At 47.0% G+C, this 288,358-nt stretch overlaps 1 protein-coding gene and 1 long non-coding RNA gene across 2 annotated transcripts; one reads left to right on the top strand and one right to left on the bottom strand.

Moving 5' to 3' along the window:
• Positions 1-84,737: 84,737 nt before the first annotated feature.
• On the bottom strand, positions 84,738-87,702 carry LOC311518957. The gene is made up of 3 exons (XR_014711157.1): positions 87,536-87,702; positions 86,779-86,940; positions 84,738-85,948 (listed from the first exon to the last, which is right to left on the bottom strand). It is a non-coding gene; the product is annotated as an uncharacterized lncRNA (long non-coding RNA).
• Positions 87,703-89,374: 1,672 nt separating this feature from the next.
• On the top strand, positions 89,375-285,439 carry MDGA1 (MAM domain containing glycosylphosphatidylinositol anchor 1). Its single transcript, XM_084622912.1, is given in 18 exon segments — positions 89,375-89,547; positions 89,549-89,657; positions 153,838-153,977; positions 160,705-160,879; positions 165,741-165,937; positions 169,314-169,446; positions 176,133-176,402; positions 176,855-177,184; positions 181,025-181,318; positions 217,155-217,424; positions 222,246-222,397; positions 246,023-246,200; positions 247,227-247,250; positions 255,619-255,771; positions 257,500-257,634; positions 276,094-276,224; positions 277,819-277,927; positions 279,973-285,439. Coding segments are annotated over 18 exon segments (2,910 nt in total). The 5' UTR covers positions 89,375-89,529; the 3' UTR covers positions 280,065-285,439.
• Positions 285,440-288,358: the final 2,919 nt, after the last annotated feature.

Here is a 288,358-nt window from a genome sequence, read left to right as displayed (position 1 = left end):
TTCCATTGCTGTATCCTCTCCTACTTTATTTTCTTCCCACTCAATAGTAGAATCAGGCATGGAGATTACATGAGCATCTCCCAACCATCTCCCCTAAGTCCCTAGTTTAAAGCTCTTTAAATCAATTGTGCCAACCTTCATCCCAGAGGTCTGTTTCCCTCTCTACTCAGGTGAAGTCTGCCCCATGAGAACAGTCCTGTCTGTGAAGGACTATCAGTGGTTGAACACCCCAAAGGCCTCCTGATAGCACCATTGCCTAAGCTATCTATTGATCACCCTAATCTTGTCTCGCCTTCACTCTCCTCCTTTAGGGACAAGTAGAATTTCACTGACTATCACCAACATCTCCATTTCTTTAAATGTCTTCACCAGCCTGGCATAATTTTCCATAATGTGTCCCAGCAAGAATCTAGCAGTATCATTTGTTCCCACATGAAGGCCAGTGAGTGGATTCTCTTCCACTCCCCTTAGGATCCTCTTCAGCCTCTGATCCACATCCTGTATCTTAGCTCCCGGCACACAGCACACCCTTCTGTTCTCCGGATCAGCTCTGGTGACAGGCCTGTCTGCTTTTCTTAGTAGGCAGTCCCCAGTCTTGTAGACCTTGTGGCAGAGTTGTGGGGCTAGGGGATTCTGCTCTGCAGGGAGGGTTCTCGGGGCTTAAGCCCCACAGGGAGGCATCAGAGCAGAAGCCCCGCATCTCAGCAGGTGCTGCCCTTTCGGCAGGTTGTGCATGTCTTGCGGCTCTCGAACTTCTGAAGATTATTGTATGCAGTCAGTAAGTTTGGCCACCCTTGTTATATGCTATCCTCGGTCTCTTTTCAAGGCAGACTTCCTTCACCATACATGCTCAGCAGAATCCAGCAGGACAGCAAGAATATCATTCACTGAGGGCATGTCTACACTGCAGTTAAATACCCGTGGCTGGCCTGTGTCAGCTGACTTGAGCCTGTGGGGCTTGGGCTAAGGGGCTGTTCAACTGCAGTGTAGGCGTTCAGTCATGGGCAGGAGCCTGAGCTCTGGGAGTCTCCCCGCTCAGGGGGTCCCTGAGCCTAGACTCCTGCCTGAGCTCGAATGTGTAGCCCAAACTCTGCCAGCCCATATCAGCTGACAAGGGCCAGCCATGGGTTTTTAATTGCAGTATAGACATACCCTGAGAGATCCATTTGCACTGTGCCCCAGAGCAGTCCAGATGCCTTGACCTTTAGTCCCTTGCTTGGAGGGGATGCTTTTCTTGTAGGGTAGCAGTCGAGATGGGATAACCCCTCTCTGTGTCCTGCCTCATTAGTGAGGCATGCCGGAGGGTCTAAAGGTAGGTTTCTTCTTCCAGCCTGAACATGGCATAATATTAATTGGGGGAGGGGAAGAAGTTGTCACCTGAGGCCTTGCCCATCTGGCCATCCTTTATTGCTGCATTTCAATCTTTTCAACGGTGTTGTCGAACTGTGACCCCAAATCTTCATCTTGCTTCCGAGGTGCAATTCTCCAAACAGCCTGTCACTGCTGCTCCTGGCACCAGAGAAAAGAATCAGTGACAAAATGTCAGCCTGTCTGACTCCAAACTCCTCCATTGTTGCAAGCCGGGACTCTCTAGTGCTTGCCCACTGCAGTCTTGGTGATCTGATCTTGACCTGCTTGGAGCTTGGGGGGGCGGGAATGGAAAGGCAGAGGTGAGGGGTAGGGGAGCGCTCCGGAGACCCAACCTGACCTGGATGTTTTGCAACCCCACTCACAAGTATTGATGTGTATGTGGCTTCTATCCTTGACAAGGGCTGTGTCACGTCCCTCCCAGACCAGGTGCAGTGGGAAGAGGGGGTCATAAGAACTCAGCGACTGCCTAATCTGATGGAGGCATCTTAGGAGAATGGGTTAGCTGAAGGAAGCCCAGGAGAACCAGTTTTCTCCTCCTGCTTGCCGTGGGTTGGTGAGGCATTTGGAGAATGGAAAATTCCCAAGTGTGGCACCAAGAAAACAGTGTTGTTGCTGGCATTTAAAATCCACAGCATCTTTACGGGCCGGGGGAAAACGCACAAAGAGAGCTACACAGGGACTTTTGGGCAGGAGGGGGGAAGAGATGAGCAGGCTTTTGTAGTAGGGTGGGCCTAGTTTAGCTGTGGGACTAACCAAAGTCAGAGAAAGGAAGCTGACTTAGGGAGAAGTCAAACTAAAAGCTGCAACAGAAGGATCCTGGGAGCCCTAGAGAACTCAGACCCAGGGCTGGGTGAGCAGGGGGTTGACCTGGGTGCCAACGTCCTGCTATACAGTCTGGCTTTTTTTTTTCTTCCCTGATTGGTGGCTTGCCCTGTTTGCTCAGCTGTTCTGGGTCCTCGCGGTGAAAAGTTTTCTGCCCTGGTGAGCAAAATGTCTGTGGCCGTTCCTGCTCAGCCCCAGGCCCAAAGAAAACTCCAGAGTGGTGAGGAAACAGAGGCAGGGAAACATGTATAGAGTTTATAATTGTTCTATATATCTATATATTTCTTGTGTGATTAAATCGAAGAGCAATGGTGTTCTAGACCAGTGGCTCTCACCCTTTCCAGACTACTGGACCCCTGTCAGGAGTCTGATTAGTCTTGCGTATCCCAAGTTTTGCCTCATTTAAAAACTACTTAAAAACTACAAAATCAGACATCAAAATACAAAAGTGTCCCAGCACACGATTACTGAAAAATGTCTTACTTTCTCATTGTTTACCGTATCATTATAAAATAAATCAATTGGAATATAAATATTGTACTTACATTTTGGTGTATAGTATATAGAGCAATGTAAACAACTCATGGTCTGTATGAAATTTTAGTTTGTACTGACTTCGGTGGTGCTTTTTCTGTAGCCTGTTGTAAAACTAGGCAAATATCTAGATGAGTTGATGTACCCCCTGGAAGACCTCTGTGTACCCCCAGGGGTACACATACTCCTGGTTGAGAACCACTGTTCTAGACTCATGGGCAAGGTCTGATGGTTTGTATATTGTGTTACACCTATTGTGTGCCCTTGAAGAGTTACTCTGTGACCCAAGAGAGCCCACACAATTGGAATTTTGGGAGAGGATATGTTTAAGCATGGGAGAATCTAGGGGTTAGTACTGGTCACGTGGGCTAGATAGTGGGACCATGGGCTCTCAGCTCTCGGGAGGAGGTGCTACGCAGAGAATCTGCAGCATGAGAGCATGTCTAGGGACTTCAAGCTAGGGTCAGTGTCTATACTCTGTTCAGACTCCAGAGGCGTACAGCACATGGGGATTCAGTGGTTGGATCGTCATGCAGCACTCTCGCAGGGGCAGCTTGACTCAACATGTAACAGGGACCCATGGCATAGGGCAGTAGGTGGTCTCTGAGCCACCCTCCTGCTTTCCTTGTCGTATTGGAAAACCCGGGAAGTGGGTGGGCGCAAGCCCACCCACTGCTAAAGGCCCCTCCCCCAGCCTAGCGGGAGGACCACTGGACCCAGGGACCAACTGATTACGGGGGACAACTAATGAAAAAACAGGGACCGGAGTGAGGGTCAAAGGTTCAAAATGAGGATACCGGATGGGGACACCAAGCAGAGAATCCTGGACAGGGTCCACTGCTCCTCAAAGCTGTCGAGGGAGCCAGCGGACGCTGCCCAGTGGAACTCTGCCCGGATGCGTGAAACTAGGGAGGAACGGAAATAGGCCCCACAGTCGCAGAGCACCCCCTTGTCCAACATCCTCCTCCTGGTATTGTAGATGGAGACTTTGGCCAGAGCCAGGAGGAGGTTGCCGAGGAGGTCTCGTGACTTCGTGGGGCCACGGATAGGATGTGCAAAAATGAACAAGTGTGGGGAAAAGTGCAGCCAGGGCTTTCCTTGTGAATGGGTGCTATGCTCCCTGCTCCAGCTTCAGTTCACTTTTATAAATAGCCAGCGAGGGGATAATCCCTCTCCCCTCTGACAACCGGTCACTGTAGAGTAGAAGGGATCCTTCTTTGGTGCTCACTTGTTGGGAGGGAGAGTTGGAGGGGGGCTGGGATTCGTCTGTTCATAGCTTCAGTTCCAAAAGGATGGCAGTGGGACATGAAAGGGCAGCGCTTTCATATGGGAATGTGGCCTACCAAATCGAAGCACGGGGTTGTGTGGCCCCAGTCTGGGGAGAACACGGGGTGGCATATATATGGCCAAGAAAGGAGCCAGCCAAGTAGTCAGGAGAGGGGGAATGGCATGAATTTTGCTCCACAATGCAACATAAGGGATTTTGAGCAAACACGTCCCCACGTTCTGCTGTATCTGCAATCCCCTTGGGACAATGTGTGTGGGCAGGGGAGGAGAATGACATGGAGGAGAGGGAAAGTAGCAGCTGCTCAATGTGCAGACTCATCTGGGTGGTTTTGGCAGCAGCCCCTGTTCCATGAATGATGCGTCCAGGAGATGAGGGGCAACTGGAAGTGCAGTTTTCATGCTGCAGCTGGGCAGTGCAGGGGATTGAATCCCAGGCCATCTCTTTGCAGTGGCTCAGCAGATCTTTAACGTGGCCACAGCCTCTGAAACAACTGTGGCGCTTTTCATTGCAAGTTAGATTTTGGACACGCCTTTCCTCTGGCCCTGCCGCCCTGCGGATCTACGCTGCTCGTTCTTCATGTTGCCTCTTCTCCCTTCTTTTCCACCCACCCCTTTGGGGCTGCTCCGCAGGAGGACGTTCTCCTGGGAACCTGCGTGATGCTCTCATCCCTTTTTACTGGAACATAGAGGATAATCCCAAGAAAGGAAACCAAACACTTTGAGGGCCAGGAAAATTGCCTCTAATTGTCTGCTCACTGCTTTCTGCAATGAAATATTCATGGGCGGGCAGGGAGTATTTGTCATCCACTGTGCGCAGAGCCCTGCTGGATTCCGAAACCCACCATCAATTATCTGTTTGTGGAGCAGTTAAACCTGGGGGCAAGTCTGACAGGTTGGGAGCTGTGATCTATGCATATGAGCCCAGCTTCATCCTGTTGTTGCCAGCTGTTGGGGAAGGAGATGCCCCGTCCATGGCTGTGCTAGTGTGGGAGTTCAAAAGCACTGGTACCAGAGATAATAAAACTATTAACCTCCTGAGCAGCTTGGTCTGAGCCTCTCTGAATTTTCCTCTCCCCATAGGAAATTTAAGGAACCACCCTCAAAAATGGGTAGGGACAAGGGGCCTGAACTGAGGTGACCACTGATAAAAAAAATTATAATTTATATTGCACCGTAAATATACCTGGTTCTGTACTATGTGCAAATAGGCTGATCAAAGTCCTGGAGCCAAAGAGCTTGCATGCAAAGGGTCCAGCCTAGTAATAATCCCCAGCTCTTATATAGCACTTTTCAACTGTAGATCTCAAAGCCCTTTACAAATTAGGTCAGTATCATTATCCCTATTTTACAGATGGGGAAACTAAGTCCTAGAGAGATGAAGTGACTTTTCCAAGGTGGGAAGAGGCCAGAGCCAGGAGTGGAGCCTGAGTCTCCTGCGTCCTGTTCCAGTGTTTTGTCCGCTACAATAAGGCAAAATTAGAGTTGACTAGTATTTGGAGCCTGAATGTTTCACAGGAAAGAGTTTGCTGGGGGAGATGTATTTTGAAATGTATAGTTAACTCTCCTTTTAACACTTTACTCTGACAGGTGCTATATAAGGTTCGCAATGGGAATTGAGGGACCTTGCAAGGTTGAGCCCTTCATAAATACTGGACCAAAGTAATCTCTGATGAAACTCCACTGACTTCAGTGGTCTTACACCTGGGATGAACCTGGGTCCATAATGTAATATTTGTGATTTTGAGAAAATGTATACCCAGGGTCCAGCTGTACCTTTAATCGCTTATGCCTCAGAGATGCGGCACAACACATGCAAACCAGGAGGAGGTAGGGCCAAGATGGCTTTACAGTACTTTTGCACCTTCAGGAGTTTGCCTTGCTCTGGAGACCAGTGTGGCCCCTGGTGTAAATTAGAGCAGCTCCAGAGCACACACCAGATCTCATGGTCTCATCCAGTCTTGACTAACCTAAATAAATCTGTGTCATCTGCAGTTTTTGCCACCTTGCTATTCACTCCCTTTTCCTGATCACTAATAACTATATTAAACATAAATCCTAGTACAAAACCTTGTTGCAGCTCACTGATGGTCTTTTGCCAGGATAAAAATTAACCATTTTTTTTCCTATTCTTTTTTTTTTTCTCTTAGCCAGTGTTTGATCCGTGACAGTACTTGGCCTCTCACTCTATGGCTACTTAGTTGTCTAAATATTCGTTGGTGAGACACTTAGTCAAAGTGGGAAAAAGTGGAAAATAGATCAAATTACAAAGGATGAATATAAAAAAACCCCACAAGCATGTAGAGACAAAAGTAGAAAGGCCCAGGCAAAAAATGAGATTAAACTAGCTAGGGACTTAAAGGGTAACAAAAAAAATCCCAAACATTTTACAAATACATGAGAAGCAAGAGGAAAACCAAGGAGAGGGTAGGCCCATTATTCAATGAGGAGGGAAAGACAATAACAGAAAATGCAGCAATGGTTGAAGTATTAAATGCTGGTTTTGTTTCAGTTTTCACCAAAAAAGTTAGCAGTGATTGGACGGTTAACATAGTGAACATCAGTGTAAATAGGGTAGGATCTGAGGCTAAAATAGGAAATGAACAAGTTAAGAATTACTTAGACAAGTTAGATATTTTCAAGTCAGCATGGTCTGATGAAATGGTCTGATCAGAAATGGTCTGATGAAATTCAGCCATTAGTGATTATCTGAGCTATTAGTGATTATCTTTGAGAACTCATGGAGGCCGCCAGAGAACAGGAAAATGGCAAATAGAGTACCTATCTATAAAAAGGGGAATAAGGACAACCCAGGGATTTATTCACCAGTCAGCTTAATTTTGGTACCAGGAAAGATAATGGAGCAAATAATCAAACAATCAATCTGTAAGCACCCAGAAGAAAACAAGGTAATAAATAGCAGTCAGCATGGATTTGCCAAGAACAAATTGTGTGAAACCAGCCTAGTACCCTTCTCTGATAGGGTATCAAGCCTTGTGGCTAGATGGGGAAGCAGTGGATGTGATATATTTCAACTCTAGAAAGGCTTTTGATAGTCTCACTTCCAGGAGACCTTGGCAGCACGGCTCAAGACTTTTCTGGTCACCAGGGTTGACATCAGTTTCCATTGCATCATTCACTTTGCCCACCACTGTCATCCACGGGAATTTTCCCCATGCTGCAGGCACAATAGGTTCTGGATTCACATCACCAAAGCAGCAGATTTGCTGTGTTCTAAACATTCTCATAAACAAACTAGAGAAATATAGCCTAGGTGAACCTACTATAAGGTGGGTGCACAACTGAATGGAAAACTGTACTCAGAGAGTAGTTATCAATGGGCCACAATCGAGCTTGAAGGGCATATTGAGTGGGGTCCGGCAGGGATCTATCTTGGGTCTGGTTCTATTCAATATCTTCATAAATGATTGGATAATGGCATAGAGCATGCACTTATAAAATTCGCAGACAATACCAAGCTGGGAGAGGTTGCAAGCGTTTTGGAGGAGAGGATTAGAATTCAAAATGATCTTGACAAACTGGAGAAATGGGTCTGAAATAAATAGGATGAAATTCAAAAAAAGGACAAATGCAAAGTACTATACTTAGGAAGGAATAACAATTGGACACATACAAAATGGGAAATGACTGCCTAGGAAGGAGCACTGCAGCAAAGGATCTGGGGGTCATAGTAGCTAACAAACTAAATATGAGTCAACAGTGTAATACTATTGTATACTAAAAAAAGCAAAGTTCATTCTGAGATGTATTAGCAGAAGTGTTGTAAGCAAGACACGAGAAATAATTCTTTCACTCTACTCAACACCGATAAGGCCTCAACTGGAGTATTGTGTCCAGTTCTGAGTACCACACAGGGGAAAAGATGGAATTTGGAGGAAGTCCAGAGGAGAGCAACAAAAATAATTAAAGGTCTAGAAAACATGACCTACAAGGAAAGATTGAAAAAAAAAAGGGTTTGTTGAATCTGGAGAAGAGAAGACTGTGGGGGGCCATGATAACAATCTTTGAATATGTAAAAGGTTGTTATAAAGCGGAAAGTGATAAATTGTGCCCAAGAAGTAATGGACTTAAATTGCAGCTAGACAGATTTAGCTTAGACATTAGGAAAAACATCCTGATTGTAAGGGTAGTTAAGCACTAGAACAAATTGCCTAGGGAGGCCGGGGAATCTTGGTCGCTGGAGGTTTTTAAAAACAGGTTAGACAAACACCTGTCAGAGATGTTCCAGATAACACTTAGGCCTGCCTCACTGCAGGGGACTGGACTAGGTGACTTATCGAGGTCCTTTCCAGTTCTACATTTCTATGATTCGATGAAAGGCTTTTTAGCAGTCCAAACAAATTACATCAACTACTTCTCCTTTACCATTTTACTGAAAAGGTCAAAGAATTCGAATTGATTGGTGAGACATGATTTCCCTGTGCAAAAATCCATGCTGGTTGGTCCCTGTCGTATCCTGATCATGTGTTTTATGATTATATTTTAAATTATCGTTACAATGAGTTACCAGGTTCCTGAGTAAGGCTGGGTCTATAATTCCCTGGATCACTTCTAGTGTCTTCTGGAAAAATAAGTTCAAAATTTGCTACCCTTCAGTCCTCCAGTTTAGAAGTTGGTTTTATTGTATGGTTTTGTTAGAAGCTCAGCAGCTTCATTCTTACGCTCCTTCAGAACTCTTGGGCCCGGTGATATATTGCTACTTAATTAATCACTTTCTTCCAGCATCTCTTCTTCTGACACATCAATCCTTGAGAGTGCCTCAGCTTTACTATTTTGTGTTGTAGGCAGGGTTGGTACAACTGCCTATTAGTAAGGTTCCCTGACATGTCCCATTTATAAGACCCTGTTTTCAGTTGCTTATAACTTTGCCAAATTTTAAATATTTGGGCTGAAATTTTTCATACCAAGTGTCTACCTCAGCCTGTTTTTTTTTAAAGGAGACTGGCATTGAGAAACAGTGGGGAGAAGGGAGGAATGAAAATGGATCTAATGAGAACTGGAACTGGCTGAGCAAGGAGACTGGTACAGTTAGCTGAGGTGGGGGGAGGTGGGGACTCTGAAACTAGGCAAAGAATCTGTGGTGGGGAAATTGGGACTGAGACAGAGAACATGGGCAGGGGGGCACCTGGATGCCAAGGTAGGGGAGATAGATGAGATAGGAAACCAGGGGGTGTGAACTGGGACTGGCTGGGCAAAGAGATGGGAGTTAGAGAGCTGGGGTGAGAGAGGATGGGAATGGCTGGGCAAGAAATCTGGGACGGGGAGTCTGGATGGATGAGACTAAGACTTGGTGGTCAAGGAGACTGGGACTGGGATGAGAAGCCTGAGGAGTGGAGACCAGGATGGCCTAGCAGAAGAGAATGGACTAGGACAAGGATTTATGGGGTGGGAAAGAGACAGGACTGGGACAGAGACAGGTTGAAGGGGATGAGGCAGAAAGAGTCATGCTTGGAGGGAGCGGGCAGAAATGTCTGTCCTCCTAGAGCACGCTCCTCTCCAGAGCTTAGAATGCAGTCAGTAGGAACTTGGTGAAGAACCCTGAGTCCCTAAATTTTCCTTTCTGGAGGCAAGAGTGTTACTAGTTGCATTGCACTGCCACCAAATACTCCATCTTGCATGCAAATGTCCATATGTTTTATCATACTCAGAACAGAGCAATAAAACACAAACGTGGAAATCAAAGCCATATTTCTGCTCTGCTTTTATATTACCAGTTGTGTTTAATGCAATGCACTTAAAATGCCTCTAGAATACATTAGGGTGTTTTGATGGTGAATTTAACTGCCAGACTATAGCCTGTGTTGCTGAGCTACCTTCTCTTTTTTATGCCCATATTATTGTTGTTTAACTTCTCCATTAATGGGAAGAGCGAGTAAGGCACCGCAAGGCTATTGACAGGTAAACCAAGGAGTTGGAAGTCATTCCTGGGCTGTCCACTATCACCCAGGAAACCCACTCTTTCCTGTGTAACAACCCTTTCCACATTGACACAGAAAGATTGACAGTGATCTTCTGTTCTATTTTTCTGACTGATCTCTCTGTTTCACACTGTGCAGAACTCCTCACTGGCCCAGTGGCTCAAGAGTCACCTCAAATTGTTTCAACTAGTCAGCCCTGCTAGCCAGAATACTGGCCAAAAATAGAGATGAGGGGGTGTCTGTATCTGTTCTTCCCTTTATAGGCACAAGAGTCCTTTGCTAAATGATTCAGATTCACCTAGCTGCTATCTAGAGGCTGCCATTTAAAAGGATACTATCAGCTCAAATTTGACCCCAAAGTTAGATTTCTGTAAAACGTAAGCTTACTGTCCCAACAAACAAACAAAAAGCTGGAGACCAATACAGATGCTCCCATTGATTTGCTTGTAAAAATTCCAAGAAAACAGTTCCGTTAAAATAAACTAACATTCCCCAAACATTCTCATAGAAATATAGGACTGGAAGGGACCTCAATAAGTCATCTAGTCCGGTCACCTGCACTGAGACAGGACTAAGTATTATCTAGACCATCCCTGATAAGTATTTGTCTAATGTGTTCTTAAAAACCTCCACTGATAGAGATCCCCCAACCTCCCTAGGTAATTTGTTCCAGTGCTTAGCTACCCTTACAGTTAGGAAGCTTTCCTAATGTCTAGCCTAATCCTCCCTTGCTGCCTTGTGCTGTGTTAGTGCATGAAAGTCAAAAAGTGAAATTGACTAGAAGCTAAAGTGAAACTGATCAGTGAGCTTTCATGGGCCATTGGAGAGAGGGGCTAAAAACAAGCACATACCAGAAAGAGTGAAAATAAAATTAGATTTTGAAAACTCTTTCATTGTCATGATTATGAGGTGTTATTTGTAACAGAGAGAACATAAGATTTTTAACCTGGCAGTGTCCATTAGTTAACAGGGACTATTACTTTAATTTTTTGCAAGATCAGCTGTCCAGATAACTAAAACCCCCAACAAATTTGCAAATGGTACCCATACTGCCGCTGGAGAAATATGCAAATTTGAATCCAAATGGGTCTGTTAGAGCTTTACACTTTCACAGACAATAACTATGGTGCCTGTAAATGCCAGGCAATTGATTCCAGAGAATGAATTTCTCACCTGAGCAGGGATACTGGGAGTTCTGGAACGGAACCTCCCCAGTGTAAACAAGCTGTCAAGCTGTATTGGACACTCTTAACCTGAGCTAAATATTATTAGGAAGTGCCTTAGGCACTGTAAAGCAAAACTGCTCTAACTGAGTTAAAATGGGATACAGAGCTGCAAAGAGTCTTTGGAAGCTGGGTCTGAGGATACTCTCATAAAGAATCAGAGGTGAGTGTGTGTGGTGGTGGCGGGGGGAGTGCGTACCAGACAGAGAGAGAGAGAAACAATGTGTGTGTGCATGAGAGAGAGAGAGAAGTGTGGCAGGACCAGGTATTGAGTCTCAAGTATTGTGACAGTGCAGGGCTGTTCTGGAGAGTTGAGGTGACTGTATGGTCCAGATCTGCAAAGGTATTTAGGCACCCAAATTGCATTGTTTTCAATGGGAATTGGGTGCCTAAATACCTCTGAAGATCTGGCCCTGTTGTGAGCAAGGGTGTGTTGCCATAAAAGTCACCAAATATAGGGGTCTTCACTAACAGTTCTGTCATTGTTGTCAATGTGGACAGGAATAAGCAAATGATTTCTTGTAGTAAACAGGAAGTTCAATCAGAATAGACATTCGATGGGGATAAAAGACAGGATAGCGCAGGGAAACACCACAGTACACTGGTCTGAATCCAGCTAAGCTAGGCAGTGACTAAAAGCTGTTCTGGGGCTATTTGAAATGAGTTGATGGATCTCTGTGCACAGTCATCAATATCTTCAAGCCACCACCACTGCTAGTCCTAATTGGCTCCCATGTTGGCAGTCTCAGCAGAGAGGCCAAGGACTGAATAGGTCACAGAGAGTGAACTCGTCTCCATCTGCCTCTAGACTGCAGCACATTGGCAGGGCAGCATGGGGGGAGCGAGGGGGGAGGAAGCTTGCAGTGTCCCTGCCTGTGCGGCCCCTGTTCTGTGGATAAATAAAGGCTTTAGGTCATTAGAACTGTCAATTCAGCACCTTTCACCAGCACTGAGCTCATTCCAATAAAGAAGGGAAGAAGAGAGGCAAGGATTTGTAGCCTTGTGCCTTTAATTGCGTGGCTGTTTCAGGTCCCGTTCATTTCATTTTAAATTGAGAAGTTCAGACAGTGTTAAATCTGGTAGCATTGCCTTTCACAGGAGCTTTACGTTATACAGGAGACAGGCTTACATTTTGCGGTGACAAATATTTTATCGACATTGATACAATATATACATTGCAGAAGAGCATCCTGAATCAAGTCTCTTTCTATTTCAGCGAGGAGACATGTTTGCTATGCAGATGACTGGAGTAAATCTGGCCTCACAATTAAAATCTGTTTAGAGATTGTTGCAAAAGTGACTGATGAATTAGGCTCTGCGCTCCATCAATCCCCAACACACTCGTCTCTGTGGAGTAATATTGACGGCATATCATAAATAGCCATTTGTACAAAGTGCAGGAACTCTCTAAGAAGCAGTTTATAGCCAGCTTCTATATTCTAAGTGATAGACAAAATGCAAAGTTCCTGAGCTTTTAAGAAACAAGGACAATGGGCCCTGCATGGCATGCAACTGCCTATCTGTTTGCACCAATAGTGCCCCATAGAAACACATGAATGGTGGCATTATTAATATTCTGGTAGCATCCACAAGGTACTATGCACTGTTACCACATACAGGAAGACATAGTCTGTTCCCCAAAGAGATTGGGGCAGTAGGCAGAATTTCCTGGCCAAATTCCTGTCTGGGTAATTACAATCTGCCTCCTTAAAGCCTCCCTGAACTTTCGGTTGGATGCAGTACTGCTCCTCACTTCCTGTCCTAAGCTCACATTCCTGTGCACTGCTAAACAGCTTCCATGTTTCTCTCTAGAAGGGCTTGATTTCAGTGTTGGGGGGAGTTACATGTTACATAAAGCCAAATTCCCAGCCGTAGCACTGAATACTTGCAATTCCCACTGATTTCAGTGGGAAGTGTAGCTGCTCAGCACCTCTCAGGGTTTGGCTTTTGAATTGTCAGGGGCATTGGGATCTTTTAAAAATAAAGGCACTAGGGAAGTGTAAAATATTAAGATAACAAAACTGCTGAGATTTTAGGTATTCATAGTTAATACTATGGCCACTGAGGGCTTCAAAGAGGCACCGGGCAGAATGCAAATCCAGGCCTGCAGTCGCGAGCTGAAGGAAGATCTCCATTCACTGGGGAACACAGGGGGGAGAGCTTCCTTTACAGCAGCTACTATAGTAATATCATGTTAGCTGAGCAGCAGGCTCAGACCCAACCTCAACAAGGGCTGAATAGTTCAATCAGTAGATCTGGCGTTAGCATTTTTAGTCAGTCTCATCCCCAGAGAAAACCGTCACCGAGCCGCTATGATCACACACCTCTGTGCACAGGTTGGCACATGGGTTTCGGGGAGGGTCAGTGAGATGGTTCTTTGTGATGCACCCTAAACATAATGGACTCATTTTACTTTAAAAATGTATATGTAGGAAATGGGATCTTTAGGTCCCACTCCCTCCTCCTGCTGCATACATAGAGCCCTATAACTGCTTGTTCCTTTTGACCCTAGTTTTTGGTTTGTAGCGGTTACATTTTCAAGGTTATCTTCTCAAGAGCAAAGGCAAGAAACTTACTGTACAGGAGAGCTGAGATTCTCCTGTAGAGGGCCTAAGTCCAGATCTGTTAACAAGGGGCACATGCAAGTCCCCGCAGGCCCCCTCCAGCTCATCAGATTTTTTACCTTATTTGTTCATGAGGAAAATCGTAGCAGAGGAGACTGTTTCAGTACAGCTGTAATATGCCCAGGTTATCTGCACAATTACAGACTACTGATGTCTTCAGACCAGCAGCGAAGGAGGACCAAAAGTTCTATAGTGCTAGTGGTTGCTTCTGGCACCAAGTGTAAAGTAATTTAATGAACCTGAAAATATGCATGTCTACCTTGGGTGGAGGGAATCAGAACTCTTAAACTGTGTTATAAGCCCTATGCCATTACTAATTCATAGAGCATCTCCTTTAGCTGAAATGGTAAGGGGCCTATGCTCTGGAGCAGAGGAATCTGAGTTCTAGTCCTGCTATTGCCATGAACTTTCAGATGATTGCAGTGTGTAGCATTTTGACAAATGTGAAAGAGCTACGGACCCACAGATTCATTATGGTGAGCTCCGAAACTGAAGGAAGCTGTCAAGAGAAACAGGCCAGAAACAGGGATGTCCAGATTTCTTAAATGAGAAAATAATTACTGTATGTTAATTGTTAAGACCAAGTCAAATGAGTGTTTGTTAAATTAATAAATATTTTTGGGAATTACTATCACGCCTCTGCTGAGAGGAAGCAGATTTGGGGACTTTGCGGGTTGGTTTCCCATTGGATGGGAGATCAGTGACACAGAGTCTAGCTACTTCCTTAATATAGCTTGCGTTATTGACTCTATATACTACAATCCTGTGACAGAGGTGAGCAAGCAGCATGCTGGCAATCCCTGCTTTTGGGAATATCTGCCCAGTTCCCAGGAAGCATCTCTGCTCCCAAAATAGACTCTAGTTAAAAAGATTAAGGCAGAGAGCAAACTCTTTTGCTGTTTACAACCACAATCCCCCCCTCCTCCCGCCACACCCCTGCAAAGCCTGCGCATCACGAAACAAACAACAATACATCATTTCTTCCAAGACTGTATATTATTTGCATGCTAAGAAAAAGAACTTGTATGACTACGTGTAACAGCACCACCAGTGACTCCCACCAAAACATTACTTAAGGGAAGATTTTCAAAGGTGCCTATGGGATTAAGGAGCACACATCCCATTGATTTAATGAGTCAGTGCTGCTTCAAAGAACATTAACTCCCATGCATATTTCCACATGGCAACGTGCCAGGTCATCCAGGAATTATACTTGTATCTTGACTTTCTCTATCCTGAGTTATCCCCGCAGTCTAGGAGAGCAGCAACTCCACCGGAGGAGCTTCTGCAGAGACCCAGACAGGAGAAGAACATGCTGTGGAGCTGCTGCTCCCCCTTTTCTGTGATTCCTTCTCCCAAGATATCCACTGGATCTGAGTCCTTTCTGCTTGGAAAAGCAGTAGGGACAATCCAGCCTCCAGTATTAAATGACTAGAGATCTCTAAACATTAGTATAAATTATGACTGGGGGAAAAGTTCCTTTCCTGTTCTCAATGGTGCCCTTTGCTAAGTTTCAGAACTTGCAAGTTATATTTTCCTTTGGGTAATACAATTCTTCTCTCAGATCTGATGTGGCTTGACAGCAGTAGTAAGGCTTGGAATCAATAAGGAATTATATACATATATGTGTTCTTGGCTCAGTTAGTTCTGATTTTGGAAACTCAAAGCAGAAATCAGGCTTTTGTCATATGTGCCACCTAGTGAAATGGGAGTGGGTTAGTGCCCCACCTGGCAATGTCTAGTGCCTGAGAATTGGGGCAGGAGCTATTGCATTTGTGAATCGATAGAAGCCCATCCGGACACTGGAAACTACATTCCCCTGTCAACAGAATGAAGCAGGCTCCAAACGCCAAAGAAGCCAGGGTGCATGCTAGCAAAACCCATCTGCTTTTTTGATGACACCAATCCAAGGTGCTATCATGTATGGATTTAAAAACATATCTGAATGAATACATGGCAAATGAATTTTAGACTGTCAATTAATCCTGCTGAACCCAGCTCCTCATGAGTGCCTTGGGATCTGTGTCAGTTAAATGGATTTCTTGAAATATTCATCTACATACTTGTAAATTATTCCAAAAGGATCACACTTTCCTTCTATCATAAGAGGAGCCAGGGGGACCTTTTGGGGACCTTTAGGTCATATGTACAGATGTGTGTATGTGTAATTTGCAGTTTCAGTTACACAAATTGCCTGTGCAAATTGGGTATTTGTGTGTGCAAATGGATGTTTGCAAATAGCTGACTGGTGCATGCAGTCACAGTGATTATGTGTGCAAATTTGATACACAATTGTGCACAGCTCCAGGCACTTGAGCTTTTGAAAATTCGTCCCTGAATGTCCCAGGAAGAACTGTATCCTCATTTACCACTATGACTTTCAAGGCATGTCTACACTGCAGCTGTGGTTGTTATTTGCCGCTAGTAGACATATCCACAGTAGCTGTACTCTAGCTGTCTTGCTAAAAATAGCAGTGAGGATGCTCTGGTGTGGGCTTCAGTGGCCCCTGGCCCCCACTGGTAGATGCTCGCGTGTGCAGGCAGTGCTGAAGCCCATGCCATAGCAGCCTCACTACTATGTTTAGCAAGATAGCTAGAGTGCAGCTAGTGAGGGTGTGGCTACATGAGCAGCAAATCCCAAGCCCTGGCCGCAGTGTAGACATACCCTAAGTGAGAATGGAAATAACCAGCCCGCCACACAGATCGGTAACTACCACACTAGGTAACCGGTTTCCCATCCCATGCTGGCTCCATATAGGGTGACCAGATAGCAAGTGTGAAAAATCGGGATGGGGGTGTGGGGGGGTGATAGGCGCCTATATAAGACAAAGCCCTGAATATCGGGACTGTCTCTATAAAATCGGGACATCTGGTCACCCTAGTGCAACACCCGCTGTGGACTCCTAAACCTGCTAACAAGTTCCATCTATAACAGACGAAAGAAGGTGAACAGACCTGGAAATGCCTACTTATGTGTAAACAACAATTCCTCAGGGCCGTTCCCGCTAAACACTGCACATGAGGACACCTCCCATCCATCCATTCTAGTGATTAACAAACTGGAAATAAGTGTATAGAGAAAAGAGAAGCTATGAGACACTGACGTGTGTGCTCCTAGCCATATCAGGGAACAGAGATAATGGGACTTGGCTTTACATAATATCCACATAGTGAGTCCAGACCAGATCAAAGCAGATGTAAACAACGCAGCTGAAAACACTGACCAGTGTCTACGCTAGAGCATTCACTGTTGTCATTACTACCACTGGGGGAGCTAAAGCAACAGGAGAAAACTTTTGCCAAAAAGATCTCTGTCTCAGGTAGGCTGATCCATTTCTTTCAGCTGATTGATACAGGAGAGACCCCAGTGGGCTCCAGAATGGCACATTGCTGATGCTGCTCACCTTGTGCTTATAGCATTAAAAGATACAGGAATTCCAGGCCTGGATTTTCACCCCTCTGCAACTCTTAGTTCCTCCTCTCAGCCCAACTTGAGACATGGCTCAGACAACAAGAGGACTCAGAGGGAAGCTGATCCTCCTGTTGTTCTTATCAGCTAGAATAAGGTGATCCTCAGATAAGGAAGGATTTCAGGAGCTCCTTGTAACAGGGTAGCTGGCCCCTTAAATGAAGTCAGGCCCAGCTTTCCGGTTCCCGTTCAGGTGCGCCCTACTTTGATATAATGAGGAGTGTAGGGCTGTCCCTTGGAGTCCAGAATCCTGAGAAAGAGGAGCCCAGAGTGGGAACTCATAAGCAGGGAGGGCTTAGAGCTTGGGTGGGGGACAGTGGAGCCGGTGAAAGCAGAAGGCTGGAAGGCCATCGAGGGGTCATCTGCAAATTTCCCCAGGCCAGAGAGCTATGGCTGACAGCAGCAGAAGGAGATGCCTGTTGGCTCTTGGAGCTGAACCCAGAAGGCCAGGGAGGACTGAAGGCTGAGGAATGATGGAGGAGTGAGCCAGCTGAGGTCTCTGGGCAAGTGCTGGAATTATACCTGGGAAGGAGATAGGGCAGAGAAGCACTGCAGCTAGAGGGGCTGGGGTAAGGTGTGGTGAGTGACGCTGGAGACAGGCCTGAGAGGTGGGGCAAGACGCTGGAGCTGTACTTGGTGTTGTACTGTTGGGACAAATGTACTGTCTGGGGGCATTGTGGTTTATGGTAGTGGGACTTTAGATAATAAATTAAGCCTGCAAAAAGGGCTATTCATAAACTCCAAAAGCTGTACTGGGTTTATTTAGGAGCTAAGAGGAAATCTGAGGCAAGTGGCCACTTGCAGGGCCACCCTGAGGTCATCGGTTCACACTCCTTCTCTCCTGGGATGTTTCATGCTGAGGTAGAGCAACAATAACAAATCTGATTTAGAGCCATGGTTACTACTGCAGGGAGAAGCCCCCAACCTCTGTGTAAGCCCCATGGCCAGAAGCCTCAGAGGGGAAAGAGCTCTCTACTTCCGCTATCTGTGAAAAGGGAAAAGTGCTGCCCTACAAAGCTTCATTTGCATAGTCTCCCGCTGGCTCTGGTTGCTCACTTCCTCTAGTGACACTTGGGCAGTCACCGTGACTATACACGAACATGGATTTTGGGGGGTAGTGGGCTCAAAGAGGGAAAAAGCTTTTACCTTGGGACAAGGAGCTCATTCTGAAGCAACCAGGACTCTGCTCAGAAGCTGGGAATGGGTGACAGGGGATGGCTCACTTGATCATTACCTGTTCTGTTCATTCCCTCTGGGGCACCTGGCATTGGCTACTGTCGTAAGATGGGATACTGGGCTAGATGGACCTTTGATCTGACCTAGTGTGGCCTTTCTTATGTTCTTATGCTCAAGGGTCTTAAGTGCTCTTGGTTCCCCTTCCATGGGGACTTTGCTGTAGATAAAGAAGTTCACTGTGAGAGAAAACAGAGTGAGGGCTTCACTGTGAGAGCTTTCACAGAGAACAGCACTAGAGCTGAGTGGGCTCTGGTGAGGTCCTGGCTACGTGCTGCCTTGATAAAGCTGAATCACTAAGCTGAAAAGGGGTTAGTAGGCGAGTGTTGACTTACCAAGCCCTCTTTACACATATCATACATCATTCGAAAGCTTAGTATGTCTACTTTAAGAGGAAGTGTTATGTGGAGCTGTAAAGTGGTGCCATTATCATAAAAATGGGGATAAACAACGATACCATCAACACATTAAAATGACCACTTTGAAATATTTGCATTTGTTTCTGTTAGTTTAATTACTCTGTTTTATTTCAAAACATAAAATTGGATTTCTTTGTGACTTCAAAGCATCACAACAATCATCGAAAGGGTAAAACAAAATCTAATAATAAATGTGCACAGGTGTAATTGAAATGTAATAGCACTGATGACATTTCTAGTCAACACCATTATCATCATCTTGTTCCTCATGATCTCTGTCAAGAGCACGTGGGTTACCACAGTCTTTGTTGCCTTGGCATGTACACAGTTCTGTGAAGAGCAGATTGTTCTGATTACCGTCACAGTTGATTTTCTCAAGTCCTTTTTCATGGCAAGCTGGTTCTGGATGTGTTCAAATGCTGCACACTGCATAAGAGACTCTGATTGCCTGTGAAAGTAAGTGACTTTTCTTTCCCGTGCTTCAGTGATATTTCTTGTGGTGCTGGGACTATCGGCAGACTATTCTTGAAATACCACTGTAGCCATTGAATGGAAGGTATTCTTTCCACCAGCGGTCTCTTTGTTGATGTCTATATCATCAGCTCCCTCCTGGATGAGATTTACACCGGTATGAAGTGGTACAATTCCATGTGGAATGAACAGACCTCCCTGGAGTCTTTCTACTTCAGTTCTTGTAGCACTAGTGATGAACTGCCTCAGTTCATACTAAGAGATGCAGAATCCATGAAGGTGTCATATGTCAATTAAATTATGAGACCCAAACTCATGGCGTAGCTGTGCAGCAAGGCTTATGGGCATAGGTATGATAATTTTGGAACTGTGAAATACTATGCAGTTGAAAAGCACTTTCTCGGAATGTCTTCTGAAAGAGGATACTCATTGCTGGCTGAATTATATGCCTCTTTATCAACCAAAGGACAAACTCCTGCACCAATTAGGACACAAAAATAGCTGGCCTCTGTAAACTACAATCACCTGGTTTTGGATAATATTCTGGGGCTTTCATTTGGGCTATTTCAGACAGAAGGATTGAAATTATATGAACCCACTTCTTCATTCAAAAGCTGTTCATCAGGCTCACTCGCCAGAAGAACATCCATAAAACATTTGGATGACTTAAATTCCTGCTTCAGATTACTAGCAGCTTGGACAGCATCAGCTAATGTTATTGTGCCGCATAGAACAATGATAGACTGTCACTTGCCTCACCCAGCTGTGCATGGGATGACATTACAGAACCACAGGGTTTTTCTAATCTTGCCTGTAATTTACTACTGAAATAGCTTGGAATTTCTCCATGTAAGGGAAGTAGGGCTTTATATCTTTGTAGCAGCGTGGACAGGAGAAGAGCCTTCTTGTTGTACATAAGATCATTGTCTCTTCAATCAGCTGATAAAATGCAATGTCATATGATGACTGTATTGTTGCAGTGTAACTAGGTGGTTTTGCTTTAAGATTTGTTTTACTCAAGTAGGAAGAAAGGCATGTTGAGTGATAAACTGCATCCTTAGCAATCAAGTCTTCCACAGATAGTCTGTGCAACATGTCATCATCTCCTCTTTGAAGTGCTGCCTCCCTTAGATTGGTTGCTATCTCAGATGTTTCTATTTTATGAAGTTTCTTGTCCTTCTTACGTGTTTTGCTCAAGCAAACACTGCAACAGGACCAATCACTGGCGGACGTGCTTGCTGTGGGGGCTATAGAAGTGGGTGAACATGATGCTCACCGATCAGATTCAGAGTTTGTTTTCTTTCCTGTGTTCAATACAACTCTGACATGTGCCAAATTTGTCTTGCTTGTGTATTTCTGCGAGCAACCCCTGTGATAGAGTATTGATGGCACATCATCTAAACTAGAAAACTCATCCAGTAGTCGCCAGTACAATTCATCTCCCCTGGCCTCTGCTGCCAGCATCACAGAATTCTGTGGAGCACTGGTGGCTTTTGACAGTATTTCATTCATTTGATTTTCTTGACAAATTAATACATTTTTCAAAGTTTATGGAGAGTGTTTTTCTCTTCGATGTAAGCTTTAAGGGGCTTATAGCCTCCATGCCTTTATATCCTGTAACTTTCCTGCAGAAGTAAAATTCCCAAAGTATATTGTTAGCATTACTATAAGGAGGGGTGCGTGTCTCTCCAGTTCTGGTAGGGTGGGAGGCCGCACCTCCTTACTGTTTTTCCAGCAGGGCGCAGCTCAAAGCTAGTGAGTCCACCTGGTGATTAGTCCAAGTAGCAGTTAGTCCCTCTGTCCAATACCTCAATCAGGGCAGTGAGCAGTTAGCAGGCCCGGCCAGTAATCAGCCAGGCCTTAATTAGTCTCTCCGCCCCAGTCCCTCAATCAGGGAAATTCACAGTTTGTAGCTCAGGCTGAGTCTGTGTGATACAGCCCCTTGGTTCAGGGTGGGGAATTAGCTCTAAACTGGGAGCGACAGCTAATGCGCCTGGTGCCCTAGCTGTGGTGGGCGCCAGACCAATTCTGGCCTCCCAGCCTCTTAGTGGGGAGGTGGCCACTCTCCACATGTGGGGTGCCCGGGATAGGGGGACGCAGGCCCTCTCGCTCCACTGTGTCCTAGCCCAGGGCCCTATTAGTGGCGGGGTAGTTTGCTACTAGGTCAGCGGGGATCTGCCCGCCACACACTGGCCAGTTCACAATTATTCCACAGCCAAACCCTATTTGGTGTCCCTGGACTCCTTCCTACCCTCCCCAGTTTGGGGCATCTGGGTTCCGGGGTTGTCCTCCTTCTCCCCGGGGTAAACAGGCAATGGCAGCCCCGGCAGTTCGTCGGCGTTGCTAGTCTCCGGCAATTCAGGTAACTCCTCTGGTCGGGCAGCTGTCTCCTTCAGCTCCGGGCTCCGGCAGCAAGGAAGAGACGTCCTGCTCCTTTGGCAGCTCTCCCCCTTCAGAGCTAGGAGGCTGGCCTTTTAGAGTCCAGCTTCCTGTCCTGCACCTCTGCTTCTGGCGGAGCAGCCACGGGTAGCCTGGTTCTGCCCACCAGAGGGTGATCTCAGGTCTCTCCCCTTCTGACAGGGCGGGAGGCCGCGCCTCCTTTCTGCAATTACCATACCACCATTTTTTGTTTTGTACAAGTATACAGACTATATTTACGATCCATATTTTAGTATCAAAATTGCCATTTTTGTTTAGTGAGCATGTTGACTGAAGCCCGGTCTAAAGCTGTGTATTGTCATCTCTAACACTAAAACTGACCTGTGCATAAGTATCACAGAACTAAAAAGCTAGTTTCTAGTATATTTCAAAGGCTAGTACTGCATGCATAGGCAGCTACAAATTAAAACCTTCTACCAGGCAGACTAGATGCTACGCTGTATGTACAGAAGCTTAAAAATGGAGAAGCATTCCATTAAGGATTCATGTACATTTATAACTATCCACTATGAAGAGCAAACTGTGAGCATGATATCTACTGCTACTGGTGCACAAACTTCAGTGTGAGACTGATCTGGTCCGCAAATTTCCATTGAAAATAGAGAAAACTATTGTAATCACTTGTGAGATAGTTTGACAATTAAGAATATGTAATGTGAACACATTCCATGTTGGTGTATTGCAAAATGTTGATATTTGCCATTTTTGCCACACGCTAAACAGCATCGTCATTTCTGAAAACATAATACATGCCCATGCAAAACCAATACAAATCTTTTAATACATTGTCGTTTTGTAGTTTTGACAAATGAACATCACGTTTAAGATGTTGAAATTAACGTAAACAGTAAAAACTATAGTCAGAGTCGTGTTGCAGTGTTTTTGGAACTGTGCACACGAATGACACTTTCTCATTTTGGATACCATTGTTTCACCTTGCCTAAAAAAAGCTTTCAAACGATATATGACGTGGGTGTATGTAGGGTGGGGACATTAAACTCCAATAATATGTCCCTTTTGGGGGAATTGCTGCATGCCTATAGATGGAGCCTCCAGTCAGACCAACCAAGCAGTTCCCACGAGACTGCAGACAGACTTACACAGAGACACTTGGACTGCAGCTATTCATTGATCCCAACTGTGAGTGGAGTTTGGTGGACAGCTGAGATGGTGTGGGGACTATTACCTATGGAATACTCAAACTACTGACAGACGACTGCCAGAGTTACTGGAGGAGTAAGGTAATGGCATGTATATTTTGTTGTGTGTTTTCCCAAGTTTATGACTGTGTTCCCTTTTCCCTAATAAAGATTTCTGTGTTTCTACAGAGTCTCAGAGTGCTTCTCGGTCTTTTAAAGGCACCCCAGGTGGGTGCCTTTAATTTTCCCAGGTTTCTGGATGGGGGCTCAAGTCATTTTAGTTATTTGCCAAGAAGGACCCTAGATATATTGAACAGAGCCCCTCTTGCTGCTGTTAACCACTTGGTAGATGGGTTTCATTTGGAGGGTTGCAGAATAACTCAAAAGTCTAGGTGCTTTCCCCCAAACTATTATAACCTCTTAGGTCTGCAAAACTGAGATGGAAATTTTTGGAAAGTGGGTCTTTTTCTCATGCAATTTCTGCATTTCTGGAAATCATGAAAAATACATGTATTGAATCTGTGATCAGCTAGGACTGCACAACTGACACCAAGCAGCTTGCCATGGCCACTTTAGCATTTCACAGGGGCAACAGGGACAGAACTCAGATCTTCCTGCTGCAAAACCTCAATTTCTAATTCTTGAGTTAAAGGAGGACCTTTGTTGACAGCATAGGGCTGATAAACTGTTGAGCAGCTTTGATTCTATAGAGAGTAATAATCTCTCTCTCACACACGGACTAGTAGGACACGCGGATTTCAAACTGTGGTCTTTGGGATTTCTAGTTAACTGGCACGACTTTGCTCGCACCACCAACTTACTGGGTGTAGAGACTATGAAACCTGAAGCTACATCAGGGAGGCTTCCCTTGGTCCCTGATTGGAGGAACACCTATACTTCTGATTGGTCAGGACTTCCTATTTAAACCCAAAGAGTCACAGGCAGTTGTTAGCATAACTAGGCACTATCTAGCTGCTGTTTGGATCCTTTGTCTGGTGCTACAAACTCTGACCTACTTGAGTCCTGATATTCTGACTTTGGCTTGACTCCTGGTGACCTGATTAGTACCTGACCCTGTTCGGATTGGTTCGACAGGCTCCTGCCTGGTTCCCGGTAACCTGAATATAACACCTCTGAACTAGGTTGCTAACCACTAGCCATGGCCCTGACACACTGGCTGTTTTATTATGGCAAGGGTAAAAAGTGATGGGAAACTTTCTGAACTTCTAAAGATGCATCAGGGTTCTTTAGAAGAAGCTGTTTGCTCTTTCTGGGCTGTAATGACACCTGATGAAATTTTGATGTGAGCAGGTTCTTCTGTCTCATGTGGGAAAACAGTGACTTGGGGCTGTTTGTTTTGAATTTAACCTACAGTCCCAATCTCATAATTCCCTAAGGTACCAATGAAGAGATGGAAATATCCTTTCTCCTGTACACCTCCCCCATGAACATGTTATTGCACAATTGTCCATTATGGGGTTTTATGCCTTCCTCTGACAGATCTGTAAGCGGCCGTTGTAGGAATCAGGAGCCTGAGCCAGATTTGCCACTGGCAATTCCTGTGTCAGAGGCAAGAACATCACTGTGTTGCACTTCAGCTTTAGTGCTTCCCCCCTCACACTCTGTATAAGCGGTGGCGGTGCTGTTAGAGAAGGACAAATTTGGTAAATAACAATGTAAAACAAATCTGCAGAGATGGATATTCTACTGTAAACCATATGTCATCCACTGCCTCTGTCGGGTCGTTACAAAAAATGGCAGGGTAATAAACAGTGAGATTCCTTACATTCCCAGTCATGTTTCATGACCATCCAGCTCATCAGGTGGTGTGGGACTGGCCAAAGTTTAACCCCAGGAGACCAATAGAAACATGCCATCTCACCTCCTGGGTGTGTGCAGGGGAGGGGTTTGGAACTGTTTGCCAATCTGAGAGGAACTTGCACTGTCTTCCAGCTGCTTTCTGGCAGCAGCTCCTCAAGCTGCTGGCAGCACAAGTGATACAATCATTCGGCAAAGGGGAACTGTCATGGAGTGCCAGGGTCTGGTCTATGCCCCAGCTTGTAACTGGTCTCTCAGGAGTGACCCACGTTAGTGTGCCAGGATCCACACTGTACCACCGGGGCAGGCCTGTGGCCTCCAAGTCTGGGCCTTTGGCACCTGCAATCCCTGTCTGTGGCTCTGTGCAGTAAATGCAGCCAGGCCAGACTCCAGTGGGAGGCTTGTCCTGTGCCCCTTCACGGTGTAGTGCTCTCGGTGAGTATTCAGAATGACTCAGGCACCTTTTTCAAAAACAAGGTGGTAACTTATTAGTCACCTGGCGCACAGAATCTGAAAATTCTTAAATTAGCAAAAAGAGGGGGAGGTTAAGCCATAGTCCAGCCTGGTCAAGACAGTGCCTTGATGAGCCATCCAAACTGTAATGGACTTCATCTGTGGCTCTTTCCCCTATTCCCCTTCTCCCCCCAGGTTGGAACTCTGGAGTCCCTCCAAAAGGGCAGCCCTTATTCCAGTCACCTGACACCTTGTTCTCCAGCTCAGTTCACAGGGCTCACCTGCTGGGGTTTCCTGCTGTTAGGTGTTGATTTGTTTGGACACTGGCATGTCTCTTTGTCTTGGGGGACCCTCTGGTGATTTGAGTTGTTTTCAGCCAGTTCTTCACTGACTGTTCATTCCATCCCGATAGCTAGGCGATACCCTCCTCCCCTGCCTGCCTCCTGCACTGTTTCAGGAGCAGTGTTAACTCATTTGCACCCGCTGGGTAGAAGTGCAACGAACAAAGGGCAACTGAGGCATGCCTGGGATTCATACAAATATCACAGAAAACTCCCACTTCACTGCAGGAGGCTCATACACCCCAACTGTCCCCACAATGTTGGTGCTTGTAAACTGAGGGTGATGCCAATGGATGAAGTTTAGCACAGAGTGGGTAAGCACTGTGCAAGCTTCCACCTTACACCACATCTACCCACGCATCTCAACCCTACCCTGTAGCCTCCCCAGCTATTCCAGTCCTGATGTACCTCATTCCTGATCTACACCACCACCTTCTATCACACTGTCAAGTCCTTATGTTGTTGTTCCAAAGGAACTTCATGCTAATCTGCAGCATTCCCTGCTGTTCCATGCCTGGCCCTCTCCTTGGCAGAGACTACTGTCAGAGTGATTTTATGCTAACCATTAATAAGGGCTAGGATGAGAGTCCGCCAAACTAATTTCATTTGTAACTGTAGTCAGGATATCAATGGAGGTGAAAGATTGGTATATTAACCACTGATGCCCTGGTGGCATCTCACTTCATATTTGCTTAGAATTGTTTCCTAATCTCTGGGTGAACTCCGAGGCTGCTGGGCAGAATGAAACAGGCATAGGATTGTTTTCAGCTATAACCCATTACCTTGCTGAAAGGGCAAAGGGAATGGATAACGCTTCTACATGAGCACAAGCAAAGGGCCAGACAGTAAATAGCCTGTGCAAGAGAGAATTCCAGAGGGCAGGGACTGCAATATGGGAAAAATGTTGGGGAAGAAAGTGAAAGGAGTAAGAAAAAACAAACACTATTGCAGGGCAGAAAAATCCAGGGTGGTAAGAGATTGCAGAAGAGGCACAGCTACTCCTATGAAAGCGCCAGAGCTGAAAGGAAAGAAAAAGGCCAGGATCCTCTTGGATGCTGGAGATACTTAGTGTTTTCTGTGGGATTGCCTTTGGCTATGTTTGGCTTCCTGGTTGTTTTCGTGGGCCTTCAACTCACCTTTTGCAGGGAAGTGGCTATTTATAATGCTGTACAGATTCCAGTCTGGCTCATCAGTATCTAGCCCAGTTCTCTCTCCTTCCTTCGCTTGCAAGAAATAAAGGGCATGGGGTCTGGGGGAATTAACCTTGGAGAGATCAGAAGAGCCATCAGAGCTTCAGACCATCAACTGACTGCCCATGAAAGAATTCCCTCACTTGCTCCTCCCTCCACTCTCCTGCCCCCATTCATATATACCATCAAACAATTAAGCAGGTTTATTGAGGAGATTTTAGCCCTACTCTTAAGCATCCAGTATTGAGCCCTGCTGATCCATCCTTCATTTGACCGTCAGCTGCAAAACCAAAAGGCACATCTATGGGAGAACTGTAACATCAGTAGAAATCCAGAGTAACTCACTGGACCTCAGTGGATTTACTCCAGATTTACACCAGTGTAAAAGAGAGAAGAATTTGCCCCTGTTTTTTCCATTGGTGATCTGGGGGGAAGTGAGATTATTTTCTTAATATATATTTTAGATGGATTTTAATGAATTTTAGACCTCATAATAAAACACTAAAAAAACCCTCAAACTTGCTCCTCTCTGCAGAGGTGAAGGTGAAACCAATTCACTGAGTAGGGACAGGCAAACTAATGTAAAAAAACCAAACTATTCTGAGGTTTGGAACAGTCCACATGCAACCTCACTATCACCTGTCCTTAGCATGAGGAAGTTTTGCCTAGGCCTGCTGTGGATCAGCTCCCTATACTGTCCAGCCTCTGGCAGTGCAAGCACCTTCCAGGTCTTGCTCTCGCTGTACAGATTAATGAAAGACACACATCAGCCCCTGGCTCCTTTTCCCAGAGTTCCCTGCTTTGCATAGCCCCTTATCTACTGAACATTCACAGCATTTCCAGGCCTGCTGTTCGCAAAGAAACAGTGCAGCACAGTTTGTTAGTTACACTTAGAACATAGCTCTATTAAATACACAGAACTGAGATATATTTATAGTGAGAACAAAAGTAAGTATATTATCAAAGAAAAGAGATTCAAGTGATAGGGAGTAAGGATATTGGAAACAAATGGTTACATATTAAACAAAATCATAACATACTTTCTAGAGACTAATCTTAACTAACCAGTTATCCTCTTGTCTAAAGAAACTTATCTTACCCAAAGTTCTCTCCAGTGTTTTCAACCAAGCCTGTCTGAAACCCCTCTTCTAAGAAGCAAACTCATTGTCCGTTTACTTCCTAGGTGAAGGATACCAGGGTGTCTTCTCTGTCCCCCAAATATACCCGAAGATAGGGTTCGTCCCCATACTCCCACAGTTTACTTCTTCCTGCTACTTTTTTTTCCTTTGAAGTTTTTACAATCCTTCATTAGCGTTCAGTTCAGACTGGCAAGAAGAGGGCCATTGTGAACTATACAATGCTTAATTTACATGTAAGCAGCCAGATAGATAATCATTTCTTGCCTGCCAGAAAATCTGTTTCTTCCCCTTTGCTGGTGACCAGTCACTAGACATAGACCTTAAGAACATGATTTTCAGTGTAGATGCACAACTCCTTACACAACATCCGTACATGCATTTCACAATGATATTGATGACCAGTGTGATACTCACTTTTATTTGAGCCCTCATATCACACCCTTTGGTGAACTAGAATGTGCATACCAGACCCACGACATCCCGGCAGTAATCCCTATGCATCCCCTCTGTACGCCTTGTCAGTTGGCACTAAGAGGTTCATGCATCACACCGCTTAACTTACTTTTTAATTAAATAGTCTTGGGCTGCCTCTGAGTGATCTGATTCCAGCTGGCATTGGAAGAAATTAAGTATTTTGAGAGAGGCCATTCATGTGGAATTACATTCTTCCTTGGTCCAACTCCACTGAAGTCCATAGAACAGTTACGCCAGGACTGGTGTTTTCAGCCTGGCTGGGAGGAGGTAGCATGACAAATCTCCCAAGAGAGCCTTTCCTCAGGGGATTTCTAATCCAAAGAGGCTGGGGATATGTTCAAATAAACAGCATCCAAATCTGTAGCTGCCTTTCCAACACAAATCTTTTCAGGATGACCCATCACTAGTGTTAACTTGCTGCACTTCTATGGACACAGGATGGATTAAGGCAGAATCCACAGATTCTTGGGATATGAACCCCATAGTCCAAGGGGTTCCAGATTAAGTTGTGAGTCAGAGGCAAAGCAGTAGACAGGTCATCTGACTGGTGGCAGCCAGTCATCTGTAAGGGTGAGTTAGGCTGCTTTTGTTGCCAAGATGCTTAAGGACTTGAGAAGGAAGAAAATGTGTCCATTTTGGGGTACAAGGTGGAAAAATCTGCCTCGCTGGAGAGCTTGGGCTCTAAGGAAGAAGGTGAAAGAGGCTTCTGGAAACAGAGGAAGGAGTGCTGACAGACTGCGCGGAAGAGTCTGGGGAAGAGGGGGCCGGAACAAGAATCTATCCATTGGGCCTGCGGGAAATGATTGGGCAACAAAAATGATTAGGGGTCTAGAACACATGACTTATGAGGAGAGGCTGAGGGAGCTGGGATTGTTTAGCCTGCAGAAGAGAAGAATGAGGGGGGATTTGATAGCTGCTTTCAACTACCTGAAAGGGGGTTCCAAAGAGGATGGCTCTAGACTGTTCTCAATGGTAGCAGATGACAGAACGAGGAGTAATGGTCTCAAGTTGCAGTGGGGGAGGTTTAGATTGGATATTAGGAAAAACTTTTTCACTAAGAGGGTGGTGAAACACTGGAATGCGTTACCTAGGGAGGTGGTAGAATCTCCTTCCTTAGAGGTTTTTAAGGTCAGGCTTGACAAAGCCCTGGCTGGGATGATTTAACTGGGAATTGGTCCTGCTTCGAGCAGGGGGTTGGACTAGATGACCTTCAGGGGTCCCTTCCAACCCTGATATTCTATGATTCTATGATTCTATGAAATAGAAGTGAGCGAAGTTTTGGCATTATAAAATATTAGTGGATCAATGCTCTATTTAGCCTAATCCACCCTTACAGAGGCCCATAAAAGTAGTTTGTTGTGATATAGCTTCTGTCTCTCACCTACCACAAGAGCTCCCTGCCCTTGCATCCATCATCTTCAAAAATCAGCCAGACCACTGAGTTTGGATTCAGATCCCTGTCCAGCCTACCTCAAAGTTCAAGGGGTTCAGATGCAAGGGTCTGGTTTAGTTTGAGCAGAGATAAAGTGTGCAGCCATTTTAGCACTGTGACCCCCACTTTGCCCTGGAGACAGAAGGCTGGTGAGGGAGAGAACTCTCAGAGGCCTGATCACTGAGGCTTGTGCTGAATCTCTAGCTATAGAAAACCTCACCCCAGTGCTCTGGAGGTAAGACACCTAGTCCCATTGTTGATTGGATAGGAGTTTCCCTTAAAGGTCATTCATGTGAGTTGTTCGGTAGCTGAAGTTTAACTTGGCCTCTCTTTGAGATCCTCACCTCCTCCTTCTGGTGCTGAAATGGGAGGAAGTGGTTTTGTCATTTAAAAGAAAGAAACAGATGGAATTTGTGGCAGCACTAAAAATCTCCAGCTTGTTGCCAAGGTAACTGAGGGGAATTTTTTTTAATTATTATTTTAAATTCTTCATTGTCTTCATTAAAGGTAACAACGATAATAGCAGAGAATAAACAAAGCAGAGCCCTGCTGTGCAAATCAGTCCCTCAATAAATAAAATTAAATGAGAACTCTCTGTGATGAATGCTGATACAGTCACTGAAAGTATGGAAGGACTACGGGTTAGCTGAGGAGGCTGAATTAAACATATTGGTGGCTTTCTGGGCAAGGTAGAGTTACACCATGGCTCTGCCCCATAAATCAAGGCACCAGGCTACACAGGTTAGGACTAATGTGCCGCTTAATGTAAGGAACCCAGGGTAAAAACAATCAACTCATTTTTCAGGGCATCACCTGATTGCCTTTAAGGGTCAGGAAGGAATTCCCCCATCCACATACACCCATATGTAGCATTAGACAAGTACATTATGGAGATTTTCACCTTCCTCTGAATCATCAGGTATTGGCCACTACTGGATGTAGAATATCAGACGTCTCGAACTAGCGGTCTGAGGAATTATGACAACTTCTGTGTTCCAGTGTGAGGGGATATAGTCCAGGGTCTGTAAAACAAGGAGTGATGGCTGACATTTTATAGCAACTTCCACCCAAAGATTTCTATGGCTTCAACAAACTGATCATAAATGATGCAGACTGGTATTGCTTCACTCACCACTGAAATGAAGTTTCCTCTAATGTGGGACACAGCAGCTGCTGCCCAGTGCACAGGACAGGACAGGACAGGAAGTGAACAAGAATCATCAGCCAACTGAAACTACATGGTAAATTTAAGACAGCAGAATGCAATTCCTTGAACTGGAATTTGGGCAGAACGTGGAACTAACAACAATAGCAACAATAATCATGACTGGCCTTTGGTTCTGTAGTACCTCCCATCTGAAAGATACCACCTCAAGATGTTTTCACTTCACTCGTTCTGTCAGCCAGAGTTAAACAGGCACAATCAATAGCTAGCTGAGTCACAGGAGCAAGGAACTTCAGAAGAATGAGCATAGCTCTACCCAGCATCAGGCATACACAGCAACATTTGTTTCCTGGTGGCGCCAAGGTCAGTGAAGTGAGTGTGTGAACATGGTCAGATCTAGCTTGACCCACAGTGCAGGTTTTGTGAAAACAACTTTATACAAAATGAAAGGTTATTTATTTATTATTTTTATTCCCCACAGATTAAATTTATATGATCTGGTGTTATTAACATCAAGAAATATTTTTTTTAAAATGGCAGTGGAGTAGGATTGTTCTTCTTCTCCAAGATCTGCGCATGGACTTTCTATTTACTGCACGGATACAGGGATCTTCAATCTCTGTGGAACCATACCCCAGAGCCTGTGAATGTCTTACAATCTGAGAGGGCAGACCAGGAATGGGGTTCTGGAGGATGTGCATCAGACCTACCCCCTAGACGCCAGAAATAAATATCCTCAAATTTAACACTGCTCCCTGTCCCTCCCATATCAGTGAAGTTAGGTCCCCAAAATGATACAAAATTGCCCTTAGAAGGGATTGGACAGCAATCCGCATTCTCCATCCACTAACTCCATCCTTCATTGGAGTCTTAGTTCACTGGGCAGTTATAAGCAGATTTTTTTCAGGTGGAATATTTGGGCACAGTAATCCATGATTCCCTGCCTCTGGTGCATGATTCCCTGCTCCCTCAGGAGTGTGGGAGCAATAGGCCAATGAGATATTGTATCTTTCCCTCTGCAGATGCCTCCAGCTCTTGTACATGGCTGGAATATGTACTAGGAATCTCTAATGCAGAAACCCTGCTTTAAGGACATGAGCCATTTCTGAAATCATGTAAGCAAAAATGAAATTCACTGATATGTCATAAATGTTCATCTTATTGCTGAATTTACTGCCATAGTGACCTAGTTCTTCCGTGCCTAGAAAAGGGAAGGACAGCTTGAGGGTCACATCCAGTCACCGTCTGGCGGTTCCTTTATTACCAGGTATAGTCCCCTTCCCCATGTTCCAGCAAATGACAAAGAAGTTCCCCGTTTGGTTTCTGTATTGCTCTTGGATCCTATATATTGGGAAGTGAATAATACTATTCTCTCTGCCATGGAGTAACTTCTAGGGTATAGCTGACTCCAGCTCTTCTGGGCACTGCAGCACACGTGCTGTCTTTGAGCCTTCCTTTTCTCCCTTCCCCTCTTTATGTGCACAAAAGCTGAAATTCCCCTGTTGTTTCTGTCTAATTTAGCTAGTTTTCCAGTGCCATTAACTGGTCACTGGTTATGAACTGGGCTTCAGTTTGAGTTTGGTATGTGTGTTCACGGGGGAGCTTGGGTTGGTCCTTCCTTTATCCAAACCACCTCTCCCTTCCCTAGGTAACCCTAGGAAAAGAGGAGACATTGGCCTCGGACTCTCTCCACATGCTGATGAATGTCTTTCGGACCTTCCCGTATGGTAGAAACTTCAAGCAGGTTGTGATCTGTTTATCGAGCTAATGGTAATAAGCCCACCAAGGATCACTAGGTCAGTAGCCTATATTGTCTGATAAGACATTAAGTCATACTGTCACATGAACCAAAATGCCTCCTGGGAAAATACGCTCCATGTTGCTGACCAAGACTTTGGAAGAACTAAAGTCTACACAGCTTCTGATGCATCCACCCCAGGTTTTATACAGACTGGGCTAGATCACTGTGGATGTCCTCAGTCAATGATAGTCAGACCCCGCCCATGCCCCCCAAGTAGGATGGATGTGTTCTTTGAAGATGCTAATTCTTGACTTTTGTTCTGATTTTTAATGTGAGGGTGAGCCTGTCTTGGACATATTGGCTCATGCTTCTTTCTCCTTTAATCTGCATTGTGTAACAGTCCCTTCTTACTGAAATGCTTGTGTGTGTGTGTGTTTATAGTACAGTCCGTACTGAAGAGATCCAGTAGGTGAAGAAGGGAGAAGGCAGCTATGTGAGTAGCATGTGGTCTCCAGGCACCAACACATCCTGAAGCAGCGATAAAATCCTCAGGGGGTACATGCAAAGGAGGTGAATGCATTAGCCTTTGCAGTCAATGTTTTCTCATTGGTGCAGCCCCAGGTTTCCAGGACTGCCCCATCGCATGTCAGCAATTCTCCTGTGAGCCGGAAAGACTGACTGTGGATGGGACTTCTCTTCCAGGTTCTTCCATCATGGTACTGACTGATAGGGAACAGAAGATCAGGGAATTGGGAGAGGGGAATACATTCTTAGATCTCCTTTTCTCCCTATCAAAATAAATGAAGGAGCAGTTTTCCAGAGGGTGGAGCATCTGACCTCTCTAATTTTATCTGTGAGGGTGCAGATCTATCTTTTCAAAGCTATTTTCAAAGTGCCTCTGATAACAGAACTGCCTACAGACAAGGCTGCAATGATTATTCAAGGCATTAATCAGGGAAAAATTATGCCAGTTACTGATTAACTAATTACTGCAATCAAATATTCACTCCGCTCTTTGGAACGGTGGGCATGGCACAGGGAAAAAGCAACAAAAAAAACCTCACCACGACCAAAAAGTTGAATTAATACTTTGAGGGCCGGGGGATCCACTGATGGGAGCCTGAGGCACATGAGGAAAGCACTAGACTCCATGCTGTGTCCCCAGGCAGATATCATCCCAGGGCAACTCTGCTGCTCCAGCTCTCCAGATGAATGGAATAACTGGAATGAATGGTGAGTGCTTCAACTGGGAAGCAGTTGAAAGTGCCCCCTGCTAATGGCAGCAAATTACAGATTCAATAATGCCACTTAGCTCCATGTTTCTAGGGGCACATCCGCCAGTCTCCTCCTGCCACGTCGGCACTTTGAAAACACTGGTCGTGGCTGTGCCCCCGGAACAATGGAGCAGAAAACTCCAGAGGAAGGCATTTCAGTTGCACAGAGGAGCTTTCCAGGAAATCTCCTGCTTACATATTCACCACTGCAGGGCTGAGCAGCGGAGGGTAATAGGAAGGTTGGATGGTGGGAGTGAGGAGAGGGGAAGGGATTGTTCTCCCCGGTTTGAGGGTGATTCGCCAAGGACTATCCAAACATTGCTAAGATCCCAACTTGTATCCAATACAGTGGTAAAAATTAAGGACAATAGGTAAAAGCACAGAACAGCAGCAAATTACATTATTTAGCCCAGAACTGAATATCCAAGGGAAATTCATGACTATGAAATGTATTAGGTTGTAGAATAAAATCCCAAGGTTAGCACACTTCCATAGGACATTTAAAAAGAGCTAGGACAAAGCAGTGGACTGTACACTGTTGGGCATAATCCTCCTTGGCAGGGGGAGGGATCAGATCCAGGAGTCTCAGACTGGTGCAAGACTTCTAGGTGATCGGTGGAGCTGCTTCTCTTTCAAAGAGGAATCTTGAATTAGTCTCCAAGCAGTGGGGCTTCCTGCTAGCTGGAGCTCAACCCCAGAATCTCTTAGGGCTTTCAAAGGATCTTAGGGTTTGACCATTTGAAGACCAATCTGCATGCTGCATAGCTCCTATATGCCTTTCTTTGTTAGGTGATTCATCTTGTCTTCCTAGCTATTCATATAACCAGTTATTACAGATGCCAGGGGAAGGTGAGGGATCAGAACAGGGAAGGTATTTATGTGAGGATCTCAGTGTGGCTTCACTCTGAAAATGGGCCCTTCATACTCAGCAGATCCACCCCCTGTATGTGTATCAGAGTTAGATCTGGCTACTTTGATGATTAAAATAATTTTTTTTATTAGTTGTATCCCTTCTGTTATCCTTATAGGACCAGTATAACTCCAGGGGAGTGAGTTGGATTCTATTTCTTCTTGTGCAGTCTTAACAAAATTGTTTGCCAAATTCCAATTACTTATACCTGTGAAAACCCACTGAGGGCAATGAGTCAGCACAAGGGCCTCCAAGGGCAGAATTTGAAGACACTAGGGTTGCACAGGTGTCACTGATGGCAGAATTTGACCCACAGAGCTTTTGTTACTGGTGGTGATGCACAAGAAGAACATAAGGATGGCCACACTGGATCAGACCAATGGTCATCTAGCCCAGTATCCTGTCTTCTGACAGTGGCCAGTGCCAGATGCTTCAAAGGGAATGAATAGCATAGGGAGAAGGAAAAACCCTGCTTGATACTCATCTCCCAAGAGGAGTTTGCAGATGGTGAAAAGAACCTTGAATTTGAAGCTGAGAAATTTAAAGGGAGACATTTATCGACACCACATACAATGAAAATGAGTACATTGTCAACATACATCTGTTAATGCCGATGAGGTAAAGCAAAATCCAGAAGTTTAACGAAAGGATTTTATTTTTATTTTTTTGAATTTTGACATATAATATTGACATTCCTTTCCAAGTAATTTTATTTTAAAATTGACTTACATTTTTCTGCTAGCCGGAACTTTAAGAAAGAACTTAGATACTAATTGCTCTTAATTCAAAGTGTAATGACTGCAGAGGCTGAGCTTCATACCCGGTTCAAACATAAATTCATGCTTGATAATAATCATATTTCATAATGTTAGCTTCTTAATGTTTTTATTTTAAGTATCATCAAAAATTCTCTTCTAGCTCACTAACACCCACACACTCATCCACTCACACAGCCCCTCACACACACTAATTTGCTCTCACATATTATTTTAAACATTTAAGTTTTTCCTCTCTGTAAATTTCAATTATAAATTATTTGAATTTTTGTCCATTTGTTTTTGAGTAGAACAAGAATTTGTCTGACATTCACAGATTAAAGTCTAATTCTTCCAAGACAACAAATAGCAAAGCATGGCTGAAGACATGTCAGGCACTCCTCTAATCCCCACCCCCAAGCTCAGTGGAGCCGTAGTAGACTCCCTGAATAAGGCACAACTTCATGGGTGGGGGTATCATAGGCCAGGGGAGGCTGTGCCTCACCAAACAGCCTGGCATGTCCCCAACCACACTCCGCCCCAGATCCCCTCCTGCAGTTCCTAACTTCCTGCTCTTTGGTGACCCAGGCTGGTGGGGGCTGTGGGGGGGGGCTGGCTTGCCGCTGGGACTTGGGTCAGCTGGGCCTGAGCCAGGGGCGGCGCTGCCTGGCCGGTGCTTGTGGCGCTGGGACCACGCCCCCCAGTGCTCCAGGGCTGGGGCACTCAGGAGGCCTGGGCTGGAGCTGGGGCTGCGGTCGCAGTGCTCTGGGCTCCTGCAGTGGAGGGGAGGCAGAAGGAGAGAGAGAGGGGCAGGGCCTCAGGCAGAAGGTGAGGGGCCTGGGGGCTAGCCTCCCCCAAGGCTGGTTTACCGGCAGCCCATACACAACTTACATCCAGCCACACCATGGGAAAGGGGTCCTTTTTTATTAAACTGCCCAGTGTTTTGCCCCATTTCCTAGTGTGCTTCGGCCAATGGAAGTTACCCTTCTAAAATAGCCAACTTCCTCTTCTCCGCTGGGACTTCATTTCCTAAATCTGCAAGAGCCAGTTCTCAGAGAGTTAGGCCCTTTCCCCCTCTCAAAATGGTCACTGGTAGGGCACTGGTAGGGCTTTTACTTACCACTGGTAAGTTTCCCTGCTAGGCTTGGTCTTCTCCCTTTCTTCCATAGACCTTGCAGAGGGATTTGGGTGTTGGACCAGAATTACACAATGTGGTAAATACAGGGAGAAATGTACATTGCCTGCAATTAGGCAAACTAAGCATCTTGCTTAGAATATATAGACTAATAACAGTCTTCAAATATGTTATGGGCTGTTATAAAGAGGACAGTGATCAATTGTTCTCCATGTCCACTGAAGGTAGAACAGGAAGTAGTCTAGTTAATCTGCAGCAAGGAAGGTTTTAGGTTAGATATTAAGAAAAACTTTCTAACAATAAGTGTAGTTAAGCTCTGGAATATGCTTCCCAGGGATGCTGTGAAATCCACATCACGGGAGGTTATTAAGAACAGGTTAGACAAACACCTGTCAGGGATGGCCTAGGTTTACTAGGTCCTGTCTTAGTGCAGGAGGCTGGACTACATGACCTCTCCAGGTCCTTTCCACCCCTATGCTTCTATCATTATAGCATAATGAGAGGGCTGTCTGTCCACTCCCTGGGGAGCTCCAGCCCACCTGAAACAGAGCTGGAGAAACACAAAGGGCATCTTTCCTGAGCCCACTATCACAGAGAGAGCCCCGTGGTAGAGTCCCCCTTTACATCTGATTTTCCTACTAAATAACAAATGGTTTTTCAGAGTGAGGAAGGCTCTCAAATGGAAATACAGCACAGCAGCCCCTCTAGCTAACCTCTGGAGAACCTCCATTCCCTCTGATCCCAGCTGCAGTTATGGGCCCCAATATAAGGTATTGTATAACAGCTGCTTCCCAGACAGCTGAGTTTCCATTCACTCCAATATGTTTGATGCCTGTCTGATGCTAGGAGGACAAGGTTGCTGTACTTGTAGCAACTCTCTCCCCTCCCCTTGACTACTTGCAAGTGGCACCAAAATACCAACAGGAAAACCTTATTCAGATGGTGCCTAGAGAAAGGAGAGTCATATTTATATTGTAGGTGGCCTATTGCCCAATCCAGATCAGATCCCCACTGTACTGGTGTTGTACACACAGGTAGCAGAAAAAAATAAACTCCACCCAAATGGTTATACCACTAAATATAAGTACAAAAGCTATGGGCCAAATTCAGGTTCAGTTTAAGCAGGCCCCACTCCACTGAAGTCCACAGAGTTACACCTGCTTACACCAGTGCTGAATTTAGTACATTTTCTCCAGTGAGCCAAACCTTGTCTCCAAGACCCTGCTCCTGCTGTCGTTCAAGTCAATGACAAAATGCTCAATGGAGATAAGAGCAGAACCCATGACAGTAACTAGTTCTGGGGAGGGGTAAATGCTTTTGACATGCCCCAGCCGGGTCGCAGCCATGGCTACCAAAGGGGGCTCCCTCCCATCCAGCAGTAATTATATGCTTTCTGTGGTTGGTGAAGTGATCCTTGGGTATAATATATATGCAGCACCCCAGCTGTGTCCATTTCTCCCTTCTGAATGCTGCTATAGAAACATACAAGATTATAAGAGAAGATGAAGTCATGCAACTGAGCATTAAATATTCATTCCCTTACATGCTTCATTTGGTTTGTTTTAAAATCCTTCCCTTGATTTTCTTGTTTCATTCCCGAAGAGCAGCTGTGACGCTGGCTGCAGTTGTGACTCTTCATTATTATTATTATTATTATTTATATTGTGGAAATAGGCCCCAGTCTACATTGTGCTGGGTATTGTACAAACACCAGAAAACATGAGTGCTTCCCTAGAGAACTCACAATCTACAAAGAAAAACATCAGAGTAGTGGTGGAAAAGGATCCACCATACAATCAAAGTCACCTGGGTGATTGCAGTCACAAGGCAACTTAGTTCCATGCCTTTTTAAAAAAATGAGTTCATCTGTTTCACTTCTCCGTAGTTTTGAGGGGGGGTGTCTTTTGTTCTTTGGGGAGCACTCAGGGTTGGAATTGGGAAAGGGAGGGATGTGAGGAGTAAGAGAGGGGCCTGGGTAAAGGAAGAGGAAACCTAAAGGGGTAGAAGGCATACAAGGGAAAGAACAGAAGGGAGGGGAAGTGAATGAGAACTGGTGATGTGGGGGATGAGGCTGGACAGTGGAGGGCAATTGCATGGGAGTGGGCAGAATGCAGGAAACCATCAATCAATGGCAATACACTGAGCAAGGAAAAATAGATCTGAGAGTCCGAATTTCAGAGCTGAGTGAATGATGTCAGCAGGAGCATGAAAAGGCTTCCCTGCTGCTGCTGTTGCTACCCACCTGGAAGGGAAAAGAAAGATTGCCCTGGGCAGATCCCTCAGGCTCTGGGGATGAGGGACAGTGGGAGGCTGGAAGGACTTGACTTGACCCCTCCAATCTCAGGCTATGTCTACACTACCACGGTAAGTCGACCTACGCTACGTAACTCCAGCAATGTGAATAACATAGCTGGAGTCGATGTACCTTAGGTCGAGTTACCAGGGGGTCCTATACCACGTAGGGTCGACAGGAGAAAATCTCCCATTGACTTATCTTACTCTTCTCATAGGAGGTAGAGTACAGGGGTCGACTGGAGAGAGATCTGCTGTCGATTTGGGGAGTCTTTACTAGACCCTCTAAATCGACCACCCGGTGGTTTGATCTCAGAGCGTCCATCCCCGCTGTAGTGTTGACCTGCCCTCAGTGGTTGTTGTTCAAAGCTGCAGTCCTTGTTCACACCAGAAGAGGGCACTCCTGCAAGTGTTTGTTATGTGACACTCACGCCCCCTCTTCATGAACACAACCACATGGCTAGAGGAGGGAACAGGGGGTTTGAAGAGGGGTGTGCTCGGATAAGGCTCTTATCTCCATTTTGCCGGCTGAAACACCAGGCTTAAGATGTGTGTGTGCATGCGCATGGAGCCACAATAACTAGAGGGAGGTGCAACAGAAGGAAACATGAAAGCAGCTAAAGTGCTGAGAGATTAACTCAAGCAGAAGGGATTGTCTGGAGATTGGAGATGAAAGGAAAGTGAGCATATCAGAAGAGGTGCAAACAGAACAGTCACATTCTGCAGCAACTAACCCTATTGGAAGAAGGTCAGTGAAGCCAAGAGAAGATGAAAGGGACTGTGGGTGGCAGTGGGGAGAGTGATAAACAAACTGACATTTACCGTGGGACTAAAGAGGGGAAATGATGGATGAAAAATAAACCCCTAGAGAGGGATGAAACAAGTTCTTTAACTAATCAGCTTGTCCAGCTGAGCTGAAGGATTAATCCAGTTATGACACAATGAAAAGACTAAACACATGGCAGGGGTCAGCTCAGCTGTGTGACCTCCATCTAGTCCCGCTCTGGGGGATAGTGAGGAAGGAACGGGTAGGGGATTGGGCAAAGCTTCAAATGGCTCAGACAGGCATCCAGAAGTTTGGATGCTTCCTCAGCTCTGGCTTTGCTGAAAAATCTCATCCGCACAAGCTTATTTGGGGCATTTCCAGAACATCCTGGAAATACAGAGATGTGTAATGACATCTAAACCATCCTGAGCCTCCAAGTTTGGGCTGGGGTTGGGAGGGGTGGCTTCAGTCTGAGTTTGGGAGGAATTATATTTTATCTGCACTGGTCACGTGTTTTTAGAAAAGAGAGTGAGGAGGGGTGGTGAGGGAACGTGCAGACTGGATTGACACCCAGTAGTTTGAGAGGAAGCCTGGCTTATGGACTGTATTAGAAGAGACCAGCCACTGTGCCTGTGGACCAGGATAGAAGTAGGGTTTATAACATTGGGGATGTTGCATCTCTGGAGAGTGGATATGCTTTCTCTGATTTGACAATAACAGCCCTTCACTTGGTGCAAGTCCTGAAGAAGAAGGTCTTTCCCCCAGTGCTGAGAGAAGATGCCTGAAAGGATAGTGATTCCCCGATATACTTAGGATTGGCTTGCTGATCCATGGAGAACACCCAGTGCTGAAAGGAAAAACAATTGTACTAAAGGAGACTATTTATCATCAGCCACTACAGATAACAGAAGAAATCCAGCTCCCACTGAACTTGGGGTCTCTACATATTAAATGGACTTCGGATGTCATGACCAATATTTCTAATGCTGTCGTAGTGGGAGTGGATTTCATCAGAGGGCATCACAAGAACTCATGGGCTATTAATAGAATGAACTTGTCCCTGGACAGTATTCGGATGTACTTGCTGGATATGGGAAGGAGGAAGTATGGATCTTGGGGCGGGGGGGAGGGGCAATATGTGGAGCCATATAGGTTCCTCTACTGTGCCTACAAGGTGACTATGTGGGAGTTCAGAATAAAAGTTGTGGTGAAGCCAGGTCATCATGCAGTAATACCCCCTAAGGATTAGAGGACTGTTACAGTGACCCTGTAGGAGTGTTTGAAGCTACCAATATCCAGTCAGGATTGCTGTTTAGGAGACCTCTGTTTTGAGCTGACCAAAGGATGAGTTCTGGGTAAGAGCAATTACATTGCCACATAATATTTCTCAAATATTACTCTCACAAACAAAACCTTGGTTACAACACAGTTAAGTCTGCAAGTTCATGTCAACGGAATACTTTTTTTTTTTAAATTACCCTTTCTTTACCATACTGCTACAACTCCAAAACAAACTGAGACATTTAAAAGTCTGGAAATGAACAGCTAAGTGATGCAGCCACTTCTCTTATGCCATATCATCCTTCATCACTTACTCTCACCCTGCTCAATTTGTGCTATGCACCCAAACATAACATTGCCCCCTTGTTTTGTTCTGCAATAGACATGCGCTATTAGATGGTGTAATGGGGTGGACTAGGCCCAGAGACCCCCTGGAGGCCTCAGGGTCCTGTCACACCCATCCCAGAAAAAGAGTAGTAGAGGAGTCCTCTAAGCTTCATAGATAGGCTGAGTGGGATGCAGCCAATCGGGGGAGGCTGCAAGGGGCTAGTGAATCAGAGGGTTGCAGGTTATTATAAAAGGAGCTGCAGTATAGTCTAGGCTCAGTTGCTGCTTGGAGCCTGAGAAGTGAAGGTGGTGCTCCTAGTGGGCTGAAGGACTGCAGAACCACAGACAGCTCAGTGCTGGCAGGGACCAGGAGGAGAGAAAACATTCCGGGATGGCTGCTGGGCCTGAACACAGAAGGTCCCTAAACTAAGGGTCAAGCATTGGGGAAGGCTGGGGAACTGAAAGCAGTTTGGTTAAAGGGACATGGTGGTGCATGGCTGCTATTTTCAGGGTCCTTGGGTTGGGATCTGGCGTAGTGAGCAAGCCCAGAGCCTCCCCATAAACCACTGGGAAAGTGGCCTACAACTGGACAGTGATAAACCCCCAGAAGGGAAATGAACTGTTAAGAGGCCCAGCTGGAGAGCTGGGGCCAGAACAGACCAGAGTGGGCGAAGAGTCACCAAGGAGGAAGCCCTGGAGGCACAGCTCCCTACTAACACCAGGAGCACTTAAAGACTTTGTTGGACTAATGGCCCAGAAGGGGTCTGTTTGAGTTGTGTTCCATACAGGCTGTGTGAGACTTGGCCGGAGGGCTGTGTCACTAGAAACTGCCAGAAGGGATCACCACAGACTGAAAGAGGTGTCGACAAACACGTGAACAAGGAGGCTCTTGCTAGAGGTGGGTACCACCAGATTACGGATGGACATAGTGATTTCATATAGTGTTTATTAAATGAGAAGTAAAGGTTCCAAAAGGATTCTAGTCCCATGGTGCGTTATCATGACAGAGTTCCATAGACTTTTCTCACAGTGTGTGTGTTTGTGGAGAAGAAGAATATTGTTATGAAATGAAGTGATTGATCTGCTTGGTGCTATGGAATGTGTGGATTATTGTGGGGGAGGGGTATGTTGTTTGTGAGTATCCCGGTCTTAATAAGGGTTAGATGTTTAAATCAGGTTGCTGTATAAGGTCTGCAAGAGAGGAACCCTCTACTGAGCAATCTTATGAGGCCTACCTAATCAGAGCTTCCCTCCTGCAGACATGATAGAGGGAGTTCAGTTATGCCTCAGTGGGCGTTGGGTAAAGTTGTAGGTGGAGGAGACTGAGCAAGGATAGAATGGAGGTTTTGAGTCCACAGAAAATTTAGAGACTTTCTGGTTTTTAATATGGATAAGACTCCCCTGATATTCTGTACACCCCTCTATGCCTCAGAGGCCCCAGCTCCTGCCCTTCATGAGCAATGCTGCACGACCCCATCCATGCCTTCATTGGCCTCTCACCTCTACCATCATGTTGCCTATCCCCAGCTCTTTTCTATGCCTCCCAGTATGCTAAACTCCCTTTCAGCCTCCCACTACTACACTCATCTCCTACCCCATTCCATGCACCCTTCTATTTCCTCCAGTATCCCCTCCCCCACCCCCTGTTCTCAGTCTCCCTCAGTGCCACACCTTCATCCCCTGGACCCTCATGCCTCCCCCAGTCCAATGTATGCACAAACCTTTTATGCCTTTCCTGTTCTCTGCTTCATGCTCCACTCTGTGCCCTTTGTCCCCTGTCCATATGTTTTCCTCCAGGTTCCCTCCATCCTCTTCACGCCACTCCTCAATCACCACTTGTTTGCTGCCCTCCTCCATGTGCCCCCTTTTCTTCCCTTTTCCAGAGTCCCTCATCCTGAGACCAGGAAGCATAGCTCCATTGCAGCCTTCCATGTGCCTCTAGTCTCCTCCGCCATTTGAGTCCCTCTTAGTCACCTCCATGCCCTCTGCTGGACTTCTGTGTCTCTGTATTTCCCCCTGCTCTCATGCTCCCCATCCATGCCCCCTAGCCCTGGCTCAGCCCAGTGGCTGTAGAATCAAAAACTGCAGAGTCAGTAGCAGACCACTTAATATTTATAAATCTTTATTTACATTGTACAAGTAAAACCAGTTCTGTATGTCCTTTGCAATTCCCGCACTAACCTGATCTTTCTCCCAGAAAAAAGGACTAGAATGCTCTTTTCAGCAAGGCCAACACAGAAAGACAACGTAGTTGGAGGCTGTTGGCCAAGCCATTTTGGAGATGTGATGAGCTAAAAATGGCTAGAAAAAGGTTTAAAACTGAACCAGAGGGGGTGTTTAAAACGCCAACATTTCAAAGTTCCTTTTCATAGGGTTTTTAGTAATCCCAGAAAAAAATCTTTCATGGGATTAGATGTACTATGTGGAATTTATGGGAGATTGGGTTTGTTTTAGGGGAACTAAAAGGGAGGTGGGATTGAAAATTGGATTCATGGTAAAATAGGAAGCTAACTTCGACCTTTGCTGTAGTGCTGCTCCATAATATCATCCAGGCTTTTTCTAGGACCTTAGATATATGTAACATCCTGGAATATGCTTTCATTCTTCTTTACGCAAAGTTCACTAATTGCATTGCTCTACTGCCTCAGTGTATCTTCGATGACAGACTTTTTATAAGGTGAGCTCCTTTCTCTCTCTGCTGGGCAGTTTTGTAATGTAGTCTGCAGCCATGTACTGCCCATTTTCTTATCCATTATGGCCGGGCTCCTTATTTCCAATGTGGGGATGAAGCAGTTAATTATGAAGCAGACCCTAGTTAAGGATGACAGTAAAATGGCACACAGGTAAATGAAAGGGTACTACTACTACTAGGCCACATTCTTAACCCTTCTTTATCCTCTTTGTACCTATCTGGCTGTGCAAAGGGGATGGAAACTGGCCAGATCGCCTCTGCTGAGGACTCCCCTACTATTCAGTTGGCACATAGCTAGCTCCTACACCAGCTCCCATCCCTGGCATACTGGGCATGTGTAGGGTTACCATACGTCTGTATTTTCCTGCACATGACTGGCTTTTTGGTTCTTAAATCGCCGTCCGGGAGGGATTTTTAAATATCTAAAAACGTCCAGGATTTTGCCATTATTATTTTTCCCCAAAGAAGAGTTGATCATTCGAGAAAGAAAGTGAATGTTGATCACTAGAGAGAGTGCCCACTTTTCCCCCCTAGCTCCCAGCACTTGCGCCACGAAACAGCTGTTTCACGTGGCTGGAAGGGAGGGGGGAGGAGGGGGAACGCGATGCGCTTAGGGGAGGAGGCAGGGCCAGGGCGAGGATTTGGGGAAAGGGTCCATTGGGACAGGGAGGGGGTGGAGTTGGGGCAGGGACTTTGGGGAAGGGGTGGAGTTGGGGTGGGGCCAGGGGCGGGAGCAAATCCCCCCCTTGGAGTGTCCTCTCTTTTAATGTTCAAACATGGAAGGAGGTGTGAAGGAACCACACTGCTTTGGCTCTCCCCAGGTGGCAGACAGTCTCATGGGGGCCATTGCCAGCTACCATACATCAGAGTAGTACCCAGCTTACCCTGACTTCTGCTAGCATCATGCCTGGGGCCAGTGAAGAACTGACTGAAGAATCACGTAGCCCACAACCAGTTTTCTGATGGACTTTCCTCTCTGCTCTGCAGAGCAGAGCTCAAGTACAGCTGAGAATTTGGGTCATTTTATCTAGTGCTCTTCCTCAGTGTTTGATAAAAGTCTGTAAGCATTGTCATCCTCCTTTTACGGATGGCCAAAATGAAGCACAGATTAAAGTCCAAATCCTCAAAGGTATTTAGGCTCTCAACTTCCACTGATTTCAGTGGAAGTTAGTAATTTGCCTGAGACCACTCATTCAGCAAGTTAAGACTAGAACCCCACAGTCCAGACAGCCAGTCCGCTGTCCCAGCGTTGCAGCATAGACAACTAGGTTTAGTTAGCTCAAAATCCCAATCAGAACTTGTATAGATAGCAGCAATATAGAAATAAGAGCTAAAAGAACCATCCACATCTTTGTTTGGACTTCAGGATATGTATAGTAGGGAAGAGTGAATTACTAGGTGAAATTCTGTGGGCTGTGTTGGGCAGGAGGTCAGACTAGATGATCATAGTGGTCTTTTCTAGCTTTAAAGTGTATGAACCTATGAATCTTTGACAGAAAGTTCAGCTGCCACACAGTAAGTACCAGAAAGAACTTGGTCCCAAATTTTTGCAGATGGTAGACTGAGTTCTGCTTCAAAACAACAAATATTGCACCAGAGACTTAGAAAGACACAACATGAAATATTGATAAGAGCGGAACTTCGGGAGAAATGTTTAAAAAGAGCAATTTTAGCTGCTTTTTCTTTCCAAGAGAGCTAGATTGAGGGTCAGTTTCAGAAAATGGCCCCCGGTAGCATTCCCACCCCACAGAGGGGAATCTACAAAGCTGGCTGTATCAACGTGGGGTGGAGTAAAAACCATCTGTGTAAGAGTTTAAATGGAATATTCTTGAGCCTCATGCAAAATGAAACATATGGCATTCAGCCCAAGTAAATTCCCTAATATCCCTCCATTATTTTGACACTTAAATCCTCTGTTCTCATGTGTCTGAGAATCTTTTGTTTAATGTTGGAAGGAGCGCTACAGCATATATACCCAAGGTACCTCGGTGACTTGCTAGAGTTTTTTGCTTAGCGATACACCTTCCCAGGGGAGTGTGGTCTCCAAAGAGCTTTTCATGTTGTGCCTTATGTTGTACATGAAATGGTGTTTATATGCAAGGCATATATACCCAGAAACTATACTAAAAGTTAGAGAGAGAGGAGAACAATTCAGTCATCAAATCCACCCCTTGGTGGTCCGTTCAAGATAGGGTGACCAGATAGCATGTGTGAAACATCAGGACAGGGAGTGGGGGGTAATAGACACCTATATAAGACAAAGACCCAAGTATCAGGACTGTCCCTATAAAATTGGGACATCTGGTCACCCTAGTGCAAGATTTTTCCTTACAGTGCAGTTAAATGTCTTGAGCATCCAGGCATCTTAGGAGACTGTCTTCACCTTGATGGATATCACTGTCCCTGGTCCTCTCCTGCAGTACCATTTTTTGTTTTTCAAATTCTCCAATCCAAGTACTCACCAGCCCCGAACCTGCTTGGCTCGTGAGATCTGTCCGCATCTCAGCATAGTCGCCTGGGTGCAGTACAATCGGTATCTCTGAGCTCATGCAGCCTTATTTCCTAGTGCTTCTCTCTTAGAACTGGCCATGGGGACCTGGTGTTTGGCTGACTTGCATTGCCTTCCACCCATTTCTCTGTCATCTTTGATTTCTAACTGGTGTTGCCAGTGGCACTGGAGCACTATGCAATGGGACTGTGAAACTGCTCCTGTGTGACAGAGGGTCCAGGGATTATAATAGCTCCAGTGTGCTGGTCTCTAACTCTGACACTCTCTGCTTGCTCTTGAAAGCACTAAAGCGGTAGGCCAGATGGCCAGTCCCCTGCTGCCTTCTATGCAGCCACTGGAGCATTAGGACAATGTAGCCTGTCACTTTAACTGTATTTAAGCAGAGGGAAAGGCAGGAAGCATAAGGTTTGAGTTTATTAGTGGAACTACTTCAGATAGTAGTTGAGAGGGACAACATTTATCCCTGGAATAGGCATGCAAGTGCTACGCCACATGAATTAACCCCCTGTGATGGGGAGCAGGGGATAGCAAATAAATCCCATATTGTATGGCTGGAGAGCTGTTCTGCTTAGTCCCTTTGAAGCGTTTGTTGAGAAGCAGTGTTGTCCAAGTGCTGAACCAAGGCAATATGAAGTTCTGTTCCTGGTCCTACCAGTGACTTGTAGCAAATCCCTTCAGAAGTGTCCAATTTACGTTATGACTGCGTTTTAGGAGGTCTGGCTGGAGGTGTGTGTTTGCCATGAGAACAGTTTCAATATAATCTCTATTTTTAAAGAAGCCTTTCTGCTTGTGCTACTGTGCAACACTTCTGAGTGCATGTGAAAGGAAATAATGCCCAGTGGGCAGTGCCAGCAGGCAGTATGAGGTTGCTGGGTATTATTTACACACCTCAGAACAAAGTCATAGATCAGCTAAGAAAGGTCTCCTTAAATCTCTGGGTAAATAAAGACTCGGATGTCTGTTATCTGACTTCACAGCCCTTCAGTTTCATTATGTTAATAGCCCTCATCAAGAGGGGAGCCCGGATGCTGGCAATTGATTTATAACCTGTGAATTCATCAGTCTTAAACTACAGTCACCGTACTGCACCCTGGAGACATTCTGAAGGCTTAGTGTTCTGTGCAGGGGGTTGATGCCAACATTATGGATGCAAGTTAGCGAGGGTCCCCTGTGCAATCCTTATCTGGCCCCATTCAGCTGTGATGGTGATATTAGAGCTCCCCATTGGATACTGCTGGTCCATGAATCCAGGTGTGCAGTTTGATGACCTGCCTTTGAAGTACAGGAGGCTGGATAAAGGTGGTGGCTGTTGGGGTGCTCCATGGACACTGGCTTGGCTCTCAGTGCTCTCTGAGTGGTGGTGGGTGAATCTATCCTCCAAAGCTTTGACTTGGAGAAGCAGCAACAATTTAGCTGTTTCTCCAAGGTGCACTGTTTCTTTAAAAGAAGTGGAATAAGGAGGCAGAGTGGGGATGTTCGGGTCTTACCCCGGCAGAGAGTGAGGGGCTTGCAAACTTTACATGAAGTCAGCTGGAACTCACCTAACCAGCTGGACAGTTGTAGTTTCTGTGTAACCTGTGTTGGTTTAGGCCCTGTTCAAATTAGATGACTGTCTTGCACATATGTGCTGCTAGCTTGGTTTCTGCCACATTATCAGCAGGGCCTAAGAGATCCCTAGTCTCTGGGAATAAGTCTGGGGATTTTGCTTGTTTGGGTAGGAGCATGGCTCCTGTGCCACTTCACCTCTAAGGCTACAGGTTGCTGTGATCAGGTGCAAGGGACAATCAGAGCTATAAAGACTCCGCTATAATGCATATACCTCTCAGTCTTGCTTGGGGCACCAGAAACTCAGACCTGGGGACGGGATGTGCAGGGGATTGGGAATGGGATATATATAGCCTTTCAGATCTAGGCCAACAAGTCTAAATCTGGTCCAACTCAGAGGTCACCCACAGTCATTAACAATTAGCTTATGGATCAATGGACTCTCTGAAATGGCCAACCCATTTCAGTCCACTTCCTAGCAGGTAGATGTCCTCATGACTCTTGACAGTCACAGCAGAGAGATTCAGAAGTTGTCTACACAGAAACTGGAATAGAAATATCTATATCTGTTCTAATTCACACCTTCAGTCATTTTGGTGTCAGTCTGTGACACTCTCGAGGTGGTCCCTCCAGGTCAAGAGTAAGACACATGGGAAGGTAGCATGAGGAACCTGGAGCTGCCACAGTCTCAGCTCTGCTTTTTCTGTAGGTATGTCCTAAATGGGAAATCTCTTGTCCAAATCATTTCAAATTTTGCAGAAGAAATCTACATTAGGCCCAGACCTAACTCACTGACTTCTGAGGCCAATCTGCCTCTTTCAAGGTATTCTAGAGGTGGTCATTAAATTAGATATATAATGCAAACTCAGCTGCAAACTTAACTATAGAGCAACTACTGTCACTCCATAATATAGAAATCTTCAGTCTCCACTGCTGTTAATCCAATACATTTCACTAGTACTAAAGCCACTAAAACAGGACAGCTGTAAGTCCATCCATGTCCAAAGCTGCTTCCAATGTGTTCCAGTCAGAGTCCACAAGAGTTGAAGCTCAACTGTTAAGGAGAGGGGAAAGGGAGAGCAAGGGAGTACTGTGTTTTCACCCAAGCTCCTTTTTATCTGTACTTTGAAATGATATCATATTTCTTATTCTTGGATGCTTTTCCTCCTTGCTGAGTCCTTGCTGCTGCCTGCATCTCATACATAGCAAGGCCCTCATCACATCAAGAATTCATAATCATCCAAAAATATTCAATAGGAATATAAAATATTTACATGCAAAAGACTGTCAGATGGAATGAATCATTTGTGTTACTTCACTGGAAATCGTTCACTTAGAAACTGTATGAAATGTGCCAAGTTACAATGCAATGGGTACATGATCTAGCGCCGTGCGTATGATGTGGATGGAACCCCAGGTAGACACCTCATCTCTTCTCCTAGGCTGCTATGTAATGTGGAGATTAAAAGAATTCCAGGTCTGGACAGTCTCCTGGTATCTGCGGCTAGCCAAGCCATGTCCTGTTAATCACAGAGTAACAATATCCGACAGAAGGAGGCCGTGTGGCTGGGCTTGGTCCATTCACCTGACACAGCTTGTATTTTTGTCCTGGCTTCTGAATCTACCCCACATGGTCTTCGTCTTCTTGCATAATGAAGAAACTACTGAGAATTGCTTCAATACCTGATTCCTTTCTTAGCCTCTGTTCATGCTCTCTCGTTCTTGAGCCTGTTTCTCTCTCAAATGCTTTCTCTGGAACTGTCAAGATTGTCTATCCAGTCCTCTCATAAATGTCTTCTCTTTTGCAAACAATAGCCGAATTCTGTTCCATTGCAATGGGGGTAAATCTGGAGTAACTATTGATTTCAGCTAATGACTCTGAATGTAAACTGGTGTAACTGAGAGCAGCATATAGTCTTGTGTTTTGAATACTCTGCAAAGAATCTGCACACAGGCACTACCAGGGAGTATGGGATAGATGAACTAGGATTCCCCTGGGGAGCACACTTGGCCCATAATTTTCAACTGCCAGCCAAAACTTCCTTACAAATGCAGCACATGGAGTTAAATATCAGACCCTCAAACCTGAATCAGACTTATAACTGGAAACTCTGCATAGTTGTTGTAGCTGTATTTCCTAGTGATAGGAACCCTTTGGATGCTGTATGCCATACTGGTCACCTCGTTAGGTGGGGAGCTCTGTAGTCCACTTTCATAATAGTATATGAATGAGTAGCAAGGAAGATGGGAGAAAACAGGAGGACCAGCATGCAGGGCAACTCATTCAGGCAGTCAGAATAAGGCAGACAATACTGGTCTTAATAATGGGGATAAAATGCACCTTGGAAGCTGTCCATTTCTAGTGTACAGGTTTCAGAGGGGCAGCCATGTTAGTCTGTATCAGCAAAAACAATGAGGAGTCCTTGTGGCACCTTAGAAACTAACAAATTTATTTGGGCATAAGCTTTCATGGGCGAAAACCCACTTCATCAGATGCATGGAGTAGAAAATAGAGTAGGCACATATAAATACACAGCACATGAAAAGATGGGAGTTGCCTTACCAAGTGGGGGATCAGTGCTAACAAGCCAATTCAATTAAGGTGGAAGTGGCCCCTACTCTACTTGCGCTACATTGATGACATTTTCATCATCTGGACCCGTGGGAAGGAGGCCCTTGAGGAATTCCACCAGGCTTTCAACAATTTCCACCCCACCATCAACCTCAGCCTGGACCAATCCACACAAGAGATCCACTTCCTGGACACTACAGTGCAAATAAGCGATGGTCACATAAACACCACCCTATACTGAAAACCTGCTGACTGCTATACTTACCTATGTGCCTCCAGCTTTCATCCAGACTACATCACACAATCCATTGTCTATAGCCAATCTCTAAGATACAACCACATTTGGTCCACTCCCTCAGACAGACACCTACAAGATCTCTATCAAGTGTTCTTAAAACTACAATACCTACCTGCTGAAGTCAAAAAAGAGATTGACAGAGCCAGAAGAGTACCCAGAAGTCACCACCTACAGGACAGGCCCAACAAAGAAAATAACAGAACGCCACTAGCCGTCACCTACAGCCCCCAGCTAAAACCTCTCCAGCACATCAAGGATCTACAATCTATCCTGAAGGACAATCCCTCACTCTCACAGACCTTGGGAGACAGGCCAGTCCTCGTTTACAGACAGCCCCCCAACCTGAAGCAACTACTTACCACACAACAAAAACACTAACCCAGGAAACAATCCCTGCAACAAACCCCGTTGCCAACTCTGCCTGCATATCTATTCAAGGGACACCATCATAGGACCTAATCACATCACCCCACCATCAGGGGCTCATTCACCTGCACATCTACCAATGTGATATATGCCATCATGTGCCAGCAATGTCCCTCTGCCATGTACATTGGCCAAACCGGACAGTCTCTACGCAAAAGAATAAATGGACAAAAATCAGATGTCAAGAATTATAACATTCAAAAACCGGTAGGAGAATACTTCAGTCTCCCTGGACACTCAACAACAGACTTAAAAGTGGCAATTCTTCAACAAAAAAACTTCAAAAACAGACTCCAATGAGAAACTGCAGAACTGGAATTAATTGCAAACTGGACACCATCAAATTAGGCCTGAATAAAGACTGGGAGTGGCTGGGTCACTACAAAAGCTAATTTTCCTCTGCTGATACTCACACCTTCTCGTCAATTGTTTGAAATGGGCCACCTTGATTGCATTGGCCTCATTAGCACTACAAAAGTGATTTTTCCCTCCCTTGGTATTCACCCCTTCTTGTCAACTGTTGAGAATAGGCCACTTCCACCTTAATTGAATTGGGTCATTAGCACTGATCCCCCACTTGGTAAGGCAACTCCCATCTTTTCATGTGCTGTGTATTTATACTGCCTACTGAATTTTCCACTCCATGCATCTGATGAAGTGGGTTTTTGCCCATGAAAGCTTATGCCCAAATAAATTTGTTAGTCTCTAAGGTGCCACAAGGACTCCTCATTGTTTTTTTAATTTCTAGTGTAGTTTCTCTGGTTGCATTCTTATTCATATGCAACTTGTAATGGCCTCCAGATTATTCCTAGAATTAAGGACAAGTGGACCCCAAATTCTGGATTAAATTTCAACATGAAGGTGAACCCTATCCCAGAGAAAACATTGTTAGGATGTTAGCACAGAAGAACCTGTACTCTGGGGATGGGTGGAAGGGGAAGGAGCTAAGAGGACCTCAGAGCTCCAGGAGCCCATTACTAGACTCAGCTGACAGGCTAAGTGGAGGAGTGTCTGGCCTTCTCCTCACATTCCAAAGAGGTCTTGGTGCTCAGGGATCTTCTTGGTCAACAACTTCACCATGCAGCTACCCTTCGGGTACCCCGCCCCCCCCCCCAGCCTGGGACTTGCTAGTGTTTGAATTTGGATGTGCCATCCCCTAGAAGATGGATGGTCTTGTGGTGAAGGTAACTGAACTGGGAAGCATCAAATGTGGATTTTTTTTTCCTGGTTCTACCGCAGATTTGCTATGTGACCTTGGTAAGTCACATCTCTAAAACAGAGGTAATGATATTTACTGTCCATAAGAGTGGTGTGTGATGCTAAATTCAGGAAGTGCTCGGATACTAAGATGGTGGTCAGAGAAAAGCCCACCATCAATGTGTAGAATGTGTTAGAGTTCAAAATAGAAAAGAGCACTTTGGAGGGAGACTTCAGAACAAGTTAGAATGTCACCCAAGAAAAGCGTGGCCCACAGTGTCTGAAGCTGAATTGTGAAAATACAAAATATAACTTCCCTGCTGACTCCAGATTCCAGCATCACCCTCTCCTTCCCTGATCAACTTCTCCAGTGATGGGGAGACACCCACACAGAGTTTCCCTGTCCTTTCAGGATGGAAGGGGAAGATGAGGATCAGAACCATATAATTTAGAAATGGGAGAGACCTGCGGATTTATATTGCAGAGCAAGTGGGGGTGGGGAATCACTCAAGAATATTTTATAGAGAACAATCCTGCATTGTCAGAAGGATGAACGAGGTGACCTAATAAAAAACGTTAAAGATTTTTTTCACAAAATCTATCCCATAATAGAGGACTTCTGTCTCCAGAGCTGTCAATCCAACACCTTTCACTAGCACAAAATTCACTCAAAAATAATCTTGATGAAAGGAGAAAAACCTCAGTTAACTGCTTGCCTGGGGCAAATAGAATGAAGCCAAGAGGCATGTTGGCAAGTAATTAAGTATGCACTTTTAGCTGTCCAGGTGCAGGAAGCACAGCTTAGATTTTTATTTATGAACATCATTAAAATTTCCATTCCAGCCATAGCTCTGGCACCGGTGGTGCTCACAAAATCGTGACCAGGGCAAGTAAAAATTGGCAGCATGCATCATGCTGGGCAACACAAGTTCAATTGCTCAGTAGAGCGAAGAAAATGCTGATAGAAATATTCAGTCATTTGGGGGGTGCCTACATACAATTTACATGAGAGGAAGGGTGGCCTTGTGGTAAAAAGACAGGACTGGGAGTCAAGAGATGCAGGGACATAGGAATTGCCATCTGAGATCAGGTCAGTGGTCCATCCAGTATAGTACCCTGTCTCTGAGTGGCCAGTACCAGAAGCTACAGAGAAAGGTGCAAGAGACCTTGCAGGGCACGGTTATGGAATAACCTGTGTTGGGTCACCCTCAAAGCTATATAAGTATGATAGAATTATAATTATGTAGTAGTAGAAATAAAGATAGACAAAAGAGTATATAGATATTGTAAAAAGGTATGAACATCGGTTCCATGCTGTGGAATTTCACTCTGTAACAAATGCAAGGCCAAAGTGCTAATTATTTCAGGCCGGTACAGGACAAAGAGTCTTTGCTGGAAAGTGATAAGAACTTTGAGGAAACAATGCTGTTCTCTAAAACAACACCCTGAAGCTCTTTGCCCACGGGGGCCACTTGTCATGCCTACATTTTCCCCAAAGAGGGAAAAATAGATAGTGGGATAAAACTTGTTAAATGAATCAAGAGTCATAGATTGTGTTGTTCAGTAAAAGAATGAATGATGAGTGCATGGAATTGAGAGCCTGAAGCAGGGAAATAATTGGTTAGTAAATGGTGCCAGCCTAATCCTAAGAATTTCAACCTTGATATCGATGGGCCGAAGAATATGCAAAGTGGAGATAACCGGATGACCCCTGGAGGGAGAACCGGAATCCACCCAAAACGCATCCAGGAAGAACAAGAAGATAACACCTAGCCGTCATGGAGCCGTCATGGATGTACCGCCGTCATGGATGTACCACCTGCTGATTGAGCTGATTGATGGTCATCTCAGTTATAAATTCAGCATGATGAAGCAACTTCCATAGACTTGTATTGAACCAGAGACCTATAAAAATTGGGTCCAGGGACTGTGTTCTTTGAGTCTGGTTCTACGACCACCCTCCAGGAGCATCGGATGCGCATCTGACAATGACTTGGCTCCACTCTCGTGTCCAGGCCACCTGGCCAGTGACTTGGCACGAGCAACATCTAGGCTGGTAACTATAACAACCTTTATGTAGAACCTGTGTGTGAATGTCTGTGTGTGTGAATGGGTCTATATAGAAATTGCATATAGGAATATTTTGTTGTATTTACAGTAAACGTGGCACTTTGCCTTGTCCCTCTTACAAGATCCTGTTGGCATCATTTTTATTAGTGTAACACCTGTCCACAGGGGAAGTATCTTATCCCCTGTATCATGCAATTTTATATGCATTATATGAAACAATTCTATATTACAAAAGTGGATGTTGTCATTATCCACACGTGTCTCATCCTTTCGTGAATTCTGCTAAGCTCTTGGCCTTAATGAAATATTGTGGCAGTGAGTTCCACAGGTTAATGGTGTTGTGTGTAAGAAGGCATTTCCTTTTATCACTTTTAAATCTAGTCTCTCACTTTCATAATCTAAGAACAAAGGGATATTCCATGACAGAGGGTAAATAGGAGCATCCAATATACCTTTCTCTAGCATTTATTGCACACCTTTATGAATAAAAGGGGGCACAATAATCATTATAAAGTAAATAGTCCCATATGAGAAGAGACTGAAATGTTGACAGTCTTTCCATGCCTCTAATAATTTTTATTGCTTATCTCTGGAGCCTTTCCATTTCTGCTATATCATTTTTTGAGAGAATGACCAGAGCCTAACAGTGTTCCAGGTGAGGGTGCACCAGGGACTTAGATAATGGTATCACAATATTTGGGCATTTTCTAGCCTAATCCTCTTATACATGCCCATGTTTTATTTGCTTTATTGACCACAGATGAACACTGAACTGATGTTTCCACTGAGTTGTCTCCAAGAATGCTCAGTTCTTTTTCCTGAATAGTTGGTTTTATTTAGAATTAGCAGTGTGTATATAGTTGAAATGATTATACCTTCCAATGTGCATTTAACAATAAATGTAATCTGCCATTGTGTTGCCCATTTCCCTAATTTGGCTACTTCTTTGTAGTCTTCTCTAGTCTTGACTTAAATAATATTGTACCGTAGGCAAACTTTGCCACTCACTGTTCATTTCCCTTTCCCAGATAGATAATATACAAAAAAACACCGATCTCTGCATTGAACCTTGGGGCACTTCACTGCTAACCTTTTGCCATGTTGAAAATTGAGCATTTATTCCTCATTTATTTATTTATTTAGTCTGTCTCTTAGCCAGTTTTGAATCCATGACAGAACTTTCACTCCAGATCTATTTAATTGTCTCTTGTGAGGGCCTTGTCAAAGACATTAAGTGTCCAAATAAATTATATCGACCAGTTTTCCTTTATCTGCTATTTGCTGACATGCTTAAAGAATTCTAGTAGATTGGAGAGGAATGGTTTTCTTTTGCAGCAGCTGTATTGGTTAGTCCCTTCCATATCCTCATCTAGGTATTTTATAATTCTGTTATCACTTCAACCAGTTTTCCTAGTATGAAAGCAAGGCTCACTAGCTGTTACTCCCAGGATCACTCTCAGCACTTTTTTTTTCTTTTTAAAGATGGGTTTGCTGCACTCCAATCCTCTGGTATAGTAGCTGATATAAATGACACTGGATCCTTTTGGTAGCAGCTCAGCTACTTCATTCTTAAATTCCTTCAGAACTCACTCAGTTCATATTCCTGGCTCTTTCATTGGTTCATAAAGTGGCCGCAGTCAAATGATTGAACTGCTCTAGGTTGCAGTTTTCCCATTTGGAAAATGGGGTTAATTAAATTCCTCTCCCTCACAGTGTGTTGTGAGTGTTTGTTCATATTTGTAAAGTGCTTTGAGTTCTTCAGACAGAAGTTGCTAAAGAAATGCCAAGTATTGTTATTTAAGACCTTAGATAGTTATATAAAGCATTTCAGTTCACAATTAAAAATGTAATTGAGTTCTATATACATTGTTTCTGTAATCTGCCCTGTTTCTGATGTATTCACATGGTAGTGCACATGGGAGAGAATTGCCTCCCTTTGGATGGATGCTCTAGACTAATTGTTTTATCCTGTCTTTTTCCTGCAAACATCCCTTACATATTAATGTGTGACAATGAAAGGATTATGATGCCATGCCAACTGCAACCTTTAGTTAACGTTTTTTCATGCAATCTCCATTTTTGCAATTCCAGCTTTAAAATGTTTGTTTTCCTACTGCTTTTGTCCTTTCACACTTGCCAACCAGATCATATTTTTTTTTCCCTCCTGAGTTTCCAGTGAAGCGGAACATATGACATGACCTTTGCCTCTGTTTATTTGCACAACAGCCTTCATAACATAGTCACAACTCTGGGAATTGGGATTGCGGTACAACTGCGAAACCAGGCTTCACTTAGCAGATTAGTCCACACCCTAACAGATTTTAGTTAGGATGAACTTCCCCCCTCAAATATTCCTTTTGTATCTTACCTTTATTCCTAATTGGATCACCTGCAATAATTCCTCTCCCTCCTTTGTGTGTTAAGTATTTTCAGACTGTTACCAAGTGCCCCCTTTAGTTGTCTCTTAGACACACTACAGATTTAGCAGTTTTTAAAATCTTTTCTCATATAAATCTCTAGCCCTATGATAATTTTTGTTGCTTTTCTCTGAACCACCTCCCTGTCCAGATGTGATATTTACTATCCTCGGAAGCCTTTTACCTGTTAATTGTTTTCTGTGGTCTGATGACACTGGAACAGATGAATGAATGTTCCTGTTCCTTGTTCGTCAAGCAGGACGTGGCCAGTCTGGATACAGGATTTTCACACCTGGCTCTACCCACCTCTAGGGCTCCATGCTAGCAGATTCCCCAGCTGATGACTTTCAAAGCTGCATAATATAGGTTAGCCTGTGCTACCCTGAGTGACTAGAGTTAGGAAGGTATGTCTACATTGCTCCGAGGAGGGCGCTTCCCGGCATGGATAGACTAACGTGCTAGCTCTACTCAAGCTGGCATGCTACGAACAGCAGTGTGGCTGCTGCAGCATGGGCAGTGGCTCAGGCTAGCCAGAGTCAGGCGGGGTTGTACTTGGGCAGGTAGCCTGAGCCCGCCATCCATGCTGCCATATATGTGTACCCATGATTGAAAGCATCTCCTAGCTGCTGTGTAGACATACCCTCAGCCTAGGCCTTACATTAATGGGACATTTGGGTGGGTGTTTGCATGAGTGTAACTTAAAACTGTAGTTAATGTGTGTAACTGTACTCAGAAGCAAGGATCCACAACGCCCATTGAAGTCAATGGCATTACTTCAAATTTACTGTATGCTGATGTAACTGAGATTAGAATCTGGCCTTTAGTAAGAGAATTCCAGGCTTGTGGAAAGCTGCAATGTTATACCATTGCTTCACTCCCGAACATCAAACCTGCTTTACTCCAGAGCTCTCTGGCAAAAGAGAAATTAGAGATAAAAGAATAGCTGTTAGATCATGTATTTCATCCTCACTCCCCCCAGCCCCTTCCTGACCAGGACAAATTTGTCCTCTAAACGGTCTTTCAAGGTTTTATCTAGTCTAGTTTTCAAGTGTCCCAAGCACTGGGGCTTGAGGTACTTTCCATGCTGCATGAACGCATTAGGACCCTCCTGCTCCCATGTCTGTTCTACTAGCAGTCCTCAACAGATGACCTGGCTGCACTGATCTGACTTGCTGGTGATTCTGAGGAACTCTCTGGCATGTACTTTGCAGTACTTGAACTCCTTTGCAGACTTTTGAGGTAACTCAGTAATGAACGTTACCATCCCAGCTCTCTGAGGAAAGATGTTTTCTTCTTTGTCTCTCTCTCCTCCCTGCCCCCAACATGTGGGCTGGATGGGACCAGAAAGAGCCAGGTGTCTGCAGCACCACGAGGCAATTTGTGAACTGCGGGTATTTTGTCTGTTTACTTGAAAGCACAACATTTGTCACTTGTATGAGTAATTTTCTGCTAATTATGAGCTTACAATCTGCAGATAGAAAAATCAGAGCCAATGTGCATTTTCAGAGGAAAAGGAAAATTACCCCAAGTACTGTATAATTATGCACTTAGCAGAGATTCGCTCCTCTGCCCTTTCCAGAATGTTGCGTTTGCTGTACAACTTGGGATGTTTACACACAACTGTGTGTGTGAGCAATACATATATAAAATGCCATGACCAATTGTAGAGAGAAGTTGAGGATAAAATCTGGGGCTCTGAATGGTTGGAATTTACTTGTAAAAGTCCAGGGTAGCAGTAGCTATAGCCAAACACTGTGCAAGCTTCACCTAGCCCTGCCTTATACCTCAATCTTGGTCTACAGCCCCCCTGGTATCCCAGCCCTGGGCTCCCCACACACAGTTCTGTCAATGACCCTCACTCCTGACCTGCAGCCCCCCGCTATCCCAGCCCTGGGCTCCCCTCCCACAGCTCTGCCCATGCTCCGCACTTGCAGTCCCCCTCCTATTCCTGTTCTAGGATTCTCATGGTCACATTGTGCCAAACTCAACAGAATTTTTGCTTATTACCTCTAAGAGAACATGAAGAATACTTGAGTATCTCACTTTCATTGTTGACCAAATGTGGGATTTGAACGCAGGGCTCCCAAGTTGAAAGGCCACAGCACTAATTCCCTGCAGCATGTAGCTGAATGCAAAGCAGCCGTGAGAAGGGATGTGCCAATACAATGCAGTACAGCTTTATTTTGTCTGTCTCCTACAAAGTGAAGCCCAGACCATTGTAGAGAATTAAATTACACTATTGCTGAGATAATAGCAGAAGCAAGAAACACAAGAGCCAGAGAGGTAAGAGATGTCATTTGAGATGAGATGGAGAGTTGATGAGGCAGAGAGCTACAGGAAGGAAAATGTTAAATACTTAATTGAATTTGCATAAGTGATTCTTTAATGTTAAACTAGGGACAGGTGAAGTGGAGAAGTTAGAGATGGAAACGATTTATTAGGCCATTTTGCCCATACACCAGTTCAGATAAAATAACACACTCCCACTCACTGCTGCTGTCACTGTCTCTCTGACACACTCTTCTCTTTCCTTCACCTCAAATATTTTCCTCCACCATGTCAAATATTTTCAGATTTTTTTTTAATTTTTTTTCCCTTTGAATGAAGTTCTGGGTTCATTAAAATCCTTGGAGACTGGAGCTCTTGTCCATCCACACAACAGATGCAGTGAGCGTTCCTGCTTCTCCTCCACTGCCCCTTCCTTCTGATTTGGAGGGACCACCTCTCAGGGTGAAAAGGGAATGGGCCACAGTGACTGAACTCAGCTCTTGGTCTGTCTCCTGAGATTTCCATCTTCGTGGGCAATTAACGCCAAATATAGCTGCAGTTTTCATTTTGTAGATATTTGTCTTCCTGGCACCCAGCCAAACTCATTATTCACAGGCTGTTGAATAGCTGTGAGTTGGTCATGATTGTGGATTCCTGCTGGGTCTTGGGTGACTCTCAAGACTGCTCCTGGGAGGCAGGCACTCTGATATTAATCCAACATCCCTTTTAGTCCCCAGACCTGCCCCGAACCCTTTCTCTAGTGGCTTGAAGGCTGGTTAACTTTTGCTCCTGTTTTAATTTTCATGCCTTGTGGTTCCATCTGGGACCTTGTGAGAGAGGCTGGGGCCGCAGCCAGAAGCCGGAATGTGTTCTAGAGACCCTGATAGGGCAGAGAAGCATACACACTTTTGGGTGCTTAACTGAACCTACAAATATTATGAGCTCTACCCGTGACAATAATCAACTCCAGAATAAAGCTTCATCTGCCAGCGCCTTTATAGAATTATTTATGGATTAGCAGACTTTTCTCCTTCCCACTCCTCAGAAGAATGGTTAGGAACAGCGCCAGCATCACTGGAGACAAGCTAACACTGCAAACTCATTTTTTCATGAATAATTGTTTGAATTTTTAAAGTGAATTTTCTTCACCTGTGTTCACTCTGCCTCTGCCCTCCCCTTTCTCCAACTGTTGTCGCGGATGGGTTTGCTGGCAGGACCATTTGCAGAAGCAGTGAATTTCAAGTGATTATTGGAGAAAGAGCATGAAAAGCAAATTTCAGATTCACAGTGGTGAATATTCTAAGAGTTTACTCATCTAGTCAGAGACCAGAAACACACCAGGTGACCTATAATCCCCATCAAAACAGCTTCAATTTTTCACAGGGAATATTTGCAACAAACTAGCCACTAACTGAGAATTGTTTCCAAGACTTAGTCAAATAACAAGTCCAATAGCAAATACACTGAGAAAAGCACAATTTGTCCATACATAGCCAGAAGAAATTAAATTAATCAAATAACCAATTTATGAATTATTCTCCCAGTTCCAAAAATCACACAGGATTCCAACTGCAGGGTAAATTCTTTCTCATCCAAAACTCCTCTGGCTCCTTATTGAGACTTCTCCTCCTTTAAATGCTGTTGTATTGTTGGCCTAAATTATTCATGTGTTGAAATAAATTTATTAGTTGTGGATTTGTCCCATATTCCTTTCCCTTAGCTGAAAATATTATTTAACTTCAAGGTGGCAGTTATGCAATTTAGTCTTTGTCTTCCATTATTGATGAATTTCAACATAAAATATTTAGGCACTTCCCCTGTTCTGCCTTATGTAGCACTGGCCATAATTATGTCAGATGGAATTTTCTCCTTTTTTGAAGAAGTATTTAGTAGAAACCATCCTCTGTGGCCCTGACATTGGATATTTAAATGAAATAGTAATTTGTGCCTCCTTATTTTTAGCCCTTTTGGTTCTATGCTGTTTTTAAAAAAAAGGACTCTTTCAGTTCCTTGCAATCTGTTGGTCCTGATCATACAACCCTTACTTGTGTGATTAATCTTTACCCTTCCAAGCAGATCCACTGAAATCACCATGGCTATTCATGAGAGACTAAAGGTGGCAGATTCAGTCCTTACTTTTTGACCATCTTTTCTCCACAATAATAAGACTTTGCCCTGCATTAGCACCTGTAGACTATAAGAGAAATTGGTGAGAAAAATAAGATATCATGAAGGAACACGTATAAACAATATGCAGCTGTTGCTTATTATTGTCTGTAATAAAGGTATAAATGCTTGCTCTAATTGTTTATCTTTAGAGAGACCTGCCTAGGTGGGGGAAACCCTGTGCCCTAGTGCACACTCTCCCTCTGTGCAATTGCTTGAGATAATAAAGTGTATCTGACTTGCTGCACCCAACCTGAGAGTGAGAACTGTGTTTTTCTCTGACACACCGTTCACTTAGGTGATATCAAAGCATTTTGCAAACTTTAATTAAACGTCGCTCAATTCCTGGGAGAGAAGGACTATTATGCCAATTTTACATATGGGGAAACTGAGGCTCAAGTTCATACAGAGACTCAGAGCTGGGAATAGAACCTTAAAGCACCGACTGCTTCCCCCCCTCCCCCGCCACTCTCTGCACTAGACCACACTCCCTCCCCGAACTGTGATTAGAACACAGGAGTCACAATGTTACACACACAGTTACACTAATGACTCCTATGGTCTAGCCTCAAGAGCTCTCTCTCTCTCTCTCTCTCTCTCTCTCTCTCTCATGCTTTATGGTGCCAGTATTTTCACTCCTGTTTGCAGACACAGATGGAACTCAACAGATCATTAATATCATCCTCTACTTACTTAACATGCAATTAACCTAATGAACATTTTAACCTCATTATGTAATTATTCATCTTTATATGTTGGGTAAGTCTAGTGCCCAGCTATGGCCCTTTGTAAAGACAAGCCAAATGAGGGTTAGTTGTGCAGTTATTTCCACGGGACCTGTTTGTGTAGTTGCTCCTCTTGGTTCTTGTTTGGCATGTCTGTGCTGATGGGGCTGGGCTGCACAGTGCTGGGGAGCAATGAATGGCATCTGATGCGGGAAGAACTACTCAGCACACAAACGTAACCTTTTATGAGGTTTAAAACCATTCGATGAACATTCCCATTCAAATGCTGCTAGTTTCCACCTGCCTCTGCGCTTTCTGCTTTCCTCAGGGGTTGGTAGAGGAAATAACCTAAGATGGGCTCTTACAGAGAGAGGGCGTGAGGGGAAATTCTGTGTCAGGGGCTGCTTCCAGTTAGAGCATCCCAACTCACCCCTGCAGGTAGCTAAGAGCAATCAGCTGTGAACATCTCTTCTGCCTGCCTCACTGCTGAGTTTGCTCTGCCTGCCTCTTGAATTTGGCTCCTCTGTGCACAGAGCCAGGACCCCAAAGGTCCTATCTCAATCCGCCTGCCTGCCTGCAGTTAGGCTGTTCTTTGTCCATCCAGGCTATCTTAGGTATGAGGCATCCTGTGTGTTGTGTCCAGGTACATGTACTGAGGGAGTGGATAATGGCTCTGCATGGGGTTCAGTGGCTGAGCGCAGGAGCCTTATCTCAGGGCAGCCTCTTAGCAAAGAGTTTCAGAGGGCAGTTGCTCCATCCTTGGCTCCTGCCCCATCTTGGTCTTGCTACTTTATTTGGTTGTATAACGGACACCAACTGACATGGACTTCGGGAGAACTGCAGATTCAGACAATGTGGAAGCCTTGCAGAGTTGAGTGGAGCCCCATAGGCTGCACTGGGTATTGCATGGCATCTCAAGGCAGCTGATCGCTATGGAGCTGTTTCGGGAGTTTCACATGGAGAGGGTGTAAATTTTAGACCTCACTAGCATGTCACACACTAACTGGCCCGTGTGGATCCCACGGGCTTGCACTAAAAGTTCCCTACTGAGTGTTACTGTAGTCCTGTTTTGGACAGTCCTATATTAATGCACACTCAGGATTTTTAAGTGTGTGTCACACAGGCCAGTTAGTGTGCAACACGCCTTTGTGGGTGAAAATTTACACATCTCTGATCTTGACCAAAGCACCATGTAGACAAGCAAGCCCAGAGTCTGCACTGGGCACGTGACGATGCCCTGGTGGGAGAATCTCCCTCTTCTGGCCAAAAGTAATGTAGGAAGCAGGACATGAGGGAGAATGTTTGTCCTCATCACAGTGATCTCATCAGCAAAAGTCACGCTCTAGGTGTCCTAGTACTGCCTGGTAGGAGGCTGGATTTGATTCTTAGTCTTCATCTCTTGCTGCCTCAGCCAACAGGCTCATGAAAGCAGAGTGCTTGTCTGATGAGGTGGAGGGAGCATCTTGCAGGTTCAATAGCAACCCCATTAGCTGACTACAAAGCAGCATTAACGGTGTCTAAAAAGGAGATCTGTTCAACCTTCCTGGGCTGGAAGGATGGTGGCAGGAATAGGGGGCCTAGGAATAGAAAGAGGGATGTGGAAGAAATTTTCACTCCCTTAGGAGGAAAATCAAAAGACTTGTTTTCTGTTGACAATTCGGCAGCCCCGTCATCTCCTCTTCCTTGTCATTACAGGCCAGGGGAAGGCAGTCATGCTTTCTACCCTATACCTGGGGAAACTTGCTGGTAAGAGCCATTCTGTCTTTATGGGAATCCACACAGAGAAAGCAATGGGTATCAAAGATATTAAAAAACAAAACCCCCAAACCCACTCCAATAAAATACCACTGTAAAGTCGGGGAGGGGGAAAACCACACTAAGCATTATTTCCTCCAGGCTGTGTCTGTTGCTGTTTTGAGTCAGCAAGTTTAACCAGAGAAACAGAGCAGAAAGTTGAGATTATTGGGAACAGATGCAGCCGGCTTCTCAGATCCTTCCCTGATACTTCAACGGAAAACAACAAACTTTATTTCCCTAGCACACACCCTTGCCTCTTCAACCCAGAACTGGCTTTGCAGAGAGGGGGAGAGATGAGATGAGAGAGGCGCACGAGCAAACAACAGGCACAGGGATGAAGAGGGGTATTTTCACCCAAGGGAAATTACCCCTCTTCAGTCTCACCCAACCACAAAGCAAAGGGGCTGCTCCTGCAATGTGCTGAGTGCCCTTGTTGAATTCACATGGCTTTAATGGTGCTCAGCTACCCCCCAGGTCAGGCCCAAAGTTCTCAATCAACTAGTTCCCACTCCTAGGGCTTAGCTACACTTTCACTTAGAGTGCATTAAGTCAGCCCCAGGTGCCCTATCTCCTGAGGTGTCCACACTGGCAAGGCACATAGAGCACCTGGACTCTGCAGCGGGAGCACTCCTGGTAATCCACCTCCAGGAGAAGCATAAAGCTTGCTCTGCCCCGGCTGAAACACCCGGGTGTCAGTGTGGATGACGTGTTGCATTACTGCGCTGTGATTGGCCTTGATTGAAGTCAAGTGGCCACTCTTCTCATTGTTCTGAACTCAGCTGCAGGAATGCGGATATCCCCTTTCAAAGCTCCGTTTCTGACAGCCGGCTGCTTATCTGCTCTGGGACAAAGCAAACCATTGCTGTGGAATGCTGCTTGCGGAGAGTGGGTGAGAGAGAGAGAGAGGTGGCAGTGGGGGCTGATGTCAGAGTTTCCCCCTTCCCTCTGCCGCAGTCTGAACTTACAAGACAGCTTGCTGACACACTCTCTGCCCCCCAAAACACAGTCTCTCCCTCCACATACACACAACACACGGTCACACTCTGAATACCACCACCCCCAATTTGAAAAGCACATTGCAGCCACTTGCACGCTGGGATAGCTACCACAATGCACTGCTCTCTGTGGTGTTGCAAGAGCTGTAATGTGGCCACGCCACTGTGCTTGCAGCTGACAGTGTGAACACACGGCAGCGCTTTTCTTGCTGCAATCTCCATGGGCTGGTTTAACTCTCAGCACTCTACATCTGCAAGTGTAGCTATGCCCCTAGTTAGCACCACTTTTTAAAACTCCTGTGGTGGGATCACACAACTGTTGTCCTTATGCAACAGCAATGGTGTTCAGTGAAAGAGCATCTCCTTGACTATCCTATAGATACTGAGCAGGAATGATTTGTGGGTGCACATGGGTCAGGCCATGTAGCCTATATAAAGAGCAATAAGTCTGTGGTACTAATCTTCACCTGAACTCTTAGGAGAGCAGCTGTTATAGGTTCTGGCTTAACATACCAGAGGAAAATATAGCTAGGGTTGTGTTGCATCCTGAAATCTAGAGGACTGCCCCACATCCCGCAGTACTGTGACTGCTAAAGTCCAGAAAGAGACCAGGACTGAAACCTGCCCTCTCAAAACTGCCTCTGGTTGAATGGAATGCGCACTGAGCTAGGACGCCATGAGTTGAAGTCTCAGCTCTTCCTATTACTACTGTTAATATTTCTGGGCACTTCATGAGGTCTCATATTGATCAAGGCCTCCTGCCCCTACCCTAGTAGGCAAGAAAGTATCCTCCATGTGACAGGTGAGGTAATGGTGAAGCTGCATGCACAAGGCATGTTGCAGACCTAGGAATACGACCCAGGTATCATCCACTTAGCCACCGTGTCTTCAAGAAAGTATCTAACAACTCTGTGTATTTGAGTATCATAAGCCAAATCCTCAGCTGGAGTAAAATGGTGTCTAATGATTAACTTCAGTGGAGTTATACTGATTTACACCAGCTATGGATCTGGTCCCCTGACTGTAATTGCACTAACCAGTGCAGCACATTCCCTTCCCAGAGCCAGGAATCCTGATTCCCAACATTCTGCTGGTCTTGAGCAAATACCTGTGTGACCTATTGGCAAAGTGTGTGTCATGTACCTCTTCAGTGGCTTCTCCACAGAGAATCAAAACTTGTCACTGCTACCAGTTACTCCTTGAGCACAAGTGGTAGAGTTCTCTACTGGCTGCTTGAAGGGCCTAGAGTCAAAACGCGCTGATGGCCCCTGTGGTGGGGAGAAACAAAATACATGCCCTCCTCATCAGTAGTGCTAATTTGGAGAGTGGAGACCTCCGAGCATTGCTCATAGATATTAGAGCCATACACCTGTAAGTCACCAGTTTGAATCCAGCCCACTACAGTAGGACCTCAAAGTTGTTCCTATTAAATGGATTTTTAGTGGCCCATATAGGAGATGAATTTGGTGGGCCTCAGTTCTGGCTTCCACATCACAAAGTCACCATCATGCTTTGCACTAACTGGCAGATGCAGTGGAGGCCAAAGACTGCTCTCCTCACATCTGTCCATGGATGCCCTGCCAGCATGCCTCTATGTGTGTGGGAAGCTGGCCCTGCTGCTGGCCTTCATTCACCATGGCTGTCAATCTGACATATTTCACTAGCATTAACTCTACAAGAAAAAAATTAAAATGAAAGTGTATCGTCATCTGCACTTTATTCACTAATATGCAAATTATGATAATCAAGTCATTTGCATACAATATTTGCATGCCAGCAATTAAGCATCCCTATTTTTTCCTCTGAAGGTAATAACCATTGGTGCTGTCAGAAATTAGGGCTTGCAAATGAGCCTGGGACCAGCTAGCTTCGCCTCCCAACTAAGCAACAGAGGACTTGTAGCTGAATCACAACCGGCTTGTAGCAGGATCACCTGATTGACCAGACCACTTGACTGGCTGTAGGAACCAACAGATATGCTCTTAAGCCCACCAGAAGCATTAGGCTCAGTTTACACCCACAGCTGTGATCGCTCCTGCTCCTGCCTTTTTCCCAGGCTTGGACCAGTCCAAATCCTGGCTGCTGTTCTGCTCCAGCCTTACTCCCCTGCTCAGTTCCTGACTCCTGGTTCCTGACTCTAGCTTTGACCACGAGGCCTGACCACTACTGCTCAACCATGCCCAGGCCTTGGTCCGTGACAGTTTGAGCAGCCCAAATAAAAGGGGGTAGCTTCCAGGATGGATCCTATGCAGCCTAACATCCCTTTGTTGGGGTTTGGAGACCCCTGCAGAATTTACAAACCCAGATTAGTGCCCTTCAGGTGCAGAACTCTGATTTCCAGACCCAAGCTGTGCCCCAGGTCTATGGAGAACCGAAGCTCCCTTTACTGGGCAAGTTTGACAGGGATCACAGAAAGATCCATGGCTTCTTGAACTAGTGTCTGCGTCTGTTCCTATTATACTTATAAACTAGGGTGGTCCAGGATGGGGCTCATGATCAGCTTGCTGACCATCAAGCTGCTGGCCTGGGCCTTTCCAATACTGGAGAAATCTAGCTCCTTCCTGGGCCAGTTCAAGAATTTTGTCTGTGCCGTGGAGGTAATTTTCAACCACCCAAATCAAGCGCACGTGGTGGAAGCTGCGCTCCAGGCACTGAGACAGGGATGCCGACTGGTTACCAACTACACCACAGACTTTTGGTGCCTGATAACTGATACTGAGTGGAACAAAGCTGTGCAGTGGTACCATTTTTGGCTCGGTCTGAACAACGAGATCAAAGATGAGCTGTTAGAGGTGGAAGCTCTGACTGATTGGGATGCCCTTATCGACCTATGCCAAAGACAGACAATTGCCTGTGGGAATGCCAACAGAAAAAGAGGGCAGTTCCCCAGCTTCTACCTGGATTCTCAGCAGTAGTCAGAAAACCTGCCATATCCAGCCTGAGCCCATGAGCTGGATATGACATGACCCCATCTCTCTCTGATGCAGAGAAACATCAGTTATGGGCATTGGGTCTAGACCTTTACTGTGGAGATGCAGAATATTTTGCTTTGACTTGTCTGGCAAAGTGCTGATCTGTTTTTTGGGTGAGAGAATGCCAGGTTCCAGCCCCCGTATATGGGTCTAGGCAGGGCTGGCATTACCCCCTGCCTCCATTCCTCCTCACTCCTGTCCATCACCCCTGTACTTGTCCTCAAGTATCTTGACAACATTTAATGAGCACCCAGCACACCTTTGGCTCCTGCTCTGTCCATGACACCTCCAATGACAGAGTCAGCCTGGGAGCATTGATGGAGTCTGGTGCGTCCAGTAACTTTCTGGACATAGAATTTGCCCTAAAACATAAGATCCTGACACAGCATAAGTCTATTCTTGATCTAATAGAAGCTGTTGGCAGTGCTCTCCTATCTTCAGGCCTGGTCACACAAGAAACTGCACCCTTGGAGGTCACCACCTTTGGGGTCATCATGAGTCCCGACAGTTTGGTTGGTACATTCCCTGCACTTTCTGGTCATTCTTGGCATCATGTGGGCTGTCATGCCTGACCCCCACATCCTTTCGGATTCAAGCACAGTGCATTTTAATTCCCTGTACTGCCAGCAGTCCTGTTTTTTCTGAGCCCAGTTGCAGTTTAGTGCTTCTCCCTAGTGTGACTCCAAGTGAGCCTAGCCCAGCCCCCCTGAGGACAAGAACAAAGAACAAAATTGTCAGACACATAGATGAACATAATTTGTTGGGAAGAGTCAGCATGGTTTTTGTAAAGGGAAATCATGCGTCACCAATCTACTAGAATTCTTTGAAGGGGCCAAAAAGCATGTGGACCAGGGGGATTCAGTGGATATAGTGTATTTAGATTTTCAGAAAACCTTTGACAAGGTCCCTCACCAAAGGCTCTTAAGCAAAGTAAGCTGTCCTGGGATAAGAGGGAAGGTCCTCTCATGGATTGGTAACTGGTTAAAAGACAGGAAACAAAGGGTAGGAATAAAGGGTCAGTTTTCAGAATGGAGAGAGGTAAATAGTGGTGCCCCCAGGAGTCTGTACTGGGCCCAGTCCTACTCAACATATTTCTAACTGATCTGGAAAAAGGGGTAAACAGTGAGGTGGCAAAATTTGAAGATGATACAAAACTACTCAAGATACTTAAGTCCCAGGCAGACTGTGAAGAGTGACAAAAGGATCTTTCAGAAGTGGTAATGAAATCGCAGATGAAATTCAATGCTGATAAATGCAAAGTAAAGCACATTGGAAAACATAATCCCAACCATACATATAAAATGATGGGGTCTAAATTAGCTGTTAACACTCAAGAAAGAGATCTTGGAGTCATTGTGGATAGTTCTCTGAAAACATCCACTCAATGTGCAGCAGTCAAAAAAGCGAACAGAATGTTGGGAATCATTAAAAAAGGGATAGATAATAAGGCAGAAAATATCATATTACCTCTATTTAAGTCCATGGTATGCCCACATCTTGAATACTGCGTGCAGATGTGGTCATCCCATCTCAAAAAAGATATATTGGAATTGGAAAAGGTTCAGAAAAGGGCAACAAAAATGATTAGGGGTATGGAATGGCTGCCATATGAGAAGAGATTAATAAGACTGGAACTTTTGAGCTTAGAAAAAAGACGACTATGGGGGGATATGATAGAGGTCTATAAAATCATGACCGGTGTGGAAAAAGTAAATAAGGAAGTGTTATTTTCTCCTGCTCATAACACAAGAACTAGGGGTCACCCAGTGAAATTAATAGGCAGCAGGTATAAAACAAACAAAAGGAAGTATTTTTTCACAATGCACAATCAACTTGTGGAACAATTTGCCAGAGGATGTTATGAAAGCCAAGACTATAACACGGTTCAAAAAAGAACTAGCTAACTTCATGGAGGATAGGTCCATCAATGGCTATTAGCCAGGATAGGCAGGAATGGTGTCCCTAGCCTCTGTTTACCAGAAGCTGGGAATGAGTGACAGGGGATGGATCAGTTGATGATTACCTGTTCTGTTTATTCCCTCTGGGGCACCTGGCATTGGCCACTGCCGGAAGACAGGATACTGGGCTCGTTGGACCTTTGGTCTGACCCAGTATGGCCATTCTTATATTCTTATGACTTCAGAACATGGGGACCCAGTTTGAAGGGATCCCTACTGGCCCCAACAACCACTGTAGCAGCCTTTTTGGGTACCAGCCAAATACCAGGACTTTGACAGGAAGAAGGCTTAACTTCTTGCCCCCTCACCATGCTATGATTGCCCTATAGACCTCCAACATGAAGCCCAGGTTTCCTTTGGGTGTATCTACTCTCTCACTGAACTGTAATGGCAGACACTCAGACTATTTCCCAGAGAATTTGGTAAAGGGTTTCATCCACCCTTCCATGTCCCCAACTGGGCTAAGAAAGATGGCTCTCTGCACCCCTGCCTAGATTAGCAGGTGCTGAATAAAATAACCATCCAGAATCAGTACCCACTGTTGCTTATGAATGAACTCTTTGTGAGGCTTCGCTCCCCCAGGGTCTTTATCAAACTAGGCCTATAAGTTGGTTAGGATTCAGAAAGGGGTCATGGGAAAGACTGCTTTCTGCACCCGCTATGGCTATTTTGAATATCTGGTGATGCCCTTCGGGCTGTGCAATGCCCCAGTGACCTTACAATGTTTTATAACCAATATCTCTAGGGACATGCTAAAGCAGTTTGTGGTGGTATACTTTGACAATATCCTCATCTTTTCCGAAGTCCAGACTCTTTGTGATCAGTGTTTGCACAGAATCCTGGAAAGGCTTTGCCTGAATTGACTCTGCGTGGAATTAGAAAAGTGTGAATTTGATCAGAATATGATTGAATTCCTAGGTTATATTTCTCCCTGGGGAATAACTATGGATTCCCAAAAAGAAAAGGAGTACTTGTGGCACCTTAGAGACTAACCAATTTATTTGAGCATAAGCTTTCGTGAGCTACAGCTCACTTCATCGGATGCGTACTGTGGAAAGTGTAGAAGATCTTATTATATACACACAAAAAGCATGAAATAATACCTCCTCCCACCCCACTCTCCTGCTGGTAATAGCTTATCTAAAGCGATCACTCTCCTTACAATGTGTATGATAATCAAGTTGGGTCAGAAATGGATAGCTAAGCTTTAGATAAGCTATTACCAGCAGGAGAGTGGGGTGGGAGGAGGTATTTTTTCATGCTTTTTGTGTGTATATAATAAGATCTTCTACACTTTCCACAGTATGCATCCGATGAAGTGAGCTGTAGCTCACGAAAGCTTATGCTCAAATAAGTTGGTTAGTCTCTAAGGTGCCACAAGTACTCCTTTTCTTTTTGCGAATACAGACTAACACAGCTGTTACTCTGAAACCTATGGATTCCCAGAAGGTTGCCACCATTTCGAACTGGACACTTCTCCCACACTATCTCCCCATCTCCAATGTGCATGTTAGCATGTGGTCTTCTGTGTAGTCAGGCATAGCATTTGCACTCGGCCACCATGCCTTCCTTCTTTGCCAGTCCTTCTTCCTCACCCCTTTGCGTGCTGCCCACAATGTAGAATCTCAGATCTTAGATGGGCTTGACAGCAGAGGAAATGTCTGTGATTTTACTTCTGAGAACTTTCTTCTCCATATGCCTTTATGTAAAGAGACTGGGGGAAAGAGGTGATTGGATTGTCGGTTGCTCTTTGGTATCTGCAGAACCTGTTTACCCATCTTCATCTGGAACTTTAAAACAGCTCTTTCAGGAATAAGAGACTGCTCACCAGCTGCAGGTCAGCAGCAAGTCCTTCTCCACAAAGCCAAATTCCTGATCGCGGCTGCCATCACAACAATTTTAAGGCAGACTTTTCCTTTTGTGACCATATTTAACAGTTGACCCTGGTCTGTTTTTTACAGACTCTCAGTGGCTTCCCTTGTAAGAGGGGTAGGCAACCTGCCACCTCATTGCAAATCCCAGTTTAAAATGACCAGTTGGTTCCAGCTAGCAACTAGGGTTTGGAACATGAGCAACTAGTGTATTGGTCTTCCAGTTCCTGAGATGCCAATAAAAACCAATAGAGACCAGCTGAAGGATCCTTGTTAAGTCTCCTGGAGTTTCCAATAGGTCTGCTAGCTAAAGATAGCTCATGGAGTTTTACAATATGGCTGGTTGCCTCCCTAATATTTAATATGGAGGTGTGGCCCACAGAGTGTCTCTGTGAAATGCAGGCGTCTCTTGGCTCAAGATAGAGCATGGTGTGCATTGCCTGCTGGGACCTGTTGTCCCTACAAGCCACCCTTCACCTGGTTCTAGTTTATGCATGTTTGATGCAGCCCTCAGACCTCTGGCAGGTGGCTAGTGCAACCCTCAGCTGGACAGTTGGGCACCCCCTTCCTTATGGTAAAGAGTTTGAAGTTGCACTGACTTCTTCTGGCTTCCATCTGCAACTCAGCTGCTGTGGAAAATGTGGGGAGAGTGGGAGGAGTGCTTGTGAGCTGCAGCTGGAACTAGAGGTCTATGGAGTTGTGCTGCTTGCCTCAAACCCACAGGCAGCATGACAGACACACAAAGGGAGCAACTGGGGTTCTCCAGAGACTCCCAGGCAATGCACATGAAACTGACTCATCTCCAGCTGCCAAGAGGCTCTTCTGTCAGATGGAAAGAGCTGAGCTGTGACAGTTACAGCAGAGGATACAGTAGCAGCTGCAGCACCTTGTCCTCTTCATGAGCTTTTATCTACTCCTCTCTGCCACAATTCACAGCTATTTTGCCTCCTAGCCAATTAAAACCATGCCCTGGATTGTATTATTTGTGTATTGTTTTATTTCTGGCAGTTCTGGTCCAATCTCAACTGCGGTTTACAAAGAGAATCAAAAACTACCCCCTCCCTGCCAATTCCCAGGCTTAATCTCCACATCAGCTATTTTCCACAAATAGCCATCCATATGTATGGATGTGGGCTGCGTGTGAGAGAGTGGGTTGGGGGCAGGGGATGAAATGCAGAGTCTCGGAAGAGATTAGTGTGCAAACACAGCCGTCGGGTTTTCCTGGAGAAGGCAAGATGCTGGAAGTTCAGTATTTCCCCTTCACTGGTGACTGATGGTCTCTAAGTCTTGTGGGGGGATTAGAATTCTGCATTTTGATTCACTCTTGGCAAGTCTAAAGCTAACGAACAGTGTCCCAGAGATGTGAAATTGGGCCTCAGCGTACTCTCAGAAGACACATCTGTCTCTTGACTTTGCAAATATGCTTTTTTAACATACATTATTATCTATAATGTTTAATAATCTCTTATACATGTATGGGCTGTAGCACTTCTCATCCCCAAGCACTTGATAAATGACCATAAAATGAGTAAATGCCGCACATAGTGTTTCCCCAGGCTTTGGCAGATTAGTGCAGATTAAATTCTGCCCTAATATGCCTGAGGCCATGAATGTTCCATTAAATTTTACTGACTTCCAACAACTCTGCTGACAATATTTTTGTGCTCCTTGTGCAATACAAAATATTTTTAAATCAACACTAACTTGTGTGTGTGAACACTCAACATAATAATACAAGGCGCTCGGTGCTGTATAAGGAGTGGACAAGGTCCCTGCCCTGAGGAATTTACAATCTTACATATATTTTTTTTTAATTTATGAGGAAGCTCAATTTATGGGACACCTTTGACTCTGAAACCAAGGGAGAGTGTGTGTGTCTATATATATATATATATATATATATAGTGTGTGTGTGTGTGTGTGTGTGTATGCAATATTTGAAGAAAAGTTTCCAAAGATTTGTGAGTTACAGTTAATTAAAAGTGTAACCTCTGACATTTCCCCTTTTGCGTAGACCCTTCAAGCTCACAAATATCTTGTTTATTAATCTTCACATTTTCCATACAGTTAAATCTTGTTGGAAGCTCATGAACTAGCTATAAATGAAGAAAATAGATTGTAAATAAGCAACGTTATTAATGATTTTGTTGGTGCCCTATATTGCTCCCATTGATTTCAGCGGAAATCGCCTGATCCTATTCCCACTGTTGTCAATAGAAGTTTACCATTGATTTCAGAGGTAGCATGAGTGGGCATTATGTTTGTGGGAACATATTGCCCTCTATTCAGCTGGTTAACTATAGGATTTAAACTAAAAGCAAAGGGAGTGCTACCCCTCCTCTCTGTGGCTTGGGTAAGCAACGTTCCTCCACGGCACCCTTCCCCCTTGACAGGTGCAGTGAGCACTCACCTTTTGCTCCAAACCACTGTTGGCTGGTGGGTTGTTGGTGAGAAAGGACATAAAGGTCTGTTCTGTATGAGATAGTGAAATTACACACCTCCTTTAGCTTTGAGACAGGGGTGGGCAAACTTTTTGGCCCAAGGGCCACATCTGGGTATGGAAATTGTATGGCGGGCCATGAATGCTCACAAAATTGGGGGTTGGGGAGCGGGTTCTGGCTGGGGATTTGGGCTCTGGGGTGTGGCCAGAAATGAAGAGTTCAGGGTGCAGGAGGGGGCTCTGGGCTGGGGCAGTGGATTGGGATGCAGAGGAAGGGGATGAGGGCTCTGGCTGGAGGTGTGGGCTCTGGGGTGGGCATGAGGGGTTGGGGGTGCAGGAGGGTGCTCCAGGCTGGGACTGAGGGGTTCGGAGGGTGGGAGGGGGGATCAGGGCTGGGGTAGGGGGTTGGGGCATGGGAGGGGGCCAGAGGTGCAGGCTCTGGGCAGTGCATACCTCAAGCAGCTCCCAGAAGCAGTGGCATGTCCCCTCTCCGGCTCCTATGCAGAGGCATGGCCAGGCGTCTCTGCACACTGCCCTGTCCGCAGGCAGAACCCCTGCAGCTCCCATTGGCTGTGGTTCCCCGCTCCTTGACAGAAGTTCGAGGGCCAGATTAAAACATCTGGAGGGCTGGATGCGGCCCCTGGGCCATAGTCTGCCCACCCCTGCTTTGAGAGATATATTCTGTCTACTTGCCGCTGTAGGATAAGAATTCTAGATCCAGTTTCTCAAGTGTATATGTGGCTTGTCAAAGCAAGGTAGCAACCTCCTCAGAGTTAAGATTACAGCTAGGGGGTCATTATGAGGTTGTTTTTGATCCTCTTTGTAAGAAAAAGAAGAAAGAAAATAAAATTCCTCACACTTGCACATTTCTACAATTAAGTTACATTGGCAAAAGAATATTTTTTGAAAATTTTAAATGAATTGAATCGATACGTTTTGAAATTAAAATATTTTAAATGGTCTCCTTTTAAAATGTGTGCAAAGTGCCTACTATTTCTCCCTACCCAGTTAAACCGCATTATATCGCACAACATACAAGATAGGTAGATTTTTACAATGGCTTCTGCAAGAGGCAATTTACAAGGTCAGGAATAGTAAATATTTAATAAATTTCCGTTATTTGAAAATTAGACACTATTCTTCATCAATAAAGCCAAAGGAGAGTCAAGTATTAATGGTAAATATTTTTGTTGTTGGTATCTGAACTTCCCCAAACTCCTTTTCAAAAGAGAGAGGAAACTCTAGGCTCTCATAAAATGATTCTTTCTCTCGCATTTCCCACTAATATGCCCTCTTGATCTAGGACAAAGTTCAGAGTTCCATTTTTCAAGAGATGGCAAATGAGGGACAGAAAGCTTAACTTGAGAAAGGTTAATAAGACATTTTAGGGCAGAGGTGGAAACAGAACCTGCTCTCTGAGTTGGAAGAGCTATATTTTATCCACTAAACCTCATAGCCTCTTATGTCAATTGCTCCAACTCCATGCAGCCAAATGCCATGCATTTGATATAACACTTGAACATTTGGCAACCCTGTCCCACTTTGCCCTGTCCCATCTGCTATAGCCTAACATTCAGATGGGTTTTGGGAGTACAGCTGCAGTTGCTTCTCCTGGCTGCTGGGGGCCCCTGTAGCACTGGGTTCAGGCAGCCAGCTGGCCTTTCTGCATCTCTTCTCTGTGCTCCCCCTGCTGGCATCAGGTGTGTGGTGCCTCTAGGGAGGAGGTGGTGCCTGGGGCAGCTGGTAGGCAGGTGAAGGGAGCAATGGGGGGGGGGGAGGGGAAGAGGGGAGGGAGAAGGAGAAGTGGGGGAAGATTGGGGAGGCTAGCGAGGAGAGGGGCAGGAGGAGGCCCAGGGTTACGCACATCCCCAACGTCTTCCCCGGCCCCATAGAATCATAGAATATCAGCGTTGGAAGGGACCCCAGAAGGTCATCTAGTCCAACGCCCTGCTCGAAGCAGGACCAATTCCCAACTCCCATGCTCCTACTGACCTCCTAGCTGCCCTGCCCCACCCCAGTCACCCTTCAGCCTCTTCCCCCTGCCCCTGACATCTTTATTCCAGACCTTTCCCCCCACCAACATCCCCTTGCCCGCATGTGACCTCTGACTCCTTCCCATCCCCTTGTCCCCATCGCTCCTGGTTGCCCTTGGTTCCTTCCAAACCTGCCTTGCTTCTGGGATGTGGGGGAGTAGGTTTCCTCCCCTCCCCCAACACACACCTACTGCCCCTGATTGAGGGGACTCAGAGGGAGAAATCAGAGACTTTTTCTCACCATTGAGAAATGTCACTCACGGAGCTGCACAAACTTGGCAGCAATGCACATTTCTGTGCTTATCTGTACAGTTCATCGTAACACAACAGCCTTAACTCTGATCCCAGCTGAATAACATTCTCTTAGCGATCAGGTTATTGTGTTGTGGAGCAATATGCATTACTTTATGGTTGATAAGAATAATTGGTTTATTATGTGTGTAGTGTAAAATTTACAGTATCTTTTAACTATTCATTTCCTTGCCTTTAAGTGCTTGAGATTGGTAAATGATACACTAGGGAAGTTGCTGTTGTCACTCAGCAACCATAATTGGATTTTGAAGTGAAGATTTGTCTGGTTTTGCAGTAGGAATCACTTCATCCGCCACTGAAACGCAGCCACCTTTGGGATAGGATGGAGCCACTGTTTAAAAACACGTTGCCACAATATGCAAGAGTTTAGGACAGGATGGGAAGCGAATGAAAAATACTTCAGCTGCTGGAAACTACCGGAGGAATTTTATTCAGCACAGTGGGCACCAGGGATAATGTTGTTGTTCCTTGGGGAAACCTGAGAGTGTTTGGGGGAAATGCATGCTCCTGTTATGAAGATATTATGATTATTGTGAAATAGCTTATTTCAGTGTCTCACAGGATTGCCATCCAGGAAGACAGCTACATTGTGTACAGAAGGCAATTACCAGCTAGAAAAACAAATCTGTAGTATGTGAACAACAGACCTTCCAGAGAGACTAGAGCAGATCACATGACATGTTCAAGCTAGAAAAAGCCTCTCATACAACAAGTAAACTGAGGCCCATCTTGGAAGCCAGATGACAGAGATGCATGGTGGAGCCACTATCCTCTCAAGCGGTCTATATTCTTCCCACCATCCCATTTGCCTTGTGCAATGCTGAGAAAGTGTGCGTCATAAAGTTGGTTTGTTTCGTTGTCTCTAGGGGACTTATTGTAGGGACACTAATGCAGAAACACAAGTCTTACACTTCGTTCTGAAGATGATAACCTCCATGATCACTGTAGTACACAGTGACCTGATTCAAATGGTCTGCGCTAGTATCAGCTAGCGTGATCATGCTATTTTTGTTTGCAACTGAAAGATCAAACTTCAACCCTTTGGAGGCTGTGAGAAGTGGAGAAGGTTGAAGCTTCCATTGGGGAGGGTTGGTATGTTTATTCCAGGGAATGGGAGGAAGTGCAGGGAAAGAAGAGGTGCGTCTCCTTTGCATTTTCACTAACTTCACTAGGGAGCATGGATCAACGTTCATGGGGCACTCCCCGTCAGTACCTGGCCCAAGCTGGGGAAGCTAATGATCCAACTGGCAGACCAGACTGGGTGATGAATCCTGGTCACGTGCCATCTAAGGCATGTTGCACGTATGCTGAGAAGATTGGTATGATGTACAGTTAATACAGCAAGTAACTATACAGTGGTAAAGTACCTGGCCAGTGATAAAGGGGTTTGGCTGCACTTGCAGTCGGGAATGTGGGAGGGCTGCCTAATTATTAGGGCAGGGGACTAGGCCCCTGGAGTCCTGGATTGTAGCTCTGACTTTGACTCTGATTTGCTTTCTGAACACGTCTCTCATTTTTCCCTATCTCACAAGAGGGGCTAAAGAATTTATGTGTCTAAAGTGCTTAGAGACCCTCAGAGGAATGAGAAGAGCACACATGTGATTGTTATTTCTGTAATCTCCTCACACTCTGATTTCTCACTTTGGTTTGTTTTAGGCACAATCTAACATTACTTGGATTTACAATAATGCCTTACTCTTTTTAAACTGAATCTGTATAGAAATGTACTATGTAAATCGGGACAGCTTGTTTTCTAAAATTTTACACTCTAACAGTTTTGGGGTGAAAAACTGCATAGTCTGCTTCCACTAGGCTTCACGGATGTAGGGCTTTTCTATTGCATTATGTGATGGAGTGGCCTGTCCCTGTAAGGGCAGTGCTGCCTAGGGATTGGCCCACCCTGTAATGTGGCATGGCCCTTTAAGATTTTGGGAGGTCTGATGTATACAAGGACCTAGGATATATTGGGAGAAAGTAAGCAGTGCTGGGAGGAAATCCTGCTGCTGTTTCTTTAAGGCCCTGGGACCAGGAGCCTTGCAGAGTGGGAGGGACAAGGCTCCCCTCTGCACCAGCCAACTGGGATGAGCTTTAGGAAGGGGACCAGCATATATGCTGCTTCCTCCCTTGTAGTAGGGTAGACATAAGCAGGAAAAGGCTGGTTTGCTGAGGCAATACTTGGGGAAGAGGGGTAGTTGAAGGAGAAGCTGGTTAAGGCCCTACAGCTGGCCTAAACTGCAACATCAGCTCTGAGGAGGAGAACTGGGTGGGAGGGCCTTCCTGTCTTAAAGCGGAAAACCAGAGAGACTGTTCAAAATAGAGCTCAGCTGCCAGAGAGATTTGTGGAAGCTTCTCAGTAGACAGCAGGGAAGAGGCTGTGAGAAGCCACAAATCCAGTGTGGGAATAGCAGTCTGCAGACCTGGTGAAGACCCTGGCAAACTGGGCAAAGTAGAATAAGCCCAGGCAAGAGATTGAAGGAAGAGTCCTTAGCTACCTAAAGCAGGGTTCCTGGGCTGGAACCCAGGTGAGAGGGTGGGTCTGGGTTCCCCTATCTCTTCCCCCAGACCAAGAAGGGAAATACAAGTTTCAAGAATGAGAGGCTGAGAATGGGGATTCCCAGATAGGGTTGAGGGCCTGGCATAAAGGGCACTATGCTTTGGTCTCTTCTGTTTTAGATGTTAACTCCAGAAGGGAACTGGACTGACAGGTGACCTAGCTGAAGGGCTAGATGATGGAAGTAGCAGATCACTTGGAACAAGGGGTGCTGGAGTGGAGGAACCCCTGCAATGCTGTGCAACCGGGTGCTCTGGTGGTGAGTGTGCACCATAAGGGACAACAATACACTTAAAGCATGTAAGGGACAAGCTTGTGGAATTCAGTTGACAGCTCTCCCAAAAGATGTTGAAGGTGCTGTAATCCTTCTGGGGATCTGTAGTTTAAATGGAAGTAGTTCCAAATATTTTATTCACTTCCGTATTTCTTTGCATTCGTGGCTTTGTGTACATCTATTAAAATACATTAAAATATTCACTGGCTTGGCCAATGTGATTAATTTTAAGTGGACTTTTAACTTTTTTCTGGACAGGAGGGGAAGGTGTGAGTGCATATCTCTGTGTAAAGGCATAGGTCATTAGGCCCTTGAGCCCAGAGACCTCCCATGAAGGCCAATCGAATCTGAAAGTAAATAGCCTAAACTCACTTCAAAGGTAGGTGCAGCCTATTTACAGCATCCGACAAAGGTCATTCTGTGTGTGACCCTTCCAAGGCTCTACGGTTGACCTGAATCTTGCCCTGCCTGAAGAATCTAAATCATTTGGGCTGAACACGTTGTGAGTTGGTTGCATGCAGTGCCTGGATTTGGGAAACAGCTGGACAATGGCATCTACATATAGTATAGGTAAGAGGTCTCAAGAACCCCTAGTGGTGTCTTCCATGCCTCTCTTGGACATTTTGACTTTTAATGTCCAATATATGCCAAGCTATAAGCAATCAGATTAGCTGAAAGAAGCAGTAAGTACACACATGTGGCACTTGTTTGAGGAAACTGCTGCGAAATGGAAATATGGACTTTGAGACACAAAAAGCAGCTCTGGTACATGAGCTCAAGGAGAATATCCCTTAACTGGTAGCAGTTGTAGCACCTTACATTATCCCTTCAGGCCTGTGACCACTAGCAGGCGAGGCGATTGCAAACCAAAAGCAAGAAAAGCCCAGTAACATGGAAATTTGTTGTGTCCAATAAAGCAGCAACCTATCTCCCCTCTCTGGCTCTGAAAACCCTCTACATCTCAGGAGCGCTCGACTTCCATTTAGGCACCTGAATAAAAGCAGACATTCAAAGTTGCTCAGCACGCTGGGTGTTGCTGTCTTTTGAAAACCTGGGCAAAAGTATCATTTTAAAATTATATAGGTGAACAACCATGTTCTACCACAAATGCCTGACTTTGCTGGCAATGTGGGAAATGGTGAACAACCTGTGAGAGAGCAGAGGTGGAGGTCTGTCATGCTCCTGAGGAACTGTGCTGGCTAAGGTACACTGAATTAAAGCAGCATGTAGTTGAGGTGGGTGGATGGATGGATGATTGACCTAGGTGTGAGTGCATAGGCCTATGGTCAACCCTTCACCGTGGGGTGGAGCTCCTACTGTGTGTGTCGTGATTATTGTTATCTGTGTGGGGCAGTGCATATAGGCCCTATTCACTCTTCTGTTTAAAACTCCTCGGGGGTCTCTTCACTCTTGATGTTATAGAAATCCTGCCTGGAGATGCAATCAGATACCCCACTGATGAGCACAGTATAGATACTTAGATTAGATACAGATCTGGTTCAGTTTTGTCACAGAATTTCATGGTATCGCTGCAATAACTCTGCATTGTTGTTGGAATGGCTCCTCTGTTAGCTGCTTCTCATAGCTATTTGCAGTCTATGATCAATAGCGGGGGAGATTCTAGAGTGTTTGACTTGCACGTTCCCCTCTTCCATGTCCTAATGATAGCTGCTCTTCCTTGTCACATAAGGACCTTCTTTTCTGGGGGCATACAGGGACTGTGGGCCCTCACATGCTCACTTTCAAACCCATGCAATGTTGACAGATCAGCTTCCTGTGTATTTAAAGAGGATCCCCAAAACCAGATTTTAGTGACCCCACACTCAGAGGGATGTAACCAATGAGGACAGTCTCCTCTCCAGCAGCTAATCTTAGGGGGTGTGTGCATCTGGCACTCTATTGCAGCCTAGTCTCAAACGGATCCATAAAAAGATGGGCCTACAAGGTGAATCGAAGGGGATGCTCTCCCAGGCAAAGCTGCTGGAAGCCATCCTAAGCTGGTCCTGGCTGGGAGTTGCCCTCCCCCGGGGGCTGAGCAGGTAGGGGCTGTGCTAAACTGGCCTCCACTGGGAATGACTCCTTGCAGATTTTACATGGACTTATGCCAACCTGTTTCCTGTGGTGAGGTGGATTTTAAATGCTTTACAACAAGCAGCTCAAACTGCGCAGTCTCCTTGCAGTGACAATACCGGCTAGAGCTTACACCTCAGGCTGACGCCATCTGTTTCTGGAGCCGCTCTCTTACCCTTTCCAGCGATGTTGTACCATTCCCAAGGCAGAGCTCAGTGGTTTCAGATCATTCATTGGCACCAAAAGGATTAGCAGTCGATGCCATTTACTGATTATGGTGGAGCAGAGGGGAAGGGGAGAATTGAGACCTGGATAGTTCTGGTTCCCTTTGTATGAGGCTTTTTTTTTTTTTTTTTTGCATCACTTTGACTTAGCAGTCAGAGAGGTGTGTGTTAAAATAGGTGGCTGGGGTGATGAGTGGGCGGGGGGGAGAGAGAGAAAGGGAGCATGAATTTCTTTAACTAGCACCAGTTTGTGTGGGGTTTTTTTTGGTTTGTTCTAAGGGGGAGGGGAGGAGAGAGGAAGAAAGCATAGATACAGAAGGAGGCAGAGAGAAAGGAGAAGGGAGGAAGAAAACAGAGAGCAAGATGCTACATGGCAGTGGTTGGATACCCACACTTTGCATATTGACTTCAGCCCTCCGCTGAGCTGAAGCAGAGAAGCAACAGATCAGCAGCATGTATGACAAACCCTAAGGTAAAAGCAGTGCCAGATTGGAGGGGGGGGGAGAGGTAGAGCCCAAAGTCTCCAGTTTTAGAGCACCAGGGGTGGGGCAGGGTAAAGGGCAGGTGCACAGGGTAGAAGAGCAGCTGAATGTACTGACCAAAGAGCTGAGGGCTCACAATGGCAATAGGAGGTCTCCCAAAAACCTTATCAATGAAATGTAAGCATCCCTCCCACCCACCAAGTAGAAAGCAGGTGAAAGCAGGAAAAGGCAAACCCAACAGAATAGTGACCACCTGCAACAACTACCAGCCTGTCACAGGGCAGCTGCCTCAGACTTGGAGGGATGAACATTAAGGGTGAGAAACAGAACTGGATTCGCTTCTCCTTTCTTTCTGTACCGATCATTTGCTGTAAGGAAGGAAGCTAATCAAAAGGGCAGGGAATACTCGAGGGGTTCGGAGGCACTAGTAATGCTGTAAAACGAATCTGGGAAGGAAGCAAACACAGCCTAGGGGTGTATCCCCCAGAGGAGGCCTGATACCTGCTGAGAGCGAAGCAGAGCTCCTCACCTGCATGAGCCCACAGTGCCGCCTTGGCAGGGGGAGCAGCGTGCTCGGATGGGGCAGGCACCCCCCCCACACACACATAGCATTCAGAGGGAGGGGGAGCTCCTAGGAACTGAAGCACAGAAGGGTGTTGAGGGTACTGGCTTATGTGCTGCCACCTGACAGGTGTCCCCCTGCTTTCCCAGCTCCCCGCTGCTGCAGAGTTACAGGCGTCCGGCCGCCTCCTTGCCTAGGTATCTCCGCTCACACCCGCGCTGCAGCGGTGGGAGTCGCCCTGTGACCCCACCTGCCTGCCCCAGACCCGCGCTGCCCTGTTTCCCTCCCCCGCCCTTTTTTTTTTTGATTTCTCATTTTAAGCCCTATCAGCGGGACCCTACTGTGCTTGTGCTCACCCCCTCCCCCCGGGGCAGTGGGAATAAGCACAAACCAGCCCTCTGGGTTACGTGGTAGACCCGGGGCAGAGAGGGCGCGGAAATGCCGGACACCAGAAGCAGGAGCTGGCTGGTGCCCAGGAAGAGCGGCTTCCGCCGAGCGGCCCCGCAGCAAAGGGGCGGCCGGATGGAGTGCGCCGGGCGGGCGGCCGCGTGCAAACCCTGACCCCGGGAGAATGGAGGCCTTTGTAACCGGGCCTTGGCCTCGCCCACTGCATCCTTCGTCTCTAGCACGGGGCCGCTGTGCTATGGCCCCGACTGCCTCGCTGCGGGCACCACATCTCTTCCAGCGGCTGCCTGCCTCTGCGGGTCTGCCTGGAATATGCGCTGGAGCGTGTATGAATATTTCAGACGGGCAGGGCTTGTTTGACAAGCGGGGACTGACACAGAGACCAAAGGCACTTCCTTGAGAGGATGGGACAAATGTGTTCTCTATAAACGAGTTGGGGGGGGGGGCACCGACCCTGATCTATCTTTGTGACAAGTGGAAACCCCGGAGGTTCTTGGTTCCCTTGTAGTTCTATGGCAGATAAACAGTGCTGGGGAGCGGTAGGAGGTTTTTGCCTTACGCTTCCCGCTGGAAACACTGACAATTAATATTTTTAAAAATGTTACTTGGGTAGACCTGAGCAGATCATTCATAAATAATTCAGCAGCTGTCGTCTCTTATTGCTCCCAGAATACCCCACGAACAGAGCTGTTTCTTCTCATGACTCCTGATTCAATTACTTCTCTTAACTCCGTCGACTGACCTCAGCCTGTTCGCTGCAAGTATACCGTATTTGCTATTCAAGCCGCATTGTTCGAGCTCTGATTAGTCAGTTAATTGTGATATTTCTTCCTGGTCCCTAATTGGATGACTTCACAGGTACTTCTGGCACAAAGACTTGCGTGTGCTGATATAAAATTTGGTGGCTGTACATACTTTGGTGGCTTGCTTTAGAAACGCATTTTCCATGACCACTTGCTCAGTGAAACAGGAGCATGTGAATGTTCGCAGAGAGCTAACATAAAAGGGGTATGACTATAGCGGAAGCAAATTAATGTAAAACTCGGAGTGAATGTTGCTGGATTTGTGCACCATTCAGATAGCTCTATAAGTCGTTGCTGGTACAAATCCTTAATATGGGTTAATAACTAAATTAAAAACCCTGCAAAGGGTTTCATAGGTTACAAACTACCCCATACTTATGCTTATCCCTATAATTATTTAAAAATGTATTAAAGTGTATTTAAAGCTGAAACCCTGTAAACATCTGACACTTCTCACTGTTTGTTTCCTTTTTGTGCTTCACAGTTTTGATCAATTCCACCTTCTGTCTCGAGGCGGCTTCACTTCCCTGCTCTCCGCCTGCACTACCTTAAAGTTTCAGAGTAGCAGCCTGTTAGTTTGTATTCGCAAAAAGAAAAGGAGGACTTGTGGCACCTTAGAGACTAACACATTTATTAGAGCATAAGCTTTCCTGGGCTACAGCCCACTTCATCGGATGCACAGAATGAAACATATAGTAAGAAAATGTATACACATACAGAGTAGGTGGAAGTTGTCATACAAACTGTAAGAGGCAAAGTTGCTCACTTTGACTTTTTGGGTCTCTCTGCAGCTGTCTCATGCGGCCCTTTTTAAGCAGCCGGGTGCAAGCAGCTGGATTTAAATTCCTCCCAAAACAGGGTTTATTGAAACTTCTTAAAAGTCAAGAAGACATTTCTACTTGTATGGAAGTTTGGAATCCCCTCCACTCCAAGCTGTCGTAAACCTATAGGGTTGAAACCTACAAGTACTTGACGAGTGTTCCTTTAACCCATCTTTACAAAACTCCTGATCCTGCTTGGGGGAAGAATATGGGCCTCTTATAAACCCTATCAGCCTTCTCTGCCCCATTAATAGGAAACTGGTCCTTATAATCCAGCTAGTCTGGCTGCTCGTGCTACCTTTGTCGCTGCTGTATGTTATTGCTCCTCTCCATGATTGAATACAGTTTATCATAGAAATACCTGCTTACTAATTAGCGACTCTGTTAATTGCTTATTTGTCAGAGCATGAATTAGTAAGCAGCCGTTCTCTGGGCGATCACTCTTTCTTTCGTGTGTGTGTGTGTGTTTAACCCTGGGTATGATTCTTGTTCACACGATGAATCAATCCCTGCCAGTGCGCCTTTTGCAAGTGCAGTTTTTCCTTTTCTCTCTCTATCTGGCGGCGGCACAGGTTCCCATCAGCGATCCCAGGGACAGAGGGCTGAGTAACACCTCCGCCGGGGGTTCACTGTATAAAAGTGTGTGATTAGCAAAGGCAGCTACTTTCCTTAATGCTCTATTACAAAGTGTCTTCTAAAATCGCGGATAACTACGGCACCGACGATGCTGGTCTAGAAGCATATTTGGGGCCAAGGCACTAGGAAATCTCCTGTCTAGGCGGACTCTTGAGTGGGTCACTTTGTTTTTTTTTTTTTTTTTTAAATAGGGCTCGAGGGTTGAATGATCCTCCTAGGAAATATTCCTAGCGGAACAATCATACCCACTCAGAGAGGTTTCTAGAGATCTGGCTTTACAGCTCTAGAAGGAAACAGCCGGCTGCGCGAGAGACCTCGGGAAAATGGAAACTCCCCTATTTCGGCTTGCCAGGGATAACTTTGCTGGCGGCTCCTCCGTTCGGCGTTTGCTGATTCCCTGCGCCAAGGGAAAGGGGAGAGGCTGGAGACACGCAGAGAGGCTTAAATCCCCTCCCTTGTTAGAGTGTAGTTAACCGCCCCCCTCCCAGTCCTGAAAGATCCTACCGGTATGGCTATCCAAGCCGTGCCCACAAGCAGAGATAAATAACAGTGACAGGATAACGCAGGGATAACGAGACATACCTGGGGGGGGGGGGGGCCGGGAACTCTAACCTCCCCTTCCCTGCCTCCCCCAATAATCCAGATATCTTGGAATTCCTGATTCGTCTTCGCATGTTTACAAACCCACCGCAAAGAGAGCTGATACAGTCTGCTACTATCTGGAATACAGCTCCTCCGAAACCTCAGCCGTGTGCGCGGTGAGAATAATATGAATGGGTTTCTCTCCTGAAAAACGTCAGGGCACTTGCAGTAGCCCCCACAGGTTCCCTGCTAACACATCCCCCACCCTGAGTTGCGTTGTCTAATCTGCTTCCTGCACAGGCTGGTTGCGAGGAATAAAGAGCGGCGTCTTTCCACGGGAACTCGGGCCAGGGAGCTCGATATTTCATGAGGCAGATTTGGCTTCGATTGGAAGCAAAACTCAGCAGAACTCCTCTCCCAGCAGCTCCTGTGCCCTCCCTGTTTAATATTGCAACCGCTTCTCCTACATCCTGGCTCCATCTTCCCTCCAGCCCCCGAACCAATCGTTTTTAACAACACTGGGGTGGGAATAGATTTGATTCTAGGAGCAACTTTGATTTAATACTCCCCCTACAAGGATGTGAAGGGGGAGGGGGGTGTTTGTCTTTCACATGGCGTTCCTGGAGGGAAAAGAAGCTTCCTGACCTACTGAACAGAAGTAAGACTTTTGCTCCACCACCTAGGAGTAGAGGGGACAGCTGGAGCATCTCATTCACTGGGGCGGAGGAGAAGCGCCTTCTTTCCGCGAAACCAGGCAGAGACGTTGACAAGAAAGGCGGAGTGCTGCCACCGAGGCTCTACAGGGACCTGCAGCAATTGGATTATTATTATTATTATTATTATTCGAGGGGGTTGGTGTATTTTTCCCCGCCTCTCCGGATTGCTCTCCGCCGGGCTGCAAACTCGGCCGCGGGAGGTTGTCTTTCCCGTTGCCCTGCGAGGAGCACGAACGCACCAGGCGGCTGGCTGACTGCAGCGAAAGCATTAAGGAGCAGAAGGCAGCCTGGTGTAGACTCATCCGCTCCTCCACACGGCTGCCTTCGCGGCCGAGCCCCAGCGCGCCTGCAGACATGAAGGATGGGTAAAGGGAGCCTGACACACACCTGGACGATGTGCACATGCACGCCCCGCGACGCCAGCAGACGCGCAGTGCGGACACATCCCACACAACCCCACCTGTGCACAAGCATCCAGGCGCGCTTCCACCACATGCAAATGCGCAGCCGTGGAACACAACCATGCACGGATACGTGTGCAGAAACGTATACACTACACACGCACACCCCCTTGCCTCCCAGGAACTATGAGCGTGCAGGCCGTGCAACGCACCCAACACCCCGGTGCGTTACCCACCTAGGCACCCTGCCTGCACACATGCTTACTGCACATCACGGCCACGTACCCCAGTGCTACACTACGGACACGGTCCAAGCTGTCTGTGTCGCACACATCCCCACGCTCATTGCACCAAGCGCGTGCACCACCTGCTCCTCCCGTCTCCTCTGCCCGGGGCCTCGAAGCCGGGTGTGTCCCCAGGATGAATGGATCCTTGCCTGGTTTCTGACATTTCTCTGCAGGGGAAAGGGGAAAAAAGGAGAAAGAATGCGAAAGAAAAGGAGGAAAAAGCCGCGCAGATGCGGGGTTTCCCCCCCCCCCGGGCCCTGTTTTCTTTTCTCTAATTTGTCCTCGGGGAGGCCGGGGAATTGGGCAGGAGGCAGGGCTGTCTTCAAGCACAGCCGATTTAATTGGCTCTCTCCCCCCTCCCCTTTAACTGGAGGGGGGAACCAAATAGTGGAGAGGAGTCAAAAAATGAAAAGCCCAAAGGGGGGACGGAGTGGGGCGGGGGGTGAGGCAGAACTTGCAGCCGGGGCTTGACGGATTATAGATTCAATTCGGGGGAGAGGCGCCGCGAACAGAGGAGCCACCGTCACTCCGGATCTGCGCAGGGGCCCAGGACACCTCGCTCCGCAGGTCAGCCCGAGGCGGGAGCGAAGAGGCTAGAGAAGCCGGCGGCCAGAGGCGCCCAGCCCGCAAGGGTGGCCGAGTCCCTGCCAGGGCGAGCGGCATTCAAAGGGGCCAAGTGAAGCCGGATCCAGGCACTGGATGGTACAGGCGCACGCAGAGTGAGCCTCAGATGCCGCAGCTGGCTTGAAAGTGCGGGTCCAATACCTTGGGGCGAAGGAAGAAAAGAATCACCCCCCCTGCCCCCCGCCCGGACTTTCACACTTTGGGAGGAAGGGGCGGGGCCAGGACCTGTCAAGCGGTGTCTCCAAAGCCTCCTTCAAGAAGAATCCAACTTTCTCCAGCCTCCTCAAGCCGCCGCTGGCTTGGCAGCTCGTAGCCACCAACTGCTAGGAAAGGGGGAGAAGGGCGGGGGGGGGAGCACAAAACCATTAAAAAGCCCCCATCAAAACCAGTCAACACGACCTCAGGGAAACTTCGGGAGCCAGAAAGATCTGCCAGGTTGGCTGGGGGAAGAGAGAGAGGGGGGGAGGGGAGAAGAGCCACGCGGAACAGCAAAGCACTAAGCAGGGGGCGTGTGTTGTAGCGATTCCCCCCCCCCCCCCCCAGGGCTAGCGGGGCTGATGTGATGCACCTGGGCGACGCCGGGCTGGGGATCGAAGCTCAGCAGCTGGGGGAAGCTGCTGGGAGCTGCTGTTAAAAAAACCAACCCTCCCTGGCTGTAATGAATTACAACACCGCCCCTTCCCCGAAAGAGCTGGAGACTAAAAGAGAGAGTCACCTATTCCGCCCCCTTCCCCTCCCTCCCTCCACCAGCTGGATCGCAGCCTCCCCCCACCCCTTTCTCCTCCTCCTCCCTCACTCCCCCTTGTTCCTTCCTGGGGCTTCAGCCAGCGCCTCCTTAGCGGCAGGGAGAGGACTCTCAAGTTGGCCCCAGTTGGCAGCCAGTTTGGGAAGCCCGGGAGTTCAGGAAGCGCTTGGCGTTTCTTTGTGACCCCCGCCCCCTTTGACAAGAGCGGGGCAGAGCCGCGGCTGGAGTTTGTCTGGGTTCTGCTCCCCACTCGGAGCCGTATCTTCTGGGCTCCGGTGTGATCGTGCGTGTGTGTGAGTGAGTGCGAGGTTGGGTTTATTTTCCTGGAGCTCCTAAGGAGCCTAAGAGGGAAGAGGGGCCCTGGTTTTGGTTTTTCCACCTTCCCTCCTCCCTTCTCTCCCCCCCCCCCCGGTTTATTTTTAACTACTGCTCCTATTTTGGGCTATTTTCCCCCCCTTCGTCCAAGTTGACTGTGCAGAGATCGGCGACTTCCAGGCGGCGCTGGCTGACTTCGCTGGCCGGGCTGAGGCGCTCTGAGCCCGGGCAAGCCTCTCCTGGATCCCTCCCTGCTCAGAGGCTGTGGATGAAGTAGCTTTCGCTTGTTTCTCGTTTCCCGCCGCCGGATGCTGCCTGGCATTTTGGGGGCTGCTTTTCTTCGCCGGCTATGAGGGATCTGCGTTGAAGATGGAGACGATTTGTTTTTTCTTGCTGGCGGTGGTGCCGGTGTCTATCAGGGGAGACGGGGTTTATGGTAAGAGACGTTATTGTTCTATCCCGGTTTGGGAGGGGCGGGGGGCGGACAAGGCGATCGGATCCAAGTTAAAAAGCACCTGCAGGAGAAAGTCAATGATGCTAGTTGCAGCCCGGGGGAGGAGATTGATGCAGCAATAGGGCTTCCAGACCCTGTCGCCACTTCCTAATTCCTGCCTGGAACCCTGCCCTGGCCGCCTGAAATGTACGAGAGCGGGGAGATTGCACCGTGTAACCCTTTCTGAGTCTCTCTGGGTGGATGCTGTTTAAGGGGAAAAGCAGCAAGTTGTGTCCCATGGATCAGCCCTGGGTCTCTTCCACCCCACGCCCCCCTTGCTCAAGGAAGAGACGTTCTAGAGCAGAGATTTGGCTGCAAAACTCGGTGTCACTCTTGTACTGACGTTTGCAACAAGAGCTGAAAGTTGCAATCTTTCCTCTTGGTTTTGTTTGCCTCTGTGCTGCCTTGTTTCCCTCGTCCGAGGACACCACGTCTGTTGGCTCTTTGCAGCTGGGCTTCCTTTGCCTTTAATCTTCCTTGCTGAGGCCGTATGGGAGAAAAGCTCGGTTGGTGTGTGCGTGTTTGGTGTTGAATACTCTTCTAACCGGTCTGGCTTTCATTATCCTGCTGATCTGACAAAGGGCCGCTGCACTGGGAGCCCCCGCTATCACCTGCTGCAGGGAAAGTAGTACAAGACAAATAACATAAAAGCGCTTGTGGGGGCGGGGGGGATGGATGTCAGCCCACTCAGCGCTGGGGGTTTTGAAAGCAAGCGGGTCCCAGGTAATTGCTGCAAGAGTCAGCGCACGTGCAGGGAGGCTATTAGGAGCTAGATAAGAGAGATGCTCAGGGAGCCGTGATCGAGGTGTAGACTGGATGCGCCTGGCTGGGTTAAGAAAGCATCTCCCCCAATCCCCAAGTATGGCACAGTGCTCACATCTAACTGAAAGGGGCGGTGGGGGTGACTTTGCCTTTAAATCCTACTGAGCTGTGTTACTTTGCTGTCATTCTTTAAAATTATTTCCTTGGCAGGGCTCAGGTTTAGCTGCTTTTTGTTGTTGCCATTTGCAAATGAATGCAGGCAGCGAGCAAACTGCAAGCGCGGATGACACCCAGCGTAGTACGGTTCCCACGGACATAGATTATTTATCCCTTCAGCTTCCAGGAGGGCAGCAGGGATGACCAGCAACACATGCTGATGAGAACAGTCCTCTGTCCTGAAGACAGGCTCCAAGTTAACAGTACACCCAGGATTTGCTTTGGCAAGCACTGCAGTTCCAAAATACAGCCTCCCTGCCCCCCTACTGACTCTCACAGTTTTTTGCTTTACAAGGAGAGCTGCATTTCCAGCAAATAAACTACTCTTCCCCCCCTCCCACCCCCCCGAACATGCCTCTGACAACAAGCCTGCTTTATCTTGGCTTACAACTCCATTGTGCCTTGCTATAAAGTTCCTCTTGAAGATGTGCCTTTTCCTCTAACAAGGAAAGCGCTCTGAGCATAAACCTTCAGTGAGAGGGCTCCCAATCCCTATGTGTGTGTTGGAAGGTTTTAGCTAACCTCTTGTTTGAGCTCTGATAATGCAGAGTCCAGTCTTACTGACTGTGGCTAAGTCTTTGTAGGTCACTTTTTTTTAATGATGTATTTCTCTGATGGGAAACGAGTCTTCCTCTCCCCCTCAGGGCTGGGATGTTAATCTGAGTTTACATCTGTTTTGTACAATAACTACTTTAAGTAGAGGCTTTACTCTTTTTTTTTTTTTTTGGAATGTGTGTGGGTAGAGGAGGGATTGATTGCAGGTTCAGGGGGAAATTGGCGGAAGCACCCAAGAGCAGTGAGATGGGGAGTCTAATGTATTTACGGCAACAGAAAGATGGTATGTGCAGCTTTTTTAATCCCTGAGGATGGGTATTGTGCTCCGGGACAAACTTTTATTTTTAATTACTATGAGTGCTGCCGTCCAACTGTTACTAGTTTTCTTTGCTTTAAAAGGCCTCTTCAATGAGTTTTAAGCGCTCTCACTCTTGTCTCACTCCTGTTCTATTTACACCTTCCTTCGAGTGTGGTTTATTATGCTGTTCATCCAGCCATCCATGCCAGGGAATTCATATTTTAGCAGAGATGCTGCAAAACTAGATCTTCAGAATATCTTCCTGATGTTTTATTTTTTTCAGAAAGAAAGAGACAGATACACTGAGATGAAGGCATCCTTTAAAGTCAGAATGGTGCACTGCCAATATTTATTTTGCTATTTCAACTGCACAAATAAAGGAAAAATCCAGCCTCCTCCCCCCCCACCCCTTAAGCTATCTGTCAAGAGAATCAGGGATTTTAATATAGAGCTGTCTCTGTGAGTACAACTCAGAACATTGGATGCTGAAGTCAGCACACCACAAACTTTTATGGTGACTAATAGTTTCAGATTCTCTTTTCCAATCCTTCCTCCAGTCTCTTTCCTAACACTCGATCTGTGCACTCTCCAGCCAGAGCTGTTTGTTTAGATGTGAAATTGCTGTTATTGCTGGCTCACCCGGTGCTTGAGTGAGGCCATTGTATTTGCAAGAATGTCTAAAACTGGATTAGAAACGCACACTTCCCTTACTTTTGTCCTACATCTTAATCTCCAGCTATAGCCCCAGGCTAAATATAGTTGGAGTATTTTGTGGTTGAAATGCTTGTCTCATGTGGCACTTAATGTGGGAATATTGGGAATTCAAGAATCTTGTTTCAGAACATCTTCCTTCTTTTGAAATATTCTAATGGCGGAGATGGGAGCGGAAGAGAGGCATTTGTAGGAGGATTATAAATATATTTTATTAGAGTAAATCTAGTGTGATTTAAATCAGATTAAACCAGATAAAATAGCCATGTGATGTACCCTTTAAATAATACACCCCCCCGCATGGGTGTGCACAAAAGACTTCTGTCTAGGAGAGCTGAGTTGTTGGAGAGGCTTATTGAGATGGATAGTATAAATAAAATGTATGTGAGGCATTGTAGGGGAAGAAGTGCCTACAAAAGAGACTAAATTTAATTTGGAGTCAAGGTACTTTTATCCTGTTACCTGAAGAGGCTTGTTACATAAATTGGTGTTTGTTATAATGACTGAAGCGTGTCTGAAACCCAATAATCTTCCCTCTCCTTGTTAGCTGATTCCATCTGTTGAACCCTGTTTGCTAAAAGGGCACGGTGAGGCTAGTCAAATTAGTTCATATAGCGTAGTATGGCAGTTCAGTGGCCAAGAGACCATGCTTACTAGCCCACTGCTGACTGTGTGATAGACCCAACCCCAAATGGTGTGTGTGTTTCCAGACAGCTAGCCATGCTCATGCCTCCAAGCCACATGCTGAGGCAAGCAGCAGGTTGTGATACACTTACCAAATGATGCTCCAAAATGCAGAAAAACAGACAGGAAGAAATGCATCCCCTGTCTGGGAAGCTCTGAACGTTTAGAGCAAAGGAACCAAAATGTGGAGCAGGGAGGATTCTCTCTGGCTATTCCTCTACAAATAACGCATTGGGGTTTTTGAAGTGAGATGGGGTGGGCGGGGGGACGGGACGGGACGGGGATGTGCCCTTTTCCCATCACTTTATTTAAAGTTGGCCCCGAGGACTTCAAAATCTTCTCCAGCTTTGTCTTAGGCTGCTGCTCTGCTTACTCTATGTACAGCAGTTCACAAGCATTGATGGAGTGTTTTTATTGATACGCTGTCAGCTTCCCAGTGTTAACATACTGCTTTTGAGCTGTGTCAAAGTTGGTGGGTTGCTGTCCATTCCACCCAAAGCCCTCCAGCTGTAGAAAACAAGAGAGTACTACCTTTCAGGAATTTCTTAGGGTACAGATAAGGGCTCTAGCAATATGCTAATGGGATGAAAAGGAAGATTTTTAGCCTGGATATCAGGGCAAATGTCCTGAAAGTAAGATGTGATGGCCTCTTAACAGGAGGGGCTGGAAGAGACCTGTCATTTGGGATATATAAATCTGACTGGGCATAGTGCTTGCAATATGGAGCAATCCTGTCTCGGCCTCTGAGGATGGATCTAAATGACGAGTAAATCTCTCTCTCTGAAGATATGACCCTGTGAGTCAGCTGTAGATTTCCCAGTCTGATGGGGTGGGCTGCAGGCAGCATAAAAATCTATGGGGGAATCTTTCCTTGCTTCTGTCATACGAGTGCTTTGGGGAAACATGTCCTAGGCTAGCACACAAACCCTCAATCTCTTTCATTTAACAAACACAGGCATTGTGTTTGTTTCCTGGTTCCTGACCCCTTGTCTCTTAGGCCAGGCCTACAGCTTCTACATCACCTTCACCCAAGCAGGATGACTCCTCATCTCTTGCAAGCTCTGTGTGCTTCGGTGTTGGGCTGTGAGTGCACACAGCTATACTGTAATATTAATCTCTAGCCAGCTGATCTGAACCGACAGCTCCTTTCCCTCCCCTTCCTTTGTCCAGATGTTCTATCAGCTGAGCCACAGTGCCAGATGGCATGCTTTGCAGCCTCTTTGCCATTCTGCCCATCCCATCCTTCGGGGCTGCTTCTTTAGGACCCAATCCTGCTTACGCTGAAGTTGATGAGTTTGAACGTTGACTTAACTGGCAGCAGGGTTGCGTCTGTAAGCTGCTTCTTGTCTGATTTTTATTTTAGAAGGTGTGTTGTAGGTAGTTTGTATAAATACAGCATCTCTCTTGGCTCTACTCAATGTGTCCCTTCCCCTGTGGTCAGTCAGTCTTCCTTGTTAGCCATTGGATTTAGGTCAAAAATACCCTTTGTCTTATATCTATAAATTGCCATTTACGCCTGTGGTGCTGTATAAACATAATCTCCCACAGCATGCAGGTTGGGCCAACTCTTCCTGAGCCTCTCCAGCAACTCCTTAATATCAGTGAGCTAAGTATTCTCAGCACCACTCTACAAATCCAGCTTGACTCATCCTGCCCTCCTCCTGTTGTACAGCATGCTGGTTCCTTCCCTTTGCATAGCCAGAGCCCTGTTTTAGGTCAGTAGAACTGTGCTCCAAACAAACTCTGGGATTATTTTAATATGCAGTACTTGGAAACTGACATTATCCTCCTGACAGGTTGTTTGCAACTTACTGGTAGAAGTCAAAATATTTCACTGTAGGTGTCATCAGAAACCACTATCCTATGCTAATTTTTGTGGGAACTCGAAGACAGATGTTGAATAATTTGACATGAGCAACATAGTTTATAAAATTATCACCATGTCAGGTTTTTGTCGGATTTTGTGGAAATACATATTTCAGATGACTTGAAAAGAGTATGACAGAAGGGTGTGTGGATACAGTAAGCAGCTCCAAAGGAAAACCCAAGGTGCTCCAGGCAAAGGCCCAGGTGGTTCAGTAGGTGGTGCTCTTCCCTATGAGTCTCTTCTACCAAAGAGGTATATCAGCAGTGGTGATGGGGCATGGCACTGCTGGGGCCGTTCTCTTTTGAGTATGAAGTCAGACTGCTACGTAGCTATTAACGATCCTATGACACTTTCTGTAAGCCAGAGCATTGGCCCTCGTGCCCTGCACAGATCTCATTTTGCGTAATTCCATTCCACTTTCCTAAATTCATTCTGCAGTTTCAATTACAGAAATTATTTGTCATTCTTTTATCTCTGTCTGCCCCACGCTGCACCTTCTATTCCCCCCGCCTCCCCCAAAAGAATTTCAAACCCCAACAACAAAACCTTCCATACTACTCTGATTAGCTAGGCCTGGGCTACACTTACAAGTTTTGCCAGCACAGCTATGTCGGGGGGGGGGGGGGGATTACATCCTTAACCTTCGTACCTCTGCCAACCAAAACCTCAGCATAGATGCAGTTTGTTCAGGGAACTGGTATAAGCTATAACAGCAAAAGGATTCTTTTACTGGTATAAGCTTAATCTCAACTAGGAGGGTTTGAACCAAAGTTCAAATCCCTGATCCGATGGCTATTTTATAATTTAAACCCCACGGACCAGTGTCAAGAGGCAGGATTGCGAGAGACCTGCCTGATGCTACCCAATAGTCCAATGGCTAGGACGCTTTGTTGGCATGTGGGAGGCTCATGTTCAAAACCCGCCTCCATGTTAGGCAGAGGGGGGAATTGAACTGCGGTTTCCCACAACCCAGGTGAGTGCCTTAGTAACTAGACTAAAGGTTATAAAGGAGCCAGCTTTCCCCTCCCCCAGTTTTGTGACTGGTGCCTAAGTCCTGCAAAAATATTTTGGCTGAAACTATTTGGTGAATTTGGGTCAAATCCCCAAATGGTTTTGGGTGGGCTGAAACTGCCTTCTTTGGCAAATAAACTATTTATCTCCAATTCTACCCAGTTCTACCAGCAAAGACTTTCTAGTGTGGACAAGGCCTTAGTGTTACTGGTGCAAAAGGGTTGCTGGGAGCCATCCCCAGACGTGACGGCTTATCAGTTGCAGGTGAATGAGAATACTGTTTGTAATGTGCTTTTCTCTTTCCAGATGAAAGGCATTGTACAATGTTATTTTTTGTTAGAAACATAGCAGGTGCATTCACCTAAAAATACCTTGGCGTGCGTATCGTCTCTCTATTGCGTGTTTAGCATGCTCACCAAAGCTGAGACTAGGCTTACTGAGAAGAGCCTTCCAAACTTTCCGCTCCAGAGTGTTCTAGGCCCGGAGTGCAAGAGCCCCTGACCCAGTCACCCTTGTCCAGGTGGTGGCTGCCAGTGCTGCATGAGCAAGTTGTTTCATTCTGAACCGAGCCAATATCCTCCAGGCTTGGGGCATGTGGAGCTGACACCAGGTAGCAGAATGCAGATCTGGCGGATCCACCAGGAGAGAATGAGACATGGTAAGGAGTGCGGGGAGAAAGGGAGAATATTGGTGGGTTTTTGTGTGTGTGCACCAGTGTTTAATTAGAGAGATCTACCCAGTCAGGATCTAAAGTGTTTGTTTAATTTTTTAAAACTGCTTTAATCCTCCCTTTCATTTAAGAGACTCAAAGGTTTGCTTTTGAGCCAATAATTAGCTTAGCAATAAAAATGCTTCTAAAAATGCTTGTTACTCCATGGAGGAGATCAAAACCACAGCATACATTAATAATGAAAGGGATCAATAGTTGGAGCAAGGGAAGGGGAACCTGCTAGTCCTGGCTCAGTAAAAGAGTTAAGCTAGAGAAGGACCACTACCAAAGAGGTAATGGGTTACTTGGGAGTCCCGCTGAGTGCAGCCTGGCAGGACTTGTTGTGAGGCAGTGACCTTCCTTGCCTTGCAGTGTGTGTTCCAAGAAACAAGGGCCCTGATTCTCCTTTTCCTCACTTCAGTTTTATACTGCTGCAATTCCATTGACATCAGCTGTGTTACTGTTGATTTTACACCAGTGTGCATGAAAGGTGAATAAGGCTACAAATGAGCTGCAGCCACTGCTGTTCTGCTCCATCTGTAGAGCGGAGAAGTGTCCATCAGCATCAATTCCATTGCAGTATACGGTTCTGTATGAACATCTGCTATGGATCCTGCTTCCCTGAGCTTTTACAACCCTTGTTCTGGTCTGGCCTGTCTCACTTCCGTCCACTCAGGTTTTTCACTGGCCACGGGTGGGTGGTGCACAGCGGACTGGGGAGTCAGTGTTGTTGATTCACATCTGACCAGCAGGGGGAGCTCTTGCCTACAGCATTCCTTCTCTGTAGTTTCGAAAGGTGTGTGTCTGTGTATCTGTCCTAAAGCCTGAGTTCCCCAGGGATCAGATGAACTTGCGATTGCTGTTTTCCATGCTAGTAGAGGTCATCTGAATCGTTGTCACTTGTGCCATGTTCCCACTCATACACACGCACTTGTGAGCGTGCGTGTGTAGATACACTCGTAAAACTGATGATCGTGAAATCGGTGAAAAATGATGAGAAGCTATTTGTTTTATTTCACTGCAGAGTGAAAATGGTGCTTTTAGTGACAGTGGCTCTCTGCTTGTGGGGAAGCTGGTGCATGTGTTTGTGTGTATGTGTGGGGAGGCCCTTTAAGTTGTCCCCTGTGTTTGGAGCTAAGTTTGCACTGAAACGTGCACTTGAAGCAAGACTAAAATCTGTTTCGTATTTGAATGATTGAACTTAGCCTCCATGTTTGGCCCAGTACTGGCCTCTGAGGACCAGCTGAATTTTCTATGTAACCTCCTTGGCAAGTAGTTTACTAATTTTGTGAAAAGAATAATTTTAAAATAGCTCCTTTGAAAAAGCTTGCTCTGTTCTCCTGTTTCTTCGGGTTCCTCTGGCCCAACTCCCACAACCTCCAAATTTCACAAAGTCCTGTTCTGATAGGCCACTTCTGTCCCTTTCCTGTTGTGCTAGGTACGCAGTACAAAGTGAATTTAAAGCAGCTAGAGATTGCTGCTGGAGAATTCCCCCTGTGTTAGCTCCCTCCTCCAAAGTGCCTGAGTGGACTGCGGTGCAGTGGAAAATCGGGCCCATCAAGTTATTCCCCATATTCAGGTTAAACTAATAAAGCTACACCGAGATTAGCCAAAGGAGTTGCTCAGATCCAGCAGCTACTTCCATTTTCCAGTGCTGGCTGCCCAGTGGTGGCTGCCTCTTGACTATCTGTCAGTCTCAACTTTAGATCGGGGTGGCCAACCTGAGCCTGAGAAGGAGCCAGAATTTACCAATGTACATTGCCAAAGAGCCACAGTAATACCCCAGCAGCCCCCCAGCAGCCCCCCACCCCACTCCCAGCGCCTCCCGCCCGCCAGTGGCTCCGCCGATCAGCGCCTCCCCCTCCCTCCCCGCACCTCCCGATCAGCTGTTTTGTGGCCTGCAGGAGGCTCTAGGGGGGCGAGGGGGAGGAGCGAGGGCACGGCAGGCTCAGGGGAGGGGGTGGGAAGGGGTGGAGAGGGGGTAGGGTCCATGGCAGAGCCAGGGGTTGAGCCGTGAGCACCCCCCGGCACACTGGCAAGTTGGCGCCTGCAGCTCCAGCCCCGGAGTCGGTGCCTTTACCAGGAGCCGCGTATTCACTTCTGAAGAGCCGCATGCGGCTCCGGAGCCACAGGTTGGCCCCCCCGGCTTTAGATACTTATGTGGCCCCACTTAGCATAGTATCTGAGCACCTTCTCCAGCATATTTATCCTCCTAGTACTGTCCTACCCCACAGAGATGTTATGACCCCCATTTAACAGATGGGGAACTAAGGCACAAAGAGACTAAGACTATGTCTATGCTGCAATTAGACACCCATGGCTGGCCCTCACCAGCAGACTCGGGATTGCAGGGCTTGGGCTAAGGGGCTGTTTAATTTTGGTGTAGACATTTTGTCTTTCTGGGACCCTTCCACCTTGCAGGGTCCTGGAGCCCAGGCAAATTGTGGTGCGCAAATGTCTGCACCACAGTTAAACAGCCCCTTAGCCCAAGGCCTGTGAGCCAGAGTCAGCTGGTGAGGGCCAGCCATGGGTTTTTAATTGCAGTGTAGACATACCCTGAGTGACCTACCCAGGTAGGAAATCTGGTAGAGCAAGGACTTGAACATAGGTCTACCAAGGCCTAGGTTAGTGCCTGAACCAGTGGACCATCCTTCCTTTCCTCTGCACAGATCCCTGGTCAGGCAGGCAGGCTGAGCAGCGGGGAATATGGAGGTGGGCTCTGGGAGGTGAGCAGAGATGAGGGGAGGAGGGATTTTAAGCAAGGACATGTGGTCTTTTTGGGAGAAGAGGCTGTCCTACAGGGGGGGAGTGGTTGTGGTAGGGACCCTGGTTGGACAGGAAGCCTAGTGTCTTTGCCCAGTGTCTCTGGTGCACTGGGGCAGCAGTGCCATGGAAAGACCTTCATGAGTCAGTGCATCAGCACAGAGACACTTGGCTAATTTGGTGCTGCTACCTTGGCTCTCGGGAACACCATCCACTGAGGCTGAGTGGCTCTGTACCAAAGCATCGTGTGCTTCCCATAGCTCTACTGCCACCTTAACATGCTGGGGAGGCCTTTGTGCCAAAGTGCATTGGATCCACTTCATTCCAGGCTCCTGCTTTACCACCATGAGCTTTTAAACTTGAGCTGTGGCTGGAGAAGAGAAGTAGTTAAGGTTGAGCAGGGGAATGGATGAATGGAGTGTAAATGGGAGTTGAAAACCGAGCTACTTATTTCCATGCCTTTCCCACTTTGCCTTAGTGGGATATGCGGTCTAGCAACTTTAACAGTGTTTTGTGAGGGGATATATCATTACTCTGTAAATCTTTCTGGGGATTTCAGGAACTTTTAAATTCCTCTGAGCGGGGACCTTTGTGCTTGTCTGTGAAGTACCATGCACATTCTTGGTGTTCTATTAATAATAAAAGGCTGTAGACATGTGGTGATATCATTTTAGTGGCTTCTAGGTGTAAGGGAAGGTGGACCATCAGGGAATTACAGTGGATCCTGAGAGTCCTGTCTTATAATGATCCCATACTTGCCTTTGCTAAGAGTAAAATTCCCCTTAGAGTGGCTGAGGTCCCCAGATGGCCAAGTCGCTGCTCTGTAGCATTGGAATGCAAAGCTGTAGACAACAGATGGTTTCCTTGTGCTCTGAAATATTACTTAAGTGGCCTGTATGGATCTGGCCATTGTTATGTTTCCTTGTGCTTCTCTCTCATTTTGCAATACACTCAGAGACGCAGTGTGTCTTGCTGCCCTTGGTAGTCTATCCCATAGACTATCATCTTGCATATGGAAGGTCCCACAGAGCTCACTCGGTGACCATTGTATGTGTGAAAATCTGCATCTAGCCAGGGTAAAATGGCTTGTGATTTAAACCACTCTTTGGAACTATTTATATATAGGGTAATCGGGATTGAAGTGCTCCTGTTGGTGTACTGTAAATGGAAAGAATGTCAGGATGAGGATAGAAATCATCCCAAGTGTTACAATCCCTGTAATTTCTGTAGAGAAATTTTGCAAATGTTACACTGAGAGAAACTGACATAGTATTGAACATTAAAGTCAAGCTGCAGGATAAAGGTTTTGAATGTCTGTGGGTGAGTGTAAAATACATGGATAGTTGTTTGCTGTTACTATTTGTTACTAAAGAAATGGGCCTTTGCTAATTGGCAGAGATTGGTTTAACAAGATAAATCTGGATTGGAATACAGTGCATCACTTGTATGGTCTGGTGATAAAATTCAAAAACCCAGAATCTGTTTTTGATTCAGGCAAAGGCTCAGCGAGAAAGCATAATGGCAAAATGACTTGGACTTAAGAGAATGTGGAATGATATTTTTAATACTCACTCTGTGCCTTGTGTTTTTTCAAGAACCTGCAGGAAAGCAGTTTGAGGAATTAGAGAAGCAAAGAATGATTTTTGCTGTTGAGTTTAGTGAACGGGCTGCACTGGGTGTGTGTGTGTATGTGAGAGACAGGGAGGGGGCGTGTTTTCCTAAAACTGATGGCAGGATAAAGATTTTGTGATGTCTATAAAGTCATCATCAAACTCCTGCTTGAGATAGTTCAGTGACTAGTTCCAAACCCATCAGCTGTATTTGCCAGGAGGAGTGGAGTTTACAAAATCTGGCCCAAGCACTTCCACTGGTTGTGTAAAGAGGGTTTGGGGTTTTTTTTAAAAAGGATCTTGCTCTGTCATTGAGTGTACAACTTTGGCTATTTAAGGACTTATATGGCCTCCATCACTGTAGGGTTTGATCATTTCACACATCTTTAGCAGAGCTATCTTTATACTGCCCAGCCTTTGGTAGTGTTACCCCATTTTGAACTTCGGGACTCGAGAGAGAGATTAAGTGAATTTTGCCCACAGGCCCACCATGAATCTATGGCAGAGTTGGGAATAGAGCTCAAATCTACCAAGTCTTAGTCAGGTCTAATGCCTTAACCATCTTTCCAATTTTTGAAAGACTACCACATGGCATAATTAATATCCCAATGAATAATTGATTGAATTCTCCAAAGTTTAAATTTTGTCTGCTAGTTTAGAGGAAATTTTTAAAAAAGTATTAATTTAGGGAAACTGTGGAGAAACCTTGAAGAGGTTCTAAAATGGTTACAAAAATCTAGAATGAGGATTGAGAGAGAAAGGTGCTTTCTTCCAGAACTAAGTAGCTTGTTTAGGGCATAGCACAGATTCTGAGTGGATCCATCCTTTCATAGGAAGAAAAGGCCATTGAGACTCTGACTGTAAACCAAAAATATTTCAGCTTTAAGATAACTTTTTAAAGCAATGTTAAACTACTATGGAAGATTCATTCCAAATTTGTCTCCACTAATAAAGCCAAGGGTTGAATTCAGCTGGCTCCTGATGGCTCAGCAAATTGGCATTTATTTTGGAAGCTGCCTTCTGGCAGTGGTCCAGAGTCTGAGCTTTCCTTTACAACAAACAATTGAAGTCTGTAGCAGTCTTTATGGATAAGTAACCCCTCCAAATATGAACCATGTGCAAACTGATGCAGTAGTGTCTGCCTGAGTCTGCAGACAGCCTGAAATATAGCTCTGCGAAATGTGTAAATGGCCCTGTTCATCACAATGGGGCATTGATTCTAAAGCCCTTGATGATGGCAGTGTTGTTAACTATTTCAGTGGTCAAAGCAAACAAGGAAGGACTGTTTATGCTATGAAGAGCTGGCATTGCAAGGTGTGATAAAAGAGACAGACAGATAAAGGGGGAAAGCAGAGTTTTGCAAGGCCCTGAAAGGAAAGACAAGAAACTTGAATTTGATGCTATAGAGGAGCAGAAGCCAGAGGGCGGGGGAAGGATTCAGAGTTAGGGGGGTGACTTGGTCAGAAGATGAACAAGGAGGAGCATCTTGGGAGCAATGTTCTGCACAGACCAGAGGGTGACAACGTGAGTGTCGGGGAAGCCAGGGGTGAGGAGCTCACAGGAATTGAGACTGGGGGTGATGAATGTAAAATAGGTTTGGATGGAAAAGAAAGGCAAAAGTTTTGAAAAGGAAAAGAAAATCTGAGGAATTCCACCATCCGGGTACATTTTAGTCCAGAGTTTATTACTATGAGCAAGTGACGCTCTTCATTATGTGCAGGAGCTGTAATTGTTTACGTGGGTAAAGATGGAAAAGAGAAAGCCATAACTTTTTACTTCACAAATGGTTAACAAAGGCTGCAGTGAATTACACCCTGTGCTGCCTTCTCAACTGAGGTATTTTTGGAACAATTAAAATTCACAAATATACATTTGAAAATAAATCTACCTTGATCACTGATCAACACCTTGAGTGAAAAAGACCGCAAAGAAAGTATTCCACCTATTGCAACAGCTAGGATTCAGAGGTGGGCTATAATCTTAGCTGCATATCCATGTTCTACCCAGCACAAGCCTGAGTGAATCTTGCTCTCTCAGTTGCCTCTAGAAGTAGGGACACAACTGGAAGTAGAATCAGGATATAGACTTTTCCCATTACTGCTTGAGAAAGAGTGGTTACATTTTTCTCCAACATCTAAATGGCTTAGGAGCCTAAGGGCTTGTCTACACAAATACTTAGTTTGCAGCAAGCAGGGGTGTGAATCTACCTCACCCTAGCCTGCTGTGCACTAACTGTCTGTGTGCACCTTGCTGACATGTACTAACAGTTTAGTGTGCTTTGATCTAGTCCCATTTCAAAGCAGGTTAAAGCAAAGTGTACTGTTCGCGCACATCAGCGGGGTCCAGCAGGCTAGCGCAGAGCAAATCCATACCCCAGCTTGCCACAAACTAAATATTCGTGTAGACAAGACCGTAATCCTACTTTGAGAAGTGGTTGGAGGTACAGATTCTCAAAGGTAGTTTGGGAACTAAGTTATAAGAATTAGATGCCTAACTACCTTTTGAGGACCTGGAACGAGGTTCTCCTAATTCCCATAAACTTTCAAAGAGATTTAGGTGCCTATGTCACTTTTGAAAGTGGGACTTAGATGCTTTTGAAAATGCTACCCATAGAAATAAGATCTTTCGTTTGATAAGATAATGTGGTGTAGTTTTTCTGGTTGGCCAAATCATATAGCAGGTGAGAAATTTCATCCTTATTCCTGTAGAAAAATGGAGTTGACAGCAGGGAATTATTGTTTACTATCGGTTATAAGATTAATACCATAAAGCATACATGCTAAAATTACATGAACGTCACCAAAGCAAAGCGAAAATGAGAAGTGTGGTGGTCAGACTTAAACCAAGACATAGCAGAAGAAATTAGCCAGTGTGAACTCTGAAACATGCCAGAAATTGCTTCATGGCAGTGGGGTATTAGGCCTTGGCGAAGACAACGCATTGATTTATTTTTCCCCAGATCAGAGTAAGCATATGTATGTACTTGTAGCTGATGCATTTTCCAGGTGGTTGGCAGTAACATGTAGTATATTGCAAATGCTTTGGCTGTGCAGACTATTGAGCCATTGCCGACTATGTTGGCATCATATGGTTTGTCTAAAAAGATGAGACATTCGGTAAATCACACGTAATCAGTTTTATCTCTTGGCTTCAAGGGGGTCAGTGAGGTGTTTTGTGTGGACGCTTAAAAGCGCAATAGAGAGAAAGGAAGGTAGAGTTCTGCAGTGCATCTTTGACTGGTTGTATAGCTCAGCCCTACAGACCCCAGCCCAGGAAATTCCGGCAGCGCTAACTACTAATAACATCAGGTAAGAATTAAATTTGTTGAAGCAAATCTAGCAAAAGAAAGGAGAGGAATAAACAGCGCAGCGGAAGAAACCCATAATACAAGCCTCCCAGGCTTTTGTGTGTAAACCAAAGAGCATCAGTTTTAAATTACAGGGGAAGACCAAACCAGGGAAAGGTGCTGTAAGAAAAGCATGAGGGCTAGTGACACACTTGGGGAGGTATATAGAGAACGGATGATGAAGAAACATGTTGTCTAGCTGTTACTAGATTAAAATATAGTAATTACATGGTCACCGGCAACCTCAGTTCCTTTTCTAAAAATGAGAACGTTTGTTTCTCTCTCTCTCGCTGGCCTGGTGATGATACCAATGGCATTGTTACGGTTGAAAACAAGGAACTGGAAGAGCAAGTGACAACAGCTGTCCCTGACATGCAAGTCTTGCCAAAGCAGAATCTCAGAGCTTCCAAAAGATGATCTTTGTAACGTGAATATTACACAGGAGGAGTCTGGAGTTCTTAAGAATATGAACCATGTGGTTCCTGCATTTTTTTTTTAATTTTTATTTTTTTTAAGGTCTGGAACGGCGTATGACATAGGTAGAAAAGCTGTCATTTGGAAGCAGTTGTAGGCTGAGTCCAAGAATGGGGTAGGATGGGTAGTAGATAAATCCCTCAATGTGTTTGACTCAGATGCTATTGTGATGGGAGCAATGTAAGTACACAGACAGGCAAGCTTGGATTTTGGATGCGGGGGGAGGGGGGACGAGGTCACAGCCTTAGGGGTTTTATGGAAAGGTGTTTGACTTGGGTGACAGAGACTTCAGTAGCTGTTAGGTGTTGGTTCATTGAGACTCTTCTGGAAGCGTCTGTTTTTCCAGAAGCTACTGTAACCACCTCCTGTTATCCAGAAGCAACGGGGTGGAGGGGGGTGTGTGTGTGGTTTTTTTTTTTTTTAACATTAGAGGAAAAGTGAGCCAGAATACATTTAGAAGTCTGTAGCCACAGGTTCTGGGAAACCAGTTCTCAGCCAGTTCTTTAACATCTGCTGTGCCACATGTGAAACTCAGTCCTGAGGAAAAAATCTCTGTAGTTTTTAATCAGTGCAGTTATAATGGATTCTTATCCTGGTTCCATACTTTGAACCAATCCATGTATCAGCTTGATTGCAGCCCGCGTACACCCAATGGTACGTGTACCTTAGCTTGAGAATTGCTCTTTTCTGCATGCCACTTGAGTAGAGCAGTGACTGCGCATGGTCACAATAGAGCAGATGCCCTGTTGGGACTGAATCCGATGCCTGGGTCTGGGGCACAGTTATTGAAGAGTTCTGATGATCTAGGTAATGCTTCTAGAAATGCCGAGCTCTGCACTTTGCTTTTCAGAATCTGTTGCCTGAAGAAGATGGTCTGGAAGGGGTTTCTTCTTTTCCCTGGGTACTAAAGATCCAGTGACCACTCTGGCTTCAGGATTCAATTGGTCCCTAATTGTGGGTGGTTTCTCTTCCTTTTCCCGCTCTCCCACCCACACCATTATCTGTGGCCAGGCTGGAATAGTGGGGCTAGGGGTCTCTCTGTCTCTGTCTCTTTCTCTGAACCAGCAGTGGTTCCCAAATTTATTTGATCGCACCCTCCTCCTTTGTGTCTGTAGTAGATTACGGCCCCATCCTGCCACACAAGAACTTATACCAATTAAAAAAAATCAAGATGCAACTCTCACTAAATATTAAAAATAGTACAGCATTGATTCAAACAGAGCCATTTAAGACTACAATAATGCAAATTTTAAGTGAGATATTGCTTATTGGCATCACACTAGTTACTAGTGCGATGAGTGTGCCTGGTTTTTGGAGCAGAGCAATTCCAACCTGGGTTGGCAATGCCATACCATGCCACCCTTATTTCTCTGCTGCTGCTGGCGGCAGCGCTGCCTTCAGAACTGTGTGGCCAGAAAGCAGCAGCTGCTGGCTGGGTGCCCAGCTCTGAAGGCAGTGTGCCCCCTCCCAACCTCCGCCGAATACATTCTGCACCCCCCAGTTTGAGAATCTCTGCCCCACGGCAGAAGAAGCTGGTGCTGTGTTGCTGCTGGTGGCAGTACCCACCTCTTCCCGGAGCCCAGGGGACTGTAATTGCCATGGTACGCAGCCTGGGGAGGGGGCAGGAGTTTGCTCTCCAACCTTTGCTTTCTTGCATGACCACTTATACTGCTGCTGTGCAGTGCTGGAGTATTAGGAGAATTTCCTTTTCTTTGTTTTATTACATTATTACTCTTAACTATATCCACTCCCTGCACGTCTCTGGATCACCTTGAACTGCTCCCTGCCCTCCTTGGGGTGGGGTTATAAGCATAAAGACAAATGGAAGTACGGGGGATCATCTTCCAGTCCTGCTGGCTCCATGGGAGCTGATGTTGCTCAGCACCTTGCTAGGCTGAACTGTATGATTTTTATCTGGACAGTTGTTTTCAAAAGGTTGGTCACAAACTGCTAGTGAGTGATGGCTTGAGAGGGAACCCCCAAGAGGCCGTCCCTGAGTCTGTCTCCCATTTGAGGAGGCTGTCTGCTCTTCTCCTTCTCTTCCCAGGGATTACCATAAGGGAGGCAGAACGAACTCCACCTCCTGTTTGTTCATGGTGGCCCTGGCAGATGTGCCACAGCTTCTGGGGGCACAGGTTGCTTCTTTGTTTTGTCCTGCATTTTCTGAACACTCAGCGTGCTGGGTAAGATGCACAGGGAATGTTGCTGCTGACTTGGGGATCTGGGCTGCTCTGTCTTCTACAGGTAGACCTGCAATTATCCCAGGTGAAGGAACAAGAAGATGCAGAGACTAAAAAAAGAGCCGCCTCTGATTGAGAAGAGCTTGGGGATGCTGTATCTCCAAACTCTGCTGCTAATTATTCTGAACACACATACTTTCTGGCTGTGCCTCCCTCTCTCCCTTTTCCTGTCAGTCCACCTGCATCGGTTCAAACAAATCGGAGTAGATCAAAATCACTATCAGAGTCTTCCAAAATATCCTCTCTTTAGGAGGAGAATGAGGTGTGGTGGTTAGCAGGGGAACTGGGAGTCAGCTCTTCCTAGGTCTGTCAATGATTTTGTGTGAGACCTTAGGTAAACTCAGGCAAAATGACTTGACCATCTGTTTTTATAATCTAAACCTTGGCTTCCCCCACAAACACACTTGTTACTTCTGCTCATGTCTTTTCACTGCTGAGCATGTGTGGGGCAAGTCATGTTCTCTCAACTGTGCCTTGGTTCTAAACAGCTTTGTCTCTCTTCTCAAACAGCCTCTTCTGTCTCCCATCCTGGCTGATTCTGCTTTGCTTTCTGTTCCTTCTTCTGGCCATTCTCTCAGCTTCCACCTCCTTCTTCACCCTTCCTGCACACAAACTTACTCAGACTTCTTTGCCTAGGTTCTCCCTAGATTCCTGAAAAGCAGATTTGTCAGTATTGAGCAGGATCTCTCACTGGCTGTCTCTCTCTCCTCCCTTTCCAAGCTCCAATTTTATCCTCCTCTGCTTTATTCTTGCTTTTGACTTGCATCTTGCTTCTGTTTGCCTCTCACTCTCCAACAGGTTTGGCAGGACAGACAGTCTTGAATCCTACTTAGTCAAAGGGCTTTCTGTGGCAGTCTGATCTGGCTTACATTGGTTTTATGCTGCAGACTTACTCCTGATTTACACCCATGTATGTATAAGAGAAGGTTTCTTATTGAGTCTCTGGACTGGATTGTGCCCCCAGTTACCTCGTAGAATAAGGCTGGAATAAATGAAGGTTTACAGGTGGGATTTGGCCAGGTGGCAGAATTTTATGTGGCCAGAAGCTGTGGGTTCATCCTGAAGCTGTCTGGTGTAGAGGCTGTCATCTGACTGCTTGGATGAAGAGGGCTCTGGTTTGAAGGGGTGAGATATTTTGGATAACTTGTCCTTCCTGTTGTTAAAGTGTCCTTTCTCTTCACACCAAATTGGGCCCTATAACTTCAGAGGTTGCTCCAGTAGAATTACTTGTCATGACCCTATTCAGACTAACCAGCCCCAGGGACAAGTGTAACCCCGCTCCCCAATTTTTTAAAAATAATTAATTAAATGAAATCCTCCTTCAAGTGTGGCAAACCAACTTCCTTCCCAGCCTCAGAGGAGGGGGGCATCCCCTTCGCTGCAGTGGATAGTCTCTTCCATCCTCTCCTGTGACTGATTTTGCTCCCTAGTATGGCTCCTTGAAGTATCAGTGCCCACACACTACAGCAGTTAGGTGCCAAAGCGTGAGTATGTATAATAATAAGGCTGCAGTTTGGAGAAGTTTTGGGAGGATTTTTCTCTCCTAATAATCTGTTGGAGTCCATTGGAATCTTTGCCTGGGAAAAGTAGCTGCTTCTGGATTGTTGTGTGTGTATTTTGGCCTTTTCCTCTACAGCCCTCCCAGGGGAAACAGTGTTGCTACTGGGTAATTTTGAAAATCAGTGCCTTTTAGAGAAAAAATATTTTGTTTCCTCAGAGCTGAATTTTGCTGAAAATGGTGGTGCTTGGTCCATCTATGAGCCTCAGTCTCTGGGATCCCAGGGCTTGGGGATTATAATAAATAGAACTAAAGTCCATATAAAGATTCAACCAGGAACCCAATGGATGGGCTGAGTGAAATTCCTATTCATTGCACGCTCCCCCAAGAAAGGGCCTGTGTAAATAGATGGATTTTCAACAAAGGTGTCGGAGGATTTGGGATCCTCCAAACCAAAGTGTGAACAAGGTTTGGATCAAGCCTTTCATTGAAAATGCCCTGCCAGCAACCCACCGGTATGGCAATCTAGAGACTGTCATTATTAATACAAGTGGTGGTGTTAGGCTAGAGGCAGTCCTCTCTCCTCTTGCTCTAAGGCAGAGAGGACTCAAACCCTAAAGACCACAGTAAGTCAAGGACAACACATTGAGTTGCACTGAGCTATGAACGAGAAGCCAGTGTGCTAAGTGAACTACCAGCGGAATGTGCTCCCTGCAAGGAATACCCCTAAGTGGGCAGCTGCCTTTTGCAGAAGCCTGGATGTGGGTGGTGAGATGCCAAATCCTAGAGAAAAGGTTGCAACCTCCTGGCCAGGAGCAGGTGGGAAATGTGGGGAGAGGACTCCTGGCTATGAGTGCATCCTACAGGAGCCCTGAACGATACACCAACTAACAGAAAGCGGCCAAGCCCTCTCTATGGAAAGGCAGATGGTAGCTTGGGGGCAATGGAATGGGCATGTTGTGGATCTTTAGCTCAGTTTCTGAGGGGGACACACTGCAGAGGGAGCATCAGGGGCTGCTCAGCCTCATGAGGTCTCAGCAGCTTTCAGTGTGGTTAATAAGCAAAAAAGGCCCAGACTCATGTGGTGTGTGCTGGGCCTGCTTTAAGTTTCAAGTTCTCTATACACACCCAGTTGGCAGCTTTGCACTATAGTGTGAAGTGTCGGAGTCTGAGGCTCAGTAACTCGCCTCGCTTTATGTTGGTCTGGTTGTATGTGGCGAGGGTGTTGCTGCGGGGAGGAGGGGGATTTTGTGAGATGCTGCAGGACGGATTTGAGGGGGTTATTTTACTCCCATCCTCAGATTTATTTGGGAAATTTGAGCACTTTTTAAACAATATTTTAAAAAGGTGCTTTAAGGCTTTTGATCACGGACAGCTCCAGATTAAAATGAGGCAGAACTTGCATGCAGACGTCTGGGTTGTGAGGAAGGGGTGGCAAGACTCAGGGGTCTGATGCAAGACCCTTTTGGTCTCCTAATCAAGAGCCAGTGAGAAACTGTTCATAATTTCTCCCTCTTCACTTCCACCCTGCCACTTTCTTACGTGTTGTAATGATCTTTTAAAGGAAAGGGATAGTCTCTGATTTCTATCCCTCCCCCCTCCCGGGGTCTCAGAGCCCGGGCTTCAGCCTGAGCCTGAACGTCTACACTGCAGTTTTACAGCCCTGCAGCTGGAGTTTCATGAGCCCGAGTCAGCTGGCAGATGTGTGACTGCTGTGTAGACGTACCCCAAGTGTCTCTCTGAAATCCAGGCCATGTATAACGACACAGCATTACATTTGGCTAAGCCACCTGACCTGTTTCATTGTGATGTTTGAAACCTTCTCATTGCTGCACCCCTGAGTTTTGTGACAGGCTAATGGGAATCCAATCCCTGCTCCTGTTGTGTGCTGTGGAGCATCTACACTGGCTCTCTGTGGGTAAGAGAGTGAGTGAGTGTATCCCACTGCTACTCCAGAACTCTCTCCTCTCAGGGAGATGGCAGCCCTGCCATTTCACGGGCAAATACTAATGCGTGTAAACATTTTTCAAAAGGCATTACCTCTTTCTGCATGTACTTTGTTACATTCCCACAAACATGACTCGGTTTGATAGATGGGTAAACAGGGAACAAGGAGGGGAGAGGGGCGCGGGAGTGAAATAAACACACGAGCCTGCTGTAATTCAAAGCAAGGCAAAATCAGATTGTGCGCTTTGGCTAATTTTCTTATTCAGCTATTGATCTAGTGGCTGCTCTGGAGTCTATTAGCAGTCAGCCAGTGAAAATATTTCCCACTGGGGGCTCTGACCTGAGACGGGGGTGAATCTATAGCAATTTGTTCAAACAGAGGAAAGCTTTTCCCTCTGATTTGTATTCCAATTTGCACCATGTACAGAGGGGGCCCCTTCCTGGGGGTTTGCCGGACAGTGCTTGTCAAGTGGGAGTCAGGCTCCAGCCAGCTGAAGAAAGCCTGGTTGATACCCAGAGTCACCCTCCATCTGTCTGTCTCTCTCTTCGTTATCCATCCTCAGTATCTGCCCCTGTAACCGGTAAGCATCTGTCTCCCAGGGGAGCATCCTGGCCCTTTGTGCCCAGGCAGCAGTGGGAGGATGTAGGGCTGCATCCTGTCAACGCTGCCCGCGAGGGGCGAGGAGGCACCTCCAAAGAGAACTGTTTATCAAAGAGGAATAGTTGTGCTGTTAAGGGGACATGCACAGACACTCCGCCACTTCTTGCTGAATTTAGTGCTGGTCTAAGGTGTCAGTTTGACAGCAGCCCTGAAGATTTAAGTCATCTATATTGTGGTCCTGGCCACTCGAATCTACCTGCCCTGAAGACTGAATTAAATTGAAGACCATTGAAGTGCTTCCCTTCCTGCCTTTCAAGTAGCCAGGACTGTACAAATGCCAGCAGTACAAGCTTCCTGTGCACCCCCTCCCACCCAGCATGAGCAGTGGTAGTTTAAACTTCCCTTGAAGGCACCCAGAGCCTGCTACCAATACGCTTCAGTTCAGGCTCTCTGCTGGTTAGATCCTTGCCTTTTCTGTTTGACAGTGCACACAAGGGTGCTAATTGTAATGAGTTCTTGTGTTGCGGGCTGTTTTCTATTAGGAGCTCAACTGAAACCCACTGACCCTTTTCATGGGGGGTGCCAAACAGCCATCTGGTAAATTTCAGTCCCTGTCCTCCTGGGATGGATTTGAACCGGTGTCCTAAGGATGAAAAGTCCCCCCTCTTATTCCCCTGAGCTCCTGGTTTCCAGTGAAGGTAATTCTTCAGGGGTAACCTGGGCAAGAGATCATTTCCTTGGCAGCCTTTAGTCTTATTCTTGGTGGTATTTTGTAGAGCACTTTGAGATCCTCAGACGGAAAGCCCGAGAGCAGTGGAAAATATCACGGGAGAGCCTGGGGTGCGCAGCTGCTGGCTGGAGAGGTCACAAGCAGCTCCAGTTCTGTCTCCGGTCTCCTACTGAACTGGACTGACTAGATCGGGTGCCAAAAGCTCACTGCAACCCATTGTGTGGATTGCTGTGACTGTCCCTGTCTAGAAATTAGTCCAAAGGTGTCTGGGATGTATTGGATGGACTGGTTAAATGTGGGATCATGATACGAAAGGCTGAGAGGTGGCCCAAAAAGCTCCCTGTCTGTACAGAAGGGGGTGGGTGTGGTGGGGAGAGGAGAGGAGTGACTCTAGGAATCCCCAACAGGCTTGGACTCTCCAGTGATCTGATAACCTCCCAAATGCTAGGGGGCACTGGGAATTGGAGGGCATCTTTGGAGGCTGCCTGTATGTTCTAAACTGAATAAATCCCTAATTCTTAGTAGGCCATTAGGCTTCAGTATGGACTGGTGACGACAACTAATACATCTCAGCTGCTTGTGGCCCAGGTGGGAGACTTGTTCTGGGATTTCAGCGTGGAAAGTTCTTTGGCATCCTGTATTTAAAGTGGAGGAAGAGGAGAGGGGTGGAAGAACAGGCAAAGGGAATAGGGGAGACAGGAGGGTTGGATTGACACTCCCATTAATTTTTCAGATTTTGGAAATTGACTAGGGCTTTGCTTGGCCTTTGCTGCTTTTGGCTTTAGTTTAGTGCCAGTCATTGAGACACCTGGACTTATGTAGAGAGAGAAAGCGAGAGAGCAAGAAGAGGTAGAGTGGGGAGGAGAAAATAAATCAGAGCCTTAAATCTTAAATCCATTCAATTTTTAAACCACAAGTTTATTTTTGACTTGGCCATAACTTTCAGGGAACCAGCCTGGATTCCAGGGAGAGCTGTAACTCCAGCTTCAAGAAAGAGTGTGCAAGTTTATGAGCTTTTTAAAGCAGTCAAGCAGAGGTCCCTGTAGGAGCTGACATCAGGGGAATGGGGGAGTCAGTGTGTTGTAATATTTAGGGGATTATTTAACAGTGTCAGGGGCAGGCTGGGACCTGCTTTTTTTATAGGGAGTAGAATGCTCATTAATGTGCTGGGGAGAGGGAGAGAGAATTACCAAAAGAGGCTACATCCCTTCTGTCCAGCCAGGAGGGATGTTGAGTGCAAAGAACCAGAACCAGCTCTTGTTATCTGCCTGTTCCCTACATTTGAGGGAGATCCTGATCCCATCAGCTGAGTACATGGCTTCAGGGCAGTAGGCAGCATGGGTACTACACAGTTAAAGCAAAGGAAGGAAATTAAAATCCAAGGTGATGCTTGATGTACACTGAAGATTAGGTCCCATCAGGAGCAGGCACTTAAGAGTTTCACACCAGATAATTGGTCTAGTAATTCAAGCATCTTGCTTTGGGCATGGCCAGGCCCTGAGACTTTAGAGGAAGGTGGAATGACTCATGTAATGCAGTACATTTGTTATTTTACATCCTCCCCTAGCCTCTTCATTGCACTGAACCTGCTGCCCTTTAATTCCATTGTCTTTTTGTTCTTGGGTTGTGAGACTGGCCCCAAGAGGGAGAACTGAACAGGTTTTCACTGGGTTCTTAACACTTTGACTACTGGCTGCAGTGCCAGTCCCACAACACAGGAAGCAGGTTGTTGTCCTGGAGAAGATGCTGCTATGACTGCATAATGCCCTTGTGTGATTCCCATCTGGGATTCTGTGGGCAGGTCAGAGGACCATTCCACAGACAAGAAAGTGTCTTGGTGAGAGGGTACCAGGAGGCAACCAAGATGCACTGTCTTGAGAACTAATCTTAGTGAAAAGTTAAGGGTGTTGAGCTGATTTCCTTTGGAAAGAAAAGACTTGAGGTGATAGTCTCCTCAGATCCTCACATGGACAAGTCCAATGGCTTCCTCTGCTGAAGAGTCTGAAACCCACAGCAAATTGTAACTTTGTTATAGAACTTTTTCTGTAGAAGCCCTCTGGAAAAACATATGGGTTATCTTTAGAAAACCTAATAAGTTACGTATCAGAGCCTGGAGAAGTTCTGTAGAATATTAGCCTCTGGGCTCCATGTGGCTTGGTAAGAGCTCAGGGTTAGTGAATAATCATCCCATTTCTTCTCAGTACTGTTCCATGTCCCATCTAGTTCAGAACCAAGGACAGCAGCCCCCATTTCTTTCCATGGCTTCTGTGGACTCACCCATTCCAATGTATTTCCTTTAAAAAAAAAACCCCACACATTTTGTACGATATATTATTGTGAGGTAACAGGGCTGGCAGAGGGGTTAGATTCCCTGAAAGGTCAAAGAAAGCCTGTTCTTCACAGGCTTTCACTCCCAGATTCCTGTTTACACGTGTCTGCCCAATCACACTGTAGAGGAAATCAGGCTGCATCAGAAGGGAATGAGAAACTTGATCCTAAGTCTCTTCCCATTCAAAATCATATGCTTCATAAGTGTGTGCACAGTCAGGTGCCAGACACTGATGTCCCCTGGAAAAGCTCAGCACAACCAACAGCAAGGCAAGTTTTCTACATTCCCCTTTTCCATTGTCTCTCCCTTGTCACCCAAGATGTGGACCTCTAGGAATCTGAGGGAGTTCAGATTCCATGCTATGGTGCAGCGATCCCCACCAAGAGGGGCAATAGGTCACAAAATGGGGGCAGTTGGTACTGTAGACATCTGGACACTAGACTGAGAGCCACCAGTTGACTTTCCCACTGGCCCTGAGAGCATAATGACTGTTCTGGGCTGACTGAGAGCCTCTCTGGGTTATGTCCTGAATTTGTGTATAAAGTAGAGAAGGAAGAACACTGAGAGGCAAAGGGAAAGCAACTTAGCCAAGCAGGAGCATTCAGGCTCATCTCTAAACTCCTCTGAGGCTCTGCCCCCAAGGTCACTCTATATTGCAAGAGGTTGAATCTCTTGGGCTACAAACTTGTCTGCTCCCTGATCCATGACTGGTATTGTGTTTGCAGCCCTAGTCAGGAGGAGATTTTGGAGGTAATCTAGAAAAATAGCCAAAAACCAAAGAAACCAAAATTCACTCTAGAATGAAATCAGCCCCTCTAGCTCCCCACAACAGAAGCTCTGCTCTCTCCCCATCACTGATCCCTCTGTCTCCCTCCTCTGAACAAAACAACTGCTTTCCTGGCCCGCAGCCAAGTGTAAGAAATCCCCTCCCCCAAGCAGGCCTAAATCCCCCTGCTTCCTCTCCGATAACAACCCCACTTCCCTGCAAGCAGCCATTCCAGGCTCCTTAACTGTACTTCCTTATCCTGTATTGTCAGAGTGAACCCTCACCAGTTTCTGGCTTGAGGCTGGGTTTGGCCACCAGCAGCAATGGGGAGGCGGGGAGTGCTGAGAGAGAAGAACAAGTATGTGTGGGTGGTGGTCGCAGCAGGACTTTAGAGTTCCAGCCTGACTTTGCCTGCTTAAGGCTGGAAACCTTCCCTGCCATGATGCCATTGGTGGCCATTCAAAACCCTTAAGGACTAGCCAGTCTCAGGTGACCACCCAAAGTATACTGGTACCCATGTGCATTCATGGTAGGATTAGCCTGTTTCCAGAAGGTTAATGGAAGAGCATGACACTGGAGGCAGTTCTGGGCTATTTTATGGAGAGCCCATCTACCCACTCCTTAGGTATTGCATATCAGCATGCTCAACCAATGAAATACGAGCCTGACCTCATGAGCACAAATGGAGGGCAGGACACTGTTTTTTGCAGTTGCTTGAAAGTTGCCTGTTACAGGTATTCTATCATTCACATCTTTTATCTGGGAGTGGGAATAATACACTTCCCCCCAGCCCTGTGCATGCTAAGTGTGCTTTGCTCATGTGCCGTTCCATCTGCCCGTCTTTAACCCCATCTCCTGTAGCCGCCGCGGACTGCACGCAGCCGTGTACTTCTGGGAAGTCTCGCTGAGCTCTGATGTGCAGAAGCACCAGATATATAGTTTCTGAGAACTCTTCTCAGCAACTGGAGCTTCTCCAGGAGGGGAAGGAGTGTTCAGCCAAGGAGATGTGCAGAGTACATGCTTGCCTGGTAGTGTGGTGCACCTGGAAAGCTGCAGGCTCTCTCCATTACACTAATGGCCCGACTCACCTGGATACTGTGCGATAGCTCCATTACACTGGTGGATTATTGCTCTGGCTTCTATTCTTCAGCTGAGGAGTCAGTTTCTGCCCATCTCTAATAGGCTGTCATGATGGAAGGGCTCTTTACTTATAGAGCTGATGGCACCCCCTTATGCTGCCCCAGTCTGTGTGTGAGGGCTGCTGAGTGCAGTACAGTTGCTATATTGCTTTGCACAGTTGCTGCTGGTGTCTGACTCGTGACTTTATAGAGCACTTGCTGACCCTGAGACTATGACAAGCGCTAGAGAAACCCCAAGTATCTCTTGATTGATGGTCCTGGTGTCCTGTCATCTGGGGCCACTGCACAAAGGAGATGTGACAGGACAGGAAGAAACCTTTGCTTGATTTTAACCTTACTGGGGAATGGAGGAGCTCCATTTTTGGTACCGATCCCATTAAACAATAGGTGAGGTATTTTTTTCCCCCCACTTCCCGTTGTAACAAAGTTCCTCCTCTACCTTGGTGGGTCTTGCACTTATTGGCGGATTTGCTCACCTTGGAGCTTCACGGCAGCCCTCAGTTTGACCGTTTTTGTGAACCCACAGTCCAGGTCGACGACTCCTGTGTCTGACTAGGAGTTGGGAGGTTTGGGGGGAACCCAGGCCCGCCCTCTACTCCGGGTTCCGGCCCTGAGGAATGCAGCTGTCTAGAGTGCCTCCTGGAACAGCTGTGCGACAGCTACAACTCCCTGGGCTACTTCCCCATGGCCTCCTACCAACACCTTCTTTATCCTCACCCTAGGACCTTCTTCCTGGTGTCTGATAATGCTTGTACTCCTCAGTCCTCCAACAGTCTGCGTTCTCACTCTCAGCTCCTAGCACCTCTTGCTCCCAGCTCCTCACACGCACCACAAACTGAAGTGAGCTCTTTTTTTAAACCCAGGTGCCCTGATTAGCCTGCCTTAATTGATTCTAGCAGCTTCTTGATAAGCTGATTAGAACACCTGCAGCCAGTCTGTCTTATTTGTCTCCAGAAGGTTCCTGACTATTCTGGAACCTTCCCTGTTATCTTACCCAGGGAAAAGGGACCTACTTAGCCTGGGGCTAATATATCTGCCTTCTATTACTCTCTTATAGCCATCTGGTCCGACCCTGTCACAGTTTTTAGTTGTTGCTGTTACTGGGCAGGGAGAGTGATTTATGCTGTGGTGTTGTTGTTGTTTTTAACATTAAAAAGTCAGTTCTCTTCTGCTTGGGAACTCTGTGGAAAAAAAAACAAAAAAAACAAAAAAACAAAAACCTTCCCTGTTACCTTACCCAGGGAAAAGAGACCTACTTAACCTGGGGCTAATATATCTGCCTTCTATTACTCTCCTATAGCCATCCAGCCCGACCCTGTCACACTGTCCTAATCAAGTACTGTCTAACAGTGCGGTGCACCATTAAACAGTGGCTGTGCTCTGCCCTGACATGAATGCATATCCATCGGGGTGTTGGGATGGGTACTTGAAACAATTTGTGATGATGGCCCACGAAACTGTCTCTGCATTTCTGGTTATGAAGGAGGAGATAAATGAGAGGCACCACAGCCTCTCACACTGAGGGGCTCTGGGCTACACCAGGAACCCAGGCCCGATGTCAGGTGCATGCTTAGTAGCTGGTCACTTCTTGTTGAAACGAACCTTGTGCCTTTCCCAGGGCAGGATGCAGCCTGGGTCAACTCTGAACTATGTTGATGGGATAACAGGGAAGGCTGCACAGGTGGTTGGTTTTGGGACACAGCTTCCCCAGTTTCCAGCTGACTCCCATGATCCAAGCTGGCCACTTTTAGCAGCTGATGTGATTTTACTGCTAATAGATGAATGCTACAGCTCTGCCTCCTGTATCTTGCATTTCCCCCAAACTGACCCCCTCATCTATATGGATGCTCCTTTAGCTGGAAAGTGAAACGGTGCCTTTCTGGTAGATACTGCGGCCTGCCTAGCTAGTGCCTGAGGGGCAGAGCCTGCTGGGTGCATGGCTGGATCTCCAGGAGGAGGTCAGCGATTCCTAAGGAGCATGCTCATGCAAGGCGACAGATTGGAAACAAAAGGCTCACAGCTGGGAAGGGAGCCGTCTGCAGCAAAGAGATAGCCAGACGGGAGCGTGATCAGAGGCCCCTGTGAGACCAGTCACATACTGCTTGTGTGCCTAACTCGGCACTAATACTTTTCTCCTGAAAGATTCAATAGCTGTGGAGCAGGCTCCTGCCTGTAGGTGCTGTTTTATAGCCTGAGTGCTACCGTGACCTCAGACTGCGAGAAGGAGTGACTGCCTGTGTTAACAGTTCCTAAGAAGGCTTGCTCCATTATTGCTTGTGTGGCTCTCTTCTTCTGCCCGTTATTCCACTAGGGCCATATCTGTCCACCAAAGAGGGTGGTTAGAGATGGAAAAGATTGCCTGGCACTTGCAACACCTTTCTTCCAGAGAGCTCCGTGTCCTGCAGTGCCAGCTGTGTGTGTGTGTGTGTGTGTGTGTGTGTGTGTGTGTGTGGAGGACTCGGGCTGTAAGCAGTTGCTCCAACAGCCATAGGGCCCCGGCTGTCAGGTCATGATGTTGCAGGGGTCCTTTGCCTCTAGCGCCCCTATTCCCACCATTCTAGTTCTGCAGCACTCTAGGTCTTCTCAGTCGGAGCCCTCGGGCCAGGCCACCTTTCAGCTCAGTTTCCCCAGCATAACCAAGCTCTCCAAAAGAAAATCAAAACCCTTAGTGAGCAGGTAGCAGGCCTTCAGCCCCTGTCTGGGGTCAATGGTCCTTGCCCCTCTCCTGAGGCTTACACTGCCCCTCCTGCAAAGAAGTGGATCTCTTCTCTGGATCTCAGCCTAGGGCCTTTTTGATCAGCAGCTAGGGTCTGGTCCTTATGATCCCTTGCTGGTTCCCTGAACAGCTTCCTGCCTTTGCCTGCTTGCAGGTATTTATGGAGCTGCACTCACCAGGCTGCTCTCCCGGCAGTTTTGTTCCTCCATTGCAGCATTTCCCAGGCTGTTGCTAAGCGGTTTTCCCTGGGTGGCTCCTAGTTTCTCTGGCAGCTGCCTGGAATCCATCACTTTTGCCGGTTTCTCCCTTTAAGGCCAATCTCATGGTATGAGCTCTCCTCTCTGTTCTCCCTCCCTGGCCCTGCAGTCCTTCCTGTATAGGAACCACCCAGTCTGGTTTCTCCTCAGATGGGTCTAATCCTTCATTAGTTGTCTCCCCTCCAGGTGCCACGGGATGGGCCCTCAGACGCCCTATTAACCCTCTACTTGTCAGTGTGGGACATGCGCCTTATCACAAAGGCCAGGCAGCTGATGTTAATGCAGCCTGGCTCCTCTACAGCAGAAGGCACTTGCTCTCTCTGCCAGGCTGATTCCGTCGGAGGACAGATTGGTAGACATGTGGCCGAGCTGCTGGAACATAAACAACAGAGTCAGACCACTGGAGACTATTCCCCCTCCCTCCACCACTAATAGCTAGAGCTATCTTCAGGATGAGACAAGGACAGAAAGCTATGGGTTGAACACCAAGAGCCTCCTGACTCTGACACCAACTCCTTCTGTGCCTTGGGCAATTCCTTAATCGCTCTGTGCCCCAGTTCCCCATCGGTAAAATGTGGATACCGATACTGACCTACCACCAAGGCGGGACATGAGGAGTAATCCACTTTTTGAACAGCCCAGTCCTTTGCAGATCAAAGGCCTGCATCACTGCTGAGTGGAGCGGGATTGGACCAAAACCTGGATCCAAGCCCCACCCTCCGATCTCTCCCTAAACTGCAGATTGGCTCAAATGTAGAGCTGGCCTTTGTGTCTCAGGCCCATCTCTAGTGTGTGATTATGGGTGTTATGTGTGTGCCCTTTTCTGTAGCAGAAAGAGAACAGGCCAGGTAATAGTAATTCTCCTGGGGAAACAGATGTGATCACTTTCTTTACACTTGGTATGGAGCCGATTCCCAGAGGGGACCCCACACCAGACGAGAGTAGATGCGATTTATGCAGAAAGCAAGAGTAAGGGGATAATTAGAATTAAGGAGAGGAGGCATCCTCTATTATCTAAGCCTCCAGAGAGCCTCCTTCCATCTGGGTACCCCTAACTGCCCTTGCATAGAGAGACATTCAGTGCATCAATGCATGGGCATTGCTCTGAAAATCTTCTCTCCCAGCTCCTGACAGACTGCCATCATCGTTGCTGACAGCTAATAAAATTATGCTGTTTGTGGCTAACGTGTCCACTAAACAATGTAATCTGTGCACAGTGAGAACAATGCATCATGTGGGTCCGCAGGGCCCAGTGATATTGAGTTACTGTTAGTCAGCAGAGAAGGGATGCTGAATTGAATGCAATAACATTCACTCAGCACTCTCCAGGGAGAGGGGGAGCAGAGGCTGAGTCCTGTAAGGAGGGACATGAATTACATGTAGAATCTCGCTTAATTCATCTCCTGAATTCTTGGGCAACTTGGTGCTCCAGGGTCTGCCTGGCTGTAGAGGATGCTTAGCGAGGTGACTCGGCTTCATTACAGCTGATTGTTCTGCAGCTCCCACCCCATTTCTCAACTCCATTTCCCCTCCTCACGGCTGCTCTGGGGCAATAGGACCAGGCCCAGTTCTCAGGAGTGCCTGAGCTGCTGCTGAAAGAGATCAGTTTTCTGCAAATAGCCCTTGCAAAAGGCTTCAGAGCTACTGAGCCCCACTTGTGTCAGATCTTGACCCCCATTCCTTCCTCCACCCCACAGACACTCTGAATACCTAGTCTCCTGCTCTTTGACCTGTATGATCCACTCGGTGGCTTAGTTAACAGGAAGGAAAAAGTGCAGCCATGGGTAGCGTCCCCAGTTACCAGAGACTCCTCAGCTCATGGTGCTAAGACTTGATAGTAAGGTGTGTAACTCTGACCTTTATTGCTTATGTCAGGAATAGTCTGGGCATCTGCATGGCACTGACTAGACTCAGAGTCCTGTCTCAGCAGGTGGCAGCCACTCCTGCTGTGTTTCTCACTCACTCTCTGCTAATCGTATCTCTTTAAACATATCGTTGGGTTTGCACTGTGACAAGTGACCCATTCTGAATAGAATAAGAAATTACTTGTATCCCAGCTCAGATCTGAGCCTCTCAGAGGTCAGGCAAGGTTGGTTTAAAACCCCTTTGTATGGTGTGTGTGTCTATTCCACTTACCTCACCAGTTTTCTATTTTGGCCAGGAGAAATATCCTTGAAGCAAATCAACACTCACCAGATGGTGCCTCCTGCTGGTTGTCATAGGAATTAGCTCTTGTTTTGCTTCAGATCACCCTCTGCTGGCCAGTGGCTCGCCTGCCTCAGGCCCCATGTCCCTCCCAGACCCTGGTGCCCCTTTACGTCAGGGTTCTGCTTCAGCAGTACCCCTACTCTCTGGGTCTCCCCTCCCAGGGGAACCCCCACCCCTCTATCTCCACCTTGCCTCAGTGACTACTGTGAGTCATCATCTAGCCTCCTTTCACTGGGGCAGACTGCAGTGGCCACTCATCATCAGCAAGGGGGTTAGGACCAGCTGCCTCTGCCTATTCCCAAGCTGCACCTCTGTAGCCCCAGTACCTTTGTAGGACTTCACCAAGGCCTGCAGCCTGGGAGTTTACCAGGTTGGAGCTCCCCAGCTCTGCTTCAGGTACCTTCCTCCCAGGCAGCTAGCCCTTCCCACTCCAGACCTAGAATGAGACCCTGTCTCCTGGCTCACTGCCCTTTTATCAGGGCCAGCTGTGCCCTGATTGAGCTAGCCACACCTGGGGCCAACCAGCCTCCCTCAGCAGCTCTTAATCCCTCTTCTAATTGGGTCCCAGCCACAGCCCTCTCAAAGGGCTGCTTTTAACCCCTGCTTTCCTGGAGTGGGGCAGCTGCCCCATTACGGTCCGCCAGGCAGCTGTTCTCATGGCATTTCTGGCCTGGCTGGAACCAGAAGAGTCTGGAAATCTCCTGATCTACAAAATTTCCAACCCACAATGAGGTCTGAAAGATCTCACCTGCACTGAGCTATGGCCACCGTGGATCCTTGCCAAGTAGGTGGTGGTAGGGGAATCTCACTCATTAGCTCAGTGTAGGTTGGATCTTTATCTAAAGTTGTGTGCTGGAAATCCTGTCGGATCGGACTTGCACAATCATAACATTGATTCTGCCCTCTGTTAAAAAGGTGTAATTCACATCCTCCTTTGTGAGAGCTAAGATTGTGTATCCGAGGGCAGAATTGGATCCATATGTATCAGAAACAGAAAACTCATTGTAGGTCTCCTGTGATCCCTCTCTCCAAAACCATTGGGAGACTCTTCCCTAGTGTCTGTTGACAGGGCTTTATCCAGTCTTGTCTGACCTAGCGCGCTCTCCCTCACACTCCGTGATGTGTTCTAGAGAGCCCCTTCCTAAATTCTGAAATCAAACAGCAGCAAAGTTTGGAGCGAGGTCACTGCTTCTTCTCTCTGGCTGCTCCTAAATGACTTATCCCCGGCTCATAAAAATATTTGGGAACAGCTTGTCTTTTTGCCTTTTGAACTGCAACAGATTGCACCAGATCCTGAGTACTTTCGTTGCATTTCCTAGTAAAAGACATCCCCAGGCCTCACTAAAAGTCCTTCAGCCCCCTCTCTCCACCCACACTCCTAATTACAAAATAGAGCAACAACATTGTTAACTGGAGCCGAGTGAATGATTTTTACCAAATAACAGTCAGTGATTTATTTATGTGTCTTCTCCAGTATATAATTCCTTATAGGAGGAGGGAATCTCCCACCCATCAGCTCCTTCAGGCCCCAGTTCAGCAAAGCACTGAAGCATCTGCTTAAAGTTACTCATGTACCTTGCTGAACTGGGGCTGGGTGACTAATAATAATTCAAATAGTATTTCCTGTATATCACTTTCCAGCAGTAGATCTCAAACCGCTTCAACATCTTTTAATGTATTGCTCCTCAACCCCTGTGTGAGGTTATTATCCCCATTTTGCTGTTCCCAAGAGTTTGCTGGGCAGTGCTGCCTTCGTTCTGGTCAAATCACCTTCCGTAATGGGACTGGGCTGCCTCTGGAGAATCCAAATGAGCAGTTGCTGTGGGATAAGCTGTAGGGTGCCCCTTAACCTGGAATGGTCCACCTGAAAGCTCCCATCCTTGGGGGAGGGGTGCGCTGGGACAGGCTCGGAAGCACAACATGGTTTAGGTGGCATGGTGTGGAGCCCCAGCAATGCAGTACCTCGTCTGCATCTAGAGAAGGGATAGGAAGGAAGGAATAGAGATGTTTGCTGACAAGCTCTCCAGCAATGATTGGGGGGCCGGAGGAGGCAGTACAGCTGTTGTAATCATACATGCTGTCTGTACTCACAAACTGTATATCACCACAGGGCAGCAGGGATAAGGGGGATAGCCTGGCCTCTAGGGTATTAGTCAGGCTCACTGTGATGATATTGGTGCCCTGCCAACTGGTCTGTTTCAAATGGCAGGCCCATATCTTCCAGGAGGTCTGATGGCGGAGTCCCTTCCCCCTGGTCTGGATCCCCAATCAGAACTATATCTCTCACTCACGCTGCTGGGCTGTGATTGGGTAGAGAGCCTGATCTCCATGTATGAGACAACAGGGTGCAGAAGAGTCCAATGCTGAGAGCAGGGAAAGATCTAAGCCCTTTGATTCCCCCGCCACCACCATGTCCCTGAGCCAGTGCTCAAAGGGGAGGTGGAAACATTTAATCCCCCATCCAGCACAAAACTAAAGGGTCTGGATGTGTCTGGCTGGCTACTTATAATGTGTCCCTCCCTGGGGTGTCTGAGCACAGCTCTGTTTGCATGCAGATGAAAACTGTTTGAGTGTCATGTATGTGACATGTTTGAATGTGCTGGTGCACAAAGAATGCAGGTCATACTTACCGGATGGAGGACTCTGTCCAGGGAAGCAGTAACTCTGAAAAAGATTTGGGGGTGACGGTGGATAATCAGCTGAATGTGAATTCCCAGTGTGATGCTGTGGCCAAAAGGACTAATGTGATCCTTGGATGCATAAACAGGGGAATCTCGAGTAGAAGTGGAGATGTTATTTTACCTCTGTATTTGGCACTGGTGTGCCTGCTGCTGGCACACTGTGTGTCCAGTTCTGGTCCCCATAGTTCAAGAAGGATGTAGATAAATTGGAGAGAGCTAGGGGAAGAGCCACGAGAATAATGAAAGGATTCAAAAACAGGCCTTATAGTGATAGATTCAAAGAGCTCAATCTGTTTAGCTTAACAAAGAGAAGGTTCAGGGATAACTTGATGCCAGTCTATACGTATCTAGATGGGGAACAAATAGTTCAAATAGGCTCTTCAATCTAGCAGAGAAAGGTACTGATTTGATCCCGGGGCTGGAAATAGAAGCTAGACAAATTCAGGCTGGAAATAACAGTAAGAAAAATTAACCATCGGAACAACTTAACGAGGGGCTTGGTGGATTCTCCATCAGGATTAGGTGTTTTTCTAAAAGTTCTGCTCTAGGAATTATTTTGGGGCAGTTCTCTGGCCTGTGTTATATAGGAGGTCAGACTAGATGATCACAATGGTTCGTTCTGGCCATGCTGACACAATGCATCTGTGAATGTGTGGGCATAAGTGTACATGACGCTGGGTGGAGCAGAATCCTTTCCTACCGGTCACCATACACTGCAGCAACATGGTCCTTACTCAGCCGGTCCGGGTAACTGCCTACAACAGAGTCCCCAAATGTGTATGTGACTGTTCTGCTGGTGAAGCCGGTGAGCAGCAGATGGGTTGGTTCTTGTGTTGTTCTCTTTTGACTCACAGCCTTTTGTGCATTTTGCTGATCCTTTGGGTCCAGCAGGGACACAGCACATGGAATATCCGAGGAATTTTCCATCCACCACGTACTGCAGACTTTTTCAAATGGAAATTTTGGCGATACCATGCGATCTGTGGATCCGTTAGAATGGGCTGTAACTGTAGGAGACACCATTACAGGCAGAGTGGGAGATGTCAATTGTGCAACTGAGAAGGTGGAACTCTTTCCACCTAGGCTGTGAAAACAGCCCTCCTGCTCCTTACCCTATTGATTTTCAGAGCTCAGATAGCCGCTTTCCGGCATCTGCTCTCAGTCACAGTGGCTCTTCTCCCCATACTGCCTGACTCCCTAGAAAGCTCAGCAGACTGATGTTTCCAGGAACCCTCACCATGTGCCCTGATTATAAATAGCTGTTGAAGAAAGAGGCAGGCTGGCCTGGAGGGAGTTGGAGCAGTGCCTCTTTTCTCTCTGCTAAAGACTCTATCGCTGCCCTCTGTAGCACTTCCCTTCTCCCTGTGAACACACAGGCTGCCCGTGTAATTACACACCTACGCCAATGGCACTTGCACAAAGGTCCATGTTCCTGGACACGCCCACTCTGCTTGCACAATACAAATCTGGGTGCACAAATGCTCCATATACGCTTGCAACCCTTACCCATGCGTACACCTCTCTGTGCACGCACTTGCATATCTTGGCAGATCTACGCCCTGTTGTGTGTAGGCGCCTATATTTACACACACTTGCACTCCCTCCCCCTCATTCTCAGTCATTCCCCTGTGCACCCACTTGTGCATGCCCCCCTCTGCAAGCTCCCCCGCACCCGCTGCATGCAGTCACGCTGCAGGGCTACCTCCCCATACCAGCGCTCACCCCCCTGTACAGTGATGTTCCGATGAATAAAAAGCAGCATGTGGCAGGCATCTTTGCTGGATGAAGCCTGCTCCTGGACCAGCACTGAAGTAGTTAATGTACAGGGCCAGAGGTGAAAAGGCAGGAGACTGGCCTAAATGACCTATTGAGGTCCCTTCCCATTCTATAATATGTCACCTACTGGTCCCAAAAGCCAGCATTTCCCAGCCAGTCACATATGTTCATCAGGAATAAGGGAGAGAAGGAGAGACCTCCAGAGGATGAGTGGACACCTGAGGCAGGTGGTTATAGACTGTTCAGGCACATCCCAGTGACGTACAATGGGAATTGGGCACCCTAGACTGCAGAGGGCTGTGAGACCTGGCATGCGCATGCTTTAGCAGATTTAGTTCTAAGGCCATGGAGAGCAAGAGAGGCTGTAGAAGAGTGAATGTCCCCTCACTAGTGCTTTACAAAAGGCCTCCAGAACTAACTGATTAAGGACTGGCTGAGAGTCAGTTGGGTGTAGCTAAATGAGCATTTATTTTATTAAAATCCCCTTCCACCTACAAAATGTATATAAATATCACAATAAAAGTCCTACACTAAGGAGTGTGTTAAGGTTGCAAAGTCAAGCACTCAAAAGTTAGGAAATGCCACAATTAAAGGGACCAGTGCAACTTTAATTCGACTCCATCTGCATGCGCATTATTGATACAGCCTTTAATGACCTGATCACATGTGTAAATCCAGTATTGACTTGAAGGATGCAAGTTAAAGATATACATTGTGTAGATGAGATCAGGATCTGGCCTGGTGTCTTTTGGATGAAATGCACAACTGAGATCTTGATCACTTTTGGGCACTAAAGGGCCAGTGGCTCTTTTTGCAAGAGTACTGGCCAAATTCCAACTTGGGTAATTACATTTTGCCTCCATAATTCCCTGTGTTCCTTCAAATCCAGGCTCCTCCTTCCCTTTACGTCCTAAACTATTGGATAATGTTGTTGTGTACTGTGAAACAGATGCAGTGTACCACCCCAGAGGCAGCGGCATTTCAGTGCTGACTTGAAGTGATCCCTGGGTGTAGCTTGTAAAGCTCTTTTGGCACGAAAGATGCTATAGAAGTGTAAGGCCGCATTATTTCTCTAGTTTTGGGCTATTTTGTTTCTAAACTCTCCGTTAAGGGCGATGTGCTGAAGGGGCCAAATATGCCACCCTTCCCAGAACATGCACCAGCCACCCTGGATGCTTCTGTTAACGGTCACAAGACTGACAAAAGTGCATACAGAGAAGGGGAGTCTCTTGTATTTCAGCAGTGTGAGTGCTGCTTGGAGTAACAGGCTGCAAAGAAGGAAAGAGATAAGGGCTGTGTTGGGAAGGGGAGTGCAGCAGGTGTGACAGATAAAAATTATGATCTGTGATATGGGGCGGGGGCAGGGGGGGGAGTATGATTCTGCCTAATGGCTCCATCACTGCATATATGCATCCAATTCTCCAAGCTGTACTTCTCCGCACAGCAGCTGGTGATGCTAATCCTTTGCCCTTATCAGGCTCACGTAACAGTGATTATAAGTGTGTCCTCTAAGGAAGCATTTTCCCCCAAAGAGGAGGGGTCTGGGAAGTGCAGATGGCAGAGGTTCTTGTGTCCTGGGGGAATGGTTTTGGTTGGACCATGTAGTCTGGGCTGGGAACTAGATTGCAAACAGGTGGGATGTTGCCTGGGTATTTCTCTTGAATGGAAGTTATTGTAAGGAATAATGTCTCTTCTGACTGAGAAGTGAGTGTCAAACGGTGCCTGTTACATTTAAGGATGCTCATTTAGTTTTGCATGGCCCCTTGTGGACTCCTCAAGGGTCTATGTCACTTTCATTGTGGTTTTTTTTATCATGTTGCTGGCCAGTGTTCAGAGTCCTGTTAAATGCAGTCCTGTTTTGTTGGCATTTTTAGCCCAACCAGAAGCTGGAATAATCATTTAGTATTACAGACGCTCCCCGGGTTACGCAAGACCCGACTTATGCAAATCCGCATTTATGGAAAAAGTTCCATAAGCTAGAAATAGGAGTGTGTTTTTTGTTTGTTGGGTTTTTTGTTTTTCTTTTGCGTAATCATGTCTATAAGGGTCGTATCCGAAAGCCTCAACCAGGGTTGGGACCCCATTGCTGGGTGTTTTATGACAGCAGCTGAAGAAACAATCCCCACCCCGGAGACAAGAAATAAACCTTGCACAAGATGGAAGCTCTTTGCATTTGCTTTCCTTCCTTGTTTTGTACACCCAAGCAATGAGGGCAGTTCAGACTGAGTATCAGGGGATAGCTTCCAGTTGCTGAGCTCTATGAAGCTGTAGAACTGTCTCCCCAAGGGAAGCTGGGAGTCCCCTTGTCTGCAACATTTAAAACTAGACTGGACAAAATACTAGACAGCATGCTGTGGGGAAACAATCTGTGGAGATGGGTAGGTGTAAAAAGGCCTGTGTGGCTTCTTCTCAGAACTGTCCCTCTAACCTATCTGAGCTTCACCGGTTAACCCATTGAAACACCCACCCACCAACCCTGGTCTCAGTTTGATCTCCTTGGTGGCTAACCAGAGACAGCTGGCACCAGAAAGCCCCATGTGACCCAATGGAACTCCCGTGAAACAGTGATTAATACTCATTTTTAAAATGGCTTCATTTGGCTGTCCTGTGGATTCATTGGCCTGTAGATTCATGGCTGTGCCTGGGAAGTTGTCGTTGCTAGACTTGGAGTCGCAGACAGGGAACAGTGTGCATATCCCCTTCCACCCAGAAATGGGAAATAAATTGCAACACTGAGCATCCAGAGGGCTATTTTGTTTAGTGTGTGTTCTGGGGCCTCTCAGCCTTTCAGCATCTGCTGTGTTCAGGAGGCAGCTGGTACTCAAGCAGCTAGTGAAATTGCCACTGATCTCCCTTCTCTGGTGAGAATAATTCTCCAAGAAGATCTCTGAAGGCTCCTGTCTCCCTGCACCGTTTGTAAGCTCTTGGCTTGGCTGCGCAGCACTTTCTGCCTCCACCTCTGTGGGAATTAGCGGAAAGCTGGAATGGTGACAGCCTGGAATGGTTCATGCTGGGGTTTGGGGTCTGTCAAGTCAGCAGCACTTTAATTATACCCCTGTTCCTTTCAGCAGTGTCTCCAGGGAGCAGTCTGGGGAGTTCTCTCTCTATCTACACTCCTCACGTCTCGATCTAGACGGGTAACAATGGACCTCTCTACTCAGACCTTCCATGAGAGAAGCAATAATCGTGATGTTCTAAACACACAGGCACCATGTCTGCCAACTTGTTTTGCACACAAAGCATTCAAGAAGAGCTATCAGATCATGACAGCTTTTGATGACTGTTGATCTGGGCCATATTTGAACCACCAACCTTGGGATGACAGACTCCTAATTCCAATCCCTTGAGCGAGCGAATTGACCTGCCCTAGGATTGGATTGGAGACAGTGTCCTAGAAATCAAATGCCTCCATTGCTCATTTTCAATCCTTTGAGTCACTCAGAGGATTCACTGAGTGCCTTTTGCTTAAATATAGATATTTATTATTTGTATTGCTATAGCGTCTAAGAGCTGCAATGGTGGACCAGTACCCCATTGTGCAAGGTGCTGTACAAAAACAGAACAAGATGGGCCCTGTTTATAATCTTAAGCATAAGACAAGAGGCAACCAGTAGATACAGCAGACAGACAGGAGGGAACAGAAGGAAACAATGAGACAGTACTGGGCAGTAGGCTGGGTAGTTGTCTCATGTAGTAAATATACGTCTCTAAAGTTGGTTTCGTGCATTATATTAAGCTAAAAAGATAGCAGCTGCTGCACTCTAGGACAGGGAGCTTCATTCCACACAGGAGACTTGGCTCACCTTCTGCAATGTGAACGAGCTTTCTTTGCTGTCCTTACACTACTCCACGCCAATGGGCTGGCAGTTGGAGACTGGGAACTTGGAGCACTGGTGAAAGTAGCACAGGTTGCTCTGAGTCTTCGGTGTCTTCCAGATCTGAGACAACTAGGAGCCCTGAGATACAGCTTTGTCTCCCTCTGTTTAGTTCCTCAGGCAATGTTTGCTGTTTAATAAGGTGTGAGGCTCAGAGCTGTTCTTCCTGAGCCTTGTTCTGCATTCTTAATTGTGAAGTGATTCTGTTTAGGGCACTTGCATGTTCCAGTTACCCAAAATGAGTTTGAGGGTTAATGCATGTTCATTGCAGAAGCCAGCAAGTACTTTGTACAATCTTATAAATTGATGGTATCTGCCTTAACACCTCGTGCTGAGCTAGCCATCCACACATCCTTCTTATTGGCAACAGCTGAGACTTGCATTTCAACTTTCAGTTTTATTAAATCAAGTGTTGCACAGAACAATAAAGCCTAGATTAGATTATGGAGCATTTTAATCTTTTGCATATCTCTAGCACATTTCATCTGGTGATCTAGGATTGTTTTACAAACATTAATTATGAAACTGCATGGTCTCCTTCTGAGGAAGATAATAACTGCAATAATACTTAGCATTTACACAGGCTTTGGATGTACAAAACACTGTACAAACAATAAGCTTTAAAATTGAATGCAGGGTAGTAATTATTGTCATTCTTATTACACACGAGAGAAAACTGAGACACAAAGAGGTGAAGTATCTTGGCCAGGGTAATGCATCAAGTCAGTGATGGTCAGAAATAGAGCCCAGGGAGTGTGACTCTAAATTCCTGGCTTTAGTTACAAGGCTACACACCATTCCTTGAGTTGGGTCTGAATGATGAAGTCTCAGGGTGGCATAGATTATGGCAACTACAATTCACTAGCAGAACACAATCTGTAATTGAGCATAATACTGGATTCCACTTCTTCTGAACTTTTTGTTGAGTAGTTTGGTATATCCAGCTCCTGGGCCAATAAAAGATCCTTCATCTGGGTAATCGATTGTCCTTGGTGCTAGATGGTATCAAAGGGTGACTTAGTTGGAATATTTTTGCCATTTCAAGACAACATGAATCCATTTAACTTTTAATTTACTGGGTTTCCCAATTGTTTTCCTATTAGCATTTGAGATCAAAAGAAAAAGCAAGGTAGAAGAGTTGACCAATGACTAAATTTTTATCTCCTTTTAAAAAAAAAAGAGGGGGGGATTGTGGGTTATGATCGTACAAGGGTAGAAGAGTGAAAGGTCATTCATTGCAATGCATGGGTCAGTGAATTCCTTTCCCAGGCAGTCAGCATGCTGCATATTATCATTGCATTATGAAGAAGCCCAACCTTTGTCTCACCTGTGGCTGCAACAAGGCCAAACCTACCTTTCTTCCCAGCCTTTGTCTATGTGGAGTGTAATCTCTTCAGAGCAGGGGCTGTCTCTTACTATGTGCCTCACACCAGGTGTCCCCGATCTTGGCTGGGGCCTCTAGGTGCTGCTGTAACAGTGCTTTCCTGCACTTTAACTATGCTACTCTGAAGATAAGGTAGACAACCAAATTTGCCCCATCTCAGAGGAGTAGGCTGATTGGTGCTTGAATGATCTGTGAGGTATCTGATTACTCATAGAACAAGTACTGGAGAGTGAATTTTGTTAACAGGGAAGAAAGGAGCTAGGCTTCCTCCAGCTCTGGCCAACACCAATGCCTTCACTGGGCAGCAGAGATGGTCAGACTGAAGCAGCAGGAGGAAGTAGATATGAATAAAATTATGCTCTCATTGATGTGACTAGGAGAACTAGTTATGGTGAAATAAGAACTGGCCAAAACCAACTCTTTGAGGTTCAAATAATTGGATTCCCTTTTAAAAATATTTTTAAATCTCCTGCACTCTGGCCTTAGCCAGAACTTGAAGTGCTGAAATAACTGACCAATGGACCATCTATTTCATGAGAGAGCCTGTTCTCTGTAGACTTGTAGCCCAATTTTGCACACCAAGAGATTCAACTAAGCACACGTTTTGGGACCTTATCAACTTTTTCCTACTTTAGACTTGTGGCTCACCTGTAGTCTTTAGGCTTTTCCTGTTCTTTGGGTCAGCCGCTGCCAGAGCACAGAGAGCCCTTCAGAAGGGCTCCTTGTGTAGGCCTTGAACTAGGAACAAAGGCTGGATTTGGGACTAGATCTTCTTCTTGCTTCTCCTCAGAGGCCAAAGGCCTGTTGTTTTGCTTGCTATGGACTGTACTAGATTAGCTCACCGACAGCCACAGACCCAGAAGTGTTTTTAAAAATCCCAAATGTATGAGAATATCCAATGAAACTCAAGAAAAATGGTATTAAAATATCCCTAGGTCTTAGCCTGCCCCTGGACTTGCCTAACTAGGGCGAAGCCTTTTCAGTTACAGACACGAGAGTAGAAGACTAAAAGCCTTTGTCTTAAGAAATCGTGTGTTTCCATTGCTTGCCTCTCCAGGCTCTGCCTGTCAGCATTTCAGTCTCGCTGAGCTCCATTTCCTTGGTGTCAGAGATCATCTTGCTAACTTTGATGACTTGTCATCTATCCTCTGGTTTCTTTGATGCCACCAGGTGAGTCCCAGAGTCATCTGTTGTATGAGCCGCTTGACAACAGTGAGCTTGTGGAAACGGTATCTTGGGAAGCAAATTAATTTCTGCCCCTCTTCCCAGTGCAATAAGCCAGTTGACAAATACTCTTGTTTTTAAATGTCCCACGCACACGTTACACCTTTCCCAGTTTCCTCCTGGAGGCCCTAGCGTTTCAAATGGTCTTTTTGCTCTGCACAGTTATCAAGTAATAAATTCATAACTTTGCTTTGTATATCTCTTGCTCCAAAGCCCATTTGCATGGGTCTCCCACTGGGGAGGATGGGGGGTGGGGGAGGCTGTGTCAAGCAGCATGCGATTCTTTTTCGGTCTCCGTTGTAAAGGTTCATAGATTCATAGATATTTAGGTCAGAAGGGACCATTATGATCATCTAGTCTGACCTCCTGCACAATGCAGGCCACAGAATTTCACCCACCACTCCTAAAAAAGACCTCACACCTATATCTGTGCTATTGAAGTCCTCAAATTGTAGTTTGAAGACCTCAAGGAGCAGAGAATCCTCCAGCAAGTGACCCGTGCCCCATGCTACAGAGGAAGGCGAAAAACCTCCAGGGCCTTCCAATCTGCCCTGGAGGAAAATTCCTTCCCGACCCCAAATATGGCGATCAGCTAAACCCTGAGCATATGGGCAAGATTCATCAGCCAGATACTACAGAAAATTCTTTCCCGGGTAACTTGGATCTTACCCCATCTAAAAACCCACAATTCCCCATTTTTCAGTATGTATCAAATGTTTCATGATGGACAGTTACAGCTGGACACACCAATGAACAGTGATGGGAGAGGCTCAGATTTGGGGTGGAGCTGATGTGCTCTCTTAGAATTGCCGACAGCTCATGTGTTGTAGGAGTTTGGTGAGCTACAGAAAGCACCAGCTGGAAATTCAGTTTGGAGAGAGCTCTTCACAACCGACAGTGGCCCAAAGCCATTCCCAGGGACAGAACAAATACTGCAATATTTTGAAAGTTAACAGAATATACACAGACTGTGGCTCCAGTTGTACTGAGCAATAGCCCCAGGTACAGTGATGACTGCAGAAGGCCAAAGCAGATAAATAAGTCTTTAAGAAACCAAAAACTGGCCAGGGTTTCATCACTTCTGACATCTCTTGGGAGAGCTGCTCACCCACAGAGCATTCCTTCCTCCCCCAGGGCTGAGCAAAGACAAGCAGAAATACAGGCATGACTGGCATCTGCAGAGTGAAAGCAGCCAGCTGTTCTGCACAGCTGCATGGGAACGTATGGAAAATCTATTAATTGGAGTGGGGACACAATACAAGCAGTTTGTTATGGTGTCAAGGATATTTCATTGCACAATCACACAGCAGATGTGAAGTGATGCAAAATGCTACATATGTACAGATAGCTGGACGGGCGGGGGTGGGGGAATCAGCTCTTTATTCTCTTATAATATGCTGAATGGTATGGAACGATGCCCAGAGTTTGTGATCAGGTAAAGAAACATCCCATTCCTACAATTGTACAAAAGGGGGCAAAGGGGAGATTAAGGTAGGAGCCTCAGCTCTGAATTTGTGATTCTTGTGAAATATAAAATCTCAACTTTAAGTTGTAATATGCTAGCTTTTAGGCATGCATCCCCGCTCCTCTACTGGGTGGAATGCTAGACATGCACAAGTCTGTCTCATAAACCATTTGCTGCTCCACTTAAAAGGGACACTCTCCATTAGTTCGTGACACAGGGAAGGGGCTATGCTTTTGGAGCAGAAGGACCTGAGTTCTGTCCCAACTAATGATCATAAGTCCCTGAATGTCCATAGCATGTATGTTTGTAGGTCCCATCCCAAGCGAGCCTCATATGCCTCAGAAGCATCTCGCTGGCTGGTGCTTCCTTGTGAGTGTGGTGTTGCTGGGCCTTCTCCTTGGTTGTTGCCTCTGTCTGGGTCTTCCATGGCCTAGCCCTCCAGCCAGGTTACTAAAAGTTCAATCCTCTTCCAGGGCATTCAAGTCCAGCTGTAACTGGACAGACCTCAGGCTGGCTTCTCCCAGCAGACTTCTTTAGATTCTCTTCATCCAGCTTCTCCTGGGCCAGCAGCAAAGTCCTTCCAAAGCAAACAGAATCAAATCAGCCTTTCACAGAGCAGCAGGTTCCAGGGCTTCTCCCTGCCACTCCTCGTTGGAATTTCAAAGTACATTGGCCCCAGGACTTCCTCCCTAGAGTCTGGCCCCTTGTTCTAGGGGCCACCACAGAAGCTGACCCTCCACTCTTGTGGCTTAGCTCTTCAGCCACAACCCAGCTCAACTGGTCTCCTCTACAGCCTGTCCAGAACTGCTGGGCTTCATCTCTTTTAAGTCCTATATCCAGAGCAGCACAGGTGTGTCAGGGTGGGGCTAATGAAACAGGTCGGGCTAGATCTGGGCATCTTGGCTGTGAAAAGCCACCCTGTTATGGTGTGGCATTGTGGTGGCCAGGGACATATTAGTTGCATTGACTTGTGTGCATTATGGAGATGCTGGTTGCAGCTCCGTCGTTAAGGTTGAGTTTGACTTTGCACTTAAAACAGGGATTTAATCGCTTTGTTATGTATGAGAAATGCAGCATACCCTTTCCAGAATTACAGCATTTACTCTTTGAGCAAAGAATGAATTTACCGAACACTTACAAGTAAATCCATTAATTTGAGTTAAGATTAATTTTAAAATGATACTTTTAAGAAATTTAACATTTGTCAGTCTTGTCTTTGTCCTGAATTATCTTAATAATGGAAAAGCACAGACTATTCAAATATTACATATAATTAAAATTCATTAAATCTTCTGCCTGGATTATATTTGAAGAAAGTAGGTTATAATTACAATAATTGTTAATAACTTAGTTTATCTAATTGTTCTGAGTATATGGGATACAGGCAGGGTCAGGTCAATAGCTCAGGGATTTTGTAGTTTCCAAAATGAAGCATTATAAAACCAGGAAATTCAAAGTTAAGATTACAATGAAAAGAAATCCAAACTAGTTAGACTATGTATATGCACAGTTAAAACCCCCAAACAGCCTTAGCTCTGCCCTCTCTTACTGTCATATCATAACCTTGCCATTATGATTTGAGGGATATTTGTGCTTGTTGTCCCAGATTAGATTAAAATTGATTTTTAAAGATGCTATTTCTCTTCCATATGTTTCTTGATTCATGGCATCACTATAGGGCAGACTTAAGTGTGCATTTCTATACCCTGACATGATTGACTTTCTTTAAGTGTAATTGAAATTCCTGGGTGTGTAATATTTGCTTTAGGGATAATTACAGCAGTCCTGTACTTTAACCCTTAATTTACTTGCGTACTTTCAAGTTTAACACCTTTTAAACACTGGTTCTTGTCGTGAAGCTGACTGAACCGCTTTGCATTGTGGGCATCCCAAATCCCCCCTCGCACAGGAGGCAACTCTTACCAGGGAAGTTTTCTCTTCTCCTCCCTCCATCTTTATTTAGAGAAAAGGGGAAGTGGTGAGAAAATAAATAACGGACAAAGATGAATAAACTCCCTGAGATTGTGAATCAAAGCCTCTGGAAATGCCTCTGTCTTTTTAAGCCAGCAGGAGACTTGTACAGTTTCAACTTCACCCCCCTTGGCAAAAAGGCCTAAAAGAATTCGGACGAGAGCCCTTTAAACAGATCTCTCTAGCACTCCTTTGACTTTTTTGCTACAGCTATTTAAAAGAGAAAAGCCTTTTAATATTTAAGCACCATTAACTTGGCTGAATTATTAAATGTCAATTTGTATTATGTGCATAAAAGGATCAATAAACAAAGAGAATAAAACAATAGACTTGGCTGAGGTTAGGGAGATGTCAGCTCCTCTTATCGGAGCTGGAGGGAATCTCTCCCCTGCCTGTCGGGCTGTGGTTATTCATTATTGGCACAGGAGAGGGAAGGAATTAAGGACTGCACAGGACTCTTCACACCAAAGGCTTTGCAGAGATTTAAAGGGATGCTATCAAGATGAAAACTATTTGGCTTGGTTTCCAGGGGTGCTGAGCATCCACAGCCCCCTCAGCATCTCTGGAAAATTCCTTTCTGCAATTCCACTCTATTTACTCGGTGAAACTGGGTTGTGGTGTGTGTCTTTCTGTTTTCTGTCAATTTCACTGCTGATAGTTGCTTTTGGGTTGGAGTTCCATGTGCCGGAAGGGTGGGTGGGGAAAACCCAGTGAAAACACCAGTTTTTGTTTAATAATAAAAAAAAATCCTGAAACTGCATGACAACATTTTTCTGTTTGTGACTGAGTTTAGTGCTGGATTAAACAGCCTTGGAGACTTAAGGCAGGTTTTGCCATTAAAACATTGGACTGGAATTGGGAGAGGTGTATTCAATTCCCTGCTCTGTCATAAACTTTCAGTGTGACCTTGTGCAAATCATTTAATCTCTTTGTACCACAGTTTCCCCATCTGGCAAAGGGTGGTGGTGGTGATACTTCCCAACCTGACAGCAGCAATCTCAGGATAAATGCATCCAGGTTTTGTGAGGTGCTCGGATAGTACAGGCACAGAGGCTGTCTGAGTAGATAGATCATTCTGTTTCCATAGAATGGGTAAAGCATGGGCAGAGGCAGAGCAGGCTTTCCCTGCACCATCCCTAAATGTGCCTCTGCAATCCTGCCCTGAAGGGACAGTGTCTAGATGTCAGAGGGGAGTTCAGTCTCTTTCGCTGACTCCATTCTTCACTTTTCCGCTAGTGCTGCCAGCAAGAGGACTGGTTAATGCCAGTTGTGTTGGGTTTGTGATGTGAACACCAGTCCCCTGGGAGCTGGTTTGAGATCAACCAGCTTCCCTCACGCAAGCCGCAAAACACTCATCAGATAGCAACAATTCAGTCACTATTGACCTGGGCTGAATTCAGACCTAGGTATCAGTGTGCTTAGATCCTCTGTAAAGACCGCGCCGGACAGAGTGAAATGCTCTGTCCCTGCCGCATACTGTTCTGCAGCAGAAAACCCCGATTGGAAATACTTGAATTTAAGGGAACATTTTTGGTTCCAGCTATTTCAGATCCTAGTGAGATGAAAAAAGAAGGGTTTAAACATATTCTGGTTGGAATCTCCTTCTCCCCTGTCCCCTGCCCTCCATTACAGGGGTTTAAATGGCTTCTGACTTTCAGATAAGGTATGGTCCAGTGGTGGGTAAACAGACCCACATGTTGAATCTTTCCCTTTCAGCTGTACTTTACAGGTGAACCTGTGTGGCACACGTTCAATACCTAGGAGTCTCCACCTTCCCATACCTCGTTTATCTGTACCTCTCCTTCTGAGACAGTCACACCGTCTTAGAGCGGACGCTGAATATACTAGGAGATGTGGAAAATGAGTGTCCTCCAGCTCTCTCTGCAGAAGGTCCCTCACTTTCTTCTGACAATTCCCTTCTCCTTCTCTCCTTCCTTCCGTCTCCTATCCACTTCTTACATTTCTTCTGGATCCCAAGCTCCACCAAGCTGGAAGAGATTGGTCCTTTATTATCTCTCACTTTGAAGGACGTGGCTTGATTTGCATGAAAACTTTCATATTCCTATTCAGTGTAGAGAATTCATAGATTTAAAATGCCAGATGGGCCACTGTGATAATCTAGTCTGACCTCCTGCATAACACAGGCTGTAGGGCTTTCCGGAATTAATTTCTGTTTGAACTAGAGCATATCTTTTAGAAACCCATCAAATCTTGATTTGCTTTTTGAAGTCTCCTCTCCTCATTCGTAAACAAAATGTATGGTTTGGGTCTCCTTTATTTTGGACCTTGTTCTTTTTAAAAATAAACCTGCTAGTTGAGTCTGTACCTGTGTGTCTCTGTGTTTTGGGGGTGGACATGTGATTGTGGTGGTGAAAGTTTGCACTTGTCCCCAAATGTTCTCAGTGCTGCCTGTCAGGAAACCATGTATGGTACTGTTCTCTCTCTGCCTTTTTTTCCAACTTGGAAGTCACAGCTGTTGCCTGATGACTTTTTATATGAAAAGGAGCCCATACCCCCTCATCGATCAGGTCACATGCACCTTCGCTGCTAATCCAGTCGACAGATGATTAGCAAATTGACATTTTCCTTTCCCTTTTGAAGGGCTGAAGGCTGCATGTATGAGCTTGCCTTTCATCTCTGTTACATGGTCTAGCGATAAAACAGCAGCCGGAGTTTCAAAGTGCTCTGCTTTCTGGATCCATAGCCACAGATGCCTTTGTTGAAACATTGCAGTTGTTGTACCAAAGTGTGTGGGTTTTTTTTTTTTTTTTTTTTAAAAAAGGGAAAAAAGAAGAGAGGAAATAAAACAAACGACGCTAGCAGTGACCTTGGGAGTGAGCTGATCTCAAATGCAGGGATGACAGGAGAGAGGTAAAACCCTTGGGATGGTTAGAGCAAAACACACTTTCTTACAAAGGTTATTAGCATCAAGTGACAGTTTTTCTTAGGACATTCATCTATTAAACTCCACTACCTGCATTGTCCAGTTACTGTGCACCTGGCTGACTCTCAAAACTTGCAGGGTGTCTCAGTCACCGCCATTGGGAGGGGAAGGAGAAGAAAGACAGGAAACCAGAGGGCATGAGATTTGCACAGAGTAGCTGGCTCCTAGCTGACTCCTGTTCAGGTCCAGTGGGTTTAGCCCTTCCGGCTCCCCAGGCACAACTGTTGCTGTCAGATCATTTGCAGCATGGTGGTCAATGGGAGCAGAATGGACCTGCTTGCTTGCCATGGGATACAATGGCAGTATGTTGAGATGCAGACAGCAGCCTAAGAGCAGGATGGCTCATGAAATGAAGGATCTTTGAGAGGTTTTCTGACTGTTATTTGGTGCTTGTATGGAGGTGCCTGTGTGAAATGAATTGTCGGGTCTCAGCCCAGCTCCTAGTGGGCACTGGTGCTCATCACTAACCACCATCACTACTAGCATTAATCCCTCCCCGCCACATTGGCAGTCTCCATAGAGAAGCTAAGGATTGAATAGGACATGGAGGCTGGACTCCCCTTTCCTTGCTAGAGGAGATTCCTGCAGAGGATGAAGCTCCTTAGAAGTTAAGGTCAGGCTTGACATAGCCCTGGCTGGGATGATTTAGTTGGGGATTGGTCCTGCTTTGAGCAGGGGCTTGGACTAGATGACCTCCTGAGGTCCCTTCCAACCCTGATATTCTATGATTCTATAAGTAAAATGGATGGATGAGTAAGGGAGTGCTCCACTGTCTGTGCTGGCTCCAACCCTTCACCAGTGCTGCATCTAATTGAAATGTTTTTAAAAGTTAAAAAAATTGGTTTGTAATTGCAGCTGGAGTGGAACCCAACTGGGCCACAGCATATCATCTGCTGCATCCCTTTTACTTTGTGGATGCTACAGCGAGATACAGGGATACGGCAAAGCTTTGCTTTTGCAGGCAGGGAAGCAAGGCCCAGGTAGTGAAGGAGGATTGAATCCTTTCCATGGCTGGGCTCAGAGGAGGAGACATTCTTCTTTTCCTCTCATTGTTTGGAGTCTGAGTATAATGTGGCTGCATAATAGGATCCGAATATAGCTAACCTCTACAAACCGTACTTAATGCAAGCGAAAGCAAGTCATTTTCCCCACCTAGAGAATTGCACTAGGGATATAAATATTGAGTTGCTGCAGGCCAAAGGGAAGGGATGGTCCTGCTTGGACAGTTAAATGTTTCATTGAAGCCCACAATATCCTTCCTTGTAAAACGAATCTAATGCCGTTGCCCCAAAACCAAGCCAAGCCTTCTGGGTCACACTCTCTGGGTGATACGTTCTGTGACTCCTGCTGGTTTTTTTTTTCTGTTTGTTTGCTTTGTTTGTTTTTAAAAAAGAGCAATGTTGCCGGAAGAGTCACTGGTGTTTCAGCGGAGGGTTCTCCCCGCATGCTGCTGGGGCAATGTTTTGCTGGAGGTGCCATTGCTTGGAGATGTAAAGCTAAGGTTCTGACCACTTCTGAGTCTTAAAGAGCCCATATTATAAGTGGCTAGCTTGCCTCCTGGGTGATTCCATCCTACATCCCTGAAATTCCTCCGTGCAGTTTCCATCAGAAACAATATTCTTCACTTGTTGTGTAGTGTTCTGGAGTGTCAGGCAGATGTTGCTTTGTGCACCTCCGCGATAGCTAAGTTTCTGTGGTGGGTGGAATGATTCCTGTATATTTATGTAAATGCCACAGAGGCATCTGGCACTTTCCAGATGAAGTAAAGCAAGTTCCCTGCCCCCAAAGTACTGTATTTGTAATTGAATATAAGCAGACAATCCAATGAGCAAAGCTGGTACGAGCACTTGGGGTTCAGGGTGGGAAAAGATGGCTGGCACGCTGGGAAAAGAGATGTGCTCAGCAGAGCTTGGCTTTGTTTTGCACACTCTTTGGGTTGCAATCCTTAGCGTTATCATGTTAGATTAGCATCATGGTGGCTTTGTTTTGTGATCCTCTCCTGTGTGGAGCCAGCTGTGCAGAGCAGCAGAGTCAGGGTAGTGCTGGAAGGGTAGTTAAAAGGAGTTTAGGGGAGTGGCTTGGTCAGTGCTTAAAGAAGTGGAAAAAGTGGAGGGTCTCTCATTTTCTACAGAAACGAGTGACACCACATCTGCCTGTCCCCCCAGCCCTGATCTGTTCTCTTCCGCATCAATGCTGCCCCTCCACATCTGTTCCACACCCCCCCCCCCCCATCCCCAGCCTCACCTCTGCTCCTCTTGCAATTCCAGGGGCTCTTCATCCCCTCTACCAGGATGGGGAGGCTGCAATGGGTGGGGGGTCTTTCTCCCTGTCTCCAAGACAGGAGAGCAGCTCCAGGGGCTCTTTACCCCTTCTGCTAGGGTTGTCCACCTCTGAGATGCAGGGAAAAAAAACAGCCACTGGCTACTCACCCACCCACCCACCCACAGAAAGGGTCCCGGTGCTAACTACAGCTGATTCTCTTCCCTCCCCCCACCCCCAGTCATGAACCCCTGCCTCCCCCACCCTCCTTCTCACCCCTCCCCGCTGGTGAGCCTCGTGTCTATCCCACTTCCTGGCCCTCAGTGCTGAGAGGAGCCACCATGGTTTCAATGGGTTGAGGGTCTGGTGTGCACAGCAGGTGCCAGCTGCAGGGCAGTTACAAGATCGCTGCATGTGCACACAAATTTCAGGGAAGGTTGGTCCCAAGTGGGGAAGAACTTGACGCATGAAATATTTTTGCCAGCGACTGCCAAGCCAGGACAAAAACTGTCCAGGTGGCAGCCCCGCCCTGCCCCTTGCCAGCCTGGGTGTTGCAGGGAGGAGAGCTGAGGAATGGTCCCTGTTGCGCATAGAAGGGGAGGAGGACACGGAGCTTCTCTAAGTAGCTGGATTCTTTCTGTTCCCTCCTCCCTCTGTCCTCAGAGCAGTTCCTGAGGGGAGGAGTAGAAAACATTGCCTGCTTCTTTCAGCAGCTCTGGTTGGCTGTTTACACCTCTGGTGGATGGAAAGTGGCCAATCAGAGGAAGTTTTCCCCCAGGCAAGTCTGAAATGTGCTCCTCAGTGACCCAGGAGAAATTTTATTTGCAAGTCTGTCAGCTGCTGCGGCACACTTTACACAGAGGAGAGCAAGGTCACTAGGCCCCCCAGAGGCAGTGGTTTTCCAGGCAGAGGGGGAGATGTGAAAGAAGGTCCAGGGCAATGAGTGGGTGGAGTGGGAGGGAGCATGAAGACCCTGCAACTCTTATATCTCCAGAACTCCCCCTCTTGGCATCTGGTTAGTGAGCCTCTTCCCCTCCACCCCCTTCCTGAGTAACCCAGCTCTCTTGGTGTTAAGGGTCTGACACCAACTAGACTCAGAAGTACCCAACTGCCTCAACTCAAGGCTACTCCTGGCTGGGACTCTGAAAACCCCCTGTGATGGGTTCGGACACAGAGACCCTCTTGAGGCTGTCACCTGACATGCTGGAATGACCTCTGAGCCCATTTGCCCTGCCAGCTTGGGACTGCAGAACCCTGCCTTGTTGAGCCAGACATGCTAGCCTGCTGCAACACAGACCCAGGTCTGGTTCATGACCCCAAACCTGCAGCCTTTAACCAGAAACTGCTCAGCAGGTCACCCATCTCCAGCACCTAGACACCCAGCTCCCTGTGGGATCCAAACCCCAAATAAATCCGTTTTACTCTCTATAAAGCTTATACAGGGTAAACTCATAAATTTTCCACCCTCTAGAACACTGATAGAGAGATATTCACAGCTGTTTACTCCCCCAGGTATTAATCACTTTGTCTGGGTTAATTAATAAACAAAAGTGATTTTATTAAGTATAAAAAGTAGGATTGAAGTGGTTTTAAGTAATAACACACAGAACAAAGTAAGTTACCAAGCAAAATAAAACAAAACACGCCAGTCTAAGCCTAATACATTTAAGAAATGGAATACAGGTAAATCTCACCCTCAGAGATGTTCCAATAAGCTTCTTTCACAGACTAGACTCCTCCTTAGTCTGGGCCCAATCCTTTCCCCAGGTACAGTTCTTGTTTGTTCCAGCTCAGGTGGTAACTAGAAGATTTCTCATGACTGGCAACCCCCTTTGTTCTGTTCCACCCCCTTTTATAGCTTTGGCACAAAGCGGGAATCTTTTATCTCTCTGGATCTCCACCCATCCTTATAAATGGAAAAGCACCAGGTTTAAGATGGATTCCAGTACCACGTGACACGATCACATGTCCTGTGAGACCCCAAGCCTCCATTCTTTCTGGCCTGACTCACATGAACACAGGAAGGCTTACAAGTAAACAGAGCCATTTGCAACCCATTGTCCTGATTAATGGGAGCCATCAAGATTCTAAATCACCATTAATGGCCCACACTTTGCATAGTTACAATAGGACTTCAGAGTAATAGTTCATATTTCTAGCTTCAGATACAAGAATGATACATTCATACAAATAGGATGAACACACTCGGTAGATTATAAGCTTTGTAATGATACCTTACAAGAGGCCTTTTGCATAAAGCATATTCCAATTACATTATATTTACACTCATTGGCTCAAGGGAGACCTGATAAATGACCTCTAGAAAGCAGTTAAGATCATTCTGATATACACATTCAAATAAATTTGTGCTAAAAAAATTTAAAAGACAGGAGATGTGGTGGTACTCTGGCTTTAATAAAGTGAATAGAAACAACACACAGGATTTGCGCTAATATGGTAGGAAATGCAAGTATTTCAGGATAGCAAGCAGAGACAAACATGGAGCATATTTCCATAAACATATGGAGTGCAATGTCACTCCCCCATTAGGATTTAACTCACTGTCTGGTTTGGCAGGGATCTCCTCCTAAGGGTGTCACTGGAGCAGAGCTGCAGAGGAGGCACCAGGCACCCAGGACTTGTTCACGAGGCAGTGGTGGTAGTGCTGACCAATCAGACTCCTCCATTAAAAGATGACATGAAGACATCCGCCACCTGGCTTCAATTAGATATCATCGGCTGCCTCCGCCCTTTCTTCTATTTGTGTTGCAGAGTTAATTCTGACAGACACAGCCCTGTCTTTCTCCAGCCATTAATATGCTATTGATTTGCAGCACTCATGACAGCGTTAATGGACACTGATAGTGTATTATTATTTCCATAATCAGCCTCAAGTCAGAGTGAATTTTCCTTTGCAAATGCTCTATCGATATTGTGCCCAGCTTTCTGGCCTTCCGGGGAAGGAGCCAGCCTGATTTGTTTTGTTTAAAGTTTCAGTGGAGCCTCTGGTTTCTATCATTAATCGCTTAATCAATGACACCTGCTGAATAATGAGAGAATGCCTCCCTGGTCCCCCCCACTGCCCCTCCACCCGAAAAACCCCAAACCTTCCTTCACAGCATTTGCCATCCCTTCCCAGAGCAAGTTTTATCCAGGGCTTCATCTTGAAGGTGCATTTTCATGACTATACAAAACTGTCCCTTTGTGCTAGACGCCCCTGCTCCATGTTCGTCTCTGCTTGCTATCCTGAAATGCTTGCATTTCCTACCATATTAGCGCAAACCCTGTGTGGTGTTTCTATTCACTTTATTAAAGCCAGAGTACCACCACATCTCCTGTCTTTTAAATTTTTTTAGCACAAATTTGTTTGAATGTGTATATCAGAATGATCTTAACTGCTTTCTAGAGGTCATTTATCAGGTCTCCCTTGAGCCAATGGCCATCTAACTTCTATCTTCGCTGGCTCTTATTACTTAGAGGAATGATGTCATTTTCATGTTCTTGCTGCTCTTGTTGCTGCCCTATATCATTTTTTCCTTCAGCCAAGTCTGATCTTGCAGGTAACAATTGCAAATGTCTCCAATTTCATCTATACGCTTGGCCATTACTAGTCATGACATCATAAGATTGAGGTGCGACCTCTTTTGTTACAGTGGCTTTCTGAGCCCAATTTCTACCATTCTAGATATCTGCTCAATCATTTGGTTTCAAATAAGGTAGTTTATGTGATCCTCTATCGTAATCATTCTTTTGATACAAACTTGACTAATATTTATACTTATTCCTTTCCTTATATCCTTTTTGAAAAAGCATAGGTAATCTGTTTCTACATTTCCTGTTACGTAACAACTGTGTAGGTGCTAAACCTTGTCATAATGGCAGTGTTCTATAATTTAACATAAATCAGTTTTGATTTCTTCAGCTTTTGTTAGTAATCTTTTTATTATTTTAACACCATTTTCAACTTGTCCATTATATTGTGAGTAATGTGGACTTGATGTAATATGTCTGAAATATATGCTATGCAAAACTTTTAAACTCTTGACTGTGAAATTGAGATCAATTTTCAGTTATTGCCCTATTGGGAATGCCATGCATTGCAAAAATTGATTTTAATTTTATTAATGACTTATTTGGCACATGTGTTTTTTAGTGTAGATATTTCAGGAAAATGTGAAAAATAATCGAGCTATACTGTATGCATATCCTTTATATTCAAATAGATCTAAATCTACTTTAGACCAGGGTCTTAAGTTTTCTTGAATAAATGTCATAGGTTGTTTAGACTGGGCACATCTATATTTTGATATTATCAATGGCTTGTATTCTTTATGAATCTTTATGAATTATGAGTCAGTGTGTCTTCTAGAAGCATTTATTCTTGCACTCTAAATTTACATTTATTTTTGTTAAGCTTCAATCCTGCTTCTTTTGCTCTAGATAATGCTTTAGTTAATCTTCTATCGTGCTCTTTTAAAGTTCTTCCCCATATTCTTATGTCCTCTATGTACCCTTGTGTGCTACCTATGTTTTCAAAAATCTTTTTATTGCTCTATGAAATATGTCTGGAGCTGAACATAAGCCAGAAGGTAATCTTTTAAAACAGTAATGTCCAAAAAGGTGTGTTAAATGTACATAGCAATTGGCTTTCTTGCTCCGTGATATTTGCCAAAATCCATTTGAAGCATCTAAAAAAGAAAAGTATTTTGCTTCTTACACTTGTCCAAATATTTCTTCCTGGTAGGTATTTTAAAATGTTCCCTTTAGCATACTTAGTTAAGTCTTCTGGATCTAAATATAAATGTAAGTATCCATCTTTCTTTTCTACTGTTACTAATGAATTCACCCACTCAGTTGGCTCTTCCATTCTTTTAATTATATCTAAATTACCTGACCTTTCCAATTCCTTTTGTACCCTACTTCTTAAAGCTAAGGATATTTTTCTAGTTGCATGTATAACTGTTTTTTTTGTTTCATTTAACTCTATTTTATACACTGTATTCAATTTACCAATTTCAAAACATAGTTCTGTAAACTGATGTTCAATTTCCAGTGTTTCAGAATTTTGAATAGTCTGAATTCTACCAGTTAGATCTAGAGAGAACTGTGTTTCTAGAAATATCTTGTCCCTTAACTACTACAGATCTTATGTTTTCTCAATTGCCTTTAACTAAGGCCTGTAATTCACTAATACCCATAACTTGATTTTTTTTCACCACTGAAAGATTGTAAATTAATATGTATTTGTTCTTTCTACAGGTTTTACTTTAGACCTCTTATAATTTCTTCTGAAATTACAGTAGCTTGTGCACCTGTATCTATTGCATACAAAATAAATATTCCATTAGAAGATGGTGTAAGTGCCCAATTCTCCTTGTAATTTATAGAGTGACTTGGTTTCAAAATACCCAGAAACCAGTTTTCTTCATTTGTAATGTTAGTTCTGTATTCCTTACTTGATGTCTTCTCTGACACTTTTTTAAATTTTGAACTAAATGTAAATATCTATATCTTTTCAGACTTCTCTGTTTACAAACTTCTGTGAAATTATTCTGTTTCTTGCAGCTATGACAGGTCTGACCATATGCTGGACATTGTCTAGGTTAGTGCCTCCTTCCACATCTAGAACATTCTTTCATATGCTCATATGTTTTAACTTTAACACGCTATAGACTTGTTTGTTTCCTTTTCCTTAACAAGTCTATATTCACATCAATTTGTTTTCTTTCTAAAATCTGCAATCGTTAATTAAGTTCAGCAGTTTGGCAAATTCTCGCTGCTTTTTTCTAGATTTAGATCTGACTCTAACAGTCTCTTTTGTTACACAGATACCTTTTTATACCCATCATCATTTGATTCCTTATCATTGATTCGGATTCTGAAAATTACTTCTTATCTTTAGATCTGTTTAAAAATTATTCAAAAGTCTCTTCCTCCCTTTGATTCCTTGAGTGAAACTGAAATCTTTCAAATGTTTCATTTCTTTTTGGTAAACAGTATTCCTCAAATATTTTTAAAACAAACTCCTAGTTGGCTCATTTTCTAACGTTAAGCTCAAATGAATTAGATAATGAAATTGCTTTTGTACCTGCAATAGTCAAAAAGATGGCAATCTTTTGTTCATCTTCCTTATGAGTAGATCCGGATGCCCTCAAAAATAAATCAAATTCTTGTGTAAACCTTTTCCAATTTTTCTGCAGCGTTTCTTGACATTTTGAGAAATGTGAGAACTCTTAATTGATCCATCTTATTTCGTTCAAATTTGTTTTCAGTTCTGAGTAACTCTTACCTCCGTTTTTTAAAATTTCTTCCAGTTTTTTATCATTTCCTTCACTCCTGTTACCATGTATTGTTTTATGTTCAAGTAATCCACTAGTCTTCTTATTGGTAATAATAATAATGCATAGCTAGTAATTTAACAAACCTTTATTAGATACATAATTAACATAGATTGAGTTGAATTAAGATGCTCTGTGTGTATCAGTCTAACCTAAAACCAACAGCCTTTTCCCACTGTCCTCTCCCAGACCCTTTAATTAGATACAATCAAAGCCACAGTAACACCACAGCATGTTACCTAGGTCTTTGTGTATGTCACTGTGCCATGTGTGCAAAGGTCTCTGTGGTTGCTCTGAACTCTGTGGCAAAATTGGGGTAAGACTCTGTCTATTGCTGCCAAAGCAGAGGCTCATACCACTTGAGAATCTTCCTTAGCTGTTAGCAGTATAAGGCTTATGACACACAGTGGAGCAGTTGTGATTCCATCCCGGAGAGGATGGTGATACTTAGACTCTGGGTAGCTGATCACAATACTATCTCAGCAAGGAAAATGGAATGATTTATAAGTTAATTCCAATAAACCTCTACACCCTCCATTTGATGCAACATGTTTTAGGATTTTTCTGCTTCTTTCTTGGCACCAACTGCAAAGCTCGTCCACTAGCTGCCTCTTGTGCGAGACAGGAGATGTGAGAGAATATGATTGGCAGCCAGCTGCCTGGCTCTTCAGGGCTTGAGCAGATGGTGCCAATCAGAGTAGAAGTGAGTGTTCAACACTGCCCTCTCCCCACTCCCGTGTTTGCTTTAACTCCAGGGAGATTGACCCAGACAGATCAACAAGGCAGGGAAAGGGCTCTGCCTTCATAGTTTGACCTACTTGCAAAAGAGGATGCTTTATAATCGCACAGGATACATAGAGAGTCATGTGACTGGCAAAACTGGTGTCTTGAGTAGTTCTGAAGAACTGTGTCAATGAGGAGCAGGAGGCTCTAGTCTACAGGGGGCAGCAGGGAGGAGCAAAACAACCCACTTCACACCAGAGGGGGACGGGACTGGAAGCTGTACCTGACGTGTGGATTTTTGGTGCTGAATTAACAGCTTTGGGGGCTGAAGTTCTTTATCCAAGGAGGTAACCCCAGGACAGGTACAGCGAAGGTGGGGGCAGGGCAGCACAGTGTGTAAGGATGAGTTGTCCCCCCAGTCCCCATGTGAAGCACCCTCAGATCTTTCCTGGGATCTGTGTTTAGGAGTGGACGGTGTGCTGCGGAGGAGCTGAGCTGATGACACTTGTGGTCTCCTACTCAGAGACAATGGAGTGTGTAACCTATCCATTTTCTCTGGCCTGAACGGCTATCCAGGGTGAATGGATGCAGGTTTGCTGCTGTTAGGCTTGCTCCTGAGCCTAAGGCTGCTTGTATGGATTTTTCTATCCTTTTTAGAACAAGAATATTGAATATCTGGGCTGGGGAGCAGACTGCAGAGGGAAGTGCACCCAACAATAGCCCATGGAGACGAGAAAACAAAAGGACAGGTCACATTTGCTCACCTGGCTGATGTAACTAAGAGCCTGAGGGGATTTTGTGTAAAATCTGTGAAGAACAGCTTATAACGTAAGCCTCGCTCAGAGCACAGCAGACCTGACAAACTCAGCCCCAAGGGAGCTGACTCCAAGCCGACACTGCACTGAACTGCCTTGGGCCAAACCAGTAGGAGCCATTCTGAGCAGGTCTTAGCTGAGAGTCATCTCCTGGCAGGCTGTGCTGGCATTGTTATAAACTCAGCCCAGCGGGAGAAGACTCCCAGCTCAAAGAAGCTCCTGCCGGGGGAGGCTTCCTTTTGGTACAGCTGACAGAACTGCTGGGCTTGGACCCAGCTCCGATTTCTCTTTGGAGCTTAAGCTGTGGGGCCCCACTCACTTGTCTGGTACAAGATGAGGGTCTTGGATAAAACTTCAGCCTCTTCAGTGTCCGGACCCCAGCCAGCTGACCCAGTAGGTTCTCTCCTCCAGGTTGGTTTTAGGGCCCTGTCATGAAATAGAGTCTGGAGGGAAAATGTTGACCTAATATGAGGAAGTGTGGCGTTCTTCCCATTAAATTGTATGGTCTGAGTAGTACATGGCCTTGAGTGCACCCTGGGTGTCTTTCTTCTGCTGCCCCAGCCCTCACTACTCTGTTGCCTCCATCATTGTACTATCTGAGCCTCGTAAACATAAATGGATTGATCCCCACAACCCCCTCTGTGAAATAAGGAAGCAATGTCATCCCCTTTTTATAGCTGGGGAACCAGGGCACTGAGAGATTAAATCCCTTGCCCAAAGTTACACAAGTAGTGTGGCAGAGCAGAGAACGGGACCCAGATCTCCTGAGTCCCAGGCTGCTGCCTTCCCCACAAGACCATTTCTCTCTCCTCTGCTACTTATTATTAACACAATTGACCTCTAAAGAGCAGGTGTCTCATAAACTTCCCACATTATGGTGATAACATTGTACAGTACATTGCACTGGCATAAAGTTATTTTATCCTCTCGAATTTCCTTTCACTTTAATGTGTAAATATATCAAGTGAAAGGCTAGTTTGAAATCTCAGTGCAGAGGCCAAGCGCCCTGTGGGCCAGGCCTTTCAAGAGTGGGAAATATTAGGATGTGCTTTGCTTCGGTCATTGAAAAGTAGACTGAAAGCCTTGGAGAAAAGACTAGGGACACAATCCTGCCGCCGCCTCCAGCACACATTGGAGCGCTTCCTTTTCTGCCTCATGTGGTTCTTTGCATTTTGCACACTCAGAGAGGCATCCAGGTTTAGGGAAATCCACCAAAATAGATTGTGTCTCCCCAGGGCTCATACTTTATGGGACTCTCACAGGGATGACTGCTTCAGTCCCAAGCACCAGCCCCCTTGCCTCACAGTCTGATCTTCCTGTTCCTCACAGGAGAAAGTGGCTTCCACAAAGCTTGTTTATTGTGACAGATGCAGTCCCACCACCTGAGGAGGGAGGTATTCCTGTCTACTGTACTGGGGACCTGTAACCTTTCTGTGTGCTAAAAACCCCATGGGACCCAGGATGATGTGAAATAATAATATTCCTTCCATGTGTGCACCTTGCAAATCCTCATCAGACCATTTTACAGAGGGACAAAGTGACTTTCCCAAGACCATACAGCACATCCCAGCAGAGTTGAGATCAGAACCCAGATCTCACAGCTTCTAATTCTGTGATTTAACCACTAGGATATCTTTCCTGCAAAACACTGAGAGTAGAGTTTGTCCTTGGCTATCTCCCTGCTGTCTCACTGAAGTCAAGACATAACTGATGGCAAAGTTTTTTCTCTGATCAGATTCCCATTATGTGGTAGCCAAGTGCTTTCACAAGCCATCTGCAGATGGTACAGCTGGTTTTCTGAACTCTCCTTTTAGAGACCTGGGCTCAAACTGGGTTTAGAGGACAGATGAAATGACTGTTGTTGTTGCTGGAGACTCAGTGCTGTTACTGCAGGAGAGAGTCTACTGCTTTGTTTGGACCAGGGTTTATCAGCAGCAGTGGTTCACTCTCCCAAGGGCCCCTCTCTGTGATCAGGGGAAGGGGTCCTGCTGCAAAGAGGCTCAACCAGGGGCAGCAGAAGCTTCCTAACCGTGCGGGGGCGGGGGGTGCACTGGTGCTCAACAGTGCCCCTCCCATGCTGCCCCTTCTCCCTGAGACCCTGCCCCTCTTTCCCCCCCGTGTTTCGTCCTTATGGCTGGTAAAAAGTGGGAGAACCATGGCCCCCTGCTCCAGCACCCCTTGGCTCAACCAAGTTACTGATTCTTACCAATAAAGCTAAAAATATAGTCTTGCTTCTGAGCTCTATGGAAACCCACTGGACTAGAGAGAGCTCTGTGAAGTGACAGAGGACAGGGAACATGTCTTAGGGACCGTGTATACATGGAAATGTACCAGCATAATTTTATCACTGTAGTTACCAGTATAACTCCCCCGTGGGCACTCTGTTCCAGAATGAGTGCTTTTTTCTAATTTATCTTATATCACTTCCAGAGCAACATAAACTAACCTGAAAAAGGCACTTTTATTCCAGAGTAAGTGTTTCCACATGGGAAGTTATACCGGTATAACTGTGCTGATAAAATTCCCCACGTAGACTAGCCCATGGAGGCTGTCTTAGAGATAGGGCTGGCAGGAGGGAAATGGTTAATCAGAGAGGAGCAAAAAAAGCGGAGACTTCAGTGGGCATTAACCAAAGAGAAGACAGCCACAGAAATTAGAAGATCTAAAGCGAGCTGGACTATACAGTAAGCAGGGTGCACAGAGGAATTTAGGGAAACATTTAAGTTAACAAGACAGAAGCTGAGCTGTTACCACAAGCTAAAGAGCTCCGAGACGGGAAGAGTCTGTGGGAATGCAGGCAGCCCAGCTTCAAGGAGAGAACTCGGGATGAGATTGGGGCTGGAGGGGTGTCTCTGTTTTAATCAGCAGTGGAGATTCCTCCCGAATCCAGAATTGGGCACAATCAGTGTGACTGATAGTCGGTGCTGTAGAGGCAGGATTGAGGTGCCCTGGCACGTCTGGAGCTGGGGATGGGGGCCCAGGACTGGAATAGCAGAGCAAAGGACTTCTGGTCAGCACTGAGGGGACACGGCAGAGCTGTGTGTGAGAAGATTGCACCACCTTTTCTTACCCCTCACTAGCCATAGTGCTAGCTTACCCTTACAGATACCAAGCCCTTTCTGTTTTTTAAAGTGCTTCCACTTTCTCCCCTCTCCCGACATGGTTAGCGAATAATAATCCCACATCCTTTCAGGAAAGGCAAGTCTCTCATCTGCTCAGTCATATCAATGTAGCTTTGTATCCTGGTTTCAGTGTTTTAGTTTTTAATGATAAGACTCTTGTGAGAGCTATCCCAGGAGATCTCTCCAGACGCTATAGGTAGGAGGGGGAAGGAGCGGCAGAGATGAGTGTCCATATATTTGCTGTAATATTATTCCAATAAATGCATTGATTCTATTAGCTCACAGTTGATTGGACAATACTTATCTGATGATCCTGCAAATAAATTGCCATTGAACTGGACTGAGAGAGGAGAGAAGATGATAGAGGGGGCATGATCACCCAGCATGCAGACCCATTCCAGCACTGCAGTCTTCACCTTTGATGTGTTTTATAAATGGTCACCTGTTGGAACACGGTAGCCAGTCATTGAAATGCAACCCTCCTTCCCAGTTGGGGGTGAGAGCTCCGCTATTATAAATTAGCGTAGTTCGGGTAAAGGCAATGGAGCTGCCCCAACTTACATCAACTTTGGTCTCAGTAACACAACTGCAACCCCGCTTTTCCACTGTCCAAGCCCAACCTGGCCTGGGCCTCTGCTGCTAGTGAATACGGAGCTGGCTGTTTACAGCTGCACAAAGCAGTGCTTTCATTTCGCACTGGCTAAAAATATTTTGATTTTTCAACCCTGGTGGTTGCATGGTGACGGGATCTGTGGCTTACTCAAAAAGTCCCTGCACCTCAGCAAACTTTGTGCCAAAGCTGGTATTTAACTCTGCCTGTGTAACGGGGTTTCCTTGCAAACCCTGTGCTTGGTTTGGAGAGTTTTTATAAAATTCTTTGCTTTAAGCCCTTTCTTTGTTTCCCTCTCAAAGTTGTCCTGTATTGAATTATTGGGGCTGAATTCACAGGGAAGTGCTGCAGCAGGAAGGAGACATGCCCCACTGAACTAGTAACATCTGCAGGTTTATCTATGCCTTAAAGTTAGGCTGCAGTTTTCTCTCTGGCCAAGCACTGGTATCCAATGGGCATGCGCACAGTCACATACAACACTCCCCAGCTGCTGCAGTGATCATGAGCGCTCTCAGCATGTGGACCGGATGGTTGTTGATGCAGGTCCTCTCAAGCCAGATTTTTTATATATTCCCCCTTACTACTTGTAGAAATGGCTCCTGTTCTTGTTGATCAGGACTGACTGTTAGGGTTTGGGGTGAGGCATTGGTTTGCTTAAGGAATTGGTAATAGGATATGGAACCTTTCACCTTCACTTCCCTCTTTGTGGGGGGTTGGGGACCAAAAATCTTTCCTTTCAGATGCTGCTGCATTGGCCTCCATGAAAAGCGTTGGTGGTCTCGGTTCAGTTCCTAGTGTTGTCACTAATTGGCCCTTGTTGGAGTCTCAGCAGAAATCTCAAGGATTTAAGGAGCCACAAAAAATGAAGTCCTCTCTCACCCCTAGAGGAGGATCCCTCTAGAACAGGGCTAAGGCATGTTGATGGGACAGCATGGGGGAGACTTGTACCTACCGTGGCCTGTGCTGTAACCTGTTCTGGGGATAAGTACTAATAGCCAGTGCTTATACAGCAATGCAGAGCCCTTTGGAGTGACTGGCTGATTAACTCCCATAACCTCACTGCAAGGTAAATCACAATCATAATCCCTCTTCTACAGGCACAGAGCGCTCCTGATTTGACCAGGTCACACAGCCAGTCCCAGACAACGCTCCTTCTCAGAGCTAGGAATATAGTTCAGAAGTTCCTGGTTCCTATGGATCCCTAGCTTACATTATCTCTCGGAGAGGGGCAGTGTACTCTAGTCTTCAGTCTCCAGAGCTGCTAATCCTAGTTTCTTCCCCTAGATTAAATTCACTGTTGCCAGGGGAGGGAGGAAATTCCCCAGTTTTCAGAGCAATGATGCGCTTGCCTCTCCAGTCTTGCTTTCACCTTCTGCAGCCCAGCAGAGGTTGCGTTGCTCCTGGGGCGAGGTGTGGCAAGTCCAACAGCTTTGTGAGGACTTGGATTCCACCTATACTTTGCTGGCATTCCTTTTTCTAATTAGTTCTCTCTTTCCCAGCTCCAGCTCAGGCCCAGATCATCCATGCTGGGCAGGCCTGTGTTGTGAAGGAAGATAATATCAGTGAACGAGTGTACACTATCCGGGAGAGCGACACGCTGGTCTTGCAGTGTCTGGTCACCGGACACCCACGACCACAGGTAACCTTTCTGTAATGCCAGTCACCCTCACCCCTGTGGTTCTCTGTTGGGTTCACTCTAATCTTGCCTCGTAGAGGAGACATTGGGGGTGGTTGGAGGACACCATTCCCCACGACCTTCACTCTTCTACATTTTTGGAGGTAGGTTCCTCTCCTCTCTTTCTCTCCTGGCTTCCTGGGCAGCAGCTGTAACAAAAGAAAGGAAGGGCTGAGGAGCAGAGACACTGGATGAGTTGGTGTCCTCTGGAGCTAGGGCTGCAGCCTACAACGAGGCTAGAAGTCCTACCACTGTGCAGCATATGGAGATTCCCCTGTGGCTCGAGTACTCATGGGAACTGTGTTTTGGGAGCAACAGGACTTGAGGTGAAATATTGCCCAGTTCTGCCTGTGTTTCTGTATATTGGTAGCACAAGGCTCTCTCCAGAGCGCCTACCATTTTAATGGGCCAGAATGAACTAAAAACATGGGCTGTGTTGAATTCAGGGTGATGTAGGTAACACTAGAGACTCCAATCCTCTCTCCACAGGACAGGCACAGCTTGGACAGGGGTAGCGCAAGCTTCCCCTTCACACCTCACCAACGTAGGAGTGGAATCGAACCTTTATGGCCTGTTCAGCCTTGGCCTCTTGGACCAGGCCAGCAAAGGGGATCATTCAGTTTGGGTAACATTGCGGGAGGGGTATTTTTCTGATGTGGACACTTGTCCATGATGACCTGGACTGGGACCCATCAACTCATTTCATACAGTGGACGCCAAGCAGCTGCCAGTGGTGGTAATTTTTGATTGCCGCTGTCCAGAGCTGGATTCAGACACATGCCGTAGAGGTGAGAGGACTGCAGGGAAATTCTTACGTAGCAGCTGGAGTGTGTAAATGACCCCAGAGCATGGGTAAAACTGTGGCTAAACTTGGGCCTTCGGGGCCAGAATAAACCCTGGGGAGTGAGCTACACTGGGAAGGAAGCTCTCCAGGGGAGGGTTATAAGAGGGTTAGTGAGAAGTTCAGCAGTTCCTGCTGCCCCTGCAGCAGCCTTGCCAGCCGTAGGCACTGATGCTGATAAGCTGTAGTTCTGTGTGTGCCAGTCACCCCTTCCCTGCACTAACTGACCAGGCGCTACATGTCTCTAGGGCCTTGGCTGCTAGGAAATGACAAAGGGGAGAGAGCAGCTCAGCCAAGGAATTCAAGTTAGAATTAGCCAACAAAATGTCTTTTAAAAACCAAAAAGATGGAGACAGTTTGAGCCAGGATGTCAGGCAGCCGGGCCACTCAACAGAGCCTCTCCGGTGTCATTGTGGAGGATCACCTAGCCTAGGCACTTGGGCACACGGATCATATGCACAGTGGTCAGATCCTGGGTGTGCAGAATAGAGGCATGGAGAGAGAACTGGTGCCCATTCTGCCTGGGAGCATGTAGAGTGTGCAGGCTTTGTGCAGCTCATGGGCGCTCTGAGCCGGGCAGGACTGAGAACAATGATATACCATTGGTGCACACAGAACACTGCTGCACAAGAAGCTGTGGCATCCCCAGAATCTGTTTGTGTGTAACACTAGCACGTGCAGAGCCCAGGTGTGCACACGGGACACTGGCGTGTGTGTCCAAAGAGGGCAGGCAGACATGGAACACTGGCTTACACGGAGCTATGCCCACATCCCAGCTCTCTCTTAACCCCACTCCCACGCATGCTCTCCCCCATTTCCCCCACTACTCCAAATCAAAGCTCTTCTCTTAGCCTTTGTCTAATCTTTTCCCTCCCTTTCTTCCAGTTACTCACTAAAGCTTTAACGTGTAGCCCAGATATTTAAACGAGGTTGAAATGAAAAGGCTGGGGAAAGATTAAAGAGCTGACTGAAGCGGCTGTGCAAACAAGAGCCTCTGAGATTTGGGGCCCTAAAACGATCTCAGCATAAGCCTACCAAGGTTAAATGAATCCATCACAGACGGCCATTAGCTGAGCAAATCTGCCCAGCAGGGGAGTGGACTGTAGAATCCTGCCATCTCTAGAGCAATGGCTCCAGTTCAGCCCCATGTCTACTGGTGGTGGGCATGGACCAAGGTGCCCGCTCCCCTCCAGCAGTTCTGCCTAGCGTGAGGTCAGTCATGAATGAATGTCCTTTTACCGTCTGCTTTGTGTTCAGTGCAAAATGATCTGGTGGATCTCAACCCAGCTGCTAGGGGCTAGGTGTCCAGATTGCCGGAAGCCACCATAGCAACTGGTGCTTCGGGGATTATGGTATTGCAGTCAAAGGCATAAGAACATAAGAATGGCCATACTGGGTCAGACCAAAGGTCCATCCAGCCCAATATCCTGCTTGCCGACAGTGGCCAATACCAGGTGCCCCAGAGGGAATGAACCTAACAGGTAATGATCAAGTGATCTCTCTCCTGCCAGCCATCTCCACCCTCTGGCAGACAGAGGCTAGGGACACCATTCCTTACCCATCCTGGCTAATAGCCATTAATGGACTTAACCTCCACAAATTTATACAGTTCACTTTTAAACCCTGTTGTAGTCCTAGCCTTCACAACCTCCTCAGGCAATGAGTTCCACAGGTTGACTGTGCGCTGAGTGAAGAAGAACTTCCTTTTATTTGTGTTAAACCTGCTGCCCATTAATTTCATTTGGTGGCCCCTAGTTCTTATATTATGGGAACAAGTAAATAACTTTTCCATAGGTGCTGGAAGTAGGGGTGCTGGGGGTTGTGCTGCACCCCCTGGTTTGAAGTGGTTTCCATCCTATACAGGGTTTACAGGTTGGTTCAATGGCTCTCAGAACCCCCACTATACAAATTGTTTCAGCACCCCGGTCAAAGGTGTGACTGTGCCGTGTGTAGATATACCCTAGCTAGCTTGAAAAGCAATAGGAATGAATCTGCAGCAGCATGCGTGGCAGCTCAGGCTAGTCACTCAGGTACATACCTGGAGTCCTGGGTGGGCTTGTACTGAATGTGCGGCCATGCCTTCACAAATATTGTTGTTCAAGCTACCTAGGTCAAAGCTGCCTCAGGTATGTGTACAAGTGCTGCAGTCACACCTCTGGCTGCAGTGTAGCTATACCCTGAGAGCAGAGGCAGCCACCAAAGGAGACTGAGAGGCAAATGAACAAGCGGGCCCTGGGCAGTGACCTCCTTTCATGCTCTCTGGGTTGGGGTAGGGGGAAGCTTGCACCGCTGCTGCCTGTGCTGTACCTTTTATGGGATATACAGATACGACTTCAGCCTCTTGGGGCACGTTTCTCCAGCCCCTCCGTTCATTGTGAAATGACCGACAAATCTGCAGGTGGTGTTTGAAGACTAAACATGTAACAAAAATGAATTCTGAGGGGCTCTTTTTCTTTTATTAAAGTGTGTTTACTACAAAAGAGAGACTTACAAAAATAACCATTGGTGGGGCCCCCTCCAGAGAAGGAGACAACAGGCTAACAGCAGTAGCTGCACTTCTCACTTTGGAAGCCAAACAAATGAAATATCCCCATTCATAGAATCACTGAAATGTAGGGCTGGAAGGATCTTGAGAGGTCATCAAGTCCAGCCCCCTGTGCTGAGGCAGGAACAAGTGAACCTAGAATATCCCTGACAGGTGTGTGTCTAACCTTTTCTTAAAAATCTCCAATGACGGGGATTCCACAACCTCCCTTGGAAGCCTATTCCAGCACTTAACTACCCTTATAGTTAGAAAGCTTTTCCTAGTATCTAACCTACATCTCTCAGGCTGCAGATTGAGCCCATTACTTCTTGTCCTACCTTCAGTAGACATGGAGAACAATTGATCACTGTCCTCTTTATAAAAGTCCTTAATATGTTTGAAGACAGTTAGGTCCCCCGTCATGTCATCCTGAGACTAAACATGCCCAGTTTTTTAACCTTTCCTCGAAGGTCAAGTTTTCTATATTTATCAATCATTTTTTTTGCTCTTCTCTGGATTCTCTCCAGTTTTTCCTCACCCTTTCCTAGAGTATGGCACACAGAATAGGCACAGTATTCCAGGCCCCACCAGTGCCAAGGAGAGTGAAATCATTACCTTCCATGTCTTCCATATGACACTTCTGTTAATACATCTCAAAATATGTATCTTTTTTCTCAACTGCATCACATTGTTAACTCATCTATTCAACCTGTGATCCACAATAACCCCTTTTCAGCAGTACTGCTGCCTAGCCAGCTACTCCCCATTTTGTAGTTGTGCATTTGGTTTTTTCCCCTTCCTAGATGTAGTACTTTGTACTTATCTTTTACGAGTTTCATCTTGTTGAATTCTGATCAATTCTCTCATTTGTCAAGCTCATTTTAAATTCTAATCCTGTCTTCTAGAGTGCTTACAACCCCTCCGAACTTTGTGTCCTCCTCAAATTTTATAAGCATATTCTCCACTCCATTATTCAAGTTTTTTAATGAAAATATTGAATAGTATTTGGACCAAGACTGACCCCTGCAGAACCCCAGTAGATTCGCTCTCCCAGTTTGACAGCAAACCATTGATAACTACTCTTTGAGTATGGTCTTCCAACCAGCTGTGCACCTGCCTTATATTAGTTTCATCTAGACAACATTTCCCTACATTGCTCATCAGAATGTCATATGGAACTGCATCAAAAGCCTTACTAAAATCAAGATATACGATGTCTACTGCTTTCCCCCAACCACTAAGCCAGTAACCCTGTCAAAGAAGTAAATCAAGCTGGTTTGGCATGATTTGTTCTTGACATAGCTATTCCTTATAACCCTATTATCCTCTAGGTGCTTACAAATTGATAGATTGATTAATAATTTGTTCCAGTAAATTTCCAGGTATAGAAGTTTAGGCTAACTAGTCTATAATGCCCCGGTCCCCTTAGTTCCTCTTTTTAAAGATGGTTAACTATGTTTGCTTTTCTCCAGTCCTCTGGCATTCACCCATCCCTGATGAATTCTTGAAAATCATTGTTAACAGTTCTGAGATTGCTTCAGCTAGTTCCTTAAATACCTTAGGATGAATTTCATCAGGCCCTATCGACTTGAATACAGTACTTCTAACTTATCCTGATATTCTTTAACGTGTTCTTTCCCTGTTTTGCCTTGTGTTCCTTTCCCCTTGTTGTTAATATTTAATTGTATGGAGTATCTGGTCACCATTAGTGAAGACTGAAGCAAAATAGGCATTAAATAACTCAGCCTTCTTGATGTCATCAGTTATTAGCTCTTCTTCCCAGCCAAGTAGAGGACCTACACTTTCCTAGGTCTTTCTCTTGCTTTTAATCTATTTAAAGAACCTCTTCATATTGCCTTTTATGTCCATTGCCAGGTGTAACTCATTTTGTGCCTGACGCCTGGTCTGCACTAAAAAGTTAGGGTGACCCAGCTACATCGCTCAGGGGTGTGAAAAATCCACACTCGTGAGCTACATAGTTAAGCTGAACTAACCCCAGTGTAGACAATGCTAGTTCGATGGAAGAATTAGGTAGTGTCCGCATGGAAGCGCTTAAACAGCATTGCTGTTACAGTGGCACAGTTGCAGCGTTTCAAGCGTAGACAAGCCCTTTAGCCTTTCTGATTTTGTCCCTACCTGCTTGCGCTGTCCTTTTGCACTCCTCCTTAGCAGTTCATCTATGTTTCCACTTTTTGTAGGATTCCTTTATAATTTTTCAGGTACTTTTTAAAGAGCTTCTGATGGAGCCATATTGGCCTACTACTATTCTTCTCATCTTTCCTTTGCATCAGAATAGTTTGCAGTTGTGCCTTTTAATATTGTCTCCTTGAGAAACTACCAGCTCTCCTGAATTCCTTTATCCCCTAGATTTTCTGCCGATGGGACCTTACCTACCAGTTCTTTGAGTGTGTTAAAATTTGCTTTTTTGAAGTCCATTGTTTTGTTCACTCCTTTCTTTTGTTAGAGTCATGCAATCAGTCATTCCATGATCACTTTCATTCAAATTGCCTTCAGATTCGCAACCAATTCTTCCCTCTTAGTGTGCATCAAGTCTAAACTGGCCGTCCCCCTGGTTACTTCCTCCACTTTCTGAAACAAATGGTTGTCACCAGTACATTCCAAAAAGTTACTGGAAATGTGTTCTGCTGTATTACTTTTCCAAGGGATGTCTGGGTAGTGAAAGTCCCCCATTACTACGAGGTCTTTGTGTTCTGGAGATTTGCTATATGTTCTGTATGTTTATTTGTTCTCCATTATCTGGAGAATGATGAAAAGGTGCCAAGTGAAGTGGTGATAATAGCTTTGTAGCCATGAGCTAGTTGCCTGAAAGGCCCCCCCCTCCTGGCCACGTACGCTTGGCTTGCAAGCCAGTTTCTGCCCTCCAAGGATTGGCACAGAAAGCCCTGTGTGTGCGAGCACTAAGCAAACTGGGTTTGGCAAAGGTTTTGTGCAGGAGTGAGCAAATGCAATGCACGTTTGAGAATAGTAGAGGGAGTTTAATGGCAGGGGAACACACAGCAAGATGGGAGGAGCTGCTACATTTCGGGGTCACTGCAGGGCACAAGTGTGTTGGGGGTTGGTGATGGGCAGGTGCAGCCATCTGGCAGGGACATTTTGGGATCAGCGGCTAGACCTGCCTAGGTTCCAGTGAACATAGCTGTGCCTGACTGTGTGGGCAAAGGGTGGGGAGTGTTGCCTTCTCAGATGAGGGGCACAAAGGTGAGTGCTGCTATAATCTGAGGTCTTAAAGCTGTGTCCACAGCTCTGAGTCCATTTGTGTGGCCTTTTGCTGTGTTTGCCTCCCTCCCTCTCCTATTCCCCTGCAGGTGAGGTGGACCAAAACTGCTGGTAGTGCCTCGGACAAATTCCAGGAGACATCGGTGTTTAACGAGACCCTTCGGATTGAGAAGATCCAGAGGCTGCAGGGAGGCCGCTATTACTGTAAAGCAGAGAATGGGGTTGGGGTCCCTGCCATCAAGTCCATTCGAGTAGATGTGCAGTGTAAGTCATTTAGCGGCAGCCCAGAGCATCCCACAGCTCTATTGTGTGTCTATAACTAACTGTGTGACCAGCAGGACTCTACATGAACCTAGAACCATGCTCACCCCCTTAGGGACAAAGGGACCAAAGTGGTACCTCCAGAACACACTTCCCCCTGGGATGTTATACCCTTTGTGGGGCAAGATGACTTTGCCTGTCTAAGCCAACCCCTCTCAGCCAAGGGACCATGATCCCCCCAAGGGTCCCCAGTGGTTGTCTGGGGTGGTGAGGGTGTTTGGCTTCTGTTCCCGTTCATTTTTCTCCTTTTTGACATTGACTTGCTTTCCACTCCAAACTGGATCCACCTCAGATGCCTGGAACACCTCAGAAACCATTGCACTGATTCCCACTGTGCCTCATCTGAAGCACTGTCAGAACAGAGCAAAGGATTCTGGGATGCCCCCGAGGAGGCTGAATTGTGAATGGCTAAATAAGGGGTGAGCATAGGAGGGAAGCCAAGAATCCCTCAATTTAAGCCATAAAGGAAGAGATATAATCTGAAATTCCTCTGGGCTTTTACTGCTCTACCTGGGTCTCTCTCACCTTTGAGATTCCAGTTATTACCCCTTGTAGGGGGCAACATTTATACATGGGCTGTTGTGGCCAGTTATGAGGAAGGTTGGAATGGGGTTGTGCTGCTGTTGGGTGGGTACCCCCTTGTGGGAGAGACCAAAGACCTGGAACCCAGCACAATTTTGAGGGAACTTTACTAGGTAGACACTTTCTGCTTTGCGGAGAATAGGCAGGCACAGTACAGCACAGACTCCCATCAAGCTGCTGCCTTGTGTGGTGGGAATTCTGCTCATTGCATGGGGCCATCAACTGATGCGGTTCCCTTCAAATCCTGACGGCACCAAACCAAGGTCCTCGCTGACCTCAGTTCTGAGGGTCTAATTAAACATTAAGTAAAGTTTTACATTAGAGATGGGCCTGAGCACCCCCACAACTTTGTGTGAATTAGGACCCAGAACTGTATCTTGCAGCCTGGGCAGGTTCCTATTTTAAATCAGCTTTGACTGTTGCCTTCTGCTTTGGTTTGAGTTTCTCTCCTCCCCCATCTTGCCCCATTGCTTTACCCCACTGGGCAGTGTTGGGTGAGTACCATCCTACTACTTAGGCAGTGGACATATGTAACTCCTCCTGCAGCTAATCCTGCTGTGGGTGGGGTCACTGTTTCTCCATGGATTCTAGCTGCCTTTGCTCTGAGAAGTTTCCAAACCATCTAGGAATTCTTGGCTTGTTCACCCTTCCCCTTTCATGTATACAGTTCAGGCATTTAATTGCTCCCCTACAAAGGGAACTTTGGTTTTCTCAGCCCCTGGCACAGCAGCTAGTCTGGGCTCTGTGTCTTTAGGAATGGGATTGTGGGAAGACTCTTGATATGAGCATTGTAAATTGTGGGAGGTCCCTTTGCATCTGGGGTGCAGTTTGGAAGTAGGGTGATGTAGAGTCCTATGGTTCCTCATGCATCTCTGACCTTTAGAACTGTGGGGCCAATGGGGTGGCCAAGGGCTTTCTGATACTAACATCTACTCTGCACATGGACTTGGTAATGCATCTCTTGTTTGTGTGTTTTCTGGGAGAAGAGTCCGCTTTCTTTCACTATTTGCTATGTATAAAAGGGAGCAGTTAGGAAAGATCAGGTAGTCAGTTGAGGGATCACCAGGGCCAGCCTTTAGTCAGCTGAGCCAGAATTTCAAACCATACCCTTCTTTCCCTCCCTCCTAATACATAATTGGAAATAGTCCCCATAATCTCAATGCTGCTCTTGGTTTTAGTGTCCTCAGTGACCAGCCCTGGTGCTCACTGGTGCACTCTGGAACATTCAGCAGGATGTATTGCAGATTGCCCAGGGAGCTCCATTAGGCACATGCAGATGGTTCCAAGGAGGGTACAGTAGCCTTCAGTGAATGATCCCACTGCCTTGGGCCAGAATCAGGAGGCTAGCTGCTCCCTGTCCTGGTTTGGTGAGGGCTGTGGTGTGTCAGTCTCTCTTGGGTCAAGATCAAGTGGTTTATGGGAAGAGCAAAACACAAACACACTTTTGGCCACATCCACCCTTAGTGTCGCTCTCCTGAAGTCAGGGAGTTGCACCAGGCATGGATTTGGCCTTGTCATGCTTAGTATGTACAGTCCTGGTTCTGAAGGCATTTTGCTTTCATGAGAAGGAAGCTCTAAACTGACCTGGAGACTGAAGCCCTAAAGAGGCCGAGTCTCATGGATGGAGGGCGTAGGATGTCATTTATGCACCCAGATCTTCCAGAGCTTCCGATCCTTTTGACTTTCACTGAAATAAGTCTTCCTTTGGGGAAAAAGCAAGGGAGTGTGCAGCTGAGTATCAACGGCTGCCAACCAGCCACCTGGGCAGGGGGATCTAGGAAGCTGCAGTTGCCAGCAGAAAGTTCCTAAGTCTCACTGCACTAGGCAGGGATGCTGCTTCCTGGAGCGGTTCCATGCTGGGGAAAGGGAAGACAAATGGAAAGAGGGAGATGCTGTTATTGAAGCATTCCATGCGGTTGGGTCAGTGCTAAATGTATCCCTAGTGCAACTCCATTGACTTCAGCGGAGTTACTGTGCATCAGGGACATATGTGTTTCCTTGGTACTTATTGTAGCTTCTCTCAGGAGGGCTGCACCAAGGGCTGGCAGCTATTAAAAGAGGGTTTGAAGGAGGAAATCTAGGAATATAAAGGAAGATAACACTCTGCACTACCATGGGGAGAGTGCAACTGGACGGGGGCTGGGAGTTTTGGGGAGTTGGTGTGCTCTGTCCATGGGGGTTGGAGGAACATCTATTGTAATAATGACCCTCTTGCTTCCCGTTGACTAAGCATTAGAAGGCTGGAAGGATGTTAGCTGTAACTCAAGTCTTCTAATGTCTTGAGGGATAAAGGAAGGAAATGGAGGAGTGGGGTGGTGGCAGGCTCTGCCCAGGGTTATGAATGAAGGGGAAGGATAGTATAAAATTCAGTTAGCTCTCCTGTTAACAACATGTGTAGAGAAGGGTCTCATCTCTCTGTTTTTCTTCTCTCTCTTTCTGTCATTCAGCTAACAGTTCTGCTCATGTCCCTGAGCCATGGTGCTGTCAGGCTAACAAATCTTGGCTCCCATTATAAATGCTGTCTTCAGAACACACGCCTCATTAAAATATGTAAATAGACTGGTCCATGCACACATCTCTGTGGGGAAGGCATGCTAGTCAGAGAGCGCATTAACAGCGATTAACCTTTTCCCTCTGTAGCCGGATTTCCAAAGTTGCAAACATCTGAACCAATATTTTAAGATCCAGAGACATGTAAGAACAAGGAGTGATGGGAATGCATCCTTTCCCTTCATGGACTCTGGGGTGGAGGGAGTCGCAGAGAGGCACAAATGAAGGCAGTGTGCATGAGTTTTACCTGATAGTTACCTCAGATGTAGCATTCACAGTCAAGTTGGGACCTGATTCTGAGCTTGGTGATGGGGGGGATATTCAGAGTCACTCCACTAAGTTCAGTGGCCACCCTCCCCTCAAAATGTGGGGTGTTTGTGAGAGGGGTTGTGGGCATGTCAGATTCAGGGGTCCAGTTTGGTCCCATCTCTCCAAATTAGTACAACTTTAAACGGGGTCTGAATGTCAATTAATCTCAACGGTGATGCTGTCTGATGTTCCAGTCCAGGGGTTCTCCAGCTGCTGGAGTCTGGGAGCCCCTTTGTTTGAGGGAGCCCCATCTCCCTTTCCTGCTCCCCCACCAGCCCCTCACAGCGCAGGTGCACAGTTTGAGAAGCCCCTTTCTAGCAGGAAGGTTGCAATGGGCAAAGCCTGCCAGCATGGCGAGCTCCCCAAATGGGACTCTCTGCAGGACTCTTCTTCAGATCCTCTCAAATTAAAGGTTAATCCCATCACTGACAGGGCTGGGATTCACATGATTTTGGTGCAGGGGAAGTGAGAGAGGACTTGGGAGGGTGTTTTTTTCTAGGGAGGGGAGAGAAGAGAGGACAGTCTAATGGATAGTTTTGGGGTAGGGAAGGAAGATATTTACATTGCTTTTTTAATAAGGGGAGGAGGGGATAGTGGAGGGGAGATAGGATCTGTGCACATGGTAATAGGAAGAAGGGGTTGGGGTACACTTTTAATGGGAGAGAAGAGGCTGCATCCAGATGTTCCTCTGTTCTTACATCCCATGTTCCCATGGTGGACATCCTGCCAGACTCTTTCCTGTCTGTGAGATGAATCTCCATCTCTGTCTGTCTGTCTGTCTGTCTGTTCCCATTTGCTCTTCAGCTTTAGGGTTTTTCATGTTTTTTTGCATTGTCTGGCCATGTCCAAGAGAAGACATAGCCCCAACTTCCCAGGAGAAATCCCTTCCTGTTCGGGGACAGAGGCCATGGAAGTAAAGGGTGGGAGCAGAGGGGAACAAGGGTGGGGGAGGAGAGTTCCTGGGGTTTGGCGCCCTTTGCCTGTCAGCTAGAACAGAGGATTGAGATTGGAGTGGGGGGAGGTGATCTGGGAGCATGAATGATGTCATTGGGGTCCTGCCAGATAGCTAATCAGTTCATCTTACTGCCAGCTGGAGGCTGCAAATCGGAGCTTAGTTTCCTGCTCCTGGAATGTTGTGGAGTGGACTGGAGAAGGTTGGTTTCTCCCATCAGTTCCCTTCAGGTGCCATGTTTTGAGTCAGGTCCGCTTCTAGCTTAGTGTTTTCACTGGCTGACTGAGTGTGTGTATGTGGGGTCTCCCCTCTTCTCCTCTCTCCTGGAGCTTTGTCTGCTCACCAGGCTGCGCGTACCCTGGCCTGAACCTTGCTAATGGCCCCCACGGACCTTCCCCCCCTCCCTTCCAGATCTAGATGAGCCCATTCTCACCGTCCACCAGACCATCAGCGATGTACGTGGCAGCTTCTACCAGGAGAAGACGGTCTTCCTCCGGTGCACCGTCAACTCTAACCCTCCTGCTCGCTTCATCTGGAAACGGGGTGCTGAGACACTCTCCCACAGCCAGGATAATGGAGTGGATATCTATGAGCCACTCTACACACAGGTGAGAGAGACATCACCCACCCCCAAACCTCACCACTGGCTTGTGTTGGCAAATCACCCACCAGGACCTGAAGATCATCATGGGTCCATCCCTACCATGCCTGAAGGGGAAATGTTGTCCTCCTCCTGGCACCCACCATAGTTCCCCAATAATCCAGGATCCCTGCAGAGTTTGTCTGTGGGTGATGCTTCTCTCTCCCCTCTTGGCTTGTTGCATATACTAAGGAGAGGGTGGTAGGAGAAGTGTGGATTGCAAGGACACTCCCAATACAGAGGTTGGTGATGGGTCAAGAGGACTCCGCCTGCAGAGCTTCCCCTAAAGTGTTTAGTGTAGACAAAGGGAGAGGAGTGGAGCACGAGGGAGGATCATAGCTGGTAATTTCCTGTCCCACCATCAGAATGATGCCCGTGCCCAAGGGGCACTGCAGCCTCTTTGGGGATGGAGCCAGGGATGGCTAGGCAGGAAACCTCAGGAATCCAGGCCAGGTTATTCTGTTTGATTCTGCTCCTTAAAGAGAGAAATGGAATCCAGTCCATAGGCCCCCGGTACTCTTCCCCTGTCCTCCCATCTCTCCAGCTGCACGTCCCCTAGCCTCCCATTGCTGCACGCGTGCTGATGCGCTCCGAGAGCCGCGTGCACTATTCACAGCCAACAGATTTTTATCCCTTTTCCCTTTTGGCAAACTGCCTGCAAGCGGCCAGGGTTTTCATGTTTGTGTCAGTTACTCCTAACATTAAATGAAGAGTTTGTGGAAATTAATTTGAATGGTTGAGATGATTCACTGAGCGGGCCATGTGCTTGGTTCCCTAAGTCATGTGGCACTGTTTCTGTTCCTGATTGGATACCATACGTCTCCTATTTATGAAGAGTGTTTCTTGTCTGGAAATAAGCATGGGTGTTTGTAATTGTTGGAACTGACGGTGCTAATAATGAAGAGCTTTTCCGAATGGCAGCATGTGCAGCCCAAATACACATGTACTCTTCCTCTCTGTTTCTCTGTCTTTCCCCCTCTCCCCCCACCTTAATATGCAAGTCAAATTCCTCACGCTTTCTTATGCTTGTTTCCTCCCCCCTCCACACATTGCTCCTTAAGTCCCAGTGTTTTACTTCTCTGCAACTGTAGTGGTGGTGGAAGGGAATGCTCTTGGGTAGTCTGCCATCCAAAGCATTCTGGGAAATGGTGCCCTAAAATCTGCTATGGGTTTCAACGCCCCTCAGTGACTGCCTTGCTGACACTGCTGAAGTTGGTTAATGAGGCAAAACGATGCCATGAGGCAATGAGGAGGAGATGGGGTGAAAGGGTAGTTCTTGAGGGGACAGCTTCATCCCTCACATCTCGCTGCCAACCCAAGGCTCCTGCAACTGGGCCTGGAGCAGATTCTGGCCAGGTTTGATCTTTTTTTCTTTTGAGCCATGTCCCAGGCAAGCTCTCAGTTATTGAGGCATTGTTCATAGTTTATTGTAACAAGCCTTCCCTGCATGCCATGGAAATGGGCAATTGGAAGAAAAACCGAAAGAGAGATAGGGTCAGAGAGAGCACAGCCCTGTGGGTCTGTGATTATATTTTTAAAAAAAATATATTGTAGGTCATTGCTGCTACTTTGGTCTTGAGGGGATTTTCCATCTAGTCCAGTGCTGTCTAATGTCCAGTAAGGAATTTCCAGGCCTTAGAACATCTCCTCCTCCTCTGGCTTTCCCTTTTCAGGGAGTCTGAGGCTGACTATCAGGAGAAACTGGATAATGGTGAGATCTTAGGCTGTGGAATAGTGCCCTCCACAATAGTACAGGTCAAAGAAATTCTCTTCTGTGTTGCATCTGTGGGTTCCTGTCAACGGATGTCCCTGCCAGCATGGGTCATTCCTACAGATGCCAGCTAGAAGGAAAGTGGTGTAGGATTGCCCTGTTTATGCAGAGGTGCCCTGATTCTCCTCTTCTTTCTACCTGTTTAAGCCAGAAATTGAAGTTAGCAAAGTTATATGGATATAAAACTGGTGTGATAGCAGAATCAGTCTTGTCACTCAGAAGCCTCATGTTTAACAAATCACAGTTCAGCTACACTTGTACTGTTGTATTCTCAGCCAGTCAGGCCACATACACTGGTGTCAGTATAAGATTTAGATGGCTGACATTTTACAAATGAGCTAAAGGCTTAACAGTTTATGCTTTTGTAAACTGATTTACAATCTAGGTTTATACACATTTACCCGACCCTATATCTACTGATCAATAAACTGGATGCATATGAACCATGTGTAAATCACTAGTTGACATGCACATTGTAAATGCCCTTGTTCATGCAGCATAGCAACGGATCTCCAGGGAAGTGTTTTTCACTTGGGTATTGGTCCCCTAGGAATTTATCTTCTAATTCACTCAGGTCAGATACTACATGTTCAATGTATATTAATGTTTGTGAGCTCCATGTCCTGTCCCATGCAGTCATCTCGGGAAGATTTGTCAAGCTGATATCTTTTCACATTTACAGATTTTTATTTAAAAAATCTGTAAAAAGAGATTTACACAAATAAAAGGACAAAGGCAAACTGTCATAAAGGCATACAAGTTAGAGGGTACAAACCATGGGGTGCATCTCAGAACTTCCCATAAGCGTGTCTCATAATTGTAAATATACAGAACCCATATCATGTGCATTTAACAGAGTTATTCTGTTTCTGCTGTGTGCCAGTGACTGACAGTGCCAGAATCTGATTTTAGTTACACTTGTATGAAAAATCCAGGGCAACTCCATTAAAGACAGTGTCATTATTCTGGAAATATACCAGTGTAAATGAGATTAGAATCTTGAGCAAAGAGAAAATAAAGGTTTGATCATTTCTTTTAATATTTCTCTTAATTACCCTTTCTTTCCTCTACTGCAAATTTTTACAGTTTAACTGTTGAGCATATATTTAGCCAAGTATTAAAAGACTAAGGGCTGGAATCTGATCTCGGTTACCCTGGTTTTATGACATTGACACTCCACTGACTAGAGCTATTGCTGGATATCCCAGTGCGAGATCAGAATCTAGCTCTAAGTAGTTAAGATCCTTTCAATCCTGCAAGATGATCCTGACAGCAATTGACAAGAGATTATCTATAAAGCTGCTCAGTAATGCTTCCACGTTACATGGTAGTGCTGCTGATTCTATTTATTTATTTATTTTATTTAGACAATGACTAGTGTTGGAATTATCAGCACGAACATTTTATTGCTTCTTTTACAAAGGAATGAGGGGCTGATACAGAGAGGTCCTGGGCGGTCTCAACTCCCATTGATCAGCACGTCTCAGAATCAGATCACAGATTTGTAGCCGAAAGCTGTTTGTTGTACATCTATCATTCAGTTATTCTGTTCCCCTTCTTTCCAAATTCCCAGGGTGAAACCAAAGTTCTGAAGCTGAAAAACCTGAGGCCACAGGATTATGCCAGTTACACATGTCAGGTGTCCGTCCGGAATGTCTGCGGCATCCTTGACAAGTCAATCACTTTCCAGCTCACTAACACAACAGGTAAGAGAGCAGCAACAGAAATGCCTCTAGGTCCTGAGCACCTCTTGCTTGCTGATCAGCTGTCCTCCTTCCAGGGTCTGGTGAAGTGAGATCCAATCCAATACCTATTAAAGTTAGTGGATAGACTCCCACTGACTTCAGTAGGCATGGGATCAAGTCCACAATACAAAACTTAGCATGAGCCAAACAAAGAGTTGGAGCAGGAGGTGTCCAGCAGTCCTTGGAATTCTTATGAGCTCTCAGCTGCCATGGCTGGTGGGATGTCATGAGAACAGTCTCTATTTGGGTGTTGAGGGAACTATGTAGATTTTTAACTAGCCAAGAAAAATAAAAGCAACTTTCCTGATTTGCTTTTTGTACAGTTGATATCTGGGAAAATGCTGCATGAACTTTCCCAAAAATACTCTGTACAATATTTGGATGACTTTGCTCCACCCTGATTCACACCCCTTATGCGGCTGCTTTCCAGAACCACTCAAGCCATCAAGTTCTACTGGCAGAGATGTCTGTGGAAAGCAGATATCAAAACAAATTTCACAACCACATGCACAAATGTTCATGACAGGAATGCTTGAGTGATCATCTAGTCAATGAACAGAAAAAATATCATGTGATCATTCAGAGAGGTCCTGACTAATTAACAACAGAATATCGTATATCAAATCCTTGCAGATAGCTGGTCACAACCAACAGATTAATAATAAACTAAAAAGCAAAAAAATTGTCAAATATTTTAAATAACGAATAAATATGAGAAAATTGCTTTTTTTGCTTTGGGATATTCTGTGATCAAAGAAGAGGCTGAACTAATTTCTGTAATGTCATGTAATGTACTATTCACCTAGCTCTAATATAATACAAAGTAGTTTACATCCCTTGTGTCATTTCTGTACAATGAAGGCAGAACTCTTGATGGTGCCAACTGTTGATGAGAAATAGTTAATACTGTAGAAAAATATGCTTATTGATCTAACTGAGCCTAGGGGCTGAGACAATGAAATGTTTTTATGTATAAATAATTAAATACCTTAATAAAAGAAAAACCTAGGTTAAATATTAGGGGAAAATGCTCCTAACAGTGAGATCTCTACAACTGTCTCAAAAGGTGGAAGCCCCATCACTTGAGTCCTTTCAAACTAGAGAGGACAGAACAGTAGAGCATTCATTATAAGACACAATCCAGCCGTAGTCAAGGGGAATGGGGTCTCATACAGCTTTTCTAGCTCTGACTTCTGAGACGATATGTTTATAGATTTATAGAATCTCATTCCTCTTCAGAACCACGGTCCCCAGATAAATGCAAAGAAAGCATCCTTCTTTTCATTTCAGCCCCTTTATTGAGTGAACAAGAAAGCAGGGTTTTCAAACTGATCATATCTGGTACCAGTACATGTGCAGTACATGGCTATATTGACTCAACTTTTTAGCTACTTGCACCACATCAACATTTGGCCCACACAGTAGATGTGTGTAGCTCTCTTGCTATATATAGATATGTATTCATATTTATACACACACAAATATAAAGTCTTTCTCTGTATATGTGTGAATAATTTTTTAGATTCTCTCTGATCTTGCATAAATCTCTTCCTCCCCTCTTCTGCTCATGCATTAGTAACTTCCTTGTAGCATTGGCTGTGTCCAGAATTCTGAACAGCCTTATTCATGATGTCTTTGCTTCTGCACCTAGAGAAAAACTCAGGGAGCACAGAGGTGCGTGGAAATCAGTTTTTAAGTATCTATAGATCCAAATAATATGGACCTTTGAGGGGAAGTGATGGGTCAGGTCAGAGAATCTTCCTTCCCCGTCTTGTTTGCTGCTCCTTTGCCGTTTGGCTATAAAAGTGGCTCCTATGATTCATCAGGGTCCCCTTGCCACTGATTGTCTGTGGTGCAGATCTGTACTTCTCCCTGCCAGGGAGTCCTGCGCTTGGCCCTGAGGGTTAGGAATCTTTTTTTTTTCCTGGCTTGGCTCTTCGATAGTTACCTTGGGCAGCAGCCGAGTGTTGTGGTTGCAGCACAAATGTCTGCAGCACCAGTTTCAATTCCTGTTCTCTATGTGAATCCTCCCCTTGCAGGAGTTTTCTGCCTCCTCTTCCTCCTCCTTCCTGATGATGCTTTTAGATTCTAGAGCTCTGAGGCTGACCAGTGGGTCTGGCTGCAGAACTCAGTCCTGTCTCATGGGCCAGTTTGTTGCAGCCTGTGTGCTGGGATCCAGCTGTGATTGGGGAATGGCTGACATTTTCTTTTTTGATTTCTGAAAAGTTAAGCAGCCCAGCTGGTTAATTCTCCTGCAGTTTTACTGCAGCAAATTGGACTTCAAAGGGAATTGAAAGTGACTCTTTGTTTTTAATGGTCCCCTTGCTCCACAGCAGACTCTGCCAGCAGGTTTTCTGAGCCGAGAACAAAAGGAATCGCCACGGGTTACAAATAAATGAGATTCATCTCCTGCATAACAATGGTTGCATATTGTTATCGTCCATCCGCTAACTAGAGGAGGATGTGATCCAATCTCAGCTCCCAGAGCTGGGGCTGGGTTCATGCTGGAGAAGCATTGCCTTGAAATGTGCTGATGGCCATTTCAGAGGTTCCTCCTCTCCTGGTTACACACACCAACAAGCTGCCCTGAGGAAGCAGCTGCCCCACGAGGTCATATTTTCTGAGTTACCCTGCACAGAACATATCCTCACCCTACAGGATTCTAGCAGTTAGGGCTGGTCAAATAAGTTCAGGTAAACTAAAAGAATAGCCCAAAATCTTTACCAGAACCCGAATAAGATCTGACTCATGCTTCACTGCTGCCTCCCTTTCCTCCTCTCCACCCACTCCCCAAAAAATCCCTCCTTCAAGAAATTGATCTCTGCCACCTTCCAGGTCTGCCCAGGGGGAGATACTCTCTACCAAGACCATGAGTGCAGCTTCTACCAGCTTGACCAAGGAGAAGCAACTTCCAGCCAAGACCAGTTCAGTGTTAGGGGAGGTGACTACTATTCAGTATCAGCTGGACAAGACCAAAGGTCTCTTGGCTCAGGGCAGCCTTACGGATGGTCTTGTACTCTGTGTCATGTGGCGGTTTGTCCATCCAGGATGAGCCAGGTCACCCTATTAGGGGCCTCTTTGGATGTGTGAAGCCCATCAGAGCCTAAAGTTGCCACTGGCAAATACACAAATCATTTTTGCTCCCTATTATACACTGGATTTGATATTTATTTTCCAAAACTCCACGTTGAGAGACCTTCAAGGGACCTGACCTTCAGCCATGGCCCTGAGAAATCAAAGGAATTAAACCCTGTGCCTCCAAACTGATCCTTATGGCTGGCCGCAAAAGATGACAGCCCCCCCCCCCATACAAATATATAGCACTTGCACAGTTAGCCAGCTGCTCCCTGTGCATGTGACAAGAGGGACATTGGCCACTGTTAGAGACGGGACACCAGGCTGCAGTGCTCTGAGCTTTCTGGCCGTAGTTATGCTGCTAAGTTATGCCGCCTGCACGGAGGGGAGAGCAGCCCTCCTAGCCTTGTTTGTATGAGCCGTAATTCAGAGATCCAGCACAGCTCATTAACGCAGAGTCCGGGGAGAGGAGAGGCAGAAATAATGATGCTGTTAAATCAGGCTTCATGAATATGTAACAACATCTTATTTTGCATTATTATGGCCGTTACTTAAAAAGCACTCTCAGCCTTTGTGCTGTCACCGGTTGCTTTCTGAGCTCTGTCTGGAGCCAGCAATGGAGCTGACAAGGGGCGTTAAAGGGCCTTTCTTGAGATGAAGTGGAGAAGGCAGAGGAAAGCTTTTGAGATCAGTTCCTGGGGAGAGCAGGAATGAAAGAAACCAAACAGAAGGATGTGAGCATCCAGAAGACGAGGAGCTGCGCGTGCACTTTGAATTGGCCCAATGTGTTCACCTGTGCCATAAAGGGGAGGCCATCTGGGTTGTACCCCAAGAGTGTAGAACCATGTATTTGACACATGCAGAGAACCAGGAGGGGAGCCACAGTGTTTAGCACCAGCTGGTGGTTGGGATACAGGACCATGAATGATCTAGACCAGCAGTTCCCAAACTTAATTGGCTTATGTGCAGCCTTCTTTAGTGATATTTGAAATATCACGAGCAAATTTCTTCTTTTAGTGCCCACTTCTTTTAGGCCTTAATAGGCATAAGCGTTTCTAGAGTCATAGTAAAATAGATTCCTACAGAAGTCTGAAATGTTAGATTACAGCATTTTTTTAAACATCTCAGGTTTTTAGACCGTGAATAAAAAAGAATAATCAATTATTATGTCTTCCTTGTAATCTAAGTAACACAAAACATTTGTCAAATGACTTGATATATTTTGGTATGCTGCTAAACAAAGCTGGTGGCTTCACGTTTTAATTTGTCTCATTTAAATTCAAAGTTTCTGCTAATTCTTACTTGGATTATTGTGGAAGATAATACAAAGGTGTCGTCTTCTATTGACAATAGGTCCCTGAACCTCACCTGGATACCAGGCAGCTCCAGCTCCAATTCACTGGTTCCAATGCTTCAGGTTCCCAGCTCCCCTTCAGTTCCTCCTGAACCAGGGAACTCTGCCAGTCTCACTGCAGCCTTTGGCCTCTCTGAAGAACCTTTCACACAGATTTCCTCCTTCTCTGGTCCCTGGACGCAACTCTTGCTCCCTTTGTAAGGAACAACACAGCCTTCCTTCATGGGGCTGTGCCATGATTCAAGCAGGCTTCTCCAGCCCACCAGTATCCAGATTCCAGCCTCATTCCACAGAGCCTCCCTTGGTCCTTGGACTCATACACTTCTTCCCCTTGCTTCAGGCCTCCCCGCAGCCCTCCTCCTTAGGGCTGGGTTCTAATTTAGGCAGGCTTTCCCAGTCCACCAATCTCCCTTCTGGTTCTCATTCTGGTGAGCCTCTCTTAACTCAAAAAGAAAAGGAGGACTTGTGGCACCTTAGAGACTAACAAATTTATTTGAGCATAAGCTTTGGTGAGCTACAGCTCACTTTATCGGATGCATGTTATGCTTGTGCTCAAATAAATGTGTTAGTCTCTAAGGTGCCACAAGTACTCCTTTTCTTTTTGCGAATACAGACTAACACGGCTGCTACTCTGAAACCCCTCTTAACTCAGCGCTCCCCTGCAATTCTTCTGTCTAGGCTTTCTGCCCTCTACTACTCCTGGGAGTCACCTGTAGCTCACTAAAGCTTATGCTCAAATAAATTTGTTAGTCTCTAAGGTGTCACAAGTCCTCTTTTTCTTTTTGCTAATCTCTTAAGCTGCTTCCTTAACACCTGCGCCCATTCTGCTGCTCCCTTGAATACCTGCTTCCTTAAAGGGGCCACATTGTGAAACAGGGCTTGGCTGGTCCTGGGACCCACTCCCCTTTAAAGGGGACAGACCACCCTTTTACAGCATACCACTTTCAACAAGCTCCTGTACCACCGGTGGCACATGTACCACAGTTTGGGAACTCATGATCCGGACAAGTTCTGTTCTTCCATCCCTTGGGGCTGAGCTGGCAGGCCCATAGCAATCAGAGGGAAGGTTGAGTGCTTGCCTCAAGGCTAATATGACCTATTTCAATGAATCTCTTATTTTCATATCTTTCCCCACCACCGCTACTTCCACTCAGTCTCCGGTGTGCTGTTTCTGTAGGCGGCATAGAGATATTTGCAGTGACTTACACAACATTTTCAGCAGGGGGTATGCAGAAGCTTAGATAGGAGCCACAATGCAAGTAGCTGAGCTTTTATTCCATCTCAGCGTCTGCAGGCCCCATTTAAAGACTGGGGAAACTGATACAGAAAGAGCAAAATAAATTAACCTGTGTGCTGGGGATTTTGATGTTGTTGTTGTGAAAATAAACTTGGCACTGATTCCCCATTTCTTTGTCTTCTTGGCTGGTAATGTCCCTCTGAAGTCACAGTTACTTGAACTGGGAGCAAAAATCAACAAGCCTTAGGTCCAGATTCTCCACTGCTTCTGTGTTGCCAATTGTACTTATGCAAAATGGGTGTAAAATACTACTGTTCTGATTTGGAGTGGAGAATTGGGCCCTACATCTATAACAGAGCCAGAGCACCTAGTTAACATGCTGTTACAATGTTCAGTGTAGATGGGACCTAACCACACTCCTAAAGCTTGGACTGTTCAGGGTCTACGCTGCAATCACAAGGTGTCATTGCAGCTCATGTAGACATACCCAAGCAAGTTGTTAATCTCACTAGCTCAGTCCTGGAGCAGGGAAGCTGGGCAGTGCGTGCTTCAGTCCACTGGAACTCTGGGTAATTATTCATGGAGCTAGCCCATGCTGAAGCATGCACTGCTGCAGCTTCTCTGCTCTGGGACCATGAGCTAGCTAGATTCAAGCTAGTTCGGGTATGTCTACCCCAGCTGCAGTCACACCCCCTGATGTGTCCTCAGTTTTGGGTCTCCGTGAGGTCCTGTCTACGCTATGCCTTTTAACCCTGTTATGGCCTGGTCCCCTGACTTGGTTAGAGATGCAGTGTTGATGGGGTCCTAGATTCATACACATCGTGTTTTTAATGAACTCATGTCCAGCCCACACTCACCCAGCCTGGTCCACTCTTTCTCAAGAACAAACTGAGAGTCTCTCCATTCAGATAGAACTGAGCGAAGCCCAGGCTGGTGTGAGTCTCCTCAGAGCTCACTAGTGTTCCCATTTTTCTCTTCCAGCTCCACCCACTCTGAAGCTGTCTGTCAATGAGACCCTGGTGGTGAACCCAGGAGATAATGTCACTATGCAGTGCTCCCTGACAGGTGGCGACCCACTGCCTGAGGTGGTCTGGTCTCATTCACCCAGCCCTATGCCTCACAACAGCCTTATTCAAGAGGGTAACCTCACCATCTGGGGGATCCGCATGGAAGATTCAGGCTACTACAATTGCACGGCCATCAACAATGTGGGGAACCCAGCCAAGAAGACAGTGAATCTGCTGGTGCGATGTACGTCCTTCCACTGCATGCACTTTTAGGGCGAGACTCTGGGTTACCAGCACACATCATTGTTCATTTAAATAGGGGTGAATGTGCTACTCCAGCAAGGGACTGGTAGCACTGACTGGAGAAGGCACTGTGCAAGCTTCCCCACCTACAGCTCTGCTGATGCACCTCACTCCTGACTCTCAGCACCCATGATTATTCCAGTCCTGTCCTTTCACAGCTCTGCTGATGCTTCCTGGTCCTGACATGCAACACCACAGCAGGCCGTGGGGGCGTGGGGCCATTGCTTCACATGGGGATCTCATTTGGGCATAGGCCTGGGGCATCCCTTTGCCCAGAGCGTGTGGAGCCATTGCCTCCCATCGGACAAAGGGTAGATATCTCACACGGGAATCCCCTTTGGGCACAGGGCATTTTGTCTTCACTAACTGGCTTTGCACCTGTGTTCATCCCAGCCATGAAGAACGCCACCTTCCAGATCACCCCTGACGTGATCAAAGAGAGTGAGAGCATCCAGCTAGGGCAGGACCTGAAGCTCTCGTGCCACGTGGATGCCGTCCCCCAAGAGAAGGTCGTCTACTTCTGGTACAAGAATGGGAAACCAGCCAGGGTCTCGGACCGACTGCTTGTTTCTAGGAATGACCCTGAGCTCCCACCAGTGACCAGCAGCCTGGAGATCATTGACCTGCGCTTCAGTGATTATGGCACATATCTGTGCATTGCGTCCTTCCAGGGGGCCCCCATTCCTGACCTCAGTGTTGAGGTGAACATCTCTTCAGAAACAGGTGAGCCTCCTCCATAGAGGCCTGGGGCTTTGAGGGAGTCGGGTTGGGGGTCATAATATGGATTAGAATCATGAAACCAACATATTCTTTCCAGCCTGAGCTCTTGAAGGCCCTCAAATGAGCCTTGATTTCAAGTGTAAGAGCTCTTGTTCCTTCCATTTGGGATGACAGCTATGCTGTGTGACTTGTAGTATCCTGAGATGATCCCTCTCGTGTTCCTGATGAGGAGGCTGGACTAAACCAAAGAGAGCAGCCCCAGCATGCCACATTTTATGCGGGAGCCTGTGTGTGCTGGGCTGGATGCTGTGGGCATGTCTCGTGAGTGGCCAGTGACCCAGCTGGGATAGTTGTGTTCTAAAGTAGCTAGTTCCTTCCTTTAATATAGAGTCTCAATGGGTTAGTTTCAGGCTTCTAGTGACCTAAGACACAACATGACTGAGGATGTCTGATTATGGATTGGGAAGGCCCAGATTGCAGCCCAAACCAACCTCGGAAGGAGATGGTTTTGAAGAAGCCCTGGCCAAGGACTTATCATGAAGGAACAGCGAGGGAATGGGATTTTACCAAATGTCCCAACGCTGGTGGTTGTGGGGAAGGAGGTAGTGGTCTTTCACCTCTTTGCATGGCTTAGGAGAGACACTCCCTCTGATATTTTTCCAGAGACTGAGATGGAAGGACCTGGCTTGTGTCCATGGGAGTGTACAGTGGAAGCTGTGTGATGGGTCTCATAAACCTTCACCCCATAAACAGCTTTAATGTTTAGTGTCCTAACTCTAATCCTCAGGACATCTCTTGAATATTTTCTGCAGGACCCCAGACACTATAAATCTCACCCTCTTTCCCTTCTCCCAGTAGAGTCCATGGCAAAACTTTCTTATTGGTTTCAGTGGGAGCCCCAAATCTGTCAGTCATTTCTTTAGAGCTGGAACGTACAGATAAGACTCTTTCGGTTGTGCTAGCAAAACATCAGGTCAGATTCTGTTTTCAGATACACCCGTGCAGTCCCACTGCCTTCCCTGGGATTGCTCAAGTGTGACTGAGAGCAACGCTGTACCTACCTGTAGCTAAATGGTGAGAGAGCCTGAGGGAAGTCAACTGGCTACAGAATCTGCCCTGATTTTTCCAAACTGCTCCAGAAAGTTTCCTTTTTCATAGTGATGTTAACCAGTTTTGGCTGGTCTGAATCCTGTCCTTGACCGATCTGATTCCCTGCCTTGTCTGTGCCCTTAGCAGAAAGTGTTGGAATTGGCTCTTGTTTTTCTGACAACCTCCCTACTCCGCAAAAATCCTTAGCAATCTGCTCCAAAGAGAATGCCCCCTGATGCTTTGTGATAATGAGATACTGAGCACTTACTGTGTACTGGGCGTTTCAGCATCAAAGAATTTAATTAATTCATCCTCCTAACAGCCCTGGAAGGCAGGGGAATGCTGCTCCTCTTCTTTTTACAGTTGGGGAAACTGAGGCACAAAACGACATGACTTGCTTCAGATCCCATGGTGAGTTAGTGACAGAGCTGGGAATGTAAGCCAGATCTGGCTGTAGCAGTGGAGTTTAGAGAATACTTCTCCAAAAAAACCAACCCCCAATAGCTAATAGAATGTGTGTAGCGGGGTGGCTACCCTGCTCCTAAAATAGAAGGGGTTAAAAGCAGCCCTGGAGAGGGCTGTGGCTGGGGATGGCTGACTGGGAAAGCAGCTGCAGCTGGGCCACGCTCCAATCAGGCCTCAGCTGTCCGTATAAAAAGGCTGTGAGACAGCGGCCCAAGGAGTCTCTCTCCAGGTTGGGAGAGAGCAGGGCCTGCCAGCCAGGGTACTGGGAGTGAAGCAGGGCTGGGGAAGGAGCAGGCTGAGCGGGGCACTCCAGGCTGGCAACTCTCCAGGCTGTAGGGCCTGGTCCAAGGCCCATAGAGGTACTGGGAGGCAGAGGAAGACAGCAGGTCCGAACCCCCTTGCCTATGATGAGTGGCCTTTACACTGTAGTCTGCCCCAGGGAGTGGGGGCGTGGTGATGACTGGCAGTAGCCCAGACTGAGGCAAGGTGGGGATAGTGGGTTGGGGGTGCCCCAGGAAGGGGAGACCCAGAGGCAGAATGTGGGGGTGCTGCCAGGGGGCAGAACCCAGAGAAAGGGGCACCAGGGTCTGTGAGGGACATGGGGGCCAGAGCTGTGCAGATCACTGGCCTGCAGAGGGCGCTCTATGCTGATAAGAGCTAATTTCCCCAATGACCAGCAGGAGGCACCGCAGGGGGGAGTCTGCTCCTTTACAATGTAATAGCTATAAGGTTATAGGAGTAAAATGGCAAAGGTCTGTATGATCATAGAGTCTTTCCCCACTACAAGGGCTGGACAATATCTGCTGGCCCATATGTAGGCACCAGCTCAAGAGTTAAAAAATCTACAAGAAGCTGGCTGTGGTGGCCCAAAGTTGCTACAACCCCGCTTCCACCAGCAGGAGCAGAAAGGGCCAGCAGAGCACATGGGAGTTGACTGGGAAGAGAACATGGTGAGGCTGATTGAGGAATCCCATCGATAGTCACTGCCAGCTGAGCTCCTCTGGAGCCAGGGAAAGTAAAGCTGCTGTCCCCAGCCAGAACGCCAAGTGAGGGCAAGCACCATCACCATCACCTGCCTCCCTTCAGGCTGAATCCCCCCTGTCCTGCACACACTGGGTAATGTGGGGGGTTGTTCACGTTGGGGTATCCGGCCCTCTATGTGCATTTAAGGAGCAATAAAGACCCTCCCCCACTTCGTGTTTGGCTTGAATCCGTTGAGTGTTTCCCCAGAGCCATGGTATTTAAGCAGCAAGGTGGAACTGCTCTGCATTCCCTGGCCATCTGCTGCCACCCAGCAAAAAAGGCCCCCATTCGCTGAGATGGCAGTCTCCAGTGGGAGGCTCAGAAGAGAGGGCTTTAATTAAAAAAAATTTCCAAATACAATTTGCAGTTTTTCCCTGTGGTGAAAATTGCCTCTCGCCAGGTGAGCATCTGCTGGCGGTGCTGACTAGCGGGGGGGGCAGTGCTCTCTTCACACCAAACAGGAGAGCATCTGATGAGATTCCATGGCGCACAGGGGACCTGTAAATTGAAAACTCAACTTCTCTGTTGCATAGAGAGGTCACTACCAAAGGAGACTGATGCCAGAGCCATCTTAAATATGCTCTTAATACAGTTATGTGTTGTTTGTGTGTGAAAACCGTCCCAGTGCTCTCTCTCGTGGGCAGAGGGTAAATTGAGAAATAGTGGCCAGTTTGAATTGAGGTGGCCCTGGAGGCTGGGAGTGGAATATATGAAACATGTCTATGGAGGCTGGGAGTGGAATACATGAAGCATGCGCCTGTAGGCCACTGTCTCCAATCCAGCCCGTATAAAGAGATTGGATTTGGCCTCCCGCTTCTGGGTACAGATGGGGAATTAAATGGCTAAAAAGATTGAGACTAGGATGTGGAATCTTCCAGCTCTAGATTATCGGTTCTAGCCTGCTTTAGGCTGATAGTGACTGAACGTGTTTGATAGTAGTTCACTGATGTACGTGAAGTGAGTTGAGGTGTCCTGTCACAGCTGGCACTTTTTGTTGGTGCTGGCACACTCAGAGGCCATGGGGATGAAACACTACTCTCCACCTAGAGGTGGAACCTCCAAGGGATGGCTGACATTGGCTGGGGCAGAGCATGGGGAGCTTTGCTCTGGCACTACCAATGCCATTTTTGATTGGAGGGCTGCAGTCTCCAGAGCTGCCAATATAACATCCTTCCCCACAAGTGCAACCATCCTTCAAAGATTTCCCTCATGCTCTGCTGGAAGGATGTTACCTTGACAAACAGTCCCTTTTTATCTTCTTTTTAGTGCCTCCAACCATCAGTGTCCCCAAAGGCCAGTCCACCATCACCGTTCGGGAGGGCTCCAGGGCCGAGCTGCAGTGCGAGGTTCGAGGGAAGCCCAAGCCACCCATCATCTGGTCCCGGGTAGACAAGGAGGTCCCCATGCCCTCAGGTGCCATGACAGTGGAGACTTACGATGGGAAGCTGCGCCTGGAGAGTGTTAGCCGAGAAATGAGCGGGACCTATAAGTGTCAGACAGCCAGGTACAATGGCTTTAACATCAGACCCCGGGAAGCCTTGGTACAGCTCAACGTGCAGTGTGAGTATAACCGCATGATTCTGTAGCTCCTACCTCTGTGCCAGCATGCACTGGCATCTTGCTAAAGTCTGGGCAGGTGATGCTTATGGCGCTGTTCTCCAATAGGGTTGACGTCTCTTTTTTGGATTGAGTGTGTTTCATCTTGTGGACTTTGAAGGGTTTATTTACCTGACGTCCACACACGAGGAGACATGCTAGCCAACCAACAACATATGCCAGCCAACCGTGGGGGCCTGTTGATCCACTGTTGGTTGGGTTACCTCACTTGTTAACGTAGCACTTGCCTGTGTGTGTGTGTGTGTGTGCATATATGTTACCCCCACAAAAATTACATTAAAAGACCATTATTAGGGTTGCAAAGACAAGCGCTCAGAAGCTAGGAAATGCCAGAATTAAGGCTGCCTGTTCAACCTTGATTCAGCCCTCTTGTACATCTGCATTATGATACAGACTTTAATTACATGATCATATATTACTTTTTCTATAGGACCCTTCGCGCCCCATTCAGGATGGACCTGTTCTGGGGATGAATCAGGGTTGTGTAATGAGGGAAACTGTTGTAGGTAGGTCCCCTGCGTCCTTTCATGCAGAAGTTGGAACATGCATCGTGAACGAGGCAGGGGACTGCAAGAAGAGAAAGGATCGTCTTATGATTAAGACAGTTGAATGCTGCTCTGGAGAACTGGATTCTATCCCTGGCTCTGCCACAGGGTTACTATGTGATGCTAGTCAAGTCACTTAAACCAGACTTTTCAGAGGGGTCACTAATGGTTTGTTCCTCATTTTCCAGGTGCCTGACTTGACATCTTGTGGTGTGGTTTGCAAAAGTGCTGAACATGCACAGCTGCAGCTGAAGTCAATGGGAATTGCGATTTGAACATATAAACTGCTATATAATGCTAAGTACTCCTGAAAATCAGGTCCTAGGTGTCTCAATTTGGGCACCCAAAATTAGTGAATACTTTTGTCCTTAATCTTGCTGACCCAGTTCCCTCTCTAAAATGGGGTTAATGCCACCCACTTGCCTCACAGTGGTGTTGTGAAAATAAATTCATTCATATCTGTGAAGCACTTGGTTACTACAGTGATGAGCCCCATAGGAAAACCAATGAGGAAATTTGTCTTCAGAGCAGGGTCTGAATAGTGTGCAGTAAATAAGGTCTGGGACCACACGCTGAACAACGAGGAGAAAACAAAACCTTGAATAGTTACTCATCAAGTGAGCACTGTCTGTTCTGCACACTGAATGAGGCAGGGATCCTGTGCGGGGGGAGGGGAAGCATGTGGTCGTGTAATTAAAGACTGTAGTATAACCCATGTGGACAAGAGGGTCAAATTAAGCTTGCACAGGCAGTCTTAATTCTGGCATTTTCAAATTTTGAGTGCTTGACTTTGCGACCTTAATACTGTTCTTTTAACCTCGCTTTTTGTGTGTGTAATTTCCTAGCTTTTAAAAGAGAAACCTTTTAAAAAAAGGGCGGGGAGAAGAAATTCCATCGTGTGGCATCATATTGACACTCACATGGGTCATCAGCGGGGTTTTAACCTTTAGATCCACCATACAGGCCTTTGCCACATGAGCTAATAGAATAACTGATAGCAGTAGTAGGTTATCATCCTCTCTGTGGACCAGCACGAGAGGAGGATAGTGAACATTGCCAGAGGGTTTCACAGATATTTGTTGACAGCAGAGGAATGGTGAGACTCCGGAATCTTGAGTTCTGTGGAAGCGAGTGTGCTCGACTGAACACAGACTCCTCTTCCCCATTCCCTCCATGACACCCTTCTGCTCCATCCTATTCAACCTATTTCTGTACCAGTCCTATCTCTTCCACTCCTTGTCCCAGTCCCCATTGTCCTCTCCTAGCCAGTTCCAATCTCCACCCCTCATCCCTGTCCCCTTGCCCAGCCAGTCCCAGCTCTCCCCCAAAACCGTAGAACCTTGTCAGATCTGTATGCCTCACCCTTTAATTCTTCCCCTCAACCCTACTAATTCTCAGTCCCAGTCTCCTTGCTTAGCCAGTCCCTTCGCGATCCTGGTTCCTCAGCCAGTATCTGTTTTCCCCAACCTGCTGGCTCCCAGTCCCCTTGCCCAGCCAGTCCCAGTCTCCCCATCTCATCTTCCAGTTTTCCCTCTTGCCCCCACCAGCCTCTAGTCCCAAATTCCGCCCCCACCCTGTCCTCTTGTCCTAATGTTCTCCCCTGCCCTCCCAGATCCAGCTCTTATTTACTCTGCATTGGAATCAGACAGTTTGCTCCTCCAGATTGCCTGGGCCTAGCAGGGGGACCACTGAGAGCAGATGAGATAGAGGCTCCCTGCTTTCTTTGTTCAGATGCCTGGACCTGGTATGGCCCGCAGCCGCCCAGAGCTGCAGCTGCAGGAAAAGTCCTACTAAGACCTGCAATGAACATGCACGGTGCAGATGGAATCTTCAGGAAATGTAGCTGCCAAAACTCTGTCTTTACTGAGCATGTGCAGACTGTGACCCCTCCCCCGACCCAGGCTTATATCTTGGCCAAATTTGGGCAGATTTTCATGGGGATAGTGGAAGGCACATCTTTGATTTGAAAAGGCCAAATTTGAAGTCCCTGCTCCAAAGCATAGGGGGTGCTAAAGCTTCTCAAAGAGAGGTTGCCAGAACTTAACATGGGCAAAACAATGTATTATTCCAAGCCTGGTTCTTGGATGTGGCAGATCCATTTTGGCTGGAATTCAATTTCCCCTCCCCCTTCCTCCCCTCCCTCCCCCCCACCAAAATCAGCCTGAGGCAGGGCACTGGTATGGAAAATTTCAACTTACTTTGTTAAAGTTTGGCAAAGTTGCAAGCAACTGAAAATAGGAAAGTTCAGGTAATATTAATAATGGACCATGCTATCAACCCTACCTATAATATATATACACACCCACATAAACAGGCAGCAGGAGGGTACTGAGTGGTGATAGGGATGTTGCCCTGTACTGCCATCCTTGCTGGTGCCCATGTCATGCCATTCTATTTAGATGCCTTGTTGCTCAGTGATACCTCCCTCGGCAGACGAGTGAGGCTGTTCGAATCCCAGACTGGAGTGTTTAGAAGGTATTGGCAATGTTCTGATGTGTGGAGCAGGTAGGGGTCTGGGATAATCTGTGCTCCCCTCTTAGTAATAGTATCTTCATCAGTCAAGTGCTGCACTGGGTGGAATTCAGATAAGGAGAATCCAAGCCTAGCTCCTTTCACTTTCCAGATTAAAGTGAAGACTGTGCTGAATAATATTGAGTGAGTTGGAGGGCTGAGGCCAGGGTGGTAACCCTGACCATAGAGCTAGTCTCATCAGGAAAGATTCAGTACTGAACTCCTGTGAAGTCCTCTTGATGATGTAGCAAGCATGGGATTTGTGGAGAGAATGTTAATTTGCACTAGCCTGCACCATCCATGGGCTGTGACTAAAGCGCCTAAGTGCTTAGCATAGTCATTCATCAAACACCAACCCCTCTTCCCCCATCCTCCCTCTGTCATGGCTCGAGAAGGGGTGAAACCTACTCCAATAACCTGGACGAAGCTGAGCAGACACACACATTCAGTTTCTTGCTGTCGGCATCTCCCATCAGCTCCACGTAAGGACAAGCAACAGTGAATTTTATTTGGATTCGGGTTTGACCCAAATTCCACTGGAAGCCATGCATGATCCTAGAAATTAACCCCACCCCCTCCACTTCTTCAAGACTGCAGTCTTGGCCAAATACTGAATGGGTCACAGGGACTGAACTCACCAGTCCCACTCACAGCTTGGTTTCTCCGAGGCAGAGCAGCATGGCAGAAGTTTGCAATGCCACTGCCTGCCTGTCCATTTTGTGCCTAAGCAGTGGACTTCAGTCTCCGGTGCTGTCCATCTGGCTCCCTTTACCAGCATGAAATTCCAGTTGTTGAGGTTTGTTTTTAGTGAAAGTGGAGCAAGGCCCAGAGTCACCCCTGCCTCCCAGCTAAACAAACAACCCATCTGTTTATCCAGCTCCCTTTTTTGTGGAAAGAGCCGGGTGCCCCAGCAGGGGCTTGCTCTGGTTAATTGAAATGCTGTTCTCCAGTGCGGGCAGCTCATTAGTTTTGTGGCTTGCTCTGGAATTCTAATCTTGTTGGAAATGGGAATCGTGTGGCTTCTGAAGCCTCTATGATGAGCGTGTTCCCCCCCTCCCTCCCGCCGAGCCTGCTCCTTCCATCTGAGAATCCACTCAGGGTGGGGGGGGGGGTGTTTGTTTGTGTGAGCTCCTTTTGAACCAGCTAACACAGGGGAGAGTGAATTCTGGGTGATAATATGGTTGTTTTGCTGATTTGTTCCAAAGCTAAAGTTGCAAAATCAATACGGCAGATCTGATTAGATGTCAGAACCTGTTTCTCTGTTTCTTTTTTCTTTTTTTTTTTACCCATATAGTTCCGTATTGTGACGAACAGCCCAGAAATGAGCTTTGCTAGCAGTGCTGCAATATGGGAGAGAGAAAAAGAGATGGGAACAAACCAATCTGCTGCCAAAAAAGTGGTGTTTTGATTCCTTTTTTTATTTATATAGTGTGAAAGTGGGAAAAGTGGTTCTCCTTTCATGGTGCATGCTGGAATTGGCTAAGGGCAGCTCTGTGACAGGCCACACAGTCTGTTCCCTGGACTCAGCAGCTCTAGTGGAATAATAGGTTTACAAGAGTGCTTTCCGGCTTTCATCTCTAAGGCTAGGCTGAGAAAATATGGTATAGTGGTGAGAGCAAGGGAGTAGGAGAGTCAAGACTCCCAGGGTTTGGGTCACAGCTTGGTGTGACTAAGTCACTTCCCATCTCTTTGAAAAGGGGATGAAAGTGACCTACCGCACCAGGTGAGAGTTAATGCCACAAAGCACTTTAAGATTCTTAAATAAAAGGGGCTATAGAAGGACCAAGTATTATTATAATAAATATAAAACTGTTTAGCGGCTTGTTTCAAGGCTTGGTAGTCAGTTTCTGAAGAAGCACAGTATATGTCATAGATGCATATTAAAATTAGGGACAGACAACCAGGTTCAGATAGAGATAGGGCTGATCCACAGATTATGGGCCTGGGTTAGTACCTCTGCAAAGTTCAGCTGTGTTTAGAATCCAAAGTGTGTTTTGGGCCATCTCAAACAGAAAGCAGCAGTAACTAGAATCTGGTCTCGACCACACATCCCAAAGCCAGCAATAACATAGTAACTAATCATGAAAACTATTTGACCTCTGGATTTTAAGTATCCTAAAAGCAAGACAAAGAGTCTTTACAGTTACCAAAAATGGCAGAGGTTGATTTAAGTTCTAACCTCTTTGAAATTATTGTCCTATGTCCACAGACATGACATTTTGTTAGATATTTGCATTGTGGTGTCGCACCAAGATGTAACAAAGCAAACTGTATGATGTTATATCCTAGGTGCAGTATCCTGCAGGGATAATATTAAGTTAATCCAAAAGATTTTTCCGGTCCTGAAAGCCACACCTAGTTTATAAGATGTAGGACAGCTATGTCACAATCTGAATCCACCTATTCCAGTTTCCACCCACGTGCCACACGACACCAGAACATCTGTTCCAGAATGTGTCCTGCTAATACACTGGATAAGATCAGTTGTCCATCTAATTCAACTGCCCCTGGTAGTGGCCTACACTTGGCACTTCAGAGCAAGATATATTGCCCTATGTGACAGGGCTTCACTTACCATGCTGGTGCCGTCTTCTGGTTGTCTTGATGATTAGCTGCACAGGTTGGTATGCCTATTTCTGGTAATCCTTTACCCGCTGTTACTTCTGCTCCCAGACCCCCATCACTCCAAGGTCCACGGCATCATCTTCATGACACAGCCCTCCCGACAGGTCACAGTCTTATACTGCCCTGCTGAGCTCTGATTGGCTGTTCCTCATAGCTCTTCTACTATTGGCTGCTTCTTGTGCAGCTTCTCTAGGGCCCTCCCTTGCATGCCAGAGTGGGTGGATGCCCCATTACACCCTACAATACAACTGACCATGTGTCTGGGGATTCCCTTCTGGACCCCACAAGTCAACAGCTTATGCAAGAGAACTATTGACCTTTATACTCTAAATTGTCATTCTTTTTCACTAGGAGGGTGGTGAAACACTGGAATGCATTACCTAGGGAGGTGGTGGAATCTCCTTCCTTAGAAGTTTTTAAGGTCAGGCTTGACAAAGCCCTGGCTGGGATGATTTAATTGGGGATCAGCCCTGCTTTGAGCAGGGGGTTGGACTAGATGACCTCCTGAGGTCCCTTCCAACCCTGATATTCTATTCTATGATTCATGCTAAGGTTCACAGATCTGTTACAATGGGTTCTTCAGCCTACTTACAACTTGGGGGCAGAACCAGACCACTCAGTCCCTGGCAGCAGGGAAACGCCCCATCCCCTGAAGTTCCCTCCATTTTTTTCTGCTTTTACAGCAGCTGGTGGCTCAGCCAGGCCTCCCTGTTGCAGCACTTTTCTGAGGGAAATGCCAAACTTTATATCCAGTGTTTAGACGAACAGTTTGGCTCAATAATGTGTCTAATTCCCAGCTGTGTCCCAGGGCTGCATTTTGGGGGGATTGTCCCCTCAGCTCTGATTCCCCACGGAAGCATCTGCTGTGGCTGGAGCGAGCTGAGAAAAGCCAGAGGGGAAGGGGCTGTGTCTCCTGCTTCACTCCTTTATTGACTGTCCCGTTAGGGAGCGTGGCCCGCTTTCTGGGCAGGCCACAGTTTTCCTACCATGGCCCCTTCCCCAGGCAGGAAAGGAGTCAGGCTAAACTGGAGAGACCCGCTCTGCCGGACAAGATGCAGCACTGACTGGGTGGGGGTTGTCTTGTCCCCTCCCCTGCCCCCAGCAGGAAAGGAAGTAGGAAGGATTGAAAATGAAAACTTGGATGAACTGATCATTGGTCTCGTGGACCATCAAAAATAAATCAACAAATAGAACTTACTTTACTGGCTGGTGAAACATCCATTGTTAAACCAGTGAAGCAAAGCCTTGTGTGGCCGTAGCCCAAGAGGGCTTTATTGTGGGTGTATAAGAGCGTCCAAGCGAAAAGGTCAAGTCTCCCTAGTATAATACTCTCAATGTACTCAAGAGAGGACAGTTTGTGCAAATCTCTCCATTAAATGCTCCATTAGTGCATCCACCTTATTCCCAACCCTGCATACTCATAGAGACCGACCTTGGAACCTCTATGCAGCACTACCCAGATGAAACCCCTACAGGAGGTGTTGTTACTTCCTATTCACTAGAGCAGGCTGCCGCGTTGGGAGCTTCTCCTTAAAACTCACCTCAGAGTTGTACTTTGAATTCAGGCAGGTAGTCCTTTCAGCTATCACAGCATTCATTCCTGAAGTAAATTCAAGAAATACTCCTCCTTCAGTTAAGCATCTAAATCCAGTCATTAGGAACGCTGACAGTCTCAGGGCAGAGCAGTCGTGTCTGCTGCATTGAGACCTATTAGATGGCCATTAGTTCACCACATTTTGCATATTGGTCATCTAGCCTTAGCCGGTGCCTTTCCTTTCTTTTGGCAGAATTCTTCTCCATGCCTTAGTGCCCAGAGGAAGGTGGAATAATTATGTATAAATCTCCCTCATTTTGGATGTCCATAGTTAAAAGGATAATCCTGCTTCCCACCCTAGAGGCACATTGCTATGAAAATCCCATTATAATGGATTTGTGGAGCTTAGTATGAGGGAGAACAAAAACATTTATCCATGCTTACTTGAGAATTTCCTTTCTTTGAGTAATAAAGTCCAGAGATCTGGCCCATCTGGGAGACAGATGGATCATTGAGAATAGAGATGGAAAGTAACATCCAAAGGGTTTGGGTTTGTTGGGGAGAATTTATCCTCAACCCAAATCAAACCCAATCTGTAACTTAAAGAAGATTTGAATTAGCCTGGTGGTAGAAGTTATCGCAACTAGAAGAGAGGCAGGGCATTTCCCTACTACTAGCAACAAGAAAGAAGGATTAGTTGGTGGTTAGGATAATCGCTTAGGACTTGGGAGACCCAGGGTTGAGTCCCTGCTCTGCAACATACTTAGTGTGACCTTGAGCAAGTCATTTAACTTCTCTGTGCCTCAGTTCCCAAATAGCACTGCCCTACCTCCCTAGTGGTGGTGTGAGGATACATACATTAAAGGTTTTGCAGCACTCAGCTACTACAGTGGGGCCAGATAAGTACCTAAGATACATAGGTCTGGTTCTGCCCCCAACCTGCAAGCAGGCTGAAGTGCCCATTGTAACTATCTGTGGACCTTATTACTCAAAGGAAATTTTCAAGTAAGCACAGATACGTTTTCCTGTTCTAACTCACGCACCTTCAAATGTTATTCCTGGTGACACACAGTTGCTTCATCCCTTTTTGGAATCCTGCTAAGCAGTTTGCAGTGCTGTACATCAGGCAAGTAATAGCCTGCATCAATGTGACCTGTTATCTGTGGTACTAACAGAAGCGCACAAGGGGAAGAAAGGGGCAAAACCGTAAATAAGTAAAAAAGCATCAGTGGATATACACAACTGAAAATGGAAATGCATTAAACTCTGCTTCGATCAGCTTTGGAAGCCATCCCTCAGTGTCGGAGCTTTTTGCGGGTGCCCTACCTCCACTAAACCACAAGCGTGGCTATTCATTGCTCCATTAAAATGCTCTCAAGACTTCCTGGCATGGAGCCTATCCTGGGGGTTGGCTAGAACTGGGCTGTTGGCTCCCATAAACTTCCAACAGCTTTTTGTGATGGTTTATGTGCAGCTAGTTGCAGAGACATGAATCCATGTCTCAGATCTGGGATGCATGACTGCTGGTGAGGTGACCCATATCTCCAACTCAGAGCTGCCTTCTCCATCTTACTAGATTTGGCCATCTGAGCTGGAGTTTGGAACCACCTGCTAAGAATTTTAGCCTTGGGCTGTTTTATTTGTTGCATTATCCTTTTAATTCTCTTTGTCTGTAGTCTGCTGCAGCAAAGCAGTTCTCCTGGAGACCGTTCCCATGGGGCTATGGCTACACTACAGACCTTACGGTGGCGCACCTAGGGCAGACTCTCTAAGTCAACGGGAGAGAGCTCTCTTGTCGACTTAACTACTCCAGCCCCCATGAGCAGTGGTAGCTATGCTGGCGGGGGAAGGTCTCCCGCCGATGTAGCGCTGTCCACACTGGTGTTGAGGTTGGTGTAACTTAGCTCACTCAGGGGGGTGGCTTCTTCACACCCTGAGCGAGATAACTTATACCGCCGGAAGCTGTGATGTGTATGTAGATAACGAGGGTCAGAAGATGGCCCTCCTCCCCGCCTTTCTATACCTGCTCCACAAGAGAGACCCTGGAGGGTCTGAGAGCCCCCGACCCCTGCCCAAAACTCTGGGGTTGTGTTTTTTTAGCATCCACATGATTAAAGACCAGCTGAGGTTCTGGGAAGTAAGATCTTTCCTCAAAGCCATGAGGAAATCGTGCCTCATATGCCTCCAAAGTGTTTGCAACCCCAGGGGACTTTCTTAGTGCAAAGGAGAAATTAATTATGGTCACATGCATGCCCTTGGACTGGTACTCTTTAAATAGAATGGCAGCTACTCACAGCAGATGTAAAGTCTGATTCTGTGATCCAGTCCTACTTTGTGATGAACACCTCCCCATGTTCATCCCCTGGCCACACTCTACAGTGGTGAGTTACATGGCAGACTGTTTTCGAGAGTGATATATGTAATTGCCTCTTCTAAGCGAGAGTTTAGTTACTCCCTATGCTTCTGACTAAACATGCTATGATCAACACTCAGTTTCTGTGCCTGGGAATACACTGCCCAGAGTCTGTGTATGTGCGTGCAAATGCACATACCACTGCCCTTTGAATAGTATTAGGACTGCACAGCTGTGTGCCATGGGCCATACGTTGTTAGTAGCTAACGGAGATTCTCCTTTAGCACCAGTTGTAGTGGCTTACCCTGCTGGGGTAGGGTTCAGTTCCATCCCTGCTATTGCAGTGGTGTTCCAGATGGCCACAGTGCAAAGCATAGTGACACCCATGAAAACTTAGGTGACCGTGGGTTTGTTATGCTAGTCAGGGAAGGTATGTACTGTCCAGCAGTCCTGAGGTGTAGGTGACCGAGATCTTGACAGCTGCTCCATTGGCATTTTGGATTGACATTTAGAAATGGATTGTGTCAAATCTGGGAGTTGGTGGATGTAACTCCTGCTGACTATAAGGCATCCTCAGCCTTACCCTCCTGCCAGCCTCATGGCATTGGAGAGGTGTTCCATTAGGCCGGTGCACTGCACTCCACACCCTATAGCCCTTTCTGCAATGAAAGAAGCTCCGTCCCTGAGATCTATGGTGTTTGCAGTCATAGCCTTTGCAGGTCTAAACCACAGGATCCCCAGAGTAGCCAGTTCCCGGTCTCTGGCATTCAGTGCTGTGCTGAGCTGTGCCAGGGAGTTGCTCTTTGGAGGTAGTTTGTTCTGAGTTTTGCAGCATAAGAACTGGGAGGATTTAGACTCATTTAATTATGTTTCTCTTTGGTGTGTAATCGTTAGAACTCTCTGAGGGGCATTTCAGTCTCTTTCTTCTCTGCTTGTTGCTTCATGGAAAGGTTCACGCACCCTACCATTAATGGGAATTTTCTTGGGAAGCCTCCTTTGTGCAGTGAGCTCTCTTTTGGTTTTCTTTATGTGATCGAAATTGACCCAGCAAAGCTTGTCTGGACAGTGCTACGGCTGGGGGTTACCGGACATGGGGCAAGGTGAAGAAAGGGGTATCCAAATGGCCTAAAGGGGGCACACACGAGCAGTGGAGAGAGGGAGCCTCTGAAAGCAGTTTGGCAAAGCTGGCATGTTCCAAGCTTAGCACCGGATACATTATACTCAGAGAGGTAAAAGGACTGTCACTGCTGCTCTTGGCTGAGTGGCTGACTGGCAGCTGCGAGGGAAGGAGTTTCTTAGTTGCTCCTGATACCCAAGTCAGGGCTCTGGGTAGATTAGTGCTGCCCCTGCCTACATACCCTAATTGGGGTGGGTACAAGACACCATATGGCAGTCCTGTATCTATATCTGGATGCTAGCAGGAAGGGCAGGGGGAAATGTCCCTGGGATAGGACACATGACTGCTCCTTGGCTAGCATCCTGCCAGTGCTTTCATTCGAACCCTTATGCAGACTGTTGTTCAACCCGTAAATATCTTTGTAGTTGTAATGAGGGACTGAGGCAAAACTTGGTGTATAAATTCCCAGCGCTGAGAGATTATATTTGTTCGGTTCCAGATGAGAACTGGTTTAAATCTGTTGTTCTATTTCTTGGTTATGGGGGAGGGGGACAAATACACTTTTCTACAAACTGCCTCGATCCTAATTTTTGGCCAGACTCTCCAGCAAAAAAGGATCTAATTTTATATGAGAGAGAGAGAGCGCGAGAGAGCACCCTGCAGATATTGGGTTGGGCCGGTGACTGTCATTTTCTCTGTTCATACTGTGCCTAGTACAACAGGGCCCTCATGTAGTGGAGGTCTCTAGGTGCTGCCATAATGCTCATAGTACTCCATCGTGTCAGATAGCCCTATGGGGATTCATGCTCCAGTAGCTCTCTTCCCTTGGCTGTGGCTGAGCCAGCTGTGTTAAAATAAGCCCCTGGATCCTCCCTGAAGCTTTGCCCCCAAACTGGAATCTGAAATCAACTCCCCTGAGGTTTGTGGATGTTCAGTTCTGGTCTAAATAGAAAGTACACATCGGGCACCCATCTCTAATCTATGTGAATGTTCCCAGGATGGAAAGGCTCGCTGGCCCATTTGTAGCATACCCAGCCCTCTGATGAGCTCCCCCACGGAAGGAACCACCATTTTGCCTAGGTCTCAGGGCCTGTCTGGGCTCGGGCCATCTCCTGTGTTGTGGCCTGATCTGTAGCGCTAACATCACTTGGATGCCAGAGAAGAGAGTTGGGAGGCTGCTCTTTGGCCCTCATTCTCTAGGGCTGGGAGCAAGGCAGGGGAAAGAGGGGTATGTCTTTCCATTGCTGAATGCTGCATGCACCCCAGCTAATTCTCAACGCCCTGGAGAGAGCCATGCTGAGTCTGGAAGAAGAGCCACCACAACTCAGGAAGTGTTGTGGGAGCAGAGAAAGAGGAGGTCATTGGGGGAGATAAAAGGAAAATGTGGGAGTCTCCAAAAGAAGTCCCCTCCCAACACTAACCATCAAGCTCTGCCGAAGTGCCTCAGGCACAGTGCAGATAGTCCCTACCCAAGCCCTTAGGCGCTAAACCAGGAAGAAGGGCCACTGGGACTTTGTGACATTGAGAGCTGAAACCCAGCCAGCTCGAACACCTACATTTCCCTGAGGGAGGAGCAGTAACTGCTTGTTGCTGGAGTTCACCAGTTTGGGTATGTCTGTAGCTTTGTCCTTGTCCTAGCTGTAGGCTGTATCTTAGGGCATTTTCCTGTTTCTGCTCACGTGGGTTCTAATTTCCACCCCTACCTCCACTTCCCTGCCGCACAGTCTCCTCTTCTTCCTATCCTCAAATTTCAGCTGTGATTTTTGGGTTTAAATGGTCTCCAAAAATCAGATAAAGTTGGCAAGTAACTTGGTGAGCCGCAAGTGAGGCTGCATATCTTGCATCAGTTCACAGCAGAACCCGCATTGGACCCAGGGATTGACAGCCAGGGCCTGAGTCTTATGTTTCTATGCAGACCCACTGCATTTCATATGGTTTCACGCTTGACTGTGAGACTTTCACACAGCTCTGGTCACAACCGACCTTAGGGAACATCTCATTGCAACTGACTGGGTGGAATCCTGTCTCTAAGCCTGGATTCTTCTCTTCTGAGCTCCAGGGGTGTGGGGAGGGAAGGTAGTCAGGGAGGGTTGAAAACTCTGCTCAGAAGGGGATGGGAAAATCTTGCATTGCTTCACAGTGACCTATGTGGCTGAACATTGCGTGGCAATGGTGAGTCATTCTGACGACCATTCCAGCCAGTCATCGATAGTCCAAGGAAGGTTGCTGCAACCTATTTCTGCTTCAGATCCGATGAGCTCCATAAATCTCACCCCTTGCAAATGTGCTGAAACATGGGCCCAAGTCTTCTGGGTGCAACTGATAGCAGGAGTTGGCTATCATGCCAAAACTAATGCTGGTTCCAGAGAGTGGCTGAGGGCTAGCTCAAGGGACAATAAATGAAAACGGCATTTGCACTGATCAAGGATTTCCGAACTTAGTGTTTATAGTGAAGAGACACTTTACCATCCTAATTGTGAGCCAGAATATAGTAGTTAATAGCAGTTTAATGCAATATAAATGGGTTCAGAAGTGATGGCCCTGCTGGGATTTCCTTAATAGTTCATAGCATATGCATAGTACATGGCCTCCTGGCCAATTACTTGCTGTGCTGTGAAATGGGAGACTGGGGCTTTGGCAAAGAAGAGAGAGGAAGCAGCACTCAGTATAAGATGTTTTGCTGAGGACAGGATAAAGGAGAATTTGAAGAGATGAGACAATAGCAATCGCTAGTTGGGTCTGAGGAAAATACTGGGACATGTGGGGGCCAATTTTCATTAGGCCTCCAATAGTGATTTGCCACATTTTTTGCTTTGCACTTGTTTGTGCATGCAAAACCTGCATTTGTATGTAGACACAAGCAGTTGTGCATAGGCACCCATCACTGACTTTGCATGTGCACATGAAAAGTATTTTGTGCACACAAATGAAGCTATTTTGTTGGAAACCCATTAGAAATTTGGGCTTCCTTATGGCTAAAGTTGTGCCTCCCAAATTCTCCTCACAGGCAAATAGTGGGGTGGAAGCCCACCTTCTGCAGAATTGTGAGAAAGCAAAAGATTGTTTATTCTCACCTTGAGGTTTTTCTGCTGTCTGCACAGGTGGAAAAATTATTTAATTGCCAAGAATAGTTTTTTCTTCACTAACGGATCTAATAGATTAAAAAAAAATTTTTTTAATGCCAGAAGGGACCATTATGTTCTAATCTGACCACCTACATAGCTCAAGCTAAAGACCCACACCCAGGAATCGCTGCATCAAAGCCATCACTTTTGTTTGAAATATAGCCATAGGACACAGAGGTGGGGGAGGGGGGGCACATAGGCCATTGCCCAATCACTTTTTGGCCCACAGCAACCCAGCTTGGGGCAGGTGACCCAGTGATGCAAGGACCAGGAAAGGGGCAGGTCAGGGCATCACGGGGGACAGCCCCGCCTGCAAGCCGTGGTGAGAGCCAATGAGGCAAAACAAGGAGCCAGGACAGGAACCACTGTGCGGTAAGTAGTGGTGCAGGCTTGTTCTCTAGTGCCTCTCCAGGGGCAGGACGCCCCCTTGTGAGGTTCCCCTCATTTGAAATGGCACTGTGTAGCCAGGGGCTGTTGTGTATCTTTTAGAAAGACACCCAGTCTTGACTTAGACTGCAAATGAGGGGGAATCCACAATGGCCTAGGAGCTAGGCACCCAAATACCTCAGGACATGGGTCCAGATCCTCAAAGGTAAGTTGTTCCAGTGATTTATTACCCTCCCCATTACAATTTTGTGATTTATTTCTAGTCTAAATTTGTCTAGCTTCAGCTTCCAATCATTGGAGCTCATTATCTCTTTTTCTGCTAGATTAAAGAGCCATTTTCTATTAGAAATCTCTTCCCCATGTAGGTCTTCTAGACTGTGATCAAATCATCTAACATTCTCTTTAACACAGTAAATAGATTGAGCTGCTTTAGTTTCTCACTATAATGCAGGTTTTCCAGGCCTCTAATCATTTTTTGTATTTCTTCTGAATCCTGTCCAATTTGTCAACAGCCTTTTGGAAGTGTGGACACCGTTACTGGACACAGTATTCCACTAATAGTCTCAATACAGAGGTAATACCACCTCCCTACTTGATATTCCCTTGCTTATAGAGCCAAGGATTGCATTTGCCTTCTTAGCTACAGCATTGCATTGAGACCTTATGTTCAGTTAGTTATCATGACCCCTAAGTCGTTCTCAGAGACAGATTTCCAGGATAGCTCTTTTATGTGTGACTTTATATTCTTTGTTCTTAGACACATGACCTTGCATTTGGCTGTGTTTAAAAGACATTATTGTTCAAATGAACCCACCTTGCCAAGCAATCCAGGTTCACCTGTATTACTGACCTGTCCACATCATTATTTACCACGCCACTATTTTATTCTACCAATTAACTGGAAGATAATATAAAAATCATTGTCGGTAAAATTTGCAAAGATATTGATAGCATTGACATTGAATAGCATTGGGCTGAGAAGAGATCCCTGTGGGACTGCACTAGTAACATTCCTCATTTACTATTACTTTTTGCATTCTATTAGTTAACCACTTTTTAATCCATTTAACATGGACTATATAGATTTTTCTATAGTGCTAATGTTTTTTAAATCAGAATGTCCTGCGGGACTAGGTCAACTGTCTTACAGAAATCTAAGGGTGTTATGTCAACAACTTCGCTTTTCTCAAGCAAACTTGTGATCTTTTCAAAAACCAATATAAAATGTATTTGACAAGAGTGATTTTTCCAGAAAACCAAGTTTGGCATTAATTATGCTGCCATCTTTAAATTCTTTACTAACTGCATCCCATATTGGTCTTTTCATAATTTTGCCTAAATCCGTAAAGAATTAAAAGATTTCCTGACATTCAGTCTAAATTTTTATTTTCTTAAGTTGACCCTATTAATCCTGGTTACCCTCCGTTGGTCCATGCTAAATTACTCTCTATCCTTAGTGTTTATATCCTTCAGATATTTGCAAACGATGTTAACTTATCCCTCCCTTCCCCCAACTGTAGCTTAGCCAGGCTAAATATATTTAAATCTCTTAATCTGTTCCCTTAAGTAAGTCCCTCCACCTCTTTGATCATTTTTCTGCTCTTTTCTAAACTCACATCACTTTCACTATCGTTATAGTAATGAAGAGCTCAGAACAGAGAGCTGGAGTTTCCCCAAGAGCTGTAGAGAGAAGGCTCTCCACACTCTGATCTGGGACATGATTCCTCTGAGACCAAGGTTCCCAGATCTGAGTGCAGTATCCCAGGTGGGTTCTCCACAGACAGGTTTAGCCCTTCCCTGATGGGATGGCTCGGCAATCAACATATGTTACCCAAACTCATAAAAATGCCATCGTCACTGCTGAGTTCTTTGAGTGCTAGAGGTGCCCCAGTCAATGAGGGGCATCACAAAGAGGTTTCAAAAAGCTGGATGCCATATTACAGAATGCATGATAACTGCAGCCATCCAGATAAGAACTGCTGAAGAACTGGTTCAAATCTGGAACCTAATCCTGAGTTTTGGTGCCCTGGGTGAGAATGGGGGATGTATGGCTATTCTTGTTGGTGTAATCAGAAGAGCCAGGAATGGGAGTGATTGATGCTTTGTAGCATGGACCCCCATCATTGCCTCCCGGGAATAAAATCCATCCTGCCCTGATGGAATATGGAAAGAAAAGCAACATGAGAGCGCTCCAGTCTGTCACTGGGAAATGTACTTCCTGCCCCTTGCCTTGCAAGCTCCCCTCTGCCACAGATTAAATCCCCTCCACTTGATATTAAAAGGATGACTGTGTGAGGTGCTGCTGCCTCTGCGATAAGTGGACTCAGCTCCTCTGAGATGTTCCTTTGATGCCAGCCCAGTTTGAAGTCTGTCACTGAAGGAGTCTGGCAAATCAAATGTCAAAACGTGTTTATCTGGTGAGTGGGCTAACAAATAAATCTCTCTCTGGGTCTGAGTCCAGATGAAATGAGACAGAGCTGTTGACCAGATGGGGAGGATGAGGGAAGCAGGCACCAGGGGTGGGCAGCAGACAGCGGTCCTTAAGTGGATGCCAGTTCTGTCACTGGTCTCCTTCCGTTGCCCTCTGCTGCAGAAAGCACCCTTGTCAAGGTTCCTTCCCCACTCTGAACTCTAGGGACCTGTATGAAAACCTCCTAAGCTTACTTTTACCAGCTTAGGTTAAAGCTTCCCCAGGGTACAAACTATTTTTACCTTTTGCCCTTGGACTTTCGCTGCCACCACCAAACGTCTAACACCGGTTCCTGGGAACGAGTCCGTTTGGAAACATCTTTGCCCCCCAAAATCCTCCTAAATCTTACACACCCTTTCCTGGGGAAGGTTTGATAAAAATCCTCACCAATTTGCATAGGTGACCACAGACCCAAACCCTTGGATCTTAAGAACAATGAAAAAGCATTCAGTTTCTTAAAAGAAGAATTTTAATAGAAGAAAAAGTAAAAAGAATCACCTCTGTAAAATCAGGATGGTAAATACCTTACAGGGTAATTAGATTCAAAACATAGAGAATCCCTCTAGGCAAAACCTTAAGTTACAAAAAGACACAAAAACAGGAATATCCATTCCATTCAGCACAGCTTATTTTCTCAGCCATTTAAAGAAATCGGAATCTAACGCATCTCTAGCTAGATTACTTACTAAATTCTAAGACTCCATTCCTGTTCTGTCCCCGGCAAAAGCATCACACAGACAGAGAGAGAGGCTTTGTTTTTCCCTCCCCCCAGCTTTTGAAAGTATCTTGTCTCCTCATTGGTCATTTTGGTCAGGTACCAGCGAGGTTATCCTAGCTTCTTAACCCTTTACAGGTGAAAGGGTTTTCCTCTGGCCAGGAGGGATTTTAAAGGTGTTTACCCTTCCCTTTATATTTAGGACAACCCTGAATTCAGAAGAATGATCTCTATGAGTGCACAATGCCTGCAGCTGTCAGAAGCCACAGAGCTCTGAATAATGCAGCTAAAGCCAGTTGCTGTAAGGTGCTCCAGAGTTTCGCTAGTGGGCTTGGGATGTTCCTCCCCTGTAGAAACTGTGTCCAAGAGCGGTAATAGGGAGAGAATATGTCAAGTGTCACAGCTTTGGCAAGAGAGTCCCCATCACAAGGCTCATTGCTCCTCTCTGAGACAGGCAGCATTTGCTAGTAGTCTGAGCACAAGACTGAGGGCCAGGAATCTCCTGAGTTCTGATCCCAGCAGTGACACCGACTCCTGCTGAAAGCCCAGAAAGTAGAGTCAGGCAGTTAGACCTGGAGTCAGGGCTCCTGGATTCTATTCCAAATTCTGCCACTGACTCCTTGTGTGACCTTAAATCATGTAATCCATCTGCCTCTCTGTCCCCACTTAAGTGGTGCTGGTAATACCCCAGCTGACCATTCTTCCCACATTAGTAATGTCCCAAAGCTGTTACCATCTAATGCCTGATGAGAACCAAGTTGAACATTTCCATGAGGACAGATCCACGAGACAAACACCACTTCCAGGGCTGACACTGATTAGCTTCTTTTCCTGGAAGCCTCAACAAAAAGCCCAAGGACTGAAAGAGTCATGGAGACTGAACTTCCCTATTGCCCCAAGATCTGGACGAGCGGCTGAAACCCAATCTGAGGAGAGAGGTGGGGTATGGCGGAAGTTTGCTCTGTCCCTGTTCTGTAGATAAATAGGACTGTTGTTGTTAACCCTTAGCACCCGGCCTCTACATCTTATCTGTATAAAAGGTAATGGTTAAGAATTCAAATTAAACATTGTGACAGACCCAGACCAGTGGGATACAGGAGTCTGGTCCTATTGGGAAATATACCGGCCGCTGGATGAACAGTTTTCTGTTCCCTGAGTGACCAGAGCAGGGGCTGCACTAGAGCAATCAGAAACCTGCCGGAACCAATTAAGACAGGCAAGCTAATTAAGACACTTGGTGCCAATTAAGAACATGCTAGAATCAATTATGGCAGACAGTCTAATCAGGACACCTGGTTTAAAAGGGACCTCCCATCAGTTAAGGGAGCGTGTGCAAGGAGTGAGAAGGCATGCTGCTGGAGGACTGAGGAGTACAAGCGTGATCAGTCTTCAGGAGGAAGGTCCTGTGGTGAGAATAAGGAAGGTGTTGGGAGGAGGCCATGGGGAAGTAGCCCAGGGAGTTGTAGCTGTCATGCAGCTGTTACAAGAGACACTGTAGACAGTTGCAATCCACAGAGTCCTGGGCTGGAACCTGGAGTAGAGCATGTGCCTGTGTTCCCCCGCCCATCCCCCTCAACTCCCTATCTGAGACAAGAGGAGGTGTCCTGGACTGTGGGTCCCACCAGAGGGAAAGGTCCCTGGCCTATCCCCTGACCCACTAGGTGGGTCAGCAGAGACTGCAGGGATTGTTCTCCTCCCTTTCCCCATCCTGGCCAGTAATGAGGTTAGCTGCGTGAACGGCAGGTTTGAGCCACTAGCAAAAGTGGCCAAACTGAGGGCTGCTGTGAATCTCTGAGGCAAGCAAATCTGCCAATAAGTGCAGGACCCACCAAGGCAGAAGAGGAACTTTGTTGCAACATATTAACGATTAATAGTCAATACTTTGCTATTATAATTGTCTTAAACTGCTTTCCTTCCCCACCAGACTTTTCCTGGATTGGGACCTCGCCCCTTCATACTTTAGGCTCCACTCTTTGAGTTGACACAACTCTGGTTTTTAATAACTTTATCTGTTGCTGGCTGCTTTCCCCTCACTTCCTCTGTCTGTTTTGGGAGCAGTTAGGGAGTGTCTAGTGCTCCCAACTTAGCATGCAGACTCAAAACAGAAAGCAAGGTAAAGCTATAGCCCAGCTGTAAGCAAAAGGCTCTGACCACCTATGGCTTTGAGCATCATTGTGTTTTACAGCAGTAATTCTTCTCCTCCCTTATGACAGGTTTGCTCTTTTCAGCAGCAGTTTACCTGCAGTTTCACTGCTTTTAACTTTCAGTGATTTTTATTAAAAGGCCCAAACATACAGGGGATTGGAATGCCCGGTGGCTGGTAATGGGATACAGAACCTTTCCCTTCCACATTGCTACTTTGAATCCAGCCAGCAATGACCAAGAGCCATTCCTAGCTAATGGCTGTTCTGAGGTCCTTGGGAATTCAGTAGTGGGGGACCAGGGGGTCTCAGCCTGGTTCCTAGTAGGCAGCAATACACCACAGAAATCAAACCCACAGATGTTGGTAATTGGCTGATCGTTTGGCTTCCGCGGTCTGCTCAAGATTTGTCATTTGGTTTGGATGAAAGGTGATGTCTTGGGTGCAAGGAGACTAGTATACAGAAGGGCTGCTCCTATGTGGTTCAGACTCAAGTTATGTCCCGTTTTACTGGGGAATTCCTTAAATCGAGGTGCTGAAACCCCACAGGGAGGTGCATAAGTATGAGCTTTATTGATCAGGTCTGTGTTGCATGGGTATCCCAGCAGCATTCGCTAAGTGCCCAAAGTCCTGTCTCAGCAAGCAATGGGCTCAATATAAAACCTGGGAAGCTTACCAGTCTCTTCTCCCATTATTCCAAAGTCCTGCTTGGGAATCTGGTGGGGCTTGTCCCTGGATCTGAAACACAAGACATTAAAGGTTCTACTTTCACCTTCTCTTCACATTCGTGCTGGGGGCTTAGTTTCCCCACTTTCAGCATAAAATACTCCCTGTTTGTGATTCTTTTCACAGGGTGGAAGTGGTTTCAACTACCCTCAACCATTGCCCTTATTTCTGGGTCTTGTGCATCAATCTCTGGCAGCCATTGAGTGCTGGCTCCCTGCAGCCCTCTGTGATGCTCAGAAGAGTCAGATAGAGCAGCACATTCAATTTTCTTTCTTTTCTCTTTTTCCCTTGTATGTGACTCTTGGCATTTAAAACTCCAAGGCCATGTATGTCCCCAGGGAGAATTAAGCCGGAATATAAAATAAAGCTGTGCTCCTGGTTGGTGACGATCGGAGGGGGAGGAGGAGGGAAAGAGGAAATGTAAAGAGTTAGAATAAATGCCAGAGTGACCTTGTCAAGGGTTTGGATAGTCAGAGTGAAATGTGGCCGAGAGCTTCTCCGGGTGCTTCTTGTGAATGCAGCTGGGGCTGCTGCTTTTCAGTTCTTCCATAGGAACCGCACTGCCTGCCAGCCTGGGTTTGATGGGGTACAGAGGTGTTCATCCATGCTGTGTGGAGGGCACTGGCCTTTGGAACTTCTTGCTGTGCAGAAGACTGGATGCTAACATTGGGACACTTTCATAGGCATGTCAGGCCTGGCATCTTGCCAAATTCTAGTCTGGGTGATCCCATTTGCCTCCCTGAATTCAATCCTGCAGTTTCATCTGGGACTGTGATTCTTTACTTCCTGACCCTAGCTGGACATGTAGCTTTCCTATGCACCATTAAAAAGCAGGATGAAGTGTTTCCTGTCCTAATCTAGAGAGAGAGAGAGACATTCGGAAAACATTTTGGGTAGAATATAATTGGCTGATGTTTAATGAGTAGTTGAGTAGAAACACCACATAGACTGTTAGGAGTTGAAGGTTGTCACCATCCTGATGTGACATTAGAAAGGTATTACAATGAATTTGCATGCCTGTGTGTGCATGTACACCAATGTCTCCTAGAGAATGGAAACAGAACCTCGACTGTGTGTCATAGGTCCTATATTGCTAACAGCCAAATGAGATTCTTTTGCTAAAGTTGCAAAGGTGGGTGTTTTTCAGGGTAGGTGAATCAGAGTTCTATCCCAGCTGTTGCCATGAAGTTCCATGCAGCCGCATTTAGCAAAATAGCGAAGCCCTAATTGACTGTGGTTTGGTTACAGTATTTCTCTCTAAATTTGTGCTAAAATCCTCTATTTGCTCTATGCCATTGATGTCCTAGTAACTAAGACACTAGCATGCTGCGTCTTGTTCTAAAATGGGTATATTCATTATTTTAATCTTGCATACATGCCCTTTCTGATCTGGTGATGGGTGGGAGTTATTTGTATACATTTGTGTGTGTGTGCACCTGCTCGATCTTTTTTTGACTCACTTTTTTTTCAATTAAGGAAACCAAGTGTGGTGAAACCTAGCACTTCAAGGTAACAGAGCCATGGGAATGATGTGGCTTTACACTGCAGGGGAGTACTTGTTTGTGTAGTGTGTCATTACCATGAATTAATTGGACACTCCTTCTAAGCAGAGGTCCAGAATGTCTGGACTAGATCTCCTTTTAGGAGGAGCGTATGTGGGGCAAAAGGCCTTGAGATTCCCACCCAGAATGGACTCTTTTCCAACACCTGCTGTGGGAAACGGTGTAATATACTAAGCACTGCAGCTAATCGCAGAGTAAATCACTAAACAAAATCTTTAACTCAACTAGTCAAATCTTATTGTAATAATTGGCTTTGGCAGTTTGTAGAAGAAGAGAGCTGGAAAGCTGAGATTCCGCCGGCGTGTGCCTATGTTTTAACTTGCTTGTGTTTTTAAAAGAGAAACACGTGACTGGCATTAGGACAACCCTGCTCTCCTCTGAATTCCAGCCACCCCCCCCCCCCCCACCGCCCCGCTCCAAACAGAGAGTGTGCTTAGACAGATTTGTTGTGTTGGTAAGAATGGCAATTCTTAGAGCTTGGCTTCAAAGCATTTTACGGACACACAATCCTTAGGACTCCACTGTGTGAGCATTATTATTATCATCCCCATTTTACAGATGGGGGAAACTGAGTCACAGAGCGGGGAACCGGTTTCAGAGTAGCAGCCGTGTTAGTCTGTATCGGTAAAAAGAAAAGGAGTACTTGTGGCACCTTAGAAACTAACAAATTTATTTGAGCGTAAGCTTTCATGAGCTACAGCTCACTTCATCTGATGCATGCAGTGGAAAATACAGTGGGGGGGGAGATATATATACACAGAGAACACGAAACAATGGGTGTTACCATACACCCTGTAACAAGAGTGATCAGATAAGGTGAGCTATTACCAGCAGGAGAGCCGGGGGGGGGGAGGGGGACATTTTGTAGTGATAATCAAGGTGGGCCATTTCCAGCAGTTGACAAGAATGTGTGAGGAACAGTGTGGGGGGGGGGAGGGGATAAACATGGGGAAATAGTTTTACTTTGTGTAATAACCCATCCACTCCCAGTCTGTATTCAAGCCTAAATTAATTGTATCCACTTTGCAAATTAATTCCAATTCAGCAGTCTCTTGTTGGAGTCTGGCTTTTGAAGTTTTTTTTGTTGAAGAACTGCCACTTTTAGGTCTCTAATCAAGTGACCAAAGAGATTGAAGTGTTCTCCGACTGGTTTTTGAATGTTATAATTCTTGACCTCTGATCTGTGTCCTTTTCAAAACCACAGAGCATCTGTGTTGGAGCTGAGATTAGAACTGAGAGAGCGTTATTGATGCTCCCCTGCTCTAACCAGTAGGCAGTACCATTTCCTAGTTTACTAAACAGGCATGTGAGGGACATTTACATGTTCAATCTAGCATTTGTTTCCATATGGAAAACTGCTTTGGTTGGGACCTTGTGTGCCTTACTAGCATACTGAGAATAAGTTCTTCAATTAGCTTAGATGTGTGTGCGCGCTACTGGATGGCAGCCAAACGGCTCAGCTCTGTGTTACAGCAGTACAGAACCAAAGTCCTCTTTAGCTCAGGAGGGTAAGGGTCTGTGCTTCTGGAACAGGAGAATGAGTTCTATCTCTGCTGTTCCCCAGTGTACAGTGTTGTGATGGCCATGGATTTGTTACAATATTGCATGGGATAGGACAGCTGTGAGCAGTTACACAGAGCTCCATGTATCCTAGGGCCCAATAGGCACATATAGCAGTAGCCACAGCAATAGGAGTAGGATCATCATAGACTCCCTTCCACCTTCCCCTGGCCTCTCTGCCTTCCTGTGATCTGGTGCTACAGATAGAAGTGAGGATTCCTGCTTGATTTCACTACTTGGTATGCTGTGCTGCAGGTCAGCTGGTAGGCCCCAGCAACCTTAAACTGGGTGGTGGTGTTAATACTGAACATCAGCGAACAGAAAATGAGGAGGCAGCCACTGTGTGTATGTAATGAGTGCCAGGCAGTTGGCAGCTCCCTCTCACAAGTTAGGAAAGAAATGGATGGGGTCAGGTGTGTCTAATAAGGCCCTGAGACGGGCACATGCTGGTTTCCCTGCCATGGTTAGAAGTTCCATTCATAGATATTTTTTTTTTTTTTTTTTTTTTGCAAGCACTTGGGATAACTTGTGTAACACAAAACCCAGTTCATAACCATCCCTTTCCAGAAAGGGCAGTCTTTCTCACAGGAGTTTGGGTGTTGGGTTCAGTGGCGGATTTAGAGTTAGTGGGGGCCCTGTGCGCAGCTTCATTTTCGTCGGCCCCCTCCCCCCCACTCCCGTTTTTCATTCTTTTTTTCTTCATCCTCCTATATTATAAGTAATAGGAAGTAAACGAAAATAAAGTGTGGTAGCTTGATTGGGGCTGGGATGCAGGAGGGGGTGAGGCATGCAGGCTCTGGAGGGAGTTTAGAGGCAAGGTGCGGGCTCTGGGCCGGGGTAAGGGGATGGGATGTGGAAGGGGGGCAGAGGGGCGGTGCAGCTCCCTAAGCGACCGGCACACGCACCCCTCTGGCAGCAGCTCCTAGGCGGGGCAGTTCCTGGCCAATGGGAGCTGTGGAGTCGGCGCTCGGGGCGGGGGCAACATGCACAGACCTCACCCCTTCCCCTGGGACAGCAGGGACAAGCCGGCCACTTCCAGGAGTGGCACGGAGGGAGGGAGGCAGAAGGGGCAGGGAGCCACCTTAGCCCTGCCGCTTGCACGTCTCTGTGTGCCCCTTGTGGGGGAGGAGGCAACGGGTCTCCAAGCACTGCCCAAGGTGGGGGCAGTGCATGGAGCCACCTCCACCAGAGGCATGCAGAGACATGCCAGCAGCTGGCCACTTCCGGGAGCGGCGCAGGGCCATCAGTCACGGCATGCAGGCAGCCTGCCTGCTTGAGCCCTGCTGCATTTTGGGGGGGGCTCTGTCACTGGGGGGCCCCATGCCACCACACAGTGTGTTTAATGGTAATTCCGCTCCTGGTTAGGTTTGTTCTTTTGCAGTGTTAACTGACCCCTTAGTTCCTGGATTATCTCAGCTCAGGCATGTGGGATAAAATGGAATCTGCAGGAGTTGCTTTGTTCCTATTGGCTGTAAGCATCTGGGGTAGATGGTTACAGCTCGCATTTTAAGTTTGGGTCTAAGTTTGGAGGGAGAGTTGTGCAGCACAGCAGTCTGAGGGCTGTGGAGAATAAAACTGCTCCCTAATCAAGAGAGACTTTGCTATTTCTATCACTTGCAGTTGGAATTTATTTTTGTATGTTTTGAATAAGAACTAAGAATTTTCTAAACACATGGCTACAAGGCAATAAAACAGTCGGGCTGTCCTGTTTCAGCTCATTCAGGCTCACTGGGCTCAGGCTGCAGGGCTGTAAAATAGCAGTGTAGATGTTTGGGTTTGGGCTGGAGCTGGGGCTCTGGGACCCCACAAAGGGAAGGATCCTGGAGCCCGGGCTCCAGCTTGAGCCCAAACATCTATACTGCAGTTTTATAGCTCCATGACACCAAGTCAGCTGAAATGGGCCAGCTGTGGATGTTTTATTGCAGTGTAGACATACCTCAAGAGGCTCCAAATGGGTACCCTGTGAGAGGGGATGAAGCCTGGTGTGGTGGTTAAAGCACAGAACTAGATGGCAGGACTTCAGGGCTCTGTTCCCAGCTCTGCTGCTGACTGTGTGACTTTAGGCAAGTCAGTTCCCTACCCTGTGCTTCAGTTTCCCTCACTGTAAAATAGTGAGAATACCAGCTCTGAGGCAGCCCTGTAGAGAATTCATTTGTGTTAGTAAAGTGCTTTGAGATCTGAAGAGTATTAGTTGCTTCTTACTTTGTGTTGTTTAATACACTCCACCCTGGACACTTGACATTTCTTCACTCTGCTTCCCTGACTCCTGCTCTTTTTCGCCATGAGCGCCCTGAGACATCTTCTAAAAATAGCCCTGCCACCCCAGCAGCCCCATTTGCTGCAAAGCTCCCAGACTGGCTGCTGTGAGGATGTTGGCTGGGGTCTCTCTTGGCTTTCAGATCCCTGGGATGACTGAGTGAAGCCACTTTACTTTGGTTGGTTTTATTTGTTCCTAACGAGCAGGTGAGTGATTATGGCTTTGACTGTTGCATGATAATTTTGTGGCTAAGGCGGGCTGCCTTGCCCTGTGTTTTCGCAGCAGCATCTGAACAAGCCTGCTGGAGAAGTGTCAAGGTTCCTCCCCCACTCTGAACTCTAGGGTACAGATGTGAGGACCTGCATGAAAACCACCTAAGCTTACTTTTACCAGCTTAGGAGGTTTTCATGCAGGTCCCCACATCTGTACCCTAGAGTTCAGAGTGGGGGAGGAACCAGCTTAGGTGGTTTTCATGCAGGTCCTCACATCTGTACCCTAGAGTTCAGAGTGGGGAGGAACCTTGACATGGTGGCAGAGTGGTGGGATTAACCTGAAATCATTTTGAGATCAATTTGAGATTTTTTTTTTTTTTGAACTAGAAATACAGATTTTAAAAAGGAAATTTTTTTTTCCTTTGGAGCTGCTGGAAAGCAGCTTTGTTTTTTCTCTGCTTTGGGGCCAGAGCAGAGACAAAAGGGGATTATCTTTGTGAATTGCAGGTTTTCTTTGCCTGGAGGCAGGGTACTTAACCTCCTGCAGGGAAATTCACAGTCTTGGTAAACCAGAAGGTTTTTTTCCTAAAAGTAAATGGGGGGGGGGTGTTCTACCCATTTGCCTGGAGACAAAAGTGGCAGGGGCTTGCTTTTTGATTTTTTTTTTACAAGGAGCACAAGTTTGAAAAGGAATTCTTTTCCTTTGCGCTGCTGGTAAGCAGGTTTCCAAGTAGTTGAAGGTTTTTTGCTTTGATTTGGGGCCAGAGCAGAGACAAAGGGAATTGTCTGTCTTTTTGTGTAGGCTGACAATCACTATCAGAGAATAGGTATTCTATTCCAGCACAGCAAAATTTTACAACCAAGTTTTGTTTGTTTCTAAACCTTGGGTGTAAAGTTAGTTAAAAACAGAGAGGTTAGGATGACAAAATCCACGGCTCAACAAAAGCTGGAATTAGCCAGATTTCAGGCTGAGGAAAAACAAAGGAAACATGAAAGACAGATAGAACTCATGCGGCTGGTGGAGGAGGAGAGGGAAAAAGAGAGGAAGCATGCACTGGAGATGGAGAAGGTAAAGGCTCAGCAGAATATACCAACAAACCCTAGCAATACTTCTCCAGGTACCACTTCCCATCCCAGAAAGTTCCCCACCTACAAGGCAGGCGATGATACTGAGGCCTTCTTAGAAAACTTCGAAAGGGCCTGCCTTGGGTACAGCATTTCTACCGACCAATACATGGTAGAGCTGAGGCCGCAGCTCAGTGGACCCTTAGCTGAGGTGGCAGCTGAAATGCCTAAGGAATACATGAACAAGTATGAACTGTTTAAATCTAAGGCGAGAGTCAGAATGGGGATAACACCCGAGCAGTCTCGTTGGAGGTTCAGAGCCCTAAGGTGGAAACCAGATGTGTCATTTACCTGACATGCCTACCACATTGGGATGCCTGGATATCAGGAGCAAGTTTTGAATCTCCAGTAAATTTGCCCTTCCTAATGCAAATGAAACAATTCTTCGAGGGTGTTCCTGAGGAAATAGAAAGATACATCCTAGATGGGAAACCCAAAACTGTAATTGAGGCAGGAGAGATTGGAGCCAGATGGGTGGAGGTGGCAGAGAAGAAGAAAACTGGTCGCCGTTGGAGCGGAGACCAGAAGGGACAACCCCAGACCACACCCTATTAGCGGGGGCCGCCCAAAGCCCCACCTACCTCCCAAAGAACCCTCCAGACCCCTTATCATCCTGCCACCCCGTTCTCCAGCAACCCACCTCGCCCAAGTGACCCGTCAGCTGGACAGTGTTTTAAATGTAACGAGCTGGGGCATGTAAAGGCCAACTGCCCCAAGAACCCCAACAGATTACAGTTCATTGCACCAGAATCACACCAGAGGTCCGCAGGCCCAGATACCCTTGGAGCGGAGGGAAACTGTGAGTGTGGGCGAGAAGAAGGTCACCACATGGAGGGACACCGGAGCACAAGTGTCAGCTATCCATGCTTCCTTAGTGGACCCCAATTTAATCAACCCAGAGATCCAAGTGACGATTCAACCCTTCAAGTCCAACTCTTTCGATTTGCCTACAGCCAAGTTGCCTGTCCAGTACCAGGGCTGGTCAGGAACGTGGACTTTTGCAGTCTATGATGATTATCCCATCCCCATGCTGTTGGGGGAAGACTTGGCCAATCATGTGAAGCTAGCCAAGAGGGTGGGAGTGGTCACCCGCAGCCAGGCTAAACAAGCCATGAAGCCTAGCTCTGTTCCGGAAACTTCTATCAGGACCTGGTCAGAGGTGATGGACCCGTACCCCAGGCCAATGTCTGTAACAGCAGTAGTGGATCCAGTCCCAGAGACCCAGATGGAACCAGTCCCAGAACCGGAACCAGCGGAACAACCAACACCAGACCCATTGCCAGCACTGAATCCAGTACTTGCAACCTCAACACCAGAGGGCCCCGCCGAACCTGAACCGGCAGCAGCCTATAACCCTACACAGAGGCTCAGCCAGAGCCTGAACCCCAACATAGTGTCCCAGCGGAAAGCGGTTCACAGTCAACGGAAACAGCCCCATCCCCTATATTGCTTCCAGAGGGACCAAGCATAGGTCCACAATCCAATGAGGAACTGATGTCTCCAGCATCAAGGGAACAGTTCCAGACCGAACAGGAAGCAGATGAAAGCCTCCAGAGAGCTTGGACGGTGGCACGGAGCAACCCACCGCCTCTCAGCTCTTCTAATCGATCCAGGTTTGTTGTAGAAAGAGGACATTTATACAAGGAAACTCTTTCTGGTGGACACCAGGAAGACTGGCATCCTCAGACAGTTGGTAGTTCCAACTAAATACCGGGCCAAGCTCTTGAGCTTAGCCCATGATCACCCTAGTGGCCATGCTGGGGTGAACAGGACCAAAGACCGTTTTGGGGGGGGGGTCATTCCACTGGGAGGGAATGGGCAAGGATGTTTCTACCTATGACCAGTTTTGTGAAGTATGCCAAAAAGTGGGAAAAGCCCAAGACCAGGTCAAAGCCCCTCTCCAGCCACTCCCCATCATTGAAGTTCCATTTCAGCGAGTAGCTGTGGATATTCTGGGTCCTTTTCCAAAAAAGACACCCAGAGGAAAGCAGTACATACTGACTTTCATGGACTTTGCCACCCGATGGCCAGAAGCAGTAGCTCTAAGCAACACCAGGGCTAAAAGTGTGTGCCAGGCACTAGCAGACATTTTTTGCCAGGGTAGGTTGGCCCTCTGACATCCTCACAGATGCAGGAACTATGGAAAACCTTTGGGAAGCTCATGGGGTAAATCACTTGGTTGCCACTCCTTACCACCATCAAACAAATGGTATGGTAGAGAAGTTTAATGGCACTTTGGGGGCCATGATACGTAAATTCGTAAATGAGCACTCCAATGATTGGGGACCTAGTGTTGCAGCAGTTGCTCTTTGCCTACAGAGCTGTACCACACCCCAGTTTAGGGTTTTCCCCATTTGAACTTGTATATGGCCGTGAGGTTAAGGGGCCATTACAGTTGGTGAAGCAGCAATGGGAGGGATTTACACCTTCTCCAGGAACTAACATTCTGGACTTTGTAACCAACCTACAAAACACCCTCCGAACCTCTATAGCCCTTGCTAAAGAAAACTTACAGGATACTCAAAAAGAGCAAAAAGTCTGGTATGATAAACATGCCAGAGAGCGTTCCTTCAAAGTAGGGGACCAGGTCATGGTCTTAAAGGCGCTCCAGGCCCATAAAATGGAAGCATTGTGGGAAGGGCCATTCACGGTCCAGGAGTGCCTGGGAGCTGTTAATTATCTCCTAGCATTCCCCACCTCCAACCGAAAGCCTAAGGTGTACCATATTAATTCTCTAAAGCCCTTTTATTCCAGAGAATTCAAGGTTTGTCAGTTTACAGCCCAGGGAGGAGACGATGCTGAGTGGCCTGAAGGTGTCTGCTATGAAGGGAAAAGTGCTGGTGGCGTGGAAGAGGTGAACCTCTCCATGACCCTTGGGCGTATGCAGTGACAGCAGATCAAGGAGCTGTGCACTAGCTACGCACCAACGTTCTCAGCCACCCCAGGACTGACTGAACGGGCATACCACTCCATTGACACAGGTAATGCTCGCCCAATTAAAGTCCAGCCTTACCGGGTGTCTCCTCAAGCTAAAACTGCTATAGAACGGGAGATCCAGGATATGTTACAGATGGGTGTAATCCGCCCCTCTGGCAGTGCATGGGCATCTCCAGTGGTTCTAGTTCCCAAACCAGATGGGGAAATACGTTTTTGCGTGGACTACCGTAAGCTAAATGCTGTAACTCGCCCAGACAACTATCCGATGCCACACACAGATGAACAGTTGGAGAAACTGGGACGGGCCAAGTTCATCTCTACCTTGGACTTAACCAAGGGGTACTGGCAGGTACCACTAGATGAATCTGCCAAGGAAAGGTCAGCCTTCACCACACATCTCGGGCTGTATGAATTTAATGTACTCCCTTTTGGGCTGCGAAATGTACCCGCCACCTTCCAAAGACTTGTAAATGGTCTCCTAGCGGGATTAGGAGAATATGCAGTCACCTACTTTGACGATGTGGCCATATCTTCGGATTCCTGGGCAGACCACCTGGAACATCTACAAAAAGTCCTTGAGCGCATAAGGGAGGCAGGACTAACTGTTAAGGCTAAGAAGTGTCAAATAGGCCTAAACAGAGTGACCCACCTTTGACACCAGGTGGGTCAAGAAACTATCAGCCCCCTACAGGCCAAAGTGGATGCTATCCAATAGTGGCCTGTCCCAAAGTCAAAGAAACAGGTTCAATCCTTCTTAGGCTTGGCCGGTTATTACAGATGATTTGTACCGCAATACAGCCAAATCGCCGCCCCACTGACAGACCTAACCAAAAAGAAACAGCCAAATGCTGTTCAGTGGACCGAAAAGTGTCAGAAGGCCTTTAACAAGCTTAAAGCGACACTCATGTCTGACCCTGTACTAAGGGCCCCAGACTTTAACAAACCGTTCCTAGTAACCACAGATGCATCCGAGCGTGGTGGGGGAGCAGTTTTAATGCAGAAAGGACCTGGTCAAGAATTCCACCCTGCAGTGTTTCTCAGCAAAAAACTGTCTGAGAGGGAAAGCAACTGGTCACTCAGTGAAAAAGAATGTTACGCCATTGTCTAAGCTCTGGAAAAGCTACGCCCATATGTTTGGGGACGGCGTTTCCACCTGCAAACCAACCATGCTGCACTGAAGTGGCTTCACACCATCAAAGAAAATAACAAAAAACTTCTTCGGTGGAGTTTAGCTCTCCAAGATTTTGATTGACATCCAACACCTCTCAGGAGCTTCTAACAAAGTGGCTGATGCACTCTCCCGTGAAAGTTTCCCAGAATCAACTGGTTAAAATCGTCCTTGAGATGTGGAAAATATTGTTAGTCTTTATGTACTTGGTAGTATATTTAGAGATGCATGTGTCTTATTAACTCTGTTTTTCCTAGAGCTCCAGAAAGAAATCCCAGCCAGAGTTTCACCCTAGCTGAGATTTGGGGGGGCATGTCATAAACATAAAGGGAAGGGTAAACCCTTTTAAAATCCCTCCTCGCCAGAGGAAAAATCCTCTCACCTGTAAAGGGTTAAGAAGCTAAAGGTAACCTCACTGGCACCTGACCAAAATGACCAATGAGGAGACAAGATACTTTCAAAAGCTGGGAGGAGGGAGAGAAACAAAGGGTCTGTGTCTATCAGTATGCTGCTTTTGCTGGGGATAGAACAGGAATGGAGTCTTAGAACTTTTAGTAAGTAATCTAGCTAGGTATGTGTTAGATTATGATTTCTTTAAATGGCTGAGAAAGGAATTGTGCTGAATAGAATGACCATTTCTGTCTGTGTATCTTAAGCTTTTGCCTAGAGGGATTCTCTATGTTTTGAATCTAATTACCCTGTAAGGTATCTACCATCCTGATTTTACAGGGGTGATTCCTTTACTTCTATTTCTATTAAAAGTCTTCTTGTAAGAAAACTGAATGCTTTTTCATTGTTCTCAGATCCAAGGGTTTGGGTCTGTGGTCACCTGTGCAAATTGGTGAGGATTTTTACCAAACCTTTCCCAGGAAGTGGGGTGCAAGGGTTGGGAGGATTTTGGGGGGGAAAGACGTGTCCAAACTACATTTCCCAGTAAACCCAGTTAGAGTTTGGTGGTGGCAGTGGATATTCCAAGGACAAAGGATAAAATTAATTTGTACCTTGGGGAAGTTTTAACGTAAGCTGGTAAAAGTAAGCTTAGGAGGTTTTCATGCAGGTCCCCACATCTGTACCCTAGAGTTCAGAGTGGGGGAGGAACCTTGACAAGAAGTATTGCTGCTTTAATGCTGGCTGGCAGGGCAATGCTCTGCCCTCTTCACCCCTTTCATAATACTTCTCACCACGTTGCTGTTCTCCCGTTTATTTGGCGCCAGAGGAAACCAATCGTCCTTGTACATTTGCATAGCGCGTTTCATGCAAACGTATCCTGGAATGCTGCGTATGGAGAAAGTGCTCACCCAGTGCTGAATGCAGCCACCCCTGGGGTGGAACATAGCCCGCACTTTACGGCGCACACCAGCACTATACAAGCGGGTTTCGGGGAGAAATGGAAGGGAGTTTAGGGAACCTGTATGTAGTGGCCCATGTTGGAATTTGGCCAGGAAACCAGGGCTAGCTCTCTAACTCCCTAAAGCATGTAACCAGAGCTGAATGGCCACAAGCAGCCAGGACGTTGGCTTTATGGTACTTCTAGCAGGACAGCTCCCACAGCCCCATGCATTAAAGTTTGTGAGGTGCTGCTTTGTGTTTGAGGAGGTGGGCATCTCCATCCAGGGGAAAAAGTGATTAGAGGCAGCAGCTTATTTTACCCCTGCATGCGCACACGAGAGAGTGATGGTCACAGATTCTGGTTGCCTTGCAGTCTGAGTAGGGAATCTTCATTCCCTCCCCCATGCTGCAGAATGGTGGCAGAGACCCAGAGCATCCTCTGCACATTCAGAGCTGCAGTAGCCCCTGCAGCTTCTGGGCCCTGAGGAAAGAGCTGGGTTCTACCAGCCCTGCCCCTACTCCCTTGTCCCTCTTCTGTCCTCATACAATCATAGAATATCAGGGTTGGAAGGGACCCCAGAAGGTCATCTAGTCCAACCCCCTGCTCGAAGCAGGACCAATTCCCAGTTAAATCATCCCAGCCAGGGCTTTGTCAAGCCTGACCTTAAAAACCTCTAAGGAAGGAGATTCTACCACCTCCCTAGGTAACGCATTCCAGTGTTTCACCACCCTCTTAGTGAAAAAGTTTTTCCTAATATCCAATCTAAACCTCCCCCACTGCAACTTGAGACCATTACTCCTCGTTCTGTCATCTGCTACCATTGAGAACAGTCTAGAGCCATCCTCTTTGGAACCCCTTTTCAGGTAGTTGAAAGCAGCTATCAAATCCCTCCTCATTCTTCTCTTCTGCAGGCTAAACAATCCCAGCTCCCTCAGCCTCTCCTCATAACTCATGTGTTCCAGACCCCTAATCATTTTTGTTGCCCTTCACTGGACTCTCCCCAATTTATCCACATCCTTCTTGTAGTGTGGGGCCCAAAACTGGACACAGTACTCCAGATGAGGCCTCACCAATGTCGAATAGAGGGGAACGATCACGTCCCTCGATCTGCTCGCTATGCCCCTACTTATACATCCCAAAATGCCATTGGCCTTCTTGGCAACAAGGGCACACTGCTGACTCATATCCAGCTTCTCGTCCACTGTCACCCCAGGTCCTTTTCCGCAGAACTGCTGCCTAGCCATTCGGTCCCTAGTCTGTAGCTGTGCATTGGGTTCGTCCATCCTAAGTGCAGAACCCTGCACTTATCCTTATTGAACCTCATCAGATTTCTTTTGGCCCAATCCTCCAATTTGTCTAGGTCCTTCTGTATCCTATCCCTCCCCTCCAGCGTATCTACCACTCCTCCCAGTTTAGTATCATCCACAAATTTGCTGAGAGTGCAATCCACACCCTCTTTACTAAATCTCTTTACAAATCCCTCTTTACTAGGGCACAGGGTGTTCCTGGAGCCAGGAAGGGGACCTTTTGTTTAGCTCCTAGCCCCCCTCTCCAGCATAATGACCTCCACTGCTTCCACAGATCTCACAGACCTCCATAGCCTCCTTAGTGCTATGAAATGGCTACTCCCCCTGCTAGCTCATTTGCTTTAGCTGAGTGTCTGTCGCCACCACGTCACTTTTGAAGCCTTCTCTTTTTCACTTCCCCAGCCGGTCTCAATTAGAACATGAGGCCCTGCTGGCTTCAACTGAGGAGCAGATGTGACCCAAGAAATGGGAGAGCAGCTGGGGATGAAGATGACACTATATCAAATCAAACAACATCTCACATTCTAACTCTGTGAGGTGGGAGACTGGCAAGCCAAAGGCAAGTCAGTACTTGGAGCACCTGCTGAGACACGCCACTCAACAGGGCAAGGCACGCTCCATCCAGGGCTGTTTTTAATCCATTTAATTGCAGAGAAAGACCAAACAGCTGAGAGTTGGGCCAGGTACCTGGAAAATAAGATGGTTACTGTCAAGCAAAGGTGACCTGGCAGAGGAGGTGCTGTTGTACCAGACCTGGAGATGCTCTTGCCCCGCTTAGCAGAGGAGATCTTTTCACGTTAAACATCTAGGTGGCCTATGTTGCCCACAGGACTGTAGAGGATACCAGGCTCATGGAGGAAGAGTAGTTTTTGTACTAGATGTACATAAAGACATCTCTGCTTTCTCTATTGGAGCTCGGGCCATCCCAGAGCCAGATTCTGCCCTCACTTACACTGGGGCAGCCCCACTCATTTTAGCAAGAGAGCTTTTGTGTTTTCTCTTATTCTTAATCAAAAGTTTCATGCTGGTGGAAGGTGCTGGATTGATAGCCCTGGCGACTGAAGTCCTCTGTTAATACATAAAATAGGTACAGCCCACGCAGTACTACTACTGTTAATACATAAAATAGGTACTACCCCTATGCCATGTCCCATCTGCATGCCTCACTCCTACATTCCAGAGGTCTCTGAGTGTTACAGACGCTAATGGATTTTCATAGCCTTCTTACCCCCGGAAGGCAAATATATGTTGTTAGCCCCTTGTGACTGATAAGGAGACTGAGGCATGGAGAGGGGAAGTGATTTGCCTTTCAAGGTCAGTCAGTCAATGGTAAACATGAAAACAGAACCTGAAGTCCTGACAACCAGGCCCCTGATCTAACCACTAGACTGCGCTGTCATGCATATCTCTGGCTTCTTGCATCCACTTTAGCCTTCTAATGCCCCACAGCCCTCCCAAGGGCTCTGTGTTCTGTGAGGGTGGACAGGTTTTATCCTAACTAGGGACAGGGATTTTATATAGCTGATATATTTTTTTTAAACCCTCCTCTGTATTAAGTTGCACAGGAGAAAACCGATTTCAGTGTTTAGGAGCTACTTTGCTATGCTTTATGATTACAGATCACACTGGCTTGGAGGAATTACTACTGCTCTTGTTCTGATTTAGGGCTTGCAGGGCAAATGCCAGCTGTGGAGCTTAACAATGTGGGCTGTACATTTTAATACGAAGGTGCAGCCTGCTGATGACCCAGGACTCGGCATACAATGTCCCACCTTGGCAGAGTGGATGTAGATGAAGTATTGTATCCTAAGACCTGTGTTCTCCATAGGCTGCCCCTACATATTGTATATGAGGGTGGCTACAACCTGCTCCAGCCCAGTCACAAGTTGCTGGGAAATGGCTGATGCAGCTGTTGCTTGGGCACACCCTAGCAAAGGGGAGCAATATGCAGTCAAGAGTAGCAGGGGCATGTGTACCGGGAGATGATATGGCAGCCATTGAGGGTCTAGCTTAGGAGACAGACTGCTGCTCCAATGACGGGTTTTCTTCCTGTTCTTGTCATTATGATTTCAGTCCCCCCAGTTGTGGAACCAACTTCTCAGGACATCCGCCAGGGCATGGGCCGTAGCGTCACCCTGCGGTGCACCATGCTGAAGGGGAGCCCCATGAAGGTAGCCACAGCCGTCTGGCGCTTCAATGGGAACCTCTTGACACTGCTCCCCACAGAACAGCAGGACTACTCGGAGCTGAAGGTGGACAGCGTGAACCGGGAGACCAGTGGTAGCTACGAGTGCAGCATCTCCAACGATGTGGGGGTCGCCATCTGCCTCTTCCAGGTGTCTGGTAAGTCTCACAGATTGACTCCTTATGTTTTTAATTGACTTGCTTATAGCGAGTTTGGTGGCTGGCGAGCCCTGGAGACGGACACCCTCTCTCCGTAGACTGGATACAGTACAGGCAAGCTTCCGCCATGCACTCTCCCCACCAGGGTGCTTCAGTTGTGTTCTGGGAGGACTCCCTCTAGGACTGAGTAGGGAGCTCGGCCTCCACGGCTCATGCAGTCCTTGGTGCCTCTGCTGCCACTGCCTAGAAGGGGGCTAGTTAGTGCCAATTGGGTTGGAGCATTTTTGTGGTGTGAAAACTTGCTCGAAAGGAACAGGAGTGACAAACACCAAACTCATTTCACGTAGGCCACTGTACAGCTATCTGTTAGTATCCACTCTCAGCTAAAGACAACCTGAATCGGATTTAAATGTTGACCAAGCAGGTGTGTAAGACTCAGCATCCCATCGCCCTCCAGTTCTTTCTTTTAAAACAAAACCCTTCTTTTAGTGTGTTTCCCCCGAGTTTTGTGCAGCGACATCTGCTTAGATAAAAACTAGGCAGGGTCTAATGCTGTTACTCGGTGGATTTGCTGCTGGGATTTGTGCGAATCCAGCATGTACAGTGAGTGAAATCCTTTCCGACTCCATGGGCAGTAAAAAGGGGGAGTGGCGCTTGAGTTCAAACCACACGTCTGATCCAGCCACTTCTGCTGATTGTTAAAGCTGTTTTTTCCCTTGACCTTAGGTTTGACTTGGGCCCCAGTTTCTACAGAGGTAGATTTACACCCCATCTTGCGGCAGATTAAGTATTTGTACCGACAAGCCCTTAGTGTGTGTGTGTGCTGGCAGGGAGTGGTTGGAAGGTTGGTGAGATCTATTTTATTTCACACCTTCCACTTAGTCATTTCTCAGGCACTGGTACCATGCTGGCCTTAGTCTTTTCCCTTGACACGCTCCCAGAACATCCTATTTTGACCAGCTACATCCCCTTCTCCAGTGACCCCTCCCCTATCCCTTCAGACCTCTGCACATTTGTGTGGCATTAGGTTTCTTTCCGTAACTTATGCCCCTTTCTTCACTAGCCTGCAGCCAGCACTTATGCTATCACTGCAAAATGAAGTCCATTGTGCTCTGTCAAACAGAACTGACTCTAGAAAGCTTACTCATTCCTAGGGGACTTGGAAATGCTTCCGGCACATGGATTCCTTTCTGGAGCTGGTACTTAATGGATTAATGCCATTCAGTTTGTGGTGCTCAGTCCCATGAGACAGGATCCCGTTAGCAGCCAGCGTGTTCCTTTTTCTCCAGCCTCTCTCAACAGCCAGGGCATAGCTTTCTAGTGCTAGCTTTTGGATTCCAAACTTCTTTGCCCATTCTTATGACCAAACATCTACAGGTCCAAGGAAAACCTCGGCACTCATACAGCTGACTGAAACTTTTGAATTCTTTCTTAGCACATATATCTGAGAAGGATAGCCCAGTGATTAGGGCATGAGTCTAGGTCTTGGGCCGCTTGGGGATCTATTCCTTGCTCTGCCACAAACTTCTAGCATAACCTTGGGCAAATCACTTAGCCCTTCTGTGCTTCAGTTCCCCATCTGTAAAATGAGGATAATACTGTTCTACTTTACGGGGTGTTGTGATTCATTAAAGATTGTGAGGTGCTCAGATACTGTGGTCATGGGGGCAATGTCAGTACCTAAAATGGATGGGTGTATGGGGGTGTTAGCTTCTTCCACAGCTAAAAAATTTTAGCTTTGTTACAAAGTTTTACAGGCACAATGTGACTTCTAGACTGTCCCGCACCCATTCCATGCCTCCTCCCTTCCCCCCACAGCTTTGTATAGGCAAGCAGCACTACCATCACACTCCTATGGTCTGGTCAGTGCTAATCCACTCTCCAGCTTCACCTACATATAAGGCCCAAAATATAATCTGATTGTGTATCTGGTCTGGTTCTCCTTTCACCCAAAAACAAAGTCCAGCAACAGTTCAACTTTCCAGAAGCGAAGTTTTAAAAGTATCGGATATGCTGCAGTCATTATTAAAGGATTTCTTTTTTCCTCCCTCTTTGCTGCCACTTCCATCTCAGAGTCAATTAATAAGGAATTAATGTTATGCAAGATGATGATTATCATTTCGGAATCCATTATGAAACTCAACTTCCACAGTCAATACAAAGTTGAATATGCAGTAATTAATCTCTGAGGTGGTTCTGAACTTCTTACTTATTATTTTTATCAACAAATTTTTGCACAAGCAAGAAAAAAAGGCTTGGACATAACTCTGATGGATAATATGAATGTTTAACAGAAAACACGGAATCCTTCTAAGTCTGATTACCCCTCCACAGAATGACAGGGGCCCATGCTTTGAGTGTAAAGTGACAGTGTGCTCTGCCAATGGGAGTGTTTGTGGGGGTGATATTTATGCTCTGTACTCCAGCAGTCCATGCTATTTAGAGATGGCCCCAATCTGGGAAATTCACACCTGCATCTGGACTCCCCCAAAGTCCAGGGAGAGTTCTGATTCAAGGCCATCTCTTGCCTTGCCTCTTTGGGGCCAGATTTTGAGCTCAGTCACAACAGTGTAAATCTGGAGCTACTCCATTAAGCTGGGTGCAGTGACTCTATTAATAATTTTATCAATGACCTGGAAGAAAACGTAAAATCATCATTGAAAAAGTTTGCAGATGACACAAATGGAGGGATTGGTAAACAATGAAGAGGACAGGTCACGGATTCAGTGTGATCTGGATAGCATGGTACCTGAGCGCAAGCAAACAATGTGTGTGTTAATGTGGCTAAATGTAAATGTCGTCTTCTAGGCACAAAGAATGTAGGGCGTCCTTAGAGAATGGGGGAATCTATCCTGGGAAGCAATGACCCTGGAAAGATTTGGGGGTTGTGGTGGATAATCAGCTGAACACGAGCTCCTGGTGTGACACCATGGCCAAAAGAACAAATGCAATCCTGGGATACACAAACAGGGGGATCTGGAATAGGTGCAGAGTGGTTATTTTAACTCTGTATTTGGCAACAGGTGCAGCCCTGGAGCACCCACGGAGAAAACTTGGTAGGTGCTCTGCACCCACTGGCAGTTCCCTGCCCTGCCCCCCAACTCTCCTCCCCTGGAGCACGCTGCATGCCCAGTTTTTCCCCCTAGCTCCCAGCGCTTGTGCTGTGAAACAGCTGTTTTGCACGGCAAGCACTGGGAGCAGGGAGGAGGAGGAACGCAGTGTGCTCGGGGAAGAGGCGGGGCCAGGGCAGGGATTTGAGGAAGGGGTCCAATAGGGGTGGGGAGGGGGTGGAGTTGGGGCAGGGACTTTGGGGAAGGGGTTGGAATGGGGGCGGGGCAGGGGTGGGGAAAGGATGGAGTAGGGGCAGGGCCAGGGCGGCGCCAGGAAAAGTTGGTGCCCACAATTCAAGAAGGAAGTTGATAAATGGAGTGGGCTCAGAGAAGAGCCATGAGAATGATTAAGGATTCAAAAACTCATAGTGATAGACTCAAGGAGCTTAATCTATGTAGCTTAGCAAAGAGAAGGTTAAATGATGACTTGATTCCAGTCTGTGAATACCTACGTGTGGAACAGATGTTTAACAATGGGGTCTTCAGTCTAACAAAGAAAAGTGTAAAATGATCTAATGGCTGGAAGTTGAAGCTAGACAAATTCAGACTGGAAATAAGGTGTATATTTGTAATTATTGGAACAATTTACTAAGGGTTCTGGTGGATTCTCCATCACTGACATTTTTTATAAATTGAGATTGGATGTTCTTATAACAGATCTGCTCTAGGAATTATTCTGGAGAAGTTCTCTGGCCTGTTATACAGGAGGTCAGACCAGATGATCACAATGGTCCTTTCTGGCCTTGGAATCTGTATGTTCAAAATCACATTTTGGTGCCTTCATTGGTGTCCAAGGATGGGCAGCTCTCTCCAGTGATGGCTGAACCTCACGAGGCACAGGATTCCATTCAATTAAGACCTTGAAAGTTTGGGCACTTCCCTGAATCCTATTCAAACTCTTCAAGGCTGGAGAGCAGCTGAAAGCAGCTTTCCATGTGGTATTTTGGTGATTGTCACCAGAAGCCCAGGAGCACAGAGGAAAGGGGTTCAGGGCCAATCTTGAGGAAGGTTTTGGGTTGGGTCTTTGACCCAACCCAGTTCCTACCACAAAGCCAACTCACTTTGATCTTATCTGTGGAAGCAGAGGCAGATAAAGGGCTGCTGCTGCCCCCATGGAAAATCCTTCTGTTACCAACCATCTAGCTTCTTTCTAGTGCATATTTTCCCCTCTCTCTCTCTCTCTTCATTTTCTAGGAGGAGTCATTGGCTCAGAAACACTATCTTCCCACTTAAAGTATAAATATGATCTATTGGCCAAAGGATATTTTCCCCAGGGATTGTTAGCAGGAGGCTCTCTGAAGCAGCCGATGAAACAGGGGTTACAAAAATACTACTTTAAAGTTGCCTCAATCTAAACTGTTGCCTCAATCGGAGATCAGAGTTAGTTCAACCACAGAACTAAACCCATTGCCACCTTCACTGGTGCGGTGTCATGGTGTGCTGGGGGTCACTGGGTTGTTACCTTCCCCCCAGTACCTTAGCCAGTGGAAGTGGAAGCATAGAAACATATGGTTTGAATGGCTTTTAAAATGTAAATGAGGTGTTTGGCATGATGCCAGCCTGTGCCCCTGGGTACAGAGGACCTCCTCGGCTGCAGTGGGCTGATGAGTTGGTCAGTGAAGTCTCGCTACCCTTGCCATCTCACTTTGTAACTTTTTAAGTTCCCACCCCCACACCCATCCCCTTTCTCTTCTTTCTTTTTCTTTCCCAGCAAAAGCTTACAACCCAGAGTTTTACTACGACACTCCCAACCCCACCCACAGCCAGAAGCAATCCAAGAACTACTCTTATGTCTTGCAGTGGACACAAAAGGAACCTGATGCAGTGGATCCCATTCTCAAGTACCGGCTGGATGTCCGGCAGGTAAGATCCCTAATCGCTCTTCTCCAGCACCATGCTCGTACTTGGGAAGACCAGCTTTCAGTGAGAGCTGTGAGGTGCTCACCTCCGATGATACCTGCAGATTGGGAGCTGCTCTTAGCAGAGTAGCCAGAAGTAGCCACTCTTTCCTCTAAGAAATAGAAAAGGAAAGTCAATTGTGCAGGTCAGTGTTTACGTTCAAGTCTGTTGTAGGGAGGGATTGAGAGCTAAAAGGTCCCACTTCTTGGTCTTTTCATGCTCTATCTTCTGAAAGGGGTTTTAATATGAATACCCTCCCTCCCCCTCCCCAGTCATCAGTAAAGTAGTGTAGATTATATAGGTTGGAGACTCAGGCAAGTGGAATTTCAGCCTCTTCACTAGTTAAAATAAAGGGAATAAAGTGACGAGCTCTCCAGGCTGGAACTGCAGGGAAAAGCCATTCTTTGTGTTACACAAGGACTTTCATACAGTCACAGTAATGAAGTCATTGGAATTATATAAACTCTGCAGGAGTAGGGGTTTTGGTTTCTAGTTCTGTACAGGCTGAAGGGCAATTGTGGAGGGCCAGAGAGGATCAGGGGAAGATATGAGAGGGCACTGGCTAGAAAGGATCACAGTTTGACACTTTTAAGAGTGTGGGAAGCTAACCAAGTATCACAGGACACTTCCATCCAGGCTTCGCTGCCTTATTTGGGGCAAAATGCCCAGATCTCTCCAGTGTTTTATAAATCCCAGGTTTTTAAGATTGATGCTTCTTGGGGCCTGGTAGTAAATGTGTTTGCGTGATGTTTGGGAGTAAAAGATTATTTACTGTACATACAAAACAAAATAATTAAAAAAGAATCCAAGTGCCTCCCTCCTTTGGGTCACATAGTGAGTCTCATCTTTATGTCTTTGTTTGATTGTGAGCTCTCCAGGGAAGGGACTTCTTATATTTGTTTCTCGTACAGCGCAGAGCACATTTTCCATGCTTAGCAAATAATCACCACAATACAGGACACAGGGGGCCTTCTTATAATGAAGTCACTTTATCACTGAACAGTTTCACTGTAAAATGAGATTCACTGTAACCAGAGTTGCCATTTCCGCCTTTGCAAGTCTCTGAAATAATTTAGGATTTTCATTCTTTTTCATCCTCAACGAAGTTCCTCTCCACCTATAAGGTGAGTACATGTAGTCTCAGATCTGATTCTCATTTACACTGAGGCCCCTTTACACCTTTGCCTGGAAGAGGAGGAAAATGACATTTACTCTATTGGAGTGGTAGGAAGGCCTTTGTGGAAAGGAGAATTAGTGCTATTGTCTTTGTCTGCATTTCACAATATATCGCTGTTGGCATTATCTGTTTCTCTTTTGGCATCATTACATTCTTATAATGAATATTTTCCTGCACTTGCAATCTAAACACGTTTGCATAAATTTATTACTGGTTGAATGCTGCATCAATAGCTAAAGCTCCCATGGGGGGGAGAAGGGGTAGGCACTGAACATTGGGGGCCAGGGGGAGGGTAAAAGATAGACTGTTCATTCCCCATTCAAGGCAGTGCTTGTCCACATGCAGACCAAGTGGAAGGCAATAAGTTTCCACGATACTGCACTGGTCTGGTTCTTCTCCCACAATGCTGATCAGTGTTCTCGCTCAGTGGGTGTGTTCCTCCTCCACTTTCCATAGTGGGGTTCACCTTTCTGTTCCTCCCCTCACTTTCCACCCTCTTTCTGGGTGATCTCATCCGCTCTCATGTTCTTCATGCTGGTGACTCTCAGATCTCTCTCTCTACACTCCCAACTTGTTTCTCTGCATCCAGTCCGTGCATCTCAGCCTGTCTCTCTGACCTTTCCCCGGATCTCTCATCATCAGCTAACACTAAACATGGCCAAAACAGAGCTTCCGGTCTGTCCTCTGAAGCCCTGCCCATCTTCCAGTTCTTATGTCACTGCAACGCCATGCTGCTCCCTGTCACTTGGGCCTGTCAGGAGGGAGTCCCATCTTCAACTCCTTACTTGTTTATGTTGTTTTCCCCAAGGGGCGATGGCAGGGTAAACAAAAGGCAAAAAGATGTTGATGTAATCTCCTGGGTTCCTCGCCTAGTGGGGAACATGAGGATGCTGGTGAATACAACTGTGAAAAGCAAAAAAAGGTGCTTTCCTCTGAAGAGCCCTTAAGGGAAGAAAATTTGTGTGGATAAATTATAAGAGTGTGTTTTGTCTGTGAACTCTTCTCCCTGGATACTACCTAGCTTCAAGATGCTACCTATGGTGGAATGAAAGTTCTATTATGGGAAGTCTGAGAGTAAGGATTTCCCTCCTCTCCCATTGTGATGGAACATTCTGCTTGGAGAAAATATGCTTTCTGATCAGTCACGTGCAGTGTCGGTCCCAGGACATGAGAGACAAGGTGGGTGAGGTAATATCTTTTATTGGACCCACTTCTGTTGGTGAAAGACATGCTTTTGAGCTTCACAGAGCTCTTCTTCAGGCCTAAGAAAAAGGTACTCATCAGTCAGCTATTCCTAATTAGAGATCCTAATTTACCAGCCAGCTGGAATTCATCAATTCCTCAGCATCCTGGGAGCTGCTTGGGTTCACTGGCCTGTCAGAATTCATTCCTCAGCACCATGACACACCCTGAACACGTCTGAGCCAAGAGAGGGGATTTTTGGCTGCTGACTGGTGAGGGGCAGCCAGGCGATGACTAACTCTTCCTGAGCTGGAATTACAGGAGGTGCAGGAGGAGTAAATGTAATCATCATTGCTGGGTCTCATTTCAGTTGCCTCAGTTTGGTTTAAGGGCTCTTGGGGCAGGGGGGGAGTGTAATATATAATGCAAAGATCCCTAAACAGCAGCATGCTCTGCAGCGCCCCAGGGACCCCTTGAATTGAAATTGCCTACTGCAGTTGTTGTTAAACTCTGCCAGTCAAACAATAAGCAACGCTTCTTCTCCCACCCAACAGAGTGGCTCCTAGCCTTCTGTCTCTTCCTGTGCAGCAGCTTTGGACAGACAGTAGGGTTCGATGGGGCTGCACATTCCAGGGTGACGGATCTAAGAGAATCAAGTACTTCAGAGATGCTGGTGTTTCCAGCATGGGGACTCAACACAGAAGGCCTGTGCATTTTAGATGGGATTTGATCATTCAGGGCGCTGCTGATGATGATTATAATGACAGACAAACCAGTTCCATTTGGATACAAATTAACCTAAACTTAAAAAATAGCCTGAGAGCTTGGAGCCACCCCCCAGGGACAGCACCAGTAGTAGCAGTTCAAGCCTCTTGAAAAGCCTCAGTTCTGTAAGCAGTGTCAGGATGAGCTCCACCCTGACATCTGGTGGTGAGGTGTGGCAAGTTGTGGAAAAGAACTTCAGGGGTCGATCTCATTTGCATAGGCACACCCACCACGCCTAGAATGAGGCCATAGCTGCCCAAATGGTCACTTTGGCTGCTGTGGGATCCCCAGTGTCTCTGTTATTGGGGCAGGAAGAATAAATTGTTGTTACCCTGATTATGGGAACTGTGCTTGGAACTGTACGTGGCCTTTTGTTATGATGGAGGGATTCACCATCAACTAAGTAGCACTCGCTAGGCAAGGGTCATGGGTTCCAAAACTGTGTGAATGGAGAGAGGCTGGGGACAAGTAGTAATACTTGGTGGCATGGGCCCCTTGGTGAGGGCCTTACATGCTAATTGCACTTCCTCCTCTCTCCACTGTGGAATATCAGAGCTAATTTTGATTTCATTAGAAGTCTAGTTATAGGCTGCTGAGCTCACTTTGGGCTGACAGTGCACCAGCACTGGGGCTCCCCTACTATAAGCTGAATTCACCTAAGAGCTGAAATCACTGAGTGTTGTGTTAAGTAGTGGGGGAGCCTGAAGATATATTGTGGAGCAGTTTGCGGGACAGCTGGTGAAGCAGTTCGACGCGGAGCAGTGTGTGGATGGCAGGAGCTGCTTGTGGGGCCATGGAGCTGAGCGAAGGAGTTCGTGGGGCGGCTGGTGGGGCTGTGGAGCGGAGCGAAGGAGTTCGTGGGGCGGCTGGCGGAGCGGAGCGCATCTGAGCGAAGGAGTTCGTGGGGCGGCTGGCGGAGCGGAGCGCAGCTGAGCGAAGGAGTTCGTGGGGCGGAGTGGAGCGAAGGAGTTTGTGGGGCGGCTGGCGGAGCGGAGCGCCGCTATGGGGCGGTCAGCTTCAGATCATGTAAGGTGCCTCTTACCCCCGTCCCATTTCCACCCAGGTTGGGAGGTAAAGCTCTGCAGATAAACTTTCGAACTCTGGAGCTGCCCTGACCAGGGACAGAGACTTTTGGGGCATTGGACTTTTGGGACTTTGGGTGATTTGGGGTTGCTGGACTCAAGAACCAAAGGGAAAAGGGCATGCCCCAATTTGCCTGGGGTGGGTTTTTTTGCTCATGGGTTGTGTTATGAATCCTGTTGGTGGTGTTTCCCCAACATAATGCCACATTGTTTCTCTCTGTTATTAAAAGGCTTTTGCTACACTCAGACTATGTGCTTGCGAGAGGGGAAGTATTGCCTCTTGGAGGCGCCCAGCGGGGGTGGTATATATTTGTCCCAGGTCACTGGGTGGGGGCTCGAGCCGGTTTGCATTGTGTTATTGGAATGGAACCCCTAGATATTGAATCCGGCCCTTGTTGCTGCCAACTCTGATGGGCAGAAGGGTTACAGTTCTATCTCTCACTTGAACAACCACTCCTCCAGCAGCCCACCACCCAACTGCACCATGCAGCAGCACTGGCCTCATTAGTGCTTTGGAGGGAAGCTCATTCTGTACCAAAGACTCTGCAAAGCCCTACAGTGTTCTGTTGGGGGATTCTTTTATTTCTTGCTCCAGGAGGTATCCCCTTGCAGTGCTGACCAAGGTCGATCCTGCTTATGAAGTCTAGTGAGTTGCAGCCTCAGGTGGCTTGACTGTGAGCAGACTGTAAGGCCTAGGGTTATTTTTCTTCCAAGCATAGATATGTTCCTTTAGCATGGAAAGGCACCTGGCACTCTCTGAAAGCTTCCTGCATCACTTGGGGATTTGGAGCAGCCCACTCAAACCAAACCCTGGCTTAAAAATATTTAAAAAACAACAACAACCCTCTCAGTTGCTTGTTTCTCTGTGTGGTTTATGCCCTCCTAGGGCTCTGCTCTAATATTAAAGGGAAATGAAAAGCCTTCTAATATTGCATGCAGGTTGCATCCTGGAGGAAGGAGCTGAGCTGGTGGTTACAGGGGACAATGGCAGAATTACTCTGCACTCAGTGAGATGGAACCTATCCCACCCAAGGTGGAGGGAGAAAGAGGCAGGAGAAGGTACCAGCGCAGAAGGAGTGTTTAATCTTCATGCAGCCCCTCAGGGGGACCTGAGGCTAACGTTTTCTCCTTAAATTCTGATGTGTGTCCTCAGACCAAAAGCAGACCAGTTTAACACATTCCTGCTATTCCTCTGATTAGCACAACCTCAGATTTGCCTGGCAAAGTGTTCCTCGGACCCCCTCAGCAGCCTGCGCCAGCCAACCATCTGCAATGTAGGCTGCTTGCTTCCCCATTAACTCTAAAGAGCACTCCCCTCCTAGACCCACACACTAAAGTAGCTAACCAGGTGGCTATCTCCAATTAATTCCTGCCAGGAAACCCAGTCTGGTTTTAATGAGAGCGGCCCTGTGCAACATCAGAGTGGCTGGAGGGGGGGAGAGAGTGACTTTCTCTTTGTTGGTGCTTTCATCCTCTCCCTATTTGATTAAACCTGCTCACTTGTCTACAAAACTGAGCAGGGCTTGGGAGCCAGCTGCTGCTCACACCATCAGCCAGCCAGAAGGTGTTAATGAGAGCTAAGGCGGTGGGGAGCCAGGCTCACCACGTTGGAGGTGACAGACAGACAGCCGCTAGGCCATACATAGGACAGGGGCGTTAGCAGGGATTTAATGATGGAGATTAGAGTGGAAGGTTAACTCTGCTGATGACCATTGCAGCATAGCAGGAGCTGTATACTGAGTTCTGTTTACTGTAACATGGTCTCTTTCTTTCTTGCCTCTAATGTGTTTTTACCCTCCTCCAACCCCACGCCATCAGTGTCTCTTTAGATGTTTTTCTGTCTCATTAGTGCAGAAAGCCAAAAGCCCCTGCAGGGGCAGACAGGGCAGGAGGGGATCCCTTAACTGTGCTCTCTAGTTCCTCCTCCTGGCTGGCTGAAGCCATGGCATTGGAGCTCCAAAGTGAGGTGTCACCAGCCCTCCATGCTGTTTGCTTTCATTTTAAGAACCAGAGTTCTCAGCTCAGCACACAAGCCAGCCTGTAGTAACCCACCAGTGTATGTATTTCCCCATTCAGGAGCAACCTCAGAGCGACAAGCTCATGTACGCAATCCCGTGCTCATGAGCAACTGAACCCTAACAAACATAAATGTCCCAGCACTCACCAGCTAATGTGTGCGTCCCAGCAGGTACAGACAACCCTTCAATGACAACCCAATGGGCCCAGCCCAGCACTCACAAACAGTAATAAACCAGGGCTCGGTTCAGAGCTCATGCTTTAGGAAGGGTTCTGAACCAGTGAAGAAGGAAAACACAGTGGTGGGTGCCTCTCCTAGCATTTGGCACTCAAGGCCGGGAGATGAACCCTTTTCCAGACATGGTCGCCGCTTCGGGTGAAACTGCTCTGGAAATGGTACCAAGATGCCTTGAGGGGGAAGGGTTACCTTGGGGCTACAAAAACTGAAACTCGTCCTAAGACGGACTCAGGTGTCTGAACTCGCTTTACAAAAACAAGGCTAATATTTTGCCAGCTCCTGGGGATTATGCGCCGTCTAGGCAACACCATGATCATCACCAAGGAAACGTCACCACATGAGGCTATAATGATAGGCCTGTGTCCATAACATAATTATCCTGAGGTTCATTGCTTGTGCACATATTGGGCCACAGTCTGCTCTCCCACACATTGGTGTCTGACAGGATTTTCATCTCAAGAGTCCCTGCAGGACTGGAAAGGAACGGAGCACAGTCAGAGGAACCTAGTTCAAGTTCTTAAATTTAAGTAGGATTTAGTGAAAACCGATCAGTCCCTTTTGCCTAATAGTATCCTATAATGTTAGAACAAGAGGTCAGAGAATTTACCAGTGGCTGGTAAATTTTCAAAGACACAAGTAAAAGTTCTACACCTAGGAATGAATTAAGCCGACTTAGAGTTACACATGGAATGGGTATGGCCCACGGTGGGTCGTCTGCCTGCAGAGTTACTTCTGGAAGTGGTTGAGTCCCACACAGAAAAGCTACATAGCTTTGGGTATGTCTACACTGCAGTCAGAGGTATGATCACAGCACATGTAAACACACCCGAGCGAACTTTGATCCGGCTAGCTCCAATAATAATTAGCTGTGTAGCTGAGGCTGCACAGGCTAGCCACTTGAGTACACTCCCAAGCAGGCTTATACAGCCCGTGCTGCTGCTTTGGCTTCACTGCTACCGTTTGAGCTAGCTAGCTTGGGTGTGTCTAGATGTACTGCAATCCCACCTGTCGCTGCAGTGCAGCCGTACCCTTTGTGACCAGTAATTGTAGTTATGAGGTAATCGCAGCTCAGGGCATAAATTCATTGCTTTGTGGGTTGAGAAGGTCATTTCTAGAGCTGATCAAAAAAATTTCAATGAAACAATTTTCCGTCCAAAACGTTTAAATTTAAGTTTTGACAGAATTTTCATCTAGGTATCTCAGATCCAGGGTAGACTTTCTGGTCAAAACCAGAGAGCGAGAGACCCAGACTAGCTCCAGAATTGCCAATGCTCACCTGGGATGTGGAAGACCCAGATGCATATTCCTGCTCTGAATCGGGCTGAGCAAGGATATTAACCTGGGTCTCCTCCCACACCCCAGCGGAGTGCCCTAACCACCGGATTATAGAGTTAGACTTCTCTCATGTACAATGAATATTCATTTATACAAGGTGGAGTAACTCCAACAAGCGAGATTGAGAGTCAGTTTCATCAGCTTGCCAGTACCTCCCTTTCCCATACAGCTGTGGTGAGGACTGGGAACTGCAGATACCTGGCCACAAAGGGCCAAGTGCAGGCACGAGATTGAGTTTCATAAAGACGTCTCATATATGGGATGGCTTATGACTCTGGAAAGGTTTTTTTTATCAACTTCCTTTTTGCCTTCCCTAGCCACCAGGCTGGTATCTGCTCATGAAGTGCTGCTATAATAGGACACCATCAAAGTAAAAATTGCATTGGCTGCAGAAATGTCCTCCCCTACAGTGAGTAACACCTGGAGAAGGTTCTCGGATCTAATTTACTTTCCACCATTGATGCAATTTGTTTACTTTTTGCTCAGTCAGAGACACTAGACTGGTCAGTTTCACTTTCTAGCACCATTGCCTTCTTGAGGCTACATTAAGGGTGTGCAGGACAAAGCCCTTAATGAGGCAGAGGCCATTGGAGGAGGGTAAACAGCAGGTGGGGGTGGTTTGAAGTTCTTGGTTCACGCGGCCATGAGGCAGAAAAAGCAGGAAGGAGGTGACTGCGTCTTTAAGGTCCGCGAGAGGAAAAGTGGTTTGGGATGCTCAGTAAAATTGAATGACAGCTGTGCTGGGCGAAAGGGGACCTGTAGGCAGAGATCAATAGCGCATGATGGACAAGACTCCTCCTGAAGCATAATAAGATTTCTGTGTCAGGCCCCGGGAAAAGCAGCAGCATCCCCATTGATATTTGGGAACAGAGGGGGCAGGATCATGCTCTATCTGCTCCCACCACTGCTCAGTACTGGGCACGCAGCTGCAGTCGCGTCTGCTGACAAGTGTTTAGTCTTCTCTGCTTTCCACTCTGGATGTCTGTCAGTGGGTTGTGTGTGTGAGGGCAGCTGCTAGCATGCAGGCTTCTCTGCTAGATCTGAAGGGTTGGAAAGACTCCAAACTAGTTGCATATTTTGGGGCTGGGAGAGGAGGGAGCTCCCGTCTAGTTTTAAATATATATGCTACGCGGACCAATTTCTGTGCTAGCTAACTCCACAAAGGTTTGCTTCCACTTGGGACTAGCACAGTGGCGCCAGGGGAGGTGACTCCCACCTGGGGCTGGCTCACTGCAGCCACGCGATGGGGGCAGGAGGATGTTTGCTAAATAATGCAGTATGGTTCCAAAGGGCTCTGCCAGGGAGAGGCTCAGAGTGATACCTGCAAGCTTAGCAGTTTACTGCAGAATCCTGTATGCCAGCAGCATCTCCAAGCTGATACCGGTTCAGCTTGGTGCCTGTTGGATGGGCCAGGGGAAGGTAAATCCGACATTAGATCAGCCTGACATCTGTCAGCTCTGCTAGTGAGATTCTGTTTTAGTGCACCTAGGAGGAGTTCAGCAAATTATTCACAACAAATAATTTGATTAATTTTGACTTGTTTTATTCACAAATTGCTCATGAGCAATCATTAAACGGTCAGATTTATTTGTTATTGAATGTGATTCAGGAAGGTATGCAGCCAATAATGCTGGGTCTGCAGCTCATTTGCAAGTGCTTAGTTGGGAACACTGGCAATTTCAGCTGTGCAGGTTAGTTACATCAGTTCTGTGGCGTTTCTGTTCTCTGACTGGCTGATTTCTATAACTAATCTACACAGCCCAGAGAGTAACTTGTGGGTGTTATTTAGCAATTCAGAATTTACTTTTCAGTGAAAATTTGATCTTAAAATTCACTTTTCATGAGTATTTGTGCTAGTAAAGCTGAAGTGCTTGGTTGTCCGAGAGAAAACACAGAAAGTGGGTTAACTTTCTAATACAAACAAATAATTATGGATAATTTTTTTCCATCATTAGCTCCACTCTAATTTGGGTTATTATCAGAGTTTGACTAGGACAATAGAACTAACGCTCCAACTTTTATAAAAGGGCCATATGCTCTCTAGTGACTGCTAATTGCAGGGCCTTGTCTACCTGTCTATCTTCAGCAGCACAGCACCTCCAAGTGCCAGAAGCTGGGAGTGGATGAGGGGATGGATCACTCGATTGCCTGTTCTGTTCGTTCCCTCTGAAGCACCTGGCACTGGCTACTGTCGGAAGACAGGATACTGGGCTGGATGGACCTTTGGTGTGCCCCAGCATGGCCATTCTTATGTTCTTTCCTTGCTGGGGCTTTGGCTCAGTGCTAATTCAGGAACGGCGGGGAGCAAAGAGCACCCGCACTGTATCCCTATGCCAGCCTTACAGGTGTGAGATGTTGAGTCCACCTTGGCTGTTCCTGTCCAGCTGGCTGTTCACATAGTCGGTCTATATTGTACAGAGCTGAGCACAGGAAGAGAAATGCAAGCCAGGCATCAAAGAGAAAAGCAAGAGAGTCTTTCACGCCTATCTCTTATCCCCCTGCCCCCCTCCCTTTGGTGCTTTTAAGGAGTACACGCTAGTTACTGAGTCTTTCTGAGAGTCCCTGTTGGAAGGTTGGGACGCTGCTTGGGGATGCTTCCTTTCTTTACTTCATTTACCATTTTCAATAGCTTCCTCCACTGTTCGCCCACCCTTCTTGCCCTTTTTCATGTATATTTGCCCTCTCCTCCCCTCACTTTCTTTTCTTTTTGTTCTCTTTTTCTCTCCTCTGGTTCATTCATGAAAGCTGGCTGTGTGTGGCTGTGGAGGAGAGAGAGGAGCCAAAGCAGGGGGAGTGCACGTTGGGGTTTGCAATCTCTCCCGTAGCAAGTATCAGCTAGCCAGGGGCATACTCCCCGCGGTGCATAGAGGTGTTTCTTTGTAAGAGAGTGAGCTGAGTGCCTTGGGGGAGGAACATACTCTGTGGCTATGCTTTGGTGGAAGAGTACATTATCTTGTCAAAAAGAGGAAAAAAATCCTCCTCTCTAGAGCTAGACTATGAAACAGTTGCAGGCTGGGTAGCTGGATTTTCACAGCCCAGAAGCAGGGTTATAGTCACTGCTAGAAATTGCTTTCTGTAACTTGGAAATTATGTACAATGACCTTTTCCCATCAAATAAAACACTAAAAAGCTTCATAGCCCAGGGGTTCCCAAAGTGCGGCTCACAGAGCTCAATAATGAGACCTCTGGCCAGCCACCTTTCATATCCAGGTTAGGGCCATGGGGATGACAATCCCAGTCTGTAAAGCTCCATCTTGAGCCAATTGGGCAGGTGGCTTGGATCAAGAAGGATTTTGTGCCGAACTCTGTATTCTCCCTTTGTACTAAAGGTGAGGGCAATTGCAACGAAATTAGGGATAGCCCTTGGGGACCCAGCCATTTGCCAGCATGCCCTGCTGTAGGATTGACTTAGGTAAGTGGTTTCATTAGGCCGGGTGGTGTGCCAGCAGGTTCCATTTAAGGAACACTGGGCTCGAATAATAAACAGTTCTGCACTTTGTTTTGTTTTAAAATAAGTCTCCTTGCCAACCCTCCCACAATGGATTCTGTCATCGGCAGGGAGGCCAAGTAGGCCGGCTGTGCCGATGGCATTCCCCTCTGACTCCTAGATATTGTGTCTCTTTGGCAGGAGCAGAGCCCGTTGGTGCAGCGGTGGCCCTGACCCGGGCTCTGCCTCTGCTGGGGATAAAGTGAGAACTTCAGGCTGTGTGGTGTGAATTCGGGCACCTCCCAACATGGGTAGATGAAGACAGGATCTTGGCCTTGTGGTCTGAGAGGCCCTAGCCCAAACAGCAGGGCCCACTGAGAGAGAAAGATAATGGAGCATAGGGAGAAATGAGGAGGAAGAGCCTGTTGGAGCACAGGGGTAGGAGGATCAATCTGAAAGGAAGTGTTTCTGTGATGGGGAGGTGGGGTAGTTTGGGGGCACCAACATTCTGGTTGAGCTAGGTCCCACTCATGCTTGGTACACACCTGGCTTTCACTAGCACTAAATTCATTTAAATTCAAGGGGAGAAGGAGCAGGAGTCCGTGGTGTCTCCTCCTTTCCTGTCCTGATGTCTGACCAGATACCTTTATCCCAGCCCCAGGCTCCTGCTCACCTCGGGATCGGTGGTGTGGTGCAGTCTCTGTAAGGCCCAAAGCTCAGACATCTGCCAGGCATCCTTTAGCTTGGCTGAACATTTCACTTGATTGTCTTTCTGAAGAAGTGAAGATTAGGTCTGTTCTTCTTACAGGGGGGACATATGTTAATAAAATACATATTGCTTTCTCATCAGCCCCTAATGAAAGACATCATTGAAGAGTGTGGAACAAGCCGTTACAGTAATTCATGACAGCACCAATTTGGCTTCTCTGGGAAGCTGTAAACTGCTGCTCTTGGCACCTAATGAGGATGGGCAGCTGATTGTGTGGGTGAGAGAGCGGGAGAGAGACTGTCTCCTGCCTTCACTGGCTCAGGCCCTCCCCTGCAGCCCAGCTGAAGATCGCAATGGCTTTTCCATTTGGAACTGGGATTTCTTTTCCACTCAGCCCAGGAGGGGAATAACTCTCCTAATAACAGTTTACTGCCAGCCGAAATATGTTTCGGGACCATTCATTTGGCTTTGATAATGAATTTGCTTTGGATGTCGTGCTCGCTTACCAGCGACATTCAAACCATCGTATTTGACTAGATCAAGAGCTCACAAAACAGAAAGACATGAATTTTTAGTTCACCCATGTGCATGTCTGTGCAAAGTGGATTTTATATCTGTAAGCAATGATTATTTTCCCCCTAAAGCCTAAAATTTGAATCATGCTTATCCAGTGGGGGAAATGGAAACCAAACCAGTTGGGAAATTTCCTCCAGTCCTGGGACCTCTTCTCTTGACATATGTCCATCCAAGAGGACAGCATGGCAGTGAACTAACACTCATTCTGCAGACTTAAAGCATATTCTTAACTTTATGCATTGTGCATAGTCCCATTGGCTTTAAGTATGTGGGTATTTTTTTGTAGGATTGGGGCCTAAATCTCTTTGCTTTATGAAGCTGTGCTATCTGTGAAGTTAAACTACAGCAGTGTTACCTAGATTACTTCAACTGTATTTATGGCCAATATAAAATATATTACACAAAATAACACTACTTAAATACTTAAGTATAGCTTTTTGTATTTAAGCTTCTCTCATGCATTTTGTAGCTCTAAACCAAACAAGAATAACGTTTGTTTGTTTGTTTGTGGTCTTCCAAGTGTTGTAATGTGCTACAACTTCCATAGGAAGCAGTTTTTAAATGTACCTCATGTGTTCCATTTGTAATGTTCCTTATTTTCCCCCTTGATGTAGTGTTTATACTCCTATAACTTTGTCTTCAAAATATTTTAAAAGCATTAACTAGATGCTCACAACATAGAGGGAATTTTACAGGTGGGGAAACTGAGCCACACAATGACTTGTTCTAGTCTGGGACAAGCAGAAAGGATGACACAGTTGTTAGGCGCTAGCTTGGGACTTGGGAGACCCAGGGTGAGTTCCTTACCCTACAGAGACTTCCTCTGTGACCTTGGGTAAATAATTTAATCTCTCTGGGTCATAGTTGCTCATCTGTAAAATGGAGATAGGGCAATGTTACTGTCTCACAGGGGTACTGAGGATAAATACAGTAAAGATTATGAGGTGCTTAGATACTGCTGTAATGGGGGACTGGATATGTTCTAAAGATATGGGAAAATAGCGTCAGGACTGATGAGAATTTGGGGAGTTCTAGCTCCCATCTCCAGTCAGAATGTTTTCTGAGATTCGTGAACCTTTCAGGTGAATCAAGGCTCGGTCTGGAGCAAAACTGCTATTCCCAGCTTTGCCATTGATTCACTGTGTGCCTTCTTTAACAAGTCAGTCCATATAGAATGCAGCTGCCCAAACTCCTCCTCTTAGCCCATCAATTTGATCATGTCTCTCCACTCTTTGAATCCCTACACTGGCTCCCCATCTGCCATATTTAAGCTTCTTGTTGTCCCCTTCAAAGCTCTAGAGAACTCTGCCCCAAATACATATCTTCTCTTGCTGAGCTTGTCACCCCCCTACTCCACCAGCATTCCCATCTTCCTCAGCCTGCTTGTCAGCTTCTTGCACAGTGCCTCCGGGCCTTTTTCCACATGGTCCCTTATGCATGGACAACTTCTCCGAGCTCCTCAGCAAAGCCCCTCACCTGTCCATGCTTAAGTCCCTTAAAATCCCACTGCTGCTGTGCTGCCTACAATGAATCTAGTTGATTTATATAGAAATGTCTGGGGAGTGGCCAGCACATTATGGGCCCTACCATTAATAAGTAGCAATAATCACTTAAACTCTGTATGTTGTTGTAGGCGAGTTGCTTACCCACTCTGTGCCTCGGTTTCCCCATCTAGGAAATATGGATGCGTGCCCTTGTCGTAAAGAATGCTGAGGCTTAATTAGTGTGAACAAGTCTTTGAAGATGTAAAGCTATACAAATTCCTTATTTTTATTTTAACAAGGCCATGAACACCTGGGAGCTTCACAGTTCCCTATACAGGGCTCCTTTCAGCTTCACAGCAGCAGCCGGAATAGAACTTCAGGGCAGGGCCTGTCTGCTCTGTGTCTGTACAATGCCTTGGTAATGGAGCCCTGTCCTTCACTGGTTCCTAGGCACTACTGTAATAAACATGATTAATAATGGAATTCGCATCCTCCACATTCCGAAACACAGACAACTCTACCACAAGCCAAAGGAGACTCTCCATCAGCTGTTAGCAGCAGAGGGTTAATGACGCATGGCTGGGTGAGTCTGAGTCCCTCCTGTAGAAGGCCGTGATGCAGTTCATTACAGCGTTGTTGGTTTTATGTATGGGGAACCACTTGGAACTCACTGGGTTTGTCTGAGCTGGCGCTTGTTCTGTTAAACTCCCAGCCAAAGGAAAGGTTTGCAGGTGTGCCTGTGAGATCACAGCCCTAGGGGAAGGAGCTCACTTGGTATCATGGGTCCTTCTCCTGCTCCACTCAGACAGGCTGAACTGGAAGGGGAGGCTGTTTTGCATCCTGATTTGTGCAGCCTTTCAGAGTAAAAGTCCCTCTTTGCTGCCATCACCTTGTTCTCAATCACAGCCCAAGCACCTGCATGGCTACTCCCGGACTGGACATAAATAGGCTGCTTGGTTGAGGCTGTGAGGCGCTAGTGGGCATGCAGGAGAGACAAACCGGACTCATCGCTGCCAGCGTCATTGCATTTGAAGCAGTTCTTAATTGCCTACCGTTGCAAAGAGGCTGTCGCAGAGGCAGCACTGGTTGCTGGGTGTTATTTACTCAGCTCTGTTGCTGATGGGTTGTTTTTTATTTCCAAGCCCCTTTGAGCAGCCTGTTCCCCAGCAGGCAGGAGTAATTACAGGCCTCGCACTCTCCTGGCCCCAGCTCTGTTATCACTCCTGTCTGTGCTCGATTGAGATCAGCTCAGGAGAGCCCAGCTGCTTACTCGTAACAGGATCACTGCCAGCAGGGCAGCTCCAAAGGCAGCTGGCTCCTAACAGTCCAGTGGGGAGAGGTGGGCATCTTACCACATTGCACGTGTGTGTATGCCTGAGAGAGACGGTTTGTCTACAGAGCTGTGTGTGAGAGAGAGAGAGAGAGAGACTGGGTGGGGGAGGGAACGAGACTGAATGGAGTCTGTGTGCCTGTGGTTTTGCACCAGCTTGTGTTTATGCATCTATCTTCTCTCCCTTCGTTCCCTGCACAGGGGCCCATGTGATTGGAGATGGGAGTTGGGAGTTCTTTTCCCAATACCCTAGCTATGTGCTCAGCCGATGATGATCGTGTGCACTCAGGCACCCTCTCCTCATTTGCTGCCTAGGAAGGAATGTCCAGGAGAATTAGAATGATTTAAAGAACAGAGGCAAGAGATAAAGGGTTGCGAGAGGAGATATAGGAGAGGAGGGCTAGTGCTCACGCTCCAAGCTGAGACGTAGCAGGGAGCTGGGACAAATAAGGGCAGAGTGTGGCAGGAATGAGTAATGACTCTGGGAATCATGATGTTTGCGGTTGTTTGTGTCCCTTTGCTCTAATCTGCTTGTCGTGTATTCAGCAAAATTTTAATATACTTTTTTTTTTCTCGTCAGTTTTGATAATCCCTCTGAGGCTTGGGACTGAAACTGGTTTCCTTACTGCTTGCTTGCTTCTCCATCACACACACACTGCTGGTTTGTTAATAGAAGATTGCTTGTGAGGCTGCATATACTGCTGTAGGGAGACTCGCCAGCACTAGTTATGGCTATGTTATTGTAGGGTTGAATGCAAACACTGCGTGTTGTATGGCTTACTGTATTGGTGCACACCCTGGTTTGTTCGTGTAGGGTTGCTCGTGAATCCCAAACCCACACAAATGCAGATTTGTTATTGTAGGGTTGCTCATGATGGCTGTCCGGTGTGCTCTTGCGTTTGTTATTACAGAGCTGTGCAAGAATACCGGGATGACTCACTGATTTGAGATAGGGTTGCTTGTGACTGCTAGGCTGAATGTACTCTTGTGTTTTGGCAAGGTTCTTCAGAAGTGCCGTGCTGCACAGAAACGTTTATTATTGTAGGGCTGCTAGTGTTGGCCAGGAACGCCGTTTTCTTGTTGTAGGATCATTTGTAGCACTTAGCTATTGACAGACATTTTATTTATTTATGTGTGAGTAAAACATAATTTGATTTGAAAAGAAAAGCCCCTACTCCACAATGCCATGGGCTTTGCAAGCAGAAAAAATGGCAAGGAACGGGCCTCTTGCATTCAACATGTCCCTGTGTGATTTTTTTTTTTTTTTTTTTTAAGCAGCTGGGAGGGGTAAGCTAAACCAGCCCAACTCCATGCATCTCAATTTGAGGCCCCTGAACATGGAGTCTGTCCTCTGTCAGCCTGCCCAATGGCCATGCTGGAAGCTGCACCTTGTAAATGCCAAAGGTATTAGGTCAAGGGACAAGACTGGTTCTTTAGCAGGGGATGAGCCTGGAGGACCTGCTGGCAGTGTGTGATGGTGAAGGATTAGAACTAGGAGACACAGTCCTGGATGCTCTTGTGCAGGCAGCTGTCAGTTGGTGGGGTTTGGGTATGTAAAGCTTCCTGCAATGGCTCAAGAGCATGAGTGCCAAGTAGGAAAAGAAACCAGAGAGTTATGTATAAAGTGAAAGCAGATACGTACGTACGTACGTACGTACGTACGTATGTACGTACGTTACAGTCTTAAGTTTCAAAAAGTAATAGAAGCTTCTGTAATCAGCCAGTCCTATATATCCCTTAGTGCTTCGCCTGAGTTAGCACTGAGGATCTCTTGTTTCTGCACAGTAAACCTTGCACTCCCTTGCCACCCCCCAAATTCAATCAGCACAGAGATACAGTTCCTTCTTGTTAAGGGTTTTTATTCCCTCCTCCCTTGTGCTCTGAGCTGTGAATTCAGCTGATGGGAGGAATCCTCTTGTATGACTTGTCTTCAGAGCGGGGAGGGCAGAACAACCAACATCTTTTTGTCCTCTTTCACGTCCCACAATCATCTGTCTGGTGTTGATATATCCTGCCCAACAGGAAATGTCTAACACTTCCTGTTGTTGGTGTCACACTCTTGTCTGATGATTTACACAGTCACAGCACCTCACAACACAACTGCTCAAATATTACCTTACAATATGCAGACGTTAGAAGTGAGATTAATTCATGCAGCAACTCCTAAGCAACTATAAAGTATAAAGACTAAACACATTCTTCTCCTTCTCATATCTCTTTTAACAATACTAAGACACAGGTGAGCTGGACTGCTTCCAGCAATGTATTTGTCCGTGTTCAGTGGAGACAGGGGGACCTTGGCATAAGCCAGCATCACAGGGCATTTATATGCTTGTGGGATATTCATGACTGTGTATGTGTCCACGTGTATATGAATGCAGGAGTGTGTGCACCTGTTTGTGAGTACACACATGTTGATTGTATGGGTGACTTCACCCTTCCCAAGCACTTTGGTGCACCATTCTCCACATGTGCTCTTCCCCTCCCCCCACATCAGCCTGCATAATGTCTGCAGCAGGCACTTGGAGACTGATGGGAATGGTATGTTTTTTCCTCCCTCTCCTTATTGTAAATGGAAGGAGGTGAAGGCAGAGATGAGACTGTGCATTGCTCTGGCTCCCCTGGCAGCTTCCCGTGTCCTGTGATGAACGAGCTCGTTGCTGAGTCTTGTGTGCGCCCCTCCTCCGCGGCTTGGGAATTTCTAATAAGGGGGCCAGCCTCAATGCTGGTGCGCGTGCGTTGTTAACGGCACAGAGTGATATTAGCTCACAGCGCTGGGGCAGCATGAGCAGGAGGAGAAAAGAGAGTGGAAGGGAGAGAGTGAGCCAGAGCAGCACGCAGTGGAGTACAGATTTAGGGGAGAATGGAGCTGGCAGCCTGGCATTCCAATGCAAGAATAACAGAAACTACTCCCAGATTGCTGTGCGCAGCTGCAACCTGCTCTGCACAGAACTGCTGCTGTCAGTCCTGGATGGAAGCACTCCGGAGAGCTGGATCCGGCCTCCACCCTGCTATTGTTATCTGCTGGGCCTGAGCTGGTCATCATTACCAAGCATCTGCTCCAGGCTTACAGAGCAAATGGGTGGCTGAGGCTGCCTGGAACCAGCCATTATTCTCGCTCATGCTGCAGGTTTGCACTTTAGACGGTGCCTTTACCAGTGGCCATGGCCCCTCCCCTCCTTCGTAGCAAGTTTGGGTTTGTGCTGCCACTGATGCATAGACACCCGTATTTCCAAAAACTGTGCCAGGTCAATTCTGCAAGGATCCCAGGCCGTGGGGACTGCAGAGCGGGTGCTTAGTGAGTTCTGGGGCTTCAGGAGGTAGGAGGCGATCCCTGGCAGGAGTGGGCTCCACTCATCCCAGGCTGCATGAGGGCCAGCAGGAGGCTGAAAGGAGAGCTGCTCAGTAATTGCTCTGCCCATTCCTGCCAGTCACCCCAGGACATAGAGAGGGATGTCTCTCTTGCCAGGGTGGGTGTTTGAAAACTCAGGATCATTGGCAGGGAAGATATTGGCACCTGTCTCCACCCAGAGCACCTCCGGACAATCCTAGCAAGCTGCAGCAGCTCTGGGCTGCTCTCTTTGATCTACCCCTGTAACACTTATGTCACCTGTGTGAAATGTGCTGGTTGGTGCCTGTGAAACTGATAATGTGGATGAAATGACCAGGGCTCTATATCAATTGCTCTGAATGCCAATAGAACTGCCTGTGACCTCCTGGCTGTAGGAATTTTGAAGCATTCTGTAGATGTCTAGGGTATTCTATTAAAAGACTATAGGACCCTGCTGCTGGGTCAGCCCAGTTCCCAAGGAACAGGGGTCCACAGCCTGAGAACTGCCGCCACATATTGGCACTTGTTGGCCCTACTGTGGACAGTCTCAGCAGAGGAACCAAAGTCTGAATGGGCCATGGAGAGTGAGTTTCCCTCTCACGCCTAGCGAGGGCCATAGGAGTTGGAACTATGGATGCTGGGAGGGCTGCTGCAATCCCTGGCTTGAAACAGTTTTCATCCTATACAGGGTTTACACTTTGGTTCAATGGCTCTCAGCACCCCCACTATACAAATTGTTCCAGCACCCCTGGCAAGGGCCTCTCCAGGCCAAGGGAATGTTGGTGGGGCAGTGTGGGGAAAGAGAAAGTATTTTTAAGTGCATTTCAAACTACTGAGTAAAGCAAGCAGGCCCCTGTGCGCTGTTTTCCTCCCCTCCCTCTCATGTCTAGGGAAAAGCTAAGATCTCCAAACACCCCAGATGTCACCGGCTGACATCCACTGTGCTTTGATCGCACCAGGCCTCACAAACTGAGCAAGGCCAGACCAGTTCTGCCTTGGATAGGAACCCTTGAAGGACAGCCTGGGTGCTGCAGGAAGTAGTGCTGGTGATTTAGTAGGGGATGGGCTCTACTGCAAGTCAATGCCCAACCCAGTAGAGAGCCATGCAGTTCAGACCACCCCGCTCCCACCCCCTGACCAGCCAAAGTGCCCTAGTGTTTTCATGTCTTTTGGCTTCTCTCTAGTCCTACCTTTCTATTTGTTTCTCCACTAAGGGGAATGGCTAGAACAGGGAAATGATCCCTGGCTCCTGACCACCTTCTCCTGGCTGGCTGTGTCTGCCCAGGGACTGAGGCAGGTGAACACAACAGCCTTAAAGGAGGAGTTGGCCCTAGCCTTTGGATCAGGCTCCCCCTATCAAAGAGCCCCAACTCAGGACTGTATTTATCTTTCCATTTTGGCATCATACATCCCCCTGCCTCTGGCTCATGAGCTGCCATTGCTTCCATGGAGTTGCTGGTGTGGCACTAGCCAGCGCATGTGGGGTCACTGCCACTGGGAGCTGGGTACTCTCCAGCCTGGCAGAGCACGTGGGAGAGGTGCTGACAGCTGGGCGGGCTGAGCTGCAGGGATGCCAGCTAGATCAGCCCCCAATGTGCTCGTGTGCAGATGCGCCACTACTAATGCAAAATGGATCCTGACCGCATCCAGGTCACGCTCTATTCCAAGAGAGGCTACCCCGGTCCTGCCTCTTACACAAGAGGAGCCTTACACACGAGGGAATCAAAACGGGGCTTGTACCTGCAACAATTCCAGCAGCTGAGCAGGATTATGCAATGACCAGTCTTCCAAATGTTCATTTGGGAGCTGTGGCCAAACAACCTGGGGTGAAGGAACTAGGTCTTAGCTACTCCAGGAGTGCACCGGGCTCTGGCATAAGGACACTGTGGTGGTAGCCACTGTTTTGAATTCTATGAGTGCATTCAGTGTCTGTCGGTGAGGGGCTGGAACCTGATAGAGAAGAGAGTGCGTAGGCCTTCTCTCCCAACAGCTATGCTACTGCACTGCAGTCCTCACCAGCAGCCCCCAGTGCTGGATCCTAGATACACAGCTCTGCTGCGGCCCCTCACCAAGGCCAGAGTAACCCATTCCTGAGGCCTAGGCAAACATTCACTTCTGGGCCCCTACCGTGTTGGAGAAAGAGCAGTTTGTTTACTCAGTGCCCTTGGCTCTGTTGGGCGTGGCACAGTGTGGCTCAGCTGGGTGTTAGGACTTCCTCTGCCAGCCCAGCCACTGGGGCCGATTTGTGCGCACGCTGAAAGAACTTCACTTACTCGAATGAGCGGCGTTGCAGCCTGAAGCACGGGGTCACAGTGTCACTCAGCTTTGGCCTGGTTAACCCCTTGTCATGGTGGAGGAACGTCCGGGCCAAATTTGAGTGGTGGCGTGACGCTGTGTTCCAGCTCGCTATACCATTAACTCAAGTATGTGAAGTTCTTTCAGGTCAGGGGCAAACCCACATCGGTTTTTAAAAAAAATCGGGGCCTTAAGCATGTGCCTCATTTGCCTATGTGTTAATCTTGTCCTGCCCCTCAATCCTGACCTATGGCTCCCCATTCTCTCCCCTGACCTTCCAAGTCTGGGTGCCACACACACAACTTTGCCCATATATTTCGGCCCCAGCCTACCCTACCCACCTCCACCCCTCTGCTATTCCAGTCGAATCAATTCAAAATTAAAGCTGAACAGGTAGGCTGAATATCAGGTTGTGGGATAGTCAATCAAACGAAGTGGAGGAAGCCCCGTTGCTTGGGACGTTGAACACCGGACTGGGCAAGGCAGTGTTAAAGAGACTATTAGCAGGGCCCCATGTTCTCTGCAGCACAATGGGACCAAATGTTGTGGCCAAGGGCCCCCCTAAATTCTGCATCAAGAATCCCTACATTGCTCAGCAACGTTAGTGAATTTAATGTATTTCCATGAAATACACTCCATTCCCACCCCTCTGACACCCAAGCACACGCCGCTATGAGTCATCATTTAAAACACTCATATGATAGATCATTCACCAGGGATCGTTTTCAGCAACAGGCATTTTTGACAATGGATTTTGTTGCTCATTTCTCCACAGATCCCAGCACTCTGGGCTGCCTTCAGGCATCATGATGTTATCTGGGCAGCCTGATTTAGTCTCCCATCCATGATCATTGCAGGAACCATCCTACCAATATGACTCTCAGGTCTCTGCTGGACCGTCCATACCAACACAGCCTAGCCTCACCCAACTTGTCTTCAGTTGGGCCAACCTGGATTAGACCCCTCCCAACCTTATTTCATTTCTTATCACAGAGCATCCAACTATTTGACCATCTCAACATCTTCATTTCCATGGTTGAGAGCACACTGATTTCATGTCTTGTGGCTGGCCAGGTCTCTGTTCCATGCATTCGAATGGGTCGAATTACAGTTTTGTACACTCTGCCTTTTAACTTTACTGGTATCTTTGTATCACTGAGAACTGGGGTCAGCTCCTGCATTTGCACCAAGCAGCTTTGGTACGATGCCAGCCATCACTCAGGAGAACGCCCTTGTCCACAACCATTGATCCTAGCTATTTCAGTTCTTCCACTCTTCTAAGCTCTCTGCCTGTGCTATCCTTTATGGTAGGTCCTCCTTTCTCAGCCTTACCAATGCTCACACTAAGTCCTGCCTACTGAAAACTGTATTGTCACTGTTAAGTGTTGGTTTGCAGGGTCTCATAGTCTTCTGCACATATCACTAAGTTATCCGCGAATCGCATTTTTCAAGGCAGTTCCCTTCCGGGATTCTCACTTATCACAGCCAGGAGAGCTGCAAACAAAAACGGACTCAGCGCAGACCCTGGTGCAGGCCAACATTTACTGGAAATTCTCTCCATTCACCCCATTTGGTTTTTGACTACAGTATTCGCTACATCATACGTATCCTGGATAAGATGGACATATCCTTCCAGTACACCTTTCCATCACAAACTAATTCTTTTAGAGTACGACCATACCCCTTATCCAAGTCCACACAGACCAGGCCTAGTTGCTGTCTCTTTACTCTGACCTTCTCCATGGCGATCCATAAAGCAAATATGGCATCAGCTATGCTCCTTTCCATCATAAAGCCGTGCTGACCCTTCCAAATTTCAACTCTTCCTCATGGATACTTTTCAGTAATCATCTCCCACACCTTCATAGCAGGTGACGTCCACTTAAGTGGGCGATAATTAACACACAGTGTAATATCTCCTTTCTTTTTAAACGTGAGCACCACAAAGGTTTTACATCATTCATTCAGCATTTTCTTTTTCTTAAGAATATCATGGAACGGACTTGTAAAATCCTTGATGCCGTCCCTTCCCAGTGACTTCAGCACATCCAGACTTCATCTGGTCCAGGTGCTTTCTCCTTTTTCATTTTCCTACATGTCTCTACAACTTCTTCCTCCTTTATGGAGGGGAAAAGGGAAACTCTTATTTCAAACCCAGGGTGTGGGGCTTGAACAGCTGACCTGTACTGCTTGTCCAGTAGATATACTCATGGGAACTGATACCTGGTGTGCCTGGCTGCAGCAATTTAATGGAATGTGCAGCAAAAATGCTGAGTTCTGTGCTACGTTGTGGAAAGGCCATATTCCATGCGCATGGAGTTATGGAGCCCATGGGCCCTGACTGAGAAAAATGGGGCAATTCTCCTCGGAACCAGTGTTTCAGGTTTTCTGTCGCATTTTTGAGGTTATCTTCCCACCTGTAAGGGCTAGAAGTTTCTTTTCTTTTAAATGAAAGCTGAGATTCTGGAGCACAGTTCAGTGGCAAGAAGTGACTTCTACAGCCAATTTTATGGCCGTGGATTACACAGGGCCTTGACTGTGAGGGAACGGAGGCCTGGGCTGGATGGCCCTCAGAGCCTTTCAGACTCTCATTTGCAGGACACTAACATTGATTCCATGGACTCTAATTTTTTTCCTTGCAGCTGAATCAGAGGAACACTGTCCAAACGTTAATTCCTGTGAAGAAGATGGAGAAAGGCCTGCTGCTGGAGCACATCCTGCGCAACCTGAAGGTTCCCCAAAGCTATGAGGTTCGCCTGACGCCCATCACCGATTTTGGGGCTGGTGATATGGCTGCCCGCATCATCCGATACATGGAACGTAGGTATCTTCCCCCTACATCCCACCCAACAGAGCAGGGGCAGGATCCTTTTCAGCATCGGGTTGTTGGGTTATGATTACGGGAGGGAGTCTCAGGGTGATGAAGTGTTGTGGTGACGCAGTGCCATCGATGCCCTTTGACCATGGCTCTGCAGCCTTCCTCACCATGGGACCCCATGCAAAGACTTGGGGTAGGGGGCCAAATTCATTTTACATAATGTTATGTTCTTTGACTTCCAGCCTGTTCCCAGTCAGGCTACATGGCCCCTTTACTGGTGGATGATATTGGGCTCCTCCGTTCATGTTAGGGCACAAGCCATGGGCATTGTGTTGTAGCCGGACTGACCACAAAGGAGAGAGGATCTGGGGGGGCCTTGGAGCAGTTTGTTCCACAACTCTTTTCGTAGCTAAGCCAATGTGTTGTAGCTGTGTTCTAACTCCTGTGGAGCGCAGGGCCCTCTCCCTGATCCTGCGGATCACTGGACATACACTCCGCTCCCACACCACATTCCTGCAGGACACCAAGCTGCTTTGATATGCTGTCAGATAGTTGCCCTCTCAGTTTCACTCAGGAGTTTGGGCTCCATCAGTTCAGCATGGAAAACCCACCTATTTCAGTTCCATGTGATTTTGCACAACTTTCCATTCCCACGGGGTACTAATGTGCCTTAGTTTCCCTAGGGATTCCAGTCCCCTTTAGTTGCACACCAGCAACTAGGCCCTATTGATTTCCTGCAGGGTGGCAGACCCTATTCTAAGAGCTACCTCAGTTTTCCACCGGGTGTTAAGCAATGTTGCGCTGAACAAAAGTTTTGCATCTGTGGTTCTGTCTGCATTTTGAAAATAGAACTGTGAACCCACAAACTCAGGACCTTGGTGTGTCCCAAACACAGGGATTCTCTCATTTGCAGCTTAGGGGCTGTGGGTGCTTTGGGCATTAGTCACATTTCTCAGTTTTGATTTTTTTTTTCTCTTGGGGAAACACATGCTGTTCTAAACCCTCTTGTTTTCTGTTTCCTTTCCCAGCGATTAACTATCCCAACCCGGCAGGTAAGCAACGAGGCCTCCAGTTTTATTTTTGACTATACTGAGCAATACCTGCTGGGGCAGCCATGGGCAACTACCAGACTTGCCAGAAAGAATGGGGAGGTTGCAGCCATGCCTGGGGTGCTGTGTGGCACAGGTGGCTTTGCCAGTTCCCTTCCCCTAAAACAGCATGAAATTTACAAGCACTGAAAATTTCCTCCACCAACAAGTGCTCTTTGTTGTAACCCTTCATGTCGACAGGAGAAATACGGCAAAGAAACACATCCCACTTACACCTGCTGTACATATGACCTCCAACACAACTCTCCTAACTTTAGCAACATGCTCCTATCAAGAGGGGCATCAGCAACTCAGCATTGTCCCAACAATGTCTGGCTTTTTCGGAATAACCCGTCTGGTCTGAATTGGGAAGGGAGCTGCCTGATACCCCTGCGGGATGTTGGAGAATGTTTTTTCCAGCATGGATCTTCTTCCCCTGCAAACACCCACTCCCCCGTTCCTTATTCTCCTTTCCCAGCATTGTTCTTTTGCCCAGCAATTGCTCTTCCAGTTATGCCCTCTGGGGGATACACTTCCAGCCCAAAGCTTTAAGAGCTGGCTGCAGGGCCTGATTTTTCTTAGGTACTGGGCACCCATAGTTCCCGTTGACTTTGAGCTGAAAGTCCTCAGCATCTCTGGATAATTAACAGGAATAGGACGGTGCCCAGATTTCTTGAGAGAGAATTGTTTAGGGTGGTCCCAGAAAGTTAGAACTAGTGGTGGAATCATCTCCTCCGGGTGGAGGAGGGGATGCCCCACTGGCTGAATCACAGGGAACTTGGCAAGGTAAATTGGGGAGAAGTTCCCAGGTTGACAGAGCACTGACTGGTGGTCCACAGAGAGCAGGCTGGTCCCGTAGTGGTGGCTCCTCCTCCTGGTTTCTAGCTGCCAAATTGAATGGAATGAAATGAAATGAATGAAACAAGGTGTGGTCCACACTCTGAAGAGGTTTTTGAGCCCCTGCGCTAGGGAGTTTTCTGTAGGAAAAGGTTCTGCCCTAGCTAGGGGCAATAGCTTCCTATCTAGTCATGAGGCTTTTCTGTCTGTAATTCGTATGATTCTGGGACTTCCCTCCTACTAGCATGTCCCTTCCCACACGCTGCAGCGTGGCACCTCAAGTGTCTCATGTGCTTCCAATTCCCACGTCTCTTGAGTGAGGGCTGCAGCTTTGCCCCTTCTCCCAGCTCTGGTGAAGACGCACTGGGAAACATTAAACAAATTGCCAGGGTCCTGTATTCTGTGCATCCAGAACACGTTCCCTTCTGCACCTGGCCTGGAGAGAGATCCCATCTCAGTGAATGGGGGAAATCTTTCCTTCTGCCACTGCTTTTCATGTACACACAGCTCTCGGGAAATCCCGCGGGGGCCTCTATCTCAAGAGTGACCATGTCCTTGAGCACTTGAGAAGTGGGGCCTCCAAAATCTGCCATTTTGGCTGCTTGACAAGGGCCACGAGACTAAAACAGACCTGATGCAAATGGGTACGGTTACAGCCCCCCTTATATTTCAATACAGGAGAACAGTCGCAGGTCCCACATGGTGTGCTCCATCTTGAGGCAAGCTGCACTGAATGCTGGGAGCTATATGCTGCTCCTTGTGGGTCCTGCCCACCGCATGAAAAATGTGAGAACAACTGCATTGTCGTTGCTTTGGCCATCCCCACTTTATAACAACACCCCTTCTCTTCAGACCTGCTGACCAGCGAAATATGGTCACAAAGGCTGCTAGCTTTGTGCCCATGCTGCAAAGATGATAACCCAGAATGGTACCCCACCCTTTGGAGCTGCTGGCTCCACAGATCAGCAGAGTGTGCCTCTTTGCCCTTAACTCTCCTTCCTTCCACTTTGAATTCCCTCCCGAATACCCAGCTGTCTGGAGCAAAAGGCAAAGATGAGATGATTAATGCCCACAGCAGCCTGATCTAGGGCACACATAATGGTGATTAATGTACAGACTTGGAGTGTCACTTAATATAATTATTTCTTCATGCATGTTCTCTTCTGGCCTAATAAGATGTTAATGATGTTGGGCCATGCATGCATGTGGCATGGTTACAGGTGCTGGGGTTATACAGTATCAGCGATCCAAAGGGAGGGGAAGGGATACTTAAGTTTCATGCACTTTGAGGTTAGAGACAGGAGTGACCATAACCAATAAAAAATACATCCAACTCTAAGAAGTTAAGTGATACCTTCTGTTGTTTTTACTGGATCCCTAACTCCCTGTGGTCAGTAAAGATCTCTTGGCACTTACTGTAAGACTAAGAGTGTTAACCCAGGGCCAAATTCTAGCTCGGGTGAGTCTGTTCTTTCTCCCAGAACTCCTCCTGCTGGTTCAGTTGATTACAATCTTCACTTCCTATTCTAAACTCTTCTTACTCTTGTGCAGAGCTTGTGTGTGCAGTCAAACAGCTGCCATGTTCCACTCCAGAAGTGGTTGGTGAAATGATTTCTTCGTATGTCCAGTCCAGCATTCTGACATCCTTGGAAATTATTCCTAGTGAAATAGAAGAGATTATTGTTTTCTCTGCCACAGGTCATCCCCTTCCTGAGCAGGAGCAGTGTTCCAGTCTCAATGCACTTTGTGCTAACACGATCTGTCATCTATTGCACGCAATAAAGGGTGATTAGCCCATAGGATTTACCATGCCTGAATAGACCTAAGGAGATTGATTCATCCAGGCCATTGTTTACACTTAGTGCTTCTAGCCCTGCCTCTGACAATGGCCAATGGCAGATGCTCTGGAGAAAGTTGAACCTCCTCCCACACTGTGAATGTGCGGGAGTAAGAAATGAGTTGAGTGGTTAGAGCATGGGTCTGAGATTCAGATTTCTCGAGTTCTATGCCCAGCCTTGGGAAAGGAGTATGTGTGCCTAGTGGCTCGAGCACTAGACTGAAGTTGGAGACTCCTGTTTCTATTCCCTGCTCTGTCATTGGCTCTTTGTGCAATGAGTGCAAATCAGGCTGTACATCGTGCTCTGTCTTAATTTGCCCACCTGTAATATGGAGATAATGGTTACGTATCTCCTCGGGGTGTTCTGAAGCTCACTGAATGAATGTTTATAAAGCACTTTGAGATCCTTAAGTGGAATGCATTATGGGTCTAATAATACTGAACACTCTTATATGGTGCTCTTCATCCTGGCATCCCAAAGCACTTTACAAAAGGCGATTAAGCATCACTGTCCTCACTGTACAGCTGGGGAAACTGCCACACCGAGGGGAAGTGACTTGTCTATAGTCACACAGGAAGTCAGTGGTAGAGTGGGGATAGAACCCAGCTCCAGACAGTTCCATGTCTTAGCCATCAAACCACTTCTACTATATCCTTTTTGAGACGGGGTGACCAGAACTGCACACTGTATTGAAGACGTGGATTTATTTTGTGGCATTATGGTATTTTCTGTCTTATTATCTGTCCCTTTCCTAATGGTTCCTAACATTCCATTAGCTTTTTTGACTCTTGCTGCCCATGGAGTAGATGTTTTCAGAGAACTGTCTCAGAGCCCAGAGAAATGTTGACCTCTTCAGCGGTTGCTTGGTTTTGCTGTTTGGCTTGGATGGAGTGGAAGCATGGTCTTCTATTTTAAAGCACAGGACTAGGAGTCAGGACTCCTGGGTCCTATTTTCAGCTCTGCCTCTGACTGTCTGTAACCTTGGATGAGTCCCATCCTATATTTGCGCCTTGGTTTCTCCATTCATAACATGGAGATCATTATATTTCCCTACCTCAGAGAGGGACTGAAAGGCCTAGTTCGTTAATATTTGAAAAATGCTTTAAGAGCCTCAGGTGAGAAGTGCTAGAGACTGGCAAAGCATTACACATATTAAGGTCCCCACCACAGATTCTCAGCAGCCTGTGTGTGCATGCCTCACAAGCATTGTCAGGTTCTGGTATCTATTGGCTCTGGGATGGTTCTTCACTTCCTGCCCTGGTGTGAGAGGTGCTTCCTTGAACCTGAGAATTGGGTACATTTCAGTGAAGGGGAAGGGATTCCAGCCTGGGGGTATTTTAATATTAAAGGAGTTACAGGCCATAGTTCTGTTTCATGCCCAGGAATCTATGTCTTGGGCTGTGGCAGGTGGTCCCCTGTGGAACAGTAATAGTGGTTTCTAATGTTAACTGCTCAAGTTTTCTGTCCCATTCTGTGAGGGGCTTCATCTCACAGGGTCTCCATTCACGTGGCTGTTTTCACAGCAATTCTGTCCCTCCTCACCATCGACCCTGGTCTCACAGGCTCCTGGGCACGCCCTGTTGTTCACCCTCAGAGGCCCAGCTAGCTCTAAGAGCCACCCAGAAAGATGACTCCACATACATCTGTACTAGCCGCACCTGGTCTTGAGTATTCCCTGGGCCCTGACAAGTCACAGTTCAGTATCTGCCTTTCTGTTCTCTCCTCCCACCCCTCTGCCATCTTGAGGGGTTTTTTTGGGGGGGGGTCCCCGTGTTCAAGTTCAGTGAATTTTGCGCTGGTGAAAAGTACAGCCTGTCACCCCAGAGACAGAATTGCTCTGCCCGTTCCTAGGACAGGCTTCCCAATCTCCTAGCATGCCCTGCCCCTGCCAATGTGCCTTTTCATGGAGCTGTTCCTTGACACAGTCATTTACAAAGATGTAACTTCAGTGGATGTCACCGTGTAGGGCAATGCCGTTGTAAAGCGAACTCTGTGTCCAGACAGCCACAAGGCACAGGTGGACATGGAGCTGAGTCCTCACCAGCACCCCCAAGCCCTTAAGGGTGTCCCCACAATTCAGATGCTGTTCCTTTCCATGTTTTCACTGTGTCACACACCAGCCTGCGTGCTCAGTCACTCTGAGTGGGAAGTATGTTTTGGGTAATGACACACAAATGAGCACACCTTGCATTCAGCGAACCACAACCAGCAACCCGTGAACTGTAGTTGGGATTACCCAGGGGCTAAACCATGGCAAGTAGTTCACTCTGGCAGGGCTGATTGTGCTGGTTTGGGAGCTGGGCCTGCTGGAGGTGAAGCCAGGCATGTTGGTACAACCTAAGCACATTGGATACTGGTGGGTACCAGCCTCCTCTGTCGTGATCTGAAGGTCTCAGCGCATCCAGCAGCACAGCAGGTCTGGATCTCAGCCATCTTATTCACATAACCCCCTGGAAAGGACACAAAGCAGCGGCTGTCTCGCTTCTTCCCCTGCCTTTTGGAGCTGAAGATAAACCAGCCATGGAGAACATATGACTGTGATCCCCATGCCTCCAATCTCCCAGGCTCTTGCCAGGTCCAGTCCCCACTTCTCCCTCCTCCTCTTCCAGCTTCAGCTGCAGAGCAGCCCCCTGCGCTCAGCACTACAAAGCAATAGCTAATTTGGATTAGGATGCTAATTAGAAATGAATGGACTGAACGGAGAACACTTAGCCAGGGTTAATCAGAAGTTAAATGGGCAGCCGAGCTCCCTATGACTGCATTCGGCAGTTTCCTGCTGAGCTCCAGGGGCCTGCATTCAGCAGCAAAACCCAGCTGCCCTGGTCAGTGAACCACTGTGGTTGAGTCCCTCAATGGACAGAGCATATGGCTCAGGTGGTAGTAAGGACCGTGTATGGATCCCAGTGGATCTCAGAAGAGGTCAATTTTTCTTCCTTTTAACCCTCCCAAGTCTAACAAGGTGGGTGCTATCCAGTCCCCATAATGATGTGCCATCAAGGAGAGACAGGCATACAGTAGAAAGAGGGGACAACAATTTAGAGCCCCAAGTTCTATACTCCAGATAAGGTCTCCGGAGACACTGACTGAGCCACTGAAATCCACATGACCCCAGGCTCTCTCCCAGCCAGTTCCTGAAGCAAGCCACATCTGGAATCACACTTGCTGGGGATACAGGAATTTGGAAACATAGGAACATAGGAACTGATGTCAGAGCACAATTCTCATTTACATACCCATAGGGAAATGTGTTGCTGGTGCTTAGTGCTCAGCTTGTGTCCCAAAGCAGGAGGATTGCTAGCCCCTGTCAGTTTCTCCTTTTAAACGTGTTGCTTCCCAATTTCATTGGGTGCCCCTTGTAGAGAGGAGCTCCTGGTGGACCTCTCCTGCAGTAGCTCAGGGCAGACTGTTAAGAACCAGCCCCATTGGCTGTGAGTGCTATACTTCGATTTCACCAGCCAATTATCAAGTGTAAACACCTCAGGCGCTACAACTTAACATGGAGTCCCAAACAGTCCCCTTCGGTACTCCAGGTAAGCCTGCCTTTGTGATAGATACACCATGAATCACAGGAATATTCAGGTCACTCACAGTCCCAAAGAATCAGTCACTTACTCCAGGTCAGTTGCACTTCAGCTCGCATACCAGAGACAATGTTTGTAGCCGATCCTATACTAAACTATCTAAAGATTTATTAACTAGGGAAAGGAAATGAGTTATTTACAAGATTAAAGCAGGTGAACATACATACACAAATGAGTTACAATCTTAAAATTCAAAAGGTAATAGAAGCTTCTATAATAAGCAAATTCTATATGTCCTTTAGGTCTAACCGAAGCTAAGCAGCTGGGGATCCCTTGCTTATGCCTAGAAACCTTCTCCCCCTCCCCCCCGAGTCGAAGCAGCAGAGACATCATTCCTCCTTGTTAGGGGGTTTTATTCCCTTTCCCCCACCCCTATCTGCTTTGAGCTGCAAACTCAGCTCATGAGAGGAATTCACTTGCGTGACTCATCTTCGTGGGGTGGGCAGGGGAGAGTAAACAACAAAGTCTTTTGTCCTCTTTAATGGTCCACTCTAGTCCTTCTGATGTTGATGGGCCTTCCTTGTCAGTCAGGACATAACAGCTTCTGTTGGATGCTTGTGTTTCACACTAGTTTATGTCTCTGTCCTGTCTGGTATTTACACAGTTACAGAGGCTTACAATGCAAATGCTCAAATATTACTTTGCAATATGGGATACTGATGTTGTAAGTGAGATCATGTTGAAACACTAAACACATCCTTCTAATTCTAATGCCTATTTTAACAATACTAAGACACAAGTGAGGCAGACTGATTCTAGCAATGTATTTGTCAGTGTTCAGTGGAAACATGGGGACCTTGGCATGAGCTGGCACCTGGTCTGTCAGGGTCACAATCCTTACTTTTGCTGCATCATTCACTAGTTTTTATAGCTCACTTGTGTTCCCTCCAATTCGCTTCCTCTCTAAACTGAGCAGTCGCAGTCTTATCCAATTTCCTGACCTATGGATCTCTCTCTCCAGCCTCTAATCATTTCAACTGCCATCACTGGACCCTGTTCTATTTCTGTTCTATTTCTTTCCTACATACAGCTCCCATTGGCTTCAACAGAATCCCAGTGCAGGCATCCAACGTCAGTGGATGGGCCTTGATCTCCTTGACCTAGGACTAGTCCTTTATCATAAAAGTTAAAGGTGGCGAAGCCTTGTCAGGTCCCATTTGGTCCACTCTGTGGGAACCAATGTAACGTCAGGTCTACGCTAGAAGCTTTTGCGGAGTAGTATTGTTCGTTGCGGGAGGAGGGTGACTTTTTAAAAAAAATTTCTGTACCAGCAAAAGTGTCCAGGCAGTTACATTAGCATAAAAGTGCTTTTGCTTGTATAGCTTGTTTCACACCAGATCTACTCTACAAAGATTTGCTGCCATAACAGAGTGACGAGAAAAAATCATTCTCCAACCAACACAACTGTGCTGGCAAAATCCCCTGTGTAGATGCAGCTTATATCAGCAAACGAGTCCTTTGGCCGATGTAGCTTTTATGTCATTCGGGGAAGTGGTTTAACTACACAAGCAAAGGAACTTCTTTGCCAATATAAGTTGTGTCTCCACTAGGGGGCTTTGCTGTTATAGCTATGTCTGCAAACCTCTTCTAGAGTAGCCCTGGCTTCAGATTCTTCCCTACGGTGCATTTGCTTGTGTTTGGTCCAGTCTGGTTTCAAATACCCTGGCGATGTGGCTTCTACTGGGAGATGATTCCACAACCTAGCAGATATCGCTTTCAGGAAACTTTTCTGGTATATTTAGCTTACATGCTCCTTTTACCCCTCTATAGCTCTTCCCCTGTGGAGCACCTACTGATTCTCCTTTCTCCTTGGTCTTAATACCCTTATTCCACTGTTGTAGACAATTGCATCCTCTACCCAAGCTATATGTGTTTAAGCTGATTAAGCTTTCCTCCCTGGTTAGTACCCTGCCCACCTATCCCTGCGATGACATGGATTCCTTCTGCCCTGACGCAGCATTACAGTGCAGAGTCACAGACACTGACTTGCGCACTCCCCCCAAGTGAAAAAGGCAACCCAGCAGGTTTGGGGAGTGGTGAAGCTCAGTAACTGATCAGCCCCTTTTCTGCCCACAGATAATACCTGCCGCTTTGAGGACGAGAAGATCTGTGGCTTCATGCAAGACAAGATGGACAACTTTGACTGGACCCGTCAGAATACCTTGACTCAGAACCCCAAGCGCACTGTCAACACAGGGCCACCCACAGATATCAGTGGCACGCAAGAAGGTATGCAGGCTTCCAGTTTTCCTGTTGCTCAGCTCTGTGCGTATTGTGAGGGTGGAGAGCCACTGAACTGTGTCTTGCCAAACCCTTGTCAGGGGCTCCTTAGCCCTCAGCCCCCTGCCCCCCCCACCCCCATTCCCAGGATCCCGAGGATGGAGTGCTGATCTGCTTTCCAGGCACACACGTCTGCTCTGCATGGGGTGCAGGGAGCAGGCGGTTAATTTGCATGCTACTGATTGGCATTAAATATACAATTAAAACGCCCACAACTTTGTTTAAAGGAATAGTGAGAGCTCGTTACCAGCTAATTGCCCGCTGCAAAATGCCCTTGTCCTATCTGATGCTTGTTTTGAAGTCAAAGAGGGAGAAGAAAGTAGGAAACTGCTCTAGTACTTAGGAATGTCCAAGTTGATTCCAACCAGATGTTATCTTAAGGAGGGAACCCAGTGAGGCCACCAGCCCACTAAGTCTCCTCTGTGCTGCATCCACTTGGAAGCTGTTTGGGTGAGCCCTCAAAGGCTGGGATTATAAATGTGAATGGTGAGGGTAAGTACTGAGCACCCTGCTTTGGAACAGCCTCCTTATCTCTGCTTTGTGGTCTCCTCTGATTGCCAAGTCTCTGGTGCAGTGCAGATGTGGACGGAGCCCCCTGGATGGGCAGGGAGCATATTCTGCTGTTTTAACCTAGCAGTATTACATTCCTCCTTCCGTAGGAAGGGAAATGAGCACAAATATCTGAACCAAGAGCACATGGGAATCACCCATTTACCATCCAAGTAAATTGTTTGTCCTGTAATTGTTCTCCAGCATGAAAGGGACACTGGTAAAATAAACAGCTGGATTCTAAATCTGTATTGCATTGTAAAGCTGTTCTTCTTCCCTGCATTACTAAGAGGAGGCCTACACTTAAAACACCGTATCGCTGTAGCGCTTTAATGAAGACGCTCTGTGCAAACGGGAGAGCGCTCCCCCCTCGGCTTAGCTAAGCCGCCTCGCCGAGAGGTGGTAGCTATGGCAACAGGCGAAGCTCTCCTGCTGTCATAGCATTGTCTACACTGGGGGCTAGGTTGGTATAACTGGGTTGCTCGGGGGTGTGGATTTTTCACACCCTGGAGTGACAGTTATACCAGTATAGGTCTGTAGCGTAAACCAGTTCTAAGAACCCCTCTGATATTGTTATTTAAAGATCTTGCCACCCAGGGCAAATTTGTTGGAGCTTCTCACTCTACTGGGCACAGTGAAATTAGAGTGATCAGTTTCACTTTTTCCTCTCTCTCATCCATTTCGCTCCCCAGTTCTCCTCCTGCACAAAGCAGTCAGATTTGGGGTTCCCAGTGCGACAGGGGTAGGACTTAATCTCTCTTCCCCACCCCGCCCCATCCCCAAATTTGAAAGGCACGAGCTCTGCTATGCCAGCTCAAACTGCTGGCCCATCTAGTTTACTGTCCTGCTGCCACTCCTCAGGACACTCCAATGGCAGGTGAAAAACACCTGAGCAGGATCAGCATGGCACGGCTGGCCAAGAACATGGCTGGGTGCTTTCAAAGCAAAGGCTGCTCAGCCAGGGGTGAGAAGAGCAAGGCTGACTCCTTCTCCCAGCATTTCTCTCCATGTTAGGTTAGTTCAGAGCCTGCCCTAAATGTTGGTTCTCAGTTGTCAGCATCTCCTTTGCTTTGCAAGGAGGGAGACCCAGTGCGTTGCCTTTCCCCACCTTTCCCTCTTGGTCTGTAGGTTATTACATGTTCATTGAGGCCTCCCGGCCCCGGGTGACAGGAGACAAGGCCCGGCTCATCAGCCCCCTATACAACATCACCGCCAAGTACTTCTGCGTCTCCTTCTTCTACCACATGTACGGGAAGCACATTGGTGAGTCACCTGAGAAGGGGCAACACTGGCCTGGGGTGGGAATCCCCCATGGAGGAGGGTCTTCCAGCCATGTCTGCTCTGTGATCCTCTGTTATCCTCAAATAGTCCTTTTCCACTGCCCCAGTGCAGAGCTGAATGGGGCTGTGAGCCCTACATTTAAAGCCTTCTCTGAAAAGGGCACCAGTTCCCTGCAGTGCCTACCCTGTACCTTGCAATAGCCCTTCCACCCCTGAGTCTCGCCCTCCCTACCACACCAGCACCATGCCGCATTCCCGCATGAAACAGTGCTGTGCTCCCTTGATCACCCCCCTTACTGTAGAATACCTGCTCCCCATCACCATCCCCTACAGCAGCCCCTCACCCCTACTCTTCTATCCCCAGCACTGGAGCATAACGTCACACCCTTGCATCTGAGCTCTCGTTCTCTCGCCACACCACAGCCATCCCACAATCCCCCTCATTCCCTTCTTGGCCAGCTGTGGGTGTTCCCGTCTCTCCCCTTGTAACAGTGAGGTGTGATATCACAGGAGAGACTGTGGGCCTGGAGGGGTGCAGAGGGAATTGTATCAGGGGCGTATTGTCCCTTTGTGGGACAGAAGGGGAGAATGGGGCTCCGTGGTTCCTGGAGTGGTTTTGGGGTGGAAGCCAGTTCTGGCAGGATGACAGATCTGCGGGGAGGGGATTGCATCCTGAGGCAAAGCTATTCTGAGGAGGCATCTTCCCCCATCCTGCTCCTCTGACTACTGAGTTGGAGCCCATGTGCTTAGCAAGCACCATGGAAGAGCCTGACACGCTAATGAGTTTCCATATACAGTCATGGAGTAATTGCTAATTTGTCACCTCTTGATTATAATTTCATTAATTTGAATAATAGATGCACTCTTCCCAGAGTGCACCGGGTTATTAATCACCTGCTGGACTGGAGCCTGACTGAAAAATCACAGCCCAGACAGGAGTGTGTCCGCCTCCTGGTAAATGGGGTTAATTAACAGCTCTGCCTCAATGCTATTGAGGTCAATGGCATGGAACATACTCCAGGGACCAGTCCCTTCCTTACACCATGGCTCCTGTGTGTGGCAAGACAGAAGAGGCTGGGGTGCAGGATCTGGGCACTTCCTGCCTGGCTTGGATGATTCTGATTATGTGGCTGTGAACTGCTTCCCAGCAATGAGGAGGTGAAGGTTGTCCCAGCAGTCACTTAGAAGGTGTCCACCCCTTGACCTTCAATGAGGACTCAGGGATGGTCTAGATCAGTGGCTCTCAACCAGATGTACACATACCCTTGGGGGTACGCAGAGATCTTTCAGGGGGTACATCAACTCATCTAAGATATTTGCCTAGTTGTACAACAGGCTACATAAAAAGCACTAGTGAAGTCAGTACAAACTAAAATTTCATACCGACAGGGACTTAATACTGCTCTATATACTATACGCTGATATGGAAGTGCAATACTTATATTCCAGTCAATTTATTTTATAACTCTATGGTAACAATGAGAAAGTAAGCCATGTTTCAGTAATCGTGAGCTTTGTGACGATTTTTTCTGTATTTTTTCTGATTTTGTAAGCAAGTAGTTTTTAAGTGAGGTGAAACTTGGCTTACGCAAGACAAATCAGACTCCTGAAAGGGGTCCGGTAGCCTGGAAAGGTCGAGAGCCACTGATCTAGATAATACTTAGTCCTGCCAGGAGTGCAGGGGACTGGACTAGATGACCTCTCGAGGCCCCTTCCAGTCCTATGAGTCTATGATTTTGCCTCACACTCTCAATGTCGTGACGATTCAGCGGGATCTCAGTATGCTTGTACTTGCTGTATGAGTGGGCGGGACTGTGCTAGGCTCTCAGGGGTAGGTTGTGCTGAATTTACACCCATGTCAGTCCCACTTCACACCAGGATTTTCTGTGCCTGCTGGACTCCTCCAATCGCTCCACAGCGATTGGGTCACAACGGGGTACTGGCATGGCTTTGTGCATGGACGATCCTGACCTCCTCTGATCAGGGCAGCCACAATTGCCTGTTGAGCGAATCAGGAGCTTTTGCTGCGGACTGACCAGTGTCTGTTTTTACCCAGCCCTTCTCCAGACATCATAGGGCTAGTCTACTCTGGCAATGTTAAAGTGCACTGTTTACACCGGCGCTTTACAGCGCTGAAACTTGCTGCGCTCAGAGGGGTGTTTGTTCACACCCCGGAGCGAGAAGGTTGCAGTGCTGTGAAGCCAGTGCAGACAAACCCTTAGAAGGCTTTTCCCCTTCATCAGTCCAGCGCAGAGTGAGACAGACCAGTGGCGGAAGGAGAAGTGGCAGGGGGAAAAAGCTCCTCCGGCCTTGCTTAGTTTGGACATAGGGCATTGTGTCTCATACAGGGCACTACAAGAAACCCCTTCTGCAGGACAGAAAAAGACCCTCTTCCCGTTGGAACCGTGAAGCACCCACATTTAACATGGTGGTCTGGGTTTGGTTTGGAGAGAGGATGAAATGGATGCAGATGGGAACAGATGCACTGGAGTTCTTTCGCTATGGGCATTTTAACCCTTTCTGCATTGACTCCAGCTACTAAGAAGCCAGAAAGACTCAGTGACTCCAGAGATTTGGGAAAACCACTGGGTCCCATTTCCATTCCCCACCCTCAGGAATCTTTCAGCTTCTGTTCATTTCTCCATTCAGACTTAATATGATCCTTCCTGTCTGGTCCCCGCTCCCTTCTTGGCTCCCAAAGGGGCTGTTAAATTTGAGCAAGGTGGCTGGATTGGTTCATGTTCATGGTATGTGATGATTTCCCAGGGTGGGTGCTGCTGAGCTGACGGTGAATTGATTCTTTAAAATGCAGACTGACTGGATAGAGTCAGAGGGGAGAGAGGATGAGAGAGAATTCTTTTCCCTCTGCCTGATGGAGCTGTGGCCCATGTGCTGTGGCCCAACAATGCATCCTTCCATAAATCTGAGTTCATATACTTACCTTCTCTCTGTTTTAGGGTAGTGCCCATCACTACAGTCTCGAATCATTCTGGCTTCAGTATAATTTGCTGGGACACTAGGGCAAAATCAGCATGTTCCCCATAAATCCGAGCACCCACTAACCCTAACACTGCCCTGCCTGTCTCACCAAATCTTGTTCTGTAAGGTGACCTACTATCCTACTGCTAGCATGAAGCTGACTAGTCTTCCAGTGGTGGCATGTCACCAGCTCCTCTTCTCATCCCTCTGGAATCTGACCCAGCATTGGGGATCTCCACTAGTATCCACCACATTTTTGCACCTGATCCTTCCCTGGATGCTCCTGCCTTCAGCAGCCCTCCAGCCTGAGGGCTCTCTGGGCAGTAGCTAATCTCCCCTGTTGAGGACACACTGTGTTCCCTACAGAAGGTTCTATGGTTAAATCTTGAGTTCCAGTCTGTATTTCTTGCTCTAAGAGCAGTTTTGCTTGCACGATCAGGGGATCAAGTGCGGCCAGGCCCTGCAGCTTTAGCACTGCTGAAGGGTGCCAAATGTGATGTCCCTTGAGGCTGAAGTCATCCAGCCACAGAGCAGGACCAGCCCAGTCAGGGCTCCAGCTTTCCAGTTCATTCAGTCATTTGTCTCTTCACTGGGACCTGTTGTGCCAAATGAGGAACTGGACTGAGACCTCCCACCCAGCCATGTGTCACACCTGACAATCTGATGGCGATGACTTAGTCACTGCACATCTGAGCCACTTTCCTTTCACTCCCCCTAAGCCGTCCCCACGTGCACCGTGCACACTAGTGTTTATATCCGGGCCAGCACAGCTGTATCAGACCCAGCACTAGCATGGGCCCATCATATCAGTGCCAGCCTGTGTCCCATTTGCATGACCAGAAGTATGACAGCAGGCCCAGGGCCAGCATGCATATGAGCCCCAGCTTCTCCTGGCAGCTGGCCCTCCACCAAGGCGCCATGCAGTCCTGTGCCACCATGGAAAGAAGCAGGGTAAAAGTCAACATTTATTTCTTTTTAATCACTTGTTTATTACCTTTTATTCCCCACCACCACCACCAGGACTTGGAAGCTGCTTTACTCTCACAATTTGACTATAAAATATCCATAGCCATCCATGCAAATCTTCCCTGGGAGAGTTCTAAGCCACTGCTCGTTTATAATAGATATGATGAAGGAGAGAAACCGAATACAAATGGAGAGTTTGTAGCCGGGGTATAAAATATTCAGTGACTAACAGAGCAGGGCAATGTTGAATGTCTTTCAGCTGAGCCGAGAGCTGGATGGAGGGGAGCTCTCTGGGGGCACTTCCCATTCCCCTTGAGTTATTTGGCTGTTGCTTCTTCCACACACACACACACACCGCCTCAGAATTAGGGTTCCCGGTGTCCTGTGATCTTGAGATGCCCTGAGGAACCTAGAGGTGGGGGATCCCCTTTCTACAATGCAGGGTGGCAAAGCATTTTGTTTGCAGTAGAAGGAAATCTAGAAAACAATTATCCTTAGCCCTTCTTTGGTGTGTCTCATTCAAGGATCCCTTTACATTTCACTTCACCCACATGAATGAACGAATTCACACACCCCATGAAAGGGTTCAGTACCATTAGTCCTGTTTAACAGCAGAGGAAGCTGAGAACCAGAGAAGAGTCTTGCCCAAAGTATCACGAAAAGTCAGTGCCACAGCTGGGAATAAAACCCCGGAGTCCTGACTGCCAGTTCCCCACTTCAACCATTACACTAAACTCCCTCCCTACAGGATACTAGCATAAGAGATTAATTGCTGGAGCTGCAACAGTCTCTCTTACCATGACTAATCATATCCAGATCCACAGCTATTTATCTATGGTGCTTCTTGCTGTAGTAGTGGTTGGGCTTTTGATCAATGCTGTGCAAATGATCCACTGTTCCAGGACAGCACCACGTCTCTTCTACACACAGACACAGACACAGACACTACCCCTCTACCTTACAGTGAAGATTGGGATGCCTCCTTCAGTTACTCGTGTTGTCCGTTGCAGTCCCAGATGGTGAATGGTTTGGGGGTCTCTCAGAGCAGGGGATTTGGCTCCTCTCAGGCATAGCACGTTAATGTGTGGGGCCACCATGGTAGTTGGCTTCATTAGCACAGTCAAGTGCCAAGACTCCAGCCCAGAATGCTTCCTGTCTCATAAAGCAGTAACTGTGCACGCATTGGAGGTGCTTGGGCTGAATAGCCAGTCATATGACTACTTTCATCCAATCAGTGAAAGGGATTTTTTCCCCTGCCTTCGGATTCATGATGTCACTGCTAGCCAGGGTCAAAATGTTCAGGTTTTTTGCTACATTTTTACCAGTGCTAGTCGCTGCCATGTGAGGTCTGCATCCGGGCTCATGGTGGGATGTGGCCACAGAGAGGGAGGGTGGGAAATACCCCTCCTCCTATCAGATGACCAGTATTAAAGGTGCTTTTAATCCAATCCACCTCTGACTGTGATCCTGTCTGGTCACCAAGTTAAATGGGGTCTGGCCTGGCCATTAGCTGGATGGGACGCCTCTAAGGGAAACGTGAAGTGATGCTGGTGATTCAGCGGGAGCTGGGTTTTTTGGGTCAGTATTGAAACAATGGTACAGGGATGGGGGCAGAGAGGTACCTAGGTAGACAGAGGTGTCAGCTTTCAGATGAAACAGAGGCCCTGATATTTGCAGGCATTAATGATCCCAAGGCACTTGTCACAAGATTCAGGATGTTAGCCTCCAGGCTCCTGACCAGCCTGCAGGGTCGGTAAATTCATCCTGTAGACCTGTATGTTCATCACTTCCTGTGTTGTGTAGTGTTACTGAGCAGGGTTAAAAACAGCTGCTACTTTCCACCCTGCAGGTGGCTGCTTTTTAGTAGTGGGTGAAGGGGGTCCCACTAGATAACACATCGTTTCTGAAACATGTTGAATTATCTTTAGAGGTCACAGCACTGTCTCATGTAAGATTCTGTCATTGAGCTGAACTAGAGAAGGCATATTCTCCACATGGGCATGATTCACATCCCTCGAGGCTCTTGGGAAATAAGTTGCAATAGGAGCTGAGTGAACAATTTGTTATGAATAATTTATTCTTTACATTTAACCCTTTTTTTGTTCACGAATCATCCCTAAATAGGCTCTGCCTTTCCCTGATTTGTTTGTTTGTTCAAAATGTATTTGACTATTTTATGCAAACAAATATCAGTTCACAGGTTGCTTGCTGTGGGCGAGGAGCATTCAATCCTCTGCTATACTTCAGTGTACTCTGATAGCAGCTGTTTGCTTGTTTATTTTATTTTTTGGAAGTTGCTCAAATGTCATGATGAGGAGCAGGGTTATAAATACTTGGCAAGATAACCAGATATTTGTACAATGTTGTTCAGACTCTCTTGATTGAACACATAGGGGCTGACCCAAAGCTCATTGAAGTCAATATGAGTTTTTCTGTGGATTTCAATGAGCTTTGGATTAGGACCATAGATTATTAAAGCCAGGAGGGACCAATAGATCATCTTGTCTGACCTCCTTTATGTCACAGACTGAGAAATCCAGTTACTCCAACTTGAGCCCAATAACTAGTATGTGTCTATCTTCTGATTGGATGAGCTTGATTCTTATTGTTATTTATTTGCATACAGCACCTAAAGCGTGCCTGATACGTTACAGATGTAAAACAAAACTGTCGCCTGCCCCGAGAGCTTAGAGTCTAAAAACTAAAGAACTCATCAAGGACAAAGAAAAGATTCACTTGATTTTTAATTCTGTGACTAAAACCCCTTCTTCCCTCCCTCTTTTTACCATAAATCCATCTGCCCTTACCTGCCCACTCCCCTGTGCTCCCCCACACTGAAAGTGTGGTCCCACAGCATCAAGTTTCCAGTGCACATACAAATACACATTCAGCATTTGTATTCTTCAAACATGCTCTCATGTTTGCTTACAATTCACTGTTTTGGCAGCATTCCTGCCGGGGAATTCGTTTACAGGAACATCAGTGGGAAATGAATCGTCATCGGATACAAACAGGCAATGCAGATTCACCTACAGACACCAGTGAATATCTGCAGATTGCCTTTGGCACTGTTCACCCACTTCGAGTTGCCATGAAGGGTGTCCCTGGGGGAAGCAGCTTAACCCAGTCACCCCCAGCTGCTCAGAGGAGACCCCACTCCGTCTCCAAGTATGGCCCTGGTTTAGGATTACAGAACCTTTGCACCAGGTTGAGCAGCTGTTTCTAACTGCAGCCCAACCACCTCTCCAGGGCACGAGGAGTTTTCATCAATTATGCAAACCCTCTAATCAAAACTTATCAAGCATTTAAGAGAAATAACAAGAACGTGGGATATCTACCTGCACAGCCGCATTCCCCTTAAGTATTTCTAGGCTACCTTTCTTTTCTCTAAGTGGAGTTTTAATGGCTTCACCACTGCCCAGTGATAGAGCTATGTTAATGAAGAGTGCATCTATCCTGTAGTTAGCTGATCTAGGTACCTTTCAGCAGAACAACCAGATGTGCTAGTGTTCATTCCTGCTGCACCAGCTGGATGTCCCCGGTGTGTCAAAGTACAGTACTGCCTTTTGGCTGCTGAGGCTAAAATCTTCCAACAGGCCTTAGGGAGGCACAATTGTGCATTGGGAATTAGCACTTTTTACATGAAAAATCCTAAAATACATGAACCTGTTGATGCAGGTGCAGCTACCGCCATCACTTCCAGTCATGGCTGCCCAGCTAGTAAAAGGCTTTGAGAGATTGGGGAGGCACCCCAACATCTAAACCTTTTGAGGTTGCAGGAGCAGGGTGGGAATCCCATCAGAACAGCCTGTCTCCTGCAGAATTTCCAGTCGCAGCCCAGAATGGGAAGGGTCTGTCTTGCTATAATCTGATCCTGCCAGAAAACCAGAAGTAGAACAAATTGGAACATGTTAAAACATCCTCCCTGGACTGAACCATGAGGCCGCTACCCTCTCCTGCATGCTGTCCTTTGGCGAGGCTTACCTCTGATCGGCTACTGAGGGTGGGGAGTGAGTGAGAAGACAGAGAATGGACTTGGAGCAGCACCTTCAGTTCCACAGCAAAGATAAGTGCTCCCTCCTGCTCTTCTTTCACCTGCTCCTCCCCGCTATTTGCCTGCTGGGGCATTGCACTGAGCCATCCCAGCCATCTGGCATGCACCAGCTGCTACAGATCTGGGGCCCAGAAACTGTCCTGCACTTGGCCTCTGGTCTTGGGGTTGAGAGACCACAGGGAGCCCAAGCAGTGTGTAAATTGTGCATCCACTGAGTGGCTGGCTGAGTGGCTGAAGGTGCAGGGAGCTACTCTCCACAAAGCAAGGTGAGAGTGTGCCAGGAGCTACATGCGAGTATGTGACCCATAGCCCAGGCCTAGAGGAAATGGCGGGAGAAGGATGCTGACAGGCAGAGAACAGGGATGGGCAAATCCTCCCCAGTAAAACATAAGTCAGTTTCATCCTGGTCTGTGGTATGTTCCCAGTTCCATCTCCGCCTGCTCATTGCAGGCTCCAGGAAGCTTTTTACCCTCTGACTCTGTGACTAAAGACCCAGCTAAGGCAGTGCCTGAAAGTGAAGCAGCCAAGCCTCTCTCTCTCTCTGCCTCCAGCTGCTCTGCTCTTTTGAACCCTCTGTATCTTAATGAAGCAGACTTCTGTTTCAGCTAGACTGAGAGTGAGCCCAGCACCGTGCTCTGGCCAAGGGAGCTGAGAACATGAAGGGAGCGAGGGCCTGGCTGTCTCCTACGGCAGAGATGAAAGGGGCGGCAATCAAAGCAGCGAGGGAGGGCTCTGTGTTGCGTTGCACTGCCAAGGAGAATTCTCCTGGAGGCAACTGAACACATCCTGGAACAAACAGCGGGTGAGCGAGTGACTGGCAATCCTGAGAAGGGTCAGCGTTCCCTCTGGCTCGATCCCAGCCTCTTCGTCTGCAAAGCATGACAGCCTCTGAGCATAGGCTCCCTCTTGGCAAGTACTGCCCATTTCCCCTCCTGGCAGAAACAGCCCCAACATCTCTCCTCTCTGCTAGTATCCAGTACTTCTGGGACACTCCTGGTCGAGAGGTGCCACACACAGGAACAATCAAAGTGTGGGGGAAGATAAACCTTTCAAAACCCTCCAGAGGGCCTGGTTCTAGAACTAGGCAAAGCTTCCAGAGGGAAGGGCCCCTGTGATTTCTGAACCGATCACCCATTGTGGAGAACATGAGAAGTGTCTGTATTTGTTTTATAAAGCAATGTGTGACTCAGTTTACTCACTCACTTTGTGGTGTTACCCACTGGGTGTGGAGGTGTTAATTTCTTCTCTGAGGTGGGGGGGAAGAGTAAGAGATGGGTGTTGGTCCTGTAGGCAGTCTGGGTTGGTATGAATGAACTATCAGGGGCTGTCAACAGATGACTGGAGTTGCCTTGAAGACCAATGACTGGCCATTAACTGTTAACAACTGGCAGCCAGGGGAAGGAGAACATGTGGAAGCTGCATGATTTGAATTGGAAACAAAGATCTGAGGTGTGAGCAGACTGGAACAGGAATCCTACACTGCCCAGTGCAGGGGAAGGACTGATCCAGGACTGATGGGCAAGGCAAGGCAGTTTGGCTGCAAGCCTGGAGTCCGCTTCCCAGGCCAGGGCAAGGAGGGGCTGCCTAACTGGAAAAGCAGAAAGCTAGCAAGTTAGGTGAGATCCTAAAATACTGTACTCCAGTTGACTAATCAATAGCAGTGGCAAAGGCTAGCTGCCCCATGTCCAAACCGGCCTGGATCCTGCTCACTGCTGCCCATGCTACTGCAGTGACACTCCCCTTTTCAGAGTGCTAGGTGGATGAAAGAGCTAGCCTGAGTATGTCTGCATGAGCGGGGAGTCACATCCCCAGCTCCATGGGTAAAAAGAGCCTAAGGGTGAAGAGAAAACCAAAGTCGTGCCTACCAGTAGCTGGTGTTCTGGTCCTCTACCCTGAACAGGATGTGAAAGCTGAGCTCCACATTGGTTCGATGGCAGTGCCATTGGAGAGACATTTTAGATCCGAGGAAAGGTGGCCGGCTAGGTAATAAAATGTAGATCAGAACTGGAGTCTGGGATGCAAATCTCCTGAATCTTCTCAGGTGCCCTACAGAAATTCCTGCAGAATCCACTGAGACTGGGTATATTCCCTATCTGTGTGGGGATCTAGCACATGGTGCTGGCGGCCAGCCCCACTCCCCCAGGATTCATTATATCTGCCCTGCAAAGGGTATTTTGAAATGATTTCTCTTCCTCCCTTCCCTCACCATGGTGCTGCAGTTGAGAACACAAGCCTGGTGCTGATCGCTTTCCATTATTGCTCATATAAATGAGCCAGAGGATGTCCATGTTTGTTCTCAGGATTATGAAGAGTAATAGAGTCCTTTTGAGGACTGCAGCTCGCTCCTGGGATTGACCCTGCACTGAGCTTCAGGCTTGTGCTTGATGATCAGCTGCATTACAGATAAACCTAGTGGAGGGTTGGGGGAAGCCATTGCAGGCACTAGAGGCAGGCGGATGGGTTTTCTTTGGTGTGGGTTGCGATGTGTGGCCCTTTTGAAAGGAGGTGTGTCAGGAATTGGCATCAGGGTCTGCATGCAGGCATGCTGTCTGTCCTTTATGATGGTAAAAATCCAATTTCTCTCTTCTGTACCATGATCAGTCTTCCCATGACAGTCTGCGCCTCCGGGTGTATATTTTATTTCACTATGGGTCCATGCCAGGGCTTTTTTCTTAAAAAAATGTTTTTTTTTGGATGAATTTGATCCATCTGCCTAATTTGTCTGTCACTGTGGTATCTAGGCACCCAATACAGTAATTAAGAACAGTAGCTCCCATTGTGTGGGGAGGGGCCATTTTCTCTGCCCCCTATCCTTCTCCCCTTCCCCCCATAGGTTGTATGGCTGTGGGTTAGACTGGAGAAAGATCACAAGGAGCAGGAACAGTCATACTTGCTTTGTGTAGCCTGCTCTGGAGCAGGATGGGGGTATGGAAAGATTGCTCTGTGATGTGAGGGCCTCATCCTGCTGGAGGAGCTTTGCCATAGACTTCAATAGGGGCCGTGTCAAGCCCTAAACCAAGTGACGCCCTTTCCTCCTAATCTCTAGAGTTGGAGTTCCAGTGTAGGGCTTTCTGCTCAAATATCAGCCTGGCCTCTTTCAGAATCAATGTTCCTCTAGATTGTTGATCAGGGATGCTGAAGGAGGGCGGTCCCTGAAGTAGCTGGGCCTTTGTCACTCTCAGAGCTCTGAGAGTGACAACTAGACCCTTGAAACTGACTTGGGCTGAAGATGAGCAAGACTAAAAGGCTATTTACTGTAGTATATGGACAATAGTTCCTTATAATGGAAATGCCTTCCCTTCCCTGACTATGACATTTCTAAAAGGATAATAGATACCAGGGATGGGGCTCTTGGTAGATAGGTGCTATACAATGTCATATGTCCAATGTATAGCGGAAAGCCATGTTTCAGGAACAGGTCTATTAGCAATATCCAAAATACCATGGTAGGGTGATTGAGAGTCCTGTTGAGTAGGGATGCTGTCTCCCGGTACTCTCAGTACTAAAAGAACAACAGCACTGCAGTTGGGACCCAGTCCTTAGCCTGCCGTCAGCTGATTGGAAGCATCTAGGGGGAGCTGGTGTGAAGTGGAGTCCATAAGGGAATGACAACTCTGGCCAGAGGCACAACCTGCCTGTGTCAGCACATTGGCAGCACAGAGCAGCCCACAGAGAAGGTAAGGGGAGGCTCAGCTCTTCATGACATTGAAAGAGACCTGAGGGCCCTGAGCTTCAATTCCTTATCTCAGGGGAAGGAAGCACCTCCACCTCACCAGGGATAGAGGCTAGTCCTATTGAGAGAGGTAGAGAGCAGGTATGGTCTCCAAAGACGCCAGCTGAGATACAGAGCTGTAATCGAGGCTCTCCCAACCCTTCCTCGGGCTGCCTGGGGGAATGCAGGGGTTTGAAGACTCATTCAGTTCAAGTTGCTCTTTATTTTCCACATTGCTGGGCTGTAAATAATCAAGTGTCCAGCTGAGAGAGTGGCTGGCTCTGTGCTCCTCTCTTGCCTTCCTTATCCCTGTCAGGGAGGGGAGCTCCAGAAGAGACTGATGGACTCATAAGCCCAAACTACTGTTCTGAGGGCATCCAAGGATGGGCCCAAGCTGGTGACAGGAAATGGGAATCTGCTATCAAGGCAGATTTAGTTCCCACTATACTCTGTTTGAGCTTTGTAAATGAGCCTTGGGTCTGGTGTGAGTGATCCCACAGACAGGACTAGGGCTCGAGAGAGCTTGGATGGAATCCCATCTATTAAAATAGGAGTGAAATGAAGCGTTGAGCAAGCAGGCTTGGGAGGCTGTTGAGAGTCTGTAATTGTGTTTATTACACATATGTTGCTATACAAAGCATCATTAGAGACAATGGAAGAGTAAATACCTCTTATCATGGCACAGAGACAAATTACAGTCCTATAAATTACAGCTCAGTGCAGCTTGATAGTATTTCTCTCCCTCCATCACCAATATGATCATTTTCCCCACTCTGTGTCTCACCTCTGAGTGGTAACTTTCTGCCAGAGCACCATAATGAGAACGCAAGCCTGCCGCTGATTGCTTTTCATTATCATTCATTTAAATGAGAAAGAGAAAGGCCTGTGTTTGTTCCCGGGATTATGAACAGTAATAGGTTCCTTCTGAGGGCTTTAGCTCGCTCCAGGGATTTGCCTGCTCTGAGCTTTGGGCTTGCTTTATGATCAGCTGTGTTAAAATAAACAATAGTGCCGGGGATGCAGTCAGAGGCCTGGTTACAGGAGGAAGGGCTTCATCTCTCTGGGCTGGGTCAAGGTCTGTGGCCCTTGTGTGAGGCTTACAGTTGGCTCTACCCTGTACATCTACTGTATGGAAGATCACTTTGTTATTTACATCTCTGTTTCTCTAACCTAGAATCCAACCCCCTTTTGAGTTTCTGGGATTTGAATCCCCAGACTTGATTGGTTTGAAGTTGGACCCGAGTCTAATTTCTGGCTGCAGCCAAAATCGCCTATGAACAGCTGATCTCATGAGATTTCCACCTTTTGGGGCTGCAATATTACAGGGACATCTGTTCTGAGTTTCAGCACCATTGAATCTGAAACTGTACCCCCGCCTACAGCTAATCTGGGTCTGTTCTGTGATCCCAAACACCACCTGGCTTCACACTGCACTCCATCAAGCTAGAGGGATACAGTGTTATGCATACTACTCTGTGGGTCTCTCTCCACTCGCCGTACCCTCCTCCTTTTCCTAGCTAGACTTCATCTCTCAGTTACTTTCCTTCCTTCCAGCCATACTTTTTAGATCTATTATCTCTTTGGTTAGTATGTTAGTCTCGCCGTACAGCTCTGTGTTGCCTAAAACTGCTGTGGAAAATGCCACACTGCTGCTTAAGCTGCCATTTTTCCCAGGGGTTGAGCCTGTCCTCAGGTACTGTGCCCACCCTCATTCCCTGGCTCATTGGCCCACCCGTGCCAGCTGTTCCTGACTTTTGTCGCGGTTCCGACAGAGTGAAGTTTCTATCCCATGGCAACTGAAATAAGACCTTTTCATCCTGCAAGCAGGTAACATTTAGCAGCATCCCCTTGGGTTACTGTATCTGTCATCCCAGATGGTGCTCTTTTGTGTACACGCCACTCTTCTGAAATGCCAGCTCTGGGCTAAAAGGAGCCAGCAGAAGGCACAGCTTACTCACACAGTAATTGATTCCCCCTCATTTATTACAGGTCTTTATTTTCCCCTCTGATTAGAAAAGATGAAATAATACAGATAACAAATAAAATACCAAGATCGCCCCATTGGAGGGAGATACCAATGAGACTGGCAGTGCCCAGGGATTTCCTCTGTATCTCTCTGTCACTATGGGCTCCGACCTGCTGCGACGTTCTAGCAACAGACACCTGGCCTCCCCTTATCTGTGTATCACTAGCAGGTGTTTTGAGGAAAGGTCAAACAGATGGGGAGGAGGTGGGGGAATGAAAAGAGGCAACAAAACTACCAGTAAGAATGTGGATTTCTAAATGAGAAACTACATCACGGTAAAATAAAACTAGGTTGGTGGCTAGATTGCAAGTACAGATGGTCGGGAATTTTTTTGGCAAAACGTTTTTTGCTGAAAAATGCTGATTTGGCAAGACCAACACACTTTGTGAACCAGGATCAGAGTCCGCGAAGCACTCGACTCAACACAGTTTTGGTAACAAAAATAAGTTTGAGCTTGGTGAACCAGAAGGTTTGGGGGTTTTGAGTTTGAAGCAACTTTTTGTTGGGAAATATTAGTAAATCTACACTTTTTAATAAAAGGAAAAATGTCAAAATTGAAACATCCTTTCAAAATTATCGAAACATTTCGATTGACTCGAATCTTTTTTTTTTTTTTTTTTTTTTAGATTTTCTGTTTGTGAAAATTTTCGAGATTTCAACTTTGCACCCAATTTCAGATGGGAAAATTTCAAAAATTCTCATAAGCTAGGAAAAATGTTTCCTGTCCTGCCCTAACTGCAGGCAGCCATCCTGCACTGGCCCCCAGGGAATGAACAGAACAGGCCTTGCCCATCTCTGGTGCCTGTGAGCTGAGGACTGGAGGCATCTCCCAGTTAGATTTTTCTCCTACGTGGAGCCATTGGAAAGTCAGTATAATTACTACTCTCCCACTCACTGGCATCTTCCACCCAAGGATCACAAAGCATTTGCAAAGTATTAATTAATCCTCATAATCCTGCTCTGTGAAGTGAGTTAATAGCATTATCCCCATTTCACAGATGGGGAAAACTAAAGCACAGAGCAAGAGGGAGTAACTTGCTCAAGATCTCACAGCAAGTCATAGAGGGATAGAGCTGGGAATGGAACCCAGGAGTCCTGATTCCCTGGCCTGTGCTGTAACCACCAGAGTATCCTTCCTTATCCCAGGAACTGTACAGTGTCTGCTACTGAGGAATGCCCACCTAGAGCTGTTAGGCAGCCTTTATAAACAACTGGTTGGACATGCAGCCTCTGTTCTAGGAGAAGAACATTTGGTCCCCTTACAAGCGTAAGGTGTTTGGCTTGACCTGAACCCATCTGAAGTATTTATCAGGGGGTTGAAAATTATGCAGGGAGTAAGGAGGATTAGAAGGGATGAGAGAAGTGTCCTGTTACACAGAGGTGCCTAGTCACCAGAGCTGCACGTGGTCACTGGTCAGGACTTTGTGGATTTCAGCTGGGTCCTGCTCGCAGAGTTTGTTTTCAGAGAAATATCCTGGAAAGCATGAGGCCGTGTGCCATGGGCTCCATTGATCACATCCAGCACTCTGGGCAGGATCAGCGTGGCTCATGACACAGGGCCCTCTCCTGGTGCCTTCCTCACCCCCATACACACAAAACCTTCTGCTAGGCAGAAGGTTGTTGGCAGTGGGCCACATATGTTCACAGCCCATCTGCTGGGGTGGGATGGAGCAGACCTGCCTTTGCTGATCTTCAGGCTGTCTGGGATTTACCTTCTCAGCCTGTTGTTCCATCTCTTCAAGTAAGCTGGGGTCTGGTCTAGGAAGAAAGAACCTTCAGTCCCCCACAATCCCAGCAGAAGGCGTCTGTGTGTGTCATGCCACCCCGGCTGCCCCATCAGAAGACGAGGGGTGGGGTGGAGCAGGAGGCACCACTGTCATCTCAGTGGAGCTCCACCACGCCACCTGTCTTCCCAGCTAAGTATTCCCAGCTGTTACACTAGAATGGAAGCTGTTCAGCTTTTTATAGCCCAGGACCAACAATACCAGATAGTCCTATCTGGAGGCCAGAGCCAAGGGTTTGTTGCCAAGAGGAGGTACTCCCGTCATGAGGCATTTAAGATAGGCTGGACCTTGAGAGCATTCTAGGAAACAAACCAGCACTGAGTGAGTGAAGAAATGGACTCGAAGGCCTCATAAATCTTCCAAATCTTTCATTTCTATGACTCTGAGCCAGATCAAGAACTGGCGTAAGTAGCTGCAACCCTGTTGATTTCAAAGGGCTTGCACTCTTTTTGCCATGTCTGAACATGGCCCTATGAATCCATCAGAGTAGCGAGCAGAAGGCCATAGTCACTGAGACCGGCGAGGGGAATGTCTTTCCAGGCACGCTCAGGGAGGCAGCGTGGGTTAGTAATTAGAGCACAGGGCTGGGAGTCAGCAGACTTTGGTTCTCTTCGCAGCTCTAACACTGATTTGTAATATAATATTGGGCAAGTGACTTAGCTTCTCTGTGACTCAGTTTCCTCCTCTGTAGACTAGGGCTAGTGATACTGACCCATCTCACAGGGGAGTTGTGAGGCTTCACAGATGTTTGTAAAATGTTCCGAGATCCTCATCTGGGAAGTGCATATTAATTATTATTATTTTATTTATTTATTTTATTAGTATTATTTTTATTACTGGAGATCTTTGTTGGGCAAAAGGTAATAGCCTTGCTCCTTTTCCCTTGTTACTGCAGGGCAGAGGCTTGGAGTTGACAGTCAGGAGTGTGCTCAGGATTGGTTTGGGCTTCGACCAGGAGTTCACAGACAGTGCTTAGTTGGCACCAATTCACATTCCAGTGCTCCTTTTAGTCCCTTTCCATTTTGCCTTCTCTTTTTTCCTAGGGCACCAAAATCCATTTACTGAACAATTTGTCCCACCAGTGGCTGTTCAGCCAGGCTCTTACATGGCAGATCCTAGCGTCAGTCACTGAATGAGGTTAGAATAGAGGGTGGCTGTTTTTAATCCTGACTCGCTGGCAGCTTCATGCAAATTCTTTCCTCTCTCTGCACCTCTCACCTTCCCAGCTCTAGTGGCTGTAATTAGCTGTGCTCAACATAACCCCATAGATCAATGTCAGTGAGACTATTTAGTTCCTTCTTGGACCATCAATTCACCCTACAGCCTCAATGAGATTTAGGCTTCATTCTTCTTCAATCAGACATTCCTTCACTGGGAGTTTCTGAGGCCAGTGGGCAGGGAGGACATAAGGACACCTGTGGCTCAAAGCTGTCTTTTGCTAGAGACACGCACAGTGACTTTCCTCATTCCAGTCTCTGTGTTTCCACGGAGGAGAGCCTCGATTCACTTATCTCAGTCTTCCCAAGGTCACGCAATGCCAGCTGACCTCTCCAGAGAGCGATGTGCTGGGTCACATGTCACCTCGGCTCGTGGTGTCAATCCAAGTGCAAAATGGGCGCCTCCAGGGAAAGAATCTGCTCTTACCATTCGAAGGATTTTTTTTTCCCCTCACTTGTTCAAATTTCCTCCTAGGAATCAGAGATGGAATGTTTAGATCAGCTGATCCATCCTGCCTCCTCACCAGTCCTGGCTTAAACCCAAGGTGATGTTTGAATAACACCAGACATGGGGGTTTCCTTTCCTTCTCTTTGGAGACTTTTCCACAGTCTTGTGTCTCACCATGTTGGGAACTTTTTCTTGATGTTCAGCTTGTTATAATCCCATAACTCCTACTACCAGTCCCTCGGACCTCCCTGACCAATCCCTCTTCCCCATTCATGCTGACACTCTTTGGCCATTTCTAGGCAATCTCTCTCCCTTCCCCCTTAGTGTATGTCTACACTGCACCTGGGAACTAGCCTCCCAGCCTAAGTAGACAGATTTGCACTATTTTGCTAAAAACAGCAGCATTGTAGTTGCGGCTGAGTCTCCCCGGCTCACCCAACCCCTGGGTCTGAGCTCAGGTGGGTAGCTCACGTCTTTGCTGGAGCTGCAACATGTATGCTGCTATTTTTAGCGCACGAGCTTAAGCTAAGCTAGTGCATGTCTGTCTACCTGGGCTGGGAGGCTTGCTCCCGGCTGCAGTGTCACTGTGCCTGTAGTGATGTGTTAGCCAAGTTACAGATATTTCATGCTTTTAACCTTTCCTTCTGAGTCAGCCACTCCAAGTCTAAACGTTTCATCATCTTTATTACACATCCCTGAACATCCTCCAACTCGATAGCTTTCTGACAGTGCAGCACCCCGATGGGGTCCTTCCACAACCAGAGAGAGAGAGCGAGACATCAGCTGCTATGTGCCAGCCTACCTCTGAGACTTGGCTGCCACGTATGAAATGCTCCTAGGTGCAGTGTGACCAGAGCTGTATGGAAGGGGGCTGCTCCCTCCCTGCCCTGTGCCTGATGCCTCTGAGAGTGAAGTACCGAGGTCAGAACACAGCAGCCCAGCCCTTCAGGAGCAGCAGTGGCTTCAGCCCAGCCCTTCAGTGCGGGGGCTGGAGATGCCACGATTCTATTCAAGTCCTACAGACCTCCCCGGTTCCCATCCCCTTCTGTCCTCTTGCTCTAGGAGCATAGTCCTGCCCTGGATGGTCTCTGTGGCCCAGATTTTCAAAGGTATAGGCAACTGACCCTTGTTGAAATCATTGGGCAGCTCTGTTGGGCCACTGACAAAGGGTCCTTAATGTCAGCAGGACTCTCTGGGACACTTGCAAGCTGATGGAGCCTGACCCAGGCCTCCAGTGTCCAGTTTCTTTCTTGCAGGCTCCTTGAATCTTCTGGTTCGTTTGCGGAACAAACGGGCCATTGACACCCAAGTCTGGTCGCTCAGCGGGAACAGAGGAAATGAGTGGCAACAAGCACACGTCCCCATCAACCCCCCAGGACCCTTTCAGGTAAGCAGGCACAAGATCCTCCCCTCCTTCCCCCCATCCCGGATGCATTTTATGCCCAGGAAGAGCCATCACCCGAACAGCCCTAATAGGGAACAGGGGAGGGCACAGAGCAGTTCCCCCCACCCCCGCTCCCAGGGTTGTGGGGAGGGAGTGTGTTAAAAGTCACAACCAGTTTCAGGGAGGGAAGAGAATGGAGTTTCATGCCTCTGCAGACCTCTTGCCCAATTCCATCATGCACAAGCACAGATTTGTTACTATCAATCTGTGGTTGAACACTGGCCTGGGAACTGGTCTGATACTGCGGGGTTGCTTGTGAGTGCCAGATCTGTGCGCGCTGGTCTGTTACTGTAGCACTTGTGAGCTTGTTGTTGGGGATGGGGTTGTGAGCTCTGGAGCCCTGCACACTGGTTTGTTGTTGTAGGGTTGCTTGTGAGCACTGGGCTTGGCACTCTTTTGGGGCTTGTGAGTGCAGGGGCATTCACCCATTAGTTGTTGTAGGGTGCTTAATGCAATGCCCTGCATGCTGGGTTGGTGTTGTAGGGTTACTTGTGAGTGCTGAGTCTGTGTGCGTTGATCTGTTGTACAGTCGTGAAGGGCCTATACTTTGGGGTGCTATAAAATCACAAAGAAGAATGTAGTTACTCATGAGAGTAACTATGTGAGTCTGCGTGCAGCTCTGTGCTGAGGGGCGAGCAGGGCGTGTGTGCTCTCTCCAGGGTAGCTGGGCAGGGATTATAGTGGCCGTGCAGGACTAGTGTGGGTGGGGGCAGAAGAGGGGACGAGCCCGAAGCTGGGTTTTACCCCTCTGCACAGTGAGTGAGAGCTGGCCCCAATTGTGTCCTCCCTGCCGCCAGCAGGTAGTGATTGAGTCTCTGCCCCTGGGCTGCCGGCAGAGTTTGGTAACCATGGGAACAGAAGAGGGAGCTCAGGCTGATGAATGACAGGCTCTGAGAAGGAAGCAGCCAGTCTCTCCAGGATTCCTGACCAGGGTGGGGGGCATAGGGAGGGGAGCCCTACAGCCCCCAAATGGAGATGCCCCAAAGGTGGAGTGGGAATCGCTGTCTGCTATCTGTGGGGAGCAGGGGCTGCCCTAGTTCAACTTACTCCCACCCCAGGGCTTTGGTGACACTAGGTCCCTCACTGGCCTGCCCAGGGGCACTTAGGAGAGGGACCCTCTGCGCAGTGCAGGCGTGTCAGGTGATGAGCACAAGGAACCCCACGCGGATGCAGCCGGGGGACGGGGGCTTGGAGAGGGAGAAGGGCCCCATGGGGAACAGCCCAGGGGCTGTGGGGGAGTGACCAGAGGGCTGGGAGAGCAACAAATCCCGCTCAGGGGGCTCAGCCAGGGGGGCAGCCATGTTGCTGTAGGGAACGGAGACTGTTCCGGGGGGTGACCAGTGGGCTACAGGAGTCTGGGGCCCTGGGCTGGCGGTGGGACCCCCTCACAGTCAGGGCACCTCTGCTGGGCAGTTGGTGACTGTGGATGTGGCACTCTGTGTCCTACCTGTTCTGTATACATGGGCCTGGCCCGTCGGTGAGGCCATTCCCCTGTCTTGGGGCAGCCCCCCTCACTGCTCATTGTCTCCGTCCGCAGATCATCTTTGAAGGCGTGCGCGGCACGAGCTACGAGGGGGATATTGCCATTGACGATGTCACTCTGAAAACGGGAGACTGCCCAAGGAAGCCGATTGGCCCAAATAAAGGTGAGTATGTGACCCGGCTTGAGTATACATGTGAGTGGGCACCTGGGGGGCTGCTAGAGGAAGAAAGGGCATGGGGGGGATCTGATGCATTGATATGAGCATGTATCAGTGAACAGAGAGGGAGCACATGTAAGTATAAGTACCCAGTGTGTGTCGCTCAGTGAGTGTTAGTGGGATGTTTGTGGCTGTGGTGTTTTTATGTCAGTGTTGCTTGGCATGGGTGGGTTGGTGTGTGTGCTGGGGAGGTAGGTGGTGTGTTGGGTAGGTGTTGGTTGTCAATGGGGTCTGTGTGAGTGTTTGAGTTGAGGGGATGTTGGTTGGTTTTTGTAGGGTGGGTGTTGGATGTTAAGTGGGTCTGAGTGGATGCTAGTGCAATGGGAGGTATGTAGAATTGGGTGTCTGGTATGTTGGGGGGAGTTGGATATCAACTAGATCTGTGTGGGTTTTGGGAGGGGTGTTAGATGTCAGTTGGGTCTGTGTGGGTGTTTGTGTTGGGTGGACAGTGTGTAAGGTAGGTGTTGGTTGGGTGTCAGAAAGGTTGTGTTGGATGGGTGGCATGTAGGGTGACTGGATGTTGGTTGGGTGTGGGGGAGGTTGCTTTGGGTGGGTGGTGTGTAGGGTGGCTGTTGGGTGTTGGTTGGATCTGTGGGGGATTGTGTTGGGTGGGTGGTGTGTAGGGTGGGTGTTGGATGTCTGTTGGGTCTGTGGGGGAGGGTTGAGTTGGAGGGTGTGGAGGGTTTTATGGGGAAGTATTTGGTTTACTGCTCAGTGTATGATGACACATTATTAAAGCAAAGCCTTCCAACAGGAAAGGGGAGGAGGGTTTAGCTGCCTGATAGGGTAGGACAGAGATCTCTCATGGTCAACTTGACATTGCTGTTGGGTTGCTCCAGAATCTCTAACCCCTGAACTGGCAAGTAACAGCCCAGGGTCAACGTGACCTTAAAGAATGATGCATAATCCATATGGATGGTGTTGCTGGACCTGCTAGCTGGTCAGAAGCCTGCAACTGGGCACTGAACTCTCTATTAATATGCCAAGGTTTTGGCCAGGGTATTGGGCAGTTTCAAGATCACTATTTCTGGAGAGGCTTATGAAGTATCACAGATCTTGTACCAGTGGAGCTGGTTAACACTAGTTATGTGAGCAGCCTTGGAGAGGGGGTAGATCTTCTTTGAGCCTTTAAGGCTCAAGTCCTGCAATGAGGGACAGACTGCACCAGAACAGAGGGTCCAGCTAACCCGAGAATCCTAGAATTTCGAGATTGGACAGAAGTAGCTGTACTGGGGCCTATTTAGTCCACCTCTGAGGCCCAGGCAGGACTGTTCCCTAGAGTATATGCCAGGGTTGCTTGTTCAGGCTCATTCAAAATGTCCTTAGCAATGTGCCTTTTCCCCGGGGAGACAGTTCCCCAGCCTAATGAATCTTACGGTCAGGAAATATGTTCTGATATTCAGCCAATGTTTTACTTGGCTTTATTTCACCATACAGCCCATCCCACTCTGAACAATCTCTCTTGTTATTTACAAAATGCACCTTTCACATACAAGTAGGTGGATCTCACATCACCCTCAGTCATTGTTTAGGCAAGAAAGATTTAGTCTTTCATCTTCACTCAGAAATAAACCCCTCTAGCCCCATGATCATTTGTGGTCCTCTTCTCTAAGCCTCTCCAGTTTGCCAATATCTTCCTGACATGAGAGGTTTCTAAAGAGGGATCCTTCCCTGCTGGCTGTAGGATGTGCAGCCATGGCTGTACTATACTAGCCAGTTTGATGCCACGTTGCACTGGGAAAGAGGGACGTTGTTTTTTCCTTGACTTCTGTCCCTGAGCATGAATGCTGGTGTCCTATGAGCTTAGTCCCAGCTACGGTCTCAACCGGATCCCCAAGAAGAAAAGAATGAGGGTAGGATGGCAGGTATCTAGTGTATGCTGAGCTTGCAGTTTCCTGTGGGGCCAGCTGGCACTGACATTGGTTGACTTGCTCTACAGGGTATGTCTCGTTTCCATAACCAATCTCTCTCTCTCTCTCTCTGGCCTGCAGCAGTCGCCCTTCCGGGGAACAGTGTCCCAACCCTGCACAGGTCTTCTCTCGGTGGGCCACTGACTTTTTTCCTTTACGTGCTGCTCAGATGATGGCAAGCAAGTGCTCCGGTCTTCTGGCCAAGACATTCCTGCTCCTTTCCTACTCAGCCACCTCTGCTCCTCTTCCTCCCCCTCCTCACTGGCACACCAAAGTGTCCATACGTTACCAAAGACTGACAAGCATGACCACGCAAAGGGATCTGCTCAGGACCTGGTGGATTCCTCAAGAAAGTCATAATGTCTAAAAATAAATAAATAAATAAAAACAGAAAATGAGAGAGAGAGAGAGAGAGAGGAAGGAAGGAAGGAAGAAAACAATCACACAAGAAGGAATGAAGAAAAATGGGAATGACAAAAATGTAAAGAACGAATGAAGGAGGAAACTCCCCCTCCCCGTGTTTCCGTGGGAACATTGGACAGGACTTCCTCAGGGAAGTGGGAACTTTGTTTTAAACAATATATATATATATATATATATATATATATTAAAGCACAAATTTCTACCAGAACTGTTACCTTCTTTACTGCAGAGCCCACAGCTTAGGAGACGGTGTACCGCAGCGCTCCCCTTTTGGCTCTCCATGTTCCACCTTTATCCTTCTGGCTCTGGCTACCGTGTACCAGCTGCAGTGCCCCTACGGTAACATCCCACCTGCCTCCATGTGGGGCAGCTCACCTCCCGAGTGCTGGTTGGCCATAGCCTCTCGCTCCATGCTGCATGTGCTTCAGTGTCTCCATCTGCATCTTCCAGACTTCCGTGTATTCAACTGTCTATGTGTGATTTGCTTTAATCCACACCGCACTCCCCCACTCTCTGTGTCCTCCCGCCCCGACTCCAACCCAAAGAAGACAACAGCGGAGTGGACCCATCATCTGGATTGTACTGAGTGGTGGAAAAACCCTGGGTCGATCCAATTGCAGGACCAGCCACCGAATGCTCCCAGGTGCTTCTCTCTCTGCATCTCTCACTTCCCACTGCTGGGTGCACAAACTCTGATGATGGAGCCGAGGCTGCAAACAAAAGCTGCAGGTGGCAGGGTGGTGACATGCGGACAGCACTTGTCAGTCAGTGGACATTGGAGTGGGAGCTGCAGCAGCCTTGGGGCCAGGATCTCCTCTCAGCTTTTTTTGGTTAACTAACTTATTTCTTTCTTCATTCCATTGTTAGCCTTCCCCGCCCCCAAGCTCCTATTTCCTTTCAGACTGTGGGGAGGGGCATGGATTTGCACCCTTTACATCCCCCCCACCCCAAACCACAGGCCTCTCCTAGTCTCCAACCCTTGTGCCCACTGAATGGATCTGAAATTGCAGCTGCTGCCTTGAGCTCCCAGGACTTGTGGTTCCCCAGATGTGCAGGGGGGCAGCTGTGTTCCCTTCGCCGGAGTAACAGAGGAGCCAGGGGATGGAATGGGCACTAAAGCTCCTGGGTAACTGGGCAGAGCAGGTGGCTGGATCCCAAAGAGGGGATCGTTCTGGTTTTCACTTCTGTTGGCTGCTGGGGAAGAGGGTGCAGGTAGGGAGAAAGTTGGGATTTCTTCGTCATGGAGTTCATGCTGCCACCATGAAGGAATAAAGCCAATGTCTCAGGAGAGTTGCCTCTTGGCTCTGACCCTGTTCCAGCCAGATCCATCCTGCTCCCTACAGCAGCCATGGCTTTAGCCTGGGGATGACGTGGTGGGTAGGCATCTGCTGTACCATGTGAACTCAGGAGCAAGGTCTCCCATAGGCTAACCAAGTAGGAGCCATGCTGACCTTGTTGTGGCTGGAAACAGCTCTAGGCCTATCTTGGTCTCATCCCTCCCTCCAAAGAATAATGTTAGCTGTACCTGTGTGGATGGCTCTCAGGGGGAGTGCATCAGTGCGTGCTGGGGAGATTCAGCGAGGTGACATGCTTTCCTCTGAGGCACACCCAGTCTGCATGTTACTCCCAGGGCACAGCAGAGGTACACTGACCTGTCTCAGGTGTAGAGTCAACAGCACACGTGTCCCCACCCCACCCTCTCTGATGACTTTATCATAAATTTAGGCTTCTCTGGACAATAGCATGTCACTAAATCAACTCAAAGTATCACCTGCCCAAAGCCTTCTGCAGTGCTTGGCTTCCCAAAATGCCTGAGGCCTGGCTTCCCCCTCACCGCCCAGTGGGGAGGGCCTGTGTTCAGTGCACTACCTTACTGTCCAAGAGACCCATCCTCCAGTGCTGGATCCAACTGCTCACTCCTCAGGCCTCTAGGAGATGACATCTTGAGTCATTCTGCAGTGACCCTTGTGGCCAGCGTAGGATGTGTGCTGATGGGCTCCAAAGGGAGTCCCATCCAGTCATCCTCAGCCCAAAAAAAGGGTGTTGGGTTGAGGAGATCCTTCACAGAGGACTTCCCAAAAGATATCAAAGGGTCCAGCCACGGGGTTCCAAAACTCCATTCCCTCTATGGCTAACTGGTGGTTTTCCTGCTCTCCAGGACTGAGGACTCTGCCCTCTTCATCTGCCTAGTCCCTCCATCTCCTGAGCCAAGATCTTTGTTGCAGTGAACATTTAGCAAGGGAACATGGTACCATTGCCATTGGCCAGGTATTGCAGTGGGGCCCTTGCAGAGTAACCTCTCCCCACTACCAGCAGACCCCAGGGAATGCAACCAACCAGCCCCCAGCTTTTTAGAAAGTCTCCTTCAATTCTATGCCCTGGAATGTGGTCTCTCCAGGAAGCAGCTTTCTTTCCTCCTTGTATGCTTTCCAGGGGGTCTGATCTTAATCCTTGGAGGAGAGTTGGTGCTCTCCCCAGGCAGTGCAGGGGCCTAGTGCTGTCTAATGATTTGGGTCAGCTGCAAAAGTTCCCTCTCATGTTGCAGCAGGCCTTGGGGTGGGGTGGAGTATGTTCCCTTCCAAAAGAGCTAGCCATGAGAGCCCATATTTCCTTCTCGATGTGGGGGTGGGGAGGAGGCAGGTCATGAATTTGCACCTTTTGACATTTTGGGGGGATGTGGGTGAGCTCTTGTGATAACGTTCCCCTGAAGAGGAACAGCGGGAGGCATCCTGCAGAGCTGGCAGGGGAGGTGGAGGAGAGGGATCAAGGTCTTGAGCAAGAACTATCCCTGAACAGACATAGGTGAGAATGGACTGATTCTAAAAAGGGAAACCTGTGACCCCTACGTCCCTGCTCTACTGCAGCATCTGGCCCACTCACCACACACAGAGGAATGTGCCAGAGCCACTGAGCTGACCCACCACGCTCAAGGTCACCATCCAGTCCGTGGTATTGGAGCAGCGTAGATTTTCCTTTAGACAGCAATTGCCTTCTCCAGCCACTGGGTTCAAATGATCACTGCTTTTTGGCCAATTTGCCCTTGTATAAATCTCAGGGAGCCCCTGTTCATCCCTCCCTTCCTAGATTCCTTTCCCCTTTATGTGTGGCTTGAAAGCAGCTGGTGTTGTGTTTACCAGAGATTCATTAACCCAAGTGCCTCAGCTTGTCAGATGTATTAAGGATGAAAGGAAGGAATTCATTGCACTGTCAGCAGTGGTGAGTGTGCGGGAGCAGAGGAAGGAGCCAGTTCAGCAGCAAGGCTGCCTAAATTCAGGGGGATGGAGGCTGCACATGAGAGTGGGAACATGCTGTTATTCCTGAGAGGCCTGGCCACCTTGGCCTGGGACCTCACAAACTAAGCTGGGTTGTGTTAAATAGATGGGAGACTCCGTGGAAACTCCAGGTCCTGCAGGAAATAGTATTTTTGGTTAGGTAACCTCAGCCTCTGCACTGAGCTTTCGGAAGAGGTCTAAAACTATATTCTGTATCCCATGTCATTAAAGATCGCCTGGCACTTTACACTGATGTTAAACCCAGTGTCCTGGGCAAATTATAATCCTTACATTAGTGTCCTTCCTTCAGTTTCTGATGCAGTTTCAATGAGATACATTATCCTTCACTTCCTGACCTTCACTGTTGTTGTGTGACTCTTAAGTTCCATTCCAGAGGTGGCTGCATTTCAGATTATTACTCGCTATAGTTGGGAAACTCCTGCAGGAGAAAAGGTGCTTATATCTATGTTCGTGACTGTGTTTATTTACAGGGCAATCTTTGGTAGGTAGGTGTAGAGATGAAGTAGGGCAATTGCTATGTGGGTGTAATCCAATATATACTCAGCCCTTTTTTTTTCAGTACGTGAAACAAAATGTGCGTGCACAGGCATAGATTGCAGGTATCCGATGTCGTGAGTGATATTGTATAGTTAGGCTTGCAAGGGAAGTTTTATTTGAAACCTCTCTGCAGTTGCTCATTGCATTCTGAAAAAAATATTTTGTTTTTATTGTAATTTCCCACATTTGAGTAACAGCCCCAGTCACAGATCACCAACCTAGGATTTTCAGCTCTGCAAGCATGCATTATCACCCCTTGCAGTACAGGTGCAACTTCTTTTGCTGGTGCAGTAGTAGGCTTTTATCCTTTTATGTGGCTCAGCCACTAGAAGGCAACACAACTGGCATGTTACATTTGATCTCAGGTCATGAGCAAGTACATTGGAAAGTCTGAGGGAAAATCTTTCCAGCCACTTTGGAATGAAAGCGAGCAGGAAAAGAAATACGTCTTTTTTGCATTATTTAAAAAATTATTCAAACTTTTTTTTAACTCACAACAAGTTCAAAAACAACTGAAGTTTAAAACATTACGTTTGACACGTGTACAAATCTAACTCTGTATCATCTCTCAGTGCACCAGCTAAGAATCAGTCTTGAAAAAATGTTACCCTGGGGGAAGCAGTTTTATCGGGTTGGGGGGCGGTGTTGGGGAAGCAGTACAATACAAATGTTTGCTCACAGGATTAGCCTGGTACATTTCATGATAGTTTTGCAAGGCTGATTGATGGCATGTATATGTATTAATAATCATGCTACAAATGGCATTTCGTTCCCAGCTGCTATTCAAGGCCACTGAAATTTTAACTTCTTAGTATACTAGGCCCTTTAGGCCCCAGCCCACTCAGAAACACTGCAAAGAGTCTTCAGTATCTGTGAGAGAGCAGGCACCCTACTTCACCTCCTAGCCTGGTCTGTTCCTAGTCCCTGCAAGCCAGCAGCACCAGGAAAGCTGCTGTATCTCTGGACTGGTGTTTTGTGCTTCTCAGCCAACAGACGGTACTGGGTTTACAATGGTGCCAGTGGTGCCATGGAGCCGGGCCCATGCTCAGAAGGGGCCCCGGCCTGCTCCGCTTGCACTGTGCCCCAAGACCCTGCCAGCCCGTTGTTCCCCTCCACACACTCTCACTTGCTCCTCTTGGCCTGCCCGCCACGGACTCCTCTCTGCCCCCTGGCCGGACTCCAGTGCACCTCCGGCTCCGGGCAGTCTCTCCTTCCCACCGCCCCTGGGACCCCACCTGTCTTCTCGGAGCTGATCCTCCTGGGACTGGTACAGAAGCCTGGCCAGTCTCGGGCAGTCGGAGGGGGAAGGAGGGGACAGTGGGGGGGGGGCTGGCTGGGCCCCTCCAGGCAAGTGGGTCCTGAGGGAGCCCTGGCCGGGGCAGTCCCTGGCCTGGATGATCGCGCCACTCCTGAGGGGCCAGAGCGATTCCCTGCCCCGGGACCAGCCCTGGCTGCGCTGCTGGCTCAGCCCAGCAGACACAGTCACCTCCCAGCAGGGCTGGTGAATGTGACCAGGGGGTGGGGGAGTGGGTCTCTGGGGGCTCTCAGGGGAGGGTGCTGGGAAGATGTGTGTGTTGGGGTGCTGGGCAGTTGTGATGGGGCTGTGGACAGGGGGGCACTGGGTAAGGGTGGTGTTGTGCGGGACACTGTGCATTTGTGGGAGGACCCGGGAGGGGAGCTAGACATAGCGAGTCTGGGCGGGATCTGGCCATCGGGAGTGGGGGGGGGGCTGCGTGGCATGGCATGGGCCCACCCCCGACAGGAACAGGCACGCTGTCAGCACAGGGCCAGGCGGGACACTATTTACAAACCGGCAGTTGCCAGTTGCAGAGTGCCCTCGTGCTGGGCGGAGTGGGGCCGCCCCCGCCGTATCATGCCCCCGGCCAGCCCCTCGCTCCAGGGACTGATCTCCCCGCACCATGTTCCATTGCCCCTATGGGGCCGCAAATATGTTTGGCACCAGGCCCACAAAAGGTTAATCCGGCCCTGCCTGTAGAGGGGATGGGCACTGGTGATTATGGACCAGGTTCTGTTCCAAGATGTCCATTTGGATGTTGCCATATAGCTAGAAAATCCACTACTGAGCACTGAGTCTCCACTTTGAATCAGTCCCTGTTTTCAGTCATTGGCAAGGGCCAGTTGCTAGTGCCTGTTTCTCCCACGCTCCCAGCAAAGTTGAGGCAGCAAGTTGAGCCTGCACTGGTGAAGGGGGAAAGATGGCACCTCCTGCTGCTCTGAGTGACCCCCTATGCAGAGTGGCATTGACAGGTGCCCAAAGCAGTGGCCCCAGGACCCTTTGTAGAAGGGCATGAATGGATCTGTGCCTCACCCCACTCAAAGAGGGGCTTTTGCCTTAATTATTATTTATTATTTCCTTTTCTGTAGCCCCTAGGAGCCCCAGCCATGGACCAGGACCCCATAGTGCTAGGCACTGTACAAACACAGAACAAAAAGATGGTCCCTACCCAGAAAGTTTTCAGTCTGTGTATTGGGCAAGAGACAGTGGCTGCAAACAGACAGACCAACAGGGGGAGGACGAGGAACCAGTATTGATCAGCGTGACAGGCAATGGTGTCTGCACACCTGCAGCGTAGCCACGGACACGTGTTTTGCAGGCCTCGTGGCAAAGGCGAGTTTGGAAGGAGGATACAGAGGTGGCTTTCTGGATGTTTAAAGTGCGTGGCCTGCCAAGCAGCATGAGAGGAGGCGTGCTGGCTTGTTTGAAAATGGAACAAGCCGGTGGTGGAGGCTGCCAGCATGGGCTGATCAGAGGCAAGAGTTGACGTCTCAATAGTAAATGAGAGAGGATAGGGCGGGTGGGACAGGCCATGAAGGGCCTTAAAAGTGAAAACAGGCAGCTTGCGTTTGATACGATATGGGAGGAGCAGCCAATGGAGGGATGCAAAGAGGGGTGACGTGGTCAAAGGGATGGGCTAGGGAAATGATGGGCTAAGCAGCATTCTGAATGGCTACAGGCAAGCCAGCAGTTGTCAAGGCCAGAGAGAAGAATGATGCAGTGACTGAGACACAAGGGGATGAGACACAGGGGATGAGAACCTGGGTGAGAGTTTTACCTGTGTGGATAGGAAAAGCCGCATCTTAGGCTATGTCTACATTACTGCAGTAAGTCAACCTATGCTATACAACTCCAGCTCTGTCTGTAGCTCACGAAAACTTATGCTCAAATAAATGTGTTAGTCGCTAAGGTGCCACAAGTCCTCCTGTTCTTTTTGCGGATGCAGACTAACACGGCTGCTACTCTGATAGCTGGAGTCGACGTACTTAGGTCGAGTTACCCTCGGGTCCGCACCACAGGGGGTTGACGGGAGAAACTCTCCCGTCGACTTACCTTACTCTTCTTGTCGCGGGTAGAATACAGATGTTGACTGGAGATCAATCTGCAGAGGGAATCTGCAAGATTGGGACGTAGCCTGAATGTAAGAACCTGGAGAGAGGTCTGAGTTAAAGATGACGCCCACCTCACAGGCCTGAGTGACGGGCATGATGGTGGTGCTGCCTACAGCAATCAAGAAAGGAGAGATTGGGAAAGGGAACGGAGAACTGTGTTTTATGCACATTGAGCTTGAGCTGATGGCTAGACATCCATGAAGAGATGTCCAAGGGAGAGGCCAAGATTTTACCATGGACAGAAGGAGACATCTTTGGATCAGAGGTAGATCTGGTCGTCATGAGCAGGGACCCGGCAGTCGAATTTGTGTTTGCAGATGAGATTAGCCAGAGCTGAACAAGGAGCTGAGAGTGGTGTTATTTCGATCCCCTTTGTATGCTGCAGCCCAGCCAATGAGAGACACCCATCCTTCCCCCAAACTGCAGTATCCCCATGCCACCAGTGCCAGGGACGGGACAGGCCGGTCACTGCTGGCTCTGCCCCTGGAGGCTGGGTTCTGTGGGGAGTGGTATTATAGCTCCAGGCAACTGAGATCTGTTCCTGGAAGCTTTCCCCTGCCTTTTTGGTGGCAGTGTTGAGAGGCACCAACTTCCCCAAGAAACCCAGCAGCCCTGCCCCCACTCCACATCCCTCCTTGAACCCCCTCTCCATGATTCCAATCCCTCTCTGCATCACACTGTCACTATTCTCTTCTTGGGTGCCCCCTGCATACAGCGCTCTCTGCCTCTCAGAAGCACAGAGCACGTTGCAGCTGGAAACCTGCATGTCCCAGTAGGGCTGGAGCTGCCAACCCTTGTAGTTTTAC

The sequence above is a fragment of the Lepidochelys olivacea genome, assembly GCF_965140295.1.
Source record: "Lepidochelys olivacea isolate rLepOli2 genome assembly, chromosome: 3".
In the NCBI taxonomy this organism is placed as follows: Eukaryota; Metazoa; Chordata; order Testudines; family Cheloniidae; genus Lepidochelys; species Lepidochelys olivacea.
This window is presented reverse-complemented; position numbering and strand designations above follow the sequence as displayed.